Below are 237,300 nucleotides of genomic sequence, written 5' to 3'. Positions count from 1 at the left end.
ATTTTAAAAAAACCACAACAACCCTGGAAGATTGGTTGCCATCGAACCCTGGAATCCCTTCTCCCATTCAGAACAGCCAGATACTGTCCCTCCCCACCTCAGCAGAAGACTCGAGGTTTATTCTCTGGAAATAGTTAAACAGAGGATCTTTATAACAAAGCACACAGGGCATTTTACCTTGCTGAAAAGATAGGGAGTAGAGAAAGTTTAGAATCTAAATGCTGAGACCCCAGCCCTCTTCTCTCATTTGTTTCCAGAATGCTAGAAGCGAGGCTTATAGATTCCAGGGAGAGATTTGGAAGATTTTTCTGACCAGCTGCAAAGGACAGACCCAAAAGTTTGATAATGGGATTTCTACATGTGAAAGCTCAGCTGTCTCATGCTACAGTGAGTCCAGTGTTGACATGCCTCATCCATGCTCATGAGCTCCCCGCTGTTTTTAGTGCTACCCCTGGAAATGTGAGTAGTTAGCCATAAACCAAGTCATCTGAGAAGAAACTCCAACATGAAAACTGGAGCTCAGACAACAAGCAGAAAAACAAATCTGAAGGAAGCAGAGATTAAGTAGAGAGATGAAAATATTAAAAAAGAAAAAAAAAATCAAATCTCATTTTTATTAATATTTTCAAAGAGAAAGAGAAAGTGTTTCAGAGAAATAATCCCAGGAAAATTTCCAGATTTGAAGGACATGAGTTTGCAGATGGAAATGACCCACTAAATCCCCAACAAATATCATTAATTCATTCTGCTGGGGAGAGAGAAGATTATACAAATTTACAGAGAGGAGAAAAAAGGTTTCATATAAAGAATCTAAAGTCAGAATGAATGAGTTCAGGCTTGTCAGCAGTAACATTGGCAGCTAGAAGACAATGGATAACTTCAAAATTTCGAGGGAAAACATTTTCCAACTCAGAATTCTACAGCTGTGCAAACTATCAATTGTTTTGAGAATAAAGAATATTCAGACATGCATTTTCTGAACACATTTATATCACCTTTCTCAGAAAGCTACTATAGGACATGTTCTACCAAAACTAGGGGTAAACCAAGAAAGAGGAAGAGACAGAATGCAGGAAACAGGGAGTCCAGTGCAAAAGAGAAAAGAAGGGAATTCCTTGGAAAAGGAAGGTCCCAAAATGAAAGCAATACAGCAGGTCAAGAGAGCACCCAGTCCAGATGGGAACCTGGGAGAGAGTCTGGGGAAAATGGCTCCAGGTGATGGAATTGACAGACTATTTGACATGTGTGACCATAGTGAGAGGTTTAGACAAGTGAGGGAGAGTCTGGGATGATATAGGAATCTATATATGTTTATATATCAATATACAGATCATTATTAACTCTAGAAAAACCAAAAGTAAGGAAGTATATTGCATGGCTCAAAAAATAAGTGAAGTATACTCCATGGCTCAGTTGTGAATATCAATTAAAGAAATAATTCTATCATGAAAAAGGAAGATGAGAAGTGTGGTGGCCATGAGGTGGTTGTGAAAGAGGTAAGTTCTCACTTTCCAGAGCGGGAAGTTAATATTAACACCTAAACCTGAAAAGACAAGAAATAGCACTATAAACATGCTACTTAGAGATATGCATATCAATTTAAAAATAAAAGTTTAAAACTTGAATGTGATTGCCTTTGGGAGTAGAAATTGTGTGTGCCTGAGAGCTGCTATTTTTCATTGTAAGCTTGTAGTTTGTCTCTTTAAACCATGTGTATGTATAACTGATAAAAAACCTATATCTATCTATCTATAATCTATCCATCCATCCATCCATCTCTCTATATTTGGGGACTATTGGGAAAATGGTGACTGAAGTGTTGAAAGGTGGCTCTTTTTCCCTTTGTTCTGCTGAGATTCTCAACCAATAGGATAAAAAGCTAATCAGCAAATGAGGGTGGGTGGGGAAGTTTGGTGTCTGCTGGAGCCCAGAGCAGGCACATCAGAAGCTTTGAGTTCTTAGAACCCTGGAATCAAAGGCCTGGGGGAAGCTTGTTTGTCTAGTAAAGTCTAAGTTCCACGAGACACCGGAGCTGGTAGATCCACTCCCTCAGGACAAGAAAAGGACTCAGCCTTGCACCTCTGCTAAAAGTCTGTAGAGAAGTCTCCTAAACCTACTGACAGTGGCTGCCCTAAAGAGAACTCACCCTGTTTTCCTGAGCTGGGAGAAAATTGCCCTTATCTGCTCATACCTGGAGCAGCCAAAGAATCTAGAGGCTCTCCCCATTCTTTAGACAAGAGAGCCCTGCCTACCAGCCCATTTGCTGCCAATCTGAAGGGAGTACACCAGTTTGAACAATCAGAACAAGTGCCTCTTACTGAGGAAAATTTAATGGAACAAATGAGCATCCAGGTCTACCTATGCTGTTGCGAATGGGAAGATTCTTTTTTTGTGTGTGTGTGTGGCTGAGTAATATTCCATTGTATACATCACAACTTTTTTATCCACTTGTCTATAGATGGGCCCTTGGATTGCTTCCATATCTTGCCAATAGCTCATATTCTTCATGCCTGTTGCCCACTTTCTTGTTGCAGTTGTTTGCCTTTTTCTTATGGATTCATCTATTTAGGAAAGTAGCTTGTTGGCTGTCATATATGTTGCTTCCTTATCTTACATTATTTGACTTTTTAAAAAAAGTATTACCTCCCATGCAGAAATGTTAAATAGCTTGTTGAACAAGCTCAAAAGAGTCAGAGGCTTTGGCTAGAAAAAAATGACAAAGACTTATTCAAGGGTCTTAAGGTTTGCAAACTGTAAACACAACTAGGCAATACCAAAAGTGATCCAAGGGAGAAAGAAAAGTTTGAGAGTTTTCATAGTAAAAAGCACATGTTTGAGGGAAAAAAAGAGTCAGTCTTGCATTGTTAGCCTGTGGATTGGCCAAGGCTGGCCATCTTCCAGATGTCCACTGGTCTGAATAATGGACACCAGGTGGTCTGGATGATGAAATATTCTTTCTGTAGCATGACAAGTGGCTATCTATGAGATGTGTATATACATATCTCCAGCACACAAACATTCTTGAGGTTCTTCAGAGGTTTATCTATAGAATTTAGGTATATCCAGGCACTGGCACACAACTGGAAATCCAAAAGTTCAAGTTTAAGCTAGCTAAAGCAAGAATAGAATCATTTCTTCATGCCTCAACCTACTTGACTTTAATAATTTAGCAGCTTGACTGTAGTGACTCTATATTATTTCTTCTTGTCAGGTTTTTGTTATGATTACAAGCATTTGAATTCCAAGATAATAAAAACAAATTATGCCTCTTTTTTTCTTTAGAAATCAGAGGCTTTATATTAGGGGATGAACAATCATTAATGGTTCTGAAAGTGCAGAAGGGAGCCAAAAAGAAAGTCTTTCCCTCCTTTCCAGAGGACAGCAGCCAGTTCCACCTGTGAGGACTGTGGGATCTGGTGTCCAGGCAGGTTTAGTGAAGCCAAACAGGACTGGGAGCCTGGGGTTACTTGTTTGTTCATAGCTGGGCGCAGAGGATTTGGGGAGAGCCAGGAGGGGAGTGGGAGGACAAGTGCATGTGTGCTTGGCCGGTGTGTGTGTGTGAGAGAGAGAACATTACAGAGATGGGAGTGAATCTTTGGGGTAGGCCAAAGGCTTTGTGGGATTAACTCGGCTCTAGCTTCTGCCAGGAACCTCCTAAGGTGGTCTCTGTGAGGCCAAAGGAGGGTGGGCTAGGGCAGGGGCCTGAGTTTAGATGAACCACTGGACTGTGCATTCTTGCGGAACAGGGATTTGATCCTTGGTCTCTCTGTGTTAACAGCTCCTTGTGAAGCCCTTCAGAGGGTGTTTATGTGTGCAGCCTGGCACTGAGTGGGCTCACGGTGCTGGCCTGGGAGTGCACAGACAGGAGGAGAGTGGGAAGGACTGGAGCCACCCGGAATGCTTCAGGGAGGGGATGGAGGGCGGTCACTGGGCAGGCCCTGGAATGGGGAAGCGTTGCTCAGGCGGAGGCTGAACCCAGGGCCTGAAAAGGGCTTGGTTTCAGGTGACAACCTGGTCAGCTCATTGGGTGGGGCTAGAGGTGGGCTAAAGGTGACAATAGGCTGGTCGGCTCTCTTTTCCAATGGCTCCTCAGGGCTACCCCTCTAATCGTTCAGAGCTGGGTCTGGAGAAAAGGGCCGTGCAGAGGGCGGGGGTGTGTGGCTGGAGGCTACTAGGGAGGGAGGTGGGAGCTTAGCTGTCTCTGCGCCCAAAGCTCCCTGTTCTAGCCCAGCGCTCATCCTCCGTGCTGGGTTTGAAACTGCTGGGAACCTTTAAACAGAAAAACGGCAGAGGTAAGGGGGCGAGGAGGAGTGTTGGAGTGCAGATGCAAGCACAGGTACCCAAATGTGTGCAACTGTGTATCCACAGACACCCCTCTCCTGGAACATAGAGTCTCGCTTGTACAAGAATGTCCACAACATGCACATAGCATAAGTGTGCATGCAGACAAGCCGCACAGCATGGGAGTGAACAGATGCCCACAAAGTGTCCCAAATACACACAGGTGCCCTTTTCCTCTGCTAGACAAGTAAGTGGACAGGAATGTGATTTAGGGCTGGGGGTGGGGGAACTCGGGGCCTTTGTGGGCCTTTGGGCTCCACATGCCTACTGGAGTGAGGAGGAGAGGGGTGAAAAGTGGGGTCATGGCCCACTTGGCCTAGTTTCTCTATAGAATGAGGTGTAAGGGCATGTGACCAGGGAAACCATCTAGGCCAGACCAACCCTGGGTCAGATAACTCAGGAACTGAGCTAATCTCTCAAGGAGGAGCTGCACTGGGAGGGGGGCTGTTAGGGAATGCTTTCTGGCTTTCAGGAGCCTGGGGGTGGGGTGGGTGGGGGCTGACTCCTGGACTAGAGCTCTTTTGTTCACCTCTTCCGCCAATCTTTTACCGCTTGATCGCTCCGCTCTGGCCTCAGGAGTCTGGATCTTCTTCACCCATTCCCCAAGCCCCCTCCAGGAAGCCCTCCCTGACTAAGCCCGGGTCAGATCGCTGTTTCCCACTGTTCTGCGGGGCTACAGCTCTCCCTCTCCCTCGGGACTGTTCCGGCTTGGACTGCAAGCCTGGCCTGGACCGGGGGGCGGTGCGGAGGGCGGGAGCACGGCCCTGGGAGGGGCGGGGGCCGGGGCGCCGAGGAAGGTGGCAGGCGGCCAGCCCCGCCCCTACCTGTGTAAGCCAGGGGCCGGCGCCTAGCGGATAAAAGCGGCCAGGTTTCCCCAAAGGTCAGCGAGTTCGGCTCCCTCTCGCCCACTGCGAAGTCCAGCCCGGTGCAGCCAGCATGTCCACCCACTTCAGCTCCCAGGTCTTCAGCTCGCGCTCCGCCGCCTTCCCGGGGCGCGGGGCCCAGGTGCGCAGCGGCGGCGCCCGCAGCAGCAGCCTCTACGGCCTGGGCGCCCTGCGGCCGCGGGCGGCGGCGCGCTCTGCCTACGGGGCGCCGGCGGGCGCCGGCATCCACCAGGTCACCGTCAACCAGAGCCTGCTGGCCCCTCTGCAGGTGGACATTGACCCCTCCATCCAGCAGGTGCGCCAGGAGGAGCGGGAGCAGATCAAGACCCTCAACAACAAGTTCGCCTCCTTCATCGACAAGGTGAGCCGGCTGCACCTGCCCCAGGCCCGCCACGCGCCTGGCCACGGCGGCCACTCAGCTCCGACTGCTGGAGGGCTGGGCGCTGGGGGAACTAGCCTTTCTTTCCTCCAACACTGGGAGCCCCAGAGAGGCCAGGGCCAGGAGTTTCTCGCTTTCTGGGCCCCTTTCTCTGCGAGGGGGCTGTGTGGAGTCAGAAGTGGGGTAGGGGTGAAACGCCCTTCCCAGCTGTGGAGGCCCTCCCCTTCACCCCCACTTTCTACCCTAAGGCAGATGCTGAAAATAAAGGGCTGGAGGGAGATGGGGGAGGCTCCCCGCCACACCCGCCACACCCGCCACACCCTACCTGGTCCTCTAGCTTCCCTTAGGTGGTAGGAAATGAGTGAGGTTATAACTGCCTTTGGAGGCAGCCCATTTAGGGGCAGAGAAGGGGGCATTTGGGAGGTTTTTTTTCTGGCTTTGGATTCTAGAGGAGTGGGTGGGGTGAGAAGTGAGAGTGGTGGTTGGGAGGGAGGGGGGCAGGCTTGACTGGTGAGTCTAGATGCGGGTAGAGTGGGGCTGGACCCAGGAACTAAGGGCTAGCCCAGCTGGGCCCCACTGGCCAGGGCCTCCTCCCTCAAGTGTAGACCAGGCCTTCCCTCTCCTGCCTTGTGTGTCTGCCTCTCCACTTACCCGGCCTCCAATGTCCTCTTCTCCTTCACCATTCAGACTGTACATGTCCTTCAGGTTCTAATGAAGCCTCCCAGGCCCAGGTTCCTTCCCTGCTGTTGAGCTGCTCTGTCTCACTGTCTACAACCCCTAGGTCCACTGCCCTGAGTTACTGGTTCTGAGGAGGCTTGCTTCCCACCCTCAGTCATACTGGGTGCTCCTTAGGGGCCTTTTGGGCCCCAGGACTGAGCACATAATAGGTGCTCATTTTACTTTGACCAGATTGTAGCTCCCTGTCCTGAGGCCTTACTAGAGGAAAGGGAAGGGGAGAGAGGATACTGAGGGAGGACAGACAGGTTCCAGTCTGAAGGGAGGAGGCTGAGTCAGGCCCAGGACACAGACGGGAAGGGGAACCCCTTCAGAGAGGGAGGTAGAGATCACCTTTAATGCGATGGGGAGCGTAGGAAAAGGAGACCTTAAAGCACAGTGCCCAGACACACCGGTGAACCAGGTACACATGACCCTTGGGTCATACTCTAAGACACTTGAGACAGAGAGTCCTGGAGAAGAGACTTGTTCAGGGCAATTTTCCTGGAGGAGAGGGTGAGGGTCTAGGGACCCAGAGCCAGTGGGAGCATGGGTTCTGCTGGGTGGCTGGGGACCCTCCCAACCCCACTGTGGGCAGCATGGTCTCCTCATGAGTTTCCTCCTCTATTTCCCTTCTAGGTGAGGTTTCTGGAGCAGCAGAACAAGCTGTTGGAGACCAAGTGGGCTCTACTGCAGGAGCAGAAGTCAGTCAAGAGAAGCCGCCTCCCGGGCATCTTTGAAGCCTATATTGCTGGCCTGCGCCAACAGCTCGAGGCCCTGCAGATGGATGGGAGCCGCTTGGAGACGGAGCTTCGGAGCACGCAGGAGCTGGTGGAAGACTTCAAGAATAAGTACTGCCTCCCAGTGTGTACTTTGGGGGGGGTCAGATTCGGGCCAATGTGCACCCAATCAGCTGGCCCTCTGTAAGTCCCCTCCTAGTTAGGGGTCAGAGGGTGAAGCTGCTCAGTACAGTAACCCTGAATGGTCTTGACTAATACATTCCCTGCCTGTCCTAGTCCCTCTTTGTCCCTGGGGGCTGTTCCCAAGCCACTCTGGTCTTTTATCTTGAATTACTCCCAGTAAAATATCTCTGCCCAGCCCTGCCCTGCCCGTGTCCTTTGGGTGCCTGACCAAGACCCCAGGAGAGGGTAGGGCAGAAGGTTTGACAGATGTGTTTCAGAACTTGCACAGCCCTCACGGATTATTCTAGAACAGCTTCATTTTGTTCAGGTGAGGAATTAGAGACAAGACAGTTCAGGGACTCGATTGAGATCATATAGCAGATCATTGGGAGAATTGGGACTTGAATTTTTTGGGCCCCTGACTCCCAGGACGAGACATGGAACCAACTTGGGCTGGAAAGAAGTGAGGAGAGAATGATCATTGTGAGCCAGGAGAGGGATTTCAGAGGCTGAGGGGCGGATGTGATCAGGGCCAGAACCAGAAAGGAGGCTGTGAGAAGGGGCAGGGAGTCTAGGGGCCAGGAAGGCTGGGGTTTTGACCTTTGAGGTGCCCACTGAGTTTTCTCGTTGAATAGAAACGAAACTTGAGGCTCGGGCTGGGCCCCACCCTGGCATGCCTATGCTGTGGGTACTGGGGGTAGTGAGTGAGTTCTGTGCTCTGCCTGGAGGTACGTGACTAAGCCAGAGCAGGGACACTGGCACTGACTGGAGGCAGAACAAACAAAGGCCTCTATGGAGAGTGCCCACCCCCTACTTCCCTGGGGCAATAGTCAACAGGATAGATCCCACAGAAACTAGAAAGAGACAGGTGCAGGGCAGGGAAGGAGCCTCTTTTGTTATGTGCATTCGAATTTGTGGGCATCCATACTTTTCCCCACCCCAGAGCCCACAGAGCTTTCCTGTGGAGCAGACTGAGCTCCAGGCTGGGGCTGAAGGAGGCGCAGGGAGGGCCCTGGGTGCAGCTGCCCAGAAGCTCCCACCTGCACACTCTATGGACCCAGCAGCACATTGCCCAGGCAGGGGTGGACAGACAGCCTCAAGGATATTTCCGTAACTATTCTATAGGACCTGAGGGACCTTGAGGGTCTGGGCTCCTGGAGGGTGTCTGCCTGCCCAAACACTTGCTCCCCACCACAGTTGCTCCCCCGCAACTCTTGGGCACTGCTGAGTTCCTGTCTCTGACACCTTTTCATTTAAGTTTCCAAATAAATACTGGGTTAAGCTCCCCTGCTTTCTTTCTTTCTTTTTTTTAAATGCTATTATTGATTTCAGAAAGAGGAAGGGAGAGGGAGAGAGAGAGTTGAAACATCAATGATGAGAGAGTCATCATTGACTGGCTGCCCCCTGTACGCCCCCGACTGGGGATCGAGCCCGCAACCTGGGCATGTGCCGTGACCAGGAAATCCGATGGCGAGTTCCTGGATCCTAGGTCTACGCTCAACCACTGAGCCACGCCCGGCCAGGCCTCCCCTGCTTTCTTGCTCTGTGCCTTGCTTTGCTGATGTCCTCCTATGGGTGGGGCTGGCACCTTGGGAGAAAGGGGAATGGGAGGGGGAGGGAGACTAGACCGCCTAGTTGAAGCCTGGTTATTCCAGGAATTTATGCACCCCCTTCCTGGTTCCACAAGGTTCCTCCCATTCAGGCCACTTCTAAGGCACGGACCTGGAATCAGACTGCCAGATTTTTTTTTGCCACTTAACAGTATAGTGACTGGACAGATTACTCCGCCTCTCTGTGCCTCCATTCCCTGCCCTGCTAACTACTGTGACACTGTTGTAAGATTGTTGTGAGGATTGCCCGGCCCGGGGGTTTAGTTGGTTGAGCATCGTTCCATAAACCAAAAAGGTTGCATGTTCCATTCTCAGGGCACATACCTAGGTTGTGGGTTCGATCCCCAGCCCATCGATGTTTCTCTCCCACAATGATATATCTCTTTCTCAAATACAAAAAATATTCTTGGGTGAGGATTAAAAGAAAAAGATTGCTGTGAGGATTAAATGAATTAATGCACAGAAAGCACACAACAGTGCAGGCCACATATGAAGTGATGAAGTGGTCCATAAGCAAGGCTTTTATTCTTTGCTTTCTCCCAGTATATGCAGCCTTTGTCCTTTAATTCACATGTTCCCTGCTCCCCCACCCTCTATCCCATGCCAAGGAATCACCAGATGGGAAATCAGGGACATTGGGTTTCATAGCTGACACCTGTTCTTTTAGGTGTGTCATTAAGGAGAGGGTGAGGGTGATGCAGGGTAGATTTTCACACCGGGACCTGAGGGGGGTGGAGGCAAAGCTGCACCAACACCATGCTCTCCTCTACTGCAGGTATGAAGAGGAAATTAACCGGCGCACGGCTGCTGAGAATGAGTTTGTGGTGCTGAAAAAGGTGAGGGGGGCAGATAGGAGGGATGGGGGATGTTGTCTGAACACACGGGACAAGGGACCACATGGCCCTCTCACCTGAGCAGCCAATAGGGACCTGTGGCCAAGGCCTGGCCTGGGGGACTGTAGGAAGGGAATGATGGGCTTGGAGAAGGAGAGATCTGGAAGTCAGGCCCTTACAGCATAGCCTGTCTTGTGTGCGTGCATGTGTGCGAGTGTGTGGTTAGTTGCTAGACTAGTTTCTGGGCCTGGAGGGGTTAGAATTAATATCAAAGGACGGTTAGAAAGGGAGATTCCAACCCCAAATAAGGAAGTGTTCTATCATGGTCAGAACATTTCATTACAGACAAGGGTGGCACATGGCGTGCCGGAAATACTTGCTGAATGAATGGAATGGGCTGCCTTGAGGCAGAGTCCATTCCCCATCCCTGGAAATGTACAAGCCGAAGTTGGAAGGTCTTAGAAATTATCTTAAAGGGGCTTGATTTAAGATTCCGAATCAGCGCACATTCACTGAGCAGCTGAGTTTTCCAGGACCATCCACATAAACGCAGCTCCCTCCAGTGTGCTGGGACTTTGGAGATTCAGGGATGGGTCAAAGTGGGCCCTACTAATAGGAGTTTAACCACAGGAAAGTGTGGCCAGAAGGGATCCAAGCATCATCTGGACCTGTTGTGTTGTCTGTGGCCTACCTGTGCCAGAATCACCCAAGCTGCAAGTTAAACATTCAGGCTTCAGATCTTCCATCTCTGAGAGTGGAGCCCTGGAGTCTGAATGATTTTATGCTCTTTATTTGACTGATCAGAAGTTGAGGCTCACAGAATCGAAGTAATTTGTTCAAGGTCACATGGCTAGTAGGTGGCAGAGCCAAGGCTGTGTACAAACCACCAAGGCCTCTAGGAATTGGTAAAGTGCTGGGTTTGGGGTAAAGGCTGCTCTGGGCTCCCAGAACTAAGAAAGTGCCTCCTGTCCTGGGGCTTCATGGAGATGATGTCCAGCATGCAGCCTGAGAGGATCGAGTACAGGAAACTTCCCGCCCTGGGCGTATCAGGCAGCCTGGAGAAACTGGATGTTTCTTGGTAGGGCAGCGGTGTTTGGCCTTGTAGGTTGGACAGTGCTGGCTTACTCCCACCCCTGCTAAATGGTCTGTGTACCCCTCCCCCCCCCAGGATGTTGATGTTGCCTACATGAACAAGGTGGAGTTGGAGGCCAAGGTGAATGCCCTGAATGAGGACATCGACTTCCTCAGGACCTTCTATGAGGCGGTGAGAACCTCAGGAGTGGGAGACATGTTATGTCCTACATGCCCTAACCAGGGGACCACCCCTGCCTCTGGGCTAGTCTGGATGTGTGCTGACTGTGTGGGGGTGCCTTCATCCTGTTCTTGATCCTTTCTGGACTCAGAAATCCTTGATGGACAGGGACTGGCCTTATCAGAGTAAGGTGTAGGCTCCATCAGCATTGGCCATTTGGAGACATGGAATGACTATTTGTCTGGAAGTGGGATAGGGAGGGGCTGAAGGAGCCAGGAGGATGTCAAGGGATCCCGGGCTGTGACAGAGTTCAATGGTGGGCTGGCTGGGGCGGGCAATGGAGCCCGAGTCAAGAGAGACTGGAGTACCTGAGAGTTTCCACACAGTCCCTCTGGGCTGTCTACCAACTGGCCACTCTGTCTGTTTACCCTCCCGTCTCATTCACTCCGATTCACCCTTTCCCTGCCCTGGGCTTCCAGCTCTTTCCCTCATGGGACCAAAAATCCTCTCCACTCCCATCAGTGTGAGGCTCTGACCTTAGGCAGAAGATAGGGTGGCCAGTCATCTGGTAGGACTGGCCTGGAGCATAATTACATGTGGCCCTAAGTATAGCTCTCATTTCTCACTTCAGTCTAGTCTGCCTAAATATTCAGCCTCCATTAGCTCTCAGAGTGAATTTCCACGTGCTAATTTCAGGGGCTGGATACTTGAGGCTTTCTTTGGGCATTTTAAATCTTAGTGCAGGCTTTCATATGTGTATCACATAGTGTGTATATATATATATATATATATATACACACACACACACACACATATATACATATATCTGTGTGTATTATATATGTATATATAATTATTTTCTTCTCATTATGAAGTATGTACTCATTGCAAAAAATCCAGAAAATTAAGTAAAGCATAAAATTGAAAATAGGTCACCTATACCTGCTCTTATCATCTTGGTATCTACCTTTTCAGACTTTTCTGTGCATATATATGCAGAGTTATAGAAATATATATTTTAATAAAAAAGAAACTATACTTTTTCCATGTAACAGTATGTCATGGGTATATTTCCCTGTTTGTAAATATAGCCATATAATCAGATTTAAAGGCTGCAGAGTGTTCCATTATAGGGCAGAACATGACTTATTTTACTCACCCCCTAGTGATCCCTTTCAGAGTAGAGCTCACTCCTGGCAGCACCTCATTGCAGGAGCCATCACAGCTCACCACACCCTGTCACTAATTTTTTTTTTAGTCTGCTGCAATCCCACCAGACTCTTATTTGAGAAATTGCTAATGGGCTTTTCAGGGAGTCAGGGTGGGAAGAACTATTTAGCAGATGCTGGTCTGTGCCGCCTTCCTGCCTGATGACTCATGCCAACTCTGGCCTCATCTCCCTTTTTCTTTCTCTGGTGTGTGAGGACTCCCAGGACGGACATGGGAACAGGGGTGGGTCATGCCTCAAATCTCAATGTTCTGTCTGGTCCCTATAGGAGTTGTCAGAGCTGCAGTCCCAGGTTTCCGACACATCCGTGGTCCTGTCCATGGACAACAACCGCTCCCTGGACCTGGACGGCATCATCTCCGAGGTCAAGGCCCAGTACGAGGAGATCGCCAACCGTAGTCGGGCTGAGGCCGAGACCTGGTACCAGACCAAGGTGTGAGCCACTGGGGACACATTTCCTCCTCCTGCAGGGCCCTTGGTGGCAGTTTCCCTTACTCCTCACCCTGTCTCAAACCTTTAGGGCCTGTTCCACTGCTCTGGCAGGCACCAGTGTAAGTCTGTGGTGCTCTCCAGTGTCCAGACAGAGCCCTGCTCTGATGTGGGAGCAGGGCAGAGGAAATGGACGTGGTTTAATAATTGTAATAAGTAAGGTGTGGCAAGTAGTCATAGTGTTAGGCAGTGTTTCAGATGTTTTACTTGTATTGACTCATTTAAACCACAGAATAGTCCTATTAGGTAGGCACTGTATTATCCCCATTTTACAGATGAGGGAACTGAAGTAAAGAGAGGTTCAGTAATTTGCCTAACTCCACACAGCTAGTAGGTGGAAAAGCAGGACCTAAGGCTGCAGATCAGGCACTGTGTGGAGGCAGCACAGCTGACTGTGCAGGTGCTGAGGGAATGGATAGGGGCTCTGGGGGAGGGAGCCTGAGGCAGAGTTTATAGCAGCATAGACGGCTGTCTCTGCAGGGATAGGGAGTCATCCGTGGTGCACAGGCGAGAACACAGGCCTGCCAACAAGGAGATTTGCTGTGTGATCCTTGGCAGTGCCTTCATTCCCTGGGATTCACTCTCCTCGTCTATGAAATGGGTGGTGCTGAGGAGGGGGCTGCTTGATAGGAGAGGATCTCCGGCTGCTAGTGATTCTCTAGCACTATGAAGTGATGGGAATGGCAAGAGCCCCAGCATCAATGGGGATGGGCCCCAGGAGCCATCCTTGTCCTCTCTGTCCTGGCTGGGAGGAAACTGAGCCCATGAGCCACCCTGCTGCCCTATGCCTGGCCTCTTAGCATTGGGTAAGGGTTGCTGGGAGTCAGCCTGTCCCTCCCTGGGAAAATGAGCCAAGAGGGCTTGTCACTCAGAATCTTGGGCCTTCCTCGGGTGGGGAGAGGGACAAGTCACCTGTAACCGTTGCTTACCCTCTGCCATACTTCTCTGTGCGGCTCTTCCAGTTTGAGACCCTCCAGGCCCAGGCTGGGAAGCATGGGGAGGACCTCCGGAATACTCGCAATGAGATTGTGGAGATGAACCGGGCCATCCAGAGGCTGCAGGCTGAGATCGACAACATCAAGAACCAGGTGGGCACAAGCGACCCTCCTTGCTCCTCCCTATTTGTTAGGGCTTGTGCAGGGCAGCCAGCTGACAGTGAGGAGCAGGAGGCTGGGGGTGGGGGTGTCAGCCCTGCCCCTGCCCCTGCCCCCCACCTACTGCCCCACCTGGGCCGAGGCTGGTGTAGCTCAGGCCGACTTGTGGAAGCTCCAGGATGGAATGTTCTTGGCTAGGTTTTGGCTCGGGTCAAAGGGAGGAGAGGAATCCTAGCTGGCCACGGAGCCAGTGGAAGAAACCTCTGGCTGGCTGGCCAGAGGAGAACCACCATTTGTTACCAAATTGGTACTGAGCACCCTCCTTGCACCCAGCTCTAGGTACAATATGCTGTGCCTGGGAGCTCACGGTTGTGGGAAGTGGGGGACAGTGGCCTGTAGAAACCCTGACTGTGGCTCACAAAGCCCTGCCTCAATCCTGACCTCACTGTCCACTACTCCCTCACGCGCAGTGCTGCGGCCGCACCAGCCCGCTTCCTGTACCGAACATTTGCCAGGCATCTTCATGCTTCAGGGCCTTTGCACTTTGTGTTCCGTCTACCTGGAATGTGGTTCTCCCAGCTCAGTGCATGGCTGCCCCTTTCTGATCCCTGGGGTTTAGGACAAAAGACCTCAGGATGGCTTTTTCAACTACCCAGCTAATCTATTAGCAGGCTTTCTGAATAAAGGACCTATCACTATCTGAAATGTTCTGTTTCATGAATTAAATATTGACTGTCCTCCACCTCCACTGGAATATAAAAAAATGCTGCCTTAGAGCAGGGGCCCCATTGGTCTGTTTCACAGCTCTTCCCTTCCCAGCACCTGGCACATGGTTAAGGCCCAGGTCTCAGACCACAGTCTGATGGGAGAACATGCTGCAAAGCTGGTGTGGGGGTGTTGATGAGGGAGGGGTCTCCTAAGCCCTGGCGGAGCCACAGAGGTGGGAGGGGCAGCTAAGCCTGAGCAGGTATCTGCAGTGGGGAGGGAGGGAAGGTGACTGCTTGGCAGCCCAGAGAGCTAACTTCTAGATGAACTGGGAGGATAGGATTTTGGGGTGGTTTGCCCAGAAATGTCCTCCCCTCAGAGCCCTGCAGGCCTGTTGACATGAGGGTGGAGGCTGCCTCTGGCACAGATGCAGGGCTGTGAGTCACTGGTGAAGCCAGCCAGCTTCCAGGTCAGTGGGGAGGAACAGCATAAAGAATGGTGGTTGCCCAAACCCTGCAGCTTCTACCACATCCGGGTCTCCTCTCATACTGCAGGGCGGAACCAGGCCCCAGAGCTGGGATGTCTGCCTCTGTTGAGGGGCCTAGAGGCAGTGGGGTGGGCCTCGTCAAGGGGGCACCAGTGTGACAGGGAAGGGCATTGGCAGTTGGATGAGGGGCAGAGAACATCAGAGGGCCTCCTGGGGAGGGTTGGGGGGCTGGGCAGAGGGGCAGAGTATATGAGCTGAGGGGAGAGGATCTGAAGACAGGGAATGGTGGGTGGGAAGGAAGGAGAAGGAGCAGTGGGCTAGGGCATGGGGATGGCAGCCCTCTAAGCTGACAAGAGGTCTAGCACTAGATAGGCTCCTGGTGGGGGGTGAACCACAAGCAGAGGGAACGCTAAGGCCGGGCAGGAAGTGGCAGTTACTGCTCTGGTCCACTGTGAATCTGATCACCCCTCTCAAATCTGGGGACTGTTGATCATGCATTTTGGGTTTGGGGGTTCCAAGCAATGTCTTTGCTTCAAGCCTTCCTGTTCTGGGCCTGTTCCAGACTGTTCCTGTTTTGAAGGTTGTTTTGGTTCTTAGCAGCTGCCTGAAATTTGGGAACTTAACTAGGATCCCATGGCTTTGGAGGTGCTCCACTGGAAGGCTGGGGAGCTGGGCATTTGCAAATCATAATAGCATTTATTAATAATAATAATTCTAATAGGATTTATTAAGTGCTTCCCCTATGCTGGACACTCTGCCAGGGTTTATGTATTACCTCATTTAATTCTCGCAATGTCCTTAGGAGATAGATACCATGATTATTGCTATTTTAGAGAAGAGGATCACATAGCTCATAAGTGGCAGAGACAGAATTGGAACCTAGGCATTGGGTATCAGTACTCATGCTTTTAACCCTTGGGATCCTCCAGTGCTTGAGGAAGGTGGCTGGTGCCAATGAAACTCTGTAGGCAAGTTGCCTGGGAGCTTGCTGCAGGATGGGGAGGCAGGAACGCCTCACAGCTCCTCTACCATTCACAGCGTGCCAAGTTAGAAGCCGCTATCGCTGAGGCTGAGGACCGTGGGGAGCTGGCACTCAAGGACGCACGTGTCAAGCAGGAGGAGCTGGAGGCTGCCCTTCAGCGAGCCAGGCAGGACATGGCCCGGCAGCTCCGGGAGTACCAGGAGCTCATGAATGTCAAGCTGGCCCTGGACATCGAGATTGCCACCTACCGCAAGCTGCTGGAAGGCGAGGAGAGCCGGTGAGGTCACAGAAGCTGAGAAAGGGATCCTCCTGGGACTCAGTGGGGCCTGGGGCTTGACATTCATCTATCAACAGGCATTTCCTATGCACCCTCTTCTGCAGGGCACTGGAGGTGGGGGTGCGGGGAGGGTACAGCTGAGGCTTACTTCTTTGCCCTTGATGCGATGACCTAGAAGGAAAGACCTTGTGATGTAAAATTCATTGGAAAAGTTGAAGTAATAACTTCATGGGTGTGTGTGGCCATTAGCAGGGTCATCTTATTTGATCCTTAGAACACATTCAGGTAAACAGGTCAGGTATTGTTAATATAGAGGAGAAACTGTAGTTCAGTTTTATTAATTGAGGGGACAGGGCTGGTGTGCAGTCAAGCTCTGCCGACTCCTGGTTTAAGCATCTTCCATAATGCCAGGCCGCTTCTCACTGTACAAAGTGCTAAGTCATGTGGTATCAACTGAAGGTGGTGGAGGTTAAGTTCTCTTTGTCCCCAGAGAGGTTGGTATACTCGCCTGCAGCCTGAGAGGAGGCTGGGATGGGTTAGTCCTATAGGGCGTTCTTCACAGAAGACATGGAACCTATGTCCAGGAAGCTGGGCCTTCATTCTCACCTTGATGGGTACATTGATTCATTCATTCAACAGGCAGGCTTTAGAGTGTGACTTGGGGGAAGGTTCAGATTTGGAGAGGGGGAGAGGGAGCAGCGTGGGCAAAGGCCTGGAAGTAGGACTCATCGTGGCTTGGCTTTTTGGAACCCAACAGAGATAATATGTAAGACATGTTTCCATCCTCAGGGAGCTTGCAGAGGGGCAGAGGAGACAGAACGTCTGCAAAGGAAGCGCTTAGAGACTAGTGACTTGGACCTGTAAAATGCTGAGTTTACAAAGGACTTTTTCTTTTCTGAGCATTGTTCCGGAGGGCTGGGGAGAGAAGATGGGAAATGAATGGAGTGGAGAGGGAGAAGGTGGGGAACAAGGGAGCGCTGGGGGCAGAGTGCCTGCATGCTGAACTCAGTCTGGAAGCAGCGGTGGGAAGCAGGAGGAAGGTTGGCACTTAGTCTTTGTGGAAGAGGAATGGAACACCAAAGACCTCTGGGAAGAGAGATCTGGGGCACAGGGCAGCCCATGAGCCCAACTGTCCCAGCCAAGGTGCCTCTCTCTGCGCCCTCCACCGTGGGTGCAAGGGCCTCACTCTCTTGGGAGTGAGCACGCTGGGCCTCTTTTCTTCCTAGAATCAGAGCTGGGGGACCCTTAGTGTGGGGCCTGATCCACTTTATCCTGTGGGAAAATGAGGGGGCTGAAGCCTAGTTGAGTGGCATGCTCAAGGTCACACTGCAAGTGCAGATAGATGTTCCTCCTGAAATCCTCATCTCAGACCAGGTTGCTCTCACTGGGGCTTAGATCCTGGTTCTCTTAGGGGAGACTGTCCTCTCTCCACCTTTAGGGGACATGGAGATGGACACCTTGTTTTTATCCCTTAATCTCTCAGCCCTTCCCAGGACAGGTCTAGGATTTAGAAACTCATCCAATTTGGGGGGCTTTTGTTAAGAATACAGTTACAAATATAAAATTGAGCACAAAACAAATATTTACTTAAGATCAGAAAAGAAATATCACACAGATCACTAGAGCCTGAGACATTCAGGTTCCCTCCTTTTGAGTTCTTTAGGAATTGAATTCTTATATGGAATTGTTGCCTGATTGCAACTTGCCCCCTCCCCCCAGCTGCCAGAAACACCCAGTACTTGCAGGGTCTATTTAACAAGGGGCCTGAAAGCTTCCTAGCATACCCATCTCTTGCCCTTGGCCTTTGCCTTGTCCCCTGGACTTGGGGCTGCTGAGGCCAGGTGGCTCCCTCACTCCTTCCACAAATGTGAGCCTACACTCATCCCCAAGGCCAAAGGCTTGGTGACAATGGGCTGTGTGTCACAAAGCAAACACATCCAGCTGTCTTAGGTGGATTTTTAATTTCCACTGGCTGCTTAAAGCCACCCCCTGCCTCCCCATTCCCTCCTCAGTCCCTGCTGAAGCTGCACTCACTCAGTCAACAATACATTCATTATTTCAACACATAGTAATTATACATGCCAGACCTCATGCAGGGCTGGAGACACAGTAATCAGTAAGCTACAGCCCACTTTGAGGTTTTTATGATCTGGTTAGGGGAGGCAGCTGTCTGTGTAATAACAAGAGTGGCAACCATTTACCGAATCCTGTGTGCCCAGAGATTTAGGTAAATCATCATTTAACCCTCCCAAACAACCCTGTGAGGTTGGTACTGAGTTAGGCCCTATTTACGGTTGAGGAAATGGAGGCTCTAAGACATTCCCAAGGTCCTGTAGCCAGTAGGTAGGAGGGCCTAAATGAACCCTGCCCCCACTCCTCCTCGCTCATTTTTCAACCAGGCTGAAGGAAGGCTGGAAGTGTGGGGGCAGGGGGGAGAACATGGACCCTGCTTGGGGCATGGACGGAGGGGGCTGGGAATGCCTCCTCCCGCGCTGAGGGAAGAGCTGCTCTCACAGGTCTCTCCTCTGCCCCCAGGTTGGACGGAGATGGAGTGGGAACCCTGAATATCTGTAAGTCCTTGGCTTTGGCCCACCCCTTGTGCTCTTCAGACTGGATGGGGTCTATAGGGTGGCATATTGGCCTGAGGGTTGGGCCTTGTGGGGAACTGGAGCCTCCTTCCCTTCAATAGCTTCAAGCAGGCTCCCTGGAGCTCCCAGTCAGCCAGACTCAACAGCCCAGGGAAACCTTGCAAGAGGGCAAGGGGCACCCCCCCACCCACACACCCTTTCCCACTGTCCAAGGCTCCTCCTTCTGGGCTGGTGCCTGGGGGGAGGGGACGGAGGGGGAGGTGATGGGGGGGGAAGGGCAGCCACAGCAGGAGGGTGGGGTGGAGTGAAGGGATGGGGCCTCCTGGCGGGCCCATGCTGACTGAGCCCTCCTCTCTTCTCTCCCAGCTGTGGTGAATACCACTGGTGCTGGTGGCAGCGGGCTGACCTTCGGGGGGACCATGGGCACCAATGCCCTGAGATTCTCGAGCGGAACCCACAAGACCTATTCCATGAGGACCACATCTGGCGCTTGCAGGAGTGTCCTCAACTGAGCCCCAGGCATGGGGAGACCCATATCCCTTCCCCCCACAATCACAAGAGATTCCCATGGTGGTCCCATCCCTGGTCCCAAGACCACAAAGCAGTCTGAAAATGATGTCACAATAGCTTCCAATAAACAGTCTCTTTCTGGGGCCTGAGTGAGCCCATGGCCAACACCTGGTCTGGCTTCATCTGGCTGGGGGGAGAGGGAGTGGAGAGGGAGGAGGGAGGACAGGGTCTGCTCTGAGAACTAGAAGCCTCTTGTGCAGGAGATGGGGCACTGCTCTAAGGAATTTGGCTTTTATCCAGGGCTGGGGCCAGTTCCAACTCCTGAAGAAGCCCAAAGACACCTCAGAGATGTTCTGGCTTTGCCAGGAAGTGTGCAATGGAGTCCTCTCCTGCTGGGGGGGTGGAGCTGTTTGCCCCTCCCCTATCCACTTGCTGCCAGAGTACATTCCTCAGGCCCCTATTTCTGGGTGGACCAGCCCACTCTCAGATCAGCCTCCCTCAGCCCTTCCTGGTACTTTGTCTGCCAGGCCCTGGGGCCCTGGGGCCCTGGATAGTATGTGTTTGAGGTCCTGGAGGGGGTTCTCTGGGTCTGGGATTCTGTGTGTAGGGGAGTGGCAGTGGGAGGAGGTCTGAATGTGTTTGAAGGGGGTGTAGGGTGAGGGGGACACCAGAGTATAGGTCCCTGGTAGTGGCTCTGCCTAAGTCTGTGGGCTGCGGGATGGTTTGTGTATATGGACCCCCGAGGGTGCATCTGTGCTAAGTCTTTGCTTGATGGGGCATCTGTGTGTCAGGTCTCTGACTTGGGGTCTGTATGACTAAGTATGTGGGGCGTTTTTCTGGCCTGTGCTTGGGGAGGTCCATACAGGGTGGACAGGAGCACATATGATTGGTACTGGGGAGGAGGAGGGAGGTCTCTGTGTCTGAGACCCCCCTGGAGTGGTGGTGGTGGTATGTGTGTGGGGTGGGGGTCTATCCAGGGAGTGTTGATTTATGGGGGGAGGGGAAGTCTGTATATTTGATCCCATGGTCAGGAATTTTACCATGTTGAGGTGGGGATGGAGTGGGGGTGTGGAGAAGTGTACCACTGGTGTCCCAGCAGCCCACTAATGAGGTCCCCACCCAAGGTGTCAGGAGAGCCGGGCCCTCCCTCTCCTTGCTAAGGCTCCTCCCGTTACCCTTCTCACTTCCCTTCCAGCTCCTTCTATGTGTCTAGGTTTGGGGGCTGCCAGGCCATGCTCCTGCACCAGTCGGGATGTAGAAGTGTGGTACCACTGGTAGGGTGCCTCAGAGCCCCCTCTGCCTCTTTGGCTGAGAACAGCTCCCCTGTTGCCTCCAAGGGGGCAGGCTGGGCTTCAGTAAAAACTGGGCTGGAAGTCCACATGTGTAGGCACAAATGCACATAGGGAGAGACTGGAGCGAGTGATATATGACCCTGAGCTTTATTGGAAACATGGAGACCAAGCATGAGGGAAAGGGAGAGAGAGCCCAGGCAGCCAAAGAAGTCCCCTGGGAGACCCAACCTCAGTCGTGGCTGGGGGAGGCCCAGCACCAGGAGCATTTCCACACCCAAGAGGGCCTAGGGCCAACTGGTTCCTTAGAAGCCACAAAAGTCCAAGTCCCCAGAGCAGACCAGTCAGGGTTGGACCTTTGCTCAGGGTTTTGAGAAAACCAGTCATTCAGACTCTTGGGGATGGAGGAGAGCTGCCAAGACACGCCAGCATGGAGAGCCCCACCTCCCTGAAAGAAATGAAGACAAGCAGCAGGGGTGGGGGTGGGGTTCGAGAAATTGGGGCAGCAGTGCGGTCAGGTCAGGCCGGCTGGTTCCCGAAGCCCTTCCGTGTCAAACCCAGGCCCTTTCGGAGCACTGGGCCGCCGTGGAGTTGGGGCCGGTTCACTGCGGAGCCCGGTACATACACGCACAGCGGGAGGCACTAGGCAAAGCGCACCAGGCGGCCGCTGCCGCAGCTCTGTCCGCAGGGCGCACACATTCCGGTGCTCACGGCTAGGTTCCCGCTGCAGGGGGCGCTGCAGGCGCTGCCGGTCACAGGCCTGGAGCCGGACACGCAGAGGTCCCCACAGACAACGCCACCGCGGGAGCTGCTGACACCTGCGGGTGGAGGTCAGGGCTTAGTCGCTGTGCCAGATGGTGGCCAGCAGCTCCTGCCGGCTGACCAGAGCCCATTTCTCTTGTTCAGAGCTCCTCCCCTTTATTCCTATTCCTGGCTTCCCTCCTCACACCTGGGCACTCCGTCCTGCAGTCTAACTTCAAGGATGGATCCTTGATAAACTGTTAGCCCAGCCCTCCCTATAGGCAGAAATAGCTATTAAAGCTATCATAATCATTCACTGCCACATTCCTCTCCTTCCTTCTAGGTCTTCAAATTGTGGTTGTATATTTGTAAATGAAGTTTCATCGGAACCCAGCCAGACCAATTTGTTAACTATTGCTTATGGCTACTTTCACATTACAACGACAGATTTGAGTAGTTGAGACAGAGACTGCATGGCCCACAGTCTAAAATATTTACTCTGTGGCCCTTTAAGAAAAAGTTTGCCCTACAGGAACCCCAAGCCCTTATTTCAGAATCCACAGCATAGGCTACTTACAGACATTTATAGCACCAATGCCTTCACACAACCTTGTGGGGAGAGCAAAGAGACAAAAATTAATTGGGGGAGAGCAAAGCTTGCAAATTCCCTCCTCCAAGTAATCCTGATGCAAATTAGATGAAAATAACATGCAAACATGTTCTTGGCTCTAAGCACAGTTTGGGGAGTTTGAAAAGACATCCCTCCCACAGGTAGGGTCCCACCTCTGCTCCTCGCCCTCCAGCAGGCGCCTGTAGGTGGCGATCTCGATGTCCAGGCCCAGCTTGGAGTTCATCACCTCCTGGTACTCCTTGAGCAGGCAGGCCATGTCCTGCTTGGCCTTCTGCAGGGCGGCCTCCAGCTCAGCCAGCTTGCAGCGGGCATCGCTGATGGCTGTCTCACCCTGCTGCTCCGACTGGGTCACTGCAACCTCCAGCTTGGTGTTCTGAGAGGCAGGGGAGGGTTATTAAGGCTCCCATTCTGGATTTAGGGTCAGAGGCTGGGCATCCAATGACCATTGACTGCCAGAGAAAGAAGGGACCTTACCCATTTGTGAGGTCAGGGCTTGCAAATTAGTGCTCCCAGGAATGTTGGCACGGTGATTTTAATTTTTGAAATTTAACACAAAAATCCAAATTCCTGGTTTCTCTTGAAAAATATCTAAGGATCTGGGCCCACTGGACCTGCATTTTCATGAGGCCTGCCTCAGTTGAATCTGACTAGCTTTGCCCTTTATGCTTTCTAGTTGACCACACCCTAGTGCCTTCAGTACAGCCTAGTTCACCCATTTACCAACCTCTGGGACATCAGAGGGTGCGATCACTGATCTAGAACAATGAGCCAGAGAGGTGAAATGGCTTACCCCAAATCATGAGGTAAGCCAGTGGCAGGGTTGGTTTGAGAACCCCAGTTACCTGCCCCTCACTGGTGCTATTTCCTCTGACCCTTTATGTCCCCAAGATCAGGAGAATCCAGGTGATTTCATTCCCCTCCATACTGCTCCCCCATCCTCCTCCCATCCCCATTCAGTGGAATGGAGAGCATTTTCCATGGAAGAGACTCATCTGATGTTTGCTACTTGTTCCTTTTCCCACACTTTGGCAAGGTGTCAACCTTGAGCCCCTTGCTGAAGGCTTACCCCCCTCTCTTTCTATACTGAGGGTTGGGCCAGGCTCCTGTACCTGGCACTTGGCATTCTCGACCTCGGCAGTCAACCTCTGGACCATGCGGTTCAGCTCATTGATCTCCTCTTTGGTGCGGCGCAGGGTCTCCCCATGACGGATCACTGTGGCCTTCATCTCCTCGCACTGGGTGGAAGCAGAGACACTCATGAGACACAGGATATGTCATTCCACTGAGCCCCACCCCAGTTGCCTGCCCTTCCCTTGCCTTTCAGCATCCCTCCTCCTAGGGTGCTGGGAAGGGAGCCCTGGGTACTCACCTTGGTGCGGTACCAGGACTCGGCCTCAGCCCGGCTGCGGCTGGCGATGTCATCGTACTGAGCCTTGATCTCGGCAACAACGCAGTCCATGTTCAGGTCCCTGCTGTTGTCCATCTTGACGACGACCGAGGTGTCTGAGATGTGGGCGTGGAGGACGCGGATCTCCTGTGGGAGCAGGGGAGTGGTAAGAGCTTCTTTGAACAGAACCCTGCTCTCAGCAAGTCCCCCTCTCATGGTCTTTCCCTGTTCCCTTCCCCTGCTTCCTCCACAGACTCACTGTCTGAAGCCCCAAGCTCCAGGATGAAGTTTCCCTCTCAAACTGGGACCTCTCAATACACCTTAAACCTAGGATCCCACAGCTGAGAGGAGCCCATGTCTGAGGCCCACTGCCTGACTTCAGTCAGGGATTCCTGTCTGGATCCTTGGGGTCTAGGACCAGAATTTACCAATTTGTGCTAATTGTCACCACAGTAACTTGTTTGGGGCATGGTAGATGAGACATCAAGCTACACTTCTTCACCTTGTGACAGTAGACCTGCCACAGGTGACTCCACTCTGCTCGGCACTCCTCCCACCCAAGGGGTTCAAAAGCCAGATGGTGGCAAGTGCTTTCCAATGTCTGACTCACACCCTCCTTGCTGCTCCACTGCTCTGTGTTTCCCTCTCACCTCCTCATACAGTCGCCGCAGGAAGTCGATCTCCTGGGTCAGGGCCTCCGCATTGGCCTGCAGGTCTGATTTGCGCAGGTAGGCACAGTCCACATCCTAAAGGGCAGAGAGTGGCACACGGGTCTCACTGGGGAGACCACACAGAGCTCTTCCCACCATGTAGGGCAAACTCCCTGGAGACCCTTCTCAGCTGCTCATCCCAGTGTCTGGTAGCATGGTGTTGGTGACATCCTCCTTGCAGTTAGAGGAGTCAGGAGCAGGTCTGGATAAGGGAGGGGGACCCTGAAGATTCCTGGCTCTTCCTCTGGTACCCACTGGGGTGATGCCTCTTGAACCCATATCTTATACCATCACTGAAACTTAGGATCTAGTGTAAAATGTGTCAGTTTTAGTGATGTCCACCCCTCTCTGCTTTGGAATCTTTGGAATCTCTTCTCTGTGGTCAGAGAAAACGTCTTAGGGATCAATTCTGTCTCTTTGAAGCCGGTGTGACTCAGGGCAATACCCTGGACCTTTGTGCCTCAGTTTCCTCACAGTAACCCTTGCTTTCCTCATATGGAGGTGGTTGGAAGGACCTGATGATAATCCGCATGATGACTCTTGTGCTGAGTCAAGTCTAAGAGGTGAGGCACCACAGCATTGTTTATGCATTTTCCAACTGTTGCTGGTCTGAGGATTTAATCTAGCATTCATGTGCTTTTTCATTCACAAATGTTTATTGAGTGCCTACTCTCTGCTAGGCACAGGCTAGAAGGGGGTGGGAAGCCATTGGCCAGGTGGGAGTTACCTTGGATAAGAGGAGAAGATTGGCCTGCCTGAAGCAGACAGTGTGCTCTGGTGTCCAGGGCCACCCAGGGAGCATTGGGGCATTTGGGGGAAAGAATAGAGGAGAGGTTGGGTTATGTGATTCTGGGGGAATTACAGAGAGCTCCCTCCTGCCTCTGCCCTTGGTTCTGAGTTGTGGGATGAGTATTCTGGGGTCACTCACCTTCTTTAGGGCTACAAATTCATTCTCAGCTGTGGCCCTTAGTGCCACTTCCTCTTCATACCTGGGGACAAAGAGCACAGGTTCAGTGGCTAAAACTTCAATAGGCTGGTATTTGAAGAGAGAAAAAGAGAATTAAGGCCTCGACAAACACAGTCCAGAAACTGGATCATTTGGAGGTGGTCATAGAATCAAAAAGTGTTGGATTAGAAAGGATCTCGCCCATCCCTTTCCTCTTGGTACTCAAACCAACCCATGGCACCCAGTGCTCTTCCTGACTCCAGAATTCTCATTCATGATGTGGGCCAGGGTGGGTGCCTTGCACATTTCCCTAGGTGTTCTCTCTGCTTCTGGATTGTGACTCCAAAGAGGGCAGGAACCCTGCCCTAGTCTGGTATCCCCCTTACCCCTCCTCGTTACTTTCTTACCCCTACCTGGCCTCAGGGCCCAACACAACACCTGGAACGCATAATAGATGTTCAACAAATGTTTGATGAATTAATGAAATAAGCACATAATAATGAGGTAACTGGAGCAGCTCAGACTCTCCAATGTTTAAATTCCCACCTCAGAAAAAAAAAAAATTCCCCACAAACTTCCTGTCACTGTCTTCTTCCCCTTGTAAAGTTCCTCATCTGATCTAATGCAAATCTCCCCACTCTGAATTAATCCCATTTCCTTTCGCCAAAACCCCCTTCCTGGTGCACTCACTTCTTCTTGTAGCCCTCCATCACCTCCTGCACGTGGTTGAGCTCTGAGGCCAGCCTCCCGCTGTCGGCCTCCGCGCACTCGGCCTCCCGCCTCAGCGTCTCGATGTAGCCCTCGAACAGCGGCTCCAGGTTGCTCTCGCAGCACTTGCGGTTCTGGTAGAACTGCCACTTGGTCTCCAGCAGCTTGTTCTGCTGCTCCAGGAAGCGCACCTGGGGTAGAGGCGGGAGGAGAGTTGGTGGGAGGCGCCGATATCCCCAGCCCTCCTCAGAGAGCTGGCAGAGTTGAGACGGAACCGGCGGCGAGTCTGCAGAGGGAAGCGGTGGCCGGCATGGACCCTGCTGGGCTCTCCTGGGCGAGGATGCATTGCAGAGTCCTCGTTTCACAATCGCTTCTTCAGGCCTGAGTAAGGGTCTGTTCAGGTGGCCATGGATGGGCCGAATGAGAAACTGAGGGGCCTACGTGCTGTGCTGGATTACAGTTGGGCTGGGTGGACAGGCAGGGGTGAAGAGTAGTTATAGTCAAGGAAGGCTTCCTGAAGGAGAGGAATGCAGAGCAGGGGTTGGAGGGATAGAGTAGGATGAAAGCCTTGCACTATGAGCTCCCCCAGGGCAGGGCTTATGGCTCCTTTATCTGTGTCCTCAGTGGCCAGCCTGGAGCTGGGTGAGCAGTTGTTTGAATGGATGGTCAAGGTGGGGGGCTTCTTAGCTGGGGAGGTCAGAACGGCAGGCTCTCACCAAGCTGGGTGGCAGAGGCCTGGGGAGGCACAGGGGAGGGTGGCTTCTGGTCTTAGGTGGCTCAAACTTCTTGTTGGACACTCATGTCTCTGGAGACCAGGCAGGTAATGTGAATGGGTGAAAGGTTTGGGGAAGTAGGGAGAGTGAGAACTGTAGGGAAGTGAAGCATGCAAGCAGTTACTGGAAGTTGTTCAAACTGGAGAGTTGCAATGGCAACCATATGTACACCGTGCTGGCCGGTAAGGGTGCCAGCAAACACGACTAGGTCCCTGGTGTCCAGTTTTTCGTTTCTCATACATTTTACTGGAGTTGAAACATTACTTTGCTTTTCCTCCAACTCCATGAGCGCAGCTGGGAATTCCCCGGTTGGAACAAACTTCCAGGAACAGGGAACCGGGACTGCTGATATTATATGGGATCATTTTAGGTGGTCTTAGCTGATGGGGCTCCAGCTGTGCTGGGGAGTCTCATAGCTGCCTTGGCCCCATCTTTCCTTTCCAAGTCATGGCCAGCTCGCACACTGCACCACACACAGCTCTGGTGTGGAGAATGCTGGGGCCAAGAGGGGATGTCGCTGCCCAGTGTCACACAGAGAATCAGTGGAGATGCTGGGCATGGAGCCCAGGCTGCCTGTTCCTAGGCCAGGAGCTTTTCCACACTTCACTCCTGGCCACCTTTCCCAGGTGTGAGCACCAGTACACTGAGGTGGGCCAGCTCCTGATGGTAGGGAGAGGGGTAGCTTGATCTCAAGCTTTGGACCTTCTAGCTCCAGGGACCTGGGGAGCTGGAGAGAGGCTGGGCTTGGAGTCCTGCTCTGCACCCACTCTCAGTGGATCCTCAGGCAGGCCCCTTGCCCTGTGTCCCTGTCTCCTTTGTATTCTGTTTACACTCAAAGGGCTTGACTCAGGGCGGCAGCAGTTCTCAAATATGAACTCTGCATGGGCTGACTTCAAAAATTTGCCATCCCTTTGTATTATTTTACTTATGATTTATTTATATAAATGGATTCACTTAACATTTACACTGAAATGAGGTTAAAGGAGTAACTTTATATTACCACCATAGTTGTAAAACCATTGTCACTATGCATTCATAAAAGGAAATCATAAAACATAAATTGCAGCTGAAACTGTTGCCCCAGACAGTTCTGAACCTTGAAGCTTGCTCTCTTTATTAAAGTGGGAGAGTAGCAAGTATTAGAGGGATGCTACAGACATATTAGCACCCAATGAAGATTTTCTCCATTTAATCTAAAGTATTGAAACATTCATGATGAATTTTCTCATCAGGCGTTTCAATGTTGTTTAATGCTTTAAAAGTATCGCTAAAATTATCACATAAAATATCAGCACTCCTGCTCTGGCCGGGTGGCTCAGTTGATTGGAGCATCACCCCATACACCAAAAAGGTTGCAAGTCTGATTCCAGTCAGCGCACATAGCTAGGTTGTTGGTTCAATCCCTGGTCAGGGCACATGTGGGAGGCAACAGATCGATGTTTCTCTTTCACATTGATGTCTCTCTCGTCAATTAGCAGAAACACACCCTTGGCTGAGGATTTAAAAAAAATATATATATGTATATATATATATATGTGTGTGTGTGTGTGTGTATACACACACACACACACACACACACATATAGGCATTCTCCACTACCCATTTCTAGAGAGATTGCTTGGGAATTCCCAGGTCCTCCCAGGAGTTCCAGGCTCAAGAACACCCACCTTGTCTGTGGGGCCCCTGCCTCCCTGGACAGAGGTTGTATATAATAACATTGCTATCAAATCAGGGGCCTCTGCCGGATACCATCTCTCTGTGCCCTGGATTTGCCCACCTTCTCCATCAGACTGGAAGCTCACCTGGACCACATCCCTGACGCCTCTTCAGTGCCCAGCCCAGCAACGGAAGGTTCAGGACGGGTGTGATCAAGGACACCCACCTTGTCGATGAAGGCAGCGAACCTGCTGTTGAGACACTTGATCTGCTCTTTCTCCTCGTGCTTCACGCACTGCGCCTGGGGGTCGATCTCCAGGTTGAGGGGCGCGAGCAGGCTCTCGTTGACCGACACGGTGGTGATGCAGGGCGGGCTGGGCCCGCACACGCCGCCCGAGCGGTATCCGAAGCTGCGGCCGCAGGAGCCCGAGCGGAAGCCCCCGCAGAGGCTCTGGCTGCCGAAGCGCCCGGCGAGGCCGCGGTAGCAGGAGACGCCGCGGTAGGGGGCGGCCGTGATGCAGCAGCGGCCCCCGCAGGCCGACGCGCAGCTGAAGGCGCCGACCCCGCAAGGGGGGCCGAGGCGGGAGGACAGGCAGGACATGGTGCGGTGGCGGTGGCAGAGAAGGGCACTGGACCCCGAGGTCCGCGTGGCACCTTATATCTCGGCCCGCACAGCCCGGGGAGGGAGCGCACAGCCAACGCGTTTATGAGCTTGGAGGTGGCCCTCGCGCCCCAGTGCAGCCCGCAATCAAAGCGGCCGGCAGCCCGGCCGCCTCCATAAAACGGCGTTCGCCCCCCGCCCGCGCTTTATGGGGCCGCGAGGTGCCCGGTCAGCTCCGCCCGCCCCGCGCCACGGGCTCAGGGCGGGCCCCCTACGCCCCTCTGCCCAGCTCGGCCTGGGTAGCGCTGGGTCTTTGGCCCCATCCCTCGGTTGGGCAGCTGGGCACCTGGGCACGCCTGGCCCCTCCTTGGGTCCCAGCCAGGCGCAGCCACCCTTCAGGCTGGTGAGCCTTGGTCTTAGTTATTTGTGCATCTCCACATGGTGTGGGGGGTGAGGGGGTTTGTGTGCACTGACGGGGGGGGGGGATGGGGGGGTTCTCTGAAGTCAGTCCTGCATTCTTGTCATGACCTTGGAAGGTGAATAACCTTTCTGAATAGTTTCCTCATGTGTCAAATAGGGATAATACTACCCACCTGAGAGTCGTTGGGAGGACCTAGTGAGGTAATGGACAGGAAAGCATTTAGGGCCCTACCTAGCACTTAATAAGAGCTCCAGAAATGTTTGTTTATTTGTTTGTTCTGTTATTTCTACTATTATTAATTTGCCATTCATCCTGCTTCCCTTTGGGCAAAAACTTTCTCTTTTCTCTTTATCAGAACTCAGCTTATAGCTCCTCTCCTTGTGAGCATCACATCTCTTTCCCCTCCTGGAAATTGTTTGCTGCCCCCCTCTCCATTCTTAAGGCGGACGGGAGGAAGTGGCATTTATGGAGTGCCTACAGTGTGCATTATTTCATCTAACCCCTCCTGAGGTTTACCTGATTAGGAAGGTGAACTCAGGGTGGTGCAGTGACTTGTTTAAGGTCATGCATAGAAGGCTCCATTGAGAGGCAGAGTCAAATTTAAAAGGTGGCTCCTAGCCTCCCCCTCACTGACCCCTCCCCAGGGTCTGAGTCTTTGAGGGGCTGAGTAGGATTGAGTTCCTCTAGGAGGCAGGTGCCCAGATTGCTAGGCTTTGGCCTCTTAGAGAAATTGGCCTGATCCAAAGCCCTCCCTTCAACTGGTCATGGCCACCAACTCTAGAAGGCCAAACCTATCATAATGGAAGTTGATTATGTGTCCAGTTATGGGCAGAGGAAACCAAAGTGTGAACTCAGCAGCCATATTAAAAAGAAACATGTAAATTATCCTTAGCTTCCTTTGTTTTAAAATATGAGTTATTATTGTGCAAATGGTAATTAAATCCTGGAACTTCAGAGATCATCACGGCCAGCTGTGCCTGCTTTGGGCTGCCTGGCATACCATTTCCAGGGAGTGCCCCATCGCTCCCTTTGCTGTCTTTCCAACACTCTTGAGAGCCTGGATCCCTTTGGGTCAGTCTTGATTTTGTGGGAGTTTCAGCCCCACCTTAGTTCTGTCCTCTGTAGAAGATGGAGCCCAGCTCCACAGTGTCTTGTACTTCCACTTCCAGCTGCAGCTGGAGTTGCCAGCTATGTGGCCCATGGCTTTAGGATTATGTATTCCTACTTCAAATTTCTCCAGGGAATGGTATAGTATTGGAGACATCTTCCTTTGGTGTCCCCCTCATGAGAGGAAATGGACTTACTCTGAAGCATGGAGGAATAGTCTTTGGAGGTAACTCACATGATGCTTGCTTGGACCTCTTTCTGGGTTTTGGTGGGTAGATGGATCGCACTTTCTGTGCTATCACAATCCCTGAGGAGGTTAATAATCAGCCTTTGTCCACATAGATAATTAAGTGCATTAAAATCCAGAGACACCAGAGGACTGCAGGTTGATTTGCACCCACTAAGAATACAAGGCGAAGGGGAGGGAATTGAAGCTAGAACACAGGGGCCCCCAAAGTGTCAGTACTAGTCCCTGACCTAGGCTTAGGGAAACATGTTCTTTGGTGTCCCCTTTATTAATCCTGGAACCCGTCCTTGAGAGATGGGCTGAAGAATGAGAGTTCAGATACAATCAAGATGAGATGTCCCCATAGAGAGGGTTGGTAGTGACGCTTCCTTGGGGAAGAGGAGGGCTGCTCTATTCTTGGCCAGATCTTCTAGAAATCATTCCCTTACCCCTTTTATCCCCAGTCCACTAGTCTATTGATGGAAAGCAAATGCTCTGTTTTGATTGTCAGGTTTCTTCTTAACTCCCATCCTCACCCAGGGGGCCCCAGGAGCCAGTTCAAGGCAAGGAGCAAACACCTGCTCAGAACTCAGTAGGAGCCAGGCTCAGAGCGTGAAGGAGGAGCCTGCAGTCCCCAGGCAGGCACAGAGGCCTTAATACAAAGCTGCAGGGTGTCTGGCTCTAATGGAGGAACATTATGCCAGGGGGACTTGGCAGGAGAGTGAGCCTCCAGTTCACAGGCTTGGAGTGAGAGGGCAGGGCAGGGTCTTTGGAGAATACGACAGTTTGATTGGACCTGAAGAATGGTGAAGAATTGGGTGTGCTGAGATGAGAGAGGGAGGGGGAACGATGTAAACAAAGACACAAAGTAACAGAGGCTGTAGATGTGACAGGAACAGCTGGCTGTCTGCTTTAGCTGAAAAATAGGGGGTGGATGAGGGCAGGGGGAAAGGAGGCAGGCTGGGGCTAGATGGTGGATATGGTGGATGGACGGGGCAGGCTTAGCATGTCAAGCTGAGCCCTGGAGGGGCTTGACCTGGAGAGGACCATGATCAGAGGTGTGTGAGCCAATGGGACGTGGGCATAGTAGATGGAGTGTATGTGTGTGAAAGTGTGTATGTGTGTGCCTAGCTTTGGAAACCCAAGGCATCGCTATCTGGGTGAAAAGTTACATAACCTCTTTGACCTTCAGTTTCCTTTGTATCTAGAATGAAGACATGAAACTTGCTGAGGGATGTGGTGAAGATAAAGTGAGGTGTGTGATAAAAAAAAAAAAAAGCAAGGGAATAGTGACATAGATTCAAGGTAGTATGGAGGTAGATATAAATTATTAGTAATGTTTTGGTTCTTGTGTCTGTAAATGGGATCATGGGTATTTAATTTTTATTATATTATTAAATAAACAATGAAACCAACATGCTATTTATAAAATATTAACCTAAAATGTGAGTCCATAGTTGAAAGTGAAAGAGCATGTTAAGGTAATTGGTTAGAGGATCAGAGTGCATTGTACATAGTAGGAGTGAGTAGTATGTAAATACTGATTCATGATATAAAACATATTTCTTATTGTGAGTTGTGGTTAAAAAAATAGTCAGGACCTGAAAGATCCTCTTGCTGAAGTATAACAGTAGATGTGTACCAAAAAGTTCATAGCAGCATTGTTTGTTATAAAAAAAAGCAAAAATATACATATGCATACCCATAGGAAAATGGAGAATTATTCATGCACTGGAATACTATACAGCACTGAAAAAGAAACAAATGGATGAATCTCACAAATAAGATGTTGAGGAGGGAAAAAAAAGTTATAGAGTATACAGACAGAGTAATTCTATTTATATGAAGCACAAAAGTAGGCAAAACTAAACAATTGCAAGGTTTAGTCACACATGATAAAATAATAAAGGAAAGCAAGAGAACATTTAACACAAAAACCCAGGATAGTGGTTACTTTGGAGATTGGATGGGGTCAGGGATGAAGGATGCTATGATAATGAAGGGCCCCACAGGGGGCTTTAGTGTGTATACAAGGATTTGTTTGATTACTGTTGCATTTAAATTATTAAATGTATATTATATATACTCTTTGGCATGTATGAGAAATTTATAAACAAAAAGAAATGCCAACAGTGGCTTGTGTTCTCTAATCTCCTGTTACTTCTTCAGTTTAGAGTCATCACCCTAGACTTCCTACTTAGTCTAGGAACTGGAACCCTTAGTTCCAGTGTCTCTCCCTCGTGTCTGTCTTCCACACTGCTACCAGATAGGCCTCCCTAAATTGCTTATCTGGTAGCAATGTGGCTGGTCTGCTAAGCACCTTCTGTGGCTCCCCACTGCCCACTCCATAAGCTTAAACTCCTCATCTCCACACATTTCTCCCATCTGAATTACCCTTTCTCCTCCCCCCCCCCTTCCTTCACACCCATTCCAGCCCAGGGATCTCCGCTTTCCCATCTGCGCTCACAGAACGGCCCCTTGTACTCCATGTTAGAACTCTTCAGTGTAACAAGGTGAGGTCACAAAGCCCCAGGTAGAAGAGGGCTTGTCTTCAGAGGTGAGGATTCTGGGAGTTCCTTGGGCTGGAGTTTGGCTTAGCGCTCACGGGAAGCTTGGAGGAGACTACAGCTCGGTTCGTCATGGTAAGATTTGTCCACATGGCTCATAGGCTCACATGGGATGAAGGGTCTGGGACTTCACCTAGATCTGGGACCAGTTTGTCTGCTGTATCTACAGCTTTTGGGAATGTTAGCTGGAAAGAGTGGGAGGTAGGTGGGAACAAGGTAGAGGCTGGTGGGAGATGATGTTTCCAGTCTATTCATATCTGTTGCCCCACACCTTATCTCCCCTAGAAAGTTAGCACTAAGCTGGTGGGAACGGCTTCTTTAGGTTGAAGGGGGTGTGTGACTTTATTTGTTCCTCAGAGTGTAGAGCAAAGAGCATGGGCTTAAGATTTGATCTGGCTCAGTGTGACTGTCCTTCTGGGTCCCTCCTTCCTTGTGGGGTAGATGGTCCAAGCATCAGCTTGCCCAAGGAAAGACAACGGAGATGGTAACATCTACCTGGCCTTCACAGGTGGTTGTGGGCCCCAGTGAGACTTTGAATAGTGCAAGGCACTGTGCTAGTGTCACTTACTGTGCCCGGGCTGTTTATGTATTGGTGTGTGGAGACAAGGTGCAGGAAAGGAAAAGGTCACTGGTTTTGCCCCTTTGTAGACAGCCCTTCCCTTATAGGTAGCCCTTCCCATCCAGATTATGACTCCTTCCCTTGGGTTTGCAGAAAGAGCCAGAATCTGGATCCATCTCTGATTAACAACATCCATTGAATTAAGGAAATTTATTCTTAGTTTTTTAAAGTATTTTTAAAATGAGAAATTATTGAATTTTGTTAAATACTTTTTGTATTAATTTAGATGATATAAGTGGTGAACGACAATTGATTCCTTTATTCTTGGGATAAACCCCATGCGATTTCAGCCCAAAGACTCATTTCAGTAGATTGTTGCTCTGTGTTGTTGCCCTTTGTCCCTGAGTTCACTCTACCTTTGGCATCTCCTGGCCTGGTGAAACACCCACCACGGTGCCAGCCAAACTCATTTCATTTTCCCAGTGACCCTTGGGCGTAGAAAATATTATCTTCCCCATTTTACAGATGGAGAAGCAGAGGCCCAGAGAACTTAGATGGTCTGCCAGTGATAGCAGGAGGATGGGTGGGTACTGGAACTGTTTTGCTGACCTCAGTCAAGTGCTCTTATTTACTCTCCTGATCCTCCCCCATACTGTTATTCCCACCCCACAGTGTGAGGAGATAAAGGTGACTGTGCAGAGACACACACAGAGCCTGAGGCACAGCAAGGAAGAGCTGGACAGGCTTAACCAGGCCATCCAGCGGCTGACTGTGGAGGTGGACAGTGCTGAGAATCAGGTGAGGGTGAGAGTGGGGGGTGGCAGAGTGGTGATGATTGGGGTGTGTCCATTATTTATGACAACTAGACTAGATTCCCCACTCCCCCATCTGGAATAGGTAGTTTCTCTTTGTGAATGTCTGAGCAAAGAAGAGTGTGGCTGTATATGTATACCATGCTTACATCTGCCCATGACTCCCTGTAGTTCATATGGGTAAGTGATTTACATGTAGGGAAATATGTATGAATATGTATGCTTGTTTGTATATCTTTTTTATGTGTATGTACATTTTTATGTTTGTGTGTTTTGTTTGTCCCACATAGCATTAAATTTGAGCTCATCTTTAGAAATTGCAAGATTTTACCTAGAAATCCAGTTTTCTGGTTTCTGTTTAAAAATGTGTGGATCTGGTAATACTAAACTATGATCCAACATGGTAATATTTGTCTTGGGGATATGTTCCTTTGTGTGCCACAGTCCCCACCACTCCAGACTGCCTCCTTTGACACCGAGGTAGGGGCTTCTTTGCCATTTATCATCACCTTGGTTAACACTGCTATTATCCCTGTAGAAGAGAAAAGGTGCTGAAGCTATGTCTCTAAAGTAGAGAAATGAAAGGCTGGAAACATGAAAGAGGTCCTGGGGATTTCATGCATATTTCCCTGTGGAACTGGATACTGTTGTATATAGTTAACATTTGACTTTTACCTTTCGATCCCTCCAGCCAGGTCTCTGTAGGCCTTTGTGTTTGCGACTCAGGCTTTAGGCCTTAGAAAGGAGAGGTTCCCACATGAATGCTTCCTTTCTCCTCACTGACTGACTTCTCTCCGTGTCAACCTCCTCTCTTTTCTCCCAGCCCCCTCTTTGTCAAGCCCTCCCAGCTCACGCTCCACACCTCAGAAGGGAGGGGTTCTGCTTTGGTCTTTTCTTGCTTTCTGCAGAGACAAGTGTCTCAGGCCCTGAGGGAGATTCTCCCTGCTCCAGGAACTGATGACTTTGAGGGGGGACAAGCTGTTCAGGCTGTAAGGGTGGCAGAGTGAGATGATAGGCATGCTGGGGTTCAGTCCCCCACCAGCCACAGCTGCTCTGATCCCCACATTGGTTTCCTAAGCAGCAAGCACACCTCACCAAGGCAAGCAGTTACAGTGGTCCCTCGGTTTTCGAATGTAACCCGTTCTGGAAGACCTTTCGAGTTCTGAAACGTTGGAAAACCGGGGGATCCACAGCCGACAGCTGGGCTCAGGATCTTGCACTCGGCGGAAGCCCCGTGGCCTGTTCCGCTTCCCAGGTGTGTTCGAAAACCGAAGCATTTCCTTCTGGGTTTACTGCGTTCGTAACCTCAAATGTTGGCCAACAGAGATATTCGAAAACCAAGGTACCACTGTATTATTATTATTTTCCCCAGGATAGCCTTCTTGTTTCCCAGATAAAAACAATAATCTCAGCATTGTCTGCTAAGGAGCATTTGATGCTTTTTGGATCTGAGCTCATGTAAGAAGTGTCACCAAACTGATGTGAAAGGCTTTCTCTCAGCCGCCCCAGATGGCTGGCACCAAATCTCCATCCTGGTTCCTGGTAAAAGGGCAGACACAGACACACACACATTTCAGAACAGGCATGCTCATTCCACACAACGGTCTGTAATCCTCATTGGCCCTCCAGCCTCTGAGAATGGTCTGGATCCTTGAGGGGAAAAGGGTGGGGATCAAGGATGTCCTTCTGTCGGTGGTCTTCCCTTCATCTCCAGCCCTGTGAACTAGAGGGAGCCAAGGACCTGCCAGCTCTGCAGGAGGAGGGTGCCTCCGGCAGTGCCAAAGGCAAGCTGGCCTGGCTGGAGGCCGCCCTACAGCGGGCCAAGCAGGACATGGTGCGGCAGCTGCAGGAGTACCAGGAGCTCATGGTTGTCAAGCTGGGCCTGGACTTTGAGATCGCCACCTACCGCAAGCTTCTGGAAAGCGAGGAGCACAGGTAAGGGCTGGGCAGTTCTTCAGATACAGCACGGGGTGGGGTGGGGTGGGGGAGTGTCACCACCTGGGCTCTCAGCAGCTGGGGATAGGGTGGGGAAAGGTGACCTGAGTATCCAGGGACTTGTTTTCCTGGAGGCAGTTTGTTCCACTATTCAACAGTCCTTTAGATGAAAGGCCCCAGCTAACGAGCACCGTGGCACGTGGGTTGGGGCAACTCATAAAGTCACTCATCCCCAGGATCAGAGAGCAGGGGCTAGTTTGTCCATCAGGACAGCTGCAAGGCCCAGCCAGGGGAATAAGGTTCTAGCATAGAATACCTTCTCAGTTCTGCCCATCTTCCTGGGACCTGGGGAAGGCAGGGTTTATGGGAACAAGGAGGGCCTGGCTTTTATTCTTAGACAGTAGTAGGGACCCAAGGGCTGTCCAGCTCCATCCAGCTGGTGATACCAGGCTGAGGGGAGGGAGAAGGAATCCACCATGCAGACATGCTACATTTAGTATCTCTTTTAAACCCACATAAACCCTGGGAGGGATGCTTTTATCCCCATTTCACAGATGAGGAGACTGAGTCTCAGAGAGGGCAAAAGGACCACCTCAAGGATGCACAAGTGGGAAGGGATTATGTGAGGCTTGAACAATATTCTTCAGATAATTGAGCTGTCTTCTCTGTGGTCTCCTTTAAAATGCACCCCCCACCCATGATCTCCCTTTTCAAGATGTTTAGGCCCCCCAAAAGTGAAGATCTTTTGCCTTCTCTCTCTTCCAAGAAGCAATCAATAAAAGTGAGTTATTCAAATTTAAGGCAGGAAGGATTGAATTTAAATGTTCGAAAGGAGCCTTTACTCAAAAGGGCTGTGGATCTGAGAGAACCAAGGAGCTTGCAGGACCAAATGATTTCTGCCTTTCTGCAGAGGGCCAGGAGTGTTTTGTCTTGGAGAATGGGGACTATTACACCTAAGAGAGAGATCCATTTACCTGTTTCCTCCTTCCTCCTGCAGACTTGGCCTGAGACTGGGGGGAGAGAGCCTCAGTAAGTAAATAATAGGTATAACTTGGGTTAGATGGGCCAAATCTTATATCCCCCTCCCCCACTTGTGCATTCTCTTGGGAAGGGAGAAGGGGTCTGCTTCCTGTGTGTCTCCCTTTGCCAGGGGCTGTTTCTTCTCTTGGGGGTGTTTGTGTGTGTTGGGGGACAGGGTCCTGTATTCTGTTCTTTGTGGAGAGGTTCTATTGGTTTTGCCTGGGGTGTGGAAGGAAGTTCTGTGGGTTTATCCTTGTGGACAAGACTTTTATTCTTGGGTGGGGGAAATCTTTGTCTGACTTTGGGGAGGGAGGGATTCTTGAGTCTGTTTCTTGGGGGAAGGGGGTCTGTGTATCTATTACTTTGGGGAGTTTGCATGTCTGGCTCCTTCTAGGGAGGAGGGTCTGTGCATTGCTTCCTGAAGGAGTTGTCTGTATACCTGTCTCCTGGGAGGGGGAGCGGAGGGGCGGGAAGGGGGTTTCCTCCCTCCAACAGCCACTGTTGCTCAGCCCTGGACAGTGATCCCACCTGCCGGCCAGGCTCGGCCTCTGGCCCTGCCCTCCTGCTGCCGCCTGGAGCTGGCTCCGGAGCCCTGGAGATGAGCGCCCCTGGCGGCGGCGCGCTCTGCGGCTCCCCCGGCTGTGTCGGGGAATTCAGCTGCAGAGGCTTCCATGGATGCTGAACACCTCTTCCCCCACTTGAAGAACCCTTTACCCCAAAGACTTGGTCCTCTGCCTCAGACCCCTTCCCCTGGGTCTGGCCCTCCCCTCACCTCTCCCTCCTATCCCTCACCCTGGAGCATAAAGTCTGGGAATGTTGTTTTGCCCCTTTGAACTGCCCCCACCCCTCTTTTCCTGGGACTCTTCCTTTGCAATAAAAATGTTCTGCAGTGGACTGAGCCACCAAGTTGTTTGCACCTGGATTCCTCAGGCTATCCCCAGGACATGAGGACAAAGCTGGCCAGATTTGGGGTCTGGGCACTACCAAAAAGCAACGACCTTAGCCTGGGGTCCACAGTCAGCTCTTCCTGGCAGAGGGGCTGAGAAACGCATTCATTCACCCACTCACTCTACAAACACTTACTGAGTGGCCTCTGAGGGTCAGACATAGTGCTTTGTGAGCAAAACCACACTCTAGTCCTGGCTCTCTGGAGATGAAAATCTGGTGGGGAGGCAGGCCATATGCAAGGGAACAGACGACAAAGAGAATGAAGTGGCATAGGGATGAGGGCAAGTCTTTTTGCCCAGGCAGGGGTACTTGAGGACAGGCCCCAGGGAGGATGGCCCTCGCAGATTGAGGCTGGGGGATATGAACACAACTGGCTGGCTCAGGCCTGAGTTCTAGTTCAACAAGTGATCTGATGGTGGGCTGGGAACAGCATGTGGAAGAAAACATGCCTCTCCTCCAGGTCTATGGTGTAGTTTGGTTTGAATTTTCACATTTGGTTTGGACTTTAGGGGGCAGAAGACAGGCCAGTTAGAGGGGCTAGGTGGCCAGTGAAGGGCTGGGTTTCTGAGCTCTTTCCTCACCACAGAGCCTGAGAGATGCCTCCATTCACTGAGCTCACATTCTTTTCTATTGCACAAAGGTTTACATCAGTGCATCTGGGAAACAAAGGTTCCTGCTTTCTAAGTCTCTGAGTAGGGCTAAAGTGCGTCATTGGCCAGAGGCTCTGGCTTTACCTTTTAAGGCACACTACTGCCAGGGTGTCTGCTGTGTTTTCCTGGGTCCCTGCCCAAAGGTATCTAAAAGGCTCCCTTCCTGGGTAAATATAGCAATCTCATGCTAGAGGAATGGTTTGGAAACTTGGCTGGCAGGGTGCCAGCCACCTGAAGGGTAGGGGATATGGCCCCACTGGACTCCTGCGTCAGCCCCATTTAATCCATACTGACTGACACCAACTATATAAACATTCTTCCAATGCTCCATGTAAAGCAGCTCCTGAAAGCAGAGCTTGCCCTTCTGCCAGATTTTTTGGTTGGGCGTTTTGCTAGGTAATGCCAGTCTGTGACTTTCAAGGTTAGGTTTTTCCAGCTCCTGCAGTGCTGATCATTTGTGGGCAGTGCAGAAGGGAATATCCCCAGGAGTCGTAGGCAGGATTTCTGATGAGCCTTCTGCAGCCCGCATCACAGAGGACTGGTTGTTGCCTGCATTTTTCCTTTCTAAACCCCAAGCCTGACGTCAGTCCAAGAGATTCCAGAGGCTGTGGGAGGAGGTTTGAGTCTCTTGCTGAACCAGGGCCATCAGCAATGTTGCAGTTTGGGGACTGATTCTCTGAGTGGCTCTCCTGGCCATGGGCCACATTCCAGCCTGGGGTGGGAGAGAACTACCTGGTGCATTTATGGAAAGCCATTCACCAGCCCATTTATAAGCTTTATGAGTTGGGGTGACTTCTGAAGGGAAGAGGGTTGTCATCAGTGCAGTCATAGCTTCTGAGACCTCAAGGGGTCAGCCCTCTGTTGGCTGCTGATGCCTGTCTCACACTTAATTGCACTTAAAAATGTCGGATGCAACGTAACTGTGTAAGTGTCTCTATTTGAGCCTCAGGTCTGGACTCTTGACATGTCACAGCTCAGAGGACTGGTTAGGACGATTGCACACTTGGGAACTCTTAGGAGAGTGGAGGGGTCACATTGGTGGCCAGGATACTTGGGATTGATACTATCCCTTAAAAGAGCCTTTCTGTCTTCAGACCACTTGCTTCTGGTCTCTCAATACTTATTCATAATTATTTCTGTTGCCCTGAGGGGCAGGGGTGGGGGTTAACATTTCTGCGACAGTTTTCTGGGACTGGGACTGGAAATTCAGAGATCTACTCTGCCATGCAGATGTATATGTTTAGGGACTCACCTTGGCCCATAGTGAAGCTAAGGGGCCATCTACCCACTCCCACCACCACTTGTAAGATCCTCATCAGAGTCAGAGTCAGGGTGTGGAGGGGGGATATTTCCCTGAAGGAAGGAGCTCAATGACATTGGAACACATGGAGATTTCTCTCTGTACTTGCAATATCTGATCACAGATATAAGTGTAATGAGAGGCCAACGACAGCCCTCATCTCCAGAGGGGTGTCTGCTTTACATTCTGCAAAAAAATAATTCTGATATTCATCATGATTATTTTATGCCAGGCACTGTTTAAGCATTTTACGTATATGAAATTCCTTAACCCTTCCACCAACCCTGAGGTAGGCGCTTTTTTGATCATATGGAGATGTGGAAACAAGCAGAGGGGGTGAGTAAGTTGACCAAGGTCACTCCAAGGAAGGAGCAGAGCCCAGTCTGGGGCACAGGCAGTCTGGCCCCAGAGTCTGTGTGCTCACCTCTCTGCCACATCATCTTGTTAGGTGCTGTTTTTTGTTTTTGAGGTAATTTATCAACAATGACAGGTCTCCAAACCTCAAAGAGACTCCATTAAAAAAATCGCCATATCAAAGGTGTTTTGAAAGTTTAAATCATGTTCATGTATTTATCCCTTAAAGAATTCTAATAAATTGCTCTGCCATGAGTCTTACCCACCACAACTATGAGTGGTTTTCCTTAAGCTTTGAGTGACTGGCGAATCTAATTTTCATTATTCATCAGTTTATAGGGGTGCACGGGGATGCTTTCTGGGCGGCAGCTGTGGTTTGGTGGAATGAGTCCTGGAGATGCACATGGTTCTAACCCCAGCTGTACCACTGGCCTCAGCATGGGGCCCAATTACTGAGCGTCTCTGAGCTCTGGTTTCTTCATCTGCAAGATGCATCATAAAAGGTGGTGTGGATAAAATCAATAAGGTTGTGTGAATAAAATTACATTGCATGTGGGCCCAGCTCAGCCCTTGGCTAAATACGTGACTGCGGTGAGCCCAGGAACAGAGGACTGTATTGGAGATCCCAGACTAGTCCTTTTTCTGCTCCATGTGACTTTCGGGACCCTCTCAAACCCGGACCCTTGATAACAGAGGTGAAGATAAGGCCCAGGGTTGGCTACATTGATTTATTGGAAACACAGATCAAGACAGAGATGAACAGAGGAGGAAGGGGAGAGGCTGGGGAACTCTGGCCAGTGGCCCCATGACAGCTCAAGGTAGGGTCTCAGTCCTGGTCCTTCCTGCCCTGGAACCCCCTTCCTGATGGGCGCCAAGGGGACTTCTTTCTGGGGTAGCCTTTCCCAGCTGGGGTAGGGTAGGTGGGGTCAGAGCCTAGGAAGAGGTGATCACTGATACACATAAGAGTCTAGGAGCAGGAAGGACCTTTCAAAGTGTGGGGGAAGTAACCCAGTGCTTGCTCCCCCCGGGGCTGGACCAGGCCCTGCTGGGAGGGAGAGACGTGGGTCGGGGCTTGAGTTGGGGCACCTAACACTTGCGGCAGCTGCTGACACAGGAGCCCACGCCGCAGGAGCTGATGCCACAGGAGCCCACACCGCCGGTGCCCAATCCACAGGACGTGATGGAATTGCAAGGGCCACAGGGTGCGCAGGGGGCGCAGGGCGCGCACATTCCGGTGTTCACTGCCAGGTTCCCACTGCAGGGGGCGCTGCAGGCGCTGCCTGTCACGGGTCTGGCGCCCGACACACAGAGGTCCCCGCAGACCACTCCGCCCCTGGAGCTGCTGACACCTGCGAACCCCAAAGCCTGAGTCAAAATTCTGACCGCGAGTTATACCGTCCCCTGGTGATGCACCTCCCCAAGTATCTCTAGGTCCGTTCAGTCCCACAGCTGTGGTCTTTCCCGCTGCCTGACCCCAAACCCCTCCTGCGGGGATGCCAGCCCTTCCTTTCATATTTCGGTCCAGTGAAACTTCTCCTTCCAGACTCTGCCATCTTTTACAGGAAGAGAGTGAATTCTCCCACACCGCCTATGTTACTTACAAACATTCACGGCTCCAACACCTTCACACAATCTGAGAGGAAATAAAAAAAGAGCAGTATTAGTAACTCGGCCAGAGTAGCAGAGAGAGCTTCACAATTTTGGGGATGGGTCCACCAGTCAAGAAGGGAGGAGCAGAGGTTTAAGGGAATAGCCTGCCCAAATTGACCTTGCCCCCGAAGTAATGAATGACAGGTTTGTCCCAGACTCCTGGGCCTTGCTTAGTCAGGAGAAAAGGTGGCCTTTGCTTATGCATCAGAAATGTCGGCTCAGCCAGGTAGGGACCCACCTCTGCTCCTCGCCCTCCAGCAGGCGCCTGTAGGTGGCGATCTCGATGTCCAGGCCCAGCTTGGAGTTCATCACCTCCTGGTACTCCTTGAGCAGGCAGGCCATGTCCTGCTTGGCCTTCTGCAGGGCAGCCTCCAGCTCAGCCAGCTTGCAGCGGGCATCGCTGATGGCTGTCTCACCCTGCTGCTCCGACTGCTTCACTGCAGTCTCCAGCTTGGTGTTCTGAGGACCCAGAAGAGAACAAGGTGGGTTACGGTCCACAGGTCTCTCTGCCCATTTCCTGAGTGTATCCAGTCTCTCCCACCCAGCTGGGAACACCCAGGAACAGGCCTGTCACCTTCATCACCTGGGTCTCCCTGACTGACACACCTGTGACTCTAGTCATGCAGATGGTTTAGAGAATGAATGGAGAAGTCTACATGGCCTATGGGACCCTGGCTAGGCCCCCAGCCCCTCTGGTGGTCCAGGGCAGAGATGACTGTACCTGGCACTTGGCGTTCTCGACCTCGGCAGTCAACCTCTGGATCATGCGGTTCAGCTCGTTGATCTCCTCCTTGGTGCGGCGCAGCATCTCCCCGTGACGGATCACTGTGGCCTTCATCTCCTCACACTGGGGGGAAGCAGAGACTCAGGATGTTACCTGCCGTCCATTCAGGACACCACAGATGACAGTGCAGGCTGTCCAGTGCTCAGCCTGTGCAGCCATCCATGGCACCTTGCCCTGTCCCCTCAGCCTGAGAGCTGTCTGGCCTTCCTTCACCGTCTCTAGGGATCAGAATCCCCAGACAAAAGAAGCCTTTTGTAACATACAGGTCCCATCCCTGCCACTGGCATGTCTAGGAGGCAGGTGTCCTGTGCCACTGACCTTGGTGCGGTACCAGGACTCGGCCTCAGCCCGGCTGCGGCTGGCGATGTCGTCATACTGAGCCTTGATCTCGGCAATGACGCAGTCCATGTTCAGGTCCCGGCTGTTGTCCATCTTGACGACGACCGAGGTGTCTGAGATGTGGGCGTGGAGGACGCGGATCTCCTGTGGGGATGGGAGGAGGAAGGACCTTGTTTATGCCACAGCCTCACCACCATAGCAGGTACCCAATCTTCTCACCCTTCCCCGGTCTCCAGCCCCCACGCCCTCATGGACAGCAGCCCACTGCCCAAATGCCTGTCCACCTTCTGCCCCAGGTGAAGCCCCCTCCTCCAGGCCAGCTGCCAGTTTCTGCCTGGACCACAACCCCTCACCTCCTCATACAGTCGCCGCAGGAAGTCAATCTCCTCTGTCAGGGCCTCCGCATTGGCCTCCAGGTCCGACTTGCGGAGGTAGGCACAGTCCACATCCTGTGGGCACAGAGGACCCCTGGTGACTGTCATCCCAAACTCCTCTTCTCACCCATTCATGGAGGCCGGGTGGGGTGGGGAGGGAGGATGCCCAGTGTTCCCATTCCCATCCCCTCTTCACACCTTCTGAACCTCCTGGGATGGCCTCAGAATCTCGTCCCCTTCAGAGATGGGCCACCAGCCTTTCCCCCGCCCACCTGAGACAGCTTACCCTCCCATTTCTCCTCTTGCTCACTCCAATCCAGGACGCCAGCCCTGACAGACACCTTGACCCCTCCCTGTCCCCAGTACTCCTCGCAGACGCCACTGGGCCCTCCTGGTTCTCTTCCGTCCTGCCCACACCCTGGCTCTCTGTGCCTCCTTTTGGTCGGGCATCCCAGAGCTCTAGACAGGACACTGTCCCTCAACAGAGACTGGAGATGCCAGGCCTCCATGGGACCCAAGCCACAGAACACAACCTCTGAAGCTGAGCAGGTCATCCAGAGGTCAACCCGGCCATCCCCTTGGCCCAGGACAGGGTGCTCATGCATATTCCAAGGTTACTGTCCTTTGTCAAAGCTCTGGATGTGCCTTCCATGACCTGATCTCTGGGAATCCCCCAACTGAATTGGCAAGGTCACTGTACCCCACACTGAGGTTGAGACCCTCTGGGACTCCCCAAGAAGAGTCTGTCATTCTGAGATCCCACATGTCTGTGCTCCCCGATCCCATGTGACTCACCTTCTTCAGAGCCACAAACTCGTTCTCGGCTGTTGCTCTCAGAGAAACTTCCTCCTCATACCTGAGGCAGAACAGGCAGAGAGGGGGGTCATGGAAGGGCAGATCTCCCATGAACCAACCCCCTTCACTTTCTACAAATTGAGGGGGCAATGTTAGGAACCTCCCAGCACTGCTGGACCCCTGGTGGTCCTGTTGGGGTTTTTTGTTGGATTTGGGATGTCTCCACCTTGAACTGAGGGGCCCACAGGACTAATTTTCTGGGACCTCATAGCCCTGTGTCCCAAAGCTGCTCTGAAGTCACCTCAGGAGACAAATAAGGCCTCAGCACCCAGCCCCATGCTGGGAGTGGACAGCATCCCCTCTGGGGCACTGCAGCCCTAGCCTCCCCACACCTGGGTGTCCATCTTAGCTCAGGTGTGGGGTCTATGAGTCCCAGAGGCCATCAGCACTCAGCGCCCTGGGCAGTGGGACACCCAGAGCCCCAGGACATGTCAGCCCTGAGTGACACTGGGGTTCATGTCATATGACACCCATGATCCATGTGCTATAGGTGGGAGGTCAGGAGGAGAGGCCCTGGAAGATGCCAGAAGCCTCCGCCCCACAGAGCACAGCCAGTAGCTGCTGGGTGATCAGACTCTGAGTAGAGAAGACTGAAGTAGGGGAGAGATCTCCTGGGGGAGTCATAGCCCTACTGCAGGCAGGCATCTGGGCAACAACTGCCCAGGTGAAAGACCCTGCAACATGCACACTGCCAACCTGGCCCGCACGGCTGCTCACCCAACTTGGAAATCCTTCTCATGTCCAACCCAGTGGGCTTTAACCTAAGTCATTTCCTGTGTCCAATGTCACACCCAGCCACACTCACTTCTTCTTGTAGCCCTCCATCACCTCCTGCACGTGGTTGAGCTCTGAGGCCAGCCTCCCGCTGTCGGCCTCCGCGCACTCGGCCTCCCGCCTCAGCGTCTCGATGTAGCCCTCGAACAGCGGCTCCAGGTTGCTCTCGCAGCACTTGCGGTTCTGGTAGTACTGCCACTTGGTCTCCAGCAGCTTGTTCTGCTGCTCCAGGAATCGCACCTGCCATTCGGGGTGGGAGGAGGGGTGAGAGGGGTCTTGGTGCCCCAAAGCCAATTTGGGGGGATGCTTTATGTAAAGTCCAAAAGCTGGAGCTCAGCAGACTTAGACGGAGTTGAACAGTGACAGACACGGCAACTTCTGGAATTTCGATGATGATCCATATCTAGATTTTCCAGCTTAGGCATAGGAACTAGGGGTTGGGAAAGGTCAGTTCCTGCTCTCAGGTAAACTGAGTTATTCCCATCTGATGAGTCCAGGTGGCATATAGTCAGAAGCTGAGTAGAGGTGGTTTTGCTTTTGACTCCCCGCTGTGTGGCTAGCCTGAGTCGTGAGCATGGGGAGGTTTCAGGAAAGGTGTGATCAAGGACACCTTCCAAAAGGAGGTCCCTGTGGTCCTGCTCCTAATTTTTATGTGCATTTCTTGTGTCTTGTGTGCATATATGGCCTCCTCCCTCTGATACAGTTCCAAGCCTTGCCCTTATTTCTCTGTGGGGACCCCGCCTGTGTGGATAGTGGATGTATATATGTAATAACAATGCGATCAAACCAGGAGCCCCTGCCTCCCCTATACGCATCTCTCTGTGTCCGCCTGTGCCCTGGATGTGGGTCCTCTCCTCCATCAGAGTGGGAGCTCAGCTGGACCGCATCCCTCCTGCCCTGTCTATCCCTTCAGTTCCTTTTGGAGCGGGTGGCATTCAGGACGGGTGTGATCAAGGACACCCACCTTGTCGATGAAGGCGGCGAACCTGCTGTTGAGACACTTGATCTGCTCTTTCTCCTCGTGCTTCACGCACTGCGCCTGGGGGTCGATCTCCAGGTTGAGGGGCGCGAGCAGGCTCTCGTTGACCGACACGGTGGTGATGCAGGGCGGGCTGGGCCCGCACACGCCGCCCGAGCGGTATCCGAAGCTGCGGCCGCAGGAGCCCGAGCGGAAGCCCCCGCAGAGGCTCTGGCTGCCGAAGCGCCCGGCGAGGCCGCGGTAGCAGGAGACGCCGCGGTAGGGGGCGGCCGTGATGCAGCAGCGGCCAGGCCGTGGCCCGCAGGCCGAGGCGCAGCTGAAGGCCTGGCCACAGAATCCTGATCCACAGGTCATGGTGCTTCTGGAGATTGGGTTGTAGAAGAGAGGATGTGAGATCTGGAGTCTTGGTGGAAACTCCAATGTGCTCCTGAAGGTGCCCCAGTCCTATTTATGGTCCAATGGGAAGGGGCTTGGCTATGCAGATGGAGTTGGGGCAATTTGTGCTTTATGGGCTTGGGCGGTTAGCCGGGTCCAACCCCTCTCTAGAATGTGCTTTAATGGTGGAGTGGCCCACACCCTCCTCTGTGTAAAGGATGCCAATCTCTGGGCCTAGGGGGACTCAGCATGTTTCATCTTCAAAGTGCTCATCCAGCAGGGCATGCACTCATCTGAGTGTATTGGGAGAGAAGGGCAGGGCAGGGCAGGGGAGGGCAGGGCAGGGCAGGGGAGGGGAGGGAGGAATAGGCCAGGAGAAGGGAAAGAGAGGGAGGACAGGTGCTGGGAGAAGCAGGAGGAGGGGGCCTGTGTGTGTTGGGGAGTGAGTGAGGAGGAGACCCAGGAAAGACTGTGGTATAAGCTTCCATTCCAAAGTGGCTGAGGTGCCACTAAAACACAAATCTGGATTTTCCCCTCCCTAGATCGTCCGGTGGGCTGCTGCAAAACATCTGTTTTTTTTTCTCACCATGGCAGCAGCTACTGTGTTATTAAATATTTGTTTGCCCTGGGTTCAGCGGTGAGAGCATCAGTCCATGCACTGAAGGGTCATGGGTTCGATTCCCAGTCAAGGGCAGGTTTGATCCCCAGCCCTGGTTGGAGCGCCTGTGGGAGGCAACCAATCCATGCCTCTTACTCATATGCATGTTTCTCTCTTTCTCTCCTCCTCCCTTTCACTCTCTCTAAAAATCAATGGAAAAAATATCCTCACATGAGGATTAACAAAAAATACATTTGTTTGATGTCTTTTTCAGCTTTTACTCTTAGAATTTCCAAACACAGAAATGTTGAAAGATAGTGTAACAAACATCCTGAGCTGTTCCACCTGGATCCCTAGATTGGCCGCATGTTAGCATTGTGCCACATTTCCTTTCACATTGGTCCAATTATTTGACAGTTACAGGAAGCACGGCAACCCTGTAACATTTTGGCATGCATTTCTTAACAATAAGGACAGCACCATTTTCACATGTAAGAAAATGAACAGTAATTCCAGAGAATCATTAAAGATCCATTATACATTTAATTTTCCCAATTGTCCCCCAAATTTTTAAAAATAGGTTTTATGTGATTTAACTTGTGGCTCTAGCCCATGTATTGTCTATAAACTGGGTGTTAACTGTAGAGCTGGCTGTTCAGTGTGGTAGCCAATAGACACACGTAGCTATTTAAATTAGTTGACATTAAATTAAATTCAAAATGGAGTATTAACCACATGTCACACAGGACAACATTTCCACCGCCACACCAGCATCTATTGGACAGCACTGGTCTAGAGACTTTACTGGGCTTAATTGAAACATTTTTTGGCAGAATATATATTTCATAAATGATGCTGTGTAACTCTTACTGTATCACTCCAGGAAGCACAGAATGTCAGGTTGTTCTATTATCTGTGATGTTAAATTCAAGTCATCCTAAGATCACTTGAATACATGTCCGCCTTTACAATTAGAAAGTATTCTCTAGGGAAACATTTTGATAAGAGGATTCTTTTATCAGTCACCTATTATCATTACATGCTATAAATGATCTCTAATTCTCACAACCATATGAAGTATGTACCATTATTCCCATTTTACAAATGAGGAAACTGAGGCTCAGAGAAGCTAAATAACTTGCCTGTTCTCCAGCTTGTAAGTAGGGGAAGCTCAGGAGTTACTGTGCCCCCACACCTATAAGCTGTGACAACCCCTGGATTGCCTAACCCCTGGAAAATCAAGAGGGTAGAGAGAGTTTAGGAGGGATATCTGTGGATTTAGGGTTGGAAAGTCAGCCTAAGGAATATGGACAGAGTCGGAGGGGCTTGGGATGGTTAGAACCAGGAGGGGACAGTGGGGTGTGAGTGTGGCAACGTGAGGCTGGGGGCTGGAGAGGGCTATGGGTTGGATCTGCAGGACCCTATGTATGAGAAGTTAAGAGAGGGGATGGAAAGTGGCAGTTCTAATTATTCATGTACTTACAGTGTGTTATAAGTAACCTTGACAGATTGACCTGTATTGTACTTATCCATGAAGCACCCAATAGAGCGGGTCTAGAAAAATTATCCCATAAAGTACAGAGGTTTGCATAAGCGGGAGGGAAGAAAAGAGAAGTGAAATGACTTGGCTGGCAGCCCCTGCAGCTGCTGCGCTTTTGGGGCAAAGGCAGGCAGAGCGGCTTAGGGGAAAGGGAGGGGGCAGGGCTGGTGGGAAAAAAAGAAGGAAGGAGAAAAGAAGAGACTAGGGTGTGTCGGGGTAGGGCTCTGGGTGTCCACGCAAGGCATTCAGGAGCAGGACCTTGTGACAAGACAGACATGGGGTCACAGACTGTGTCTGCCATCTGGTCATCCCAGAGGAGGGTGTGGCACCTGCTGTCACTTTGTGTTTGGGGAGCTGGCCAGCACTCCTGAGGCCCTTTATACCCTCATCTGCAATCCTGGGCACTGCTCACAGTTGGGCAGTGGTGCTCCCAGCAAGCCGACAGGCTGTGTGTCCAGAACAGAAGCCCTGTGAGTCAACATGCACTGCACACTCACTTTACCTTTCCCACCAGGATAACTCCTATAAAAATGCCAGGCAGAAACATGAGCTAATTACTAATGGCTGACCCTTGCCAGGCAATTTTAAGAAAGCAAGAAGCAATTTAAAACCAGATAGAAAAAACTTCAAGTGTGACATCATTTCATTAAACTTCAGGCATTGCTAGTTGTTGCTGCTCATTTTTGAGGACCTAAAAGGACATTCAACCTGTATTTTTTCTTTGAGTGACAATGTTTTTTTGGGAGAGGAGGGTGGCAAGGGGGAGGCTTGGCAGAATCACCACTCTATGGTCTTGGCTCTGGCAGTGTGAGCTTTCTAGAAGTTCAAATGGTTTTTATTGTGAAATCTGTCACACACAAAAGAATGTATAGGTGGTGTGCCCAGCACTTATTGGAAGAACTGGAACAGATATGTAACTTGGGAACTCTCTATGAGCCTCACCAATTGTGCCCCTTCCTGCCTGGCCTAGGGACGGTTCCTCTCTGAGGTTTTGTGTTAAAACATTCCTTTGCTTATTTTTAAAAAAAAAATCCTCACCTGAGGATATTTTTTGCATTGCTTTTCAGAGAGAGTGGGGGTGGGGGAGAGAGAGAGAGAGAGAAACATCGATGTGGGAGAGACACATCAATTGGTTGCCTCCAGCCTGAGCCCCATGGGGGCCTGGGATCGAGCCTGTATCCGAGGCATGTGCCTTTGGCCAGAATTGAACCTGGGACCCTTCAGTCTGTGGGCCGAGGCTCTAACCACTGAGAAAAGCTGGCTAGAGCTCCTTTGCTTTTCTGTACTGTTTTAGTACTAAATCATATATTACTTACTTTTCCAGTTTTTAAACATAGTGTAAGTGGGGCCACACTGTGGGCATTCTTTGGTGCCTGGCGTCTTCCGTTCAGTGTTGCTGCCCATAGCCACACAGTGTTTACTTTACTGTGGGTCGTACTCAGGGGACTCGTCTTTCGACCACGCTTGTTTCCAGAGCCCTGGTGTTATGAACAAAGCTGCCATGAACATTCTTTCCCATGTCTTCTGGTATAATTATGCAAGAATTTTTCTAGGGTATATTGTTATTTTAAAAAACTATGCAAGTAGTATATATTTGGTGTAAAAACTATATTATGAATATTCTTTCAAATCTAAAAGATAATAACATCTCTGGATGTTCATCTTGCTCCATACTAGATACTATACTAAGAGCCTAACATGTATTCATGTGTTTCATTTTTACATTTGCCCCCTGAGGCAGGTGTTATTATTTTAGTTTTACAGAGGAGGACACTGAGGCCTAGGGAGGTTAAGAGACTGGCTCAGGCTGTGTGGCTAGTGGCAGAGCTGGCACTCAGAGCCTGGTGTGTTTGATCCCAATGAAAGGATTAGTTTATCTCATTGCACTCCCGTCTACCCACTGTCCAGCATCATTAAAAGTATCACACTGTAGATGGTGTTTGTATATAACATATTAACATGCACTCTCACTAATCCCCTTCCTCCAGTGCCCTCTTCTGGGCCCTTCAGAGTGTCCTTGGGGTTTACGACCAGAGATGGAGGAGTGCACACCTTTGTTCCTGGTGAGTTTCCAGTTTAAAGAGAAAAGCTGGATACACGCCCAGATCATGAACAAAAATGCAAACCCTGCAACACCAATGGGTACAAATGTTTGGTTCATGAATGTGTTCCAAGAGCTTGACACATAGTAGGTGCTCAATAAATATTTGTTTAATGAATGAAATGAATACCAGCTGCATGTTAAGTGCTGAGTAATGGTGCCATCAAAGCTTGGTTTAATTGTATAAAGCTTTCTGGTAGGATGGGCTGGGGACCAGGTGAAGCAGACCAGAGGGAGGGCATTCGGGGGTAGGGGGTGGAGTGGGGAGATATTCCCGGCTGGGGCCAGAAGGAGGGATGAAGTGAGGAGATGTGTCTTTGACCAAAGCAAAGCTTTAACCTGAGTGATGGTGGGGGTTGTAGGGAAAGCCAGCCAACAAGAGCAAGAATCCTGAAGGCCTTGGGGCAGTGTAGAAACTGGTGGTTGGGTTGGGGAAGAAAGAGAAAAATGGATTCCTAGGAAGAAAGAGGGAGAAGATGGTTGGTCTTAGACTATTACTCTCCTGGGCCACTTGGACAAAGGGCAAAGATGGCTGGGGGCAAGGAAGATGGTAGGGAGGGGAAATTTGGATAGAGAGAGGGAAGAAGAGGGAAGTGGAGGACAGTGGAGGAACAATGGGGAAAAACACAGGGGAAATGGTGAGGGGACACTCTAGGTTGGAAGAACAGAGGGGGGGTTGTTGGAGGAAGGGGAGCAGCACTGAGGACAAGGTGTAGGTCTACCTCAAGCTGGTAGGCAACCTCAGCTCCAGCTTTATAACATTGACTCTTCAAAGCGCAGGGACATGGGCTGGGGAACGTGCAGCGGCCTAGCCTGGTTATGGGACAGACCTCACCAAGGGCAGAACTCCTGAGTCAAGCTTCATTTCCTCCAGGATCTCCACGAAGGCCCGTGTCCTCTCACAGATAATTGGCCACTGCCCCAGGCTGTGGTGGCTGAGGAGGCAGGGCTCTGACTTGGGCCTCTCCTTAACTCACTCACCCAACCGCCCTGCCTGGTGGCTGGACCTGAGGTCAACTCTCTCATTAATAGCTCTGTGCTATGTAAACATCCACTCCCTCACCCCTCAATTTCTCTCCCTGGAACCTGGCCTACACCTTCTTTCTGTGAACAGAAAGCATGAGCTGCAAGGTTAGAAAAGGCATGACTTCTTGGAAACCTACAGGCCTCGTGTGCAGATGCTTTGGTATCTTACAAATGCAGAGCTCATGGGCTGCCTCCCAGCCTGCAGCCGCGGAGCAGAGTCCCAGAGATGACACTGGCCCTCTTTCCCAGGTCCCTGTCTCAGCTAGCTATGCACCATCATGGCATTTCATGATTCATTCCTCTCCTGCAAGGGCCCTCAGGTCCCTCTACTGTCTACACACTCTCTGAAATACCTGCATGCAAACCTTTGCACCAGGATTGGCCTGCCTGCCTCTCTACTGAAGCTTGTCCTCACTCTTTCCAGGGAGACTTTCTTGCCTGCCCGTCAGACTCGTTGCATTCCACACCGCCTCAGGATGGGCACTGTCAGTAGACTGCATTCCTGAGCATCTGGTGGTACAGCTCAAAAGCAGCCTTATTTAGACTTCTGACCTTTCTCATAAATGTGGGTGTGTCTTCCCTGTCAGATGGAGAGCTCCAGAATCCATGTCTCCTTCCTTCTCTTGGTACCTCCCTCCCTCCCAAAATTAAGACAGGGTTCAGGATATGGCAGGGACATACCAATCCCAGAATCCTTGAATCCCCCAGAAAGATGTTATCTTGTCTAACCCTTCATCCATCTTGGGGAATCTGCCTCAACATCCTCCACAGGAACAGAATGAACTGATAAAAACTTCCTAATGTTAAAACCACCCAATTTGCCATTTCTTTTCAGGCGTCCCTTCAAAAAAGATCCACTTGGGCTAAAAGAGGAGGTTCTGAGCTCCAGATTTGAAAGTCTTTTGGTTCACCCTGTCTCCACAAGCATAGTGACCACCCAGAATAATGAGTGTTCTCCTTCATATAAAGCTTCCCTAATGGGAGATATAAGGCAAGTTCCTTTGGGAGACCGTGACTACCTGCCCTCCTTCTGGGAAGTTCTTCCTCAACTCCAACTTCCATCTGTCCAGCTGCAGTGAAAGGCTGACTTCTCTTGCTCTCTTTGGAATTCATTACACTTGCACAGACCATCAATGGCATTTCCCTCACCCTCAAACCCATAGGATCCCTGGGCTACTGACCAAGCAGGAGGTTTCAGGATTAGGTAAAAAGCAAGATGAGTGAGCATGTCATTGATTTATGGCATGCATTATTATATTATTATCAGAAATCATGAAGATTTTTGGTGGTGTATTAAGGCTAAATAAGAAATACAAATTTATGAATTATTCACAAATAACAGACTTTTTGGGTTGTCCAAGATTCTCTTTTCATCCAGTAGTGTGATTGCCTGAGGTCTGGTGACATATTCCCTTTGTCTAAGAAGAGATTCTCATTGGGCCTTCCCTGGGGCAGCTGGGCCACAGCAGGGGTGGAAGGAGAAACATTTGATTTGGGTTCTTTTCTGGGATAAAGAAAGTAACCATGGCCCAAGGTCTCAGGTCCTCCCTGCCCCTTGGACTGATCCCCATAGTAGAAGAACAGTAGATAACATTTATTGAGCACTTGCTGTGTGCCAGGTGCTGTGTTAAGCATTGTCCATGCATTATTTAATTTAATCGTTCTACTAGTCCTTTAAGACAGGCAGCATTAGTGAGAATCTTACATATGTGGTTTAGGAATGTGAGTAGGTTAATTCCATCAAACCTGCTGATATATCCATAGCAGCAGCAGCAGCAACAACAACGTCAATAACATATATCTCTACTTCTCCATCAAACCTGTCACCGTAACTACTGCAGCAGCAACAACCACGACTGTGATTACATTCTTAGAGTGTGTCAGGCTCTGTTCTAAGTGCTTTGCATGGATGAATTCTTTTAGTCCATACAACTTTATGAGGTGGGTTCTATTATCCCTATTTTATAAATCATAAAATGAGATACGGAGAGGCTAAGTAATTGCTGGAGGTTATACAGCTAGAAAGGGGCAGAGCTGGACTTTGAAAGTAGGCATTTTGGAATCTAGGTCTGTGTACTTAACTGATATGCCAGGCATTTAAACTTTTTAGTTTCAATCATATTAAGAAATAATTTTGCATAGTGACAAAGTACACACACATATATACACACCACATACAACTGAAACAAAAAGGTCATGAAATGTTATTCTTACTATGTGTGATGCGCTCTGATATTTTCTGTTTTATTCTACTCTATCTAATTTTGTTCCACTTTAATTAAAATCCTGGTTGCTTCCATGAGTGGGTCACAATGTGAACTCTGAAAAAATGTTGCCCCAGAGCCTCCTTCTTTTTCTTTTTAAAAGATCTTTATTGATTTTAGAGAGAGGAAGGGAGAGAGAGACAAACATCGATGTGAGAGAGAAACAGTAATCAGTTTCCTCCTGCGCACACTCCAACCAGGGATGTGTCCTGCAACCTGGGTATGTGCCCTGACTGGGAATAGAACCTGCCACCTCTTGGTGTACCAGACGATGCTCCGACCAACTAAACCACACCAGCCAGGGTGACTCCTGCTTCTTAATGATCACAGTGAAGGACATCTGCATTGTGCTCTAGAGTTTACTGAGCATGTGCAAATCTCTGTGATCCCTCAAGGCAACACTGGGAGGGAAAGGCTTACTCCACTTTCCAGGTCACACCGAGATCATCATGGCAGAACCTTATTTCCTACCGAGCCCTTACGGGTTGCAGGCCCACATTATCCACACTGGATGGACAGCACACACCAATATGGATTTGTTGTGATATCTTCCAAGGTTGCTGACAAACTGCTGTAAAGGGAACAAGGTGGCAGGGTTGGTATAGCGTGGAAAGCAGCACAGCTGGAGGGCGGGGGCATGGATGCTCTCCTCATATGGCTTCATCTAGATCTGATTATATTCTGAGCCAAATGTCCTGCTGACTCATAACAATGGTGTCCACCCTAGGCCTTCTGGAGGAGGAAACACAGAGGCTTGAGGTGAAATCCAAACATACTATCCTTGCTTGGGAGCTTGTTGGAAATGGTTGGACATTCCTGAGGCCAGTGAGGCTGTGTGTCCCCTTAGGCCTCATGGGGGACTCTGAGGGAGGGGATGCTTCCCCTCAGCATGGGCTGGCCACGAAGGTCTACGTTGGCTTAGGGTCTGGCCAGTGTGTAAGGGAGGTAGGGGGTAGATGAGAGTGCAAGTGAGCACGTGAGTGTGTGTGTGTGAGATGGTGGGTGGGAAGGCCAGCATGTGAGTGCGTAGAGTGTGTGTGTGTGTGTGTGTGTGTGTGTGTAGGGGGTGGAATATGTTGACGGATGTGAGGGACCTGAGAACAGCGTGGGAGTGTTGGATACACGTGGGGATAATTGAAAGACTGGGCAAGTGTGGGGCGTTGGCAATGCAGAACAAGGCCGCCGAAGTGAGGGAAATCATCAAGCGCACCCCACGTTCCCCATCATCTGTCGGTCTCACGCGGCCCCAGTGTTTGGGGGGCGGCCCGTCAGCACCACGGACAGCGCCGTGACGCCACCCAGTGGGCGGGACGGGAGGGGCCGCAGCCCCGCCCCTCGCCTGGGTTCCGAGCTGAGTCACCGCTCCCCCAACCTCGACTCCCGGTGTCCCCAGCCGCGTGGAGGGCGGTTGGGGTGGGTGCAGGGGAAGTGAGCTGGCTCTTTGAAGATAAAAATTGTGCAGTTTAGGGTAAAAGGCCATAAACTTCTGGCTGCCTATGGTCCCCAATTAAGAACATTAAGGGAGGAGCGACAGCAGCTAAACAACCCAAGCCCATAAAAGACGTCTAATTGCTCCGAACCCATGGACGCACCAGGCTCCCCACATATATAAAAGGCCCAAACATGTCGGAGATGTAAACACCTCGTCCACTATACCCTCCACCGCCACCTCTCCCTTCTCAGAGCCTCCCGTGTCCCAAAGAGACACCATGACCTGTGGATCCTACTGTGCGGGCAGCGCCTTCAGCTGTGCGTCGGCCTGCGGGCCGCGGCCCGGCCGCTGCTGCATCACGGCCGCCCCCTACCGCGGCGTCTCCTGCTACCGCGGCCTCGCCCGGGGCTTCGGCAGCCAGAGCCTCTGCGGGGGCTTCCGCTCGGGCTCCTGCGGCCGCAGCTTCGGATACCGCTCGGGCGGCGTGTGCGGGCCCAGCCCGCCCTGCATCACCACCGTGTCGGTCAACGAGAGCCTGCTCGCGCCCCTCAACCTGGAGATCGACCCCCAGGCGCAGTGCGTGAAGCACGAGGAGAAAGAGCAGATCAAGTGTCTCAACAGCAGGTTCGCTGCCTTCATCGACAAGGTGGGTGTCCTTGATCACACCCGTCCTGAATGCCACCCCTGTGCAGGACTCAGGCAGAGGCCCGAGGGAGGAATCAGAGGCAGAAAGCTCTGACTGCTCGTGCTTCCATTCTGATGAGAGAGACAGACACACAGACAAGAACAGGCCCTCACAAAAAGACCCAGGAGAACTCAGCTGGGAGTTCAGACAGGCAGAGCTTATGGAGGAGAGGTGCGGCCCAGCTGTTCTGAGGCACAGCCAGAGATCAGGAAACTGAAGAGCAAAATGACTGCCGCTTCTGAAATTACAGAGGTTTCCAGGCGCAGGCCGAGGACTGTGTTCCCTCTGAGGGTGTAGGGTCGATTGGCTACTCAGTGAAGTGGGCCAGGGGCCAGGGTCGCAGAGCTCTCCTCTAGGTGGGCTGTGACATCATCTCCCTGTTACCCATCACCAGAAACCCCATGCTGTGATCTGAATCTTGGAACTCTGCCTAAGAAGGCACTTCTTCTAGCTTCAAGGTGAGGGGGGTGAGCCCTCCACCTGGAGTCTGACTACATGCTACCAGGACTCATCGGGGCGGGATAACTCAGTTCACCCGAGAGAAGGGAATGGCCTTTCCCAGCCCCTTGCTTCCACCCCTAAGCTGGAAAATCCAGATATAGATCATAATCAGGAATTCCAGAAGTTGATTTGTCTACCACTGTCCATCTCTATTTCTGCTGAGATGCATATTTGGAAGTTTACCTTAAAGCAACCTTCCAAATTGGCTTTGGGGAACGAAGAGCCATCTGACCTTTCTTCCACACCCTGAATGGCAGGTGCGATTCCTGGAGCAGCAAAATAAGGTTCTGGAGACCAAGTGGCAGTTCTACCAGAACCGCAAGTGCTGCGAGAGCAACCTGGAGCCGCTGTTCGAGGGCTACATAGAGACGCTGAGGCGGGAGGCCGAGTGCGCGGAGGCCGACAGCGGGAGGCTGGCCTCAGAGCTCAACCACGTGCAGGAGGTGATGGAGGGCTACAAGAAGAAGTGAGTGTGGCTGGGTGTGACATTGGACACAGGAAATGACTTAGGTTAAAGCCCACTGGGTTGGACATGAGAAGGATTTCCAAGTTGGGTGAGCAGCCGTGCGGGCCAGGTTGGCAGTGTGCATGTTGCAGGGTCTTTCACCTGGGCAGTTGTTGCCCAGATGCCTGCCTGCAGTAGGGCTATGACTCCCCCAGGAGATCTCTCCCCTACTTCAGTCTTCTCTACTCAGAGTCTGATCACCCAGCAGCTATTGGCTGTGCTCTGTGGGGCGGAGGCTTCTGGCATCTTCTAAGACCTCTCCTCCTGACCTCCCACCTATAGCACATGGATCATGGGTGTCATATGACATGAACCCCAGTGTCACTCAGGGCTGACATGTCCTGGGGCTCTGGGTGTCCCACTGCCCAGGGCGCTGAGTGCTGATGGCCTCTGGGACTCATAGACCCCACACCTGAGCTAAGATGGACACCCAGGTGTGGGGAGGCTAGGGCTGCAGTGCCCCAGAGGGGATGCTGTCCACTCCCAGCATGGGGCTGGGTGCTGAGGCCTTATTTGCCTCCTGAGGTGACTTCAGAGCAGCTTTGGGACACAGGGCTATGAGGTCCCAGAAGATTAGTCCCGTGGGCCCCTCAATTCAAGGTGGAGACATCCCAAATCCAACAAAAAACCCCAACAGGACCACCAGGGGTCCAGCAGTGCTGGGAGGTTCCTAACATTGCCCCCTTAATTTGTAGAAAGTGAAGGGGGTTGGTTCATGGGAGACCTGCCCTTCCATGACCCCCCTCTCTGCCTCTTCTGCCTCAGGTATGAGGAGGAAGTTTCTCTGAGAGCAACAGCCGAGAACGAGTTTGTGGCTCTGAAGAAGGTGAGTCACATGGGATTGGGGAGCACAGACATGTGGGATCTCAGAATGACAGACTCTTGTTGGGGAGTCCCAGAGGGTCTCAACCTCAGTGTGGGGTACAGTGACCTTGCCAAATCAGATGGGGGATTCCCAGAGATCAGGTCATGGAAGGCACATCCAGAGCTTTGACAAAGGACAATAACCTTGGAATATGCATGAGCACCCTGTCCTGGGGCAAGGGGATGGCCAGGTTGACCTCTGGATGGCCTGCTCAGCTTCAGAGGTTGTGTTCTGTGGCTTGATTCCCACAGAGGCCTGGCATCTCCAGTCTCTGTTGAGGGACAGTGTCCTGTCTAGAGCTCTGGGATGCCTGACCAAAAGGAGGCGCAGAGAGCCAGGGTGTGGGCAGGACAGAAGAGAACCAGGAGGGCCCAGTGGCGTCTGCGAGTACTGGGGACAGGGAGGGGTCAAGGTGTCTGTCAGGGCTGGCGTCCTGGATTGGAGTGAGCAAGAGGAGAAATGGGAGGGTAAGCTGTCTCAGGTGGGCGGGGGAAAGGCTGGTGGCCCATCTCTGAAGGGGACGAGATTCTGAGGCCATCCCAGGAGGTTCAGAAGGTGTGGAGAGGGGACAGGAATGGGAACACTGGGCATCCTCCCGCCCCACCCCACCCGGCCTCCATGAATGGGTGAGAAGAGGAGTTTGGGATGGCAGTCACCAGGGGTCCTCTGTGCCCACAGGATGTGGACTGTGCCTACCTCCGCAAGTCGGACCTGGAGGCCAATGCGGAGGCCCTGACAGAAGAGATTGACTTCCTGCGGCGACTGTATGAGGAGGTGAGGGGTTGTGGTCCAGGCAGAAACTGGCAGCTGGCCTGGAGGAGGGGGCTTCACCTGGGGCAGAAGGTGGACAGGCATTTGGGCAGTGGGCTGCTGTCCATGAGGGCATGGGGGCTGGAGACCGGGGAAGGGTAAGAAGATTGGGTACATGCTATGGTGGTGAGGCTGTGGCATAAACAAGGTCCTTCCTCCTCCCATCCCCACAGGAGATCCGCGTCCTCCACGCCCACATCTCAGACACCTCGGTCGTCGTCAAGATGGACAACAGCCGGGACCTGAACATGGACTGCGTCATTGCCGAGATCAAGGCTCAGTATGACGACATCGCCAGCCGCAGCCGGGCTGAGGCCGAGTCCTGGTACCGCACCAAGGTCAGTGGCACAGGACACCTGCCTCCTAGACATGCCAGTGGCAGGGATGGGACCTGTATGTTACAAAAGGCTTCTTTTGTCTGGGGATTCTGATCCCTAGAGACGGTGAAGGAAGGCCAGACAGCTCTCAGGCTGAGGGGACAGGGCAAGGTGCCATGGATGGCTGCACAGGCTGAGCACTGGACAGCCTGCACTGTCATCTGTGGTGTCCTGAATGGACGGCAGGTAACATCCTGCGTCTCTGCTTCCCCCCAGTGTGAGGAGATGAAGGCCACAGTGATCCGTCACGGGGAGATGCTGCGCCGCACCAAGGAGGAGATCAACGAGCTGAACCGCATGATCCAGAGGTTGACTGCCGAGGTCGAGAACGCCAAGTGCCAGGTACGGTCATCTCTGCCCTGGACCACCAGAGGGGCTGGGGGCCTAGTCAGGGTCCCATAGGCCATGTAGACTTCTCCATTCATTCTCTAAACCATTTGCATGACTAGAGTCACAGGTGTGGTCAGTCAGGGAGACCCAGGTGATGAAGGTGACAGGCCTGTTCCTGGGTGTTCCCAGCTGGGTGGGAGAGACTGGATACACTCAGGAAATGGGCAGAGAGACCTGTGGGCCGTAACCCACCTTGTTCTCTTCTGGTTCCTCAGAACACCAAGCTGGAGGCTGCAGTGACCCAGTCGGAGCAGCAGGGTGAGACAGCCATCAGCGATGCCCGCTGCAAGCTGGCTGAGCTGGAGGCCGCCCTGCAGAAGGCCAAGCAGGACATGGCCTGCCTGCTCAAGGAGTACCAGGAGGTGATGAACTCCAAGCTGGGCCTGGACATCGAGATCGCCACCTACAGGCGCCTGCTGGAGGGCGAGGAGCAGAGGTGGGTATCATAACCAATTTTCTCTCCCAGCCTTGCCTGGGTTCTCAGCTCGCCTGTCCCTCACAGTCGTGGCATCACTCCTCTCTTGTTTCCAAATATCCCGATCATGCAACTGGACAGGTAATTTGAATAAGTTCTTTGGGTATGTTTTAAGCCCCAATTGAGTCTCTCATGCCCACCTGGTACTGATCTGGAAGTGGTTCCTTTTACAAATCTGCTGCTCAGGTCTGGTCAGGCTCTAGTAATTGCTTTTTCCTGAGAAGCCCAGCCTGGGCTTGGGGTCTCCTTCACTTCATAGTACTTCTGCCCTCCTAGGACCTCCTTACACATGCCACTCAGGATTCCAGCTGATTTTCCCAAGCCCAGCCAAGGCCTCGGCCCTGGGAGTTCAGATTTATCTCATAGGACAGCTCAATAGGGGATTTTATTAACTTACACTTAGGTATTCTAACAGTAGTGAGCACCCCTTAGTGTTCTTCCATTACAGCAGGTAGGACCTGGCAGCAGGGATCTGTTCCTTGAGCCAGCTGTGTCATACTCTAGACATATTTGCTTATGTTTTGCTTTGGGGCTGGGGCTGGGGGCTGGGGGTTGGGGGCTGGGGCTGAGGGCGGGCTCATTGGTTATTTAGCCTTCTTGTGGCTGGAGGGCAGTTGAGAAGCTCCTATGAGGAGAACATGCCCAGAATGTTGCTCTTGGGTTCTTGCCCAGGTTGGTCAGGCGCTCACAGCATGAGCTTTCTTCTTGTATACAGCCAGGGCCCTAGACCTGGGCAGACGACAGTGGAGGGTGAGGATGCTGAGGGAGCACCCAGGGGGCATCCTGTGTATTGGGGTGATGGGGACACAGGTTTGATAGCTGGAACCAAAGCGCTCACACGGAGAGACTTACAATGTACTCAACTAATTGCATTGGAGAGCTTGGCGGCACCAGGGCTCTCTGGGCCTGAGGAGTTTCCCTAATGAAGAATTCTGGGGTGGGGGGTGGGGGGTGCGAATTTCCCAAGACCAAGGTGGGAAGCTGGAGAGACATATGGAGAAGGCCCTGAAACTGAGCGGGCCACCTCTCTGCCAGATGGGGCTCCTGGAGTGAACTCAGAAACTTTGGTGTGGGTTCCCTGGGTATGGGTGATTAGACAGTGGATTAGCTGTGGATTCTCCTCACATCTGAAGTTAATTTTGACAACCCTTTGCTACAGTGCTCTCACAGGGACTCCCATGTGTCCCCTTTAAGGAGACAGCAAGCTGGGATGCGTTAGGTAGCCCAAGTTCTAGCCCTGCCTTTATCACCAGTTATTTTCTCTCTCTGGGTCTCAGATTTTCTTTATGTCAAAGGAATTGGTGTAGTTTGGTCTCTGAGCCTGTCCTAAATGGGTTCTAAAATCCTATTTATTCATGCAACGCAACAGTTATGATTGAACTAGGCATTGTTTTAGGCACTGTTGGTTCTGCAGTGGGGGAAAGAATAGACAAAGCTTCTGCCCTCCTGAAGCCTGCACTCTAGCGACATGAATCAGACCAGATTTAAGAAGTTGTACCTGCTGCTCCTCAAATGTATTGACAAGTCACTCAGAACCGGCAGAAACGGCAGCAGCTGAGGTTTCTGAAGTGCTGGCCGTGGGGAAGCACTAAGCGCTCACATGTGTCCTTTAATTTCATCCCCACTACAGACCTAGGAGTAGGTTGTGGCCACGAGGAGGTAGGCTGAGGGAGGGTACACCAGGTTGCTCAGCTAACAGAAGGTGCAGAGCCAGGCGCACAGAATGTTTCCAGAATGCCGGCGAGGGGCTCCCCTGGCTTCTGGATTAGCCCCGCTTATCACCCAGAGTGAGGACCACAGGTCTCACCTTGCACGTTGGCTGCATGCGCCAGGAGGCTTTTCCACGGCGCTGACCTCTCTCTTTTCTTTTCCCAATAGGCTGTGTGAGGGCGTTGGCTCCGTGAATGTCTGTAAGTAGCTCAAGCCTTTCCCCCTCTCCCGCTGGGGTGGTGCCAAGGCCTTTGGGGAGGGGGCATTTTCCTTGCCCCAAAGCCGCCTGGCTGTGGCTGTGCCTGATGCGCCTCTGGGCCTGTTCTCCCCTCATTCAGGCGTCAGCAGCTCCCGCGGTGGCGTCGTCTGTGGCGATCTCTGCGCAAGCGGTACTGCCCCTGCTGTCACCACCAGCGCCTGTAGCGCCCCCTGCTGCGGCAACATGGTGGTGGGCACCGCCAACGCCTGCGGCGGGGGCTGTAACAGGTGCTAGGAGGCTGCGGCCCCTGCCCGCGCGCGTCGCCCGCGCTGTCTGCCCAGCCGGGCCCTCGCAAAGCCGGAACGCCCCCCGCGCTGCGGCCCCACGCATCGCCCAGACCCAGTCACCAGCTGCGCACTCCGCACGTCCTCCCTGGCTGCTCCCTCCGTGTGCCACCCCCAGGCGCCCCAAGCCCCAGCGAGGCTGGGGCCGCGCCTTGGTCTCCTTCTGTAGCCTTTCCAAGTAGTCCGTATGTTTTCCTGAGGATTCATCCTTTCTTCTGCCTCCTGTTTCTTTGCTGGATTCATTGTCCTGCTTGACCCCTTCACACGAGCTTGGAGAGCAGGGCAGGCCCTGGAACCTCCCTGTCCGCACCTCCTGGGAATGCGCCAGTGCGCTTGTGCCTGTGGGGCTGAGCCGGGGGACACTGGTGGTGGTTCCCTGTAACTCTGTGAGGGCTGCCTGCAGAAGCTTCTAAAAAGCCAGTGACTCAACTGCCAGCAACTTTGTTTCACTCTGTGTTTCCAATAAACTAATTGTAGCTAATCAAACCTGGTTCCTCGGAGTCTTGAAAATGCCGGGGCCCTCCTGTGAGCGGTGCTGCCTGCCAGAGATTTCCTCAGGACCTCTCCACCCGCTCGGTTGTTTTTCAGCAGGTGAAAATGACTGCAGCACGTGCTGCCCTTCTGGCTTGAGCAACCCAAGCCCTGGGAAAGCAGAAGACTAGGGAGGCAGGGCATCTTGTGTGATCATGGTTTCTCCAGACTAGACCAAGCTTTCTCAGCTTCAACCCTGTTGACACCTTGGGCCGGAGGAGTCTTTGTGGTGGGGCTGTCCTGAGCACTGCAGGATGTTTAGCAGTATCCCTGGCCTCTACCCACCTGATGCCAGTGGTACTCCCCCAGCGACAACCAAAGATGTCTCTATGCGCCCTAGGAGTTCCCAACCAGGGAGATTTTGCCCCCTCCCCGCCCAGGGGCATTCCTAGAGGGGGAAATTACATGAAGGAACATGTGGCGGTAAGAATGGAAGGAAGGCACGTGAAAAGCAGTGTGGGGAGAGTCCGGGGACCTGGGCTGATTCAGTCCTGACTGCCGTTTCTCAAACGTGACTTTGAGCAAATTGCTTCTGTCTTCTGAGCTTGTTTCTGGTCTGTAGAATGAAGGGGGTTGAATCATATCCCTAAGGTCTCCTCTGGTTCCCTAGGTGAGACTATGTATTTAAAAGGGTTTTGTTAAGGAGCAGCCCCTACCCTTATGCTTGAGAGAGTGCACCCAAGGAAGAGCCCCAGAATGTCACCTCCACCACATTCTATTGGTCAGAGCTGCCACAGGACCAGCCCAGATGCCAGGGCAGGGGAAATAGGCTCCACCTTTGAATTGAGGCATGACACAGACGGAGTGGGGGAGAAGTGGGGGCCATTTCTGAGAGAGCTATCACAGGAGGATAAGTGAGACAATACAAATAAAAGTTTAGACTATAGTGTGGCACATTATTGATCTCAAAATTGCTATATACCATTGTTGTTACTGTTACTATGCTATCACAGCAGCACAGACTTCCTAGGCTCTGAATTAGCAGGAGGCAGAGTGGGATGGTAGAGGAGCACTGAGGGTTGGAAGTCTAGAATCTTAGATTCTCATCCTGGTTTAGTCACCAGGAGTGTGTGGTGAGGTCTCTTCAGGTTTTGAAACCTCAGTTAGTTTATCCACATTTTGGGGTGACAAGTGGCCTACTAAAGGAGCAAGCCCTTCAGCTGCTGTGCAGAGCAGATGCTGAAGGACCATTACTCATCTTTTACTCTTTTCTTCCCTTATATGAGCTCAAGTTCATATACCAGCACTTGGTACATATTAAGTACTAAGTAATCATTTCCTATAGAATAAATGAACTCTCGGTCTTCTTTTAGGTCTGAGCTTCAATATTACTTCCTCGAGGAGGTAACGAGCTTTCCCTGGTTAGTAATCCTCCAACTGTGTGCAACCTCTTTCCTCCTAGTACCGAGGCCCAGGCCTCTTTGCAACCACACCTCTCCTTGATGAAGAGGTGGCTGTGGGGCAGAAGGGGTGGGGCCCAGGTACTTAGGACAGGAGGCTCTAATAGATGCAGCATCGGTCTTGCTTGCTGCCTTGAGCTGGTAGGGTGGAAGGAAGGCCCATCACTCCAGAGGCATGGAACCCCCCTCGGCTCCCCCAGGTGACATCTCGATTTCCTCCCAAGGCTGGCAGTCTTTATGGTGTCCTCTTAAGTCCCTGGAAGGGAGTATTATAATCCCAGAGCTGAGCTCAGAGTCATTTCCTAGGAAAGTCAGAACTGAAAAGACCCTTTCAAAGGCTCTGGCCCAGTCCTCATTTGACAGGTGTTCAGGGCACCCTGAGCTAGAGTGGGGGGGGGGGCAGCGGGGAGTGGTAGAGGCACTGAGACATCAGTCAGAGCCAGGCATGTAGGACTGGTGTGCTATGTTCAAGGGCCCAGACTTCATCCTGAGGGCAACGGAGGCCCCCTGGAAGGTTAGACTTGGGTTTTGTAGAGATCTCTTGCTGCTGTGTAGTGTGGGTTGGAAGGGGAGAAGAGCAGGGCTCCAACCAACGTGGTGGTGGCTGGGCTGTGGGAGGTAACAGCAGGGAGAGAGGAAAGAGATGGATGAGGGGGATACTTAGGAGGCAGAAAAAAGAAAGCACCAGGGGTTAATTAGATTTGAGAGCAAGGGTACTAGCATAGATCGTAGGTTTAGATGTGGGCAGCTGTGTTGATGACCTTGACAGGGGAAATAGAGGGAGCCTTGGGTGGAGAAGCTGGGAAATAGTGAGTTTGGCTTGAAGGCCTGTTCGGTTGGGAGGGTCTCTAGGACTCTCCAGTGGAGATGTCCTTTGGCAACTGGGCCGGGTGGGTCTGAAGCTGAGGAGGGAGGTCAGGGCAGCAGGTGAATCATCAGGACTCTGAAGTACAATTTGAGGGACAATTTGAACCAGGGAGGACGCTGACGATGGTGGTACCTAAGGAGCAGAGCTGCTTGGGAAGAGCTGAGAGCCTGGCCTGTCGAACAACAAAGTGAAAGGCCTGAGATTCTGGGGTTAGGCAATGGGGAGGGAGAGAGGGGGACAGGTGAGGGCCAAGAGGGCCCTGGAGATTCCAGGAGGGAGGGAGAGAAGGTGGTTGGGTCCTCCTAGGACAGCAAGGTCAGGGCTGGAAGAAGGCTGGTCAGCACTGGGGCTGAGGTAGGGCTGGGCAAAGGAAGGAGAGAAGAGGGCCAGTGAGAAGGAAACGGACTGCACAGGAGGGGGCTGGGCCTGAGGAGGGCGATTCCATGCCTGGTTCTTCCCGAGTGGAGTTAGGAACTTCTCGATGTTTTCCTCCTGGGAGATCCCAGCCTCTTTCTGAGCAGAGGACAGGAGAGGTCAAGCCATGCAGGGGCAGAGGAGCCATCTTAGCCTCGGGGGGAAGCTCTGAGGAATCTGGGGTAAGGGTAGCAAGTGGGGCAGTTGAGAAAGCGAGGAGATGGTGGGGGAAGTAGCCCCTCGTACCAGTTAGGAGCTTTTGAGGAGGCCGTCCTGGGGGCTGAAGAGGTGTGCGTATGAGTGTGTGTTCGCGTGGGGGAAATAGTGAGCAAAGGGTGGGTGTCAAGGGTCTCATCTCCCTTGTTTGATGGGCAGTAGCGGACGTGGGTGGTGTGGGGTCCGGACTGACACAGCGTGGCCATCTGAGGTGGCTGTTGGCACTTCTGGAGGTTGCTGCCGTGTGCATGTGTGCGGTGGAGTTGGTGGAGGTATGTGCGGGGGGAGGGGATTAAAGCCACACACACACACATTCACACACACACTCACACACACTCACACACTCATACTACCTTCAGAAGATTCCATGGCCTCCTCTGGCTCCCTTCAAAACCAGCCAGAGGAACAAGCCTCAAGTCTCAAACTACCCCAGACTGATAGCTGTGACTTAGGCGACGGTGCTGTGAGCACAGTCAGCACTGCCTGGCCAGGGGGGATGGCGCTATTTGGGGACAGGTTGTTCTGTGGGTATCCAGGTTTAGGACAGGCCAGAATGACCCCAGTCCTCAGGTTATCTCGCTGGACTGGGCTCCTCACCAGCCAGTGGACATGGGCTCACTCTGAGAAAGCAAGACATCACAGCACAGAGAGCGGGTCCCCAGTTTATTGGAAAAATGAAGGACAAGGGGCCAGAGAGGTAAGGGAGGCAGCCCAGCAGGGCTCCTTCCGGGGAAGGAGCCCTCAGAGGAGACGGCGGAAGAGAAGTGTCCATTCCGAGCAGCAGCCCTTTCTGGTGAGACAAGGTGAGCAGAGCAGTAGCCGCAGGGCGTATTCTCAGAACACACGGGGAAAAGCTACCGGGGTGCTACTGTTTTCAGCTGGGGGTGGGGGCAGTGACACATTTGGCAGGCGGGAGAGGCTTCTCTGGCTCTCTTTTGGGGCAGCCTAACACCTCCCTAGGCCGCAGGAGCCCCCTCCACAGGTGGTGTTGAGCTGGCAGCAGGGCGCGCACATGCCGGTGCTCACGGCCAGGTTCCCGCTGCAAGGCGCAGTGCAGGGGCTGCCTGTCACCGGTCGGGAGCCGGACACGCAGAGGTCCCCACAGACGACTCCGCCCCGGGAGCTGCTGACACCTGCGAGAGAACAAAGGCTGGGTCAAGAGGCCTGGCTGGTGGCCACGTCCTCCAGCACCTTCCTTTGGCCTCTGTGATGTGTCCAGCCCTCCAGGGAAGGCCCAAAGGAGCCTGAGTTCTAGTTCTGAAGGTGTGGAAGGAACCATAGCCTGGGAGCCGGGAGCCTTGGGTTTCCTGGCCCTGGTTCTACTTTGTGACCTTAGGCAAGCCCCTTCCTCTCTCTGGGCTTCCTCACCTGTACAAGAGGTGGGGGGTTCAGACTGAGTGATATCTAAGGTCCCTTCCTACAGTGACATATTATTATTCGTTTTCTCCTCAACTCCATTTATGCTGTGAGGTTCTTCCAGCAAGTTAACTTCAGTCTCTCCTGGTGCATGATCAACCTATTCTTATTTACTGAGGGAATTACCGGAAACACTCTTCCCAGTGTCTATATACATTCATATCCAGGAAATTCTTGTCCAATCTAAAGTTTCCTTTTTGGGGGCCTGTGATACTTACAGACATTCACAGATCCAACACCTTCACACAGCCTGAGTGGGGAAAAGGCAAGAAAGGGGAAGAGAAAAGAGATCAGAACGACATCCTCGATTTTCCCTAGGTGATGGAATGGACGATATCTATGCCTTTGGGGACCTTTAAACAGTGTCTTTCTGGCAGTTGCAGCGACACCAGGGCACACTATTTGGCAAGCAGAGTACAGGCTGGATTTCAGCTTTCACTTACCCTCAGCTGACTGCCTTTGTTCAGTACACAGCCTGAACAACCATACCTGCCAAGTGTGTATGGCTTCGGTTTTAGTAATGGGAAGGTTCTCTTGGGCAGTGACATGAGGCCAGGGTTAAATTTGGCCAGCAACTCCACCTTAGGGCAAGGTGACCTTCTAGAAATGAGGGGGGGGGGGGAGTGGATCTTGGGAGACTGAGGGTGGAATAACTGAAGGATGTTCTGAGCTGAGAGGCAGGGTGCCTAGGTTCTAATCCTAGCGAGGCCTTGTGCTGTTTGGGACACTAGACATCCCAGTGGCACTGGCTTTTGTTTGTCCTCTGTATGCCATGTCCAAGCTCCAGTCCTTTGAAATCCAGGATTCAAAGATCCCAGAATCTAGCTTGGGGCCAGTTCTTGGGACTGAGACTGAGATATGGAGGAATCAAAGGTGGGCGGAACTATGCATGTGGGGCAACTGGGGTGGGCCTCACCTCTGCTCCTCGCCCTCCAGCAGGCGCCTGTAGGTGGCGATCTCGATGTCCAGGCCCAGCTTGGAGTTCATCACCTCCTGGTACTCCTTGAGCAGGCAGGCCATGTCCTGCTTGGCCTTCTGCAGGGCGGCCTCCAGCTCAGCCAGCTTGCAGCGGGCATCGCTGATGGCTGTCTCACCCTGCTGCTCCGACTGGGTCACTGCAGCCTCCAGCTTGGTGTTCTGAGGACCCAGAAGAGAACAAGGTGGGTTACGGCCCACAGGTCTCTCTGCCCATTTCCTGAGTGTATCCAGTCTCTCCCACCCAGCTGGAAATACCCAGGAACAGGCCTGTCACCTTCATCACCTGGGTCTCCCTGACTGACCACACCTGTGACTCTAGTCATGCAAATGGTTTAGAGAATGAATGGAGAAGTCTACATGGCCTATGGGACCCTGACTAGGCCCCCAGCCCCTCTGGTGGTCCAGGGCAGAGATGACCGTACCTGGCACTTGGCGTTCTCGACCTCGGCAGTCAACCTCTGGATCATGCGGTTCAGCTCGTTGATCTCCTCCTTGGTGCGGCGCAGCATCTCCCCGTGACGGATCACTGTGGCCTTCATCTCCTCACACTGGGGGGAAGCAGAGACTCAGGATGTTACCTGCCGTCCATTCAGGACACCACAGATGACAGTGCAGGCTGTCCAGTGCTCAGCCTGTGCAGCCATCCATGGCACCTTGCCCTGTCCCCTCAGCCTGAGAGCTGTCTGGCCTTCCTTCACCGTCTCTAGGGATCAGAATCCCCAGACAAAAGAAGCCTTTTGTAACATACAGGTCCCATCCCTGCCACTGGCATGTCTAGGAGGCAGGTGTCCTGTGCCACTGACCTTGGTGCGGTACCAGGACTCGGCCTCAGCCCGGCTGCGGCTGGCGATGTCGTCATACTGAGCCTTGATCTCGGCAATGACGCAGTCCATGTTCAGGTCCCGGCTGTTGTCCATCTTGACGACGACCGAGGTGTCTGAGATGTGGGCGTGGAGGACGCGGATCTCCTGTGGGGCAGGAGTAGGGGAAGAGGGAGAACAGCCAAGTTGTCTGAGCTTTTCCTCCCCTGCCAAGATGCCTATCATCTCTTTGGCCCATTAGGAGCCAAAGTCCCTTGTTTGGAGAGAAAATCCCTGATGAAATCGCATAACTTGTTGTCCAGATTAAAAAAAAAAAATCCCTGTTAGGAGAAAATGCAACCACTTCTCAAATGCTTGCTGCTGGGATTGTTCAGGCCTGTGTGAGCCCAGGCAGCTCCCCTCCAGCCAGCAGGCACCTGGGCTTCCCCTGGGGCCAGACCCTGTGCGGGGGCCACGGACCACATCGAGGGAGGCTATGGGCTGCCTGAGAAGATCTGGGCTGGAGAACATGGGGTTGAGGCTGCGCGATGCTTCACATGGCCTCAGCTTTGGATTCCCAAGACACACAGATTGTCCTGGAGACCACACTCTCTTGCCCCTTGCTACTTTTGTCCCTTTTGGTTCTCTTCTGTTTCCTCTCCTCCCTCTTCTTGCCCCCCTCCAACCCTCCAGGCTCAGCTGGCCTGTAGCGTCTGGGCAGGGGTCGGGGTGCCTGCCGTGGCTGAGAAAGCCCCTCACCTCCTCATACAGTCGCCGCAGGAAGTCGATCTCCTCGGTCAGGGCCTCCGCGTTGGCCTCCAAGTCTGACTTGCGGAGGTAGGCGCAGTCCACGTCCTGTGTGGGTTCAAGGGGCCACGAGGCCAGCGTTCCTCAGGATGCTCTGAGGGTTGGCTGCCAAGTGGCAGGGCAGAGAGGAGGGGATGGCCCGGGACTGAGGGCGGGGCTTGGCCTCAGGCACTCACCTTCTTTAAAGCCACAAACTCATTCTCCGCTGTGGCCCGAAGTGCGACTTCTTCTTCATACCTGAGGTGGGCAAGGAGAACAGGGCCCTGCCTGAGCGGCGCTCAGCCGGGCCGTGGAGCAGGCATGCAAACATGCCTTTTGCCTAGGTCTGCCCCGGCCTGTGCCCCTGCCTCCAAAAGAAATGGGGCAGCACAAGGAAGAAGGCAGGCTGCTGGTCCAGGCCCACTGGGATGCACCGTAGGACTGAAGCACCCACTCTCACATCACCTCTGAGCTCTCCGCGGGGATGGGGCGGGATCTGGAAGCTGTGTGTGGGGGGGGGGGAGGGGTAGGCCATGGAAAATGGCTGTTTTTCTCACCCAGGCCTCCATTTACCTTTCCCCTGACCCTTCCTCTTTCCCCTGGCTTTGGGATCCCCTTTCTGTCATTCTCCTCCTGGGCTCAGCCAAGAGGAGTCAAGCCCGCCACTCCCTGCTCCGTGGCAGGCCAGCTCCGAGCCAGCAGCAGGGCGTGTGGTGGCCTGGGAAGTCCATGGGTGAGAGCCTTCTGGAGGAAGCTGGCCAGCCCTGGAAACCGGATCCTTCAGAGTCCTGGTGTGCGCCCTTCATAGCATGTATCACATGGTAACTGAAGGTCTATCTGTAACTACGCCATCCTGCCCCCCAGCAGACTGTAAGCTCCACAAGGACAGGGATTATGTCTCCTGGTTGCCCCTGAATCTCCAGACCCCAGTATGGCATCTAGCTGGCACCTGGTAGGCACTCAGAAAGCTTGAGTTGAGTGAAGGAGTAAAGCTAAGAAGAATGGTCATGGCGTTGAGGGTTGGGCTCAAAGAGACCAGGAATGTTAACTTTTCTGGGGTATTAAGAGAAGGGTCTGGTGGATGGAGAAGGAAGAGAACATATTTCCCTGAGCTGCTGATAGGAAGCTAAGGAGAGCTCCACCCCTAGGGGGCCAGGACCCACCCGAGGGACTGTGTGCCTTGAGGAGACAGAATGCAGGTTCTCCCTGTCCTCAGGCAGAGAACCAGCCATAGACTTGGTCACATTCCTGTGCCGGGGGCCTCCTTCAAGCCCTTCCCTGAGCCAGCCCCTTCCTGAAGCACTCACTTCTTCTTGTAGCCCTCCATCACCTCCTGCACATGGTTGAGCTCTGAGGCCAGCCTCCCGCTGTCGGCCTCCACGCACTCGGCCTCCCGCCTCAGCGTCTCGATGTAGCCCTCAAACAGCGGCTCCAGGTTGCTCTCGCAGCACTTGCGGTTCTGGTAGTACTGAAACTTGGTCTCCAGCAGCTTGTTCTGCTGCTCCAGGAAGCGCACCTGCCGCCCAGAGGCAGAGCCTGAGAATCTCTTCTTGCAGGATCAGAGGGCAAGAGGAGGTCCCAGCACCAGGACCTGCAGGCCCCCAACTCTCTGATCGAGTCCTCCCTGGTGGGGGTTAGGGCATCTCTCAAAGTCACACCAGGGCTTAATCAGCTCACCACCCGAAGTCCTTCTTGTGAGCTAACTTTAGTCTTTTTAAGGCAATTTACCTAGTGTCCTGAAAAGCGCTAAACCATGCTGAGTCCAGACTCTGCTGCTGCTTGTTAGTAACATGTCCTCGAGCACAGCACTTAACCCCTCTACAGAGTGATTGCCTCACTATGAGCGTTTAATGAGCTCTGGTACCAAAAGGCACCTGTTCGCCGAACAGCTGCTACACCAAGGCAGGTGTGATTGTCAGCATGCAGATGAACAGTTTGACCCTTTTGGAAAGGCAGACTATAAAAGTTGAAAAATAAAGTATGTGCCAATTATTGAACCCCTACAACAACAATGCAATTAGAATAATAGTCACCTGGGATATTAGTGCAAGAATGCTCTGTGCTCCAGCCCCCTTATTTTACAGCTGAAGGATCCAAGTGATCGCCTGCCTGAGATTTCACATGGCAGAGGAAGCAATTTAACTCTGAACTGCTGCCCTGCAGGGGGGTGCTTCTCTCACTATAGTAATTATTGACCATTGGGCCCAAGGAAAATTTCACATCCACCTCCCTGCCAGGAGGTTGGCCCACTCTCCCACTGAGATAGCTTTGTCTAATAACTGCCACACGCCTGGTAAGTCCTTTCTTATGTTATCCTTGGTCTCATGCTGTTAGGAATTTCAGATTTTTTTCATCCTTCCTGGTGGGTATCTCTCTAGCATGACTTCTCTAGAGGCTGGCTCTGGAGTGCTCTCTTTGGCCCAGAACTGCTTCCTCCTTGGAAACTCCCCCTCCCCGCTCCACCCCAGCACCACTGCCACAACATGGTGGCTGCCTGGATTCAGTGGAGAAGACAGCTTCAGACTTGAGCTGGACACTGACATCTACAGATGGTTTCAACTGTGCCTGCTTCCCCACAGGGCCCGGAAGAGTGGGAACTGTATCTATTCCTAACCCCTGGGTCCCCAGCCCCGGGCACGGTGGTCTGGACAAACCATTCTGGCCCCTGCTCAGTGGCTAAGTAGCCACTGGTATGGAAACAGCTCTGTGTGATGCACGGCATTCTCTCCAGGCAGTCTCCTGGTATTGCACTCACTAGTCCTGCCCTGGACGTAGGGAGCACCTCCTTACCATGTAAGCAACAATTTGGTTTCTAGTCCATCGCCTTAACCACTCGGCCACGACTACTGGCAGCAATTTGGCTTCAAGCACATCGATTACCCACACGGTGGCCCTTTGCTCACAAGAAGCTGTCTCTCAGCCCTACAGGTCCTGCCCCTAGTCCGCTCATGTGTTTTCAGTTTGTCCCAAGCATCAGACTGGCAGCTCTTGGTCCTATTCTTGTTTTTCTTTTTGTGTCCTAGAGGTCTATTTGTCTCTCCTTTGGACTGGGAGCTTCTCTTGGTAAAACCTGCCTCTGACTTCCCCTCAGAGCCCAGCCTGAGTCCTGCACACGGGTGGCGTTCAGGACGGGTGTGATCAAGGACACCCACCTTGTCGATGAAGGCGGCGAACCTGCTGTTGAGACACTTGATCTGCTCTTTCTCCTCATGCTTCACGCACTGCGCCTGGGGGTCGATCTCCAGGTTGAGGGGCGTGAGCAGGCTCTCGTTGACCGACACGGTGGTGATGCAGGGCGGGCTGGGCCCGCACACGCCGCCCGAGCGGTATCCGAAGCTGCGGCCACAGGATCCGGAGCGGAAGGCCCCACAGAGGCTCTGGCTGCCGAAGCCCCCGGTGAGGCCGCGGTAGCAGGAGACGCCCCGGTAGGGGGCGGCCGTGATGCAGCAGCGGCCGGGCCGCGGCCCGCAGGCCGAGGCGCAGCTGAAGTTCCTGGGGCCAAATCCACAGCCCATGGAGTTGAAGCCACAGGTCATGCTGGAGATAGGGAGGTGTCCGAAGAGTGGAGAAGCTGGCAGGGGATGGAGCCAAAGGCCTGTGCTCCCTGGGCTGTGGCAGGTCCTTTTATGCACCAGGGCAGCTGGCATTAAAAGGGACAGCAAAGAGACAATAGCTACATTTTATTGGCTTGGCATCACCCTGGGCTCTTAAGAGCCAACCCGCTTGCCTCTTCAGTGTAGCTGTGTCAACAATCCCCAGCCACGGGCCTGTTTCATCTTCAAAGCCCTTTACAAGCTTCCTCCTGGTCTCTCCCCACCCATGAGGATGTGGAGACGTGAAGAGAGAAGGGCTCCTGGAAGCATCAGTTGGATTCCATGCTTCGACATAGGAGTGGGTACAGTGACTTGGGGTGGAGCCTGCTCCCCAATCCTTTCCTGGAAGGGGCACAGTCGGGCTATGGGCTCTGACCCTATGACCTGGCTTCAGATGGAGCAGTTGGCCTGCCCCAAGGAGGGGCTGTGTCCCAAACAACCTCTTGTTCTAGGCTCTTTGCCTTCCCTCTCTCTCTAAAGATTACTCCTTTCTTCAGTGTCAGTATGAGCCTCTCCTAATCTGTTCCTACCTAGAGCCCAATCAGGGATGGGGATGGGGAAGAGATTTGGGAGGGAGCATGGTCTCTGCTCTTTGGGTATCCCTAGGAAGACAGAAGCCATGGACATCAGCTGGGACATGGCAGACATGGAATCAGCATTCAGAAGAAAACCAGGGCCTTTCTTCAGAGTCCTGGGCATCGTTGCCGGTGGGATAGGTTTAGGAGTGGGAGTGTGGAATACCCCAGAGCTAGAGGGCTTAATCAGGGAAGGCTTCTTGGAGGTGGGTTTAAGGAGGACCTGGGTGGGGATAGACGTGGGAGGAGAACCGAAAGGAGTCCAGCCTTGATTTGGAGATTAGACTGTGTGATCAGTCATTCTCTCATTCATTCAGTAAATTCTTACCGAGTGCCAACTATTCAGGAGACACTTGCTGGATTCTGGGAATCTGCAGAGACCTGAAGTGTTTGGAAGTAGGAGATGGTGGCATGCACACAGAGTGCCAACATTTGGCCAATGGGCAAGGGGGAGAAGCGGCAGGTGAAGGGAAGGCTGAGATGCCCAGGCTGTGTTGGGGTCTGATGTGAGGGTGTGAGAGTCCTTTGGGTTCCCAGCAGGGAAGTCGAGCAATGAATATGGAGTGTACACACTCATCAGGAAGGGTGAAAGGTTGGTGATGGGTTGGGGGAGGTCACCAGGGTCCTAAAATGGCATCACTTCCTCCCCTACAGGACCCACTGGTGAGAGAAGGTAGGGGCTCATGTGGCTGTCCTTCAGTCAAACTCCCTTAATTTGCTCCTTCATTCATTTGGGCCAGGACTGTGATGGCTTTGATGGGTGGAGAGTGGGACTAAGCCAGGAAGTTCCCTGAACCTGAGGATCTGAGTCCATAAAGTCTTCCAAGCACATGTCTCTTGACCGCCTTTGAACCTAAGGATGACTCCTTGGGCCTGTTTCCTGACCAGCCATGAGCAAATGCTGACCCAGTCTAGCCTAAAAATAGCCCTTTGCTCATCCTTCCAGGGCCTCACCAGGGCCTCCCTACTCCCTCTCAGGGTGAGTGGCCAGTTATATCGTAGAGTGAGGGAGGACCCCTCTTTTCTGGGAGGGCAGGTGATGCTGCCATGGACATCTGTCAGGGAGCTGGGCAACGTCTGCATGGATTTTAAAGAAAGGACACTCCCAGCCCTCCACTTGGGACCAATGGATAGATTTGCACAGACTCTTGTTTCTGGGATGGGAACTCTGTGGGTGTGGCCTGTGGGCTTCTGGTGTGAGAGACACACAAGGAGGCAAGGCCTGGGGGCTGGGGTGGGGGGAACTGATTGCAGCTGAATGGTTGGTGGGATTTTTGGAGCATTTATGGAAGGGTTGGCTGGTAGGTACTTTCATGCTAAGCCTTTGCTGGGTCAAACATCTGCCAGACATTCAGGAAAGAAGCAAACCTTTCTCTCCTCTTGGCTCAATCCACATTGGAGCTGGTAAGCACCTGGAAGGTTCTCAATCCATGTCCAAGGATTTTTTTCTTGGTAAAATGCTGAAGATGCAAGTGGTGAATTCTTTATAAAAATTGTCTATCACAGCTCTGGTCATTGTGCTTCTGTCTTCTGACCCCACTCACTTCTCAATCCAGTGAGCTGGATCATTGAGCGGGACCCTTCACTGAGGGTCTCTGTGAAGACATACCCACCTCCTTGGTTTTGGAGGGAACCATGAGTGTGCCCAGGCCCCTGCTGTGGTTGGAGATGATGGAAGCCTGGAGATAAAAAGGCATGGTTTGAAGCCCAGCTCTGCCACATACCAGCTTTGGAACCTGGGACAACTTATGTTTCTCTAGCTTCCCTACCTGTGCAATATGAATGGCAACCCATGCCTTGCTGTGCTGTTGGGAGAGGTAATTGAGTACCTGTTGGTGGGAGGTGTCCCCTCCACCTCTCCCCCTACTGACAAGGTAACTGGTCTTGGTGACACGCAGCCAGCAGGGCCTTGCAAAGGGGTAGTGTGCACGGGCTGTGAGATGCCATCCCTGTGTGAGCACAAAACAGCCCAGAAGCTTTTACAAGGCAATCATCGCCAACTCAGAAAGCCTTAATTAAAGCGCTTATTTGTAAATTGCCCAGAACAAAGAGAATTACAGATCAGGTGAGCCCTTGAAAACAGACTTAGACAGGAAGCTGACAAAGGGACAGCAGCAGCCCGCCAGGCTGCTGAGCAACTGGCTGCGATGGGTTCCTGTCCTCACCATGGGCTATAAAGGTTCTGGCCAAGCCCCAGGCTGGTTCAGTTGACAAGGTCTGTGCCTTATGCCAGCCTTCACCCAGCCAGCCCGAGTCGGCCTTTAGGGCTGACTTGATCCTGCTGCTGGGAATGACCGCTCGCTTGCCCTGTCGTTCTGGTCCTCTGAGTCCGGCCTACTTCCTGGAATTGCGACCATCATGTGGCCTTACTCATAACTCTGTGCTTCTCTTCTCTTCTCTTCTCTTCTCTTCTCTTCTCTTCTCTTCTCTTCTCTTCTCTTCTCTTCTCTTCTCTTCTCTTCTCTTCTCTTCTCTTCTCTTCTCTTCTCCTCTCCTCTCCTCTCCTCTCCTCTCCTCTCCTCTCCTCTCCTCTCCTCTCCTCTCCTCTCCTCTCCTCTCCTCTCCTCTCCTCTCCTCTCCTCTCCTCTCCTCTCCTCTCCTCTCCTCTCCCCTCCCCTCCCCTCCCCTCCCCTCCCCTCCCCTCCCCTCCCCTCCCCTCCCCTCCCCTCCCCTCCCCTCCCCTCCCCTCCCCTCCCCTCCCCTCCCCTCCCCTCCCCTCCCCTCCCCTCCCCCCTCCCCTCCCCTCCCCTCCCCTCCCCTCCCTTCTTTCCTTTCCTTTTCTTAATATATCTTTATTGATTTCAGAGAGAGGAAGGGAGAAGAAGAGATAGAAACATCAATAATGAGAGAGTCATTGATCGGCTGCTTCCTGCACGCCCCCAACTGGGGATCGAGCCCACACCTGGGCATGTGCCCTGACCGGGAATCATACTGTGGATCTTTTGGATCATAGGTTGATGCTCAACCGCTAAGCCACACTGGCCGGGCATAACTGTGTTTTCCTGATGGCCTCCTGCTGGTTTGCCCGCCTGACTTCTGACCTACTGATACTTTGACTTTGGTCATTTCTTCTTGCCTGATTATCCATTGGACTTTTAATTTTGTGTTCCTTCCTAATGGACTTATGCTAAACAATTCAGTGATGAACCTTTGTCAGTGTACATCTCCACTAACTTCTTTAAATCAATTCCTGGAGGTGGAATTCCTGGAGGGGGTCCCAGGGGACAGTCCTGGCCTGGGTGTGCCTGTCTGCGAAGTGGTATTTCTGGGGGGAGAACACATGGTGAGTAGCAGGATTTGGGAGCTGGGGGTGTGGATGCAAATCCACTTCTGACTCTTATTAGCTGTGTGACGAGGTAGCTCATGGCTGCGCCTTGTCGATTCCTCTGTGAGGTGAGGGTTAGAGCACTGGCCCCGGGGCCGGGGCCACTGTGAGATGAAATGAGGGGTTACATGTGAAAGCGCACAGAAGGCTGAGAAGGCGCCCCCTCCCCCCGGGACAAGCACCTCCTGGGCCTTGGTTCTCCAACTTTCCATCTCCAGTTCTGCCTTCTGGCCTTGAACTCACAACACACTGAGGCCTATGTGCTGGATCTGATAAAATGTGGCACCTTCCGCCCTACTGGTGTGGCTCAGTGGTTGAACGTCAACCTATGAACCAAGAGGTCACCTGTTCAATTCATGGTCAGGGCTCATGCCGGAGTTTCGGGCTCGATCCCCATTAGGGGGGTGCAGGAGGCAGCCGATTGATGTTTCTCTCTCATCGATGTTTCTATCTCTCTATCCTTTTCCCTTCCTATCTCTCTAAAATCAATAAAGAACAACAACATATTTTTAAAAATGTGGCACCGTCACATACTCCCCAATTGTTTACTAAACCGCTACTATGTATTGCAGGGGTTGAGGAATTTAATACATCTCTGTCCTCAAGGAGCTGGCTGCTTAGTTGGGTAGATTTATAAACAGGCACAAGTTAAATAATAGATATAGTAACTTTTCAAGGCAGTTTATAACTGATTGTCAATTGACTGACAGTGCATCTTGTCTCAGAGTCTCAAGGCAGAGTTCCCTGTGAGCTGGTGCAGCCAAGGGAGGCTTTGTGGGGAAGGTCAGATTTGAGCTAGGCTTTGAAGGATGGAAAGGGCTTGGGAAAGGCAGAAGGGTGGAGGCAGTGCCAGGTGGAGAATAGCAGGAAAGCACAGGAATAGCCAAAGGGCAGTGGATGAGCTCTGGCGGAGGTTAGAGGGCGTCATGCCTGAAGGATGAGCTTCAGGCAGATTCCAGTGAAAACTGGGAACAAGACAAGGATAGAGAGATCCAAATAGGCCATTTAATATAAGGTAAATTTGGTATTTGATGAAGGTGGCAGTAAGAGAAGGGCCATTTATTCAGCTGGTGAGATTAGTGAAAATAGACTTACCATACGGGAAGTACAGAGCCGGACTCCAGTTTGTACCACATACCACGGGAGGCCTCAGCTGGAGGAAAGGCCTGGGCATGGAAGATAAAACCATAAGGCAAACAAAGGGATATGTAAAAGAATATCCTCGTAACTCGGGTGGGAAGAGATTTCTTAAGTAAACCTTAAAAATCAAAACCACAAGGTAAAAAATTGATTGACATGACCACATAGAAATGAAGAATTCTAGTTCAATGGAAGGCTATAGAGAAAACATTAAGACAGTTGATAACCTGAAAAAAGCTTAATATCTACAATATATAAATAACTCCTACAGAAAAACAAGTAAAAGGCAGGAAACCAAGTGGAAAGCAAGCCAGAGCCTGCAGAGTTCCCCAAAGGGAGACACTAAACGGCTAACACATATATGGAAAGAGAATGACTCTCGCTACCCTAAGAAAATGCACTCTTTCTACATCAGAATGGTGGAGAGTTGGGAGGATGGGAACCCTCATGCATGGGGTGGGGTGGAAATGTGGGCTGGTGCAGGTGTTCTGCAGAGCAGCAGAGTATTATGCAGTGAATTTAGGCATGTGTAAGCCCTATGACCCAGCAACCCTGCTCTTGAGAGTTCTGCAAGGACACGACAATTCATCATGGCATTATGTGTAGTGGAGACAACCTAGATGACCAGAGATTGGACAGAGGTAAGAGATGATAAATGCATGTTATGGAAGCTAGAAACAACAAAGTCGATGTACATACAGACCAGACAATGTCGAGCTGGGTTAACAAATGTCAAAACCATACCATTTATCTAATTCAAACATACATATCCCGAAAGCACTGCTACTTACAGCACAGTAAAGAGCACATATTTGGGACAATGTCACATGTGTTACAGTGGGTGCCTTTGGCGAGAAGAGTGAGAGGAAGGATGGGAAATGAAGGGAAGAGATGAATGAAACAGAGAGCTGGAGACTGATGGGCTCAGCTTTCTGCTTAGGAGGCCCAAAAGGGAAACTGAACATAAAATAAAGAAAGTGGGAAGAGCTAGGAGATGACCTACAGGGCTTTGGTGGTGCCAGCCTGAGGACTGGCTGAGGAGCCTTCAGACATCCTCTGAGCCTTTGGTGCCTGGGTAGATGTGTTTTAGAAGCAGATTTTTAAGAAGCTGAAACTGTCAAGTCATAGGATGGACCAGAAGAGGGGGGCCTGGTACACAGATCTGTCAGGAGGTTAAAATGAGTGTGGGGGTGGCGGCTGAAGCTTCCTGAGAGAGGATATACCATGGGGTGCTGAGAACTTGGAGGGAAGCCACTGGGAGAATAAAAAAGTCCAGGCTGACAAGAGCTAGGAAAGCCACACTTTGTGTCTACCAACTTGGGAAGGCTTCCTGGAGGAAGAGGGCTTTCGTCCATGGCAGCATTAGGTGCCTTCTGCAGCCAGGCTAGGGTTCCCTCTAGTGGGAGCAGTGTGGCAGTCCAGGAGAGTCTTTTCTAAGGCACCTCTGTAGGAGAGCAGTGACTCAGCCCCTTGGGCTTCTCTGTGCTATAGGGCTTAGGGTTTTGGTCTATGAAATGGGTTGCAGGTCATGTGGGTGTGATGCAACTGGATAAACTCCTGGAAGAAGACAGGAAAGGGGTAATTATAAGTGTTTGGGGCCAAGTTTTCTTCCTGTTTGTCTCCTGAAATTCCTCCTTCTCTGGCAAGCCTTCTGAGCTGCTTGAGTTGGGGAACTCTGGAGGACACTGTCCCACAGCATCCCTTCCAGGCAGCTAGCTGCCTCCCTGTCTCATGGACCAGGTTGACAGCCCTAGAAGTACACCTTAACTAGAGGCCCAAAGCTGAGTCCCCTGTAACTTCAGCCCACTGATTGTTCTCCACCTCTTTGAGCACCCCACAACATCAGTCCTGTCCCCCCAGCAGCCTCATTTAACACCTGTGGGTACAGCTGCCTCACACATCTCCTCCCACCCAAGATAGTCACCAAACCTCCTCTTCTTCAGGACTCCTTACAGGGCTGGGTCTCAGGGCCCCTGGTGCACTTGATGCCTGCTGGGTGCTCTCTTGGACAGCAGTGTCCCTCCGGAAGCAGTTACGAGGCTCAGACCGGTCATTCTTCCTCCTGTGTGGTCTGAGCAGCAGAGGGCAAGGGTGGCCACAGCTCTGGACCCTGTGCTGCCTAAGAGAACAGAAGCTCCTTGAGATAGAAAAATGAGCTGTCACTGCTGAGCACGGCTCAGACTATAGATTCATGAGTGAAACAAATGATGGTTTTTAAAGCTGCTAAGTTTCGGGTTGGTTTATTACATAGCCAAGTTAATAAACTGTATTCCATAATTTACAACCACTCTTGATCATTCCAGAATTTAAGAAGTTCTAACCTCATTGTAAAATTTCAGTTTTAAGCTCCGCTCAAACCTCTTCTCTTTCCCCACCCTTAAGCCACCTCTCTGTGGCTGGCTAGCCTGTTTCTGGTTCTGATGGCTCAGGTCAGTGGGGTGGGGTCTTTCATCACACACTCCCACCTCCTTCTTTGAGATTTTCCAAACCTTGTTGCATCAGGGGAGGCACTGTGAAACAGGGCTCTGCTTACGTGGCACCTGGTGGGGGTGGCAGGTCCATGCTCCCTCCAAAGTTGGGTGTGGCCCCACAAGCTCGACATTCAAGGCTTGATTCCCATGAAGTCCCCCAACACTGGTGTTGCCTTGCAACATTTGGCCATATCTTGACCCCCGTGCTGCTGGGCACTTGCCAGACTGTGAACCTGCCAGCTCAACTTTCTCGCAGACCAGATTTGGGGCCTGTGACCATGAGAGGCAGTAGCCAGGTCCAATGTGTAGCTCTCTTAGAATTTGGGGGGACTAGCCATCAACCTGAGAATCATCATCTTGACTCCTTTCATCTCCCCCCACATCCAAAAAATTGACAAGCCCTTCTAATACCTCATGGTTGTTTCCATTTCTTCTCCATTTCTCTAACACTCTCTTAGCTCAGGCCCATGTTATTTCACATTTCATGTGATAGTTTGCTAACTGGATTTTCTGCCTTTTATTATGTTCCCACAGTCTGTTCTTCATCTCACTACTTAGTTGATCTGATCATACATCCAGTCTCTTTCCTCCCACTCATCCATCTATTCATTCATCACCATCCATCCCAATCCACCTGACTTTGTGTGTCACTATTAGAGGAAAACTCTCCACTGCTGATGGGACCAAGTCTATACTCCTGGAAGGGACACACTAGTCCTCGTGCCTTGGCCCTGCATATGTTTCCAGCTTCATTTCTGATCGCTTTTCAGAAAACACCCTGTGCTCCACCCATGCTCAGTGAGCTGCTCTGACCCTGAATGGGGCATCCTTGCTCAGGCCTCTGTGCTTTTACTCACTCTACCCCCTGGGTTTGGGAACTTGAGACTGGACTCGGGGCCCGTTGCCTTTTAACTCTAGTCAGGTATTTTTGCATATGTCTATTATCACACTGTAGACCAGTGATTTTCAACCTTCTTCATATCATGGCACACATAAATTACTAAAATTCTGTGGCACACCAAAAAATATATAAGTTTTGGCTGATCTGACAAAAAATAGGCATAATTTTGATTGATTTACAAAAGAAATAATGACAGTAATTACCTACCCTTTTGCTTCAAAGTGACTTTAAAAAAAATCAGGTGCCTATACTTGTATATAAGGATTTCTGGTACCAAGATTTAACCAATGAGACACAACCTTATTATGTGGCATGACCAATAAAATGCAACTCTGTTGTATGACGTACATATTTATGGCTCAAGACAGGGCATTCACACTGGAGGGCTATTGTTGTGTTGACTGTTGTTAATTTGACAATCTAAGGGAAAAGAGGTCAGTGCCCCTGACTAAATATTCAGGTACTGCATGTTTTAAAAATTCTTACGGAGCACCCATTGAATATTGCTGCTGTAAGTGTTCGATTTTTCCACTGTGACTAGTAGGCTGTGAGCCACTTGAGGACAGGTTCTTGCCCATCTTGGTGTCTCCAGTATCTAGTGCAAGGCATCTCACTCAGACGCCTGATACGTAATTGTTGATTGAATGGATAGTGGATGAGGCCAGGCTAAGAACTCATGGACGAGGTGGGAGAGTGAGTATTCAGTGGCCACCACGCTGCCCTAAGCCTCAGAGCACCAGCTTGTGTGGCCATAATGGCCTTGCCAGACACATTCAAGTGCTCAGGAAAGGCTTGTGGCCAAAGAGGAATGCTGGGCAGGCGGCCCTGCTGGGTATGAACAGGGCTCACTGGCAGCTCACTGTCTGTTGACAGGGCTTTCCGCACTCCAGCCCTGGTGGTTTTCTAGCTGAGGAATCTGGCCAGGAACTGCCAACTTCCCTTCAGAAGCAGAGCACAGAAGGAGATTCACACTGAGATCTTCCCTTCTGGATTTTTATTTTGGGGAGACACCCTCATAATGTTGGTGATGTCAGTAAGAAATCCAATAATCTACTTGGAAAAGCAGGAGACAGTCGTAAGATGAGAGCTGGAGGTCAGGGCCATGATAGTGAGGTCGCATCTCTTCAATGCTCTGAAGGCGTTGGGCTCAGATAACATCTCATTTCAGAGGGACTGAAAGAACCTTATAGAAATGATGGGAATGATGGTCAGAAATGTGGGTACAAGCAGGCCCTGAGGTTGGAGAGATGGTGATCTCCTGATTGTCACACCTGGGAAGAGGGCACTTGGAAACGATAAACGGCTCACGCTCCTGGGGCACCACTTGCTCCCTCTGGATCCATCCTTACACTCCCCCCATGGAGTATGTGTGATGTATATTTGTGTATGTATGGGAGGGGGCGGGGAGAGACCAGAAAGACTCTCCATTCTCTCTTGTTTCATTTGGCTCTTTTCTTACGCTCCATTCCCAAGCCTATTTCCTGTAGAGGGGGCATTCTGGAAGATTCTTTCTTGTTTTTGTCTTGGTGCACAGAGATTCTCTGCAATGAGAGCTTCTCTCAGGCCTGGGGAGCCAATGCATCTATGAAATAGCAGGTGCTTTCCCCATTGGGTTGTATCTCCATCCTGCTCTTCCTGGGTGTGACAAGGAGGCCTCTGGGTGTGACAAGAGCAGCCCTGGTGGAGGGCCTTGGCTTTGCAAGGGATCCCAAGAACTGGGAAATTTCTCTGGTTGTCAAACTGGCACCCCTGCCTGGGGTCTCTCTGCTAAATCTCACCATCTTCTAAGACCTGCCTTAGGTCTTCCTCCTTCTTTGTGACCCTCTACGCCATGTGTGGCCTCCTCAGAAACCAAGAGCATTCCTCCTGCCTGCTGAGTCATCTTTCCTTCTCTTGCCATGGATCTTTCCTGCCCCTGTCTGGTCTCCCCATGAGACCCAGCTTCCTCAAGGGCAAACTCTGCTCACCCAGCTTGATTACCCTGAACATCTAAATTAGCTTCTCGTTCTGGTGGGACCTCAGCACTTCCTGGTGCATGAAGGCACCTCCTCCAGGCTCCTGGCACGTGGTGGAGGGTCAGCCAGTATTTGTGGACTAGATGAAGAACCTCTCCAGCTAGTGGCTACTCCCTCCTGTGTCTAGTCTATTCAATTCAAGCAGTGCTTCCTGAGGACCTACTCTGTGTTGGTTGCCATGAGGGATATAAAAGTAGGTAAGACCTGACTTCTGAATCCAGCGGGCAGAACCAACTGCAATGGCTCTACTATAAGATGAAATGTAGTTCAGAACAACAGGGGAAGGCTTTTAGAGGCTCACTCCATACGTTTTCACCCTGGGAGGATGAACCAGGCATCCTTGCAGCCTTAGAAGGGACATGGGATCTGCCCAGAAGTACTGCCGGTGGGACCTTGGTGGGACATGGGACCCTTCAAGTCTCAGGAATGTGCTGGCCCAGGCCTCCACTTGCCTGTATGAGATAATGAGCTGAGGTCTCCTCACAGGGCTGGAGGGGAATTAGGGCTGAATAGATATGTCCAGGCCTGTGGGTTGAACAGGCCAGGGACAGGTTTATTGGGAGTCAGGGTCTCCTTGATGTGCTATTAAAGGTGGCAAGTTTCAGCTCTCCCTCTCCTTTTTCCCCTGGGGGTGATTCCCACGTTCATAAATGGAATTATTAACTTTCTCCTGCCTTTCATGTTGTCAGAGGCCTGTTGTCTGCCCTATAAAAGGCAGGAGCACTAACAGGTCTTCCGTGTGAGGCCTGGTCTCCTTCCCTTCCCTCCACTTCCCCTGGCACTGCCTGCGGAGTGAGGCATGGCGAGCCGGTCTTACCGCATCAGCTCCGGCTACCAGGCCAGGAATTTTAGCTCCTGCTCTGCCGTCATGCCCAAGCCCGGGGCTCACAGTTGTGCCAGTGCCATGGCTTACCGTGGAGGCAGCCCCGGGGGGCCAGGCTACAGGCGCCTCGGCGGCTTCGGCAGCCGGAGCCTGTGTGCAGTGGGATCCCCTCGGATCGCAGTGAGTTGCGCGCGCCCCTTACGCAGTGGGGGAAACTTCGGCTACAGAGCAGGGGGCCTTTGTGGGCCCAGCCCGCCCTGCATCACCACTGTGACAGTCAACGAGAGCCTGCTCGCGCCCCTCAACCTGGAGCTAGACCCCAACGCGCAGTGCTTGAAGCAGGAGGAGAAAGAGCAGATCAAGCGTCTCAACAACAAGTTTGCTGCCTTCATCGACAAGGTGGGTCTGTGGGTGGCCCCTGGGGCTGCCCACGGCTACTCGCCTCCTTCCAGCATCCTACCTTCAGGATGAGCTCCAGGCGTGCAAAGTGCACCGCTGTGGTGAGTTTAAGCCTGCAGAGCAGGCAGGCCAGAGAGCTGCCCTCCCACCTCGGCCTGCATGTGGAGGCCCAAGGCAGGCCTTTGCCCATAAGCATGGGCCATGAGAGCTGCTTTATACCAGCTTGTCCTCCTGGAAGTTTAGGGCTTGAGGGGAGATCCTAGTTTAGGGCTGGCAGCTGCATGGTGCCTGGTGAATGAAGCCAAGCTGAGAGGCATGCCGCCTACAGGCGCAGCTGCTGCCACTCACCCCCGGACACAGGCCCAGCATTACCAGAGCACCTGGTTCATCAAGGTCAGGGGAATCCAGGTTCTTGCCTGAAGTCACTCAATTATTAAATGTTGGCAACTAATCAGATTTTTGTAAAACAGTGTTCAGCCGAATAAAACATGCCTGTGGGCCAGATAGGGCCTGCGGGCTGCCAGTGTAATTTCCTGATGTGTTCCCACTACCTCAGTTTACAGTGAGGGTCAAGGAGAATGAGACGCAGTGTGGCTCGGTTGGGGGCTGAGTTAGGCAGTGAGAGATCTCCTAACTTCTGGTCCAGGGTTCTCCCTCCTGGGCTCCTTCACCCCAGAGTCAGAGTGAGGGAGAATCATGGTGGGTGCAGGCTTTTTTTTTTTTTTTATGCTCTCCTGAGGCACGAGGATATTTTTCCATTGATTTTTAGAGAGAGTGGAAGGGAGGGGGGAGGGGGAGAGAAAGAGAGGAGAGAGAGAAAGATTAATGTGAGACAGACACATCAATTGGTTGCCTCCCACATGTGCCCTGATGGGGGACGGGGATTGAACCTGCAACCCAGGTATGTGCCCTTGACTGAGAATCAAACCCAAAACCCTCCGGTATGTAGGTTGATGCTCTAACAACTTAGCCATGCCAGCAGGGGCAGCGGGTGCATTTTTAAATCACTGCCATAAAATTGCCCATAAACTTAGCAGCTTAAAACAACACAAATTTGGCCCGGCCAGGCGTGGCTCAGTGGTTGAGCATCAACCTAGGATCCAGGAGATCACGGTTCCATTCCCAATCAGGGCACATGCTCTGGTTGTGGGCTCTGTCCCCAGTAGGGGGCGCGCAAGAGGCAGCCGATCAATGACTCATCACTGATTTTTTTTTTCTCTCTCTCTCCTTCTCCCTTTCTCTCTCTGAAATCAATAAAGACATATTTAAAACACCCCCCCCCCCAAATTTGTCTCAGGAGGCTGAAACCAGCTGTCAGGAGGGCTGCATTTTTTTCTGGAGGCCCCAGGGGGTGCCCGCTTCCAGGGATATTCAAGTTTCTGGCAGAACTGGGTTCCATGAGATTATAGGACTGAAGTCCCGGTTCCCTTGCTGGCTGATTGATGGGGGTGGGGCGGGGAGGTGGGGCAGTGTACTCAGTTTCTGGAGGCTGCCCATATTCCTTGACTCATAGCCCCTTCTCATCTTCAAAGCTGGTGATAGTGGTTGAGTGTTTCTCGCTTCTCATGTTTGAAATCTCTCCTCTGTCTCCTTCTTCTGGACAGCCCTCTCACTCTTCTGCCTTCCTCTCCCACTTCGAACGGCCACTGCTGTGGGGCTCACCTGGGTAATTTAGGATAATCTCCTGATCTTCAGTCCATCACCTTAATTCCATCTGCAGGGCCCCTCTAGCCATGTAACGCAACATATTCACAGGCTCCAGGGATTAGGGCGTGGCCATCTTTCAGGGGCCACTTTTGACCTACCATACATGGTCTTTGGTATTTTTTCAGGATTAGATGTTATTTGGTTCTGTGCAGAATAAACAAATCACAAATAAATTGTGTGGGAGATGCGGATGATGTGAGGGGAAGTTACTTGGGGAACAACTGTGAACCATACTTTCAGACAGTAAATGATTTGGTCTTTGGGTAAATGAAATGGCTGCAGGTCAGGGGCCATCCTGAAGGGCAGAGAGAGTTCTGGGGAACCATGCATCCCCTAGACTCCCCCTTGAGTCTCTTTTCTCATCCCTGGGTGCAGGTGCGCTTCCTGGAGCAGCAGAACAAGCTGCTGGAGACCAAGTGGCAGTTCTACCAGGACCGCAAGTGCTGCGAGAGCAACCTGGAGCCACTGTTCAGTGGCTACAAGGAGACGCGGAGGCGGGAGGCCGAGTGTGTGGAGGCCGACAGCGGGAGGCTGGCCTCAGAGCTCAACCACGTGCAGGAGGTGCTGGAGGGCTTCAAGAAGAGGTGAGCATGACAGGGCTGGGGGTGGTTATAGAAGTGGGGTAGGTCTTGGCTGAGTCTCTCCTGGAGGCAGACATGGTTGAAGGTCAGGGTCATTCTAGGCTACTAATCAGGTGGTTCACTTTATCTGTCTGCTCTGTCTTGTCTGGGATCCCGGCTCTTGCAGCTCATCCTGGGGACTGGGCAATGATCTGGAGAGAAGGGGTGCTCCCAGCTGGGGAAGAGTGGGGCATATGTCCAGGGCACAGACTAATCCAGAGATGGAGACAAAACAAATGAAACAGGAGGACCGAGATCAATAGGGCTGGAAAGCAGAACGTGGGAGCAGTCAGCACCAGGACAGGTAGAAAGGAAAGATCCTGGGAGAGAATTCTTGAAAACGATAGGGCCGACGTCATTACAGATATCCGATGAAATGAATACTTCTTTTACTTATGCTGCAGATAAATCATCAAACTTTTGTTCTGCAAACCTCTACAATTCAAAGGTCCATGCAAATCTTTTATTGTAACCTGACTTCTTTAGCTTGGCCGCTATCTAGTTTTACTCACTGGATCACTTAACTTGCCTCACTTCATCTGGTAAACACAGGAAGACTAAAGGGTGATTTTCTCATAATCAGGTCTGGTAGTTCTAGTTGGAAGTAATTGGAATTCTGGTCTTGGAAGGTCAGGTTTTACCATCCAGATGGATCCAGCAATGGGCCTTCACTTCCCTTGGTGGGAGGGGGAGGGGGGATGTGAATGCAGACACAATTCTGTTTGCAGGTGTCAGTCTGTCTCCCACATTGGAGTGTGAGGGCCAGTAATCACAGAGCTCAGAATTTATAGCTTCCCAAATTACCCTGTAATTACAAAGTTGTGAAAACCGTGCTCTGGGAACTCTGGTCTCCCTTGTCGACTGGGGCAGGGCTGCTCCAGGGATGAGACCTCAGGGACAAGAGTAAAAGAACAACAGACTGCTGGAGGAGGGCTGTGGAAGTGCCCCCAGCAGCCTGGGCAGAGTGGGTTGCTTCCAGTATCTCAAGTCCTTGGATGCTGGGAGGAAGAACGACATGGGGATGGCTTCCTGGAACTTTATGTTTTGTACAATTTTGGGGTTGTAGGGCTCCTTGGAGCAAATATCTTTCATTCATCCCACAAACTTACTGAGTGCCTTACTGCATACCAGACCATTTCACTCAAGTTGTAGAGAGAGTAAGTGACTTGCCTGAGGTTTTGCAGGGAGGGACTTCATTTCCAAGCTTGGACCAGAAACTAGAGACTTAGACTCCATGTTCAGTGTCATTTGGTGAGTTCTTTGTGGCTGGGAAATAGAAGTTTAGGGAGACCAAACCTCTTCTCCCATGGAACACAAAAAGTCAAGGGCAGAACCAGGGAGTCTTGAAAGCCTAGGGTCACTAGCCAGCCTGCAGCTTGCAGCCTCAGCCCTGTGCCCTCTCCCCTCAGGTACGAAGAAGAGGTGGTCCTCAGGGCCACAGCTGAGAACGAGTTCGTGGTGCTGAAGAAGGTGAGTGACTTTGTACATGGCAAGCAGTGAGCTCTTGAGTGCTGAATGTTTCTGAGACTGGGGGTCTTGCCAAAGTCATGCCAGTCCTGTTGGGGTGGCAGGGCACTCAGGTCCCCTGACAAATGGAGGTTGGTCTGGCTTCAGAAGCCTCTTGGCTCCTGCGCAGGAACCCAGACTGTGCTGGCGAGGCTTCTTAAAAAGAAAAACTCATTATATTGCTGTTTGACTTTTTGTCAATTCCCTGATGAGCTGAAACGGTCACTTTGAAATCTATTTCACTCTCATGTGGACATTGCCTCCCAGTTGGTTCTCAGCTTTCTAGTGCTTTTGTGAGCTGTGGCAATTGCAGATGATGAAAAAGCCAGAAGGAAAAATGGCTAATGGTTTCCCTTTGGTTTCACATCAGTGAGTTGAAGTGTATACTTACACAGTTTCACAAATAACATGCTTACCAGCCATCTTATTTATGAGTAATCACAGAATGGAGAGAGGGCTGGTCAAAATCTGCCAATAGAGGTGTGACCTTGGTCTCAGGCAGGAAGGTCAGCTACCTGGGTGTTGGGAGTTGCCTGACCTGGGAGCCAAGGATGACCTACTGGGGAGGTGCACCTATGGTTCTGTGGCCACCTCATGGCCATGCTCCATGGACCAGTTCAGCTTAGTGACAGCAGCCTAGGGTTTTGTTTGTTTGTTTGGTTTTGTTTTCTTGTTGTTGTTTTTTTTTCAGAGAGAGGAAGGGAGAAGGAGAGAGAGAGAGATAGAAACATCAATGATGAGAGAGTCATTGATCGGCTGCCTCCTGCACACCCCCTGCTGGGGATCGACCCCGCAACCCGGCATGTGCCCTGACAAGGAATCAAACTGCGATCTCTTGGATCATAGGTTGATGCTCAACTGCTAAGCCACGCCAGCTGGGAAAGGGGTTTTGGGTTTTGATCCTAGGCTATCTACTTCATCAAATTCCCCAATTCTGGAGGAAATAAAAAAAATTCTGTAGGAGGTCAGACTTCTCTTCACTTTCTATCCCTTGTGGTCTCACTGATGTTTCTGTGACGGGGGAGGAGGGGAGGTAATGGCAGTGGCAGATAACAAAGGCCCTGTCCCTACTAGCGGGGCTCTGAAGGTGACTTATAATTGCAGGTTGGATGAGCAGGGCCAGGGGGTGGGCCAGGAGGTTGCGCCAGGGCCCACTGTAGAGTGTAGTGTCCAGGGACACTGAATGACCTGTGTCCCACCCTCTCCTGTCTTCTCCACCAGGACATAGACAGTGCCTACCTGCGCAAGGCAGACCTGGAGGCCAATGTGGAGGCGCTGAAGGAGGAGATGCACTTCCTGCAGGCCCTCTATGAGGAGGTGAGTCTCCCAGTCTCTGAAAGAGCAACTGAGAAAGGAGACAGAGGAGGGTTTTCCCGGGGTGTGGCCTGTCCTGGTTCCTTGGTTCTGGGGAAAGTTGTCCATTCTTTACTCATCTAGAATCTCAACCTCCTTGCCTTTTGTGACTGAAGGAGATTTTCTCTTGTCTAGGCCTCCTTTCAAAATGATAATGGATGATAGCCTTCCTTTAAAATGATTTGAAAGACTATTAATTCATTGCCTGTCTACACAACACAACATGAAGTAGAGATTTGATAAAAGAGGTCTGTAGATATAATAATAGTTATAGTGTGAAAACTCAATTAGAAAACCCAGGACTCTAAATCTGGCCATTATCTGGTTGGCTGGATTTATACCCATAGCTACAGCTGATCTGGAGAGTTTAGGATCTGGGTGTAGTAATCCAGTTTGTCCTTAACCATAGAAACCTGCCTCTGTTGATCCCAGCATTAATGGAATCCCCTTACTCGTTGCCTTGAGGCCATGGTCCAAACTCCAGCCTTTTCCTTTTAAAGCTATGTGTAAAAATTTCCTGACTTGCCAGTAGTTTTCTAATTTATTTCCTAAAAGTTTCAGAGCTGGGACTATTTTTGATTACTTGGAAGACAGGAATCAGAAGGGGGTTTGGAGCTGAGGGCCCTGGCTGTTGTCTCCTATAGGAAATCTATGTCCTTCAGTCACAAATCTCTGATACCTCGGTGGTGGTCAAGATGGACAACAGTCGGGAGCTCAACATGGACTCGGTTGTGGCCGAGATCAAGGCTCAGTATGACGATGTGGCCAGCCGCAGCCGAGCCGAGGCTGAGTCCTGGTACCAAACCAAGGTAACTGGAGGACTAGGCTGCCCTGCTGGGCAGGAAGGGTAGCCATGAACCTGGAGCTTCCCTGGGAAATGCACCCAGGCCCTCAGCAGGGCTGCAGCTGAGGTTCCAGGTTCAGAGCTGGGGAAGGAGGTGGGCTATTGCAGAACGGTAGGCTGGCTGATCTGGGCTGGGTGGGATCAGTGACCTCCCAGCACACCCTCCAGCCACCTGGTGATCACTGGTAGTTTCCCCATGTTTGTCTCCCAATCTGCAGTGTGAGGAGATGAAGGCCACAGTGACTCAGCAGGGCGAGAACCTCCGAAGAACCAAGGATGAGCTCAATGACCTGAACCGCATGATCCAGAGGCTGACAGCGGAGGTGGAGAATGCCAAGCAGCAGGTGAGGGGACACTGAAAACCACTTGGCTCACCTGCTGCTTCTGATCGCTTTCTGCTTTCCTTCTACCTTGAGGAACTCCTGCTATCTTTGGAGAGGCTTAAATTTTAACCACCTGCCTCTGAAAGACCAACAGTGCACAAAACATTTTAGGCAGAGGACTGGTGTATCTATTAAATGCATATCCTTATAGTCCCTGTTTTATACATTTATTTACATATATACACTATATACTTTAAAATATATTTGCATAAATGTTTTAGTGTTTTAAACTTACATAATGGCATTATGCCATAAATCTCATTTTAATTCTTCCTTTTGCCAGTTGACACTATGCCTTTGAAATGCATGCACACTCCTAGAAATGATCTGCTTCATTATATTTGGTGTATGAAATTCTACAATATTCATAAACCATAGTTTCCTCTTCATTTCCCTGTTGATGATATTTAGTTTGCCTCCAAGTCTTTGTTACTTCAGCCAGTTGTATCATGAACATTTTTTATACACATCTCCATTTGCACCTACTTGAGAAATGTTTGAAGGTATAAAGCAAGAAGTGGAATTGTTGAGTTGTAAGATGATCACTTATTTACTTTCCATAAGTACCCGCAGAGTGCGATGCGGATGTACACGCCCACTGCTGGCACAAGAGGGCTTCTGATCCAGCTCACGCTATTGTCAGACTTTTGAATTCTTGTGGATCTAGTGTAAACCAGAATCTAATTGGTATTTAAATTTTAATTATTTTTGGTAAATACCCAGAAGTGGAATTGCTGGATCATACGGTAGTTCTATTTTTAATTTCTTGAGGAACCTCCATACTATTTTTATAGCAGCTGTACCATTTTGCATTCCCACCAACAGTGTGCAAGGGGTTCCAATTTCTCCACATCCTCACTAACATCTGTCTTGTTTTTTTAATAATAGCCATTCTGACAGGTGTGAGGTGGTCCTCATTATAGTTTTGATTTGCATTTCCATGATGATCAGTGCTATTGTGCATTTTTTGATATATCTGAAGGCCAGTTATGTCTTTGGAGAAATGTCTATTCAAGTCCATGACCCATTTTTATTAGGGAGTTATCAGATTTTTTTTGGTTTTTGTCTTTGTTTTGTGTGTTGAATTGTAGGAGTTCCTTCTGCTTTCTTAGGTGGGGCTGAGAGAGAAGCTGTAGTTAGTGTGCTGGGCATTGTTAGAAGCTGTAGTTAGTGTGCTGGGCATTGTAGTTAGCATGCTGATCTCAAAGAATAAGACCCCGTGCAGTGGCCTTTGAAAACCTGGAGTTGGCACTAACTAATTGGGTAGCTTAGGGCAGGTCCAGCTCAGTTTCCTCATTTGCATAATGGGATAACCAGGTTCATTCTGAGAGCTGACGGAGTAGATTGAAGGTCAAATAAAGTAACAACTGTGAAAGTGCCCTGTAAACTAATGATAGTAAACAAATAGAAGATAATATCACCAATTATTACCAGCCGTGTTTCACTGCTAACATTTCCTCCCACTAATGGCTCACCATGGACTTGAGTTTTACAGTAAAGCGGTACAAAAATAAAGAAAGCCCCAAATGGCTGTCATTTCCCTGCCTAGTTCATTTAGAAGTTGACCATTGAAAATGGAGGCAAAATAGGATGATCAAAGTGTGGGAGACCCACCAGGACTCCCCAGCCTGCACCCGTCTCAAACGCCTTCCCTTGTCTCCTCCCAGCGCCGCAAGCTGGAGGCCGCTGTGGCGCAGGCGGAGCAGCAGGGCGAGGCGGCCGTCAGCGATGCCCGCTGCAAGCTGGCCGGCCTGGAGGAGGCCCTGCAGAAGGCCAAGCAGGACATGGCCTGCCTGCTCAAGGAGTACCAGGAGCTCATGAACTCCAAGCTGGGCCTGGACGTGGAGATCGCCACTTACCGCAAACTGCTGGAGGGCGAGGAGAGCCGGTGAGGATGGGGCTCGGGTCATTTCACATCCCTGCTCGGGCTGGAAGAGTGCCTCACTGGACTACAATCCTCCAGGCAGAGAACATTCAACTGGGAAATACTCTAGAGATCATGGGGTCCGCCCACCTCCCCATTTTTAAGATAGAAAAACTGAGGCCCTGAATGGGGAATGGTCTGGTTCAAGACTACAGCTAGTTAGTGGCTAAGCTAAAATGATACCAGCCTCCTGCTTAGCACTCCTGTGACCTTTTCCCCTCCTACACTGCCCCTTCCCCCAGCTCTACCTAAAACTCAAGATATTTCTGCAATCACATCTCAGTGGGTTGTAAAAACTGCAGCCATTCAGAAAACTTGTTAAAGGCCATTTGAGTGGTGGTGCATGGGCCTATAGCCTTGAGGTGACCACATCATTATTGCCTCCTAGCTGGACCCTATTGGGGGGAGCAGGCTACACTGAGAAGTAGAGTATACAAGGTTAAGATCACAGGCTGTGAGCCAGATCTCCTGGGTTCAAACCCCAGCTCTACCACTTACTAGCTATGAAGCCCAATGCCTCAGTGTCCTCCTCTGTAAAACAGGTAACCATAAAATGCACCACTTAAAGCTGTTGCACAGATTAAATTAGTTAATGGAACATAGTAAGCACCTGTAGTATCTGGTTATTATCAGAATAAGAATATCTCCATCCAGGGTAGCCAGGTGGGGCTGCTCCCATGCAGCGGCTCCTTATTAACATGACTAGTGTTAGAACCTGACATGAGTGGCACCCAAGGCAGTTGGCCATGCTGCTGGATTTGCACCATGCTTGACTGAAGCAGGTAAACTTTTCTGTCCATCTCCTCGGGACTTTGGGTGAAGCCACAAGAGCTATCTCCTCCTTTGCACCTTTAATCCAACCCACTCACCAGCATTCTGTGAAGCACTCAGCATTTGCACAGTGAAACTTTCATTATGATAATAATCATTAGTGTATTAATAACTCAGTCATATAATGAATAATGCACTATCCCCAATACATGAGATTTTAAAAGGTGGTTTAGTGTATTCTGCTTTGCATATTGTGGCCATTGATCTTTTACAGACCTCTCTTTTAGGGACCCCAGGAGGCGGTGCCAACACTGATGCCGTCTGCCGTGGGTGGACAGCATGCCCCCACCCCCTCATCTCCTCTCCCCTGATTCAGGATGGAGAATAGGCCTGCTGCAAGGCAGGGAGCTCGGTTCTAATGCTCACTCTCTCCTCTCCCCTACAGGCTGTGTGAAGGCATGGGCTCAGTCAATATCTGTAAGTTGGGGTGTGGGGGGGTGGGAATGGTTCTTTTGGGTGTCAATAGTATTAATGTTGGGTTGCATCTAAATAGTAACTGAAGCTCTGTCTGTGGGACACTGGGTAGGATGGTAGTAGCTGAGGTCTCTGGGATCTGGACAAATTGATAGTCCAAAATATTTGACCCCTACATGGATCCATCTAGAACATCTGAGAAGCCTAGGCTAATGAATGTGACAAGTTCTGCCCCACAATTGGTTCTGCAAAAATAGCCTAAGTCTTCAATTACACACAGAATTCTCCTCACGTGGTACAATGTTTTAATAAGAAGAAACACTAGATGTCTATTCTGATCATTTGGGGCCACTGCAGACAAATCTCAAATCTTTCTGTTTAATAATTCATTGTGTTCACAGAACCTAGGCTAGGTGTCTATCTGTTCCCCTCATCTTTCCAACAACCATATTTCTAGATGATTCCTCCACTGTGATCCATCAGTTTTTGCTCAAAGATGGAAAAAATGCATCTCAACATTAGTCTGGTTCAGACAGAGTTAGGTGCCCAGTTTACTCACCAAACTCCTTCAAGAAGCAAATAGCAGTGGGTTTAAAAAATTCATGTTGTTGGTCCTTTGGAGAGTGGAGAGTTAACGTTATTGGTTCCAAAAAATTCTGTGTCATATCATGTCTGGGATAAGAGAGAATTCTGACCCGGTGTCTCCATCCACAGGTGTGAGCCGTTCCCAGGGCGGTGTGGTCTGTGGGGACCTCAGTTCCACCATCCCTTGTGGCCCAGGGGGCATGGCCATCAGCAGCAGTGCCCTCTGCTCCCCCTCTGTAGCAGGGGCCTGCTCCAGCGCAAGATCTGTGCGGTTTGCATAGTAGGGGTGGGGGTTGGGGGTTGGGACTCTGGATGGATGAAGTCTCATAGGGGTAAGGGTAGGGACCAGGAGGAGGAAAGCTTTTCTCTTTCAGGCCCAAATATCAGTTTAGTAATTTCCCCTTACTGGGAACCCAGACTGACTCTCCAGTTTCCTTCTTATCAAAGTTGTGATTTACTCTGAGTGCAAACCCTGGATTTGGCATTATTGCCACTTTCATTGATTCCTTCCCCCTTGTGGTCCTGGAAAGGGATTTAAAGGCTTTTTTTTTATGTAAAATGCTAAGTCTCTTTTGCCCACCTAACTTCAGGATAGCCATTTCCCAAGTACTGACTGTGTGCCAGGCTCTCTGGGAAGGGAGCCAGGGGGAGGGATGGCAGTGTGCTGGCAGCCTCTGGGCTTTGCCCTTGATGAGGGGCTGTGCATGTCGCCTCAGGGTTGAGGGGGCCTGTGGGGAAAGTTCAGCTGCGGCTCTGGGAGGCCCCTCACTTGATCTGAGAGATTGTAGGTTCCTAGAGTGTCCCCCAACTATTCATATGTCAGGATGGAAGGACTGGTGGAGGCTAATCGGCTGAGATTTTTATTGTTGGTGGTTTGGAATTTTATTGTATTTGGGTGATTTTTTTAACATGTGTGATTAAATGTGGAAGGCTAAAGGCTTCCTCCCGGTAACCAAGTTGATGTCTGTAATTGTCCTCCCACCTGCCCTCATTCCTGACTGTTTTAGAGCTTCTCCAAGTGTGGTCCCCAGACCAGAGCCTGTAGCAGGGGCCTGGGGGGCATAGAAAAACCTTCGAGTTCTTCTCCCTGGCAGTGCAGTCCTCCCGATGCCTCTAGAATGTGTCCCCAGGACCACATTGGTCCTCTTGGACCTTGAGAGGACCAGATTTTTCTTAGTTTAGTGGCCCTCTAGCCTCTGCTTCCTGGACCCAGAGGGTCTGCATTCTGGGCACATCATGGTCTGGATCCCACCAAGGGGTAAAATCAGTTTCAAAGGACTTCCAGGCCTTCTGCGAGGAGGGGAGGGGGTCCCACCGGGCACCTGCTGCCCCAGGAGGGGCTGTGGGGGAGGATAGGGGAGGGTGCGCCTCTTCTTTCTCATGGTGCCCCTGGAAGACGCGTATACGCATATGTGTGCCTCTGGTGTTTTCTCCAATTTTTAATACAAAAGCTCATCCTCTGAGTGCAGCTTCCACCCTGCTCCATTCCCTGGCTACTCACCTCTCGCCACCATTGTGCAACAGCACCAAGGGAACAAGAGTGAGCATGTTGGGGGACCCCTTTATTTTTGAACAAAGCAGAAATAGGCAGGGACTTCTGGGGGCATAAAGGGTCTGGTGAGGGGGGCAGGAAAGTGGTGTGAGGTAGTTGTGGACTAAGCCTCGCCCACTGCAGGTCCCCCCACCCAAAGAGAGCAGAACTTAGTGCAGGCCCTCGATGCTTTAATTTTCAGTGAACAGATCACTCAATTCTGTCTCCTCTTAATGTCCACATCCCCGAGAGTGGCAGTGGTGTGAATATTTCCTGTGCCCATGTGCACTGCAAAGTGATTTCCTTGATCATGTGGTTAATTCGCGTTTCTCGCTATGCTTGGCTCAGGTGAGTAATGACATCAACCTGTGTTTCCTGAGATCCCAAAGACTGAAGCAGGGGCCTGATGGAGGCACTGGGGCTGGGAGCAGGAGCCGGCCTGGGAGTGGGTGTTGGTGACAGTGGTCCAAAGTGGAGGAAACTTGAGATTTGGTGAGGAGTGCTTGTGGCCTCAGAGAGAAAGGAAGACACCGAAGCCCAAGCCTCGCTGTTTTTGAAAGGATGATATTATAGACTTCTTCAGCCTTCTGAGACCCTGTGTACTTTTGGGGGAGCATTGAATATTGGAATAAAAGTAGAAAGCAGACAGAAGGTCTGATTTTTCTCTGATGGAATCTTAGCTTGTTCTGTGGAGTTTCAAAGGAAAGGACAGCCCAGGAAAGAGTTCCCTGAACTCTTGATTCCAGGGAAAAGTCAGAACTCGGCCTCTCCTTTAATTTTGTATTTTTCTAATAAAACTTTAGCTCTTGGTTACCTCTGAATTGCACTCTTTGCTTTCCACGGGGAATAGCTTCTTTATCAGGAGAGGGCTGTGGGAGCCCCGGAATCCTTTGAACCAGAAGAGTTTACGTTGCATTTTGCTGTTGGCTACAAGGACCGCTGCAGGAGAAGTTTCATCTTCAAACCAATGGCACCTCTGGCTGACTGACCAGTTGACTGGTCTTTGCACACAAAGCATGGAAACTTATTAAAATCTTATTAATATCTCTAAGCTCCTGGTGGTTTGACTTTTTAATGCATGGTGCCATTTTAGTTATGCTTGGCCCAGACCTATGGTAACATCGAGGTGTTTTCCCCAAGCACAGATTTACTCTAGCAACCCAGAACCACAGGAGGTCACAGGGCTGGAAAGGGCTCATCTCACAGGTACCCAGGCTGATGACCAGAGCATGGAGGCCACTTCTTGCCCAAGGTGTCCCTGAGACATGACAGAGTTTATGTTCAACTTTTGATCTCCTGACTTCTCAGCCCCTGAGATTTATCCTTTCCTGTGGATGAATGAGGTGCCCTAAGCGAAGTGGTGGCCTATTGTGACTATGACCATGTCCTCAAGGCCCAGACAGGTGGGAGACAGGAGAGGAGCAGGCAAAAAACTTGGAGAAAGCCAGCCTGGTGCCAGCTGGCAAACCTCAAACAGCAGCAGCCTGAGCACTTGGAAGAGGCTACTGTCTCCAGTGGAGTTGTAACCCTTTGGGCCTGAAGTAAGGTTTCATCAGAATGCACAGGGCCTTAACTTCTTCCAGAGAAAGGCTGGAGGATGGGGCAGCAGAGGGGGCTGGCAAGTGAATATCTCTGTGGAATAGTGGCAGCCAATCTTGGACTCACCTCCAGTGGATAACTGGAGGTGAGTCCAAGAGGGCTGATGTCTATAACTCCTGTTCTACCAGCTGCCTGTGTTCATCCAACCATCCCAGGCCTGAAACCCTGGACCCATATCCTAGGACTAGTTTGGGGTCAGAGCCAGAAGGAGACATACCTTGCCCTCAAGGAACTTCCAGTTTGACATAGGCTCCAGACAGACCCAATGACATCCCTTGTCTGAGCCACCAAGACAGAACTAGAGATCCTCAAGAGTTTGGACACTGTGGTGCAGAGGGAGGGGGATGTGTGCGTGTGGGAGTGAGGGTGGGGAGGGAGAATAGAGAGAGCAATGAGCAAAGGCAAACAGGAGGAGGGGTGTGGGATGGCCTATGTGCCCATGTGGGCTGCTCCTTGGTGCCCCAGAGGGTAGACTTGTCTCCTTTAGGTGGAGCCCTCATCTAGTAAGATCAGCACTGGGTGGAGAGGTTGTGTAGAGCTGGGGAGCAGGTGGAAAGGAGAAGATGGAGGGAGCCTGCATTTGGCATAAGGAGCACACACATAGGCTGGGAACTGGTTGGAACCAGGCAGGAAGGGTGAGAGTGATGAGTTTGGGATGGGATCCTGGCTGCTTGGTTTCTGTGGGGTATGGTCAAGGAGAAAGAGGTCATGGAGGGGAGCTGGAGCTGTGGTTGAAATCAGGCCATGGAAGTGGACAGGAAGAGGCAGAATCACTGGGGAAATGGGGAAATACTGCATGGGTGGTGGTGGAAAGGACTGGCCAGATGGAGATGGGATAAAAGGGAGCTGAGAGTCTGACTGTTGGGGGGCGCATACTATGTTCATAAGACCACATGTCCTTGCATCGCAGCAGCATTTATTGAAACACCGATTGAGAAAACCCAGAAGGCAAGCCACCCACAGACAGTCATAACAAGCGGGAGACCCAGGAAGTGGCCTAACCTTCTCCATCCCACCCGCTCCATGTTGGACAGACCTCCCCTGCAGGGCAGGGGGAGATCTGGAGCAACCATGGAGTTTTCTTTGAAATGTATAAGGTGCATTGAATAGCAATACTTGTCCAAAGTCAAAAGGATTTTCCTTCCCATAATGGGCCTCTCGGGAGGTCACAGGAGGAGTCTGGCTGGAACAGGTTAACACAGAGGAAGGCAGTCAGTCAGAGAGACAAGCATAACACACAAAAATGACCATGGGGCAGGTGCTCCCTGCAGAGACCTTCCCAACCAGGAGAGGGAACAGCAGGGTGTGTGTGTATGTGTGTGTGTGTGGGGGGGCGGTTGAGGGCATAGGGAGGACTTCTCTCTGATTCTCAGGTTGTGGGAGACCTGAGGATGGTTAGAATTATTTCTTGTCCCAGGGAAAAGCCAAGCTCCCATGATGTCCAGCCACCTTGGGTGACTGGTAATGTCCCAGAGAACTTGATGAGCAACACAAATTGGCCACGGGTATTTCTGAGTCAAACTGGACTTAAGTGAAGGGCTGGGAAAGACTCTCTAACTAAAGCCAAGAGAACCAGGAAACAACTCCCTAAAAAGAGAAGGTGGCGGAGCGGCCCCAGGGTCTGTCCCTCTGTGGGAACACTTGGAAGATTCCAGAAGCAAGCACACATTTTCATTCACACACCATCTGTGCACAAATGGACGCAGTGGGCCCCAGACTCTACGCAAAGCGGACCGACCGGCTGCTCCCGCAGCTGAAGCTGGAGGGGCGGGGCTGGCAGGGGGCGCAGGAGTCAGGTGCCATCACAGTGATGCTGCCCCCAGTGGCCACCGGGCCAGAGACAATCTGGCGCCCAGGGGTGATGCTGCATGTGAGGCCCCCACAGGTGACTCCGCCTCGGGAGCTGCTGACGCCTGTGGGAAGAAGGGACACACTGGGATAAGTGGCCCTCCATGATATCTCCAACCCCGGGGCGGGCCCTAATTGGCTTCTGCATGGCAGGAGCTTCCTCCTCAAAAGGTTTTAGTGGTTAATAACCCAAGCCTGTTCCTCTCAGCATCTCAGTCTTCCTAGGGGACTGGGGCAAGAAGGGCGAGGGGACCCTGGGAACCCAGAGGGGCGAAGCTGCCTAGCCCCATTTCTATGGGCCTGCTGTTCACATGGATCCCAGGGAGGGCGCTCACCCCTGCTTTCCCTATAAACCCTTTCGTGCCCCAGTGAGACGCCAGCAGAGGATGAATGGCTGCCTCCCAGTCAGGGAACATTCCAGGTTCAGTGGGTTTGACTGTAGGGTTCAGCTTTGCTCATCAACAAAGCCCTTTTCTAGGGGGTTTCCAGCAGATACTTACAAACATTCACGGCGCCCACACCTTCACACAGCCTATAGAAAAAGAAAACTGTTAACTCCGGACACTGAGCAGGATTCCTTGAGATGATTGCTGCTTGGGGACAGAGAGGGCCGTCCTGTGTACAGATCCTACCCCCAGAAGCAGAAGGGCTTCCCCCCAAGCCTGCATTTAAGGCTTTCTTTCTTTCTTTCTTTAACCATCCTCTGACCACGGAGACAAGGCGTTGTTTCAGCAGAGGTGGGTGAGATTGTAAACTCTGCCCATTGCTTCCAATCTGAAAGACCAAGCCCATGCTGGATAGTATGATCGGGCTCACAGAAAGCAGCTGAATCACATGCACCAGTGTGTGAAAGGGCTTTGTTGTCAATGAAGAGCTATTACGCGCATACATATAGAGTGCATTGTCCTTAAAATACGCAAGCCTGCCTGCAGGCCAAGCTGCAGCCTCCTGTAGGAAGCTACTCAAAGACAATGGATTTTGGGGGCACAGGACTTGGGTGCAGGTCCCAGCTATTGCACTTATTAACTGTGCGGCCGCCAGAAAGTCACTGAACACTGAGCCTTATTCCTTACCTTTGGGTGGGGAAAAATGATACCTACCTCATCGAATTGTGAGGGTTACAGTGAACACTTAGCACAGGCTGAACACATAATACGCATTTGATAATTATTATTATTGAAACTTGACCTGTACTAGCAGTGGACGGAGATGTAGCTCACATTTGGGCTTAAGGAAATTCACTCCCAGAGGACCAGGACCCCTACCTCCTGTACCCCACAAGGTCCTCCTTAGTCCCACCTGTGCTCCTCGCCCTCCAGCAGGCGCCTGTAGGTGGCGATCTCGATGTCCAGGCCCAGCTTGGAGTTCATCACCTCCTGGTACTCCTTGAGCAGGCAGGCCATGTCTTGTTTGGCCTTCTGCAGGGCGGCCTCCAGCTCAGCCAGCTTGCAGCGGGCGTCGCTGATGGCCGCCTCACCCTGCTGCTCTGCCTCGGCTACAGCAGCCTCCAGCTTGGCCCGCTATGGGGAAGATGTGAAGATAGGATGAGAGAGGAAAGGCACAGCTTGGTTCACCCAAGCTGATGGACTAGGACAAGGAGAGGAGGGTCCCAGAGAGAAGGCAGGTTAACTCCCTAAGACAAGGTAGTTAACTGGATGTAAACACGAAGGAGGTAAGCTTTTCACCACCTCTCCTTGGTGGTGGTGAGGGGATGGCCAAGAAGGGGGTCATCAGTGATATGGCTCATCCCAGCTCAAGTGTTGTGTGATGTGGTAGAGCCCTGTCCCACTCTCTGGGTCACTTGTACACCGTGGGGCCTGATTGGGGTCAGGAGGGCAAAGGGCCTGGTGCTGCAGTCTGCCTGTGCTGGGTATCTGAGTGCTCCCCACACCCTACCTGGCACTTGGCATTCTCAATCTCGGCGGTCAACCTCTGGATCATGCGGTTTAGCTCATTGATCTCCTCCTTGGTGCGGCGCAGGGTCTCCCCATGACGGATCACTGTGGCCTTCATCTCCTCACACTGCAAGGAAGCAGAGATGCTCCTGAGGCTCAGGATGAGACATCCTACCCACTCAGGGCACCACCGATGACAGTGCAGGTTGTACAGTGCTCAGCCTCTGCAGCCATCCATGGCAGCCCTGCCCTGCTACCTCAACCTGAGAGCTGTCTGGCCTTCTGTTACCATCCCTAAGATCAGAATCCCCAGACAAAAGAAGCCTTTTCTAATATATACCTCACATCCTTCCCACTGGCATGTCTAGGAGGCAGGTGTCCTGTGCCACTGACCTTGGTGCGGTACCAGGACTCGGCCTCAGCCCGGCTGCGGCTGGCTACATCGTCGTACTGGGCCTTGATCTCGGCCACGACGCAGTCCATGTTCAGGTCCCGGCTGTTGTCCATCTTGACAATGACTGAGGTGTCTGAGATGTGGGCGTGGAGAATCTGGAGCTCCTGGGGGACCAACAGCCAATGCATTTGGTTTTGTTGCCAGATCTGGGTCTTGTGCTCCACCCCTGGGGCAGTACCCACTCTCTGGAGGAGGCACTGGTCATAAACGCTACATGAGTCCTGCTACTCATGTTCCCACCACTTTCATCCACACACAGGCACATCATCAAACAATAAAGCTGGAAGGGGCCCTAGAGGCCAGCTGGGATAGCCTCTGACTTAACAAATAGGAAAACAGACCCAGCATATGAAAAAGGCCTAACTCAGAGTCACCTGGCAAGAAAACTAGGGTTTCAATGCCAGAAGTAGTGATTTGTCCATTAATTAAGACCCTTTTCTAATTAGAAACCCACCTTGATCCCCACCTCTACATATGTACTTTTATATAAATGTGTAGACTGACATGTGCACAGACCACACACAGGCACAGACTCTGCAACACACAGAGGTGCTCACAGGCACAGAGAAGCCGACCACACACGATCCAGTCCTCAAACACCTATGCCGGGCTCTCAACTCAGCACATACATACACATGTCTGAGGTGGCCGCACACCACTCCCGTTTTGCTTGTGTGTACATGTTCTTTACACACTTATATCAAACATGGGGCAAACACATGCACACAACGCACCCTCTCCCCTCTCCCCTAGGTCTCCACACCTCTCCTCTACTGCCCCTGCTGGTTGGCAGGACCCCCTCACCTCGTCATAGAGGCGCTTCAGGAAGCTAGACTCCTCCACCAGGGCCTCCACGTTGGCCTCCAGGTCTGATTTCCGCAGGTAGGCACAGTCCACGTCCTGGTGGTGGAGAGAGGAGGAGGGGCGCGCGTGTGGAAGGAGAACCAAGGAAGGAAGGCGCCTCTGGGGTCAGTGTGGTGACGGCGCCCCCTGTTGGAGGTTGTGCAGGTGGGTCCCCCTCCCTCCCTGCCCTGTGGCCAGTCCCCTCACCTTCTTCAGAACCACGAACTCGTTCTCTGCCGTGGCTCTCAGAGCCACCTCCTCTTCATACCTGAGTGTGGGGAACAGAAGGGACAGAGCTGAGGGGCTGGCACTTGGATACCATACCAGTTCCCAGGCAAGCTCTTCTGGGGACCAAAAGGGATTAACCCCCTGCAAATGTTATATTGTTCTATTTGTGTGTTAGTCACGGGCTAGCCCTTGTGCCAGCCTGGCTTATTTCACCTCAGTTCTCTGCTTGTGGGTTGAGATCAGGGGAGCACACTCTATCCCCAAGTCTAGAATCATCTGTGCACCCTAGATCCAGAGAGAGCTAATGCACTGGGCAGGGAGAGCACAGAGCCTGTGTCATACAGGTGAGCCGGGAGGGTCAGGAACAAAGATAGCTGCAGAACTCCATGGGATTCCTTTCCTCACTCCACTGAAAATGCTCTAAGACCCACAAGACCTCCCGGGGTGGAGGTGGAGCCAAAGAATCCAAAGAAGCCTAGGTCTGTCCTGGACATTCCCTGGGGTTCCAGGTAGCTCCTGTTGAATCTTAGAGAAGCTGCTTCCAGGTGTGAGCGGAGCCTTCCTCTCCCCGTCTCCCCCTTCCTGGTGCACTCACTTCTTCTTGTAGCCCTCCAGCACCTCCTGCACGTGGTTGAGCTCTGAGGCCAGCCTCCCGCTGTCGGCCTCCACGCACTCGGCCTCCCGCCTCAGCGTCTCGATGTAGCCATTGAACAGCGGCTCCAGGTTGCTCTCGCAGCAGCGCTGGTTCTGGTAGTACTGCCACTTGGTCTCCAGCAGCTTGTTCTGCTGCTCCAGGAAGCGCACCTGCACCCAGGGATGGGAAAAGAGACTCAGTGGGGAACCTAGGGGCGGGGTGCATGGCCCACAGAGCTTGCTCTGCCCTAATGCTCCCTGAAAAGCCAGGGCCAGCCACGAGCTGAGCCGTGGAGTTGAACGTCTGCAACTCAAGGGCCTTGACTCCCAGCCCCGCAGGGAGACAGTGTGAGAGTGAGGGAAAGCACCCAGGTTTGAAACCAAAAGTCTGGTTCAAGCCCCAGTTCTGCCACGCTAAGCCGGCAAGTTGTCTGACTTCTTGGTGCTTGGTTTTCTCATGTCTAAAACAGAGATGATAATAGTACCTTCCTTCAAGTTGTGAAGATTGAACAAGTTAATGCATGTCAAGTGCTTAGAACAGTCCCTGACACATAGTAAGTGCTTCACTAGTTTAACTATTACTGTCATCACTATAATTAACAATTATTATAATTCACTTAATCATTTATGCAACATTTATTGAATATTTATTATGTGGTGCCAGGGCCTGTGCTAAGATACACATACACACATCCATCTATGTCTATATCATCTGTATCTATATCTACATCTATACCTATATCATTTATATCTTTATATCTGTATCTATATCTATATCATCTATATCTATATCTATCTACATCTATCTATCTATTTCATTCAATTCTTACAATCTTTTGGGTGGGGAGATGTTATTTCCCTCAACACGCAGATGGGGAAACTGAACTTGGTGTGCGATGACTAGCTTATTGTCACACATTGATGGAGTCAGGATCTGCTGTCCCTTGAGCCCCCTTTCACCTGCCCACCACAGTTTGTCTAAGCAACTCATCTAAATTCTCTCAGCTTCAATTTGTTATTCAAAAAAATGGAGGTAATAATACACCCCACTGGGTCATTTTGAGGATTAACTAAGATCACTACAGAGAAAATGAGAACAGGAAGGTCACCCCTGTTGCCCCCAGAGCCCCTGATCCTAGATCTCAGAGCCTGGTCGTGTTTATTCGACCAGAGTGAGGCATCATGGACACTGGAGGAGCCAATATGAAGGGAGGTGCAGAGGTGGCCTTTTTGGGAGGCAGCCTCACAGCAGTGCGGCATTTATCACACTGTGCTGTTGGGCCTCCTCTCACCAGCCTGACTGCCTTCCCCTCCATAGTCCCAGCCTTCCATGCGTGAAAGAGACTGCCAAGCCTGGCTGATTAACTGTCAGACCTCCTTGCTACTCACCACTGTCCTTGGAAAATAATACTAACAGCTAACATTTATTGAGCAGTTACTATGTGCCCACATTTTTCATGCATGAACCCATTAATCCTCACAACCACCATTTGAGGCTGGTCGTGTTATCCAGACACACAGCTCGCCTGAGGTCTCACACCGCTGAGGGGCAGAGCAAGGATGGGGCAGGCAGCATGGCCCCCAGCAGTGCCTGTCACTTCCTGTGCTGCCTTGGCCATGAGCCATGTGCCTTTTGCTCTCCCCATTCGCTCCCACTTTTCCAACACCCAGGGCCCAGTCTGGTTTTTCAGGGGCAGGGCCGATGCTCCCACGCTGTCTCCGGAAAGCACACAGGCAGTTTAGACCACAGGCTTGATTTCCGGACCGCTCGGGGCCCCCGATACACTTTGCTGGAATTAAACAGTGCAAGCCTATCCTGCTGCCTACGATGGTTGCACTTCTCTCCCTCTGATGTCTCGAACCTGGCTGCCAGGCTGTGTCCCCAGCAGACCAGGCCCTTCCTGAGGGAGGGCAGGGCTGGAGCCTTCTCCGGACCATCTGGGCCTCACTGACCTTGTCGATGAAGGCGGCGAACCTGTTGTTGAGACACTTGATCTGCTCTTTCTCCTCATGCTTCACGCACTGCGCGTCGGGGTCGATCTCCAGGTTGAGGGGCGTGAGCAGGCTCTCGTTGACCGACACGGTGGTGATGCAGGGCGGGCTGGGCCCGCACACGCCGCCCGAGCGGTATCCGAAGCTGCGGCCGCAGGAGCCGGGCCGGAAGCCGCCCACAGCCATGCGGGGCCCGCAGGCGCCCAGGTGAGAGAGGCTGCGGCTGCCGAAGCCCCCCGTCAGCCCCCGGTAGCAGGACACCCCCCGGTAAGGGGCGGCGGTGATGCAGCAGCGGCTGCCGGTTTTGGGGGCCACGGCCGAGCAGGAGCTGAAGGTCCTGGTGACCCCACATCCTGGGCTGATCCGGTAGGAGCGGCAGGACATGGTGTGGGTCTGAGCGCGGGGGGACTCTTCCAGGGCTGCCGCGTGCGGTGCTTAACTCCCTTCTGGCCTCTCTGATCCTTCCTGGCCCTTTTATTGGTGGGGAGAGCTAGGGTTGGCTGCATAAAAGTAGTGAAAAGGCATTTTATGTTGTTTATGGGCTTGGGGAGTTTGCCAGCAACTCCCCAGAGACTCGTCTTAAAGTTGAGCTCGGCGGCGACTCAAGGGCTCCGCGAAGGACTCAAGATGTTATTAGGAAGCCTGCGCGCTTGCACTTTTCATCTTCAAAGCTCGTTCACCTACGTCAAGTAATTAATTTTCTCATGTTCTCCCCGTGAGATGGCTCAGCCCACACCTGGAGATAAATTTGAACTCCACAACAGTCTGAGGTGGCCGATTTGGGGGAGAGGCAGGAGCCACTGTCTCAGGGGGAAGTTCTAGGGTCCCGGACTGGGTGAGACTACAAGCGGTTAGAACCTTGCTCCTCCCGGTTCCACGCAATAGTCGTTGTCAAGTATATCGCTGTGTTTCAGGGTCCAGTAGTTCAGAGAATCCTAACCCACCCGGGCAGCAGTGCCTGAAGGTGGTTCAGGACAGAGGGCCCATTCTGACCATGCTCCCTACAGGACAGAGGGGTGGGGTGGCCGGTCTCGTAGAACCTTCTGGATTCCAATCCAGAAGATTCTGCTTCAAAGTCTTCATTTCTCACCCAGCAAAACTGCAAACCACTTAACTCTCGGTGGCCTCAATAACAGCCACTTGCGGGTAATGGGGAGCCTCCCCTTTAGCCACTTTCTCCCTCTTGGCTGAAGGAGGCAGAGCCCTAACCTGGGATAACCTGGCTGCTCTGAACTTGCTCTGGGCACCTTCCCTTGGCTGTTGGAGAAGAAACAGTTCCTTCGAGTCTCTCTTCCAAGACCACCAGCCAGAGGAGGTACTCGTGCTGTTCGTCAGCCCCAGAATGGTCACCCTTAGAGGAACATTTAGAGACCACTGGGTGGGAAGGTGGCTCTTCTTATCTAAGGATGCTGGCTCCTGGGCGCTCTGGGATCCTGGCTCCTTCTAACTTCCCCGCTTCCCTGTGTCCTGGGGCCACTTACCAGAAAAATGACTACTATTCTTTTAATGTTTAGTGAGCACAGACCTGGGGGCTATGGTCCCTGCCCCTAGGGAGGATAGCTAGACACCAGAGGTGTTAGGAGCTTCAGGAAAAAAAGCTGATGAAATTCCTCTGAGGGTGACAGTCCCCCCAGTGAGCCTTCCAGAACCAGACACTATCACCACGCCACCTTTTCCTGAGTCTTCCCTCAAATGCATGACATTCTGCACCGGGTCTGCCCTCATCTCTACGGCTGGGCCCAGCGCAGGTCTCCCAGGACCAGGCTGATTGGTTTCTGTCTCCGCTTCCACACCTGTTCTTCCGAGCAGGGCAGAAAGATCTCAGGCAGCTGGTGGGGGAGCAGGTCACCTCACTGTGGCCCCAGATGATCTTCAAGGCATAGTCATCCATGGGAAAGCTGCTTGGATTGAGCAACCTGGGCAATGGAATCAAGGTTGGAAAAACCTGGTTCAAACTTGGACCCTTTCTAGCTGTGTAGCTTTGGGAAATTCTTAACCTCTCTGAGCCTCCATTTCCTTGACTGATGTGGAATTCACCCTTACCTTCCAGGGTTGTTGGGAGGATTAAGTGGATAATACACAAGAATGTGCTTCAAGTACCAGAAAACTCTGCATAAAGGAAAGGGACTCTGGCTTCCTATCAGAAGTAACCCCCCAACCCCCTACACCCCACTCCCATCAGAGACTGGGCCTGTTCCTTGCCCCACCCACGGTCTTCACCTCCTCTGCGTATTTATGACTTCTTTACCATTCCAAGGCTGCCTTTCATGTTTTCTTTAACCTGATTTCATTAGTATAAAAATTTGGGGTGGAGTCTGGGGGTGGAGACTGAAAGCTATATTGGAGAGCACAGGGGATGGTTTCCCAACCTCCACCCCTCAGCGGGGGTTCTGCTGGCCTGGGTCCAAGGGTGTATTCTGGTGGCTTGGACAGTGGCTGACAGTTGTGTAGACCAGCAGCTGATGGGGGAAGGGCCAAGAGGAATTCAGCTCTTTGAAAGTGGGAGGAGGGTGGTGGCTGAGTGTGGGAAGCAGAGAATAGGTGGGCCTCCTGCTCAGCCAGCCTCAACAGCCCATAAAACCTCACCCTCTTCTCTCAACTATGAGCCTCTGCTGTTCTTCAGCTTATTGGAGAGGATGGAAGCAGACTCATTTCTGCTTCTTCTTGGAGGCACCTGGGTAGGGTGGCTCCCATGTCAGCTGCTCCCATATGCTCCCAACACACAACCCCCCCTCCCAAACCTCCATCCAGAATTGGGCCTGGGCACTGAGGACTGAGGATGGGACAGGGGAGCTAGGGGACTCAGGAGCCCCATTGCTTTCAGAAATGATTACCCATACAAGAGCAGCAGAACTCTCTAGAACAATGGTGTGGGCACCTGAGTAGGTAGGTCTGGAGTGAGGGCAGGCCCAACCGGGCACAAGGATGTACTCATGGGCACTGGGTAAAGTTTGTATCACTGCAGATGGCAGCTGAGACCAGGGCTGTGGGGGATGCTCAGGGTGGCTGGCTGGATGGCACTTTGGATTGGAAGGGTTGGGCCCAAGAGGGAGGTTAGGGCTTCATGCAGCTGTTACCAGGTTTTTCAGGGCAAGTGAGAAACTCACAGGCCAGACCAGTCTGACACAGCTGCCCTGGACCAAGGCGCATAGGCCTTTGCCATATGACTACCCAAGGGAGGGGCATACAACCTACTGCTCCATGCCCATCTCTGCCCATCACCCACCACCTCTGTTCAGTAGGACCAGATCCTTGTCCTGTGCTGGCATGGGAGCCGGACCTCCCTTCCCTGGCCTCCTTCTCACTTACTGCCCACCGTGCCCTATTTGCTCCCCATACCCCAAGCATTCTCCCTGGTTACACTTTGCCTGGAATGTCCAGAACTGCCAGCCACCTCTTCCAGGAAGCCTCTGTGAACTAGTCAGAGGGAGGCTGTGATTCCTCCTCCTCCCTGTCTCAGCAGGCAGCTCATACAGTGCCCTTTCAGGGGCTCTCCAGGTAACTCCAATTATCCCTTTCCACACCCTCTTGTCTTGGGTGCTGTCATTCATCACCCTTTTGGTCTTGTACTCTGCTGTCCCCATACTTTTTGAAATTCACACCCAATGTCAGGAATGTCCACTCAAGAACCCATGTCCTCCCTATATTTAAAATGCTCCCAAGAAGTCACCTCTTCCAGGAAGCCTTCGAGAGTTAATTGGGTGAGAGAGCTTCTTGTCCCCATTCTGGAGCCCCAGGCAACTCTGCCCACTCACTGTTTCAGAATCTGCTCCACTCTTGCAGCCCGTCTCCTGGGGTTTCCCCAGAAACCTTATCATTCCCATGGGCACTCATCTCGGAGGAGCCCTCCACCTCCTGCAAGTTACCTAAGCTGTGATGCTTGTTGGGGGAGTGCTTGCTCTTCCCCACTCCAGGGGCTCACTACCTGCCTTCCCTTCTGCCACCTCTACTGTGCTTAAAACCCCCCTGCTTCTAGAAATGCTTTCTGGATCTGTCCAAAGATAAGGGAGCGCAGATACCTTCTGTTTCTGCCTCGTTGACCCTTGCGACTCTGGATTTGTATCTGGCTGGGCTCTCATGGATCATCTCACTGTCTTCCCTGGCTGCCTGGTTCCCCGGAATTGACCCTGACTGGCTCCCTATGGAAAAGGCATGTCCTGAACAGGACCTTGATGGGCATCGCCCATCATCTCTGCTGATCTTCTCCACACTTTTACTCTGTGTTTAAATCAATACCAACTCCTGCTGCTGAGACTTAGGAGGAAAACAGCTATCTAAAACTGAGAGTTGATGCTATTAGCTACTTGATGGGGAGTGGGGATGGTCATTTGAGCCAGACCCCTATGGCCTGTGCTTGGAAGATACACGGTGCCTCTGTGGGAATCAGGTCTCCCAGGTGTCTTTCCTGGCATGGCTAAGGAGTTCCCTGGGATCTTGGTTCTGGGGGACTGAACTATAGTTATGTGCCGCATAACAATGTTTTGGTCAGTGATGGACCACAAACATGGTGGTGGTCCCATAAAATTATAATGGAGCGGAAAAATTCCTATTGCCAAGTGACACTGTAGCCATTGTAATGTCATAGTGCAAAGGTTGCAAAATCAACATTTGCTGAGATGGCAAACAACTTTACCCTGAGTGTGGATGACAAAGACGTTGAGGAGCTCCTAGAGGTGGTTCTTGAGGAACTGACTAATGAGAAGTTGTTGGAACTGGAACAGGCACGCATAGCTGAAGGAAAAGCAAGAGAAAAGGAAACTGAAGGAGAAGAAAAAGAATCCCCAAGAGCACTCACAGTGAAGGCGTTAGCAGGCGTCAGCGAGCTCCGAGAAAAGTTTGAAAACATAGACCCCAACACCGAAAGGTTTTCATCAATACAGAGGAACAGTCACGGTGCATTATTCCCTTGCAAGTAAATCTGTGATTAAAAATAGACACGAACCAAGCGAATCACCAGGGACATACTTCTGGAAAGAATCACACTTCAAGACAAGCCTTAGGCAGGTCCCCCAGGAGGTGTTCCAGAGGAAGGCCTTGTCATCACAGGAGATGACAGCTCCATCCATGTTACTGCCCCTGAAGACCTTCCAGGGGGCAAGATGTGGAGTGGGAGACGGTGATATTGATGATGCTGACCCTCTGTAGACCTAGGCTAATGTGTGTGTTCGTGTCATAGTTTTTAATAAAAAAAGATAAAAAATTTTAAAAGTAGAAAAAGAGCTTATAGAATAAGGATACAGAGAAAGAAAATATTTTTTGTACAGCTGCACAATGTGTTTGTATTTTAAGCTAAGTGTTATTACAAAAGAATCAAAAAGTTAAAGAAATAAAAAGTTTATAGAGTAATGTAAGAACATTACAATGAGCTAAGTTTAATTTATTATTGAAGAAAGAAAAATATTTTTATAAATTTAGTGCTGAGACAGGGTGTGGATTTCTTTCTTGAAGTTACTATTCATTGCCGTAACATTTGTGCTCTAGACACAATTTTGGAAGAAAAAATCATTTTAAAAGACTCTAAGCTCCCCTTTCCTGCAACAATGTCAAATCACCAAATACTTTGCTTTGAAAATGCCCTGTGCAGTGGCACCTTGGAAGCTGGCGGCCAGCAGAGGGCAGCAAACCCCCACAGCTGGCAGGGCAGAGGCACAGTCCTGGCTGCAGGAGCAGGAAGGGCCCGGCAGCTGCCTGCCTGTGTGCGACTCAAGGTTCAGCTACTTGGAAGCAGACGCTGGAAACAGTCCACTGACACTGCAGCATCCACCTGCGCTTGGCACTGGAGTGGCTGAGCTGCCGAACAAAGCTATTCCCCATTAGTAATAAAACTAGACCCCCCATCATCAAAACAATTGCAATAATTTATCGTGCACCCAGTGTGTGCCAGGCTAAGCGCTAAGCACTTTAGTTATGTCATGGCATGTAATCTCCACAAAACCTTTTTGACTTAGAACATATTTTCCCATTTTTACAAAGGAGGCAAGAGGCCCATTGTTTTCCTCCAGTATCATTTTGCTTCATTCTGAAGAACTTTTGCCTTCTTTTTAGAGTAAGTCTGCAGGTGACAAATTCTCTTAGTTTTCCTTCACTTGAGAGTGTCTTTTTTTCTCTTGTGCATTCACTTCTGAAGATATATACATACATATATGTAATTTATCTTTATTGTTGAAAGTATTACAGAAGCCCCTCCCCCTCCCCGTTGACCCCCTCATCCCCACTCCTGTCCCCTCCCCAGATCTGAAAGATATTTTTGTCAGAAGAATTCTAGGTTGATAGCACTTAAAAATGTCCTTCCACTCTCCTCTGTCTTCCATGGTTTCTGATGAGAAATCTGTGGTTATTTGACATTGTTACCCTAGATGTAATGTGTCATTTTTATGTAGCTTAAAAAATATTTTCCAATTTTCTTTTCTCTTTATTCTTCAGAGTGGGTAATTTATTTATTTATATATTTTTATTATTTTTGTTTAAAATATTACAGATGTCCCTTTTTCTCCCCAATGACCCATTCCACCCCATCCCATCCCCTTCCCCAGTCCCTCTCCCCACCATTGTCCGTGTCCTTGGGTTGTGCATATATGCATATAAGTTCTTTGGTTACTCTCTGCCCCTCCACCCACCCTCCCTCCTCCCTCCCTCTGACATTCGTCAGTCTCATCTATGCTTCCATGTCATTGAATCTATTCTGTTCATCAGTTTATTAAGTTCTTTAGATTCCACATATAAGCGAGATCGTGTGATATTTTTCTTTATCTGCCTGGCTTATTCCGCTTAGCATAACATTCTCCAGGTCCATCCATACTGTCCCAAAGGGTACGAGATCCTTCTTCTTTACAGCTGCGTCAGAGTGGATAATTTCTATTCAAGTTATTTACTCTTTCTTTTGTCCTCTCCTTTTTGCCATGATTTAAAAAATTTTTAATGTAGTATTTTTCAGTTTTAAAGTTTTCATTTGGTTCTGTTTTTATAGTTTCTGTTTTCTGATAAGAAACTTTCATTCACTTCAGACGTGTTTTCCTTTATCTCCTGGAACAGAGTTATAATTGGGCTTTAAGGTCTTTGTGTGATAATTTCACCATTTGTGTCATCTTGGGATTGGCATCTGTTGACTTTCTTTCCCCTTGAGAATTGGTTACATTTTCCTGGTCCCTTGAATGTCAAAATAATTTTAGCTCATATACTGGACATTTTAAATATTCTGATTTATAGACTCTTGGTCCTGCCAAATCCTCTAGAGAATTTTCAGTTGCGTTTTGTTTTAGTAGAGTTCAGGCTACAAGTTCTGTCTCTCCTATGTGGGCAATGGTTCTACACTTAAGTTCAGTTTTTCAAGCCTTTGTTTGCTGCTTTGTGTTTGTCCTGTGTATATGGCGCTTAGGAGTTTGTCTGAAACTTGGGCAGTGGTTTAAATCTCACCTCAGTTCTCAAAGCCTTTGACCTGCTGCCTTGGGTGTCTCATGAGTGTTCAGCTCAAGAGAGAGCCCAGAACTTGAGAGGATTTACAGAGGAATCCCTTCCTCCTCACTGCCTTTCCCTTTATCGGGGTCTCTTTTCTTGGTTCCCGTCAGCCAAAAAGATCAGGTTTCTGTTGGAGTTTTGCCGCCCATGCGATTGCTGCCACATAGCTCCACTCCTGGGGTCTGTTCTTAAGGCAAAGCCTTGAGGGAAAAGAGAAAAACATGAGAATTCCCCTTCCATATCTTCCACCCCTGGGGCCCCTTTTCCTGCTTTCTCTGGTTAGAAAGATGGAATTTCTACTGAAGTTTTAGCTGGTCATGCTGACGGCTCACAGCTCCACAACTATGGCCCACCCTCAGCTCAAAACCATGTGAACAGATGGGAAAAACACATGGGCCACTTCCACAAGCTTTGTTTTCTCGCCATGATCTACTTGCTTTTGTTTATTTTTTTGGGTCCTCTGATAGTTATTTTTGAAAAAAAAAATATTATTGAGAGTTTTTAGTTGTAATCCATGGGAGAGACAGGCTTACTCCATTGTGGATGGAACTGGAAGTCAACTTAGTTTTAATAGGATCACCTTGGCCAATTTTTCTGAGAACAGACTGCAGAAGGTGAGAGAAGCAGAGAGCCCAGCTAGGAGGTACTGCAGTTGTCCAGGCAAGAGTCAGGGCAGTTCAGGCCTCAGTGGCAGTCATGGAGGTGGAGGAAGCAGTTGGATTGTGGATATTATTTGAAGGTTCAGCTGACACGATTTGTTGATGGATTAAATATGGGAATGTTAGAGAAATAGAGGGGTTCGAGATGATTTCAAGATTTTATTTATTTATTTTTGTTTAAGCAACTGAATGAAGTTGCCACAAATATGGAAGGAGCAGCATGGAGGGGAAGAAGGAAGATGAGGAGTTTGTTTTTGGACATGTTTAGTTTGAAATGCAGATGGAGATGTCAGTGAGCAATTTGTATACACCAGCCTGTGGTTAATGAAGGTCTGGGCTGGAGATATCAACTCAGGAATCGTTGGAATATGGATGGCATTCAAAGCCATGAGACTGGGTGAGGTCACCTAGAGGGTGAGATAGAGAGAGAAGGGAAGAGACCTGAAGGCTGGAGCCTGAGGAGCCCAGTATTGGCCTATTGTCTGGTCCGAGAGGTTGGAAGCAGTGACATCCAAGTGGTATGTGTCAGTCAGCATCCAATCAAGGGACAGTACCACACAGTAACATGAACGGAGGAAGTTTAATATAGACAATGCTGGGGGCTGGAGTAATGAGGGAAAAAGAACTCTAAAGAGTATAGGAATGACAAATGTGAGGACCAGCAGCTAGGGCTGTGATAGGGGCCCCAAGGAAAAGCCATGACTGACATCCAGACCTTGGTGGAGAGGGCACAGCCACTACTCACTGGGTTCCAGAGAAGTCACTGCGGTGCCACACCAGTGGAACTGGCTGGGAACCTTCCCTCGAGAACGTACCAGAAATACGCCCTTTAGGGTGCTGGGAAAAGCTTTCATAGGGAGGTGTCTTGCTGGAGGCACTTTACTATGCAATTTCTCAAAAAGGGTGCTGGGAAGCTCCTGGCTGCTGCTGATTATAGACACCCCCAGTCTGCACTGCAGGAATCTGTGCGGGGAAACTACCCAGAGAGCATAGTGGAAGCAAAGCCCCCGACTTCACAATTCCTCTTCAATGGTTATGGAAATACCTGCTGAAAAAGCTTGACTTCGTGCCAGCTGGCCATAGGAGATATCTATAGGGATCAAATCCATTTGCACAGAGTAGGCAATGAGGGTGAATTTGGAGCTGAGGCAATAAATTGATAACTGGTACAGGGCTAATGTGGGTCTGGCTGAGGAGAGGCGCCAAGGCCTCTTGTCACCAAGATTGGGACAATCTCGATGTTGCTGTCACCTGAGGGGTGCGTGTGACTTTGCACATGGAAAATGAGGTGGTAAGTCAGGAGCCCCTGGAAGCAGGAGGGCAGGTGGCTGGTGAGTTCAGGGCCACGCAGGCCTTAGGCTGTGAGCAGAACAACCTGTAATTCTCAGGCTGCTGGGTGAAGTCTGGGCAAGGCGGTACATACGGAGGTGGAAGACTTGCTTCCTGCGCTCTGAGGAGGCCTCTCAGGTGAGGCCCAGGGGCTCACAGTCCCCGCTGTGAGGCACGTGCCTGAAGGGGGCTCTGTCCAGGTTGCTGGTCCTGAGTGCACCTCAGCTGACTCTTGCCCATCTGTGCCACACTCATGCTCAACCCCAGGCAGACCCACAAACTGGGCATGCTCTCTCCAACCTCTTGGACTTTACATATGTTGCTGCCTCTGCTTGGGACACTTCTTACTTCCTAGTGTGGCTCACGCATCACCCTTCCCATCTCTGCTGGGACACCACACCCTCCGGGGAGCATTTAATGATGCCCCAGATCCGGGCTGGGCCTCTCCTCTGTGCGCTGTAGCATTGATCCTACTCGTAACGCAGTTTAGCATATCGAGTCACAACTTTGTTTGCCTGTCCATCGGTCAAGAGGGACTGTCAGCTCTTTGAGGACAAGGACAAGTCTTGTTCACTGCTCTTTCCCCAGCAGCAGGCCTGGCGTGCAGTAAGCACTTATCAAATGCTGAATGAGCAAATAAAGGATGGTAGGCTGAAAGTGAGTACATGGGGAAGGGGGCTGCCTGAGGGTACATAAGGACGGGGGATCGCCGGGGTGTATGAGCAGGTCAGTCAGGGTTTATATGCCATGTTAAGAAGTTGGAGCTATTAAGAAGGCAATGGGGAGCCACTGAGGGCTGTAAGCACCATCAGTGTTCTATGGGAGGAAGACCTATAGCAGTATCACGGTGAATGAGTCTGACGAGGATACGAGTGGAGGTAGAAAAATTAGGAGGCCCCTGCAGTGATCTCAGAGGAACTGGGTGTGGGGTGGGATCCAGGGAACAGATGGGAGGGTTCACCTTGGTCAGGAGAAGGGCACCTAAAGGTTGCAGGGCAATGCCTAGACAGAAGTTGGCTGCTTGGCACTTGTTTTCAGAACCTTTGCTATGTTTTCTCTCCCTTGCTGAACTGTGAGTTCCTCCAGGGAAGGGCCTGAGCCCTCTTTTCCTAGCACCTACCCTGTGCCCAGAATACCAGCCTCTGCTCTTGGCAAATCCCCAGGATGGAGTCTAGGAGGCAATCGCCTCTAGCTCCAGCATGATCCAGAAGGAGAGGCTGGAGTCCTAGTGATGTTAGCTTGGCAAGTTTATTGAAAATCCAGGAACGCAAAGAGCAGTACAAACAGGTAGCCCACCCCACCCCAGGCCCCCCTGGAGCTTGCAGACATAAACCCTCCTGCAGCAGACAGGGCTGGGCCCCCTCACACCACCACAGGTGTGTGGGTGTAGCAGAGCCAACTCTCCATGAGCACCCAACCCACCTCATGAGCTCACATGCTGCGGAGTTAAACCAACAACCCAGGAAAAGAAGCAGCCAGGACATAGGCCCCTTGGAGAAGAACCATCTCTGTATGAAAGGATTCCCTGGGCCACTAAAGACTGTGGATCCTTCTGAATCAGGAAAAGAAGGGAAAAAACCCTTCTTCAGCCAGGGAAAGGAAGAAGAAGGAGGCAAAGGATGGTGGGCCAACTGCCATGTGTTCAGTCAGCTTTCCATTTTCCAAATTAATCCAGAACTGGGATGGCCATGGTGCCTAAAGACATTCTTTTTGGCTTTGGACTTTTCTCCCCAGGTGCAGATTTTTGTAATTGTACTGAATCTGCATTTCTGGAGGCTGTTCAGCTGGATGGTGAGGAGTGATTAGAGGGAGGAAATGGGGAGTTAGGGAGAAGCCCATCTGGATGGGGCTGTGGATGGAGCATCTAGGTGGAGAAAAGTATCCCCCAGAGGACACAGGCAGGCAGAGCTGTGTCGCTTCCCAGTGAGAGGGGTAGCCCTTCCAGCCCAGAGTCCAGACACCTTGGGGACAGAAGCAGAAGACACGGAGATGGTTCTTCCCCGGGCAGTAGCTGGCTGGCTGACACCAGGCTCTCAGTATTTGGTCCGGCGGGAGGTGGTGGTGGACACGAAGCGGACGCTGGAACCGCGGCTGCTACGGCCCCCACTGCAGCTGCTGAAGCAGCCCTCGGTGGGCAGCTGGCAGGGGACGCTGGGGGCGCAGGGCCCACAGGCCTCCCTCATGAGCACCGAGCCTCCACGGGAGCCTGTGCTCAGCAGGTCCCCACCACCCATGACGACCTGGGCCCCACCCAGGCTGGAGCCGCAGACGCCACCAGAACGGATGCTGCTGCTAGAGTAGCTGACTCTGCCACGGGAGAGGGTGGAACTGGAGACCATGGGCTCGGGCCCGCACACCAGGCCACCGCGGGAGCTGCTCACAGCTGCAGGAGGAAGAAACGGTCAGCGAGGCTGCCATGTCCCTCATGCTCCCTGTGTGGGGTGGGAGACCAGGGCTGGTGGCATCAGGGAAGAGGCCTGGGTGGAAGTGGTCCCTATTGTCTTCACAGTCAATACCCACTTTCCCTTCTCTTGTCTGGGTGACTCAAAGGCTGTGACTCTACTAGAGTCAACATTCAGAGTAAATGGAAGGATACAGTCAACTCCCCAGATGCTTGTATATAGCCATAGGTTGATTCTCATTTATGTATGACCAAAGTCATGCTGGATTTTGTTGAGAGGATAGTGAGCTACATTATCCAGATAGTTGGAGCAGTAGCCTTTGTAAAGCCATGAGGCTGCTGTCTTCTTATTTTATCCTGCCCCTTGGTGGTCCCCACATTGCCCCTCCAATAAGAATCCCTTGTCAGTTCTCTTCTGACTCCCTGATGGTCTTGATCTGTAGCCCTCTGTCTTCCACTGGGTACACCTCCACGGCCCAGGACCCTAATCCGGCTGAAGCTCGCTTAGACCAGCCCTCACCTGTGGAGCCCTCTTCTTGCCTCTCCTCTGAGCAGAATCCTTCCTGCCCTCCACTCAAGCCTGGCATCCTGCAGGAAGCTATCCTTGCTGTCTACCCCTCTCTGCAGCACTGCCACCCAAGCACCTGCCCCTCTGACTATGACCCACCCAGTCTAGCTCTCAGTTCTACAACACATCTGTGTATATTTGTGTTTCTGGAGTCAGAGATCTGGGTTTGAATTCTGATTATGCCACTGACTATGTGGCTTCTGGCAAATCACATATTTTCTCTGAGTGAGTGAAAGGGGGTTGCCAGTGCCTATTCCTCCCCCAGGGCTGCTTACAGTGGATAGGACTCATCTTCTCAAGAAGATTATAATTCCAGAGGGCAGGGGCTGGGGCTCACCTTCTTTGTGCCCTGCATGCTTTGGGCACAACCAGTACTTTGGCAGCAATGGCAACAGCAGCAGCAGGGGGACTTCCATTCAGCTTTGTCCCATTCCCTGCCATCAGGTAGGTAGGAAACTCCCTGGCAGAGGCCTTCCATTCCTCCCTCTAGCTTTTGTCCCTAAGGACAAGGCCACTCAAAACGAAAGGGCTGCCACTCTTCTGGAAGCTTCTCCCACTTAGGAGGCCCTGTAGACCTTGGCGATTCCTTACTCCGGGGAAGGCAGTCTCTGGGGATACCTCAGACCTCTGCTAAGGGGATGCTCTCAGTCCAGGGGCCTAATCCTCCCTGGTCCCCTGACTGTCCTGGCCAGCCCAGCCATGGGCTCCTGACCCCAATGTGGGCCTGAGTTTAAGGGAAATTTGAAGGGCCCCAGGAGAGAAATGTGAAGAGGAAAAGACTTAAGTTTCTTACATATGTTTACTGGCCCAACTCCTTCGCAGATCCTGGAGAAAAAAAGAAATGTCAGTTAATAAGCAGTGTTATTTCCTGAAAACCTGCTTGCTCTCAGAGGGCTTTCTTGGCTGAATAGACCAGTGGACCAGTGGTTTTCACCCTTAGCTGTACAAGCATCCAGAGAGCTTTGAAAAGTGACACAGTCCTAGACATACCCCAAAACTATTTAACAAGTTAACCAAATCAAGCAAAACTCCCTGTTTCTGGTGCAGCTTGTCTACAAACTTGCATTTAGAAGGTGCAGATTTCGTCATCTTCTAATCCCCGGCCAGGGTTTACCTTACTAATGTTTGCAGAAAAGGCTCTCTTACTTCTGGAGATTGCTTATTCCAGCAGTTCTTCACCTGCTCCCCCTCCCCACCCTCACTTAGTCCAGATGCCCAAGTCTGAGCTCATTCCCTCTTGGTGCACTGAGAGCACTCACCGGATCTCCTCGCCCTCCAGCAGGCGCCTGTAGGTGGCGATTTCAATGTCCAGGCCCAGCTTGACGTTCATCAGCTCCTGGTACTCGCACAGCTGCCTCGCCATGTCCTGCTTGGCCTGCTGCAGGGCGCCCTCCAGATCTGCCAGCTTGCATTTGGCATCCTTGAGGGCTGCCTCACCCTGCTGCTCCGCCTCAGCCACGGAGGCCTCCAGCTTGGCCCGCTGCAGGGAGGGCAGTTTGCAGATGGGTTTTGGTGAGACTAGGGGATCCCTAGGTGGGGCTAGAAACACTACGCCCTGTTCGTAGGGACACAGCCTGGTGCAAGCCAGGGATGGAGCCCATCTGTCTGCTTTCTTAGGGTCTGTGATCCTGCAGTTCTTCAGCCTCCATTCCCAGTGACTTTGCACTTCCTGATATCTGCTGCTCTAAGAGCCATGGGGTCAAGAGAGTAGAGCTCTTCTTTCCCCTTCACCTGTCCCTCTAAATCAGCCCCAGGCCTTTTCTTCTGTATAGGAGATCCTCCTTCCCTTCAACATTTTCCTCTTCCAGGAAGTCTTCTGGACTAATCCCCCCATTCCTCCATTTCTAGGTCCTGGTGGTCTCCCCTATGTTATCAGACTTGGGGCTCCCCAAATCTCGGAGCCCTGCCTCTCCTCCCCCTGGGGCTTTCTCTACTTTCCATTGTTCACCTGACACTTGGCGTGCTCGATCTCTGTCTTCAGCCTCTGGATCAGGCGGGTCAGCTCATTGATCTCATTCCGTGTGTTGCGCAGGTTGTCACAGTGTTGGCCAGCTGTCACCCGCATCTCCTCATACTGTGGGGGGTGGGGAGAGGGGTACTTACTGAGGACTCAAAGGTTGGGTTGAGCCCACAGCTTCAACTGAACTGTGGGTCTCACACCTCCATGGGGCCCATTTTGTTGTACACAAGTCTTACCCCAAGGCTACCTACACCCCTCCCCTAGCCCGCCTCTGCCCACCTTGGTCTGGTACCAGGCCTCTGCATCAGCTCGACTGCGCTTGGCAACCTCTTCATACTGGGCCTTGATTTCGGTGATGATTCCATCCAAGTCCAAGTCTCGGCTGTTGTCCATCTTCACAATGACCGATGTCTCTGAGATGTGCGACTGCAGCAACTGGATTTCCTGTGTTGGAAGATCAATAAGAGAGATGGACTCAGAGTCCCATCAGTGGCCAGGATGCTGCCACATGGCCTTCAGGATATGGTGTGAGGAGCAGAGAGCATTGATTGTCTGTTCAGAGCAAAGCAATGGAGCTAGCCATCCAAACCAAGGGCAAGAAAAAAATATGACTAAGAACCATGTTTGCTTCACTCTAAACTCTTGTTATGTACTTGGAGACATCTCTTTAACACTCTGACTTGCTTAGGTGAGTATTAAAACCATGGGGGCCTAGGTTTTAGGTGAAGAAGAGTGAGAGCCATGCCAGGGCTTAAACTTTTCTTTGGTTTATGCACAAAGTGGCTGTGCCATTCATGGGTTATTGAGAACTGACAATATTTTAGAACATGGTGGGTCTAGAAATTTTTATATCCCAAGTCCTTAATGGAACCAGGAAGCATGGAACCGGCCTGCAAGGTGAAGGCTCCAGAGGGAGCTTTCTTTAGCATTACCACTCAGAGCCAGACATTCAGCTCTAGCTGAGTCTACATCAGACCAAAAAGACCACTTATGAAGCAAAAGAGAGCTAGTTCAATTGGCTAATTGGGTCAAACACAATTTTTCTTACATCTCCTAAAGAATCAGTTTTCCAGAGTCTTCTGATCAATAGACAGAAAGTAACATTCCTAGACCCCAATCTTTGGGTTGGCCAACAAGGGATTGGATCATAGATCCAAGGAGTTCATTCATAGACCTGAGTCAGGCTGCTGAGAAGCCTGCTTATCTTACCTTCTCCACTGGTAGGTACATTGACATATAGAGGATATAGATTTGAGTGTGAGGAAAGATGTATGACACCAATGTTAGAAAATTTTCCAGTCTAGAAGCCCCCAGGGAGTCCAGGCTAAGCACTGATCTTATTATGGCTCAGAAGGGATGATCCCTTACCTCCATGTATAGGGTTTTCAGGAAGTCAAGTTCCTGAGCAAGGGTGTCCACGTTGGCCTCTAGATCACATTTATTTAAGAAAGCTGTATCCACATCCTGCATAAAAGAGAGAGGGATAAGATGCGCATTACTTGTGCACTGTTTAACCTCCCCACCTTGGCGGAGTCTGGAGATGGGTGGGAAGTTCAGACCAATCCCTGGGGCCAGGCCAGGATATGGGATGGGTGGTGAAGTCAGTGGGTGGAACTGCAGCTGAGTGACAATTGCTCTTCTCCTACTGCAACATAGAAATTCCCCTGGGGCTTCTGGACCTCTCCTGATGTTTATTACAGGCAAGGAGAATCTGCATACTCCAAGACTCTTGAAAGGATATCTAAATAACTTAACCAATCTTAAATAATCTGAGAACAAATTTGAACTTCCAAGGGAACCTCTGTGACCTTCAGGATTCCACTCTGTGTGAGTGGTCTGAGATGCCACAGGGCCACCTGGGCAGTTTCCTGGAGGGTTTCGGGGACATTTGCCTGGACCTATTGCTCTCCCTTACTTTCTTCAGAGCCACAAACTCATTCTCGGCGTTGGCCCGGCATTCCACCTCCTCTTCGTACCTGGATGAAAAGAATTAAGAGGGTAAGTTCTCATTTTGAACTGAGAGCCAATAACTTTCAACTCCCCAGTGAGCCTCTTGAGACCTCTCTGCTCCACCCAGGAGCACAGCTTCCTGTTGTCACCTACATGTTCTCAGTCGCTCTGTCCCTTCTTTAAGACCTTACATGAACCAGTAGCCCTCAGTTTCTCCAAATCCCTTCAACTTTCTCAAATAGGGTGTGGGATCTGAAAATCTGGTCCATTTCTATGCTCTTCTGTTGGAAAAGATTTAGGGTCATTGCGTGGGACCAGAGAGGAAGTAGGACCCAACTTGTTGCTGAACCTGGGCACTGTTCTCAAAACCAGAGGCCTCCTTTTTCTGGGGCTAACTCACCTATTTCCGCAGTCAGGATTAGGAAAAACCATGCCCAACTCCAAGCCTCCTTTTTCCTCAGGATCTAAGGAGGGCCTCCTCCAGTTCTTACATATCATTGCCCCCACCTCTGTCTCCAGGCTGGGTATTGAAGCCAGCATTCAACCCTGGTTCTTCCAGCTTCCCTTATCTGAACTTGACTACCACTTTAAGGACCAGCCCATGCCCACCCTTGGGCAGTGCAGTCCAGATGCCACTCACTTCTTCTTGAAACCCTCCAGGACATCCTGCATGTTGTTCCTCTCAGCCTCCAGACGGGCCCGGTCGCTGTTGGCTACATCCAGCTGCCTCCGCAGGTTGGTGATGTAGCTCTCAAAGAGCGGCTCCAGGTTGCTCCTGGCACACTTCTGCTCTTGGAGGAAGTTCCACTTGGTCTCTAGAAGCTTATTCTGCTGTTCCAGGAACCGCACCTAAATCCACAGGGGCACAGAAAGGGCAATTGAAGTGCTTGACAGTCACCTACATGCCCAACAGTTCTTCAGATGGCCAGAAAGGACTCTCAACACTGTGGTGACATCATTCTCTTCTCTGTTGACCTTCATTCCTCTAATTCAGTAGAACCTGGAAGAGCAGGTCTCTGACCCCCTCCTCATGCTCAACCAGGCTCGGCTACAAACAGAGGCCTTGGAAACAAAGCGTTTCAGGTCCATTTCTCCTTCTGCCCTCTGGGAAGTTAGAAAGATTGATGTTGCTTGAGCTGGGGTTGTCTATATCTAAAAACAGATGTCAGCCATCCCTGGCAGGAAATGAAGAGCAGAGTAAAGTACACTTGGATTGGGATATGGCATTAGGAGGTGGGAATTCTCAGGTCAGAGGTCATACCCACCATCCCAGATATTCTGTCAGCTGAGACTTACAGAGCTGGAGAATAACTTAGTGATCATTTGCTCCAATCCCTCATTTTAGATGAGAAAACTGAAGTTCACAGAAGTGAGTTTCCCATCTCAGACACAATCAGAGCATTCCCGCTCCATGGAGACATGCTTTGTGGGATGTCAGTTCCACATCACTGTTCCTCTCATCAGCCTGGAGATCAGTGACTACCTGTGGTGGTTCCCCACTATTTCCCTCAATCCAGGCAACTGGGCTGAATCTGGTTTCCCCACATGGAGGTATGAATTCTTCATTTTGTACAAAAATTACTCAACTCCATTCTCCAATCTCCTAAGCCTGGTCAAATGTGGTCACCCAGCCTCAGGAACTATGGAAACTTCAAAGAGAGCACGAGAGACTCAAAGGATAAAACCTTTAAACCAATAGCAGCCAGCACCTGGCTGAAGTCCGAATGTTTCCAGCCTGTCTGGGAGACAGTTCTAAGTGACTGGGCAGTAGGTCTGAGTTTGTCCAGATGCCCTCAGCTTTGGCTGTCTGTTCCTCTTTCCTCCAGAAGACACAACCCGTGTTAGCCTAGCCCGCCATGCAGCACGCCTCAGCCTTGTCCTTGCTCTACAGCAGTGACCCAGAAATCATACTGCAACACTTTTGGTTGACACCTAAAGGATCTGGGAGTGAAGGTCAATGCCTGAAGTGTGGGCTGTTTCTTCCTAAGGGAAAGAACACCCCAACACATTGTAGCTCCCATCATCCCGGACCCAGGGCCTGAGCTGTACCTTGTCAATGAAGGAGGCAAATTTGTTGTTGAGGGTCTTGATTTGTTCCTTCTCATCCCTCTTCACCCTCTGCGCATTGGGGTCAATCTCCAGGTTGAGCGGGGTCAGCAGGCTCTGGTTAACAGTCACTGCTGTGATAGATGGGGCTGCTGGGACTCCAATTCCTCCAACTCTGTAGCCAAAGCCAGGGCCACTGCAGCCATAGCCAAAGCCACTGCTGGCTCCAAACCCCAGACCAACACCACACCCACCACCAAAGCCAAAGGCCATTCCACTGCCAGCACCACAGCTGATAGGACGAGGGCCAACAGCTGCCATCCGAGGTGAGCATGATCTATAGGTGATGACACTCCGACTACCAAAGCCGCCAAGGCCTCGGAAGCTGGACCCACTCCTGCGGGAGACAGAGCTGGCCCGGAAGCGGTTCAGGTTCTGGGGGGCCATTGCTGAGCAAGAGCTGAAGTTGCCCACATGACGACTAGAGTTGACTTGGTAGGAGCGGCAAGACATGATGGCTTCCTGGGTGTGAGCAAAGCAGCAATTGCAGAGTGTGGGGCGAGCTGGAGCTGGGAGTCCCTCTGAGGCTAGTGGATCCCTCTCACTCCTTTTATGTGTATGGGGAATCTGAGGATTGGCCCCATAAAAATGGAAAAAGCCATTTGGAGGCATTTATGAGCTTGGGTAGTTAGCAGAAACTGTTCATGCTTATAACCTCCTTAACAATGAGCTAATCTCAGACACGCCTATTCTTCTTCGGATCAGGGCTATAACATCAAACCTATAAACATTAAAAACGTATAAACACATAAACATTATGGTCCTATTTTCTCCCACAAGTCCACCACAATTGCCATTATGGGGACATTAATTTTCTTTGGTCATAAATCCAATAGACTTTTGCACTGCAAGTGTGGCTAACCACCAGAAAGTTAGGATGGTGATAGCTCTAGCAAGAGGCTCAAATGGAAGCATCTATATAGATATACCCTTCTAAAGAGATAGGGTGTGCAGAAGAGAGACAGGATCTGCAGAGCTCTTAGTAAGAAATAAAATGGCACCCTGGCCTGTGTGGCTCAGTTGGTTGGGCATTGTCCTGTGCACAGAAGGGTTGCTGGTTCAATTTCTGGTCAGGGCACACACCCTGGTTGTGGGCTTGAGCCCCAGTAGGATCCATACAGGAAGTAGTTGATTGATGTTTCTTTCTCTCTCCCTCTCCCTTCCTCTCTAAAAATCAATAAAAATATTTAAAAAAGAAAGACTATGGCAAGAATACAGTTTATTGCGTCTTTGTAGATGGATTAAATAGTCCAAAAACCTTTTGCAGTTTTATCTTGGCTCTATGATTTGGTTTGTCTGTTTACATAGGGGTTAGTTTACATTTGCATTAGTGTAGACACATGCCTAATTTGAGACACTTGAAGGAGATTCATTCATTCATTCATTAACTCACTCACTCAATTATTAGGTGCCTACTCTGTCCTTGTGTGCTTGGTACTGAAGGTAAAGAGATAAAAATGATGATCTCTGCCCTCATGGTGGTGGGGGAAGATTAATCTTGAGGACTTCCATCAATCAATAGTTTTTAAAAAAATTGATTTCAGAGAATGGAAAGGAGAAGGAAAGATAGAAACATCAGTGATGATAGAGAGTTATCGATCCCCTGCCTCCTGCATGCCCCCCACTGGGGATCTGGCCAACAACCAGGGCATGTGCTTTGACAGGGAATCGAACTGTGACCTCCAGGTTCATGGGTTGACACTCAACCACTGAGCCACACCGGGTGGGCCATCAGTCAATACTTTTGTCGCATAATTTGAGGCCAGCGTATCAATAATTTGGCTACTTATTTGTGTGGAAAGTTAGTCACATGATTTTGAGCGCCAGTCCCCAATACACATGATGGCTCATCTATAGCTCTGTCTATGCAGGTTTTGTGAATTATTGATGAATCTTTGGTTATGACAGAGAGACGCAAAGCAATAAGCATCAAGATAGAAAATGAAACATTCTAAACAACTGGATATTGTTATCATTGTTATCAATATTGTAGATATCTCAGGATCCAGAGGCAGGTGTTTGCCTTTTTTATTCTCTCAGGCGACATGGTTTGTCTTACCTGTCCTGTGCTGGGGGGAACTCGTACTTCGACACTGGAATTTTGGGGGGGGGGCTTGGGATTCTACTTGGAAGAGGATGTGTGCTTTTGACTGGAACTCCTTTCTTTCTTCCCAATCTCTATAACTTTTATTTCCTTTTCTTGTCTTATTGCATCAGCTATAACTTCAGTACAATGTTGAAAAGCATTGGTGAGAGGGAACATCTTTGCCTTATTCCTAATTTTACTAGGAAAGCTTCAATTTTCTCATCATTAAGCATGATGTTAGCTGTAGGTTTTTTGGTAGATATTCCTTGAGGAAGTGCCCCTCTATTCCTAGTTTGCTACTATTTTTCATAGGCTCAATTACCAGGTGTATATCTAATGGGAGAAGCAGAAAAATAATAGTAAGAGAATACTTCTTGTAAGGATTATTAGTGACCTGCATGTTGCTAAATTCAGTGCTCTTTTCTCAGATTTCATTTAACCTGATTTATCAGCAATATTTGACATAGCTGATCATTCTTTTTTCCTGATTTTCTTGCCATATTACTGGCTACTTTTCAGTCTTTGCCAGTTCCTTCTTATATCTCCAACCTCTAGACATTGCAGCACTCTTGGACTCAGCCTTTGTACCTTTTCTCATCTTTACCTATACTCATTTCCTTGGTGAGACCACACAGCTTCATGACTTTAAATACTACTTATCCACTGATGACTGCCAAAGGCTTATTTTTATCCTGGACTTCCCCTCTGCACTCCACACATATTCTTTGATCAGTGTCTCTATTTGGATATCAAATAAGCATCTTAATCTTAATATGTCCAAAGTTCTTCTCCCAAATATTCATACGATGTATGTTCCACTTGCCAGGCTCATGACCCCTGCAGTAGCTCAGGCCAAAAATCTGAGAGCCATCCTTTATTCTACTGTTTTCTCCACATTCCACATTTAATCCATTGCCAAATCTTACCTTCATAATGTATCTGGACTCCTACTACTTCTCACCACCCCAACTGTCACCATGTGGGCCCAGGCTCATCACTTCTCACAATAGATAGGTCTATTGACATATCCTCCAGCCCATCTCCCTGCATCTTCCTTTTGCCCCATTCAGTATTTTCTTAACACCACAGTCAGTCATCCATTAAAAACATGTTAGATCATCTTATTTCTATGTTCAAGCCTCTCTAATGGTTTCCTATCCTACTCAGAGTAAATGCCATACACAATCTGCCCTCTCCTTTCATTGACCTCCTCAGCCTCAGCCACCCTGGCCTTCTGTTGTCCATCAAACAAGCAGGAAAACTCCTGCCTCACACACATCCCCACTTGTTCTTTTCTCTGCTGGGAACTTATTTTCCTCAAATAGTTACATGGCCAGGTCCCTTAACTCTTCCAGGTCTTTAATCATAGGTCATCCCTTATTTAAATCGCCCTCCCCCATGTACTATCTGTCTCCCCTCCCTGTCCCCTTCTCTCCTTAGCAGTCCTCACTACTGAGGTCCTCTCCTGCATGGATTTGCTGGCTCATAGACTGTCATCCCTTGCTGGAGCAAAGCTCCAGGAGGCAGGCACTGTTGCATGTTTTGCTCTTCTTCTCTTCAGTGCTTAGTAGAGTAGGGCACATGGTTAAATGAGTGGATATACCACAAGGATTAAAAGCAGGCAGGAAAATGGGAGACAGGAGCAGGGGAGACAGAAGATATATTTAGGCATTTAATGATGCAGGGGAACCAACCCAATTTGCCCTCCAGCTCTGGTCTCTTGGAGCTTAAATCTGGCCCTTGGAGGAAAGGATGTCCCCCTCCTCTTAGGCCAACCAAGGGGATCCAGGAAACTGGGGAGGGAACCAGGGGACCCTTCTGGAGGTGAAAGGGAGAAGGGGACTAGAGGGATGGCATAGAGAACACCAGCTAGTGTGCCAGGCCCAAGATAGAAGACTTGACCCAGCCCTAGGAGTAAGATGGACCTAGGTTCAATCCCAGTGTTGCCACCTACCAGCAGTGTGACCTTGGACAGTGTGCACTGAGGGCAGGGTGGTAGCAGGGTTCTGTTCTGGGGAGTAGGCAATAAGAGGTGCTTGTCTGTAGAGAATTTAAAAGCAGTAATATAACCAACTAAAAGTTGCTTAGCTTGTTATTGTCACTGTGCTCTGCTAGTCAGCAAACACTCTTCCTCCATAGTATATGAGTGACCTGGGGAGATTGTTTAAGTTCACTAAGCCTCAGTTTCCTTATCTGTAAAATGGAATGATCCCTACTTCTCAGTACTGTGAGAATTAAATGTGAAGGCATCTGGGTGTACACTGTGTGGTTATTGTCACCCATATTTCCCCTGCTGTCTTTCCTCCCTCCTTCCCTCTTTTTCTTCTGCCCCTTCACCTCTTTCTTGCACAATACTCCCTTCCTTATAAGCAGTCATCCCTGTTCCAGTCCAGCACCCCACCCCCTTCCCGCTCCAGCAGGCATTCATTACCCCACCAGCCATCCTGGGGCTGTCCCGCGTCTGGGCTCAGCTTCCTTCAACCCTGACCAGGCTGGGTGGGGTGGGGGTAATTGGGACCTGTCAAGCATAACCCCTGTTCTGGGACGAGCTGACAGCATCAGCAGTTTGTAGATCTGAGGCATTATTTCGCCAGATGATGCATAACACAACCCTCAGTCATTTTTAGGGGGTGGCAGGTGGGGAGAGGCTCAGGAGTCACCCTGCAAACTCCAGGCTGAAGGTTTTGCTGCTCCCACAGTTTCTTCTTACTGCTCTAAGTCGGCCTGAATGTAATCCTGAGATCTGCTCGCCGGGCCCAGCCACAGCGCCTCACTGTAGTGTGATTGCTGGCTCATGGCCATGCTGTCTGAGAGGGCGGAGGAGGGAGACTGCTGAGGAGGGAGGGGAGGAGGGAGTGTGAGGGGAGAGGCCAAGCGGGGTCTGGGAACCCTGGGCTTGCTGTGGCTGTGGCTGTGTGTGTGTGTGTGTGTGTGTGTGTGTGTTCTGGAGCAAGTGAGAGGGAAGGAGGGTTACAGGGAAATCCCAGGTGCTAAGAAGTCTTTGCTAAAAGCCGCCTTCTTCAGAGTGTTTCCGTTTTGCCTGGAGACAAGTTTGTGCAGGAGAGAGGCCTCACTGGGAGGTGCTCATGCCCAGACCTGCCCTGTGGGAAGGGAGGCTCTGGAGTCCCCCAGCAGCAGGAGGGGGACCGTGGGAGAGGTCAAGTCCACCCCTGCCTGCGCCCTCTACTCCTCTGCCCTCTCAGACTGATGACCCTGAGATAGAATCTAAACACCTCCTGGAAAGATTAAGTGCCCCTCTGGTTTGGGCACATCCCCACTCTCCAGGCAGGATGATTTTTTTAGGTTTAATCCAAATTCCTCACATTGCCCACACAGCTTCACCTGTCCAGGGTAAAAATATCGCATCTCTTAGGCCTAAGGTCAGTTTGCTTCAACAAACCTTTATTGGGTGCTGATGTGTGGCTGGCATTGGGTTAGGTGCTGGGATTGCTGGTGCCCAGCCCTCTTCCTTCTGTCAGACTCCGTGATCTTAAGTTTCCCCTCCTCTGCTCACAGTGCCATTTCTGAAACTGATCCAAGCTCTGGGTGGAGAGTGGCAGTACTGGGTACACCTCAGGCCACTGATGGGACAGGGATGAGGAAGGGATCCTGGAGAGACAAGTGCCTCTGGGGGCAGAGGCAGAGAACACCTGAGGGAGGGGGCTGTGGGGGCAAGATAGGGCCTGGTGAGAAGAGAGGCCCCTGGTGAGAATGCAAGAAGAGGGACAAGGGAATGGGAGACAGACGCAGACACAAGGAGCCCCATTCTGGATTCTCCCACCCTCCCTAGGCCTCTTCAGGTGGTTCCCCACCAGTCCTTGGGATTTGGAGTCCTGAGGCCAATGGAATACAGCAAGGCTCTGGCTTCACACAGCCGTGTCTCCTTTCCTCCCCCAGGGACGGGGAGGGGCCTGATCCTCTCTGTCCCAGCACACTGTGAGGACTGCCCAGGGACAGAGAAGCCCAAATGTTTGCCCAGGCATGAATCATGGGGCTACCACCAGGGGGCACTTCATCCCCACCTGCTTCGATTCATCTCCTGGGGTAGAAGGTGGGGGTGTCACTGCTGCACATCACTAAGGGGGTTCCCGCGGTGGGAGTTCTGGAGGGGGTGTGCCCAGGCCTCGGAGCTCACATCCAGGACTGAGCTGGGGAGCCTCACTGTTGGGTTGAGTCACCCCTCCCCTCCCCAGGGTCCTGGGCACTCTGAAATGGAAAGTTCCAAATGGATGGTCCTCGGCGGAGCCCACCTCTCAGTGACCGTGGGGGAATCTGCCCGCTCTCTCATCCCTTATTCCAGTGGGGTGCTTCCTGGGCCTCAGGCAGTCATCCACGGGTTAGAGGTGGCAGTCTGTTGGAATCTGCTAGACCAGAACATCCCTTTCGGTTTTCAGAGCTTTGAGTTATTAATCAGCAAGGCGCTTAGCTGGCTCTCGGCCAGTCCCAGAGTGACAGGAGCTCAAGTGGGAACTAAGGCTATGTGCCCCACTGTTCTGTCCCCTCCTTTCCCATGTGTGGATGTGAGTCTCTGAATCTCATGGGGTGGGGGCTGTGTGCTCTGGCTCCTAGTTGCCCGTCCCTCAGTGTGGAACACCCTCTCTCTGCTTCCTTCCCCTAAGTCCTGCTGTCCCTCAGGATCCAGCTTGCCTGCCCCTTCTCCTGGGGACCTTCCAGAGGCCCGTGGCGAGGGTGGGACCCGCAGATGTGTTCCCCTTTGCAACAGCTCTCCCGCCTATCATTTCCTGTTCCAGGTCTGATGTCCTGTCATTCATTACTGAGATATATTTCACACACCACATAATTCACTCATTTAAAATGTACAGTTCAGTGATCTAGTGATGACTGAATAACATTCCGTTGTATGAATATGCCACATTTTGATTATCCCTTTGTTTGTTGATGGACATTTGGGTTGTCTCCGGCCTTTGTGAATAGTGCTGCTATAAACATCCATGTACAAATTTTTGTGTGGAAATATGCTTTCATTTCTCCTGGGTCTAGACCTAGGAGTAGATTTGCTGGGTCATATGGTAACTCTGTGTTTAATCATTTGAGGAACCTCCAGACTGTTTCCCAAGTAGCTGTATCAGCCTCTATAATGGGCTCTAGGTACTGTGTCTACTGTGTCTTCCAGGAGAGTTGGCCCTGACTGGGGCTGTCTTGTTCACCACTGTGTCACCAGCCCTTGGGTGGCCTGACTCATAGGTGCTTAGTAAATACATACTGAGTGAAAGAAGTGAGTGGATGGGTACTTCTGAATTTGCTGCCCAGAAATATGAACCTTAGACTTCCCTTCAGACTCTGTCCTTGCAACCCTCTCTGTGACTCTCTGAGCCCCTTGCTGGGCATAACCATGAGCTGCTTTTCCTCATAGCCCCACACTCCCTGGCTCTCATTAATGACTTCTCTGTGAGGCAGAGTCCCTCCGGGGTTCAGAGGGTGTCAGTCACCCCTGTACCACCAGCTTCTCATTCAGGGCTTGGCACAGAACAGATGCTCTGTGCGGGGCTGGGGGGTAGGAAGGGGAGCTGTGCCTCAATGCTCAGGAGAGGGAGCCACAGGGAGAATTTGTGGTGGCAGGCGGTTTCAGGTAATCAGGGAAGCATCAGGGAAAGTGTCAGGTTCCACAGAGGGTGACACTGCGGCTACCAAGTCTCATTTCCAGACCTGGGGCTCCCTAAAGAGGCAGAAGAGACTAGAGGGCTCTCCTCCCTGGCTGGGCTGCCACTCATCTCCACTGCTTTCCTGGGACCAGGAATGTCTTGCACCGATGGGGTCCAGGATGGGGAGGCAGAACCCAGGACTTGGAGCCCAGTAAGTACAGACATGATAGGAGGCCCCGTGAACTTTCTCTAGGACACAAGTAGGGGGTCATGTAGTAAGGAGGCATGTGGGGGGGTTTTGTGTGTGTTTTTTGTTAACCCTCACCTGAGGATATTTTTTTCATTGCTTTTCAGAGAGGGTGGAAGAGAGGGAGAGGGAGAGAGACACACACCCACATTGATTGGTTACCAACTGGGAAATCAAACCCACAACCCTTCAGTCTGGGGCCAACGCTCTAACCACTAAGCCAAGCTGACGAGGGCTAGGCATGTGGTCTTTAATGTGACAAGTGACTTGTACACTAAGGGGTGTGATGTGCAGTTTTTAAGTGCAATTTGTATAGGTCCACATTTATTCCACGGGCCACTTGCAAATCATTCATATGTAGTTTTCCCATTTGTATAATAACCTTCATTTGCATCCCAAGCTCCCAAGCCTCCAGCGCCCAAAGGCTGCTTATTTGTTTTCCCTCAGAGGAGGTTCCTCCTCTCACACCACACAGAACAGGTTGAGCAGTCCTGATTCCTGTAACCTGTGACCAGTTAGTTTATTGGGAACAGACAAGCCCAGAGGCTCTTGGCAGAAACACGGGTCCCTGGGAGGGTGGAGCTTCTGCGGATGCAGCACTATGGATGGGCCCTGGGGGGGGGGAGTGTCAGTCCAGTTCCTCTTCCTTCCTCTCAGACCCTGAGATGGAGCCTGCAAATCTGCTGGGGCAGCCCCATGTCGCTGTGGCCAGGAAAACACATTCATATCAGAACCAAGGCAAGAGGAAGTAAAAGGGGAGGAAGTAAGAACCAGGTGGCTATGTAAGCGGTGGCGGCGCTTGATTTCATTGAGCAAATGTCAGCTCTTGATTGTCCCTCTGTCAAGAAGTCACCTTTCCATGTCCCCTTGCCTTTGTTCTAGGCATGTCTCCACCATCAGTGGTCAATGTGAGCTCAGGAAAAAGACATATTTTCATAGTGTGAGTTCAACACATCTGAGTGGGTAAATCTACTGCCCAAAGGCCACCTGCCTATTTTGTGTTAACTTAGGGGACCATGGATGGGTCCTGAGTGATCCCCAAATCCTGGCCCTTGGCTCTGGAATTCAGAATGGGACTTTGGAATGTTTCCTTTTGACATTTGCAATAGTGCGTGTTTTAAGTGGGTGTTAAAAGAAGTTCACTTTTCTTAGGTTTTTGAGAACCAGAGGTAAGGGAGGTGGGGAACCCCTAAGGGTCAGGGGAGGCTGGCTTTGTGGGGAAACTTCCATGATTTAATCTGCAAAGCAGAACTGTAATGTGCCCAGTGGGCCTTCTCATCTGGAAGATAAGTGGTAGGTGGCTGTTGCCATTCTCTTGGCCACACTAGGGCCTGACTGTCAGCAGTCTGGGGGACATGGGCAACCTCTTTCTTTGCATCCCACCCCCGCCCCAGGGCCTCACTCAGGATCTGCACACAGCTAAGTGAATAATGTCACTAGGAGATATGAAGGACTTGAGGAATGGCTGCCAGTGACAACCCAAGGGAAACCTGTGGCCAGTACAGGAAGGTGGGGTTTTGGAATCTCCTGGTCTTCTGCCCTGGTAAACGTGGGCAACATCCAGGCTGGGGCCAGTGCCCTGTGTCCTGGACTTCCAGCCTCTGAGGCAGTGCTAACACTTGTGGCAGGAGGCGCTGCCCCCAGTCCCTAGCTTCATGCTGGAGCTCCGCCCTCTGGAGCAGCCCAGGACACCCTGGGGCTCGCAGGGGACATAGAGTTCACCGGTGCCCACGACGCTGCAGCCCCCACTGCTCTTGAGGACACTGGTGGCCCCCGGGCAGTATTCAGTCCTCAGCATGGGCGTGCTGACCACACACGGCTCGTACAAGACAGCACCTTTCGAGCTGCTCACGGCTGCAGGAATAGGAAAAGATGCTCAGGGCCCCGCACTGCGTGGCTCTAAGGACATTGCCCTGAACACTTCAGTCAGGCCATGCCCCTTACCTGCTGCCACTTACTCTAAGGAACCCTCCACCTCAGTTACTAGTTCCCACCCCAGCTACAAAGTGCCTACAAGTTCCCCACATGTCTCTTCTCTATTCCCAGAGCCCTGGCTTCTGCTTCACCCTCTCCTTTTCTACTTGTGTGAGCTGCTCGAATCCTCTCTCTCCAGAAAAGCATCCCCTTGTCATATGGTCCCTTGCAGCTTCTGGGCCTGAAGCCCCGGGACCACGCTGCAGACCTGCCCCTCATCCTGGCTCCAGAGACCCGTGTAGCCCTGCAGGAGAGCTTCTCCCTCTGACCAGGGGCTCCTGGCAGACAGAGTCCTCTGGGGTGGGAGGCATGCCGAGGTCTGGGCAGGGGTGCTGTAGTCTCTGCTGGGTTGATCGGCCCCCAAGACCCCAGAGCCCTTGGGGAGACACATCTACTCACAGATATTCACGGGCCCAGTGCCTTCACACAGCCTGGGGTGAGAGGAAAAAGACACAAGGTAACTACATCAGAGAAGACAAGGCAGACAAGCACACAGCACCCCCCTTCTTTTGCCCACACCACAGACCATGTTCACGAGGAGGGCCCCCAGACTGTGGGCTGCTCTGGATTTTCCCTGACTGCGGGGCTACAGCAGCAACAACCCGAGGGCAGGAGAATATCCACACCTGGGCCCATCCTTGACTAACCTGTGCTCCTCGCCCTCCAGCAGGCGCCTGTAGGTGGCGATCTCGATGTCCAGGCCCAGCTTGGAGTTCATCACCTCCTGGTACTCCTTGAGCAGGCAGGCCATGTCCTGCTTGGCCTTCTGCAGGGCCTCCTCCAGCCCGGCCAGCTTGCACTTGGCATCGTTGAGGGCCGCCTCTCCCTGCTGCTCCGCCTGCGCCACAGCGGCCTCCAGCTTGCAGCGCTGGGGGAGGGGGCACAGAAAGCATTATTGGGAGCCTTAGGAGCCCTAGGATGACTCTCGGGAGGACAGAGAGAGCATGGTCAGTGTGAGGTAATAGAATAGATACAGAGCTCCTAAAACCCCTGTAATTACTGAAGTGCTAAGAGCACTAGGAACATCTTTTGTTCTAATATTTGGTCGTTGACCCACATTTCTGACACAGAGCTCATAGGTCCCTTGGAATTTCCTGAATGACAGCAGTGTCTTTCGTTCTAATGGGTGGGCTTCTGGATGGTTCCTGGATGAGGGTGGGTCAGAAAGACCAAGCCATGCTTAGAGGCTTGGAATTTCAGTCTCACCGTCCATCCTCCAGACTGGAGATCTAAGAGTTTCTCAGACACTGAGCAATTTCTTCAGGGCTAATAGATTTAAGTGTCTGGCTGCTCTTCACTAGCCTAGGAGAACAGAGGGCCTGATTTTATGAACTCTGCAGAGTCACCTTGAATTTCAGGATAACTGAATTACAGAGTCTTTGGGTTAGAAGGGGCCATGGAAACCTTTATGCTCCCATCTACTGAAGCATCCTTGCTATTTCATCACTGTTTCCAAAGGCTGCTCCTCCTGCAGTTGGTCAGTTCTTTTGTAGAAAGGGCTGTGCCCTCTTAGTGGAGGCAGCATACTTTTATTCCCTCTTCAACAACACTCCTGGGGAGGGTGGACCCGCCCCACACGACCAGAACAGGGTCTTCTGACCTCACCTGGGCTTTGACATTATCAATGTCTTGCTGCAGCTGCTGGATCAGCTTGTTCATTTCCAGGATCTCATTCTTGTGGTTGCGGAGGTTGTCACAGTGGTTCCCGGAGGTCAGCCGCAGCTCCTCATACTGCGGGACTGAGAGGTCAGAACCCCGGTGCCCTGTGGTTGCACCTCCTAGCCCCTTTTCTCACTGCCCGAGTCTCTCTCTCACGAATTCTTGGCTCAGGTGCTCTCTGGATTCTCACACATGCTCTGCTCTCCATCCCCTTTCCATTTCTGGTCAATTTTGGGCTTTTTTCCTGGGCTCTCCTTAGTCCCTTCTTACCTCCCAGCCCTGAACAGTCAGGCTTATTAATTTTCCTCCCATCTCCAAGCTCCCCTCCTCTCTGTTTAGCTGCTCTGTGTCTTGTCTTTTTCTCTCCGCCCCAGAGCCCTAAGGTCTCCTGAGGGTTCATACTCCCCACTACCCCCAGTCCCTGTTTAGATGTCCCTCTGGACCTCAGAAGGGGTTTCCGTGCTCAGCCTGGGGTGCCTAATAGACCCAGGAGTGAGGACAGTTCATGTTCCCCCAGGGTGAGTAGGATTGTATTTTCTCCTCCAAAGCAATTAAAAACAAAACGAAATGTTGCTTTCTACCTTGGCTTAATTAACACTTTTTTAACCTTTGCAACTCTGAAGCCAATTTCTGAATAGTGTATTATAGATTACATTGATAGACTTTTGAAAATTAGCCAACTAGATTTTCGGCACATAATGGATGAGAGCATTTTGCATAGAAAATGCAAAACAAGAGATAAGCACAAATCCTTCTCTTTGGCCCTTGGGTATTTATTTGGTTATTGTGGGAAAGTCTATAGTTGCCTAATCAATATCTACTCTCCTCTTCTGAAACAGAACCCTTGTTTGAGCCCAGATAAGAGAATATTGCTCAGCCTTCTCATAATGAGATCTGTGGCCCTTGCGGGGTGGGGTTTCCAGGAAGGTTCTTTGAAGTGGGGGATGACTTGGTTGCCATGTTTCCTTTGCCCTCTGCTCTTCTTTCTGCCTGGAATGAGCACGTGAGGTTGGTGATATGACAGCCATCTTGAGACAGGAGGCAACCACGAAGATCAAAGCAATGTTGAGGGTGGCAGAATAGAAAACTAGAAGGAGCCTGTGTCCCTGATAGTGACATAGACCCCTTGGGTCATCGTGAATAGTCTATTTCTGTACTTCATGTTATTTGAGAAAAAAGTGAAAACCAAATTTGTTTCAACTTAAAAAAAAAAATTCTAATCCTCAAAGCTAAATACAATCCTAAATAACAGAGCTGTCTTTCTGGTTCTGACTTAGGAGGATGGGAAACTGAGATTGATTTTTCTGAGCCCACTTGACTGACGGGCGGCCCAGGACAGCAGCTAGAGGAGGGATCAGCCAGGGTGAAACCTGGTGTGGATAGGCCATAGAGTCACTGGGAGCTGACTTCAGGCCAGGGTTTGATATCTTTGGTACTATGGATCTCCAGAAAATGGCAGAACATTTCATGGGGTACTCTTTGGGCAGTGGCACCCATTGCCTTCAGTAAAAAGTCCAAAGTATGTAGCACAGCTCTGCAGATTTGTTGTCATCGGGCCTCATGCTACCCCACCAGCCCCATTTCCTTCACAGCGCTTCATACTGGGACCTCACTGTCACGCTTCTGCATCCCGGCTCCTACTGCTCCTCAGCTGGACATGCCCTCCCCTCACGTTCTGCTTACTGAGCTCATGCTTGGCCTTCAAGATCCAGATCAGATGCCAATGCCTCTGCCTTTCCAGGCACTTCGTCTACCTTGTTTTTGTTTGGTTGGTTACATGGGTCTCTCCCCGGGGATTGTAATCTTGAGCACAGGGATGGTCCGTGTCTGACTCTTAGTATCCTTGTGCACCACATACTTCAGTAAGGCCATCCTTCCCTGGCTACCTGGTTTAAAACCATATTCCCACAACACTCCCTACGCTTCACCCTGATTTATTTTTCCTGTAGCACACATCACCATCTAACGTACGTGTCTTGCTGTTGTCTTTCCCTCCCTGCCCTGCCTCTAAAATGAAAGTGACACGAAGGCAGATTGCTGTCTGTTTTGTTCCCTGCTAGAATCCAGCATCTAGAACAGCGCTTTGCACATGATAGATGCTCAAGAAATAGTTGCTGAATGAATAAATGAACTAGTGAGCGAATGAATGAATACATGGTGCCTTTCCCAGATAGGGCAGGTGAGACTGAGGTGATAATATTTGTTCAATCAAATTGCCCTTGGGGACACCAACTGCCCTCACAGCAAGCTCCTAATTACCTAAGTCTGGGGCCACCTGAATCACTCTTTCTGCTCCATCATTAGTAACTTCTCCATGCCATTAGCCATCTCTGACTACTTGAAGCCCAGAGCTCTCTTTGCCATTGTTGCCAATTAGTGTCCCTTGAATTCACGTCAAGGGAGCCTGAGTAAATAAAGCTGGGGCTCCCTGGTACCCTGATGACAAACCTGGGCTGACTGTGAGGTCCACTCCCACGTGTTCCTGCAGTCACCTGGCCTGGGGGCCTGGCAGAAACAACAGGGGCTAGGGTTTATGGGGTTCCCTGTCTCTGTGCCATGGCACGACTCTTTCATTATCTTCTCACCCACTTTCTGGGGGAGTGGGTCTGGGGCGCCCTCCCTGACCCTGGCCTCACCCGGCACTGGTACCAAGCCTCCGCTTCAGCTTTGCTGCGGCTGGCGATTTCGTCATACTGGGCCTTGATCTCGGCAATGATGCTGTCCACGTCCAGCACCCGACTATTGTCCATCTTCACAATGACCGAGGTCTCTGAGATCTGAGACTGGAGCAGGCAGATCTCCTGGGGTGCAGGGTGAGGGCGGGTGAGCTCTTCAAAGATAAAGAGGGAGAACCTGCAACCTGCTCTGACCTTCCCATAGCAGCTTTGCCATGGTTGCCCCAGGCCTTCAATCATCAACCTGCTCCCTGTCCCCCACACTAATTACACAGAAACCCGAGAGTTAAGGTCTGGGCCTTCCCACTTCTGGGGATCTCACTGCCCAAGAACCGCTGTCCCATGCTGACTTCTCCACATGCTCGCTTTTCAGTCTGCTTGGCCTGAAACCTACCCACCGGGCTGGAGCTTTCTTGCCCCATCGTCTTCACAGAACTGGCCCTGATCTACCACCTGTGGGCAGCCTGGCTGCAGGTACCTCCTCATACAGGCCTTTCAGGAAGTCGATCTCCTGGACCAGAGCCTCCACGTTGGTCTCCAGGTCTGCCTTCATCAGGAAGGCCGTATCCACATCCTGTGATCAGAGCATTGAGAACTCTAACCTGGGCCTGGGGGACATGGGAGAGCCACCCCCTCCACTAGCTGGGCCACTCCTAGCAAGCTGGTAGCTTATGGCAGGTGGCAGGTGTGGGATCCACCTTTCCTCACATAAGCCCATGTGAACGGGTCGCAAAGTCAAGGATGGAGGGAAGGGTCCCCAGCCCCAGGACCACATGCCTGGGCCTGGCACCTTATTGGGGAAGGACCTGAAGGGAGTGGAGTTTAAAGGAGCCTTGAATGCAGTTTCTCTGCGCTCACTGTGTGGGGCACAGGCCAGAACATACCTAGCTATCTGTCTGAGAAATCATGGCAGTGGCTTTCATCTTTTGGGGTTTGAGTCAGAGTTTGTTTTGATTTGGCATTAGTTACATCTCCAGCTTCTTGGGCAGGTGTAGAGACAACCCTTTGGACCCTATGAATTGGGAGGTGAAGGTCCAGGCAATCACTGCCCTCTAGAGAGGGGTGGGGGATGCTGGCTCTCCTCCTCAAGGTCACTGGAGCTGGCACTGGGGTCTGAGGGGTGAGAGACCGTTCTGCCCTTCTGCGGGTGGGTGGGCTGCAGACTCGTTGGACACGGTCTGGGGCTGAGTGTCCCGAGGCCAGCTGGGCCAGCTCAGGGGGCCTTCTTCCTCTCTGTGCCAGCTCCCTCACCTTCTTTAAGGCAACAAACTCATTTTCCGCACAGGCCCGCAGGGATAGCTCCTCTTCATATCTGTTGGAATGGGCAGGAAACAATGTTTTAGTCAACCTGTGGGGTTTGGAAGGGACCCGAGGGCAAGGGCCTTTGGGGGCACATCTGCCTCTCACTGACTGCATGCCCTCAGGAGTTGCCAGGTCCGGCCCCTGTCTCTGGATACCTCTAGTTGCTCCAGCCATTCAAGACAGGTGATTATTATCATAGCCTTTCATTAGCCACTTTGCCAGTTTACCCCAATCCCCACTCCCCACTAGCCTATTCCTGTGATGAATCATCCTCTGGGAAGTCCTTCCTAAGGCTAACTTCATTCTGTCTTGCTGCTAAGGAAGCCCACTTTATCTGATCATTTCCTCTGGGAAAGTGGTGAAAAGCTGGAGGCCTGTTGTTGGCTTAGTTGTCTGTCCTGAGTTGTTCTGAGAGCTGGCTGTAGTCACTGAAATCCCAGCTGACCCCGTGCCCTCCTCACCGGGGAGTCCTGAACCTGGGCCCTGTCTGCAGCTCAGGTGCAGAGGTAGCAATTACCTACTTTACCAGACCCATAGACACAGCTCAGCTACTTCCTCTGGGTCCTCACCCACTCACTGCCCCCCAGGGCAATGGAATCAGGGTCAAGAGGTTCAGTCTGGCCAGAATGACTCAGTTTGAAGAGCAACATTGATCCATTAAAAGCGTCACTGTGCTTCCTGACGCCCATCCTTCCTCTCCCAATGGAGCTCTGCTATAGCAGGGCGCTGGTTGCTGGAGCTTACCCCCTGCGTTGGAATCCTGGCTCATCAAGTACTAGTTGTGTGACTTTAAGTAAGTGTCTTGGCTTCTCTGTGCCTCAGTTTTATCATCTGTCGAGTGAGGATAACACTGGTCCTGCCTCACACGGCTGTTGTGAGTTAACATATCACACGAGTTAACATCTGCAAAGCACTAAGCCTGCCACGGGGTAGGTACTGTGTAGGTGTTGGCTGTTATTATTAGAATACCATCTGATCTCATCCTCCTACTGTCCTACTTTTAAAATCCAGAGTCCTCATCTTGAGCTGCGAGCCAAGTCTCTGACCATTCTGTGTCTTGCCCCTGGGAAAGGCATTGCTGCTGCCCAGAGGGCTGGCCTTCACCCTCTCACGGCCTTGCCACACCTTGCCTGTCATAGTCTGCTGGAGTTGTCTCCTCTAACTTGTCACACTCTGGTGTATCCATGTCACCTGCTCCTGTCCTTTCACCAGGGTCTACTCTGGACTCCTTACCCGAGGACATATTTTTTCTATTGATTTTTTTTTTTTTAGAGAGTGGAAGGGAGGGAGGGAAGGGGGAAAAGGGAGAAAGAGAGATTGGTTGCCTCCCGCATGTGCCTTGACAGGGGCCAGGGATTGAACCTGCAACTCAGGTACATGCCCTTGACTGGGAATGAAACCAGTGACCTCTGGTGTTCAAGCTGATGCTCTAACCACTGAACCATGCTGGCCAAGGCTGGACTCCTCTTTTATAAGAAATAACTGCAATGCCTTGAGCAAATGACACCTCCCCCAGGATGCGTTCCTAGGCCCCTTCTGCTCTCTCACTCTCCTGGATTCCTCTCCCCTTCTGGCCTGTACCACCTTGTAGCTGTTGCTGGGTGTACACGAAGGTCAGTACTTACTGGGCTGGGGCATCTTGATGGAAGGAGCCAGGCTTTTCCATCAACCATGAATAAGCATGTGGTTGACACCTGCAGCAAGAGTGTCCCCTACATGGCTCTACCTCATTGGCCCACATCCCTTATGAACTGTTGCTCTCAGAATATTCACACTGTTTCTTGTTAATGGAAATATATGTCTCTCTACCCTACCCCACCAACATGTGCTCCATGGGATCCTGCTCCTGGGAGAGACCCACCTAGGACCATTAAGCACTGGATCTATAAGCCTTCAAGCTCCCCATTAACAAATGCTATCAGCCACCTTCTCCTGCTGTGAGTCAGGCCTGAGCTGCAAGTCTAGCAGGCTTCAGACCTTCACCACAAAGAACTGAGCTGGGAGATGAGGGAGACAGAGGGCCTGCTAGTGGGAGGAGGGGCGAGCACTTCCAGCTGTGTGGGAGGAGGCCAGAAGCCAGAAGTCAGGGGGTGAAAGGAAATGTGGGGTATATTAGCCTGGATGTATTCAAAGAGATGCTAGGAAAGGGTTTATGAGAAGAAAGAACAGGGGGAGCAAAAGCTTGGAAGGAAGAGGGTTTGGGGGTCTGTTTGGGGAATAAGAAGTAGGTGAGAAAATGTCAGGGGACTGGTGGAAGATGGGGCAGAACAGGTGGTATGGGGCAGAGCCCTGGAATGCCAGAAACGGCAGGAGAAAGATCACATTTTACCCTGAGACAACGAGGGACTTCCTTAGGCAAGGTGGTGGGAAGGGAGATGAAGACAAATACACAATTTCAGAGTTTCTACCAGGTGCCAAATGGGTAGCCTCCTAGATGCTCTGCCTGCATCATCCTGCCTAAGTGTTCTACCAACTGATGAACTAAGTTTTAGGTTCCCCTTAAAACATTTTATAGATGTGGAAACCAAGGCCCAGATTAAAATAGAAACAGACACACTTTTTCTTGTAGCCCTCCAGCGTGTCCTGGAGGCTGCAGAGCTCTGACTCCAACCCGGCCCGGTCCCTGGCCACGCAGTCCAGCTGCCTGCGGAGGGAGCAGATGTAGGCCTCGAAGATGGGCTCCATGCTCCTCTGGCAGCACTTCTGCTGCTGCATGAAATTCCACTTGGTTTCCAGCAGCTTGTTCTTCTGCTCCAGGAACCGGACCTGCAGCCAAGAACAGGATGTCACCAGGCCGCACATTCCCTGGGGACCGTGGCTTGGAGAGAGTAAATGGTGGCGGGGCAGGGAATCAGCTTCTGCTCTCTCTCCCGATACACCGCTGCCAATACGCTAAAATTGACGGATTGGGTCTCTGAGTAGACTGGCACCTGAGTTTATGTCTCTGTGTCTCCCCTGCCTGGGGGAGCTTATAGGACCCACCTTCCACCCAGGGGTTGCACATTGCAGTAGAAAGAACACCGCCTCATGAGGCCTGGCGCAGGTCCTCCTTCCAGCCCTGCCTGCCTCTCACCAGCCTTGTAACCTTGCCCAGGCCATCCCATCCTTTTAAGCCTCGCTTTGTTTCCTGCAGCTCCTACTTGGGGTTGTGCACGGGAAGCACTTTACAGATCTTCATCCTAATGTAAGCAGGTGACGTTCCAGCCAGGAGTAGTCGGACTCTTTCCAGTTACAGCCCAGCGACACTTGGGGGAGAAGATCATATCAAAGGCTCTGTCCCAGGACTTCAAGTTCTTTTCACCCCTCAGCCCCACCCTGCATGGCTTCATCCAAACCAGTCCCTGCTGCAGCAACGTGGAGAGCTGCTGGCCCACCTCCTCCATTTCTGTGGCTTGGAAACCTAGATGAGAAGCTGAGCGAGTTGACCATGGTCACCCAGCTAGTCACTGGCAGAGGCAACATGGTTTCCAGGCCTCACCCTGGGATTTCCCATATTGTGCATCATCTCTCAGAAGAACTGTAGAGTAAGTAACGTAGCGCTACTTCTGGCCACTGGCCGAGACACAGGGAGGCTTCCATCCTCCCAGAGGGTGGTGTGATGTTGCTGACAGCCAGGGCCCGTGTTGTTAGAATGAGCTTACAACCTTCTAGAATGTATGAACTTTCAAATAAAACTGTGTAACGGGCCCATTTACTAAAACAAGTTCCTTTTTGGAAAGCTTTTGCATGTATTCCCTCTAATTTTCCCACCACCATTCCCATTCATCCCCCCACTCTTCCTGAGGCTGGGAGGTGAGTGGTTTGCATGGGGCCTCAGTGTAACAGGAGGAGAGCCAACACCAGAGTCCAGGTGCCCTGATTTCTGGCCCAAGACTCTTTGTGCTAGCCCCTGGGGTCACCAGAAATGCCTGCTCAGCCCTTGGCCTGTGCCCTGATCCCCAAGAGCCTTTTGGGGGTGTGGGGACAGGCCCAGAGGCAGCTGAGGGTGACGAGCCAGTTCAGCATCTTCCAAAGGCAGCAAGCCTCCCTTCCCCGAAGGCTTTCAGAGCTGTGGCTCTGGGGTTGACAGATATAAGACTTTGGTCATGACAACCTTTATCCCTAGCTCTCACTGCTCCACCTTCTCCTCATCACAGGCCTAAGCTGATGGCAAATTCCGAAGTCACAGTACCCATTCCCATCTCTGGGCCCAAGGGCCTGGCCCCAACTCAGGCACTTAGAAAGCAGCTCTATTGTTAAAGCCTCATCAAGAGGGCCTCTTAGGTTGTTCCTTTCAGTATCTATCATTGCTTTGGAAGTTCCTCTTGTAGTCTGACCTCAGGCAACCTTGGTGATTTTATCAGATAATATCCAGAGAGAGATGACATTAAAAACAAAGAATCAGCAAACAGAAAAGTTTAGTGCTGAGCCTGATCTAACCAGTTTTCAATGACTAGTAATCGTGGAGTGCAGGAGAGGCCAAGAGACGACCGGGCTTCTCTATGGTCAGTCTTTCCCCTGCGGCCTGGGCCTCTTACCTTGCTGATGAAGGATGCAAAGCGGTTGTTGAGGCACTTGATCTGCTCCTTCTCATCCCTCTTTACACTCTGCACGGTCGGGTCGATTTCCAGCTCGAGTGGGACCAGTAGACTCTCATTGATGGTGACAGGGGTGATGCAGGCAGAAGGCCCACAGGTGGCTCCCACTCTGTATCCGAAGGCAGGAAGGCCACATCTGGAGGCGACCCGGGGCCTCCCGAAGCCCACGTTGCACAGGCTCCGTGAGCGGAGGCAGCCCAGGACCCTGAGGCCCCCGCCGCCCCCAGGCCGGCATGGCCCTGTGCTCACTGCATAGTGGGTAACCATCTGGGGGAGGACAGCTGAGCAGGAGCTGAAGCTCCGACTGCCACATCTGGAGCCCTGCTGGAAGGATCCACACGACATAGCAGGAGAGAGAGGCAGAGCGGTGGGCCCTGGGCAGGAGAACAGGAAGTGAGAGCTAGCAAGTCAGCTCAGCTCCCACCTTTTTATCTGGTAGGGGGCTGGAGGGCAAAGCTGGGTCAGACCCCCAATCACCATTAAATCCGGTTTATGAGCTTGGGAGATGGGCAGCTCTAAGTACCCAAGTGGATAATTAAGGCAGCAAATAGCAGAGAAAAGGAGCCAATGGTCAGTGCTGGTAGCCCTATAAAAGTCCCATGTGCCCTTCTTCCTTGTTTACAGGGGTGATGAAAGGGGCCAACCAGACAGATATGTGTGGCATATTCAGAGGCTCAGGCTCACGGAAAGGGAGAGTTGGAGCTTTATGCCATTTCGTAAGAGAGGGGCATGAGTTGCAGACCCTGGCTGCCCTGGGATTAGAGGCCAAGTTGGATATGATAGAGGATGCTCTATTTCCTCAAGGCTGTTTTTATGTCTTTCTGCAGATGCTCCAGACCCAAGTACCCTTCATGGACTTCTAGGGGATCCTGGGAGCTTCCAGGGAAGAAGGTTTTGGGGTGGGAGAAACCTCAATAAGTAGGCTGGGCCCTGCCCCTCCTCAGGCCAAGTGGGGTCCTGGCTCTGGCTCCCTACGCTTTGTCTCCAGGGCCTGTTTAGTCCAGAAAGGCCACAGGGGACTCAAGAGGAGATGCTCTGTGCTCAAGGAGGGGAAGGAATGTTTCCCCGAAACATGCAATGATGTCAGCCATGAGGTCAGTGTTCCACGTCTTTGTTTCTTTTCCTTCCTTCCCCCCATCCAAAGCCTCCCTGAGGTAGACAGAGCCTGCTCTGGCCTGAGGACATCTCTGGAGACAGTCACTGCCCTCAGGAATTGTCTAGGTGGATGCTGGATAGAGGCCTTCTCCCCAGCGTCCAGGTCACAGCTCTTTAAAGACACTTGAACTGCTACCCTCATTCTGTTCCCTCCTCTTCCCATCAGTCCCATCAGTGAAACTGCTGCTGTGGCCAGTGGGGTTTTCCCTTCCACACTATGACATTTTCCAGGTCAGAATCATCTCAATAATAATAATAGTGAGAACATTTATTGGGTGCTTACTCTGTGTTGGACCCCCCTGAGCTCTACATTCATTATCTCATTTAACCCATGTGATGTCACCATTATGGAGTTTCTAGTTACAAATAAGGAAAGCCAGGAGCGGAGTGGTGAAGTTCCCCCAAGGCTGATTCAACTCCATTCTCTCTGATGTCGCCCCTCTGCTGCTCCATCAAGAGAAACCTGGGTTAGGGATCGGGGTCTGCAGCCAACATGTGTTATATTTCCTCTGTTCCTCCACTTCCCCACCTGTAGATTAGAGGACTAGAACTCAAACATTTCTTGTGTTGGACAATTCTTAGTCTAACTGTGACATTTTGTAATGTCCCTTTTTGCATAGTCTTGACTTGTGGTCCCAGCATGCTGAGGAGGGAAGATGGGAGCTGGAGCAGGTGAGGGTTGTAATAAGAGACTATGGGCGATGCTGGGGTGGGGTCCTGTGCATGGTGCAGGGGAAAGGGGTTCTCATTGTGCCCTAAAGGAAGTGTCCCAGAAATCGGCCCTGGAGATGGTGTTCATGATGATGGCGATGCTGAGAAGCCAGACCAGAGAGCAGGATCCCTCCAGACTCCCACCAGAGAAGATCAATGAGCTAGTGGGCACCTGTGAGGGCTGGGCCCAGTGGGGCAGTGTGGACATGGGAGAGCATCCCTCGGACACATCCAGGCCAACATACAGCCTCCATGACCGTGTTGAGTTCCCTGGAATTCTGGACCAGAGCTCTGGGGCAGAGAGTAGAGTAGTTCATTGGAAGGCACCTTCTCCCGGAGAACCCCAGGTCCACGGTTGCCCTCTGAATGTGAGATAAGACACACTCAGTCATGACCCAGAGAGCTCAGTGACATTTTATTGAAGCTATTTCGGGGACTAGGCAAGCGCAGGGAGCAGGCAACAGAGAAGGGTTTGAAAGGATCAGAGAGGGAGTGACTTTCGGGAAGCCGTGAACTCTCCTGTCTTCATGCCAGCAGCACGCAGCCAGTCTCTCCTTGCCTTGGGAGTGAGTTTTGGTCTTGAATACATGGTAGGTGTTTTGAGGGCTTACAACTCTTCTAACTAAATAGGGAAACCACCCTGTGAAGGCCAGCCTCGAGAAGATCCCTGTGCCCCCCCCCCCATTCCACCACCGCCCTACTCTGCTCCCTTTAGGGGCTGAGCAACGTGCCCCCCAGGAGCACTGAAGGAAGAGCTGCTTCTCTTCTGGGTCTGCTCTCTCGGCCTTCCCTGGGGGCAGGGCATTTGGTGGACTGCCCTCAAGTGTCAGTGTGGCTAACGCTGGGGATGTGCAAATCCTCACCAGAGGCATTTCGGAGACAGGAAGGTAGAAGATGAAAGGTCAGGAGAGAGAAAGAGCAGGAAATGTATTGAGAACAGAAGAGTAGGGGAGAGGAAGAAAAGAGAGAAATAAGGAGAGCCGAGGGGAGGAGGGGGTTGGAGAGCGGAGACGCACAGGGTGGTAGAGGGGGAGAGAGAAGGTGGAGAGAGCAGGGTAGCAAAGAAAAGAAGACTTTCCAGAAAAGAGAGGATGTGGCAGCACAGAGGAAAGAGAAGTCCTGAGCCTGGAGGGTGATTTGCAGGAGGACTGTCTCAGGGCAGTTCTAATACAGGCTAATTGGGCTCCTTTTCCCTGGGTGTCTGCTGTAGGCATCTGGCCCTGAGCTGCCTTTTCCACACCTTCATGTGAGCCTGTCTCCTTTCCCTTGTCATCAGGGCCCAAGCCCGTAATTCTAATATTGGCTTAAATGAGGCAGATTTGGAAAGAATTTGGCTATAAAGTATCAGTTAAAGCAGCCTTTGGTCGTGGAGAACTTTTGGATTCTTGATAAAATTATTCCACTTCCCTATAAATAATCCAGAGCTGGCAGTGTTTCAATGGGTGTTGATTTCTTATTCAAATATTCTGCTGGTGGAAGTTGTCAGGGCAAGTGGCTGGTGGCCTGGGCGAGGACATGAAGGAAGGGGTGAGGAGGCTGTATGTGGGCAGGGTTTGCAATGCTTCCTGGCCTCAGGGGCCTGCAGGAGGTGTTCTAGTGTGAGGAGAAAGCCCACATGGGAACTCTGGCCTAGACTGCACTCAGCTGTCTTGGAGCACCAAGGCCAATTCTAAGCCCTCCGGAGGAGGACTGTGGTTGCCGTGGCTCTGGGTCGGACAGGAGGAGGGAGACCCAATTGAACCCCTGCTCTGGAAGCTACTGAAGGGCAAAGTCCTAGCCCAGGTCTTGAGTCAGAGCAGTTGAGTCAGCATTAGTTAGAATGGATGCCTGTAGTCCCTGGAGGGCTCTGGGATGGGCAGGGAGTGGGGTTCTTCGTGGGGACCTGTCTGGAAGCAGGATGGATAAGGTGACCTTAGAGCACACAGGCCACTTCCCCACTCCCTGTGCTTCCTGCTGCCAGGATTGATTTTGTGCAGGGGTGTCAGCAAAGCGGCAGGCCTTGGGCCTGGGAACTGGGGGCCTGGTGGGGCAGGTGTGGGGAGGCAGCGGAGGCAGGGGGGCCCTTTAGCTCCTGTAACTCTTCTTGGTGGACGATGTCTTGGAGATGATGCGCATGCTGGAGGTGCTGCCGCCCATGTTGCGGCCGCTGGTCGAACTGAAGCCCCCGCTCCCGCTGCCGTAGGAGAGGCCGCTGCTGTAGCCGCTCCCGCCTACACAGAGGCCGCCGCCCCCGCTGTAGCCTGTGCCCCCAGAGGAGGAGACCACGGCTGTGGAGAGAAGGCACAGGGCACACTGGCAGTCTCCTCCAGTTTCCCAAAACCCACCCTCTCCGGGCCTGGTGCTCATGGGGCTCCTGTCCATGACACCTTCTCAGGGAACAGGGACCTCTCTCAGTCCCTCAGTGGCCAGGGTCAGAGGCTGGGCATGGACATCCCTGTCCCCATCACACGTTGCCTCAACATGAGCATCTGCACCGGACATTGCACTTTTCAAAGCCCTTCACAGCTGTGACCACACTGGTCTCAATTGGCTCTAGAGGACGCTATTGCTACGAGCACCCCCATTTTACAGAGGAAAAACTGAAAGCACAGAGAGATCAAGTGGCAAGCCCAAGGTCACCCCTGCCAGAAAGGCACTAGGCTCCCATGCTGTGTTTATTCTTCATCTATACCAGAGACTCTCACTGAGTGAACCTGGAGGCCCCGCACCTTGAGAGGATCACAGGCTCCATGCTGGAAGAGGCCGGAGGCCATTCAGATGCCCCTCCCCTGGGACTCAAATCCCCTCCAGTGTGTCCTGAGGGATAATCGTCTAGCTTCTGCTCAAATACCTTCAGTGACAGGGAGCTCACTGTCTCTAGATGCAGCTCCCCGGCCTGTCAAACATTTGAAAACTCCTCTCTGGCCTCCCCCTCAGTGTGTGTTTCTCTAGGGAACCTATTCCTGTTCCTGTGATTAACCTGTTTCAAGCTCTCCCCCATCCCGGCTCTCCAGCTTCTCTAATTCGGTCTGACCCACATGGAACCCAACGAGATTCCACTTCCCATGTCTGGGACTCAGAGTTCCATGAATGCCACCTGCTGGGTCACTGTGTGAGGTGATTCCCCCCATTTCCTTCCCATGAGCTGAGGCCAGTCCTGGTCAGTCACTGCTCTGCTCGTTCGATTAATTTGCTTCAATTCTAAATACATGTCTTTACATTTAACCTGTCTTGTAGCCTCTTGGCAATTATGTGAGTTTGAATCCCTACCGGAACTGAAATCAGGGGTTCAGATGGGGGACCCATTGCTCTGAGAGTAGTCCTGTCTGGTTCCTGGGGTCCCCTGGGGCCTGGGGGCAGTCACTCCTGTGGACATATGACCCTACTGGGATGGGCCCCCAGGGTGAGGAGTCATGACCCCACTGGGAGGAAGAGCCGAAGAAGAGAGGAGATGCAGAGTCCCTAAAGGGTCTTAATGACGTTCCTAACTCAGCTTGTTCATTTTCTAGCCATCAAATCCTTGTTAGTGATGCTATTAGCTCCCATTCTGTCTCCCACTTTTCTATCATCCCGAGACGTTTACTCACAGATGTTCACGGGTCCGACACCTTCTCCAGTGAGTCTGTTGCAGGTGGGAGAGAAAGAGACATTTACTGAGACATTTAAGAGCCCTGGGTTCTTTGTGTTGAGAGTTATCAGCACAGAGCACTTGCTGTGTTCCAGGCACTGTGCTTAACAAGCTTTCTATTCATCTCATTAGCTTAAGGAAGCTAATGTGAATCTGTCAGGGGGCAGCTAGAGGATAACCCAGTCAGAATATACAGAGAAACGAGGAGAGGGACCCATGCTCACTAGATAGAGAGGGGCGGTTAGATTGTAGGCCTCTCTGGGCAACGCAGAGACCCTGAGGCTTGTCCCAAGTGTGGCCTCATTTGTCATAGGGTCTGGGCAGAAATTGCCCTGCTTATGGCCTTCCAGGTAGTCATGGGCCACTTTTCTCTGACATCTTTCACGTTGGCCCCTGTCCTGGGTCCGACAGGAGCCATGGGACGAGTGGTGACTGCAGGAGGCCTCCAGGAAGCAGCTGCATTTTAACCCTGTTTCTACCCCTGGAATTTCTGGGGCCTGACACTGTGGGGCTCTTGGCCTCTGTGGCCTTGCTTTAGTGCTCTGGAGGAATCTTTTTGAGCCACGGTGGGAGGAAAAGGTAGCCCACCTGCTCTCCTCCCCCTCCAGCAGCTTCCTGTAGGTGGCGATCTCGATGTCCAGGGCCAGCTTGACGTTCATCAGCTCCTGGTACTCGCGCAGCTGCCTGGTCATTTCCTGCTTGGCCTTCTGCAGGGCGTCTTCCAGCTCGGCCAGCTTGTGCTTGGCATCCTTGAGGGCCAGCTCTCCACGCTGCTCGGCATCTGCGATGGCGGCCTGGAGCGCGGCACACTACCGGGAGGGCACAGCAGTTTGTGAAATCCGCAGAGAATGCAGAAAGAGGTGGGCTTCAGGTTAAAAACATGGAGGAATTTTTTGAAATGGATTTCATGCAAAGGAGGCTGGAGCTTCATCATGTTTAAAAATAAGATTAATCTCTGTTCCCCTGGGATAATTTGAGACTTAGCCAGGGTAGAGAAAATGATTTGGGGGGTCCTTTCCAATGCTGAATGTCTCTGAATAGTAGATAAGTAAAGCTGGTGAAAGTTTTGCTTCTGATGCCTCCAGAGGACAAAGCCTTCCCTAGAAGAATTGATGTTGGACAGAATTCAAGAAGAAGGTCCTGACAGCCCCGGGGAGGCAGGAGACCACTCTCCTGGGTGGTCACTCATCTGGGGAGGCGTCACTCTGCATGGGCTGAGTGAGGCCCAGGCCCAGGTCTGCCCGGGGGCAGGGGCATGGATAGGATGACTCTGGGAGCTCAGGTCTACCTGCTTCTTCAGGTTATCGATCTCAGAGCGCAGCCTGTGCATCAGCCGGTTCAGCTCAGAGATCTCCATCTTGGTGGTGCGGAGGTCGTCCCCGTGCCGGCCGGCGGACTGCTGCAGCTCCTCGTACTGGGGAGAAGCAGAAGCAGGAGGCAGGGAGGCTCAGGCCAGGGAAGAGAAGGCAGCGGTTTCCCGGGGCCCAGCAGGCTTTCAGTACGCTGCCTGGAGGCTCCTCCCCTGGCCCCCATCAAATCCACCCCCATTGTCCCTGGGCTCTGCCTCTCACTCTCGGTGTCCACAGGCTCCGCACCACAGTGGGACCTTTCTTCTTGGATCGGGTCTTTTGTCCCTCTTCCTTGACACCAGGTATCTCATTCTCAGCCTGTCACTTTCTGATTTTAAAGCTCTTTCATGTCTGTTTTCCTTGCACCACATCTCATTTCCCCAGTGACTCCCCAGCTCAGAGTGTTTTCTCTAGCCTGGAAAATGTCATTGCGTGACCCATATCCAGCCTTTGTCCCTGCACCTCTCCCCCACCCCGAAGCCCCTCAGCTCCAGAGAGTTCCACCTCTCTCCTCTGGATCCAGGAGGCTCAGCATGCCCCTTGTTCCCACCCTCCCTCTCTCGCTCCTCCTGGCACTGGTGGCTGCTTCTGTCCAGCTGTCCCTCGCCTCTCCTCACAAGGCGTTGGAGGTGTGTCCATCCTCCCTGTGGCAGGACTGGCCACCTCCGGCCTTCATCTAGCTATTCCTCCAGGTCCTGATGGTGCAGCCCAAGGAGTAAACCCCAAGCTTAACTCAGATAGATCCCTTCGACCCCATCAGAATGGGACATCCGAGAGGACAAGGCTCTTACCTAAATTGCCTTTGAAATCCCAGCTCTCTACAATTGTTTCATGAGCTTGACGTTGACACCTCACCTTGGTCTGATACCAGGACTCAGCCTCGGCCCGGCTGCGGTTGGCGATGTCTTCATATTGGGCCTTGACCTCAGCGATAATGCTGTCCAGGTCCAGGTTGCGGTTGTTGTCCATGGACAGGATGACAGAGGTCTCAGAGATCTGGTCCTGAAGCTGAGCCAGCTCCTGTGATGGGGTCCAAGTGGGACAGCTGAAGCAGCATGCATGTGTGTATGTATGTGTGTGCGTGCGTGTGTGTTGGACACTGTGAGCAGGCCCCCGGAACAGATCTTGGCATCAAGGCCTCATTTGCACTGTTGGGGTGTAGCGCCCTGCCAAGGTCTAAAAGGGCTGGGAAGATCACTGGGGAGGCCACTGGGTTTACTTCCATTCTTTCTCATCCACTCATCTGCGTGGAGGGAGCAGCAGCACAGGCAGCTTTAGCTGCTCCGTCACTCCTGCTGTCAGGGGAAGGCGCTTTGTTGTAACCTGTCAGTGCCGTGATGTCTCATTCTGAGAAAAGCACAGCCTTTCACACCAAATAAAGAAATCATCTTGTGAAAGAAAACTGAGTCAGAAGGAGCCAGATGGCTTTGCTGCATCTCAGTCTTGTTTCCCAACGTTGCTTCTCCCAGCCCCTCGGGGATGGGAAATGAAAATTAGCTGAAAACAGCAGAAAGGGCACCAGACTGAAAGATCCAAATGTTGGGTCTGCCAAGCAGGTTAGATAGCATCTCTGTCTGAGAGAGGAGCATTAAGTAAGTTTATGTCCATGTAAGATGGTTTTTGAAACAATAAACCCACAATTAATTTGTTAATGATCACTCCTCAGGTTCATCTAGAGCATTGGCTTTAAAAATCTGATCCTGAGACCAGGAGCATCACCATCACCTGGGAACTTGGTTGAAATGCAACATTTTGCCCTCCCCCCCCCCCCAGACTCACTGAATCAGATTTGGTGTTTTATTAAGACCCCTAAGAGACACTGATGCATTGTAAAATTTGAGAATAACTGGTCCTAAACACAAATCTTAGAAATATCCCTTCCTTTCTTTATTAACAGTTGGTTCATGTATTTTCTGCTTCAAGAACTTATTATTTGGTTGTTGTGTGCTGCAATTTGTTTTTCCCAAATAGTTTTTTCCTGGTAGCTGAAGTAGCTCGAGGCTTTCAACCCATAGGCTTGATGGGCTGTGGGCTGGTTCAGAACGAACACACCTGTTGTCAGCATTAAAGTAAATAAGCAGAGAAAATGACGCCTTTGTTTGCCTCTTGCGGGCTGTTGGATGGTCACTGAACCCATCCAAAGACACAGAGCTGATGCTCCTGCTCCTGGGACAAAATGATCAACTTCTGTTTGGCACCAAACACATGTAACCCCCCGGGTGTATTGCCTGTCCTTGCCAGGCCTACCTGGGGGTGCACAATGTCTCCTGCGCTCTCCCCTCGATGCCACTGATCCCACCTCTCCCATTCTTCCCCTCACTCACTCTACTCCAGCCACCTGGGCCTCCTCCTCGCATGCCTGGGTCCTCAGTTCCTTCAGGTTTCTCTTCAAATATTACCCACCATCTGCCTTGCCACTGCTCCTTATTGTCATGTTTTTCATCGACCCTATTGTCTGAAATTGTATCATGTCTGTGCTGTCTGTCTCCCCCACTGTAACCAAAGCTCCAAGAACTCAGTGTCTCGATTGTGTTTGCCCCCCAAAACAGTGTCTGACTCTTAACAAAATATGTCTTCAGGAGAACCAGGCAATTGTGTTGTGTTCTTCTAGAAGCATCCGAAGGCTCACTAACCGTCACTTGATTTACATAATTGCATCATCCTGCTGCCAAGAAGAACAGGTAAATTTAAGCTGAAATGGGCGAGCCCGGTTGCTCAGATAGTTCTATGGAAAGCATGGATAATTCAATGACAGGCAGTTATTTTGTTTGACCAACAGAACACGCTTGATCCAGGTGGTCACGGTTAAATTTCTCCCCTCACCTGACCTACCAGCTACCTGATGGAACCTTATTTTCATCCTGGGTAGGGAAAGCAGCATCTGCTCCATGAATTCCAACTCAGGGGTGGGGTGAGGAGGAGAGGAGATCAGAGCAGAAGCTGGTAGCCTCTGTGCCCAGCCGAGACCACCCAGCCTCCAGCCCCTCTGAGGGGGACCAGTGGGCACTGCTTACCGCATCATAGAAAGCTCTCAGGAAGTTGATCTCGTCCATTAAGGCATCCACCTTGGCCTCTAGCTCCACCTTGTTCATGTAGGCGGCATCCACGTCCTGGGCACAGAACAGGCCGTCACTCTGAGTCCTACCTGCTCGGGGTTAACCAGCTCCCAGTTCCTCTGTCGGGCGGGAGAACTTCAGCTCCCCGGGATGAGAGCAGTTCTTTATTCCAGGTCATGGAGTGGGACTGGCAGGGGGGTTGGTCCAAACTGTGTGAGGACCAGGGCACTAGCTCATCAGCTAGTACCACATGGAAAGATTTCCTATATCACTTCCACATGGTGAGAACAACCTCATCCTGGGCCCTTGGGCTCTCCCAGCCTCTCCCTGAGGTTCTTGGTGGCTTCCCTTCCTCCTCACATTCTCTGCCCCTTCCTCCCCTACACACACCACTGCTTCCTTCTCCCTCCTTCAGCTTAGTTCAGGGCAGGCTGTCCCTTCCGTCTATCCCCCCCCCCCCCACACACACACACAGCAGGAAGGTCCACAACTCTGTGAAGCTGATTCCAGTCCTGCACTGGTCCCCGGCTCTGCTTTGATGTCCTGGAGACTCAGCTCAGTGTAAGGCCCATCTTGCTTCACCTCTCCCTGCACTGGACGCCATGCGGGGAGGGGGATGGTGTTGTGATTTGTGGCTTGGACTTTGAAGCCCTGGATCCTGACCCACTTCTGAATATCTGGGTAACTTGGGCAACTTGCTTAACTTCCCTGAGCCTGAGTTTTCTCACTTCTAAAGTAAAACCTGTTTCCAAGATTGGTTGCGCAAATCAAATAAAGCCTTGTATGCAAGACCATTGGTTTAAGTTGCAGCTGTCACTCCTGGAAGGGGCTGCCTGGGAGTCAGAAGGAAGCAACCCTGTCCCCTCACCTTCTTGAGCACCACAAACTCATTCTCCGCTACTGTGCGCTTGTTGATTTCATCTTCATACCTGTGGAAGGATCAGACATGGACTGATATTAGGAGCGGTGGCCTGGGAGTAAGGTTAAACGGTGGGGCTGCGGGTGGGCAGGGCTGCAGAGCAGACTTCGAAAATGTGCTGCTATAGCAGAGCTCTCCTGCTACACACGTGCTACAAATCCCATATCAGCCGGCACCCACCTACCCCTGTCCACACAAAGCCCAAACCCCAAATAACAACAAACAGAACCAGCCCTCATTTTTCTGAGCGTGCTTTTCACACAGCTTTGCTCCTTAGAGTGCTTAGGTCCCATCAAGGGCTGTGCATGCTTCCTGTTATAACCCATGGCCTTGTCCCAACGCAAACAGAGGCCAGGAGGGGAGGAACAGAGAGAACAGCAGGAGGAGGGCAGTCTTGGGCCTCAGTGGCTTCCGCACCCATCTGTGCCTTCATACCTCTCTGCTGTGTTCTCAGTCACGTTGACCCTGGCTTAGGACATAGCCTTCAGGTGAAAGGAGCCACCCACCCCCTCCAGATTCCTCATTCCTCAATCTTCCCCCAGCCGGCACTCCCCTCCTCCTCACTCACTGATCTCTGGGAAGGAAGTTGCACTTCTGCTGTCACGACTCATGCCCATCCTGCCCAACCTTTCTAAGTAGCAGGGGGTCCCACCCTTTCCGGGGCTCTTAAGGCTGTGGCTGGGGCTTTGTCTCCTCCACCTTCCAGCCGAGTAACCCCCGCCCGGTAACTTAACCTCTCATATATGCCCTTCCCATCTATGAAATGGCATGTCATTATTCTTTTAAAACCAAAAAGCGCTGTCCCACATGATATTTAACCAGCTCTCCCCTGCTTTTGTATTGCCTCGGTTGTCCAGTAGAATCTGAGACAAGCTCTTTCCTGCCAGTCGATTTGGTTTTTCTTATTGTTTCTTCTCATTGCTTTCCACTAATTATAAACACCTGTTCTTCACTTATTCCATGCAGCTGTCCTCCTGTCCTATTTCCCGGGTCACAGGCCCTCTGCCAGAGGGCCTCTTAGACACCTGCCACAGAAACATTGCCATCCATTCACTAGGAGCAGATGCTTCAACCCTTGCCCCTATATCTCTCCTCTGTGCCTCTTTCCTTCTCAGCATTAAGTTTTCATGTCCTCCTCCAGGAAGCCTTCTTGGACTGAAACACTGCTACTTCTCGTTTGCATACATATTATAAATTATCCATCTGCACTTGCTTTTCTTGTCACTACCCACATATACCTAACATTGATACAATAAAAATAGCGAACACTTATTAACAATTTATTATGCCAGGCAGTGGACATCCTACCAAGTAGTTTACATGCAAGTTTTGTTGTATTATTCTCAACCCTTCTATAAGGTGGGTGTTATTAATATCCTCTTTAACAGACAAAAGAACTGGGGCTTACAGAAGTTAGTTTTCTTTAGTTCTTTTAGCTAGTAAGTGGCTGAGCTAAGATTCTAAAGCCACTGAGAGATTCTATACTGCTGTCAATAGAACTTTCTGTGATCATGGAAATGCTCTATATCTGCACTCATTAGCCTCGTGTGGATTGAGCACCAGACATGTGGCTAGTGAGATCAAGGAGCTGAATTTTAAATTTTATTCAATTTTAATTAATTTAAATTTAATAGGCACATGTGGCTAGTGGCTACCATGTTAGAACTCTAAAGCCTTAACTCCTACTTTATCACACAAACAGTAACTAAAACTCTTAATCGAGTAACATATTTTGTTTGGACCAATACAATTAGAAATAAATTAGGGCAATAAAAATAAGAAATTACTCATGTCTATAAGCAGGAGCATACTATTATGTTTCACGGTGTGTGTGTGTGTGTGTGTGTGTGTGTGGTTCCAGGAGAAGGCAGCATATATGGGTCCATTTCCTCTGTTCCCTGCCCCTTGGCCAGGGTTGGGGTAAATGCATGGACATTGTGTAAGTTAGCACTGGGACTGAGTTGAACAAATGTGAAGGTGAGAGTCTATGGGTTTAATTTTTAACTCACAAGTTGCCACTTGTATAAACTTGGATGAGTCAGTTGCTCTCTTAGAGCCTTACTTCTCTCTCTGCAGAATGTATCCGGTTGTTGTGTGTATCATGCTCTCTGTGGCCATGTTAGTTATAGTCCTGTATAACCCCAGTCCCTCCCCCAAACCCCAACATTCTTGACCCAGGGTCCCAGTTCATTTTCTGAGACTACCCCAGTGCCCTACGTGTGTGTCCCTTTTCCCCCTGAACTGGGCTTTCAGGAGGAGCCGGCTGAGTGTCCACTCACTTGTTCTTGAAGTCCTCCACCACGTCCTGCATGTTCTTCAGCTCCGTCTCCAGCCTCGCCCGCTCCCCGCCCAGGCTGTCCAGCTGCCGCCTCAGGTTGTTGATGTAGGCTTCAAACATGGGCTCGATGTTGGCCCTGGTGGTTTTATGCTCCTGCAGGAGGCTCCATTTGGTCTCTAGGACCTTGTTCTGCTGCTCCAGGAACCGCACCTGCCCCAGCCAGAGGTGAGAGACTGTGAGGGCTTCCTTGCAGCAGCCTCCCAGAGAGCTCTGGGATCCAGGATCCCCCAACAGTGCAGGAAGGGGGCCTGCAGGACTTCAGAGTCCAGGTGACAGGCTCCTCCTCCTCAGCCTCAGCCTAGAAGGAGCCTGGAAAGTAGAGAGCCAAGCAAATGTAGGTGCAATGGGCCTGGGAGACAGGCAGTGGTTTGGTTTGGAGGTGGGAGAAGCAAGGAGGGCCAGAGGGACTGGACAATCTCTAACCGCACCAAACCGCATCATGTGTGGTAGCTGAAGACAAGAACACTTGGCCATCACATTACTGGGTGAAATTTTGATTTCCAGTAAATAGACAGAAAGTTCTTCGCAGAAATTCAACATGTCTATTTTCTTTCCAACATGATTTCTCATTACCTAGAATCTGGACTCAGTTGCCCACACACTCCAGGAATGCTGGAGTGGGTCACTTTGGAGTCACATTGAGGGGATCTGGGAACAATCCCAGCTTGGCCCCTCTAATTGTGTGACCCTGGCAAGCCCCTACCTCTCTCTGCTCTCTCAGGTCCTCTGTGGTCTTGTGCTACAAATTTGGTTTTCTTGAATTGTACTCATCTGCCCCCTCAGCCTGGAAAAATATGCAGAACTTTTCACCCCAAGCAAAGTCCTTCTGTTGGGAGTAGCTGGAATAATGCACAACCTCAGAGAATGAAGGAACAGAGCCTCCAGGACTCTGGAGATGGCAGCGGACCTGCAGGGGCTCTTTGATAAATGCACACACCCCACCAGCTTTCTCTTCCATTGCAGAAGAAGGAGGGCAGTCCTGGCTCCAAGTCCTCCCTAGTTACAATCCTTTGCTCCCCATGTGCCCTCCAGATGAACTTTAAAAAGCAGGGCCCATGTTCTTTCCCTCAGATCCAGGCTCCTGGAAAGCTCACAACTATTAATGCAAGCACCAGGCCTAGTGGGGTGACATGGGTGATAAAGTTGAGAACCACTGTCTCCTTTGCTAGGTTTTATACATTTAAAGATCTGGGTCCATATGAGGAGGCATTTCATAAACTGTTAGACCTGCGAAGGCACCTAGAGTCCATCTGTCCAACCCCACCAAGGCCCAAGAAATTAGGGATTCTCCTAGCAGTAGAGCCAAAAACAAGACGTGGGCTGGTTGCCTCTTAGCTTAGCACTCTTTCTCCTAGATCTGAGGTGCAGAGTCTGCATGATCCAGATCCTTGAGTTGGTTCTTCCCAGGCAAAACCAACCAGCTCGGGTGAGCCAGTGGTGATGCAAAATAGAATACCAAATAGAATTATTTCTTTCCCCAAACTGGGGAAGTCCCTAAGATTCCAGGCCACACAGCAAGGAAGACCCAGGACTGCAGTCACAGCTTTCCTCTCTCCAAAAGAAAAGAGTGAAACACTGAACAGCCCCTGGCCAACCACCCAGCTTCCCAGACACACCCAAATCACTAAGAAGGTGCCACAGGAGGACTTGCCCCTAGTAAGGGTCAGGAAAATGTGACCTCGGCCCACTTCTGTGGTCTGAACTTGTATCCTTTCTTTCCTTTGCCCCTTTCCCTCCAAACCAATCCTCTTTCACTGCCTGATTTTATGCCCAGCATACGATCACTGTCCATCAAAAGAACAATGTCCTTGCAATGGGTCAGAAAGTTCTAGAGACCGGAGGTGGACATTTTTTGCTCCCACCTCAACAAAGTGGGAAACCACCTGTCTTCTACCCTGTCAGCAGTATTCACGCTCCCCAGGATCACAGGTCGTGGGGAAGTCACAGTTGACCTCAGAAAGGCATAAAGAGCAGAGATCCCAGCCCCAGTGTCTCTGGAGGGGACCCCACCTGCCTCTCACCTTGTCGATGAAAGAGGCGAACTTGTTGTTGAGAGTCTTGATCTGCTCTTTCTCCTCCTTCCGCACCCGCTGGAGGGAGGGATCGATCTCCAGGTGGAGGGGGGTCAGGAGGCTCTGGTTGACAGTGACCTCATGGATACCCCCAGAGCCAGGCATTATCCCTCCTACCCTGTACCCTATGCCGCCAAGGCCCATCCCATAGCCAGCGCCGCCGAAGCTGCCCCGGCTGGAGCGGTAGCCCCCACTGACAGAGATTCTCTTGCTGCCCCCAAGGCCATGGAGGCTCCTGGTCCCGAAGCCGCCCCCAAAGCCACCCCCGAATCTCTTCCCGCCCTGGGTCACGGAGACCGAGCTGAAGCTGGACCGGGAGCCTGGGAGGAGGTTCGCTGAGGAAGCGCTGAAGTTCCGAGTGCCTCCTGACTTGATGGTGATAGAGGATCGTTGGGTCATGGTGGGAGCTGGTGCCAGAGGGTCAGAGGAGCAAAAATATCAAAGGGATGAGGAGCCTTCAGAGTCTAACTCTCCCAAAGGCTCTCTGACTTTTATCCCTTTCAAGAACTGGGCTTGGCCGGAGAAGATCAAAGACCACTTTGTTGAGTTCATCTCAATGGCATGTCTGGCCGCTGCCCATCTTCCTGCCCCGCTAATCATCGCAAGGAACACTCCACCTAGGGCAGGACCGGGCCTGGGCATTCGAGCCCGGGGCAGGCCTGGGTCCCAGCCCTCCCCTCCCCCAGGTTCCCTGCCACATGCCCCAGACACTCCCACTGCGTCTCATCTGCCCCTCTCTTCTTGATTTCCAGGTCTTAGCCTCTGAACCCAAGCATTCCTGTCATGGACATTTATAAAGAAACCCCGTTTATTGAGGCTTCAATCTGTGCAAGAACACGTGGCAGGTCAGTTGCAAGCGTGATGTCATCTGAAGAACCAAATGACACCTTCGTGAGGGTGGATAGCAACAAAAATGGCTAACATTTACCGAGCAGCCGCTATGGATAGCTGTTTATACCTGTCTTCTTGTTTAATCCTTACATGGCACCATGTGGCGGCTATCACTGCTCCTGTTTTGTACCTGAAGCAGCTGAGGCCTGAAGTACTTAAGAGACTCGGCAGACCTGGCAGACCTCACGTAGCCAGTGACTGCTGTGCGCATACCGGGCCCAGTGGTCTGACTGCACCTCATAGTGACGAAGAAAGGTGGCTTGTCAAAGAGAAGCAGACTCAGGATTTCGCTCCAAATTCCTGTCCCCTCTACTCCTCTTGTCCCAGGTCTTAACTTGCTCCTCCCCGCTCCGTCAGGGATATTTAACAATTGTTCTCAGTGTCATTTCTCTCCTTTTTGCCATCTTCTTCCTTTCAACCCTTCCAAATTTTCCCTGATGAGAGGGGTCAGGGAGGCTGTAAACTCAGGAATGTGGGAGCTGTCTGATGTCTCATTGCTGCAATTATGGGACTAAAGTGTATCCTGTGCTTTGTGAAAGCACTGCCCCGGGGCTGACTTTTAACTCCCCTACTGCCCTGTTATTTCTCTACTCAGGTCTGCAAGTTAGAAGCTGTCAGGGAACAATGGCCCCTTTGCTGGCAGAGGGCTGGGCCACTCGCCCTGCGTCAGTGTCCTGGAGGAACAGTCTGGCTTTCGGAGGGGGTGGCATTGCCCTGCATGACATATGTAGTGGGGAGGCTGGGCAGGGCTTCTGCTCAGGCGCTTGAGCTTCTCAAAGAAGGCATCCCAATGAAGGGTAGGAGGAAGTGGGCAGAAGCTTGGGTGCAGAGTCTGCCCTCCTGTCCCTCCCATCTCTCCCCAGTTCAGCTTAGCTCTGGGGGGAAGTGGGGAAGGGAGGTCTGGTGTGCTCTGAGCACTCCTTGTGTGGGGCCTTGTGCAGGGAGGAGGCCTAGAGGAGCAGGAGGAGGAGAATTGCTCTGTGCTCCGTCACCATTCCAGAGGGCTGGACACCAAACACATTACACATACATTTAATTGACACATTCCAGGGAGGGGAGAGAGGGAGCTCTCACTCCCAGCAGGCAGCTTATAAGCACCGTGAGACAGGGGGCCTGACAACCTGGCATTAAGATGGCCTGGGAGACACAGACTCCCCATTTCTGCATCTGGAGGGAGGGAGGGAGGAAGGTGGAGCTGAAGGGGAGTCCCTGCAAGACAAGCTGAATGTGAATCTTGAAAATCTCTGCTTGGACACAGAGAGGGCTCCAGGAGCAGTCTGGGGACCGTCGAGAGGGCAGAGGCTGGCTCAGGTTGGAGACAGGTTTAGCCAGGATGCCAGGCTTCCTAGCAGCACAGGTGGGCCTTATGAAGGGAAGAAGGAGAAGGACCCAGGTGCCCAGGGGCGGGTGCACGCAGGCTAGGTCAGTGGGCAAAACTGGTTTCAGGACAGGGGTGAGGGAGCGGGGAGGGGGGGCTCTGCACTTAGTGTTTATAGTTCTTTCGGCTGGAGGACGTGGTGGAGACAAACTTGACGGTGGAGCCATTGCCCCCAAGGCCTCGGCTGCTACTGGCACTGAAGCCGGAGCCTCCCAGGCCTGTCCCCAAGCTGTGCCCACCACTGGTGGTGAAGGAGTAGCCGCTGCCCCCACCGAGACCCAAGCTTCCACCTCCGATGCCGCCGGTGCCGTAGCCACTGGAAACAGTGGAGGTGACCACAGCTGTGGGAAGAGAGGAGACGTGGTCAGAATCAAGGGCAGGAGAGAAGACACCTGGGGTGTCCGTTAGCCTCCTACTGATTTTCCCACCTGTGTGGTGAGGCTCCTGTCCTATGCTCAGCCTGGCTCTCCCGGCCTGGAATGGCTCCACTACTCCTTGCCTCTCTCTTCCTTCCAGATCTTACTGGCGAATTCTCTCCTCTGGGAAGCTACTCCAGTCCACCTGCCTTCCCCTTGATCCTGCCATACTTTCATGCTGCTCTGTCCCCATCGTCCTCTGCGGGTCTGGCTCTGGTGTCTCCCTTCCTTCTAGAAGCTCATAGCGGGGCACGTATGTGCTTTCCCCCAGCCTCCGTGGTCTGAATCCCAGAGGAAGCTGGGACATTCTTGATAGACCAAGTGACAGATGACCCATTTTGAGAAGGTTTGAGGTTTCTAATTCATTTAAAAAAGAGCCATATTAGGAGAGAGTCTTCAATGTCATAATACCTCATTGCAAGTTAGAGAGTGCCAGCCAACTTGGCGCCTGTTCTCTCCCCAACCTGCTCTTTTCTTAACCACCACCACCTTAAACATCTAGTTTCTTCCTTTGGGTTCTTGAGAAGGAAAATTGAAATAAAAAATAGACTCTGTTATTGGATAAATTGTGTCCTTCAAAAAAATATGTTGAAGTCATAACCCCCAGTATCTGTGAATGAGACCTTATTTGGAATAAGACCTGGCAGATATAATCAAGTTAAGAGGAATATCATTAGCCTGAACTCTAATCCAATATGATTAGTGTCCTTATAAGAAGAGGGAAGATATCCCTCTTCCTCCTTCCGTTATGCGAAGACAGACACACAAGGAAATAGCCATTTGATCACAGAGACAGAGATTGGAGTGATGAGCCAAGGATTGACAGCAACCACCAGGAGCTAGACGAGGCAAGGGGGAATCTCCCCTACAGGTTTCAGAGGGAGCACGGTCCTGCCAGCACCTCGGTTTGGGATTTCTAGCCTGCAGAACTGTGAGACAATAAACTTCTGTTGTTTTAAGCCACCCAGTTTGCATACTTTGTTGTAGCAATCCTCGGAAACCAATACAGATTTTTAGGTGCTTTCAAGAGAAAGCTTTGAAGATCTCTGGAGACACTATACAAAGACATCAAGGAAGGACACCTGGGTGGTTCAAAGAGCTCTGCCTTCTAGAACCATCAGCTAATATAATCAGTTGTTTTCGTGAATCCCACATCAAGAAAACAAAACTCACTTGCAGAGTGTAAGTTGTAGAAGTCATTTCTGTTGGCCTCAAGATGCCAGCACTGAGCTCTGACCTGCGCAGGGCTGGGCCAACTTGCCAAGGCCTCTCTTATTTCTCAGCAGCTGCACCCACCTGCTATGTCTTGTGGTGCTCTCACTGCCCTGAAAACCCTTGTTAACTCTCTGCACCTATAATCTACAGAGTTCAGACAAGCAGTGGGCCCTCTTCCCAAGTTGTCCTGGGAAGGGGCTATCTAGATGGCAATGCCCTTGTGCTCAGCATTAAGACTCCCTCTGAAAGCTGAGGGCAATCAGGAGTTTTCATAAATTCTGTCTACATCAAACACTCATCTCTGAGCTAGATTTGCAGCCCCAGCTGGAACAATGTGAGGTCCTGGGAGATGGGAGGTGTGACCCATGGGGCTTCTAAACCAAGGCAGAAGGAGTACATTGCCCCCTCTGTGGCACTCTCTCACTTGCAAAGAGCTAAGTATTGTGACATTGAAGACTCTCTCTTAATATGCCTCTGTTTAATGAATCCAAAACCTCAAACCTTCTCAAAATGAGCCTTTTTGGTGGGATCTCCTCTAATGCCTCATGCACACCCACCACCTCCTCATCCCCCAATCACACACAATCCAAATGATGCATATGATGTCATACTCACAGATGTTAACTGGAGAAACACCCTCTCCACTCAGCCTGATTGGAAGGAGGAGGGAGAAGGAGGTTACTATTGTGTCCAGAAGCTTGTGGGCATTTGAAATGACATTTTTGTAATTGTTTTAAATGCATTAAAAAACCCTTTATTATTTTTATTGCAGAAATAGTGGAGGTTGAAATTACTTAAATATGAGTAGTATTAAAAATAATAATTTAATGAATGAAATAATGTGGAGTTTAAGGTTCATAGGAATAAATCCTGTAATCCCAGAAACCCATTTTTGGTTTAAACCAGGTAGACACCTTATGAAAATTAAATCTAATCATACACTGGTATCCATTGAAAAGGTAGAACTTGTCATAGAACAAGAAGAATTCTCTCTCAACAGTGGGCTATTGTTGTGCACTGGGCAGTGCTGAGGTTATTATAGGTGTGGAGAGGAGTCTGAGTCATAAACATAACACTAGCAATAATCAGTCTATTATCGTGGTAGCAACTAGAGTAATTTTGTTTTAGCATCTTGAGGACAAAACTGTCATTCATTTATAAATACATACTTAGAACATTAAAAGAGCTAACAATTATTGGGTACCTGTTACCTACATTCTGTCACTCAATTCTCTCAACAACTCCATTAAGTAGGTATTATTATCTCAGTTTTACAGATGGAGAAGTTGAAGCTCAGAGAGGTTAATTTAATTTTCCCATGGCCACAAAGCTAGATTTGAAGCCAGATTCATTTGTCACCCAAGCCCACGTCTTTGGCCACTAAATTGAAAGATAACTATCATTTAATGAACACTTTGTATACCATGCATTGTTTTAAGAGCTTCATGTATGGTCCCTATATTAATTCTCTTAAAAACACATGAGCTAGAAACTGTGAGTATCCCCATTTTACAGGCAAGGACACTGAAGAATGGAGAGGTTAAGTAATTTGCTCGGGGTCATACAGCTGGTAATTGGCAGAGCGCAAAGCTCCCACTGATCCAGGTCATGTGACCTGGTCTGTTCTATCATTGAAGAAACTGGGGGCCAGAGATGGGATACTGACCTGCCTAAGGTTACACAACCTGTTAGTGGCAGGCATGTAAGCCTAAATCCTAGGATACTTTATTCTCGGTCCAGAGCCTTTCATACCACATATCCAGCCCTGCATGTAACCAGGTTTCTCCTTTGACAGAACTTGATTACTTAGACCTGATCAGGTCCTAGATTTCTATGGGGTACTATAAGTAGTTATACCTCAAACATGGGACTCTGATAAATGATTCACTAACCTGGAAAAAAATTGCACCTGTATTCTTTGTCATAACCCAAGTCCACTTGCATTTTGCTCTCTTTTCTAGGTGAGGAGGAGACTGCAGCAACCTGAGCCCCTAGGAATGGCCAGGCAGCTGGGATGGAGTTTCTGTCTCTGCCCTCACCTGCACTCCTCGCCCTCCAGCAGCTTGCGGTAGGTGGCGATCTCCACGTCCAGGGCCAGCTTGACGTTCATCAGCTCCTGATACTCCCGGAGCAGCCGGGCCATGTCCTGCTTGGCCTTCTGCAGGGCCTCCTCCAGGTCCACCAGCTTGGCTCGTGCATCCTTGAGGGCCAGTTCTCCGCGCTGTTCTGCGTCAGCGATGGCCGTTTGCAGGCTGGAACACTGTGAGGAAAGGAAGAAGACGTGAGCCTTACTGGTGGCCCCTGGATGTGTGGTGCTTCTTGGTTGGAGTCCTGTGCCATGGCAGAAAGACCCATAAGAAATGAGTGTGCAGGGAGGTCTCGGCCCTGCCAAAACTTCACCTGCTTCTTCACGTTGTCAATCTCAGCTCTCAGCCTCTGGATCATCCGGTTCATCTCAGAGATCTCTTGTTTGGTGTTTCGAAGATCATCGCCGTGTCTGCCCGCCGTGACCTGCAGCTCCTCATACTGAAGGAACCAGAGCAGAGTCAGTCATCTCGTCAAACACCTGGCTGGGCACTCCCTGTGTGCACAGCCTGGCCCTCAGAGCCACAGCAGGCCCATCCAGTCACTGATCATTCACACATTCCCTCGCTCATTTATCCAGGTGGTATTTCTTGAGCACATCTACTTGATGGGCACATTCGAGGCTCTGGGAATATCATGAAGAACATAGACCCTTGCTTACATTTTATTGGGGGAGATAGATATTAATCAAATCAGGATATTATTGAATATATAGTCCCAAACTGAGATAATTAGGAAATTAACAGAGTCCTACAAGAGTGCAATAAAGGAATCTGACCTAGATATGGAAGGGGGGTGATGATAAGGAAAGTCTTTCCAGAGATGGTGATGCTGGAGCTCTGCTCTGAAGGATGGGAGGGAGAGAGCTAAGTAACTGGCTTGGGAGAGTCCATTCCAGACAAGGGAAACATGGGGCTGGAAGAAGTGTGGTGAGCTCTAGGAATGAGAGGGGATTTGGTCACTGTCCTTGGGGAGTTCCTGGTCACAGAACCTACATCCAGATCGTGATCATAAATTTTGGTAGACCTCCAGACACCAATGCTGGGGAAACAGGGATGACATGCAACGAAATGTGTTGGACAGAGCTGAGGCTGTAGAGGACCCAGTTCTGAAGGCTTTGTAACAGAATCTTCCATCTTGGGTAGCCCTCCATCTCATCTATTTTTTTTTTTAAATATATCTTTATTGATTTCAGAGAGAGGAAGGGAGAGGGAGAGAGAGAGATAGAAACATCAATGATGAGAGAACCATTGATCGGCTGCAGCCCACAACCCGGGCATGTGCCCTGACCGGGAATCGAACCCTGATCGCCTGGATCCTAGGTCGATGCTCAACCGCTGAGCCACGCCCGGCTGGGCCCTCCATCTCATCTAGGTACACACCCAGGACACATTCATTTAGGAGAAATAAATACACCCTCTCTCCTCCAGCAGACTGGAGTAAAACCCATACCTTTCCCAACAAAAGAAGGGCCCCTGCCAGAGCGAATGTCTATAAATGCTGAATAGCTCAGCTCCTCTGTTTCCAGATACTCACAATTAAGGGAACAACAGCTTTGCCAACAAAAGAAATCATTTGCTATAAATTTCAACCACTCCACTTGCAGGTTAAGTGTATTTCACCTCCACTCACCATCAAGGGGCTGCCTCTGCACTGCGCACCCTTGTCAGCTGACACCCTGAAGTGGTAGGAGCTAAGGCACGAGTGCACAGAGCAGGGCAGGGGATAGCAGCCAGCTTGTGGGTGAGCAGCTGCCCCTGAAAAGCATCTGAATTTGGCAGGGAGCTCATCTCATCAGTTGGGCTTTCCTGCCTACTATACCCTTCCAAAGCCAGGCCTTCTTCTGGCCATCTGTACTTCTGGACAGTAGCTCTCGCTGGTTGTTCCAACCTCCCTCTTCCACATACAAACCCTCTTGCTCAGCAAAGTGCTAATTTCCACCTTCCAGCCCCACAGAACTGCTTGCTCAGCTCTGAACACCTCCCCCTCCTTGGCACTGTTTTGTCCCTCGCTGCTTCCAAAGTGGACTGAAAACACACCTCTTCTTGAAAACTTTTTGTTAATGTTGTCTTTTTCCCTTCCAAGATTGTCCATTCACTTCATGGCCTCCCAGACCTTGGGTTCTGTTTGGAGTCTATTTATTTACAACTCTGTGCCTTGCTTGGCATATAGTAGGAGCTCTGTAAACATGTACTGAATAAATAAGCCCTTTAGAAACATCTTTGTGACTGTTTCTTATATGTTTCGAAGTCTCACCCAGCCCCCAACCAGATCATAAGTGATGTGAGACGGTGACCGTCCTGAGCACCCAACGTCACCTGACCTTATAATAGTGTGTGTGGTTGGGTTTCCATAGGCATTTCAAGCTAAGTTTTCGTAATATCAAAGCTGCTTCTGCCAAGCTGAAAGAGATGGGAACTCTCACATACTTCCGGGAGCTTGTGGCTAACAGTTAAATGATGATTTGGGGCTTCAGAAAACACTAGCCTTGGACCCTATCATGGAGGTGCCCACACTCACCTTGGTCTGGTACCAAGACTCGGCCTCAGCCCGGCTGCGGTTGGCAATGTCTTCGTACTGTGCTTTGACCTCGGCGATGATGCTGTCTAGGTCCAGGCTGCGGTTGTTGTCCATGGATAGCACCACGGACGTGTCGCTGACCTGGGTCTGCATCTGGGACAGCTCCTACAGAACCAGTAACTCAGTGTCATCAAGGTATGAAAAGGAGGGATCTTGAAATCATGTGATTGACCACCCATGTAGGTCAGGAAGCCCAACTTTGGCATTCCTGGCAGGAGTCTTCTGCTCTTTCCTGGGCACTCCCAGCATTTATGGGGTCCCATGCCAATAAAAGGTTTCTTTAGGATCAGATGATTTTTAGGACCCTCTGCACAGTACGCCTTTATCCCTCCCTGCTTCTCTCTCTTCCCCACTGGCCCAGGTCTCTGCTTTCCAAGTGGCAGTGCCCAGAATGAAGCTTCCTCAGAGGGCAAAAAGCTGCCCCCTAAGCTGAGGCACAGCTTGCCTTTCTGAACTTTTCTGGGAGGGGGATGGAGAGGTGGGTCTTGATCCCCTGGGAATGTTACTCAGTGACCTGGGATTCAGGAATCAGCCTTCCCTTCTTGATATGCTATGAGATGGGGGGATGAGCTTCACAGCTGGAGTAGGGTTTACTGAGGCAAGATTTCAAGCAGTTCTCCTGGGTCCCCCGACCTTCCAAACCCCAGGTTGGAGCATCTGGGGCACAATGCCATGTAGGGACACTACGGGGATGACGCTCTCTGCAGCACCCCTTTCTTTCCAGGGGCCAGACCTAGGAGGGATAAGAACATTTGCAGGCTCTTACTTCCTCATAGAGCATCCGTAAGAAGTTGATCTCATCAGTCAGACAGTTGACCTTGGCCTCCAGCTCCACTTTGTTCATGTAAGAGGCATCCACGTCCTGGAAAAACAGCACAGGACGCTCCTCTGAGCCGCAGCCACAAGCGGCAAGCCAAGAGAAGCTGAGCAGACTCCTCTCTGGCCTTCTAGGTTGGATTTTAACAAACTCTGTGTCTGGGGTTGGGGGATTGCTGAGACCTGGAGGCTTGAGTTCCCTGGGCTAACAAAACCCTAAGCAGGGGCAGTGCGGCCATAAATACAGAGGGAGCATTTTGGCAGGTTTGAGCTCTCCAAATATGTGACAGCTCTTGGGTGGCCCAAGGGTAGGGTCACCCCATATTCCCAGATTCAATTTTGAATCTTCTCCTTTGAGAGACATTTCCACCCACCTTCTTCAGGGCCACAAACTCATTCTCGGCAGCAGTGCGCTTGTTAATTTCGTCCTCGTACCTGCGAGCAGAGGAGGGGGCTGTGAGCGAGGTTTGGGGAGCTCTGCCCAGCCCAGGAGGGGGTGCGGGTGCGGCCAGGGCTGAGAGCTCCAAGCCTCACGCTCCGCTCGCTCTCTGCTCTCCCGCGCACCTGCGCATAACTATGGGTGATTCACTTAACCTGTTTCCCTCTACGAAAGGAGAATAATTTCTTCTGCCAGTTTTGTGTTTTTTTCTTCTTCTTCTTCCTTTCATAAGACTAGAAGGTGAGCACGGAACTTATGGAAATAGAAACATGTACTTAGGCAACTCCGCCTTCTTAGAGATGTACAATTCCAATCTTTAAAACACTTTGCTGCCTCAAATGCCTGCTGTGAACTTTGTTCTGGTAGATTTTGGTAGCTTTTCACTGAGCCCCAGGGCACCTGATCGGTGTCCTTTTAGTGAGCAGGTGTAGCTCTACCTCAGAAAACAAGGGTAAGGCAGCTAAGGGGTCAGCGAGGGCCACCCCTTTCCACTGAATACCTCACCTACTGCAGCCTGGATGACCGCCGGTCACATTTAGCCTCCCAAGGAGGATCAGATTGCTTGGTTTATACTGTATGTGCATCCTGGAAATGCAAGCTGTCTCAATAATAGAGCTCATGCCCAGTGGAGTACATAATATACTCACCTTGAAATAATATTATGCTCTCCAGAGTAATAGTATTCTGTTAGGTGATACAGATATCCCTTTGTGGTTGTGTGCACAGGTACGAATAGGCTTCTTGTTAATAGTGATGCATGCCATGAGGGCCCCTCTGTTTACCTCCCACCATGCTGTCTTCATCTTATAGGATCACTAGTCCCAAACCTCCTGGCTGATACTGGCATTTGCTCCTTTGTACCTCTTTGGTGCTCATAGAAAGGAGCCCTGAGGTGACTGCGTGTGACCATAGCCTGTTTCCCACTTACCTGACTTTGAAATCTTCTACGACGTCCTGCATGTTCCTCAGCTCAGCGTCCAGCCTGCCCCTCTCAGTGGTGACACTGTCCAGCTGCCGGCGGAGGTCACTGAGGTAGGCATCAAAGAAGGGCTCCAGGTTCTGCCGCACCGCCTTGGTGCCCTGCTCCTGAAGGAGGCTCCACTTGGTCTCCAGGACCTTGTTCTGCTGCTCCAGGAAGCGCACCTGCAGTGGGAAAGAAGAAAATGAAATCCTGAGAAACAGGAGACTGAGAAATTAATTGGAGCCAGATACTCCAATTAATGAGGGAAAGAAGAAAAGTATACTCCCCCCGCCCCCCCCCGACACCCATATGTCAACTGTTTAACTGACAACTCCAAGTCAAAATGAGAAAGCCCTTGAAGCTGTCCAAAGTCCTCAGGGGCTTCCATTGAACTAGTACAGTGGGGCTTGGAGGCCTCTGTGGGAGCCCCTGCTCTTGGGTTGACAGTCTCGACAATGCCTGCTCTGGGTTAGGTTAGTTTAGTAGAAACTCCTCCTGCAGAGAACAACTTAGCTCTCCCTGGTGTTGACTGAACCGGCTCATATGGCTCCCAAGGAGGAAAAGGAGAAATCTGCACAAGGTTCCCTGGAGCAAGCTGGCCCCACTTGCAAATACCTCACCCCCTGGAAGTACCTGCTAATCAGATGTGCTTTCATAGGGAGGCTGTTCCACTGCTATTTCCCTTCTGGGCCTGGAGCTCTCCAAGAGGTCCCGCCAGCCCAACCCATTGGAGCAGATGCAGCTCCAGGCTCACCTTGTCGATGAAGGAGGCGAACTTGTTGTTGAGGGTCTTGATCTGCTCCCGCTCCTCCTTCCGCACTCGCTGGATGGTGGGGTCGATTTGCAGGTTGAGGGGAGTCAGGAGACTGTGGTTGACAGTGACCTCTTGGATGCCTCCAGGGGGGCAGACGGGGAAGCCAGAACCCCCATAGCCCCCTCCCACTCCACCCCCATAGCCAAAGCCACTGCTGACCCCAAACCCGCTGCTTGCCCTGCCACTAAAGCCACTTCGGAAGTTGTTGCCACTCCCACCGATGGAGACCCGCTTGGTCCCCCCTAGGTTGTAGAGGCTGCGGCTTCCAAAGCTGGCCCCTGGGCCACTGATTCTTCCCAGCCCTCCACTGGCCCCTGTGGTGCGGGCCACTGAGGCTGAACTGAAGCGGGGGCGCCCGGAGGCTGAGGCAGTGCTGAAGCCCCTGCGGCTGCCCGTCTGAAAGGTGATGGTGGACTGCCTGGACATGGTCGCTGAGAAAGGGGGCAAGAGGAGCTCCTGGCGCGGGTGTGTGTGAAGGGGGATAGAGAAGACGGGGTATCTGGGGAGACCCAGGCCCCTTGGCTTTTATGGGCCTCTGGGAGGGGCGGGGCAGTGCTGATGGAGGCCTCTGATAGCATCTCCTAGGCATTTGCCAACCCTGAGCTCACACTCGGCTCCTCTCTAGAAATGGTGTAGAAGCCACTGGTTGGTTCCCTGGCACGCCTCCCCCACGTGGAAAGTCTTTTCCAGTCGCAACTTGATCAGCAAATGAATGAGAAGCACACTAATTGCTTTCAGTCATGTCCTAATCATGCATGTGATAATGGATTCAAAAAACACTGCCTCATTTCTAAACCGCTTTCTTAGGCCTGGGACCAACTCCCTCCTGTCCAAACATCTTGTGTCATTACAAGTGACTGTGATCTCCTATTTCCTGTTCCTTCTTATCCCTTAGCTGTGCTTCCCATCCCAGAGCATTTTCTCAGCTATTATCGCCCAGTCCCCCTCCTCCCACCAAGCTGTCCCTTGAAAATACTATTGTACACTCATCTTTCTCAAGAATCCACCCAGTTTTGGTTGCCCCTTTATTTTACTCTTAAGCTTCCATCTCTATTGTTCAGGTCACAGGATACTCGGAGCATGAATGTGCTCGTGCATGTATGTCCTCTACTCCAGTACAACGTGACTCTAAAGGCCAGGCCCTCCATCTGCAATGGAGAGAAGCCATGCGAGTAGGCAGACAGGGTTGAATCCCAGGCCTGCCCTGTACTTGTTGTGAGACCTCTGTCCAGTCACGAACTTCTTGGAGCCTCCGTTTGGGTGTCTGTAAAGATGGGTTTGTGATGAGTGTTCATGTGTTAAAACAACTTTTCCGATGCCTCGGCCATGTTGAGTACTGGGTAAATGTTGAGTCTTCTCTCCTTCTGACACTATCACACAAGTAGGGATGAAGGGCCAGCAGCGTGTCCATCCTGTGGCAGGCTTGAAAGAAGCACAATCCAAGTTCCTTTTCTTTTCTAATGGACTCGTGGTCCTGTTGGGAGCACAACTTTGAAGCCTATTAGGTAATTGATGAAAAGGTGGTAGACACCAAAGCACTACCTCCTGGCTCTGCTTGAGGCTGCCTCATTCCAGAAGTCTCTCAGCATGGCTACTCTTCCTACTGGGGGCCAGGGTTCCCACCCTTTACTCCTTCCTTAAAGGGCTCCAGTGGCTGCACCAAGTAGAGGAGTTCTTCTTTTTCACTGGTGGTCTTGTTCCCTCCCTCCCAGATCTGGCTAAAACTGGAGTCTACAAGGCTCCTGGTTCCCCCCTCCTTTTTTTTTAAATATATCTTTATTGATTTCAGAGAGAGGAAGGGAGAGGGAGAGAGATAGAAACATCAGTGATGAGAGAGTCATTGATCAGCTGCTTCCTGCACCTGGGCATGTGCCCTGACTGGGAATTGAACCCCCATCTCCTGGATCATTGGTCAATGCTCATTCACTGAGCCACTTCGGCTGGGCTCTTGGTTCCCCTTTTATCTGCTCTCATCTCCAGTCTTTACCCTGGGGGAGTCAGACAGAGACATTGTTAGATTTCCTTTCGTCTTGTTGACTTCTTGCTCCTTGCAGGGGTTTTGAAGGGTGGCAGAGTGAGGGAGGAACTGAAGTGCATTCAGTCTCCCTTTTGTGGATGAGGAAATGGAGTCTGTGAACGGTAAAGCAAGCGGCGGACACTGCCCAGCTAGTGAGAAGCAGGGCAAGATTCCATGGTCTTGCCACACAGGTGGCCTTTCAGAGGTACATGGTACCCAGTGGGCTGACAGATGCTCCCTGCTTGGAATGGCAGCCTGGCACTTGGAGTTGAGGACCTCTGTTGTCTGACCTATTTCCTCCTAGGAGCCGAGGCCAGGGGGTGGGCCTCTCCTCTACCGAGAGATTGTTTGAGAGTCTCGTTTCCACAGGGAACCTATGAATCATAGCTTTTGTTGATACAGGCTAAGAGGAGCCCAGGAGTTCTCACCTGGTAGCCAGTGCTCCCAGGTCCTAGCTGGGGTGGTGCACGCGTCTGGAGTGGAAAGAATAATTGTGTTTGTTTGCTGTACTCCTTGCATGATAGTCTTTCTCCCAGAAGAAGGAACACTTGTTTCCTGAGCCGTGCTGACTAAACCCTCAGAGCTTCCTGTGAAACAAAGGGTCAAGGCCCGGGGAGCGCCTCAGCGGGCATGCCTGTGGGAATGGGACTGGCCACCGCGTTCATGCGGAAGCCGGCTCCATCTGCCTTTCCTCCTGGGTCATTCTCTTCTTTCCTGACCCCCCACCCTCGGGGGGTCCTGTTCCATCTCATTCTTTTCCATTCTCCTTTCTCTCAGCCATTGCCCCTTGGCCTACTTACTCCCTTCTCTGCCTCCTCTCTCTAACTTTTCCACTTGGATTGGTGTTTCCTAAGCTAGATTGTCTTACTCAGTGACTTCTGTGAGACAGGTGGAAAGAGGTAAGTCTTTTGCCTCCTTTCTTCTTCACTCCCTCTTCTGTGACCTTTGACCTCCATTGTCACCTTTACCCTGGTGGACTATGGCTACATGAAGGCCTAGACCTGACAGCCTAGGTCATTAACCCCTTTAAAGCCTCTAAACTTAGAGACTATGAACACCTTCTTTCCTTCCTGCCAAGGAAGATTTTCTGTTTTGAATATAACCTCTATTATTCTACCTAGAACTCACCCCCAAGAAGCCTTCTCAGATAAACTGTGCCCAGACACTAACCCCTTACACCTGTTCCCCGAGGACACTCGTGAGTGGCTTGCATATCAGTGTATTTTTCCACTTGCACTGGTTTTGTGGTGATCTGTGTGTGAGTTTATCTCTGAGGGTTAAGGGTGTTCCACAGATAGGATTGTGGCAGGAGCTCAGTTGACACAGGTTGTCTAAAGAAGACCTACGCATTCCTTCCTGTCCTCCAAATCTCCCAAGCCTCCAACTTTGTCTTTCTGGAAGTTTTCTTGAGGTTTTGGGGAGTGGTGGATTCAAGAGCAATGGTATATGTTCTGGTGCCCAAGGCTGGGAGTGACAAGCTCTTTGATGTCCTTGTTCCCTGCCTGTCCTGCTCAGGGTGGACTCTCTCACCCTCAGAGGAACCCTGAGGCCTTTGGCTGTGGTGGATCTCAAGGAGACTGGGCCAGGTGGCAACCAGGGCTGTGGAGGTTGGAGGGGAAAAGAGGCAGGCGGGGAGGTATGCCTCTCATGGCCAAGGGAGCAGGGTGCACCAAGGAGCTTTGGCTTCCAACCAGGTCAGGGCCAGAGGGGGGCAGGCTGGACGGGAATGGGGGGTTAGGTAAACCCCTAGAGCAGGCTAACCTGCTGCACAGAATCAGGGTCCCTAGGCACAGGGTCTAAGGCCCAGGCCCCAGCCACCCACCCGCGATTTCTGAAAAGCTAGATCCCTCCCATACGGCATTCTTTTACTATCTTGGAGAGTCCTGCGCTGTCTGTAAAGTTGTGTTTCTGTCTGAGGCATCTCAGTGATGCATCATTTACCTGGGTGTTTCCACAGGTAGAAACTTCTGGATGTGGAGTGTGTTTTCCACCATCTCCCAGAGGGCCGGGCCTGTGGAACAACCAACCTTGGCCTCATTCTGGGCAGCCTGATGCTCAGCTCACCTGCAGGCACCAAGTGAGCACACATACACCGATGGTGAGGACGGTGACAATGACAACAGTGCTAGGAAACAACGAGTCATTAAGCTGGGAGTGTTTGACGCAGGGTCGCTAGAGAATGGGCACCTCTTGGTTGTCTGATTTAAGAGGGGTAAACATTCAAAAGCCCAGACACAGAAGGATGAAAAGTTATAGCTTGTGATTTGTTATTACAAAAGAATTTGTCTCTTTGAAGAGGGACTCAGCAGAAGACTCTTTCAATGAGCCAGCTCCGCTTGTGTGCACGCTAAGAGCAATTGACTTGCAGCTTTGCAGAAGGCTCCTAGGGTACAAAGTTAAATATATTTCTGGAATCTGTTGAGATGAAACAGTTTCCACTAAACAGTGCAGCACCATGTCTGTGACGCAGGTTACACCTGAGCCACCAAGACACTGTTCTTACTCCCTTTCTGGAGAGGGGCTAAAATGCTATATGTCCCCATAGGCAGAGAGCCCCAGCACCCTCTGCACAATTCCCTCCCAGAGGATATTCTGGATATGCTCCCAGCAGGCCAATGAGAGACACCAATTCCTTTAAAGGATTGCTTCAAAGCGCTTCTCACTCGCCCTAAGCACTGGTTTATTTAGCAAGAGTTGGTCAACCTGGAGTGAGCCCAGCGACTAATGAAAATGAACGAATTGGGAAATAGGTGTGAGGAAAGAGGAAAGGCATTATGGTAGGAGACCAACCTGTTTCTTTGTTGTTGTAGCGACCAAGGAATACACTTGAATCTTGGCAAGAAAACTTCAATTCAGTATCAAAGGGCTTGTTTGGTCAAATTGTAAACAGGAACATCCTCTCTCCAGAGAAGCTGCGAGACTTCTATAGATTTTTTTCTGGAATGGTGTAGAGGGTGTGATTCTGTAATGAATGGAATTCTTTTTTTTGGTTTTTATTTCCTGGAGCATCTAATGTCTCGGTAAGATAAGCACCTGTACTCTCTATTTTGATAAAGTTGTTTAAGCATCATGATATTTAATGGATTTAGTTTTAAAATATGATTTTCCCACTTCTTTTAAAACTTCCCTTTGAAAAAACTGACATCCACTTAACCTCTCTGAAGTTGGACCTGCCGTTGATCACATGCTTTCATACATTGCACACATTGCCCTTGCCTTTTGGTTTATGGCGCGCGTGTGTGTGTGTGTGTGTGTGTGTGTGTGTGTTAATGGGTATAGTTCTGGCTCTGCCAGGTAAGAGGATTTTTCTAGGGTAGACACATGATTCAGTTGAATCCAACATGCACCTAATATGTACTTACCTTCCTTAAATTATTGGTAATATCCAGAACCCAGCTACACCATAGCTAATCTTGCGCTGTGTTGCTGAGTGACTTTGCGGGTTGCTGAGTGACATTGGGCATAGATGAGCAAATCATGAAGCTTAGAAGACAGTTTTGGGGACAAGGCTAACACAGGCTAAAGACAGTCACATTCCACTCATCACTCCCTCATCACTGAGGAATAAGCAAGAAGTCAGAGAAGGGAAAATAAGGCTTCAGAGACTAGTAAGGGCTCTCGGGAAGAGGGAAGACAAAATGAAGCTTGGGTCGAGTCCAGAGCTGGGGGAGGAGAGCAGTAAGCCGTGCCAGCTTGGGCAAAAGCATCATTCCTCTTCTGCCCAGTGTGGGCTGGGATTCTCAAGCTCAAGGGCAATACTGCTCGGTGTTTGCCCTCAGTGTGTGAATGTGGCACCAGCTGATGTCATCACCCAGCAGATGCCCCATTTAAGTGAGGATCCCACTCCTGTGCTTGCTCTATGCATCCCAAGGGAATGGCATCTCCACCAGAGGGCAAGCAAAGCAAGAAAGGGCTGGAATGGCAGGGGAGGGCCAGGTCAGTGCCTCCTTGTTGGCACCTGCACCTTTTCCTGTGGCCAGAGGGGGAAGTGATGGAGTCACAGTATGGGCGAGACCACACTTCCCTACCACTGGGGAAGAGCTCAGATTCCAAAAGGACACAGGTGGATCCTTGGATCCTGGCTCTTACTTGTCACTTATCATTATAACTGGGGTAAAGTTCAGCAAGGAGGGTGGACACAGAAATCAAGAATTCTCATGCACTATCTTTCAGTAATTAGAAAATATGACAGGAAAGAAAGGGTTATAATTCACAATGCAAAAACTCTTAAGATACCTAGGGATACCTAATAGCAGCAATAACAATGAAACAACAAGCACGAGGACAACCAGAAAACATTGAAAAACAAACAAACAAACACTGAGTAGGAACTGCTGCATCAGAAACCAGCATAGAATAGAAAGCCTTAGGAACTGCAATGGATCACAGAGAGATCAATGGAACAGAAGAGAAAATGGATGACCTCCGCACGTAACAAGAGCGGTATTTCAAAGAGGGGGTGGGGTGGGATGGTGGTGAAGATGTTTATCTTTGTGTTGAGAAAAGTACAAAAAAGAAAATAACAATTACCCAAACTCCTTCTCTTCAGAATCAATCACTTAATATTTTTACTTATTCGCTTTCACCCTTGTTTCCATGTTAACAACTTCTAATAGGTCACATACATAATAAATAAGCATAATATCCTTTAAAAAAATCCATGGCTCAAGTTTCAGCTCAGATGGCCAAGCAGCTGGTGCTGCTGTCTCCTTCCCCCAGGATCAATCCTGAGAAATTATAGAAACACATGGAAGGCATGGATAGTAGAAATTGTCAATGGCCACAGATAAAACTATGAGAAACCTGAGGGGAACTCAGGGCTATTTGAGCTGACTAGTGTGGGGGCAGGTGGCCAGCTGTAGCCTGGAGCTGAGGCTTGGGGTAGAAGGGAGGGGATGGTTAGAGGAAAGGGTCCTAAGTTTGGTCCTTGCCTATTGTCTGCCCCTTTACAATAGAGATCCAGAGCAGCAGCCCAACCACAGTGCCCCTGTCTATAGTTCAATATGAGGGCAGATCTACTTCATGGGTAGAGTTGCCAGATTTTGCAAATAAAAATACAAGATGCACAGTTCAATTTGAATTTCAGATAAACAACAAATAATTGTTTTGTGTATGTTCCATGCATTATTTGGGACATACTTACATTAATTTGTTTTAATTATTTATGTGAAATTCAAATTTAAGTAGGTATTCTCTATTTTGTCAGTCACCCATTCATAGGTGACTGAGACAGTAATGTCTGCTCTGAGTATCAAGCCTGCTGGCAGGTAGTTGACCTCTATATAACTGGGTACTCAGCTTGCTTCACTCAAGGGTAGTGAGGGAGGCCTGTAACCTGCTACCATGGAGCTTCTCACATGGGGAAGGATAGCTAGAGTCTGAGCCTGGCTCATTGAAAAGTTGCCCTATTTGCTTCTGGGATTTTGCACAGTATGGCAGTTCTTAAGCTCTGCTTCCACCATGCCCTTGACCTCAAACCCTGGAGCTATGTAATAGAAGGGTAGGGAGGTCACTAATCCTCAAAAGTCTTTCCAGCCCCAAATTTCTGCCTAGTGACCTGCTCAGCCACAAGACCCTAGCCAACCTGCAGATAACCATAGAATAAAGCTAGACCTCAACTTGACACATGACCTGGGGCACAGGGTCTCTGCCACGGCTTCAAATTATCAAAATATTACCATAACAGAGTTAGTTATTGTTGTTCTTAAGGAAGTTTCCCTTGCTTTTTTATTTATTTATTTATTTATGTATTTATTTATTTATTTTTGCATACAGATAAAACTGGGTATAAAATACCTGATTAGCCAGATTCTAGAATAAGCTCATATAAACATGGCCTGAAAGATAGAGTCTATTTCTGTCTAAAAGTCAAAATATAACCTGACACTGATATCTGAGAAGATTTTAATGAACCTCCAAAATCTACTTTTGCTTGTCAAAATGTGCATACATGTTTATACTGAAAATGGCTTTTGGATATCAGATCACAGAGGAGATTGTTCCCAGCCAGAACCACCTGCATGCAATTGTGTCATCTGTCCACATGGGCCATCTTTCAATCTCATCTTTTTCTAACAGCACTGCAGAACCAAGTTTCTAACCAACACTTTTTGGGGGGTTTATTAATTTATTTTATTGACTTTTTTTGACAGCTTTATTTTATTTCAAAGTTATAGAGATGTAATTAACAGATAGTCAAATTCACTGTTTTTAGCAGCATTTGTCAAGAGACCTTCTTCAGTGAATCCAACTACCTGTAGGTGAAAGGAAATCCATTCCAACTCATTTAGCACCAACTCATTTAATCCATCCACCATGATCTGGGGATATTTCTTTTCTGTACCAACTGGTTTGATGCATCTCAGATGTTATATGGCAAAAGTCTTTATTATCATAGAGAAGAATCAAGCATTTTTCCTTTCTACCTCTGCTCTGCTGGGTCAGTGCAGTGCTTCCCTGGTTGTGGGTGGGAGTAGCGAAGGGTATCTCCACCAAATCTCAGAGATCAGGGTGGGGACCAGGCCACCAAATGATGGAGCTGGAAAAACAAAACCGCTCAGTAATGAAGTTATGCTGATTTAGATTCTAGGACCCTGGCTTCCTTTGCTTTAAAATATTTCATTTTGAGAAAGAGACTTGAGTGGCAGAGGGCTGAATAATTGTTGGTAGTCATCCACTCACAGGATAGCTGAGTATCACACAATGTTGACAGACAGAGTTGGGCATGAAACAAGGTCAGAGGTCAGTGGGGCTGAGAGATGGCTCTCCAAAGATGAGAATCATTGTGAGGTATGAGAAACTTTCAGAACCAATATGTGATCAACAATAAAATCTAACACAGGATCTTTGTATTAGAAATCTGCTTTATTGAACACAACAAAAGAAAGCAAAGGCAACAGAGAAAAATATTCCTGGGATATAACTCTGTATATGAGTATTGTGTCAAAACCATCTAGGGGCACTGATGGGAAGATAATTTTTTTGTCCTATGGGCAACTCCTAAGTGGAGTTCTAATGAACAGGACAGTCAGGCATCAAAGGGAAGATTCCCCATTCTATAGATGATGTAGATCAAGTTTCAATTTTCAGAGGGGCATAGCTTATTTTCTTCCCAGAATTATGGCAGACTGATAAAAATGATAATAAGATGGGAACATCAAAAAGGTGTCTACATGTCTGCATGACGCTGATTGTTGACCTTCTGAGGGTGAGTAATGAAAGCTCAGACCGAGCATAGACAGAGCAAATGATCAGTGGCAAGTGCAACTTCACCCAGGGGCAAAGACAAATCTGAGGCAGGAGAAAGAAAGCAGCCTAAAGAGAAGACCATGCAGCTGGAAAGGGGCCTGAGACAATGTGGGACCAAGAGCCTAGGGGTGGACTTCAGTAGCCCCTCCTGCTGGACGTGGTGGTGGTGTACTTGATGGAGGAACTGCTGCCTCCAACAGAGCTGAGACCACCTCCAAATCCTCTGCCACTGCCCGAACTGAAGCCACCTCCAAGGTTGTGACCACTGCCATAGGAGTAGCCGCTGCCTCCGCCCAGGCCGAAACCACTGCTGACACCACCAGCACTGCCATAACCACCAGAGACAGTGGACTGCACCACAGCTGTTGAGGAGAGGGGCACAAGGACACACACACATGGTGAGCTCATTCTGCCAGCCTCGATCAAGTCAGAAGAATCAAGGGCAAGGGAGGGAGGCAAGCAAAGATACTTACAGATGTTGACTGGTCCAACGCCTTCTCCACTCAGCCTAGGAGGAAGGAAACACAGGGACCTCAGAGAACCACTCCTGGGCCAGTGTGGAAAGCCTCCTTGTGAGGACAATCAGTGGGGGAACTGCCTTCACAATGGTTCTCTGACAGTAGCGATTATGGCCATCACCACTTTAAACTTGGGCTTTAAACTTGTTCTCACTGGCTGCACATGATGGAGACGCACCCAGATGATTGAAGAGGTTGAGTTACCCACCTGCACTCCTCGCCTTCCAGCAGCTTCCTGTAGGTGGCGATCTCCACATCCAGGGCCAGCTTGACATTCATCAGCTCCTGGTACTCCTTCAGGAGCCGGGCCATGTCTTGCTTGGCCTTCTGCAGGGCATCTTCCAGCTCAACCAGCTTGCTCCTGGCATCCTTGATGGCCAGCTCCCCACGCTGCTCAGCCTCAGCAATGGAGGCCTGCAGGTTGGCGCACTAGAGAAGGAGGTAAACAGAATGGACTTGCAATCTAGTCCTCCAGAGGAGACTAACCATGCTTCCTCTTTCCCAGTGAGATAGAGATCCAGAGCCCAGATGGCATGGAAATGGAGCACAGAACCTTTCTGCCCAGTCTTGGCCCATTCTGCAAACCTTATCTAGTCTATGAGTCACTTGAGAAAACATGCGCCCCTTTGTGTTAACCACCCTGTATGAGGATCTGGGGCTGACCGGGGGGAAGCACTATAACAGACATAGACCACGGGCAGTGGAAGAAATGGGCCCACTAGTTTGTTTTGAATCTTGATAGCTTTTGAGAATCTCATGTGGTAGCCACACTAACTTGTACAAAATTACAAACATACTCAATGAGGAGATGAGTTTCTTCCCCCTCACATTTTTAGGTTACACTCGTCTTGTCCTGTGTCTTTGCTGGACTGTCTTTTATTTTCCACCTTGAATCTTGAGCAGATTTGCACCAATCTTCCTCACTTTCTGGCCTGCCTTTTCTTTCCCCGTTTCCTGCATTCCCAAATCAACTGTCCTCATGTAATCTCTGCTCAATGTCTCTAGACTATATTTTTACAGCTCTAGACTATATTTTGACAGGGTTTATATCATGCTCTTGGGTTGGGATCCATCTGTGCCACCTGTGGGAACTCACTTAGGGTAGAAACTGCATGGTGTCCTCTTCCTGCTGTCCCCCAATTCCCAGGAATTTCACAAATGATGGTTGATGACCATGTAGTGGTCTAGCAAGGAATCAATGCTTTAATTTTCCTTAGTTCCCACCATACCTGTTTCTTGACATGGTCGATCTCAGATCTCAGCCTCTGGATCATGCGGTTGATCTCAGCAATCTCCTGCTTGGTGTTGCGCAGGTCGTCCCCGTGTCTGCCAGCTGTGACCTGCAGCTCCTCATACTGTAGCAAAGAGGGAGAGGAGGAGATGTGTATGGATTTTCACATGTTAACAGTGACTGTCACACTGAGCCAGGCTTTTAATAAATCAAACCCAATGGCTTCTCCAGAAGAGATTTTAGGAAATGCTGATGTTGCTAGGTCATTGGCTACTATACACTAATCTCAGCCCAACCTTGTTGTGAAACCACTGCCTTTCTAGCTCTCTTCAGAGCCAACAATGTCCGGCATCAGGGCGAAGCTAAAGCAAAGATCGCCTGGTCTACATTAGCTTTCCTCCTGCTTGGGTTTCTTTGACTTACCAGGATTGCACATAAATTCTGTAAATATCTACTCTATCAGTACAGGGCACACATTCTGTGAGGACACCAGCTTCCTAGAAGTGCATTTTCCCAGTGAAGTCTGGTAGCCTTGCTGGTGTTTAGGGAGCAAGCAGAAGAACTTCTCAGCAGCTGCCCATTCGCTACTCACCTTGGTCTGGTACCAGGACTCAGCCTCAGTCCTGCTCCTCTGAGCAATCTCCTCATATTGGGCTTTGACTTCAGCGATGATGCTGTCCAGGTCGAGGTTACGGTTGTTGTCCATGGAGAGGACCACAGATGTGTCTGAGATGTGGGTTTGCATCTGAGCCAGTTCCTGCAGAACATAAGATGGTCAGATCGTTTTCTCTTTTGACATTCACAGGTTTCCCAACCCCGAGTTCTTCCACCCTTTTGCAGAGCCCCATTAGAGTAAATAAAAGGAAGGGGGAGATGCTTACTGCGTCATAGAAGGCTCTGGTGAAGTTGATCTCATCCATGAGAGCATCTACCTTGGCTTGAAGTTCAACCTTATTCATGTAGGCAGCATCCACATCCTGGGGAATAAGCCAACGGCAGGGAGTCAGCTGAGCCCTCCTTCCCCATCTGCCCATCTCTCAGCCTCCCCACCTCTTCTCCTCTCAGATGTGGGGAGGACCCCAGAGTTTTCTCCTTCTGCAAGAAACATGAGCCCCTGCTTCTGATCAGCTCACCTTCTTCAGAGTGACAAATTCATTCTCCGCAGCAGTGCGCTTGTTGATTTCATCTTCATACCTAGGAGGGGAAGCGTGGGAGTCAGTGGTGAAGGTGACACAGAGAAGGCAGCCCAGGGTCAGAACTTTCCATACCAAACATGTCCAAGTTCAGCTTTCCTGCCAGTAAACCTCAAAGATGACTTTTGTGGTCCCTAAATTGTTTCCCTTTTTACTCTCCCTACCCACCTATATAGCCCTTTTGTTCTCTCAGGTTGGATTTTAAGCATCATTTGTGATTTTTATTTTCATGGGCATGTTTTGCTACAGAATCATGACCACATCTGGACCAGGTCTTGAAGTGAGCGGTTCTGGCAATTGATCCCATTTCTCTCCTTAACTCACTTGCTCTTGAAGTCCTCCACCATGTCCTGCATGCCCCTGAGCTCTGAGTCCAGGCGGCCTCTGTCCCCAACAATACTGTCCAGCTGTCTCCTGAGGTTGTTGATGTACTGCTCGAACAGAGGCTCCAGGTTCTGCCTCACGGTCTTGGTGCCCTGCTCCTGCAGCAGGGTCCACTTGGTGTCCAGGACCTTGTTCTGCTGCTCCAGGAAGCGCACCTAGAAGAACACAAGTTGGTTATTTACTTGATGAAGGACAGAAGAAAGATATTTGATGTGTTGGGTCTCCAGGTATACCTGGGCGGTCTCCATGGTGCTGGGCTACTACAGAGCATGTACAGAAGTTCATGCTGACAACCTGCTTTTCTTCACACTTTACAAACCTCACCAGTGAGAACTTCCCATGGGTGAGGAGGTGCTCACACCCTTTAAGTTATGGAGCCTTATCAGTGAGTTTCAACATTTCTTTTCTTTCTCTTCAGAAGTGAAATCACAATTCTAATTTAAAATCGTATTTTCATCATATATTTCACAAACTTTGTTTTAAAGATAGTACCTCAGTTAAAGGAATAGCAAAGTTTTAGAATCTGATTATTAAATTCAAATCTTATTATGATTAGATCCCAATCTAATTTTCATTTGGTATACAAGTCTTGTCTACAACAATCTCCCTCAGTGGTCACTACCTGATTCTACAAATTTAGTATTTCAATGAATAAGTAAGTGTCTCTGAGTCTTTTTTTCCAATCCATGAAGAAATGGTTTTCACTTTTCTGTCACTCTTTTTTCTCTTCCCCAGAGCCTTAGGGCAGTTTTCACTGGAATTTTATTTTTCATAAAATAAAAATTAGATTCTTCAGAGGGTAAAGCTAACTCATTCCACTTTCCCATTGCTTTTTCTTTTTTCCATGGTTATCAAAAGTTGAGAATTCTTTCTAGACAGGAATGAGAGACATTTAAGAGATTTAGCAGTTTTAAATGTTTTCCATTTCCTTCTGCCTGTGGTCAACATGGAGCTAATCTGGCATCCCAGGGGGGCGCCAGTCCCCCTTTCCCTCTCCCCTATTCTTCCCCTCCTAGGACATTTGTTGGTCCTCAAGTGTGGGGACTGGGAATCCCCACTGGAGGACAGGTCTTTGGGACTCACCTTGTCGATGAAGGAGGCGAACTTGTTGTTGAGGGTCTTGATCTGCTCCCGCTCCTCAGTCCTCACCCGCTGGATGGTGGGGTCGATTTGCAGGTTCAGAGGAGTGAGGAGATTCTGGTTGATCGTGACCTCTTGGATGCCTCCAGGGGGGCACACAGGGAAGCCAGCGCCCCCATAGCCACCTCCAAAGCCAGCTCCAGCACCCAGCCCAAAGCCAGTACCAGCTGCATGATCAAAATTAATTAGACGGCCTCCAAAGTCAAAGCCACCTCCAACTCTGCCACCAATGCCGCCTCCGAAAGAAATTCTCTTGGAGCCCCCCAGGCCATAGAGGCTCCTGCTGCCAAAGCCAGCTCCTCCACACACTCCACCGAGGCCTCCACTGCCCCTGGAGCGGGACACAGAGACACTGCTGAAGCCAGAGCGGCCGGCCCCAGGGACTCTGGCCGAGCTGGCACTGAAGCCACGGCGGCTGCTGCTTTGGATCCTCACGGTGGATTTGCTCGACATGGTTTCTAAAGATGAGAAGGCTGAAGAAGGTGCAAGAGACTGGAGGGTAGAGCTGAGAGGAGCAGATGTGTGTGATGAGTTTCCCCGCAGCAGTTTATATATAGTGAGAATGGGCTGGGCTCAGTCCTAGAAGGTGAGCTTGCAGATTGGGAAGGGTTGGGCTTTACAAGCAGTGATGTCACATCTGGATTATTAGAAAAGTTATGAAATATGAAGATTGCATTTTGGCTTCCTATAGTCAGGGGAAATTTTCTTGCCTTCTAGCTTTGACTTGATCTGAGTACAATAGACTATTCTCAATTCACTGAGCTAGGAGTTAGTCACTGCCTCGAACAAAGGTGCTGCAATTCATGCATGTGTATTAGATGCACTGAGTGCTCTCCTTTCCAAACTGCTATTTCCCCCAGCAGAGATGGTGCAGATCGAAACAATCTGTTGAATATGCCCAATAAAACAATTCCTGTTCTTTTGTGTTGATCACAAAGTTAAAAAAAGACTTTCCTTTAATGTAAAATTTCACATAGGTACATAAGTAGAATAACAACATGATGGGCCCCTGTGGACTTATCACCCAACTTTATAAAATGTATCATATCGTGGCCAGACTTATTTCTTCCATACTCCCACGCAGTTTCCTACCAGCCCTAAGTTACGCGATCGCAAATCCCAGAGATTATATCTTTATTATGTAATTCTGTATTCATGTCTAAATGGCAAACTAAAAAATATAACCGAAATACCATTTCTATATCTTAAATATATATTCATAACATCAACAAATGTCTGTTCAATCTTCAAATAAACTTGTTGTGTGTTACTTATATTTTATAGTTTGCTTGTTCAAATCAGGATCCAAATAAACTCTGTACATGTTGTATTTTGGAGATATGTCCTTTAAATCATATAAACCATTAACTCTCCTTTTATTTTTTCCCCTTTGCTTTCTATTTGTTAAAGATACCAGGTTATGTCTTGCGCTGGTTTTCACCCTTTGGATATTTCTAATTACATGTTCAAGAGTCTCCTTTACTATGCTGCTATGCCCTTCGTATGTTCTATAAGCTGATAGTTAAAGTGAAAAGCTTAATAAACTCTGTATTTAAACTTCCCAGATGTAGATGTAGATATTGTATATTGTTAGTTAATCGCTTATATTTTTAAAAATTAAATGAACGATACATGTTTAAGAAACAAAATACATGCTCAAGGCCATTGCCTAGCCGCCTAATAGCCATACGTGGAGGAAAGCAGGGTTCCCTGTAGTGACTCCAGTGGGACAGGTTTCTGTGCTCTTCCTGAGGCCTGTGTAATGTGTATGTGTTAATATAAAATATGTGTAATATATTGCAGGCATATAAATACATATAACACGCACTTTCTCTTTGCCGACTGTGCTGTCCCTGCTTCACCTGCCCCTGTGTTTTCCCCCGACTCTCTCCCACTGGAGTCACTACAGGGAACCCTGCTTTCCTCCACGTATGGCTATTAGGCGGCTAGGCAATGGCCTTGAGCATGTATTTTGTTTCTTAAACATGTATCGTTCATTTAATTTTTAAAAATATAAGCGATTAACTAACAATATACAATATCTACATCTACATCTGGGAAGTTTAAATACAGAGTTTATTAAGTACGTTAAGGCTGCTTTCTCGTAACTGCTTCCCCTGTTTGTCCCTGCCTGCGCGGTCGGCGACGTCTTTTCCTCTCGGGGCCGCTTTCAGTTTGGCCTTCATTTCTATTGTGGCTCCGCCCCACCTTCTTTTCTTAGCTCTACAAGCTAATGTTTTAATTGTCTCACTACATTGGCCCTTTGTTCTCTGATTTTATCATGGTGTTTATTTGACTGAATTTTAAAGTCAATGAAATAATATTTTATTGTGACTTTTTTCTGTTGAGTACTTTTCATATGGTTTTTGCTTTTCCTATTCCCTAAATTAAAAAAAAAAAAAAAAAAAAAAAAGTAAAGTATCTTCTGAGAGTCCTAGAATGGTTCCTTTCTGACTAGTGCTCAGCTTTGAATGAGGTGAGCTACTTCTCACCTGCCATTTGCACAAAGGATTCTGGGAGGCGGGGCCAAGGCCATATCCAGGCTAACATTGAATTCTCATTATGACCCAGAGCTGGGTGAATAATTCTTTTCATCTTTAATTCAGCCAAACCAACAAAGATTGCTGCATGGTTCACAATTCACAGTCTTTCTTTGCTTCAGCAACAAAATGCTGCCAGTGGGCCTTGACCGACCCTTGTTCATGCCGCTTTCAGAGTTTCTGGAAACTTCCTGATACCTGGGGTCCTGCCTCCAGCCCACACACCCAGCTGTGATTGTTGCAACAAGAGCTTCTTGGATCTGCACCTGAGGAAGTGTCCTTTACATTGGTAGGAGTCTCATGAGTCAACAGCACCTGGCAAGTAGGGAAACCTCAGCGCTGACTTGGCTGGTGGTGTCGCTTGGTTTAGATTTGTTTGTTTGAGAGAGTGCTCTCCATTGCCTTTCCCTCAGCTCAGGCTGTGCGCAGCTGCTCTCTCTGTTTTCCTCACAACTGCGTGTCCATTCTCTGTCTCTGGGAGAATATTCTTTCTTTTTTAAAATCTAAATTTAGAGATTTTAAGTTCTCTTTCTTTCTTTCTTTCTTTCTTTCTTTCTTTCTTTCTTTCTTTTTTTTTTTTTTTGTGGTTGAGGGTGGAGTTAACCTTTATGTTTGTTGTTCTTCTTGTTGTTAGGTAATTCCCGAGAAGGGGAAATGTCTCCCTATCCTCTGCTAGGTTATATTCAGAAGTCTCCATTCACACATTTATATTGAATATATTATATTAACTAAAATGTTAAGTTAATAACTTAAGTCAGAAATTTTGATTTTCCTCTCTCATACTTCTTGGAAATAATTTTATTCACTGCAGATGTCTTGTCCTCAGAGCCTCTCTCATGTTTCAAATCACCTGGAATTTTTCTATAGGACATCATATTTACCGTCCCTAGAAATTTAATTCCAAATATATTTGTGCTCTTCTCAGTGTAACAGCCTGCTTTATTGCTTAAATGAAATTTGTATCATTGAAAATTTCAAACAGATACAATAATATTCAACCACCATGTACCAGTCACCCAGATTAAACGATTATCAATATATCCTCATTATTGTTTCATCCAATTCCCCTACTTTTTATATCTGAAACCTCTACTTCTTTTATTGAAGCATCTTATAGGAAATCCAAACCTTAGGTCATTTCACTTATAAATATTTCCATGCATGTCTAAGTAATAATGACTTTTTAATCTAAATCTGAATATAAGTGGGCATGAGATTTCATTAAGAAAGGACTTGATTGTTATATAATAACTGTTTTGCAGTCAGTGCCAAGTATGCCCTAAATCCAATCAGCCTGTAGTCTGACAAAGTCAGGCATATTGATTCTTTATGATCAGGGGGAGCACAAATAGAAGAAGACACAGAGTAATGTGCCACTCTCATCACATCATATCAAGGGTACACATTGTCAACATGACTTACCGCTGCTGATGTTAACATTGATCATCTGGCTGAGGAAATCTTTGTGAGATTTCTCTACTGTAAAGTTGCCTTTTATCCCTTCCTTCCTTTGGAAGGGAGTCAGTGTGCACAGCCACACTTCGGAGGAAGAGTTATTCTCTACCTCTTCAAGGTGGGAGCACCTACATAAATAATTTGGAGTGCTCTGCATGACTGTTATCTATCACCTCTTATTAATATTATTCAATCATTTATTCATATGAGTACAAGCCATGAATATTTATTTTATACTTTGGATTGTAATCCAATACTGTATTATCTATCTTTAATTAATTAACTTCTGGCTCAAATTGTTCCAATTTGGCCATTAGGAGCTATTTCAGTGGGCTTTTGATTACTTCTTTACTTTATGGCATTGAAAGATGCTCCTGTATAATCTTATATATTTCCCACCCCATTTCTAGAATCAATCATTTCTCCTTTATTCCTAATAAAAGGGCCTTCAGGGTTCTCCAGAGAAACATAATCAATAGAAGATATCTATATATTATAAGAAATTGGCTCATGTGAGCTTTAGAGGTTGGCAAGCCTAGTATCTGCAGAACTGATGTCCCAGTTCAAATTCTAAGTCTCATAGGTTGTAACAGAACCAGGAAGTGCCAGTGTCTTAGTAGGAAAAGAATTTGGCAAGAAAATTCTCTCTTACTTCGTGAAGGACCAGCTTTTTGTGCAATTTAGGCCTTTAACTAATTGGGTGAGGCCCACCTACATTATGGTAGGCAATCTACTTTACTCAGTCTATCAATTTAGATGTCTATTTCCTCTGAATACATCCTCACAGAAACTCCTAGAATAATTTTTGACCAAATATCTTGGCATCTTATAACCCAGTCAAGATGATACATAAAATTAACCACCACACTAACACTGGGCAATTGTTTTAGAAGCCAAAACCTGGGTGCTCGATGGGCTCAGAGCCATTGGAGTGACTTTGTTTCTAGGCACTATTAGGTGACAGAGAAAAAAAATATGTGTATATTCTAGCCCCTGTATATGTACTTATCTATAAATATTACTGTATATAATTGTTGTGTCTATATTGAACTAAACATAACTTCATGCTGATGTCACCAACTCTAATTCATTACCATAAGGATCATTTTAGCTTTCTCCTTTGCTTATCTGTAACCTCAAACACCAACAGTGATAAACGTTGCTCCAGCCATCCTCCACTCATTTACTTAATTTTTCAATCCCAGTATATACGTATAGTGGTGTCAGAATTATTAAGCCTTATCCCCAATGGAAATGACCTCATCAACTAGAGCACAGTGTTTATGTGCAGTTCCTTTGCACCTTTATTCTTGCAGATTTCACACATTTCCAAAATTACTTAGGTCAGGCTTTCTTCTCCCCACCCCTTAAAGTGAGGTTGTTTCATACATTTGAATCATAAGATTCTTTTTCTCATGTTCTACATTTCATCCTGGGATTTCTTAACCTCGTAGGTTATTTTTTAAAATTTCTAACACTGTGGTTCACTGTGTGCTACAAAATTCTGTATGTTTTTACAAATGCATAGTGTTGTGAATTCACCATTATAGTATCATACAGAAGAGAATTATCACCCCCCTTCAAAAAAATCCCCCTGTGCTTCACCTACTTAACATTGCAAAAGTCTTTTGCCTTTTCATATAAACTTTAGAATCAGCTTGAATCTTTAGAATTTACAAAAGAGATTGCTGGAATTTCAATTGAGATTGTGTTGAATCTGCACACTAAGTTGGGAAGAACTGATATTTTAATGATATTGAGTCTTCCAATCCATGGATAGGGAATATCTCTTCATATGTTTACACATTTGATTTCCTTTGTTGGTATTATAATTTTCCATGTATAGATTCTCTACATATTCTGTTATGTGTCTATATATTTAAATAGTATAAAAGTATTTAATATTTTTTAAAGAATTGAAAATTTCAATTTTCAGTTCCTCGTTGCTGATTTAGTAATAAATTTATTTTGTTCTGTTACTTTGCAATACAGTAGTCCCCCTCCCTTATCCATGGTTTCACTTTTCACGGTTACAGTTATCCACAGTGAGCCATGGTCCAAAGCTATTAAATGAAAAATTCCAGAAATAAACAATTCATAAGTTTTAAATTGCATTCCATTCTGAGTAGGCTGATGAAATATCATGCTGTTCCCCTCTGTCCCCCCGACACATGAATCATCCCTTTGTTCAGTGAATCTACACTGTATACACTAGTGGCCCATCACTTAGTAGCTGTCTCAATTATTAGATCAACTGTCACAATATCACAGTGTTTGTGCTCAAGTAACACTTATTTTACTTATAATGGCCCCCAAACCCAAGACTGGCAATTCAGATATGCCAAAGAGAAGCCATAAAGTACTTCCTTTACGTGAAGAGACATATATGCATAGGAATAAAACATAGTATATATAAGGTTTGGTACCATATCCATGGTTTCAGACATCCACTGAAGGTCTTAGAATGTATCCTTGTGGATAAAGGGGGTCTACTACATTGGCTTATTAGTTCCAGGCAGTTTTTGACAATGTCTTCCAGGATTTCTACATAGGCTATCATGTCATCTGAGAATAAAAACAGTTTTATTTCTTTTTTTCTAATCTGTATAACATTTCTTCCTGTCTCTCATATTATTGCACTAGTTAGAACTTCCAGTACAACGATGAATAAAAGTGGAGAGAGAACTCATACTTGCCTTGTTCTCGATCTCGGAAGGAAAGGATTCAGTCTTCACTAGAAAGTGTGATATTAGCTATAGGAATTTTTATATGTTCTTTATTAAGATAAGGAAGTTGCCCTCTTTGCCTTGTTTGCTGAGATTTTAAAAAATCGTTAATGATGTTGGAGTTTGTCTTATACCTTTCCTGCATTTATTAATACAGTCAGATGATTTTTCTTCTTTTGCTTTTTGCTATGGTGGGTTGCACTGGTTGATTTTGAATGTTGAACCAGCCTTGCATATCTGAAATAAACCTCACTTGGTTGTGGCGTATACTTCTTTTTTATACATTGTAGAATTCAATTGATAATACATATTGGGCATTTTCATGTCTACGTTCATAAGAGGTATTGGATTGCAGTTTTCCTTTCTTGAAATATCTTTATCTAGTTTTGGTATTAAAGTAATGCTGGCCGCATAGAATGGGTTATAACATGCTCCTTCTACTTCTGTTTCCTAGAAGAGGTTGTCAAAAATTGGTGCCATTTTCTTTTTAGATTTTGGTAGAATTAACCAATGAAGATACCTGGGCCTGCTGCTTTCTTTTTTGGAAGGTTATATTATTTATACAATTCCTTGAATAGAGATAGGACTATTCTGATGATCTATTTCTCCTTGTGCAAGTTTTGGTAGTTTTGTATCTTTCAAATATTTGGCCCACTTTATATGTTATCAAATTTGTCACATAGAGTTGTTTGTAATTTTCCTTTAATGTAGTTTTAATGTCCATACACCATAAGATTTAAATTTATACATATACTGTTTTTAAGCCTCCTTCATGTGTATTTCAATATGTTAGATAATTTTCCTTGTTAGTTATTTTACTTTCCATTATTCCTCATGGGTACATAATAAAAAGTGTGGTGACTGGGCTTAGACTTCGGAAGTCAGTCATCACACATCTGCAATTGGGGAAATTCTGGGCAGAAGGTGAAGAGATGCCAAAGGGAGAGGCTCCCCATGTTGCTGGAAGAATAGTTAGAAGTGAACACAGCAAGATTCTGATACAGCAGGATCCAGAAACCTCCTCTATAAATTAGCTAAGCCAAGAAAATTTCTCTCATGATGTGAGAACCTGGGGACTAGGGACATGGGAGAAATGAACTGGAAACAGTGACTGGTCCTCAAGAAGCAAAAGTTGACAGACCACTGTTGCACGATATCTGAGTTTTCCATGACCCATTCATAGAAGCCCAAGCAGGCCAGGGCATACCTGAGCGGATGTGGGGCCATCTGGAGCAACAAGGACTCGATTTCTTTGAGCCTGTGTGACTGGTTTACAGTATAAGCAGGTGGGAATTATCATTCTTATTTTGCCTTCACACTTCAAGAAATCAGCATGAGTTGCATGCCTGAACCTTCATTTGACCAGCTCTACTGTTTACCTTTTTTCCAATTGTGAAGATTATTGAGATTCACATCTATGATGTACAACTTCCTGCATTTGAACTATTTCCTCAGGATACATCTCCAGATGTGTAATACCAGTTCAGGAGTGTGCACGTTTTAATTGCTCTTGGAATACATGTTATCAGGCAAATTTATTGGTCATGGAGGCAATCATAAGTGTAAATTAAATATCTTATTCTATTGTGAATGCTCTTTTGCTCTAACTGGACAGTAACATGTTTCTCTGTGAATATGGGTGACTACTGGGGCAGAAGGAGGTGGAGTCTTAGACACCAAGCCAGAGAGGCTAAGCGGCTAGAACCTGTAATAAGCAGTAAAAACAAACTTCACAATGACGATGGACCATATCCCTAGCACTCCATGTACCAAACATTAGATGGGATTTGATCTGGGAGGAATTCTGAATGTGAGGATGCCAAACCACTGTTTATTGAAGCTCTCTAAAGAATGGGAGTGAAGCACATGGGGATTGCGAATTTGAAAAGGAACTTGTCAGATGAAACAGCTCAAAAAACATTGGTGACAAATCAAGGGAATAAGAAACATGCATAATAATAAACATCTGCTTTATTTAGCAATACAAGTGAGCAAAGACCAGAGGAAACACAGCAGGGATACAGAATGTACATTATAGGACTAGTCACTTGTGCTTTCATGACCATTGCAAGGAAGGAACCCACACTTGGAAGATGGGGAATTACTGGGTCAGTGGAAAGCAGGGGGAACTTGTTCTGTTGTAGGATCGAATACAACCAGTGACCACCTTCTGATGGTGAGCAATGGAAGCTCAGAAGGAGCAAGTATGGGCAGAGAAGAGAGGCCACTCAGCAACCTCAGTTCTAATTCAAGGACTATGAGTAGGTAGCAGGAGAGAAGAAGAAACTTGAAGAGAAAGCTAAGCATCTGGAAAGGTGGCCTGAGACAATGTGGGACCAAGAGCCTACGGGAGGACTTCAGTAGCCCCTCCTGCTGGACGTGGTGGTGGTGTACTTGATGGAGGAACTGCTGCCTCCAACAGAGCTGAGACCACCTCCAAATCCTCTGCCACTGCCCGAACTGAAGCCACCTCCAAGGTTGTGACCACTGCCATAGGAGTAGCCGCTGCCTCCGCCCAGGCCGAAACCACTGCTGACACCACCAGCACTGCCATAACCACCAGAGACAGTGGACTGCACCACAGCTGTTGAGGAGAGGGGCACAAGGACACACACACATGGTGAGCTCATTCTGCCAGCCTCGATCAAGTCAGAAGAATCAAGGGCAAGGGAGGGAGGCAAGCAAAGATACTTACAGATGTTGACTGGTCCAACGCCTTCTCCACTCAGCCTAGGAGGAAGGAAACACAGGGACCTCAGAGAACCACTCCTGGACCAGTGTGGAAAGCTTCCATGTGAGGACAATCCATGGGGGAACTGCCTTCACAATGGTTCTCTGACAGTAGCGATTATGGCCATCACCACTTTAAACTTGGGCTTTAAACTTGTTCTCACTGGCTGCACATGATGGAGAAGCACCCAGATGATTGAGGAGGTTGAGTTACCCACCTGCACTCCTCGCCTTCCAGCAGCTTCCTGTAGGTGGCGATCTCCACATCCAGGGCCAGCTTGACATTCATCAGCTCCTGGTACTCCTTCAGGAGCCGGGCCATGTCTTGCTTGGCCTTCTGCAGGGCATCTTCCAGCTCAACCAGCTTGCTCCTGGCATCCTTGATGGCCAGCTCCCCACGCTGCTCAGCCTCAGCAATGGAGGCCTGCAGGTTGGCGCACTAGAGAAGGAGGTAAACAGAATGGACTTGCAATCTAGTCCTCCAGAGGAGACTAACCATGCTTCCTCTTTCCCAGTGAGATAGAGATCCAGAGCCCAGATGGCATGGAAATGGAGCACAGAACCTTTCTGCCCAGTCTTGGCCCATTCTGCAAACCTTATCTAGTCTATGAGTCACTTGAGAAAACGTGCGCCCCTTTGTGTTAACCACCCTGTATGAGGATCTGGGGCTGACCGGGGGGAAGCACTATAACAGACATAGACCACGGGCAGTGGAAGAAATGGGCCCACTAGTTTGTTTTGAATCTTGATAGCTTTTGAGAATCTCATGTGGTAGCCACACTAACTTGTACAAAATTACAAACATACTCAATGAGGAGATGAGTTTCTTCCCCCTCACATTTTTAGGTTACACTCGTCTTGTCCTGTGTCTTTGCTGGACTGTCTTTTATTTTCCACCTTGAATCTTGAGCAGATTTGCACCAATCTTCCTCACTTTCTGGCCTGCCTTTTCTTTCCCCGTTTCCTGCATTCCCAAATCAACTGTCCTCATGTAATCTCTGCTCAATGTCTCTAGACTATATTTTTACAGCTCTAGACTATATTTTGACAGGGTTTATATCATGCTCTTGGGTTGGGATCCATCTGTGCCACCTGTGGGAACTCACTTAGGGTAGAAACTGCATGGTGTCCTCTTCCTGCTGTCCCCCAATTCCCAGGAATTTCACAAATGATGGTTGATGACCATGTAGTGGTCTAGCAAGGAATCAATGCTTTAATTTTCCTTAGTTCCCACCATACCTGTTTCTTGACATGGTCGATCTCAGATCTCAGCCTCTGGATCATGCGGTTGATCTCAGCAATCTCCTGCTTGGTGTTGCGCAGGTCGTCCCCGTGTCTGCCAGCTGTGACCTGCAGCTCCTCATACTGTAGCAAAGAGGGAGAGGAGGAGATGTGTATGGATTTTCACATGTTAACAGTGACTGTCACACTGAGCCAGGCTTTTAATAAATCAAACCCAATGGCTTCTCCAGAAGAGATTTTAGGAAATGCTGATGTTGCTAGGTCATTGGCTACTATACACTAATCTCAGCCCAACCTTGTTGTGAAACCACTGCCTTTCTAGCTCTCTTCAGAGCCAACAATGTCCGGCATCAGGGCGAAGCTAAAGCAAAGATCGCCTGGTCTACATTAGCTTTCCTCCTGCTTGGGTTTCTTTGACTTACCAGGATTGCACATAAATTCTGTAAATATCTACTCTATCAGTACAGGGCACACATTCTGTGAGGACACCAGCTTCCTAGAAGTGCATTTTCCCAGTGAAGTCTGGTAGCCTTGCTGGTGTTTAGGGAGCAAGCAGAAGAACTTCTCAGCAGCTGCCCATTCGCTACTCACCTTGGTCTGGTACCAGGACTCAGCCTCAGTCCTGCTCCTCTGAGCAATCTCCTCATATTGGGCTTTGACTTCAGCGATGATGCTGTCCAGGTCGAGGTTACGGTTGTTGTCCATGGAGAGGACCACAGATGTGTCTGAGATGTGGGTTTGCATCTGAGCCAGTTCCTGCAGAACATAAGATGGTCAGATCGTTTTCTCTTTTGACATTCACAGGTTTCCCAACCCCGAGTTCTTCCACCCTTTTGCAGAGCCCCATTAGAGTAAATAAAAGGAAGGGGGAGATGCTTACTGCGTCATAGAAGGCTCTGGTGAAGTTGATCTCATCCATGAGAGCATCTACCTTGGCTTGAAGTTCAACCTTATTCATGTAGGCAGCATCCACATCCTGGGGAATAAGCCAACGGCAGGGAGTCAGCTGAGCCCTCCTTCCCCATCTGCCCATCTCTCAGCCTCCCCACCTCTTCTCCTCTCAGATGTGGGGAGGACCCCAGAGTTTTCTCCTTCTGCAAGAAACATGAGCCCCTGCTTCTGATCAGCTCACCTTCTTCAGAGTGACAAATTCATTCTCCGCAGCAGTGCGCTTGTTGATTTCATCTTCATACCTAGGAGGGGAAGCGTGGGAGTCAGTGGTGAAGGTGACACAGAGAAGGCAGCCCAGGGTCAGAACTTTCCATACCAAACATGTCCAAGTTCAGCTTTCCTGCCAGTAAACCTCAAAGATGACTTTTGTGGTCCCTAAATTGTTTCCCTTTTTACTCTCCCTACCCACCTATATAGCCCTTTTGTTCTCTCAGGTTGGATTTTAAGCATCATTTGTGATTTTTATTTTCATGGGCATGTTTTGCTACAGAATCATGACCACATCTGGACCAGGTCTTGAAGTGAGCGGTTCTGGCAATTGATCCCATTTCTCTCCTTAACTCACTTGCTCTTGAAGTCCTCCACCATGTCCTGCATGCCCCTGAGCTCTGAGTCCAGGCGGCCTCTGTCCCCAACAATACTGTCCAGCTGTCTCCTGAGGTTGTTGATGTACTGCTCGAACAGAGGCTCCAGGTTCTGCCTCACGGTCTTGGTGCCCTGCTCCTGCAGCAGGGTCCACTTGGTGTCCAGGACCTTGTTCTGCTGCTCCAGGAAGCGCACCTAGAAGAACACAAGTTGGTTATTTACTTGATGAAGGACAGAAGAAAGATATTTGATGTGTTGGGTCTCCAGGTATACCTGGGCGGTCTCCATGGTGCTGGGCTACTACAGAGCATGTACAGAAGTTCATGCTGACAACCTGCTTTTCTTCACACTTTACAAACCTCACCAGTGAGAACTTCCCATGGGTGAGGAGGTGCTCACACCCTTTAAGTTATGGAGCCTTATCAGTGAGTTTCAACATTTCTTTTCTTTCTCTTCAGAAGTGAAATCACAATTCTAATTTAAAATCGTATTTTCATCATATATTTCACAAACTTTGTTTTAAAGATAGTACCTCAGTTAAAGGAATAGCAAAGTTTTAGAATCTGATTATTAAATTCAAATCTTATTATGATTAGATCCCAATCTAATTTTCATTTGGTATACAAGTCTTGTCTACAACAATCTCCCTCAGTGGTCACTACCTGATTCTACAAATTTAGTATTTCAATGAATAAGTAAGTGTCTCTGAGTCTTTTTTTCCAATCCATGAAGAAATGGTTTTCACTTTTCTGTCACTCTTTTTTCTCTTCCCCAGAGCCTTAGGGCAGTTTTCACTGGAATTTTATTTTTCATAAAATAAAAATTAGATTCTTCAGAGGGTAAAGCTAACTCATTCCACTTTCCCATTGCTTTTTCTTTTTTCCATGGTTATCAAAAGTTGAGAATTCTTTCTAGACAGGAATGAGAGACATTTAAGAGATTTAGCAGTTTTAAATGTTTTCCATTTCCTTCTGCCTGTGGTCAACATGGAGCTAATCTGGCATCCCAGGGGGGCGCCAGTCCCCCTTTCCCTCTCCCCTATTCTTCCCCTCCTAGGACATTTGTTGGTCCTCAAGTGTGGGGACTGGGAATCCCCACTGGAGGACAGGTCTTTGGGACTCACCTTGTCGATGAAGGAGGCGAACTTGTTGTTGAGGGTCTTGATCTGCTCCCGCTCCTCAGTCCTCACCCGCTGGATGGTGGGGTCGATTTGCAGGTTCAGAGGAGTGAGGAGATTCTGGTTGATCGTGACCTCTTGGATGCCTCCAGGGGGGCACACAGGGAAGCCAGCGCCCCCATAGCCACCTCCAAAGCCAGCTCCAGCACCCAGCCCAAAGCCAGTACCAGCTGCATGATCAAAATTAATTAGACGGCCTCCAAAGTCAAAGCCACCTCCAACTCTGCCACCAATGCCGCCTCCGAAAGAAATTCTCTTGGAGCCCCCCAGGCCATAGAGGCTCCTGCTGCCAAAGCCAGCTCCTCCACACACTCCACCGAGGCCTCCACTGCCCCTGGAGCGGGACACAGAGACACTGCTGAAGCCAGAGCGGCCGGCCCCAGGGACTCTGGCCGAGCTGGCACTGAAGCCACGGCGGCTGCTGCTTTGGATCCTCACGGTGGATTTGCTCGACATGGTTTCTAAAGATGAGAAGGCTGAAGAAGGTGCAAGAGACTGGAGGGTAGAGCTGAGAGGAGCAGATGTGTGTGATGAGTTTCCCCGCAGCAGTTTATATATAGTGAGAATGGGCTGGGCTCAGTCCTAGAAGGTGAGCTTGCAGATTGGGAAGGGTTGGGCTTTACAAGCAGTGAGGTCACCCCCAGCACCTAGAAAGGTAAGAAATATGAAGATGGCATATTTGGCTTGCTTTACTCATGGAGAAATTCTCCTGCCCTCCAGCCTTGTCTTGATCCCCACAGAATAAGGCTGAATGTGAATTCACTAAAGTCATGAGTTAGTCATGCTCTCAAACAAAGGAGACAAGTCACTGATCTGTCGTGATTGTCTCTTCCTTCTGCTTACTCATAGTCTCCTCTATGTGTCCCCTTCCCACACAGGTTTTCTCCTCCACCAGCACCACCCTTCCCATCAGGGTGGGACTGACTCTAAGGGCTTATAGGCATTTGCTCAATGCCCTGAGCAAGAAGTGGCCTGCAGTGTTTTTTCCACCGAGTTTGAACCTGCCCTTCAGAAACTCCTGCATGTTGTGCCTGGTGGCCTGGTATGGGAATAAGGGCTACTTTGGGGTTAAAACCTTCCTTTGAAAGGCAAGAAGTTCGAAAGGGTTGAATTTTTATAGTACAAGAAGAGCAGATACTCTCTGTCCTGTCCAATAAGCTGCCCAATTGGTAGTTTCCTGAGAGGACAGGAGCCATCACCCAAGGCCACTCTGCCGAGGGACCTGATTTCTGAATGGAGTTTCTGAATGGAAACTCCATGCCTGTACCTCCCTCCTTAAAGTGTGCTTTTCCACTGAGCTGTGACCATGTCAACTTGTCTTTCCAATTGGAATTCACAGACACCATTTCTCTGCTGTTTGGGAATGTTCACTTAGTGCTTAACTTAATGAGTCTAAAGTGAGTAAGACAAAAACATTCATAAATTCACTAAATTTTGATTGCCACTGATTTTAATATTTCTTAGGACTCAAGAATCAGACATCTTAATGCTTATATAGAGAAAGTTGAGGGGCATATAGAAGCAATGAATCATAAAAATGTGCCCTTACATGTGTGATGATTTCACAGGTAAATTCCAAGAGCATATTTCTAATCTTAGTGCTGAAATCTTAAATCTTTACACATCTTCTTAGAGGAGGGAAGGCTGTCAAATGAGTGTCGTGTTTGGTTCAGAGAAAAATGATGTTCATTTTTTCTCAGTCCAGACAGTAAGAACTGAGCACAAGGAGCACTGAAAGAAATTGTAGGCATGTTGTTCTACAAGAACATCTGGTTAACTATTAACAAACTCCTACATTGAGATGACCCGAGGAAAGCTTGTGGTACTATTTTATAAGCGGTCCCATCTCTCCAATGTTTTGGGGGACACAGCATGCAGGAGAGCAGGGCATTTCCTATCCAAAGGGGGTGCTAACTCAGCATCTGGCTGGAAAGATATACCTTTCTCAAGACAATGGAAGCAGTTGCCCTCCCTCCACCCTGGTTGCACAATGGTTGACCAAGAAATGTGCTGTCACCAAGTTCTGGGAAAGAAGTGTTCCTTCCCATGGCACTGTGTTCTGATCCACGCTACTTTTCTTGGGATAGAGGCTTTAAGCTTGGCACAGATGATGTCAGGAGAGGTAGGAAGTGTTGGCAAGTCAGGTGGGAGCAGCACGCACTTGCCCAGAGTCTTATGTCCATATCGATGTGCCTGGCTGCTTTCATGCGACGTTGGGTAGTAGTAACAGAGAGTATATGACTCACAAAGCCTAAAAGATTTACTTTTATGGTCTTTCCAAGAAAAATTTGCCAACCCCTGGTTAAGTGCATGGGCTCTGGAAACATAGTGCTCAGGCTCCCATGTGTCTGTAGGCAAATTACTCATTTTTACAGATGTCAACTGGGGATGAAAATAGTACCTACATCTCAGTGTTGTGAGGATTACAGGAGATAATCAATGTAAAGGCCTTAGCAGTGCCTGCACATTAGTTCTCAATGAAGATGAGCTAATATTATTATTATAATGGAAGCATGAATACACTTGGTGTATTCGGGCACTTACCAAAAGCTTCAAGAACTAGAAAATAGCAGCTTGTGTGTGTGTGTGTGGGGGGGGGGGTTGAAAGAAAATGAAAGCAACATTAGTAAGGACTTAGAAGTCATTCACAGTCAGATGCCTACGCAGCACCTTGTCCAAGTTGCTGGAATGTAAGTCGGAGGGAGGATCAGAGTCCTTGGTGGGAGCTCAGCACGGTGTTCCTTCCCTTCTCTGGAGTCAGGCTCCCTCGCACCATCCTCTGCTAGGTCCTCATCTGTCCTCTGGACTGTATACCCAGGGACAGGCTGCCATCAATCAGCACAGGTGACCAGATCAGTTCCTCCTTCAGTATCACTTTTATCTATTTCTAGGTTGGGGTGGACTCATTTCTGATGAAGTATATAATTTAATTGCAGCTTGAACCTCACATTCAACCATTTAGCCTATCATATTAATCTAATCCCAAGTTTGGTGTGGTGTGAGCACCAGACAGCACCAGCAATATAAAGTATCGGGTTCAATTCCCTGACACAAGTATTTCTCGTATTGGTAGATTTGTAAGACATTCTCTAATATACATATTATACATGATATATTATATATAAAGATATACTTCTTTTCCAAAATTCCCATTATCACCTGCCAGGGAATGATGCCCTGGGATCCAATTCCAGTGACCCTGACCATGAATGAGGCCAGCTGAGAAGGCCCATGGGAGATGGTGAGAGCTCCTAAGACAATAAAGGAGGAGTTGGAGAGAAGGGACGTTGTGGCAGATCCCTTTCTGATTCCGCTCTTCCCATCACCCTCTGAGTTTCCTAATTTACTTTTAGACTGCCCCTGTCCCGCCGAGCTGGGCTGTACTTCTTTTCTCCTAGAGTCCAGCCCTCTGCTTTGGCTTCCAGGAGTGGGGTGTGTTCATAGGTGGTGGGGACACACTGGGTGGTTAGATAATTGACTTTTCAGATGAAATCTCCCCAGTAACCCAACATCATGTTCAATCGTGGAGCCCAGGGGAGTTATATCTTCCCAGAGTAACAGGGTGGGGAAGGCCAGACCTTCATAACAAGATTAGAGCAAAGAATGATAGTTCAGGGAACTGTGAGAGGAACTGAAGCAAGCAGTGTGAGTAACTCCAATGACAGCCGACCTCCCCAGCAGGTTGCTGAGCCCAGCCCCTACTCACTTCCAGGAGAGCCTCCTACAGCCTGGTGCGCTCTGATTGCCAGGGAATGAGGAAGGCCTTTAGTCTAAGGCCCAGGGGTTCATCTGAACTGCGTTTGGCCCAGCGTGGCAGAGGGCAGGAGGGAACCCCTGACGCGTGAGCTCATGGAAAATCTGCCTCAGGAGGATTTGCCTTGTTTCTCTGCCTCCCTGGGTGGAGCTGGCCGATGAGAATGAGGGATGTAGGCTTTTGTCATCACCTATCAAAAGCTTAAAACTAAGTGCCTAAGCCTGCAAGCCCCGGCACAGGATGATGCTGTTCAGAGGGAATCCCACAGACCCAGTCGTGTCCTAGGGAGCACCCACTGAAAGAGAAACATGCAGCCACACGTTTCTAGAGAACATAGACGGCAGCCCAAAGCTGGAGGAGAAAAGGCAGCATTCTGTGATATGCACAGTGATTCAGAAAGTACTGAAAGTTTCAAATTGCATTACTTAGCAAGTAAGCTGTTTATGAACACGTATTATGCACTAAACTGCAGAATTTCTCTCTATTTTTCACATGGCCCACCCATTTTTTGCATAGAACACAGTGATGGGGTTGCATCTCTGGACATGATACCTGAGTGGCTTTGTCCACAGCTGCAGGAAGTTTCTGACAACTCCATTTTCAAGCAGGAAGGGGCTCTACTTTAGGTAAATTGTAGGGTCCAGAGGTCCTTGAGAGAACACCTTCCACAGTGCTCAGTTCAAAGCATTGACCTGCCTCTGGAACTGCAGTCCCAAACCCCAGAGGTCACTCCATGTGGCATCTAGTGGGGATAAGTCAGGAACTCATATTTGTCCCACCTCCTCCTCATAGTCTGGAGGAGATGAGGGAAGCATTGTGGCTCCATTTCAGCCACCACCAACAATATGCAACAAAGGTTCTAGGATGAATTGAGGTGTAATTATCAGCCTACTAGATTGAAGTATGTCATGTGTCTTGAGGGACACAAATTGAGCATTTATATAGCTATAGAAAAAACTCTGAATTCAACCAATTTTGGTACATATTTCTATAAAACCTAGTTCCTGAGTAATACACTTTTGAAAGTGTTCATTTCCTTTTGACTTACCCTGTACACACTGATATTGGGTAGGTAGGCACACTTGAATGTTTAAGTAACTGATACGTGCGTAACTGGACTGGGGACTGAAGGACATATTCAGGCAAAGGGGACAACCCTTGACTTTCCAAACCAATGAGAGGAAACTAGTCAAGAGATAAGAAGTCAGAATTTCCAGGTTTGGGTAATTCAGTTGATCAACAATATCAAGGACCCAGTTTTCTTCTCCCGTTCATTTTGTCACCCTCAGGGTGCTTTATAAATTAGCAACATTTCTAGAGAAGATATCTGGGTGTAAGTCGTGAGAGAGTTAATTTTGATGCTCAGACGAAAATGCTGTTGGCTGTGAAAAGAAGTGCTTTAGAGATGATGTGGGGGTGGGAAAGGGATGAGCTGAACAGCAGGGCTGGGGTAGGTCATGCAAGGATGAGTGGGCACAAGGGCGTGGGCGAGGGGACGAGGGGCCACATTCCCCTTCTGTCTGTCTTGAGGTCTTCGATAAGAACAGGAGCTGAAGAAAGCCAAGCCACAGCTGGCTCCAGCGGGGCCGAAAAATCTCCAAGAAGAATCGCCGGCGGACTGGTGTGTTTTTCTCTCCCCGGCCTCCCTTCTTACTCCTGCCTCCACCTTGACCTTCTGGTTTCTGCTTCCTCACCACTGAAGGAATAGTTCAATGACACAGCCACCTCACTGACTATGTCATTAAAAGAGTGCAGTTGGGTAAAAAATATTCCAACAGTTCTCTAATGAGATACACAAGTCCCTGGCTTAAATAAAGTGAATGAGTTGCAGCCCTATGAATGATGCCTCCCTACGTTTGCCTCCTGGTGAAACTCCCTTTATTTCCCCTTTATTTCAGTAAAGGGGAACTATCTGGTTAATTGTGAATATACTGCATGATTCCTCCCAAATTCAGGATGATTCGGAGTAACTTCTACTCCAACAATTAATCTCAAAATCATCTTATTCTTAGAGTATGAATATCCTTGAGAGAAAACGTGCCTCTAACAGTCTCCTCTGAGATTTCTTGACACTGAGCAGCTACTTCCATCTGTTAATCCTTTATAATCTCACTTTTAGCCTAGGGTTGGGATTAGGAACAGATCGCTGATACCCTGGCACAAGCTTGTGAAACTAATGTTGCAGAGGAGGCCTCGGGGGGACCTAATGAACTTCACTTGCTTCTGATTTCCCTCTGGCCTTCCCTCAGCCACTTCTGGAACTAGCCTGGATTTTTCAATAGGCACAGAAGAATACTCAATGTGGCTAGGGAAGTTTGAAACCTGTGGCAGCAACTGTTGATTGGCTAACCCAGATTCCACTCCCGACTCACTTCTTTCTTCTGCATCTCTACTATAGAAACTTGAAAAGTGAAATATTCTTTCTTTTTTTTTTTAAAAAAAGAAATGTTTATGGACCTATATTGTACATATAGTGAAACGCACAGATCTTAAGTGCAGAGCTCAATCCATTTTGACAAATTCATGCACTCCTATAACCCACACAATATGGAGATATAGAACATTTCCATTACCCTGGGTGATTTCTGTTTCCTTTCCTCATAATCCCATTGCCCCAATCAGCCACTGCTTTGATTTTTTTCCACCTTGGATTAATTTATTTTAAAACTTTACGTAAGTGGAATCATACAACACATACTTTAAATGTGTGTGTGTGTTCATGTGTGTGGCTTTTCTTCACTCAGTAAAAATGTTTTTGAGATTCATCCACATTTCTCTGAATTTTGACAATTTTTTTTTTTTTATTGCTGACTGATGTGCCATTGTATGAATATACCATAGTTTCTTTACCCATTCTGACTGATGGGTTCCTAAGATATTTCCAGTTCAGGGTTACTTTCCATGAAACAATTCCAAGTGTACTTGTGAATCTTTGCACGGATGTATGTTTTCATTTTGCTTAAATAAATAGCTAGGAATAGAATTACTGCATCAAGAGTAAATGTATGGTCAGCCCAGCCAGCCACATCTCACATAATCAGAGTCACAAAAAATCTCATTTCACACACACACACACACACACACACACACGCGTGCGTGTTTATTAGTGTTCTCAAATGGTTGTACCATTTAAAAAAAAAATAGACTTTAACTTTTAAAGCAGTTTTAGTTCACAGCAAAATTGAGCAGAAAGTACAGAGAGCAGAGAGTTCCCGTATATCCCCTTCCCACTCACACAATGGTCTCCCCCACTGTCCACATCCCAGAGCAGACTTGTTACAGCTGATGAATCCATGTTGCTCTGAACATTGTGTGTAGGTTTTTGTGTGGACATAAGTTTTCAGCTCATTTGGGTAAATATTAAGGAGCACGATTGCTGGATTGTATGGTAAGAGTATGTTTAGTTTTGTAAGAAACCGCCAAACTGTCTTCAGTGTGGCTGTGCCACTTTCCATTCCCACCAGCAATGAATGGAAGTTCTAGCTGGACACCCTCGTTAGCATTCGGTGTTGTCAGTTTTGGGTCTTCAGCTTTCTAGTAGGTATGTAGTGATATCCCGCGGTTTTAACCTGCATGTCCCTAAGGACAGATGATGTGGGGCATCTTTTCATGCGCTTATTTGCCATCTGTATATCTTCTTTGGTAAAGTGCCTGTTAAAGTGTTTGGCCTATTTTCTAACTGGGTTATTAGTTTTCTTATTGTTGTAGTTTTCCTCATATAGATGTCATACCTATTTTTGTTAGACTTACACTTAAGTATTTTATTTTGGGCAGATGCTATTGTAAATGGTATTGGGTTTTTAACTTCAAATTCCAATTGTTTATTGCTGGTATACAGCAAAGGGATCAACATTTAAATATTAACTTTGTATCCTGCAACTTTGCTATAATGTCTTATTAGTTCCAGGAGTATTTTTGGCCAGTTCTTTTGGATTTTTTACATAGACTATCAAGTTATTTGTGAACAAAGATAGTTTCATTTCTTTATTCTCAATCTGTATACCTTCTATTTCCCTTTCTTGTCTTATTGTATTTGCTAGGAATTCCAGTACAATATTGAAAAGGAGTGGTGAGAGGGGACATTCTTGCTTTGTTCCTATCTTTGCAGGAAAACTTCTAGTTTCTCACATTAAGTAAAATGTTAATTGTAGGTGTTTGGTAGATGTTCTTCATCAAGTTGAAGAAGTTCCACTTTAATCCTAGTTTGAGAGAGTTTTTATCCAGAAAAAGTGTTAGATTTTGTCAAATGCTTTTTCTGCACCTACTGATATGAACATGTGATTTTTTTTTTATGTGATGAATTATTTTAACTGATTTTATTTATTGAACATGCTTAACATAACTATAATAAATCCCACTTGGTATATAATTCTTTTTATACATTGTTAGCTTCAATTTACTAATATTTTGTTGAGGATTTTTGCATCGATATTCATGAGAGATATTGGTCTATAGTTTTCTTTTCTTTCTTTCTTTTTTTTTTTTTTGTTCAAAATATTATAGATGTCCCTTTTTCTCTTCAATGACCCATTCTACATTGTCCTAGTTTTCTTTTCTTGTAATGTCTTTACCCTAATTTTGGTATTAGGGTAATGCTGGCCTCATAGAATAAGTTAGAAAATATTCTCTTCACTTCTGTCTTCTGAAAAGAATTGTAGAAAATTGGTGCAGTTTCTTCCTTTAATGTCTCATAGACTTCACCAGTGAACCCATTTGGGCCTGTTGCTTTCTGTTTGGGAAAGTTATTAATTATCTTAGAGTGTGTATTTCCTATTGTGTGAATTTTGGCAGATTGTGTTTTTCAAGATATTGGTCCATATCATCTAGGTTACCAAATTTATGAGCATAGGTTTGAATTGAGGTGGTTCCGGCTGGGAACAGTCTCCTTTTGTGATAAGATATCCAAAAATCATTTTTAGTGTAAACATGTATGCAAATTTTGAAAAGCAAAAAGAGATTTTGGAGGTTCATTAAAATCTTCCCTGACATCAGTGTCAGAATCATATTTTGACTTTTAGACAGAAATGGACTATCTTTTAGGCCATGTTTATATGAGCTTATTCTAGAATCTGGTTAATCAGGCATTTCATACCAGTTCTTATTCTGTATGCAACAGAATAAAAGCAAGAAAAACTTCCACAAGGATAGCAATAACCATTCAGTTATAATAATATTTTGATTACTTGATAATTAGTGACCCGTTGCCCTAGGTTAAAAATCAAGTTGAAGTCTAGTCCTATTCCGTGGTTGCCTGCAGGTTGGCAAGGGTCTGGCTGCTGAGCAGGTCACGAGGAGGAAGCTTTGGAGCTGGGGGAGACTTTTGAGGATTAGTGACCTCCCTACCCTTCTCTTACGTAGCTACAGGGTTTGAGGTCAAGGGCATGGTGAAAGCAGAACTTAGGAACTTCCCTGCTCTACAAAATCCCAAAAGCTAATAAGGAAACTTCCCAATGATCCAGTCTCAGACTCTAGCTATCCCTCTCCACATGAGAAGTTCCATGACAGTAGGTTACAGTCCTCCCTCACCACCCTTAAGTGAAGGCCAGCTGAGTACCCAGTTAAAAAGAGGCCAACTACCTGCAGCAGGCTTGATACTAAGAGCAGACATTACTATCTCAGTCACCTATGTGCAGGGCTACCCAGACAAAATGGAGAACACCCAGTTAAATTTCACACAAACTATAAAAATGGTTAGTATTAAATATGTCTTAAATATTGCATAGACCATATTTATACTAAACAATTATTTGTCATTTATCTTAAATTCAAATTGACCTGTGCATCTTGTATTTTTATTCACTAAATCTGGCAACTCTACCTATGGAGTAAGTATATCTGCCCTCATATTGAACTACAGACAAGGACACTGGTGGTTGGGCTGCTGCTTCAAATCTCTATTGTAAAGGGCAAGGATCATTATTGTTTTACCTTTCACGTATAGGACTATAATACAGCTGAATTGACTTTTTGTGAATGGTGTGACTTAGGACTCATGACCACATTTTCCTCTCCCGTATGGAGAATCAACTGACCGGCACCGTTTGTTGTGCTAAGTTATTCTTTCCTTATTGCATTGCAATGGCACCATTGCTGTGAATCTAATGTGTCTACATGTGGTTTGTTTCTAGATTTTATATATTGTTCCATTGGCCCATTTTTCAGTCATTTCCTCAATACCACACATTCTTAATTACTATATCTTTGTAAAAAGTCTCAATATCTGGAAATATAAGAACTTTGTTCTTTTTCAAGATTGTTTTGACTGTTCTAGATTTTTTAATTTCCATATAAGTTTTAGAATAGGTGTATCAATTTTTATAAAATACTAGCTGAAATTTGATTGAAATTGCTTTGAGTCCATAGTTCAATTGGGGGACACTGATATGTTTACAAATTAAAATTTCCAATTCACACTATGCAACTGTAAAAAAGAAGGCTCTCTTACCCTTTGGGACAGCATGGCTAGAACTGGAGAGTATTATGCTAAGCAAAATAAGCCAGTCAGAGAAAGACAAGTACCACATGATCTCACTCATATGTAGAATATAATAAACAAAATAAACAGGTGAACATCCAGAGAAATAGAAGCATGGAACAGACTGAGGGATCTCAGAGGGAAGCAGGGGTGGGGGAGTGGGTGGGGAGAGATTAATCAAAGAACTTACATGTTTTTATGCATAACCTATGGACACAGACTTTGGTATGAGGAATGCCTGGGGTTGGGGTGGATATGGGGTAGAGGGAATCAATAGGGGGAAAAGGGGGACTCCTGTAATACTTTCAACAATAAAGATAAATTTTTTAAAAATTAAAAAAATAAAGTTTTCCAATTCACAAAGATGGCATACACCTGTGTGTGTGTGTGTGTGTGTGTGTGCGTGTGTGTGTATTTAGGTTTCTTAAGTAATTTCCAATAAGCTTTTGTAGTTTTCTATATAAAGTCTTTTATGTCTTTGGATACATTTATTCTTAGATATCAGATATTTTTAAAATATATTTTTATTGATTTTAGAGAGAGAGGAAGGGAGAAGGAGAGAGAAACATCGCTGTGAGAGAGAGAAGCATGAATCGATTGCCTTCAGTACATGCCCAGACTGGAGACAGAACCAGCAACCCAAGTCTGTGCCCTGACCGGGAATTGAACCCTCAACCTTTTGGTGCACAGGACGCCGCTCAACCAGCTGAGCACTCGGCCTGGCAGATATCAGATCTTTTTTATGTTACTGGAAATGCTATCTTAAATTTTATTTCCTAATTATTTCTTGCTACTATGCAGACATACAATTGATTTTTGTATTGATTTTCTAGTGACCTTGATAAATCCACTTACTAATTCTAATATTTTGGAGAACTTTTGATTTTCTACATATATAATTATGTCATATGTGAGTAATTATAGTTTGCTTTATTTCTTTTTAATTCTTAAGATGTTTATTTGTCTTGTCTTATTGTACTGGCTCTAATCTCCAGTATAATGTTGAACGATTGTGGTGATTATAGTTATCTTTGCTTCTTTCCTGATGTCAATGAGAAGCTTTTGATCATTCACTATTAAGTATAATACATGCTGTCTGGTTCGTGGGAAGAGAGAACCATTTGATTCCTTTTGTTCTGTTAAAGTTGTGCATTATATGATTGTGTGTTTTTTTAATGTTAAACCAGCCTTACTGTAATAATGTTTGACATTCGAGGGCTTCTAAGCTCTATTCCTCCCTCTTCCTCTTCTACCCACATCTGAGAAAACTAATAAGAAAGCCTGGGTAATCCTTTCTTTGTGACTGGTGGGAACTTTAAACCATGTGTGGGAATCTTCAACCTGGCCCTACCCCAACCACCATAAAAACTCCACTCTAGTCTCCTTTCTCTGCTCTTTCAAGCCGTAGTTGGATCAGCTTGAGGAACCTGTCTTGCTCTCTTCAGAAAGCTTTATTCTGAGAGTAATATATATTTTTAGACCATCTTGGTGTGGGTGGCATCATCAGCTTCAATAGCTGAACCAAATTTTGAGTGGAGATTCCTCCTGCCTCTGTAGAGGGGTCACAGTAGTTGATGCCGTGAGCAGGATGTCTGCATGATGACTGCTGCCACTGGGGTCTCTTTCCTTGCTTTGGCTGGCAATCTGGCTGTGCCATCTGCTTGCGAGCATGCGCTGTGAGCCGCTGCTTTTGGCTCGCGGGTTCTTTAAGTCGCGCTGCTGCTTGCTATCAGTCTTGCACCTTGAGCTACTCCGCTTTGTGCCACATTTACTGAGACCTATCAAGGCCTATGTTATAGGCTTAATGGACCTAATCAGAAGTTTCGATAGCTTAGTCATTTAGAGTCAGGAGTATGGGTTTGGAGCCCTCCTCAAAGTGCCTTGGGTCATGTGTCTCAGCCCCGACCAATCCATGTGTCTCACGTTGAATGGTGTTTCTCCGTTCCTCTAAATAACGACTGACACTAAGTTCAAGGGAATGACTCTTACCTTGTGAACACTGGTGTGTGTCTCAAGTAGGTATTGACCCCCATTCTATGAAGTGCTCATGGGGAAGATTTATAACAGTGCAGTACATGGTCCTATCGGGTCCTATCTTGGTTTGGTTCAGCTATTGAAGCTGATGATGCCACCCACACCAAGATGGTCTAAAAATATATATTACTCTCAGAATAAAGCTTTCTGAAGAGAGCAAGACAGGTTCCTCAAGCTGATCCAACTACGGCTTGAAAGAGCAGAGAAAGGAGACTAGAGTGCAGTTGCTCTGTGGCGTGCTGAGGCCACACTCAAAGGCAGATGGTTTACTAGGGCTCTACAAAATCCGCTGCTGCTGCTGCTGTGCCTCAGGGCTATAGGAGAAAACACATATGGCACCTTTGCGGCACAACTTAGACATTAATTCAACTATTTGCATGGGGGAGCCTCAAACTCTGATGATTCTGATTTGATGTTCTCTGGGGGAACAAATTTATAGATATGAGCAGGGTAGAGAGAGTCTCTCTCTCCCACATGTATATCCAGGAATCATAGAAAAGAAAGAGGGGGTTGGAGGAGGGAGGCAGGGAAAGAGAGGAAGGAAGGAAGGAAGGAAGGAAGGAAGGAAGGAAGGAAGGAAGGAAGGAAGGAAGGAAGGAAGGAAGGAAGGAAGGAAGGAAGGGAGGGAGGGAGGGAGGGAGGGAGGGAGGGAGGGAGGGAGGGAAAGAAAGAAATAGGGAGAGGAAACAAAACTGAAACACAATGTCATGCAATTAGAAATCCAAATTTTACTAAAAGACTTTATATCAAAAAGACTTAAGAGAGAGAGAGAGATGTGGGTTAGCCTTGTGCCTCTATCACAAAGGTTCTGAATTAACTTTAACATCTGATTAAATACACCAAACGGAAAATCTTCATGGCCTTAATCTATACTGAAGCTCAAATTATGCTTATGCTTAGGGATCTCACTAAATTTAAACAAGTTACCCTGTAATCTTGGGAAGTTATTGAACACAAAATAGAAAACAAACAAGTATGCCTCACCTTAATTGTCAGAACTACTGACTTACCTAAGTTTCACATGATCATACCATCAATTGCCCCCTCAAATATCTTTCAATGGCCATGGACACTGAGACCCAATGGGAAACAAATTAAAATTAAGTCATTGACACTTATAAATTGGCTTGACAAAATGAGACTCCAAGGACCTTACCCCAGTTAAAATAGTTGATACGTCAAGTGTAAATTAAAACAGAGTCTTCAAAGAGTGAAACCTATTATAGGGGATACATTGAGAGAAAGGGTGATATGCCCACTGTTTCTCCATTCAGCAACTCAGTTTGACCTGTTTTTAAATTTGGAAGTAACAAAGGTGACTCACAGTGGACTACCACAACTCTAATGCCATGGGCACACTCATTAAGGTCCCCTGCCCCATATTATTATTTAAATTGCTGACTCTGTCCAATCAGCAACTGGTAAATATTTTGCTTTTTAGGAATTTGGTTAATAGTGTTCTGTTTGGTGACTACTTCAATAGCCTGTCAGTCAGAGTTTGCCTTTACCTTGAAGGGGTACAATAAATCTTTACTCAGACACTCCTGGAGTACCTCAACAACCCTGCCATTGCACAGTCTTTGCAGGCAAGATCTTCAAAGCATCTGACTTTCCCTAGGAGCACAGTGATTATATTACATTGAGGGGTCCTCCTCCAAAGAGATTCACTGGATACACTCAAGACAGATAAATATTCACTAAGATGCTCACAAAAAGAGGATGGGCCAGTCCCTCACCTAGTGCAAGTTCCGATCACCTCAGTTAAATTCCTGAAATTTTTTGGTAATCTGAGGACTACTCCACCCCTGACACTGTTAAGTAACAGCTATTGATCTTTTCAGAGCCCATAATATTAGAAACAGGCCCAGCATCTTTTAGGCCTTTTTGGGTTCTGAAGACAACATATTCCTTATATAAATTTTACTTGAGCAGATTAATGCTGTTACTTGCAAACTGGACCACCTTGAATGGGGACCCCCTCCAACAAGATGCTCTATAATCTGTCCAAATGGACACTCCCATTCATGCTCTCCAAAAATTCCTTCATTCTATAAGCTTTAGCAACCTCCTTCCAGAGTCTCTGGACCACTCAGGATGGCCCCTCTCCCTTCAAGGTCACTCCATTCTCCCTGTGACCCATCAGAGGAACCAATCACATCTGGACAGAGAGACCCTCAAGAAGTCTCTAGGCTGGCTGTAGACCTTGAAAAAAACCATTCTGCAAGCAGCTTATATTATAAAAGCATTTTATTGAACACACTCTGGAGGCAGTCAGAACCAGAACAAAACTTTGTATTCGGGTGGGACTCTGCCTTGATGGTTTAGATCCTGGAAAACTTTGGACTTTTCTCTCAAGGACGATGCTGCAAAGACTTAAAGGCTAATTTGAAGTAGAACATAGGATCGCGGCATAGGAGACTAGAGACTGGGGGTTGGGCCTTTTTGGGAACCGAAGACTGTGGCTCTGCAATAGGCTTGGTCCAGACTACACTCCAGTAAAACAGGATGCTTGGCTCGGCAGCCACCTAGAAGAGGCAGTCACCAGGGGCCGGTTGCTGCCCTTGGGCGGCGGTGACTTGCAGCAGGCTCTTAGCTCTTGAAGCTCTTCCTCGAGGAGGAGGTGGTGGAGACAAATTTGACACTGGAGCTGCTGCCCCCTCCACTGCCACTGCTGCCAAAGCCCACCCCCATGTTTCGGCCACTGATTGAACTGAAGCTAGAGCCCCCCCCACCGAACCCACCGCCTAGGCCACCGCCTAGGCCACTGCCGGAGTAGTAGCCACTGCCGCCTCCGCCAAGACCGCCGCCAAGACCTCCGCCAAGACCTCCGCCGAGGCCAGCGCCACCGCCATAGCCACCACTATAGCCACCACCACTTCCATAGCCAGAGGAGACATTGCTCGTGACGACGGCTGCAGAGAAAGGAGGGAAAACTTGGTGAGACCAGTCTGTCAGATTGATCCTACACGTGCAAACTATTTGATCCTGCTAGTAGTGTTAATTAGTACTGTACCTGGCCCCTTTAACAGAGCAGCGAATGAGGCCCAGAAGAACTAAGTCGTTTAGTTAAGGTCTCTAACAGAAATAGTAGGCAAGGGATGGTGCTGAGTTCTCGGGGGTGGGGGCGGGGTCAAGGCAGGGCAGCCAGGTACAAGATGTGTAAGATACAGGGCCTGCCCTTTAAGAGATGAGACATGAGCCACACTGCTTCATGTTTCAAAGTGTGTCCTTCCCCCTCCACTAAGTGTATGAACTAGCCATGTGTGGGGATGGCAATGTCTGGAATCTAGAAATAGCAGGATTCTGAGTGGGTACGAAATGCCACATATTATCATCATTGTTAATGTCGGTTTAAAGTTACTTACAGATGTTGACTGGTCCCACTCCTTCTCCACTCAGTCTGAAAGGGGAACAATTGAAATAAGTGTTAAAAATGTCCCCAAAGACAACGCCTGTAGTCATGTTTAAAGCTTGGTCTATAAGCAAGGAGCCTGCACATTGCAACAAAAAAACACACCAAAAAACCTGCTTTAATTAGAGAAAAAGAAAGCTCTCTGGAGGGACTTCCCAGAGAAGAAGACCTGACCTAGTAATAGGTTATAGCAAAGGAAGATTGTAAGTCATGCTCTCCTCCACGCGTTGTATGGAAAGCGTGATTAAGACTGCGGGGACTGTGAATATGTGCGAAGCAGTTTTTGCCTTGTAGGAGCTTACCTTCTGTGAGAGGACTTGGCAAAGACAGAAATATTTCTAACAGAAAGTAGGCAGCGGGCAGTGTCAGAAGATTGAAGAAAACAGAGTAGTTTGAGAATCCAAAGGCAGGTGAAATTAACTCAGCTGGAGGGGTCATGAAAGGCTTCCTGAAGGAAGAGGTACTCGAAGAATGGGGGGGACATTTGTTGAGCTGCTTTGTTGTTTGAAGGAGAGGCACCAAAATACTGGTGGTGGAAATAGGGTTAGAAAAGTGAATTGGGACCATATTGGATAGGTCAGCTGTATGCCCAGGTGTCAGATTGAATCCAGATTAATGATAGACGATTATCATGCATAAGATAGTGCTCACTGCATGTGTTTTACACCCTGTAGTGGAGAAGAAGCTCCACTTATCAAATGTGAGGCCATCCTGGGCTTGTGACATCAGCCCTACGTTGCCCACCTGCACTCCTCGCCCTCCAGCAGCTTCCTGTAGGTGGCGATCTCCACGTCCAGGGCCAGCTTGGTGTTCATGAGCTCCTGGTAGTCACGCAGCAGCCGGGCCATGTCCTGCTTGGCCTTCTGCAGGGCGTCCTCCAGTTCAGCCAGCTTGTTCCTGGCATCCTTGAGGGCCATCTCCCCACGCTGCTCAGCTTCGGCAATGGCGTTCTGCAGGTTGGCACACTACAGGGGGAAAGGAGGAAAAGTGGGGACACTTCAGTAGTGAGCTGGACCTGCGGTATCTCTTTCTGAGTTTCCAGAGAGAAGCCAGTACATTTGTCCTGGTCATTGTAAATGGGGGAACATTGAAATGCTGGGACTTGTTCCAGCTCCGTGTGTGTGTGTGTGTTTAGAAAAAGTAAAATGAACAAAATAGATCTTCCTTTTAGAGCTCAGGCCCCCTCCTTGCCTTCTTTGAACCTCTCCTCACCTGCTTCTTGACGTTGTCGATCTCGGCCCTCAGCCTCTGGATCATGCGGTTCATCTCGGAGATCTCATGCTTGGTGCTGCGGAGGTCATCACCGTGCCGGCCGGCTGTCTGCTGCAGCTCCTCGTACTGGTGCCACCAGAAAAGAGGAAAGGTTCCATTTATATGAGGATGGAAACACTTTCCCGGTGTTCTCAGGCAGGGGCTACCAAAAGGCGGCAAGCGGTGGAGTTATCTGAGGCCTGGCGCTAGTGTCGACTTTATCAAGGTAGCCCTGGTGTTAGATAATTTCCTCTTTAGTGCTTTGCTGTCCTGGAGACACTGGTGTGAGATTCAGGCTGAGATTCTCCTTAAGGTTCTTGAATTTATGTGGCGAAGGTGCACATGACTGTTCTCATAACTCAACCCAAGAGGTTTCAGCAGGTCTCAGGAACCCCATCCTTAGCATTTTTTGTGGCCCAGAGTCTTAAACATGTGTCCTTCCCCTCGCTCAGGACACATTTGCAATAGTACCCACCTTGGTCTGGTACCAGGACTCAGCTTCCGTCCGGCTACGGTTGGCGATGTCCTCGTACTGGGCCTTGACCTCGGCGATGATGCTGTCCAGGTCCAGGCTGCGGTTGTTGTCCATGGAGAGGACCACAGACGTGTCTGAGATGTGCGTGTGCATCTGGGACAGCTCCTACAGGGAGACCTGAAGTCAGTCATCTGATTCTGTGCTATTTTATGTCAGGTCCATTGAACTGTTCCACTCATTGTGGCATGTCAAGTTGGGGAAAAAATAATAACCACCTACATGAAACATTTAGTTACGTTAATAAAGAATCCAAACCATTATTAAATCTGTTTTTAAAAACTTTAACAACTCTGAACCTCCAAGAAACGCCTACTTTGTACCCTGTCAGATGTGAATCTTCTTGGGTCATAACTCATTTCAAAAGACTCTAGTTGAGTGGTCTGCCACTCTGGGACGAAACAACGAGGGGAGGTTCAGGAAAGGTGTACTCATGCCAATAATAACTCACTGCAAACCTCAATTTGGAAGGAATCCAGGCCTCACTCGGCAAAATGATGGTTGAAGAATTTGCTTTAAATTTGACTTTGTTTTTTTAAGGATTGGCTTTATAAGTAATAGTGTGAGCAGGACTAAAGGGATAGGAAAGGCAAGGCTGTGTCCACAGTTTAGGAGCCACTGAAAGTCACTTAATCCTGGACACTCTAGTCCCTGGCAGTGTCCCAGTGACCATCTCCCTGGGACCTGAATAAGGGGCATTTCTTACCGCCTCAAAGAACATCTTCAAGAAGTTGATCTCATCCATCAGTGCATCGACCTTGGCCTCCAGCTCCACCTTGCTCATGTAGGCGGCGTCCACATCCTAGAGATACAGGGATGGTTGGCACTGCACCCAATTTCCACCCTGACTTAAGCGACCTTAAGAGAGCACAGCCACAGGCAGCGGGTTCTCTTCTACCCACGCACCTTTTTCAGCATCACAAACTCGTTCTCAGCAGTGGTGCGCTTGTTGATTTCATCTTCATACCTGGGGGTCAAAGGAAGGGGAAGGGCTCATTAGAAGAAGAGGGACAGGTGAGGCCGGGGGGTCTTTATTGCATAAAGTCAACTGTGCGCCTACTTTCCCCCTGGGAAGGGAAGGGAGGCTGAGAGGAAGGGAGCACTGGTAGTGTGAGCCCCTGGGCAAGGTCTTTACTCTTAGGATACTCTTTTCTTTTTAACTGCCCACCAGATAATCATTCTGTCATTGCCATAACTCAGTTGCTTGAAGAATATGCCTATAGGAACCTGTGCTGTTTCTTCCTAACTCCACATCTAGTGGATTTCTCTAATGCTTTGTATCAGCTTTCACAGTCTTTAAAAAAAAATACATGAAAACACTAGCAGCCCAGCTTGCTAGTTCATAAGGACTAAAAAATTATTTGAGCCACCAAGCTGAGTTATGTCATCAGTTCTCGCTTTGGGGGGAATCCATCGAAATGCCCATGCTGTGTACTCTGAGTGTACTGGGGAGGAAAGCCCCAACTAGCAGGAATGACACTGCCTGCTATTTCCCCGACTGGTACCAGGGGCACCAGGCTTGTTGCTCCAGCCAGTGGCTAAGTGCCTTGCATAGCGTGGGGCTGGAACTTTCTAGACATGGACCTGGATTTTATTTTAGTGCTTCAAGTGTCCATGGAAGGCGTATGTGTCTAGCCCGTGGGGAAGGCACAAGCAGTAGTCTCGTTATAAAGTACATCTGGTGCCAAGAAGACATCACCCGCCCTGTCTCCACTCCACCCATCTCACTTGTTCTTGAAGTCCTCCACCAGGTCCTGCATGTTCCGTAGCTCCGAGTCCAGGCGGCCTCTCTCCCCCAGGACACTGTCCAGCTGTCTCCTGAGGTTGTTGATGTACTGCTCGAACAGAGGCTCCAGGTTCTGCTTCACGGTCTTGGTGCCCTGCTCCTGCAGCAGGGTCCACTTGGTGTCCAGGACCTTGTTCTGCTGCTCTAGGAAGCGCACCTGGAAGGGACAGAGGTTGAAGATGGAGAAGCCTGGATTTCACGTTCCGATGGTCATCACCGGTTTTTCTCCCTTCTCCTGCTGTCCTCTGAAACCTTTCCCACGTGCAGTGCCTGGCCCTGGGCCCTGGGAGGGGAGGTACAGAGTGAAGCACCTAACCTGACTCTCCCGGAGAAGCAGGGCATTTATTCAAGGCACAGATAGCACTGGGCACGGCTGGGCGGAGTGTGGCCCAGTGTAGCGGTGGCTGTGAAGGCACTCGGGCTGCTGCCCGATGAACTCCTCTGCCTTTCTATGCAATGCAGTCAGCCCCGTTACAGGAAGCACAGGATCCGTCTCTTTCCCCAACAGTAATCAAGGCACCCTTGTGGGCTAATCTCTAAACAGGAATAACTAAGACCCTGTCTTCCAAGCCGCCAGTCTCATTAGGAAAGTAGCCACAACTCCGGAATGGAAACAAATAGGAACACGTTAACTGCAGGCTAGGAAGGTATTTGCACAAGGTCAAACGAAGTTTCTCTTCCTACTTTCTTTGGTATTTGTGCCACACTCAAAGCAGTTTTTCACAAAGGATCGTGGCTCACCTTGTCGATGAAGGAGGCGAACTTGTTGTTGAGGGTCTTGATCTGCTCCCGCTCCTCTGTCCGCACTCGTTGGATGGTGGGGTCGATTTGCAGGTTCAGAGGAGTGAGGAGATTCTGGTTGACCGTGACTTCTTGGATGCCTCCAGGGGGGCAGACGGGGAAGCCAGCGCCTCCAAGGCCAGCACCTCCACCGAACCCAAGGCCAGCACCTCCACCGAACCCAAGGCCAGCACCTCCACCGAACCCATAGCCAAGACCAGCTCCACTGCCTAAACCAAATCCGCCCCCGGCTCCACCTCCAAAGCCATAGCCACCTCCACCACCAAATCGGTTTCTAAAGCCTCCGCCACTACTGCTGATGGAGATCCTCTTGGAGCCCCCCAGGTTGTAGAGGCTCCGGCTGCCATAGCCGCCTGCTCCACCAGCACCCGCAAGGCTGATCCTGCCAAAGCCGCCGCCGCCACCCCCGGATCGGGACACAGAGGTGAAACTGGTGCGAGAGACAGACGGGGTGATGGCAGAGGCAGCGCTGAAGTTACGGCTGCCTCCACTTCGGAAGGACACACTGGACTGGCGAGACATGACGGCTTGTTCCTTGTGGAGCAAGTCGGTCGGTCGGCACGAGAAGTTGGGAGGTGCTGGAGAGAACAGAGCTCGGCAGGATGCAGAAGGTGGCTCTGTTACTGCAGTCCCCCCCTTTTATCCTTTAGAACAGTGCTGGGCGGGACAGTTGTCGAGCTGTGAAATGATTAAGTGGGCTGGGCACGCCTGGGGGGCAGCTGTGAGCTCACCGGCACACCTGCAGAGTGGTGTGGGGTGCAAACGCTCGCTTCCTGGCAGGCTCCACCGCTCAGTTAGGAATAACCCTGCCTTGCAGCACTGATGTCTTGGCAGCCAGTTGCACTTCCCCGTGGGGGCCCGGGGCTGTGAGCAGCCCAAGAAGGATGCCAGGAAGCAAGGGGGCATTTGGCCAATGTCCCAAGGGATCCTTATAGGACCAGGGATGTTGTCAACCATCCCAGCACGGTATACACTGTCCATGAGTGGGGGACAAAGTGAATCCCCATTTGCAATTATCTGCCCCTCTCATTCTTCTAAACAAGAGGTTGCTGGAAGGATTTTCAGCACTTGAAGGCAACTATCTACTGATAGTTCAGTCTATGAGCCGGAGGGGAAAACAGACCCATCCTTCACTGCAGAATTTCTTTTCTTGGGGGAGGCACAGTTATCCCGGAGCCCAGGGGAAGGTTTTCCTGCAAGGTTCGGGCCAGAAAGGCTCTCCAAGCCCCAAGCTCCAGAAACAGAGAGTGGGGCATGCTCAGTCCCTGTTCTATGCCATTCTGCTCTCTGCAGGGCAGACCTATCCCTCCACAACTCCTCCTAATGCAGCATTTTCTGTGACGTTTGACCTTTTCCCTTGCACTTTGGCCTGGGCTGGACCCTGCTGGGCTGAGTAAGTGCAGGGTCCCTCACAAAAGTCCGGACACTCAGCCTGGCAGTCAAGTCCCTCTTGGGGGGGTGCTGCTCTGCCCCCTCCCTGGCCCCCCAGGTGTGTTCCAGTAAGCCCTTGGTTATTCCACTAAGCAAGAAATGAGTCATCGAGTATCTGTTGATACAGGCTGAGGGCCGCCACAAACACATACCTGCAGGAGCTTCTAATCTCATCAGGAACATGTTGAGAATCCACCGGCCTGTTATAACGGAGAGCCGCTCGCTCAAAGCAGCGGGAACTGCTGTGCTTTCTCTGGGCTCTGGCCCAAAGTCTCCTTCAGGGCCAAGGGAATGGAAAACTGAATTCTAAGTTTATGGATTGTCCTGTCAGTGAGACTAGACAGAGCAGGTTCGAGGGACTGGGGAGCTGGCATAACAATCTGCCCCAGTTGTTTTAGGGAGGCCCCTTGTAAGATCCTCTGCAAAGCTTGTTTGCGTGGGCTGTGGTACCAGGTAGAGGAGAGGGGGTCGGGTTAGGCTTTGGCAAATGTTTGTTCTAACCCACACTCCTCTTTTTGGCTGCAAATCTGAATGGAGCCACCTCTTTGCCTCCCTCAAACAGAAGCAGGACTCCCAGGCAGCACTTGGGCCATCAAGAGCTATGGGGGCTCCCCTGGGCTGGGGCTGGAGGTAGGGGTGGGGTGGGAATGGCTTCAAAGCCTCCGAGCTAAGAGGCTATGTTCTTAAGAGTAAAGGAGTGGGGACCCAGTGTGAGCTCCAGGATCTCTAGTCAGGGCCTGTCCTTGGCCTTGAGGAAGCTGCAGCTGTGGGAAAATGACTCGGAGCTGCTGGAGATGTGATTGCTCAGCAGAGGCTGTGGTGAGAAAGCAGGGGACAGGAAAATCCAGGCGGACAGATCAATGTCCGGAGCTATCTTACAGGTTTGGGGCAATGAGGTTTGGGCTGCCTCCCTGTCTGGAAAATTCCTGAGACCCTCAGAGATGAATTTTAATGAGTTCACCAATTTTACCCTTTGTTGCCTCTCAGGGAACAGATGTGAGCATTTTAGGGGCTCTGAGACATACCGGGGGACCTTCAGCCCCTGATAGAACAGATGCAAGCTTGAAGCAGGTGTCTGGGGACTCCTAGCCCTAGTTCTCTCTCTCCACTGGAAGATCACCATCAAGGTATGTCCTTCACACACAGGTCCTGGGTGTAGTCCCCACTGCCCTGGGGACAGTTCCACCTTCTTGAGATCCTGGGACATTTTCTTCTCTCCATTCCTCCTCCTCCCAGCTGTGCTGTAGAAGAAGGACTTGGTAGAACAGGAATGCATTCTGGCCGGTCTGAGAATCATAGAGTGTGCCAAGCTCAGGTTCAGATGCCGGGGACCAGTGGTGTATGGGTGGCAAGTGAATGTGACAGGGAGTGTTTGGGTGCCTGACTGGGGGGAGGACACTCTTCTGTCCAGCTTTGTGGGAACCTTCCCTCCAGCAGGCAGGGCAGCCCCTCCCATAGTGCCAGACCCGGACAGCTATACACAATGGAGGAGCTCCCTGGGGAGCTAGGCACCAGCGCACCGTTGTGTGGGAGAGCCCCGCCCCAGCCTGGAATTTCACTGTGGCGGGAAGAGAGGGATTACATGGAGTCCCCACAGAGGCAGTCACCAAGACTTGGCAGGACACATTACTTAACTTCACCAGGCATTGTTTTTCCCACCCTCAGCAGACAAGCGTGAGGCTAAGGGAGCTGTAGTGGCAGCCCTGCTGGTCTCCTTGGTAGAGGGGGGGACAAGGAGGGCTGCCTGGCCTTCCTCACAGAGATGTACAGGAACGGAGAATAAGGGTAGTGTTTCTAAACAGGGACTCACCTCCCAGACCAGGCAGGGGCCAGATTGGTCCAGGTGTCCATGAGGCAAGGATTAGGCAAATCCTGCAATACAAGCCCAGGGCTCACTCCTAGGAGTCACCACTGCAACCTGTATGCCTTTAATAGAAGAAGCATGGAATAGAACATATTCAATAACACACATATTTACTGGAAGATGGTTTTTTTCACATGTCCCCTTGGTTTCACAGGGCAGTACACTTCCCAAGGTCAGGGCACACATCGACTTCCTCACCTTCACATCGCTGCACACTCAGCCCAGCTTTGCACTGGAGGTGCTCAGTGAACACTGTTTGAATTAAACTGACAGACAGAAGGTCATCTCCCCCTACTCCTTCCCCAGATCTTTGTGTGAGGCCCTCCCTAGCCCTATGCTGAGTCCCAGCGTATTGTCCCCCTGCTTCTGTCCATGGATCCATGTCCAGAGGGCAGGTCTCTCGTCCCCTTCAACCTGGGCACCCTCTGAGGACAGAATTCATGCCTCTTCATTCCTTGGGCTTCACTCCATTCCCCCACCACCACCACCCTGAAACCTCTCTGTACCCAAGCCCACTAGTATCCCCCATGCTCTGTCCCAGCCACCATGTTCCCCTCCAGGAGGGAAAGAAAACTGCAGTGTCCTCATCTTCACAGATCATGCGTGTTCGGCACAAAAAGTGGGAGCGATAGCTGAGGCATGAGTCACCTATTCCCCGGGCAATGGTTGGCAGCCCCATGTGCGAGGATCGAGCCAGGTTCGGCAGGATGGGGGGGGGCAGGTGGAGCAGCAGGAGCCCCAGCAACTCTTCATAAAGCCCTCCCCTCAGGGAGGAGCTGAGGGAAGAGTTCTTCTGTCTCCAACAAACGCAGTGGGGATTCTGCCCCGACCCAGCTCTGGGTCCCAGCTTTGATCTTGGCAGGATTCTCAGGATGGCAGTGACATAGAGGACGCTGTGGCCCTCTCTGGGCTGGGGAGCCGGCTAGCCCAGCCCTCCCTCACGCACCACACCTGTCAAAGGCTGCCTTGTGATGCTGGGAACCCCAATAGCCTCTCTAGGACTTTCAGGCCCCACGTCTGAAAACGGGCCTGCCATGGTTCAGGCGGGCTTTGGAGGTAACACCCTCCTGCCATTATCTGGGTCATGGTAACAAGTGGGCCCTTGGGGTGTGATTTCCTGTGCAAGGCCTTCACACAAATTGTGGGTCAGAGCACGGTTCAAAAGTTAGCAGGCCCGGCTGTGTCTTGATTCTTGAACTGTGGGGACCCTGGGCACATAGTACAGCCTCCCACTGCAGTTTAAGCAGCCTGCACACTCGCAAGGACAGGGGCCTGGGTTCATTGGAGGAGGCCATGAAAGCTGGAGCTTTCATTTGGAGCTGGCTGGGGTTGGGCAGGAAGGGTGGGGTAGACACGCAGGGGGATATGGGGAGCAGCCTTGGCCCCCACCCCTCAGATGTAGCAGGTGATTGGCACTTGTGGGGCAAGACTGCAGAGCAGAGCTCTCAGCCGCCCTCCAGCAGGTCTCTGCAAGTCTGGGGAATGTTCTTCCCTCATTCGGAGGTGTTTTGCCAATGGCATACCAAAGCCTTTGAAAATCCCCCTCGGTAGATTGAAACCATGGGCTGGGAATCAACAAATATTTAATTAGTCAGAGGAACTAAAAAAAGGATATACAGCGAAAACCTCTGCCCTTTGTTTTCTCAGGGAGGGTGGTTTTTATCTTTTTTAATAAACACTCGTATGGGACTTAGCACATGCCAGGTTCTGTCCTACACACTCTGCGTCTATAAACCTAAAATGGTGAATAAGCAAAGAGCTTTTACCATTTTCTTGGCATTTGCTTTGGCCCTTACATGAGGGTGTGAGTGTGCCCGGTGCTCTGGAAATATGCAGCCTTTCCCTGCAACGGAGAGGCAGGGGCATGATTCACTTACACCAGCCTCTATCCCTGTGGCGCTGGGCTGTGCAGGGAGGCGTGTTTGCATTCTTAGCCTGCGCATGTTCCTCTCCTCCCTGCTCCTTTCTGCCACTGCCACCAGAGCCACACGCAGGGATGGGAAGGTGGAGGTAAAGACTGGAACTGGCCTCTCTGAGTCTCTGCTTGGCACACAATGTCCTTGTCCTGAGTAGCTTTAGGGCAGGGCAGGGGACCGAGTCTGATTGCCATCTGACTTTCTTTTCAGCTTTGGGTGAGCTCCAATCACATGGGGTGAGTCAGTGCAGGCAGGGTTGGTATACGATGGAGAAGAAAAGAGATAACTGCACTGAGGCGGGAAATGCTGCAGCTCCCAGGGCCAGCCTCAGGACCTGGAAGCAAACGGACACCTTCCCGGCCCCCTCTCCATCCTATGGGCACATAGACCGCTGGCCTTCCTCTTTGTCCACTGGGACCAAGAGTCACTGTCAAGGGCTTGTAAAAATAGGTTAGCTTCTTCCAAGAGAGACACATCATCAAAGATAACTGAGATGGGCTGCCGTGCGCCGGGCTGCCACAGTGGAGGCATGTTAGTGGATGTGACAGGCCCATAGGGGGTGATGAAGGGTCTGAGGACAGGGTTGGGTCTCCTCCCCGATCTCCTTTCCAGGCCCAGGACAGTAACCCACACCATAGCCTGGTGACAGGCATGCACATGTAAAGGCCGGGTTAGGGAATCCTTTCTGACTTGGTTTCAGGAAAACCTCAGTGCCCACAAGCCACCCAAGGCAAGCCTTGATCACTTTCCTGTAGGAATCTTCTGACTTTGACTGCTCTCTAACCCTTCCCAGCCATGTCCAGACGTCCTTCAGTGATTCATTCACATAGGAGGAGGCTGAGTTCAGAGAGGTAAAGACCTAACCCCAAATCCCTCAGAGAGGCAGGCTTAGAGCCGAGACTGGGACTGGTCCTGTCCTTCACACCATCCATCACCTTGCACTGTCTCACATATGTCTTGCTTTTTAGCAAGAGCCACTCATGTCCCACTCCAAGACTGCAGGTCCCATCACCTTCGGAGAATGATTTCCCAAGCCCCGTGTGGAAGGAGGCCTCTGTGTATCAGACTGCTGACCAGCGGCTGTCACGGGGGATGTGGTTTTACTGCTTCCCACCTCTCCCTGCCCAGAGCCCTGGGAATTTCTGGCATTGACCAGGGGCCTTTTCAGGGTGGAGACAAGCCTCTGAGCCACAGTCAGCACCAGGGCTCTTTCCCCCGAGACGCTTGCCTGTGGGTGCTGACACAGATGGGAAGAGGAATGGGTGGTGGAAACCCCTTTCTGTCTTGCCCCTCTAGCCAGCCCCACTCCCAGGAACTGGTAAAACAAGTGATAATTCACACATGACTCCATTTGCCTGGGTTTGGAACCCCACCATCAAAACCACATCCTCTGAAATAATTTTCAAGGGCTCCCCTCGTCCATCATTCCTCTTACCAGTCCCTGGGCTTCCATGGCTGGTCAGCCTCGACTCCGCACCTCTAGCCAGATGGGTCCATTCACACCCCACCCCAGGGCCTACCCACTCCTTGCTTTCATGCTAAGGGGGGGGGGGCTTTACTCTGAGTGCTGGCTCTGTCTCTGTCTCTCTGTCTCCGTTTCTCACTGTCTCTTTGTCTTGGCTTCCCTGCCATAAAACACGAGGCAGAGACCCAGATGCATTGTCAGGCAGTCTCTTTCAAATGGGGAAGGAAACGTGTCTGACAGTTGCTGGATGGGGCACTTCTCTGACTTTCTATAATCCCCAAACAGCCCAAAACATGGCATGGGCCAGTGCCCAGGACGTGCTCTATGGCATGATAGAAGACAATGCAGCAACCATACTTACATAGTTCTGACAGTGTGCCAGGCATGGTTCTGGGTGTATTAACTTACTTAATCTTCACAACCTCATGAAGTGGACTTACTATTATCCCTATTTTACTGATGAGGAAACTGAGGCCCAGAGAGGTTAAGTAGTTGGAAAATGACAGAGCCTAGAATTAAACCCAGGCAAGTGTGGCTCCAAAACCCTTGTCTTCACCGTTGTTTGATAGCTGGGTTATCAATCCATGACCCTGACTTGACCCTGAAAAGAAGGACTTGCAGTAGTGGCTCTGGTCTCCAGCCAACCTGTGAGACCAGAGGGCTGTAGATGCCATTCGGCAGTTGGTGTCTGAGCATCTTCCAGCAACACTAAGGGACAGGAAGCTCTACCTTGAGCGGAGACGGGGGGTGGATCCTTGGGGAGACCTCTCTCCTCTCCATACTGCCAGAACCTATGGACTCTGGGGAAAACTCCAGTGGATTGGGTCATCCTATACAATGTTTCTGGGGAAGAACATTGGGGACCACCTACTGCCACTCCCCTCCCTTACTTCCCTGGCCCCAGACTAGACAAAGGCTTAGGTGCCCCTGCGGTGGTCTCTTCCTGATGGCCAAGAATTGTCTGACAGTTGCTCCCCCAACTCCTCATTTGATGTCCAGAGTCTTTGTTCAGCCTTCATCTTTCTTTCTAGCTCTCAACTCTCCTGACCTGAAACTCCCCATGGCCAAGACACCCAGGCAGGGTCCCATAGAAGTTTGCTCTGGATGAGCAGAGGCCATGAACAGGAGAAGATAATAGGGAATCGCCCAGCCTGAGGGTTATTTGGCATTTTTGATCCTTTGGGATGGGCTAAGCTACCCAGTGGCCTCATAGGGATTAGACCAACTTCTTGCATGAAGCTACTTCCCACTCAGAAAAGAAATTAACCCCATTTCATTGACATGCAGCCTCATCTCTCTTGGCAACATTGGGCCTGATTTCCTGCAGCCCCTCTGTGAAATAAATGGCTATTGGAGTACTTACTGTGTGCCTGACATTGTGCTGAGCTTTAACATGCATTGTCTTACTACTCACATTATCCAATGGTAATAATGCTCTATTACTGTCCCTCCTTTCTGAAGGTCAGAAAGGAAATGTGTCTTATCTAAGGTCACACAGCTAATAAGCATTGAAGCTGATATTTGATCCCACGTCTTGCTGTCCCTAGAGCCAACCAGAATATAAGTGCTGGTTCCCAGGGCATCTCGAGGAGCCTGGCACCCCGACAATCTCCACCAGCAGCCCACATACCAAAGCCTCCTCAACTAAAGAGACTACCTAAATGAAAGTGGTGTGCTCCATCGCAAACCAGCTTTGAGATAGGTTTGCCATTCCATCGCTTCTTTCTAACTACATCCTAGCCTCTAAACTTCAAGCCCTACCCATGAAGAAATTCTGGAGGCACCACTAGAGTCATAAACCCCATGATGTCCCCACAAGATGGAACTTCATACTTCCCTGGATTTCTGAGGCCCGAGTGCTCTCCACATAGACATCAGCCTTCCCAGGAAGGGTATGTGCCAAGGAGTGAACAAAAGCTCCATTTATAGTGACCCTCCTTCCGCCCCCACCAAGACCTGTTTCCCTCCTCAGCAGCCCAAGATTCCCAACCGGTTTCTGAGTTTGTCCCAAGGGCTTGTCTCACTCATCAGCCTCCTCACCCTCCAGGGCTTCTCCAGAAGTGGCAGCCTCACAGTCCAGGCTAGGAAAACACTCAGCGGCTATCCATGCCTCACAACCAAAACGTCATGACCTACCCAGCCTCATGGGCAGTCTACAAACTCCAGCTGACCTGGGCATCCCGGAGGGCTGGGCCCCCTCAGTCTGGCACCAGCCATGGCCTCCTGCAGGTTGGCACACTGCCCTCAGCAGAGAACAATAACACGTTATGGTCTGCAAGACCTCAGACATAACATGGCTTCATTGTTCTGAGTCTAGAAAATGATCTCATGTTAACCCTGAGAACTGAGGTTATCTCCAGTCCCTCATTGAAGCCTGGCCCTCTTTTGCTCAAGAATACACAGTAGCTACCTATTAGCCTTATACTCACCTCCTCATTACTCTGGGTCTGCATGTCTCACCATCCCTTCTACCATCTATGGTAGCAGAATAATGGCCCCCAAAGATGTCCAAACCCTAACACCCAGAACCTGTGGACATGTTTTACTACAGGGCAAAGGCAAAATAAGGCTGCAGAAGGGAGTAAGGTTGCTAATCAGATGACCTTAAAATAAGAGAAGTAACCTAGATTATCTAAGTGGTCAACTGTAATCCCAAAGGTCCTTAAATGTGGAGGAGAGAGACAGAGAGGAGATGAGAATGATGCCATGTGAGAAGAACTTGACTGTTGTTGCCAACTTTGAAGAAGGGAGGAACCATGAGCCAAGGAATGTGGGCAGCCTCTAGAAGCTCGGAAAGGCAGGGACTCTCCCCTGGAGCGTCCAGAAGAAATACAGCCTTGCCAACACCTTGATTTTAGCCCAGTGAGATTTATTTCAAATTATGATCTCCAGATCTCTGAGATAATAAATTAGCGGGTTTGGTAATTTGTTACAGCAGCAACATGCAAAAACTACACCGTCTCTATCCAGAGTCTGCTTCAGCCAAGGGAATCTACTCTGTATCCTGTTGCGAGCCGGTGATGTGTCTGGACATGGTCCATGTCACCTGAGGGTCTGAAGTCAAGGACTCGACCCTCCCCACAAGTTCCCAGGAGGAGCAGAGATAAAAAAAATTACCAAGGTCTGGGCTCACGCAGGAGGCAGGGTGTTTACTCTGACAGAGTGTTTATGCAGCAGAAAGTGCCTTGAAGGAACTACTTTGTATCACACTCACTTCAGTATCTATTGTTTGTCACTTGCTATATAATAAAGGCTTTGAAGCTTTTTGGGGCTGCTCCTCATCAGAGGACAGTCCTCCTGATCCCATAACTTTGTTTGTCTCTTTCATTCCCACCGCTCGAACTCAGGTTTGTTCATTTCTCAGGCTGGTTCCTGACAGTACCCTGAGAAATGAACAGAGGGACACCCAAGTTTCCCTCTCCCAACCTCTTTTCCCTGCTTCCTCTACGCAGCCTTTCTTGTCCCTTCCTCTTCCCAAATTCTGCTCCCCACAGCTCCCCTCCAAGCTGCCCACAGCAGAGGCTCACCTTTTATCTCATTTATGTGTCCATTCCACCTGTTGTACCACCAGTCCCTTGACTAGGTCCATGGAACAACAGTGAACAGACTACATTCACTATCTACTGGGGAGCCTCTGCTGGGTCCATATTTCCTGCCCCAGGGTCTGTATGCATTCTGGATTTTTGCCCACTGGTCTCACTTGAAGTGTTCACTCTGGATTGGGTCCCTGAGTCCACTTTCCTCAGTAGTTTCTGCTGGCTGATGAAGAATGTGTCCTGGAATATGACGCCATGATTGGTGTCTCCCTGAGGACCTTGGCCTGGTGAACAAATGCTAACATTGCCCAGTGGTCTAGCTCCTTGTGAGCGAGGCAGTGGAAATCAGCCTCACCCTTTCCCCCAGACAGTCCCCAGAGGGCTTGTCCCAAACAGAATGGGCTCTGTCCATCTTCCCAAAGGCCCATAGTCTTCTTGGTTGGCAAGAGCAGAGAGCACCCTTTGTGTTAGAAATTTGACAGAGGTCTCCAGACAAGGACATACCTAATAGGTTCATCTCATAATGACCTCAGCTGGGAGCACCAGAGACTGTCTTTCACCTGAAAATAGCTCTGGGCTGCTCAGGAATTCTGTCCTCCCCTTCACCCTACACCCTCATGAGGATTCCCACGGCCTGTGACCTCTCCACATCCCTCTAGGGAAATGAGCATGGGTTACTGCTCTCCCGCTGGTGGTGGACAGCCCCAGATGGAAGCTGAAGGAGCAGAGTAAGTGATATTTTGGGTTCGTTCCCTGAGGAAACCAATTCAGCATGGATGTTCTAATACCCAAACATCGGGTTCAGATTACCCAACTGGGCCTCACCTTGTGAGTCAGTTGGGCAGGCACCTCCCAAGGCCTCCAGGGCCATCAATTACCTGCCTTGGTCCTGGTTCCAGGATTCCAGTTGGGCCTCAGGCTGGTGGCAGGTTGGCCATGTTCTTCGTTCGGATGTCCTCAGGTCCAGGCAGTGGTGGTTTTCCATGGACCAGAATCCTGACATGGCTGAGGTGGGGTCTGCTCCCACAGATCTCCCAAGGGCTGAGGGAAGGAGCGCCTTCTCTTGCCTTTCACAGAGTTTCTCTCCCCGCTCTCATTCATCCCACTCCCAGCAACCAGAATAGGCCTTCAGCTGGACTACTAAGCATGTGGCTGGGCCCTGGAAGCACTGGCCCCAGACCCCTGGGGGACCGTCTCCTCAGCCTGTCTCTGAGAACACAATGGTTGTCTCCCTTCTCCCTTCCCTCCTTGGAAGGCCACACTGCACTTGCTGGGGGGAACCAGAGTGGGTGCCCTTCCCCAGCCGGGCCTTAGGTCAGTGCGGGGTGCTCTCCTCTCTCCAGACCCACCGGCCCATTTTCAGACAGTTCCCATTAGAAGGAAGCTCGTCGGCATCGTGAGTTGAAATCGACCTCTTTCCAACATTCGCTTCTCGGTCGTGGTTCTGCTCTGTGGAGTTATGCCAAAGATGGTCAGTTCCTCTTACCCTTTGGCAAAAGTTCCTGTGTTTGGGCACATTTCTTAGTCCCGCCCCTTCTCTGACTCAGAGGGCACTGACCCTCGGGTTGAAGGATGTGGGTATAGTCCCGGGTACCCACGCTGCGGCAGCTGGTCCCGCCACCCTCCTCGCAGCCCTCGGGAGCTGGCGGCAGCCTCGAACCAGCCAACCCCACGCTGGGGTCTGGCCTCTCCAGCCAATGACTCTGCTCCCTCTGCTGTGGCTACAACTCCTTAAATACTTCCCGAACTACAGGCGTTCAAGTGCCACCCTCATGATTTTGCCCAAATCCACAAACCACCTGTACTGTTAGGTTCTTTAATATTTTTTCTTTAAATTGGCTTGTGAGTTTACCCAATATATTTGTTATTATAAGACAACTTTGTTAACTACTGAATGATATGCTTTCTGATACACATCTGTAAAATGCCAGGACTATAAAATGGGCTGTGGTAGAGCCTGAAATGAGTTCGTGTGCCAGTGGTGCCGGTCGGTTCTGCTTTGGAGCACACAGCTTTAACATGTCTGCAGGGAGTGAGCTATGTTCCAGGGTCCCTCCCTGCTCACCTGCCTCCCTCCTCAAGCCTCTGCCCTGGACTCTGTCCTCACATGCCTCTTCCAGGGCCCGGGGGAATGGGAATAGAGATGCTGTTTCCTGGCTCCCTGCGTCTGGTCTCCAGCTGCAAAACCAGTCCTTGCTCTTTGCTCTCAGACCTCTGCTCCCACCAAACAGAGCCCGGCTGTGGCACTTCGGAGGGGCAGGGGCAAGGGGCAAGGGGCAATACCGGGGCTGCTTTCATCCTCAGAATGTATAGCTGCACACTTGACCAAGTACACCTGACCCAGAGTCAGGGAGGTGGTGAGTCCATTTCTGTAATTATATCGTCAAATGTCTGCAAACCACAAATGAGCACTTTGAAAGCTAAATTACAGTCCTGAGAGGGTGAGTGTAGCAAGTGGCAGCTTCTGACGAGGCAGTCAAAACCACTGGAGCTGTTGAGTGGTTAGGCCCAGGTGTGTGTCAGGAAAGAGGGGGTGGCTAAGCCACCCGACCCTCCCCCACCAGTGATAGGTAACACCTATTTAGAGATGCTGAAAACTACTCTTAATGACCTCAGGCAGGACCTAGAAGAAACTCCTGAAAATTTTCTCACCTTGAGGCATTGCCCTGTCCCCTGTGCCCTGGACTCATGGCCACACTGGCCACCCCCTAAGGATGGCCCTGACCACATGGACATTTGGACCCTTGGATGGCCTTGACCTTGTCTGGCAGTCCTGCCCAGTCTACCCTTTGCCTTCCCACACCCATATCATTGGTCCCACACATCTCCAACTTCTCTGGGACACCTTTGCCAACACTAGTGCCTCAGATCTGTCTCCTGAAGACAGAGCTGAGCCCTGGAGCAGACACAAGGGGGCACAGTGACATTCCCTCTTCTCCAGCACACTGCACACCATCAGGGTAGGAGAGAGTGTGGGGCTGCTGACCCCACCAGACTTCTGGCTGGTGATACTAAGCACATTTCATAGTCTCCTTAAGTTTCCTTATTTATATAGAATGGGGGTGCTAATGGAGTTGTTGATGAGGATTTAATAAGAAATATTAAATTAAAAATTAACCTAGCCCATGTTCTGGCATATAGGACACCCTCAATAGACAGCAGCTATTATCATTATTCCTACCCTTCAAGCTTCTCTCTATACTTATTTCCCATCTCCTTGATAGGCTCAGCCCTGACCCATCCTACTGTCCTTTGACTCAGAGCTTGGCCTTGGTGCCTAGTTCTGCTCCAACCATTGTCCTGAATGTGGGTCCCTAATCCAGGAGCACCTTATACTTAGTCACAAGGACTGCTGCCCTAGATCCCACTTTAGCAGGCCCTGCTCTGGTCCCTTCCAGTTGCCTTCTCCAGGGCAAGAAGTCTTCAGGGCCACATGGATAAACACATCTTGATCCACACTCCCCTTTAGACCAGCTAAGGTCACTAAAACCCCAGAATTCTTTGCCCAGTCCCCACCCAGCCCCAGCCTACTTACTTCTTGAGCTCTTGAGGTTATTTACATCTATTGAGTCTCTATGGTGAAAATACTATGCATTTTGTCCCTATGCACACCTTGCAATGTTGATCAGTGACAGCTTGCTGGTAGTTTGAAATCATTATTGTGGGAACATTTACACCACAGGAATCGACAAACACTGTCAATCAGATCTTGATTTATTGGTTTGGTTGATTGTCCAGAGCCTCACTTGAAATCACAGTTGCCACCAGTCTTGTATGGCTACTGAGCGCTTGAAATGTAGGCAGTTCGTATTAGATAACATTATAGATGCAAAATACACACTGGATTTCAAAGACTTGGTGTGAAAAAGAATGTAAAATATGTCATTTATAGTTTTTATATTGATGACATGTTGAAATCATAGTATTTTGTACATACTGGGTTAAATAAAATATATTATTAGAACTAATTTTGGCTGTCTTTTTAAAATACAGCTACCAGAAAATTTAAAATTCTGACTTGAAGTATGGCTTGAATTATACTTCTGTTGGACAGCTCTGGTTTAGACTTAATTAAGTGATGGAGAAAACGTTATGCAGATTAAACTTAAGTGTGTTGTGTCTGTAGCCATTACATTGTGAACAGGCAAAAAAACTGACAAAGTACTCTTCCAGTATTTAAAAACAGTTATCTGATTTAGCAAAGAAGTGGCTCACATCACTGAGGAACAAATGAAGTTCCAACATCCATCTTCATCACTGTTTCACTTTCAGCTTAATTGTTAGGATGAAAATATGGACCAACGTTCACTTCGGAGCTGCACTTGTTTGTCAGCTGTGACCACGGGATAGCTATGGATATACGAGCTTAGCAAAAATCAGCTGAACACATTTTGTGAGACTCAGTTGGTGTTATAAAGTTTACAATAAAGAGTAGCGAATATTTTATTATTCTTTATAAATTGTGAGCTACATATATATCAGTATGACTTAGAATAAACTTATGTACATACGTATAAATATGCATGTATACATATTTACATCTATGCACATGTAATTGTGTGTGTTTATACTGTATATACACATTTTTTTTTCAGAGAGCTGACTGCTAAGCGTTACCAGCACACCACTGTTTCTGACCTTCCTGCTACCCCAGGGCCCTCCTCAGGCCCTTACCTTTGTGACACTAACAGACTGTCCCTTCCCATCCTTCACTTGCCAAAGCTGCAAAGCTCAGAGGTGTGGAAAGAGGTCCCTCCACCTCCTTCACCCCTTCTGCTTTGTTTCACTAGGGAAAACTGTCTTCAGTCTATTTCTCCTCACACCCATCCTGGCTCAAATCCCAGTTTCCACACAGCAGCCCTGAAAAAGTCAATCATGGTGCCCTGGAAATTCTATACCCAGGCGGGGCACTGAGCCAGAGCCCTGCCTGCCCACTCTTGCCCTGAGACCCTCACAGCTAGATGTCAGCTTTGGCTGTGACTGCTGGCACACCTGGCCTTCCAGGATGTCAGGCGATCATTCCCAGCCCCGTCAAGGACTGAAGTGAGACAGAGCAGTGAGTGAGCCACAGAGATGGGTGTGGTGAGGGTGAGTGGTGTTCAGAGAGCTGGGGACACAGCTCTGTAGGTTTCTTATCCCCACCATCATCAAAAACACCAAGATAGCCTGTGGCAGTTCTGTCCTGAACATGGCACAAGAAAACATTGCACCTCCCAGGCTCTGCCTGCCAGGGATGCCTGAAGGAAACAACATGCCAACTGAGACTACTGAAAGTTGGCAATTGGGGGTCAAACTAGCACTCTTGTTTAAAGTAAACCACAAGCTTAGCAGCACCTACATGTCAGGAGCAAGGCATGGCTTTAGGAGGAGATTCCAAGGGCTGGGTTCAGGGAAAAGTGCAGGGCAAAAGCTTGATTCTGGTTTCAAGAGACTGAGAAGGAAGCTGTGGTGGGCTCTAAACATCTGGGTGAGCTCCCTGGAGGACACAAAGTTTTCAAAACATGAACTCAAATACATAAGTCTGAGATACAAGATGAAGAAAGGAGGTGACAAGCACTCTTGCTGCTGGGAAATCAAATTAGGATCAGAGTCTCTAGTGAACCCCTGAAAATTACTCATGGTTTCCTAGGTAGTTCTCATTGTCTCTAATAGCAGTAATAATAATGACAATATAATAATAGCTAACATTTATTATGGACCTGGCATGCTATGTCTCAACCACAACACTGCCGGCAGGTAGTTATTATTATTGTTATTATCTTTGTTTTTGCAGAAGAGGTGCTGAGACAGGAACTGTGCTAAATCAGTTCCCACTAATCTGGAGCTACGGGAATGGAGAAAGCTAAGTGTGGACAACTACTTTCATCTAAGGGACTGAATTTATTCTGAAAGTGTCCTTCCAGTTGTTCAATTTTCCCCTTCTTTTATGAAATGATGAAGGCAGTAGCTGGAAACAGTTAATTTTTTAATGTTAATGTCCCATTTTAACAAAATAAAAGGCTGGCAGCCCTGGCATCTGATTTGAAACTCTCTCCATGTCCCACCCTATCAGCTTGGAGCCTGGGGGATTGCTCGGTGCTCACCCAACAACTCTCTCAGCGGGGACATTTACCCTGAGGCACCTGTGCTGCTGAGGAACTATGAAGGATGCTCAAAGGGTGGTACCAACTTGCCTCCCACTAAGTTGGGAAGATGCTCTCCATTCCCCATGACCGTGGACGAAGGGGTCTCAGAGAGCTCTGGGCCTGGGCAGACTTGCCAGCTGAGGACTTACAGAGGGAATATCCGGTCTTTCTGGCTTCAGAGGGTGCGGTGTCCTCACCAACCCTCTATCTCAAACCTGCCTGAGCTCTTATTCAGCTCCTTTCCCCATTCCTCTACCTGCTTGGCTGGGGGAGAAAGTCAACAGGAATCTTCCCACAACCCATCCACTCCTCAAGCAGTCAAAGCCATGATTCATCCACCTTTTATTTGTTTTGAGGATTTGCCATGGCAACCTCTCTGTTGATTTGGCTGGATTCCAGGACCATCAAAGATCTATTCAAACCAGAAAAAATCAGGCCCCAGTAAAGGGAGCCAGTTCCTAGAAGACGGATGTGTTCTACTTGTAAATGAATCCTTGGATCACCTATGCTTCTGAATGATCTGCCTTGTGGCCTTGCCTTCATTCTTGGATGGCTTTTTCTCCCTTCCACCAGCACTGGGGATGGACAGTGATTATATTCCAGGCTAGACTGGGAGGAACAAGGAATTGCTAAGACAGAGAAAGGGAAGATTTGGACTTGAAAGATATCTTCTCTCATCGAGCTGGGGTGATGATAAGGCCTCAGTTGAATAAGGGAGAGTTCGAGAACTGGGGTCAGGCTTCATGATCTGAGAAGCTCCATCCCTGAGAAAGCGAATGGGTGAGTGAGGGAGATGAGAAACACTCTTTATCCCTGGGCAAGGTAGCTCATATGTGACAGGGAGTCAAGGGAGGTGACAGACACAAAGCAGAATTTTTCCAAGGCCCGGTTGTGAGACACAAGGACTCTAGAATCTCCTCAGAAGGTGAAAAGTGGAGATTCCACAGTCAGGGTGGCTGCAGAGGTGGCTGGACCGGCCACCACCCAATGCCTAGAGAAAGGACAGTGCCCAGAGAGCCCATTTGCATGACAGAGGCTATGTCCTTCATGCTTCTCCAGATTCTTCTTGCTGGTCTAAAATTTCATTTTGATACTTCTGCTCCCAGAACCCAGCCAGTTTCTCAGGATACACTGCCATGCCAGCCTGTTTCAGCCCCACTTTCTCCAAAAGTACCCCTAGCCCCACACTGGCACCACTCCCCAGCCACCTCCTTGCAGCCTCCATCCTGCTCCCCGGCCAGGGCCAATACCACCTTCTTCTTTTTTCTCTTTTGTTAATCCTCACCTGAGGATATGTTTTTAGAGAGTAGAAGGGAAGGTTGGAGAGGGAAAGAGACAGAAACACCCATGTGAGAGAGACACATTGATTGGTTGCCTCTGGGGCTGGGGAACACACCCACAATCCAGTTACGTGCCCTTGACTGGGAATCAGACCTGAGACACTTTGTTGTGTGGCCTTGATGCTCTACCCATGAGCCACACTGAGCAGGGCCCAACACCAACTTCTTGATTTAGGTGCTGCCCTGATGCCTCCACCATTGAGGGGATTGGCTTTTATGACTGACAGGTGACAACAGGGCCACAGCCTCTGCAGGTAGCCTGTGGTAGGGAGACCTGAGATGCGTTACTTGGCAACCAGGAAAGAAGGGAATGCAGCCCAGTGCCCAGGAATCAGAGACCTCAGGCCTCAGATGACAGAATATGATGGATGGAAGTCCCACCAGATAATGGGCAGAGAGCCCGCAGTGCGTCAGGGCCGGTGGAAAGGCACAGCCGCTGGGTGGGCAGAGACAGATGGCCCGCAGACCCCGAAGCAGGCAGCAATGTGGAAAGCACGTGGGCTTTGGAGAAAAAGACCTCACGGAATCCTGGCTCCATGTACTGGCTCTTTGGTCCTGGATTTAGTATGTTTCTGTTTTAGGAATAACAACATCCTCCTCAGAGAGGTGGCACGGGTGCCGTGCCCAGCCGAGGGAGATTCTGGTCCATAGTAGGTGCTCCATAACCTCAGTTTCTGTT

General features: G+C 49.9%; 14 protein-coding genes across 15 annotated transcripts; 3 read left to right on the top strand and 11 right to left on the bottom strand.

Moving 5' to 3' along the window:
• Positions 1 to 5,157: 5,157 nt before the first annotated feature.
• On the top strand, positions 5,158 to 19,442 carry KRT7 (keratin 7). Its single transcript, XM_081126482.1, has 9 exons — positions 5,158 to 5,586; positions 6,958 to 7,169; positions 9,606 to 9,666; positions 10,832 to 10,927; positions 12,412 to 12,576; positions 13,595 to 13,720; positions 15,957 to 16,177; positions 18,713 to 18,747; positions 19,132 to 19,442. The coding sequence occupies exons 1-9, from the start codon at positions 5,278 to 5,280 to the stop codon at positions 19,275 to 19,277; spliced, it is 1,371 nt and encodes a 456-aa protein (XP_080982608.1). The 5' UTR covers positions 5,158 to 5,277; the 3' UTR covers positions 19,278 to 19,442.
• A 1,248-nt stretch (positions 19,443 to 20,690) lies between these two features.
• LOC308551761 (keratin, type II cuticular Hb1-like) lies at positions 20,691 to 29,153 on the bottom strand. The gene is made up of 9 exons (XM_081126393.1): positions 28,343 to 29,153; positions 25,670 to 25,878; positions 24,962 to 25,022; positions 23,974 to 24,069; positions 23,306 to 23,470; positions 23,046 to 23,171; positions 22,089 to 22,309; positions 21,883 to 21,914; positions 20,691 to 21,382 (listed from the first exon to the last, which is right to left on the bottom strand). The coding sequence occupies exons 1-9, from the start codon at positions 28,715 to 28,717 to the stop codon at positions 21,207 to 21,209; spliced, it is 1,461 nt and encodes a 486-aa protein (XP_080982519.1). The 5' UTR covers positions 28,718 to 29,153; the 3' UTR covers positions 20,691 to 21,206.
• Positions 29,154 to 41,702: 12,549 nt separating this feature from the next.
• On the bottom strand, positions 41,703 to 46,725 carry LOC308551803 (keratin, type II cuticular Hb1; the record flags this gene model as incomplete). The annotated part of the gene is made up of 9 exons (XM_081126468.1): positions 41,703 to 41,965; positions 42,218 to 42,249; positions 42,505 to 42,725; positions 42,988 to 43,113; positions 43,369 to 43,533; positions 43,743 to 43,838; positions 44,559 to 44,619; positions 45,424 to 45,632; positions 46,357 to 46,725. 9 exons carry the CDS (start codon positions 46,723 to 46,725, stop codon positions 41,703 to 41,705), a joined length of 1,542 nt encoding a protein of 513 aa, XP_080982594.1.
• Positions 46,726 to 55,984: 9,259 nt separating this feature from the next.
• KRT86 (keratin 86) lies at positions 55,985 to 62,518 on the top strand (the record flags this gene model as incomplete). The annotated part of the gene is made up of 9 exons (XM_081126506.1): positions 55,985 to 56,353; positions 57,151 to 57,359; positions 58,164 to 58,224; positions 58,942 to 59,037; positions 59,247 to 59,411; positions 59,667 to 59,792; positions 60,056 to 60,276; positions 62,194 to 62,225; positions 62,364 to 62,518. 9 exons carry the CDS (start codon positions 55,985 to 55,987, stop codon positions 62,516 to 62,518), a joined length of 1,434 nt encoding a protein of 477 aa, XP_080982632.1.
• A 4,424-nt stretch (positions 62,519 to 66,942) lies between these two features.
• On the bottom strand, positions 66,943 to 73,608 carry LOC308551862 (keratin, type II microfibrillar, component 7C; the record flags this gene model as incomplete). The annotated part of the gene is made up of 9 exons (XM_081126596.1): positions 73,130 to 73,608; positions 71,285 to 71,493; positions 70,175 to 70,235; positions 69,951 to 70,046; positions 69,195 to 69,359; positions 68,814 to 68,939; positions 68,330 to 68,550; positions 67,632 to 67,663; positions 66,943 to 67,130 (listed from the first exon to the last, which is right to left on the bottom strand). The coding sequence occupies exons 1-9, from the start codon at positions 73,511 to 73,513 to the stop codon at positions 66,943 to 66,945; spliced, it is 1,482 nt and encodes a 493-aa protein (XP_080982722.1). The 5' UTR covers positions 73,514 to 73,608.
• An 11,169-nt stretch (positions 73,609 to 84,777) lies between these two features.
• On the top strand, positions 84,778 to 95,667 carry LOC308551753 (keratin, type II cuticular Hb5-like; the record flags this gene model as incomplete). Its single annotated transcript, XM_081126372.1, has 9 exons — positions 84,778 to 85,219; positions 87,302 to 87,510; positions 88,956 to 89,016; positions 90,274 to 90,369; positions 91,050 to 91,214; positions 91,468 to 91,593; positions 93,300 to 93,520; positions 94,773 to 94,804; positions 95,516 to 95,667. Exons 1-9 carry the CDS (start codon positions 84,797 to 84,799, stop codon positions 95,665 to 95,667), a joined length of 1,485 nt encoding a protein of 494 aa, XP_080982498.1. The 5' UTR covers positions 84,778 to 84,796.
• A 4,568-nt stretch (positions 95,668 to 100,235) lies between these two features.
• Positions 100,236 to 106,793, bottom strand: KRT85 (keratin 85; the record flags this gene model as incomplete). Of its 2 annotated transcripts, XM_081126487.1 has the most annotated exons (9): positions 100,236 to 100,429; positions 100,865 to 100,896; positions 101,664 to 101,884; positions 102,261 to 102,386; positions 102,653 to 102,817; positions 103,518 to 103,613; positions 103,764 to 103,824; positions 104,380 to 104,588; positions 106,371 to 106,793. In XM_081126487.1, the coding sequence occupies 9 exons, from the start codon at positions 106,791 to 106,793 to the stop codon at positions 100,236 to 100,238; spliced, it is 1,527 nt and encodes a 508-aa protein (XP_080982613.1). The 2 variants fall into 2 exon arrangements, with proteins under 2 accessions (XP_080982613.1, XP_080982614.1); XM_081126488.1 differs by lacking the exons at positions 103,764 to 103,824; positions 104,380 to 104,588; positions 106,371 to 106,793 and adding an exon at positions 103,825 to 103,878.
• Positions 106,794 to 117,885: 11,092 nt separating this feature from the next.
• Positions 117,886 to 125,290, bottom strand: KRT84 (keratin 84; the record flags this gene model as incomplete). The annotated part of the gene is made up of 9 exons (XM_081126335.1): positions 117,886 to 118,235; positions 119,615 to 119,646; positions 120,081 to 120,301; positions 120,770 to 120,895; positions 121,061 to 121,225; positions 122,150 to 122,245; positions 122,697 to 122,757; positions 123,372 to 123,580; positions 124,781 to 125,290. The coding sequence occupies 9 exons, from the start codon at positions 125,288 to 125,290 to the stop codon at positions 117,886 to 117,888; spliced, it is 1,770 nt and encodes a 589-aa protein (XP_080982461.1).
• A 9,095-nt stretch (positions 125,291 to 134,385) lies between these two features.
• On the bottom strand, positions 134,386 to 145,305 carry KRT82 (keratin 82; the record flags this gene model as incomplete). The annotated part of the gene is made up of 9 exons (XM_081126430.1): positions 134,386 to 134,627; positions 135,147 to 135,178; positions 135,395 to 135,615; positions 136,353 to 136,478; positions 139,043 to 139,207; positions 139,560 to 139,655; positions 140,333 to 140,393; positions 142,941 to 143,149; positions 144,901 to 145,305. The coding sequence occupies 9 exons, from the start codon at positions 145,303 to 145,305 to the stop codon at positions 134,386 to 134,388; spliced, it is 1,557 nt and encodes a 518-aa protein (XP_080982556.1).
• Positions 145,306 to 147,218: 1,913 nt separating this feature from the next.
• LOC308551660 (keratin, type II cytoskeletal 75-like) lies at positions 147,219 to 160,640 on the bottom strand. Its single transcript, XM_081126336.1, has 9 exons — positions 160,117 to 160,640; positions 158,037 to 158,245; positions 155,707 to 155,767; positions 154,797 to 154,892; positions 152,638 to 152,802; positions 151,722 to 151,847; positions 151,022 to 151,242; positions 150,393 to 150,427; positions 147,219 to 149,093 (listed from the first exon to the last, which is right to left on the bottom strand). The coding sequence occupies exons 1-9, from the start codon at positions 160,564 to 160,566 to the stop codon at positions 148,891 to 148,893; spliced, it is 1,566 nt and encodes a 521-aa protein (XP_080982462.1). The 5' UTR covers positions 160,567 to 160,640; the 3' UTR covers positions 147,219 to 148,890.
• A 1,901-nt stretch (positions 160,641 to 162,541) lies between these two features.
• LOC308551731 (keratin, type II cytoskeletal 75) lies at positions 162,542 to 172,188 on the bottom strand (the record flags this gene model as incomplete). The annotated part of the gene is made up of 9 exons (XM_081126361.1): positions 162,542 to 162,777; positions 164,683 to 164,717; positions 166,107 to 166,327; positions 166,468 to 166,593; positions 168,673 to 168,837; positions 169,499 to 169,594; positions 169,923 to 169,983; positions 170,916 to 171,130; positions 171,703 to 172,188. The coding sequence occupies 9 exons, from the start codon at positions 172,186 to 172,188 to the stop codon at positions 162,542 to 162,544; spliced, it is 1,641 nt and encodes a 546-aa protein (XP_080982487.1).
• Positions 172,189 to 180,627: 8,439 nt separating this feature from the next.
• LOC308551638 (keratin, type II cytoskeletal 6A-like) lies at positions 180,628 to 185,976 on the bottom strand. Its single transcript, XM_081126333.1, has 9 exons — positions 185,437 to 185,976; positions 184,294 to 184,508; positions 183,910 to 183,970; positions 183,658 to 183,753; positions 183,369 to 183,533; positions 182,775 to 182,900; positions 181,754 to 181,974; positions 181,501 to 181,535; positions 180,628 to 181,389 (listed from the first exon to the last, which is right to left on the bottom strand). The coding sequence occupies exons 1-9, from the start codon at positions 185,944 to 185,946 to the stop codon at positions 181,163 to 181,165; spliced, it is 1,656 nt and encodes a 551-aa protein (XP_080982459.1). The 5' UTR covers positions 185,947 to 185,976; the 3' UTR covers positions 180,628 to 181,162.
• Positions 185,977 to 194,168: 8,192 nt separating this feature from the next.
• On the bottom strand, positions 194,169 to 199,385 carry LOC308551627 (keratin, type II cytoskeletal 6A-like). The gene is made up of 9 exons (XM_081126330.1): positions 198,846 to 199,385; positions 197,703 to 197,917; positions 197,319 to 197,379; positions 197,067 to 197,162; positions 196,778 to 196,942; positions 196,184 to 196,309; positions 195,163 to 195,383; positions 194,910 to 194,944; positions 194,169 to 194,798 (listed from the first exon to the last, which is right to left on the bottom strand). Exons 1-9 carry the CDS (start codon positions 199,353 to 199,355, stop codon positions 194,572 to 194,574), a joined length of 1,656 nt encoding a protein of 551 aa, XP_080982456.1. The 5' UTR covers positions 199,356 to 199,385; the 3' UTR covers positions 194,169 to 194,571.
• A 14,006-nt stretch (positions 199,386 to 213,391) lies between these two features.
• KRT5 (keratin 5) lies at positions 213,392 to 219,558 on the bottom strand. Its single transcript, XM_081126285.1, has 9 exons — positions 218,885 to 219,558; positions 218,086 to 218,300; positions 217,264 to 217,324; positions 217,064 to 217,159; positions 216,301 to 216,465; positions 215,787 to 215,912; positions 215,319 to 215,539; positions 214,528 to 214,562; positions 213,392 to 214,074 (listed from the first exon to the last, which is right to left on the bottom strand). Exons 1-9 carry the CDS (start codon positions 219,464 to 219,466, stop codon positions 213,752 to 213,754), a joined length of 1,824 nt encoding a protein of 607 aa, XP_080982411.1. The 5' UTR covers positions 219,467 to 219,558; the 3' UTR covers positions 213,392 to 213,751.
• Positions 219,559 to 237,300: the final 17,742 nt, after the last annotated feature.

This window comes from Miniopterus schreibersii, assembly GCF_964146895.1.
Source record: "Miniopterus schreibersii genome assembly, chromosome: 2".
Lineage (NCBI taxonomy): Eukaryota > Metazoa > Chordata > Mammalia > Chiroptera > Miniopteridae > Miniopterus > Miniopterus schreibersii.
Note: the sequence above shows the minus strand (reverse complement) of the source record. Positions and strands in the feature narration are given on the sequence as shown.

Coding starts and splice junctions, on each gene's coding strand:
- KRT5 (XM_081126285.1), bottom strand. CDS start 219,466: ATGTCTCGCCAGTCCAGTGTGTCCTTCCGAAGTGGAGGCAGCCGTAAC. Junction 216,466..217,063: donor TGAAGATGTTCTTTGAGGCG/GTAAGAAATGCC, acceptor GTCTCCCTGTAG/GAGCTGTCCCAGATGCACAC. Junction 215,540..215,786: donor TCGACAACGTCAAGAAGCAG/GTGAGGAGAGGT, acceptor TTCCCCCTGTAG/TGTGCCAACCTGCAGAACGC.
- LOC308551638 (XM_081126333.1), bottom strand. CDS start 185,946: ATGTCGAGCAAATCCACCGTGAGGATCCAAAGCAGCAGCCGCCGTGGC. Junction 184,509..185,436: donor TCGCCTCCTTCATCGACAAG/GTGAGTCCCAAA, acceptor GTGTTCTTCTAG/GTGCGCTTCCTGGAGCAGCA. Junction 183,534..183,657: donor CCAGAGCCTTCTATGACGCA/GTAAGCATCTCC, acceptor TATGTTCTGCAG/GAACTGGCTCAGATGCAAAC.
- LOC308551660 (XM_081126336.1), bottom strand. CDS start 160,566: ATGACCCAACGATCCTCTATCACCATCAAGTCAGGAGGCACTCGGAAC. Junction 155,768..158,036: donor GTGGAGGACTTCAAGAACAA/GTGAGTGGACAC, acceptor ATCCTTCCACAG/GTATGAAGATGAAATCAACA. Junction 152,803..154,796: donor TGAGAGCTTTCTATGATGCG/GTAAGCAGTGCC, acceptor ACCCCATCACAG/GAGCTGGCTCAGCTTCAGGA.
- LOC308551761 (XM_081126393.1), bottom strand. CDS start 28,717: ATGTCCTGCCTGTCCTCCCGCCTCGGCCCCCCTTGCGGGGTCGGCGCC. Junction 23,172..23,305: donor AGTCCTGGTACCGCACCAAG/GTGAGTACCCAG, acceptor GCTTCCACCCAG/TGCGAGGAGATGAAGGCCAC. Junction 21,915..22,088: donor CTGGAGGGCGAGGAGCAGAG/GTGGGACCCTAC, acceptor TCTCCCCACAAG/GTTGTGTGAAGGCATTGGTG.
- KRT7 (XM_081126482.1), top strand. CDS start 5,278: ATGTCCACCCACTTCAGCTCCCAGGTCTTCAGCTCGCGCTCCGCCGCC. Junction 9,667..10,831: donor AGTTTGTGGTGCTGAAAAAG/GTGAGGGGGGCA, acceptor TCCCCCCCCCAG/GATGTTGATGTTGCCTACAT. Junction 13,721..15,956: donor TCGACAACATCAAGAACCAG/GTGGGCACAAGC, acceptor TACCATTCACAG/CGTGCCAAGTTAGAAGCCGC.
- LOC308551627 (XM_081126330.1), bottom strand. CDS start 199,355: ATGTCGAGCAAATCCACCGTGAGGATCCAAAGCAGCAGCCGCCGTGGC. Junction 197,163..197,318: donor AATTTGTCACTCTGAAGAAG/GTGAGCTGATCA, acceptor CTTATTCCCCAG/GATGTGGATGCTGCCTACAT. Junction 195,384..196,183: donor TCGACCATGTCAAGAAACAG/GTATGGTGGGAA, acceptor CTCCTTCTCTAG/TGCGCCAACCTGCAGGCCTC.